The 202,259-nt window shown below is 40.2% G+C and overlaps 18 protein-coding genes across 28 annotated transcripts; 11 read left to right on the top strand and 7 right to left on the bottom strand.

Moving 5' to 3' along the window:
- Window positions 1–10,817: 10,817 nt before the first annotated feature.
- Window positions 10,818–24,675, bottom strand: meis3 (myeloid ecotropic viral integration site 3). Of its 3 annotated transcripts, none has more exons than XM_042414282.1 (13): window positions 24,658–24,675; window positions 20,899–21,000; window positions 16,437–16,576; window positions 15,908–16,082; window positions 15,762–15,812; window positions 15,617–15,667; window positions 15,280–15,429; window positions 14,966–15,074; window positions 14,329–14,474; window positions 13,608–13,684; window positions 12,625–12,683; window positions 12,428–12,514; window positions 10,818–11,087 (listed from the first exon to the last, which is right to left on the bottom strand). In XM_042414282.1, the coding sequence occupies exons 2-13, from the start codon at window positions 20,908–20,910 to the stop codon at window positions 10,888–10,890; spliced, it is 1,257 nt and encodes a 418-aa protein (XP_042270216.1). In that variant the 5' UTR covers window positions 20,911–21,000; window positions 24,658–24,675; the 3' UTR covers window positions 10,818–10,887. The 3 variants fall into 3 exon arrangements, with proteins under 3 accessions (XP_042270216.1, XP_042270215.1, XP_042270214.1); XM_042414281.1 differs by lacking the exon at window positions 24,658–24,675 and adding an exon at window positions 21,400–21,558; XM_042414280.1 differs by lacking the exon at window positions 24,658–24,675 and adding an exon at window positions 21,400–21,558 and having other exon boundaries at window positions 20,899–20,997.
- Window positions 24,676–29,592: 4,917 nt separating this feature from the next.
- LOC121899045 (thymus-specific serine protease) lies at window positions 29,593–37,381 on the bottom strand. The gene is made up of 13 exons (XM_042414607.1): window positions 36,994–37,381; window positions 36,245–36,420; window positions 35,333–35,432; window positions 34,672–34,801; window positions 33,546–33,669; window positions 32,261–32,338; window positions 31,912–31,959; window positions 31,706–31,825; window positions 31,371–31,535; window positions 30,934–31,075; window positions 30,633–30,812; window positions 30,247–30,401; window positions 29,593–30,012 (listed from the first exon to the last, which is right to left on the bottom strand). The coding sequence occupies exons 1-13, from the start codon at window positions 37,052–37,054 to the stop codon at window positions 29,941–29,943; spliced, it is 1,551 nt and encodes a 516-aa protein (XP_042270541.1). The 5' UTR covers window positions 37,055–37,381; the 3' UTR covers window positions 29,593–29,940.
- A 1,199-nt stretch (window positions 37,382–38,580) lies between these two features.
- On the top strand, window positions 38,581–39,711 carry LOC121899352 (lysophosphatidic acid receptor 6-like). Its single transcript, XM_042415108.1, has one exon. The coding sequence runs from the start codon at window positions 38,844–38,846 to the stop codon at window positions 39,690–39,692; it is 849 nt and encodes a 282-aa protein (XP_042271042.1). The 5' UTR covers window positions 38,581–38,843; the 3' UTR covers window positions 39,693–39,711.
- Window positions 39,712–40,984: 1,273 nt separating this feature from the next.
- On the top strand, window positions 40,985–42,247 carry LOC121899453 (lysophosphatidic acid receptor 4-like). The gene has a single exon (XM_042415295.1). The coding sequence runs from the start codon at window positions 41,063–41,065 to the stop codon at window positions 41,918–41,920; it is 858 nt and encodes a 285-aa protein (XP_042271229.1). The 5' UTR covers window positions 40,985–41,062; the 3' UTR covers window positions 41,921–42,247.
- A 965-nt stretch (window positions 42,248–43,212) lies between these two features.
- On the top strand, window positions 43,213–44,452 carry LOC121899423 (lysophosphatidic acid receptor 4-like). Its single transcript, XM_042415239.1, has one exon. It carries the CDS (start codon window positions 43,291–43,293, stop codon window positions 44,146–44,148), a length of 858 nt encoding a protein of 285 aa, XP_042271173.1. The 5' UTR covers window positions 43,213–43,290; the 3' UTR covers window positions 44,149–44,452.
- Window positions 44,453–46,864: 2,412 nt separating this feature from the next.
- Window positions 46,865–48,139, top strand: LOC121899344 (lysophosphatidic acid receptor 6-like). The gene has a single exon (XM_042415087.1). The coding sequence runs from the start codon at window positions 47,031–47,033 to the stop codon at window positions 47,913–47,915; it is 885 nt and encodes a 294-aa protein (XP_042271021.1). The 5' UTR covers window positions 46,865–47,030; the 3' UTR covers window positions 47,916–48,139.
- Window positions 48,140–50,032: 1,893 nt separating this feature from the next.
- Window positions 50,033–53,803, top strand: LOC121899208 (lysophosphatidic acid receptor 4-like). The gene is made up of 2 exons (XM_042414870.1): window positions 50,033–50,102; window positions 52,610–53,803. The coding sequence occupies exon 2, from the start codon at window positions 52,616–52,618 to the stop codon at window positions 53,471–53,473; it is 858 nt and encodes a 285-aa protein (XP_042270804.1). The 5' UTR covers window positions 50,033–50,102; window positions 52,610–52,615; the 3' UTR covers window positions 53,474–53,803.
- Window positions 53,804–58,912: 5,109 nt separating this feature from the next.
- On the top strand, window positions 58,913–60,167 carry LOC121898924 (lysophosphatidic acid receptor 4-like). Its single transcript, XM_042414455.1, has one exon. It carries the CDS (start codon window positions 58,913–58,915, stop codon window positions 59,768–59,770), a length of 858 nt encoding a protein of 285 aa, XP_042270389.1. The 3' UTR covers window positions 59,771–60,167.
- A 3,261-nt stretch (window positions 60,168–63,428) lies between these two features.
- On the top strand, window positions 63,429–64,734 carry LOC121899342 (lysophosphatidic acid receptor 4-like). The gene has a single exon (XM_042415086.1). The coding sequence runs from the start codon at window positions 63,556–63,558 to the stop codon at window positions 64,402–64,404; it is 849 nt and encodes a 282-aa protein (XP_042271020.1). The 5' UTR covers window positions 63,429–63,555; the 3' UTR covers window positions 64,405–64,734.
- A 2,832-nt stretch (window positions 64,735–67,566) lies between these two features.
- Window positions 67,567–69,748, top strand: LOC121899225 (lysophosphatidic acid receptor 6-like). Its single transcript, XM_042414890.1, has one exon. The coding sequence runs from the start codon at window positions 67,854–67,856 to the stop codon at window positions 68,760–68,762; it is 909 nt and encodes a 302-aa protein (XP_042270824.1). The 5' UTR covers window positions 67,567–67,853; the 3' UTR covers window positions 68,763–69,748.
- A 1,578-nt stretch (window positions 69,749–71,326) lies between these two features.
- On the bottom strand, window positions 71,327–76,423 carry itm2ca (integral membrane protein 2Ca). Its single transcript, XM_042413977.1, has 6 exons — window positions 76,107–76,423; window positions 74,327–74,470; window positions 73,896–74,081; window positions 73,086–73,196; window positions 72,703–72,853; window positions 71,327–72,521 (listed from the first exon to the last, which is right to left on the bottom strand). The coding sequence occupies exons 1-6, from the start codon at window positions 76,197–76,199 to the stop codon at window positions 72,430–72,432; spliced, it is 777 nt and encodes a 258-aa protein (XP_042269911.1). The 5' UTR covers window positions 76,200–76,423; the 3' UTR covers window positions 71,327–72,429.
- A 1,561-nt stretch (window positions 76,424–77,984) lies between these two features.
- cab39 (calcium binding protein 39) lies at window positions 77,985–89,405 on the bottom strand. Of its 2 annotated transcripts, XM_042414435.1 has the most exons (10): window positions 89,229–89,405; window positions 87,664–87,728; window positions 85,913–86,068; window positions 85,607–85,771; window positions 84,623–84,741; window positions 83,796–83,964; window positions 81,947–82,006; window positions 81,292–81,357; window positions 80,437–80,580; window positions 77,985–80,076 (listed from the first exon to the last, which is right to left on the bottom strand). In XM_042414435.1, exons 3-10 carry the CDS (start codon window positions 86,024–86,026, stop codon window positions 79,888–79,890), a joined length of 1,026 nt encoding a protein of 341 aa, XP_042270369.1. In that variant the 5' UTR covers window positions 86,027–86,068; window positions 87,664–87,728; window positions 89,229–89,405; the 3' UTR covers window positions 77,985–79,887. The 2 variants fall into 2 exon arrangements, with proteins under 2 accessions (XP_042270369.1, XP_042270368.1); XM_042414434.1 differs by lacking the exon at window positions 87,664–87,728 and having other exon boundaries at window positions 89,229–89,404.
- A 94-nt stretch (window positions 89,406–89,499) lies between these two features.
- On the top strand, window positions 89,500–94,884 carry LOC121898911 (macrophage mannose receptor 1-like). Of its 5 annotated transcripts, XR_006096573.1 has the most exons (7): window positions 89,500–89,705; window positions 90,872–90,924; window positions 91,604–91,987; window positions 93,041–93,367; window positions 93,480–93,574; window positions 93,892–93,973; window positions 94,224–94,884. XR_006096573.1 is itself a non-coding variant. In XM_042414431.1 (6 exons), exons 1-6 carry the CDS (start codon window positions 89,578–89,580, stop codon window positions 94,332–94,334), a joined length of 1,047 nt encoding a protein of 348 aa, XP_042270365.1. In that variant the 5' UTR covers window positions 89,500–89,577; the 3' UTR covers window positions 94,335–94,884. The 5 variants fall into 5 exon arrangements, 4 of the variants coding, with proteins under 4 accessions (XP_042270365.1, XP_042270364.1, XP_042270367.1 ...); XM_042414431.1 differs by lacking the exon at window positions 93,892–93,973 and having other exon boundaries at window positions 91,655–91,987; XM_042414430.1 differs by lacking the exon at window positions 93,892–93,973.
- A 1,178-nt stretch (window positions 94,885–96,062) lies between these two features.
- On the top strand, window positions 96,063–98,374 carry her8.2 (hairy-related 8.2). Of its 2 annotated transcripts, none has more exons than XM_042414436.1 (5): window positions 96,063–96,206; window positions 96,298–96,763; window positions 96,903–96,998; window positions 97,089–97,167; window positions 97,670–98,374. In XM_042414436.1, exons 2-5 carry the CDS (start codon window positions 96,701–96,703, stop codon window positions 98,038–98,040), a joined length of 609 nt encoding a protein of 202 aa, XP_042270370.1. In that variant the 5' UTR covers window positions 96,063–96,206; window positions 96,298–96,700; the 3' UTR covers window positions 98,041–98,374. The 2 variants fall into 2 exon arrangements, with proteins under 2 accessions (XP_042270370.1, XP_042270371.1); XM_042414437.1 differs by lacking the exon at window positions 96,063–96,206 and having other exon boundaries at window positions 96,318–96,354; window positions 96,489–96,763.
- A 4,280-nt stretch (window positions 98,375–102,654) lies between these two features.
- Window positions 102,655–105,885, top strand: her13 (hairy-related 13). The gene is made up of 4 exons (XM_042414785.1): window positions 102,655–103,036; window positions 103,335–103,421; window positions 103,519–103,600; window positions 104,557–105,885. Exons 1-4 carry the CDS (start codon window positions 102,950–102,952, stop codon window positions 105,015–105,017), a joined length of 717 nt encoding a protein of 238 aa, XP_042270719.1. The 5' UTR covers window positions 102,655–102,949; the 3' UTR covers window positions 105,018–105,885.
- A 5,877-nt stretch (window positions 105,886–111,762) lies between these two features.
- LOC121898682 (period circadian protein homolog 2-like) lies at window positions 111,763–129,371 on the bottom strand. Of its 2 annotated transcripts, none has more exons than XM_042414024.1 (22): window positions 129,230–129,371; window positions 124,747–125,310; window positions 123,263–123,355; window positions 122,664–122,818; window positions 122,258–122,379; window positions 121,541–121,742; window positions 121,225–121,276; window positions 120,513–120,655; window positions 120,025–120,103; window positions 119,712–119,818; window positions 119,373–119,526; window positions 119,018–119,126; window positions 118,658–118,937; window positions 118,284–118,446; window positions 118,041–118,177; window positions 117,723–117,929; window positions 117,336–117,581; window positions 115,885–117,038; window positions 115,437–115,656; window positions 114,979–115,213; window positions 114,604–114,754; window positions 111,763–113,249 (listed from the first exon to the last, which is right to left on the bottom strand). In XM_042414024.1, the coding sequence occupies exons 2-22, from the start codon at window positions 125,199–125,201 to the stop codon at window positions 113,094–113,096; spliced, it is 4,620 nt and encodes a 1,539-aa protein (XP_042269958.1). In that variant the 5' UTR covers window positions 125,202–125,310; window positions 129,230–129,371; the 3' UTR covers window positions 111,763–113,093. The 2 variants fall into 2 exon arrangements, with proteins under 2 accessions (XP_042269958.1, XP_042269961.1); XM_042414027.1 differs by having other exon boundaries at window positions 118,284–118,443.
- Window positions 129,372–133,370: 3,999 nt separating this feature from the next.
- Window positions 133,371–188,565, bottom strand: pik3cb (phosphatidylinositol-4,5-bisphosphate 3-kinase, catalytic subunit beta). 2 transcript variants are annotated; one of them, XM_042414309.1, is made up of 25 exons: window positions 188,320–188,565; window positions 175,562–175,641; window positions 167,854–167,978; window positions 160,024–160,219; window positions 157,260–157,488; window positions 155,165–155,394; window positions 151,434–151,613; window positions 149,330–149,497; window positions 146,945–147,034; window positions 146,295–146,549; window positions 146,101–146,197; window positions 145,856–145,986; window positions 145,391–145,441; window positions 144,283–144,471; window positions 143,714–143,835; window positions 143,239–143,382; window positions 143,001–143,100; window positions 142,033–142,229; window positions 141,784–141,893; window positions 141,484–141,562; window positions 139,867–140,034; window positions 139,619–139,742; window positions 139,286–139,431; window positions 136,349–136,481; window positions 133,371–135,216 (listed from the first exon to the last, which is right to left on the bottom strand). In XM_042414309.1, exons 4-25 carry the CDS (start codon window positions 160,180–160,182, stop codon window positions 135,079–135,081), a joined length of 3,240 nt encoding a protein of 1,079 aa, XP_042270243.1. In that variant the 5' UTR covers window positions 160,183–160,219; window positions 167,854–167,978; window positions 175,562–175,641; window positions 188,320–188,565; the 3' UTR covers window positions 133,371–135,078. The 2 variants fall into 2 exon arrangements, with proteins under 2 accessions (XP_042270243.1, XP_042270242.1); XM_042414308.1 differs by lacking the exon at window positions 167,854–167,978.
- Window positions 188,566–200,148: 11,583 nt separating this feature from the next.
- On the bottom strand, window positions 200,149–202,150 carry foxl2a (forkhead box L2a). Its single transcript, XM_042413148.1, has one exon. It carries the CDS (start codon window positions 201,901–201,903, stop codon window positions 200,983–200,985), a length of 921 nt encoding a protein of 306 aa, XP_042269082.1. The 5' UTR covers window positions 201,904–202,150; the 3' UTR covers window positions 200,149–200,982.
- Between the last annotated feature and the right edge of the window lie 109 nt (window positions 202,151–202,259).

Raw genomic sequence — 202,259 nt, 5'->3', positions numbered from 1 at the left:
TTTAAAATATGCTGACAAACAATATCAGTCTGTGTTGTAACTCCTGTCCAGCTGGTAGATCCCAGTAGATTTGTTTTTTGAGATTCCTTCTCACATGTGAGTTATAGGTGCACATACACATGTAGCCTACACAACACACACACACACACACACACACATGCCTAGATTTATTGGCATTCCTAAACTCAATTAGGACTCCAGCAGTTTATCAACCAATTTGTGAAACACTATACTGTCAGCACAGGTCAGTGTCTCTGTTTGTCAAGCTGTGGAGCAGAATCGTCTAAGTAAAAGTCCATTATGCTGATCTTACTCAAGTTAAGTTCTCACAATATCTATGCATAATATCTGAAATATTTAAGCAGTTGTTTTAGGTTGAAATTTCAATGTGAAATGCAACCAAGAGTTTGTAAAATTTACTGTAATTTATTTTGGTCGACACACTCTTGCAGAGTATTGCGTCACTTTTGTAAAATCTATAAGGCTAAGAAGGATGTGGAGATTGTGGTCAGACATCAAGATAAAAAACAAACCTGATAATATGCAAAGTGCGATAAGGGTTATTGCAACTGGCTCACCTTTACAGGTACTGTGCCATCTGTTAGCCAGTGGCATTGCTCTCTCCTTCTTTACCTCCCTCAAGACATCTCCTTCCAAACTGGTATGAGTTGAGTGGCTTCTGCTGGTTTTCATATGGGCACCCCCCTTCCTTGATGTTTTGTCAATTTAAGTCCATGACATCTCGGGGGGGGGGGGGGGGGGGGGGGGCTGACAGTAGAACCAGCATTCTGGTACCAGCCTCACTGTCCACCACTCAACTCTATGATGCTGTTAATCTGTCGCCAGGTTAGTTCCACCACCACTCATTCTGCTTAATCCAGATCCACTGGAATGCTGCCTCTACCTGCTTGGTGATGTTGGCTACAAGCTGCTTTCTAGCCAAGCAGTCCAAGAGCTCTCCAGACCGACTGCCTTACAAAGCCCCCTGCAGCCACCTTCCATCTGTTCTGTTGGCTCTTGAAGACGAAGGCCTGATATTTCTTTAGCTTGCGTTCATGTGCCTCCTCCATCCTCTCCTCTCAGGGAACTGAAGCTCAATAAGAACCACCTGCTTGGTACCTTTGAACCAGAGGACAATATATGGTCTGAGGCTAGTGTGGGTTCTCTCTTCTGGGAATTTGAGCTGCTTCTTAAGGTCTATCCACATCTCCCAGTTGCTTGCCATGGCCAAGATCCCTTTGCTTCTCATCTCTACTGCTGCACTGATCCCCTGACCTGAGAAATTGGATGAAACAAGGGCCATTACAAAGTTGTTTTGGCTTCTTTCTTGCCTGCTCCACCCCAGCAGCCAAATGTATTAGATTCTGGTCATGTCGCTACCGGAATTTCCCATCCGCCAGACTTGACTGCCACAAGAAGAGGACATGCTCAAGGTTGGCTGGCCTTCCGCAGAGTGTGCAGCTGGGGCTCTCTGCCAACCCCCATGTTTGGACGGTTGATGGCGTAGGCAGGACCTCATACACGTAACACAACAGAAACTTGATTCGGTGCCCTTCTATGCTCCAGATGTCTCGCCAGGTCAGTGCCCTCTCTCAGATGCTCTCTCACCTTGTCCAGCTGCCCTATTTATAAGACTGTTCATAAGACTACACTGTGCAAAATTAACAACTTACAACAATAAAACACATTACATCATACTTTCAAATCAGGTCGAACTAGATACCAATGAATGCATCAGTCAAGAAATAAACAAAACATTTGTAATAGTTGAAATGTCTTAATTTACCTGCATTTAAGAAGTTGGAGCACTAAAGAGTGATGAAGAAGCAGGTCATTAAAGAAAGAAAGAAGTAGCAGCTGAAGTTGAGGCAGTTACTGTAAAGGAGTTAGATGTCATGTTTATTATTTTACTTTCCTATTGTTTATCAAATGTATTTTGTATATGTATATTTAAACTAGCTAAAAAATTTTTTGTTTTATTTCAAAAAGCACTTTGAGCTGCATTTTTTGCATGAAAGGTGTTACATAGCTAAAGTTTGCACAGAGAGAAGGTAAACTGGCAGTTGAGGTCTTACAAGTGGCATCTCTCAAGCCTGAGAAATGAAAGATGAAACACAAAACATAGTTGAAAATGAATTTTTGAAGTCTGTCTGTAAAACAACAGTCAGGTAAGTAAGTGATGGGGGAGAAAATCCACAGCATGTCCACACAGTCATTTTGTGCAAAAATATATTTAAAAGTTGATCTGAAGCTTATATGAGGCTTCAGCAATCTGAGTTAGTCATATCAAGTGGATATCTGCCATATTTACAGTCTTTTTAGCATCAAATTCCCTCTTTGTGTTTCCCTGTTGACATGCTGTGGAGGTATAGTAACAAAAAGAGGAACTGTGGCACTAAAAAGAATAACCTTGAAAGATATCTACTTAATTTGACTCATTTGGATGACTGAAGCTTCATATTAGCTTTTAAACTTTTAACTTTTTCTTTTAAATACATTTTTGCACAGAAGGAGGCTTTTGGATTTTGTCCCCCGTCACTTACATTGTAATATATATATATGAAGGGATCTTCTAATGGTCAGTATGAACAGGAGGAATGATTACAGCAAAAAAATCCAAAACATTTCCAGTGTTCATTTGAGCATAGACTTGAAAAATTGTGAACCTATCCTATTAGTAACAGTGTAATACTAAGAACTTGAAGCAGTTGAAGTGGCAGTAGAAGTTGAAGGATGTTAAAGATTTTAAGTGTGAGCATATTACAGGTCGAAGCAACAGTAGTAGTGAAGCACTTAAAGGTAACCGTTGAGTTGAGTTGTAGTGTCGTGTGAGATGTAGTAGCAACTGAAGCTGATGCGTTTGCAGAGACAGATGTAGGTAAGGCCTTTGAAAAACTTGTGGCAGAAGGAGTGAAGGATGAAAGTAGTTGAAGTGACAGAGAAAGGTGAATTACTGACAAGAGATGAAGCAGCAGTTTAACTGGAAATTAAAGTTCAGTGCAACAGCTTGCCATTTCGTCTGACTTGATTAGCACTTATTTTTTGTCATTAGATAATATTTCCAGCTCCGTAATTTCCTGTTATATTGATTTTTTTATATTATGTAATCAACAGCATGTAGATTTAAAGACGTTACCAGAATACTTAATAAATGCACATACATCGGGCATGTACACATGTAAATAGTTATACGGGGGGCCTCTTATGTAAATGTGCACACACACAGCTTCATGTACACACATATGGAACCGTCTCATCGCTGCATTCTAAATGACCGAGCCAATCAAATTTGCCTAATGAGACATCTGGCATTCTGCCTGCATGTGGATGTCAAGCCCAGAAACAGCTGGGCCTTTACACACACACACAAACACACACACACACACACATACACACACACACTCACATGCACACACTCTCTTTCTCTTCTCACACTTTATCAGTGCTGTTAGATCTGGTGGAAGACTGAGAAAGAAACAGAGCGATACTCACTGAATCACACATTTAATGAACACACACACACACACACACACACACACAAACATTACATGCGCATGCAGCAAATTTTAGGGAAATGTCGAGGAGTTTCGAAGGAACTGTGGTCAGGACTATATGCTGGCCAGTGCATAGTGTCACAGACTCGCTCTCCCACACGCAATTCTTTCACACGTGATATATTATGCATACATGAGTGTGTGTAACACACTCACCATGGCCATAAATTAGATATATGGCAGTGGCGGAGGCAGTAGAGGAGGGGGTGCACAAGGAAGAAGAGAAGAGGAGTGTGTGTGTCTGTGTGTATGTGTGTGTGTCTGTGAAATGAGGAGGGGGGGCACAGATGGCTGTGGCCTGAGGCATTCGAGGTACATGGAGACTGCAAAACACACACACACACACACACAGAAGATTAAGTGTGGGGGGGCTGCTCATGTATACAAATGCAAACACTCAAACATATACAGTATAGGAGGGAAAAGGGGCAACATGGAGTCACATACAGTACAATCACACAGTGGCAATATTTCCACACTGTTTCCATTTCCTGAGTAAAGAAAAATTCAGAACTCTTATGAATCAATAAACTAATAAAAAAAATAGGAAGAAGAGCTCCTGTAATGCTATATATGTGTTAGTTTTAAAGTGCAATATATAGAACCCTGCACAAAATAAAATATATCATAAACATAATGATTATTCACCTTTTTAAAGGGCCACTCCCCTGATTTTATATGTTGTGTATAGCATATATGCCCTCCAGAACAACGCATGTAAGCTTTTTCTGATCTGACAGCTCTATCAGGAGGATGACATAATTTGTCAATGCTTCTGAAACCGTTACAAATCGCTGTTGAAAAACACAGTATATTCCTTTATGATGTGACAGCGCTACTGTGGTTAAAATTTGTGTAGGTTTGGTTTTGGAAAACAGCTTGGTACCTCCTACATCACTACTTCGTTAAGGTTAGGGGACTATCATTGTCGTGGTTACAATAATAACCATGTGGTTAAGGTTAGGGGATGACCATGGTCGTGGTTAAAAGAAACCAATGTTGACTGTTGGTAGGAAACAGGGGACGAACAGCGGTTTTGTTGACCCATCCATCCATCTTGATGTGCTCCCTATGTGGAGCCACTGTGGCTCCGTAATATCTTCATCTAACTTCCTCTTCTGCTCCCAACTTACAGGAGTCATATAATTCCTACACCCTGCTAGGCTTTGTCACATGATTGAAAAAAAATGTCATTTTTGGGCGTTTACCGAAATGATGAATGTTCTAATTTTTCTCGGAAGGAATGGTGATGTCATCAACGTTATCTCTGATTTTAGCAGAAAGCTTGAATTAAAAAAACTGGAGGTGTTGAGTTTGAAAGAAGTGGGCATTTGGACGACAAGGAGGGCTCATGAGTCTTGAGTTGCATTATGGGAAATATAGGATCCAGTGTTTTTGGATTTTGTCCCATAAAAGGGACTAAAATTCAGAAGATCTCAGCCTCTGCTGGTCTGATTTTGATTTTTTCTTTCTTTTGATTTTTTTAAATCTGTCTCTTGTGTAATTCAATACTTAATTTCTGTAGTAGCCCTTTAAATGAACTTCACTTTAAAGCATTTGGATGGTGAGCATAGCTTGGAGGCTTTGTACCTGACCATTATAAAATCATTACTCAACATAAAATAACAAAATTACATTTGCTTTTATATGTCATGTTAAACTTGTTGTGCTTCTAATGCACTAAAGATGCCTGCCTCACTTTAAGCTAAGTAATCATGTTAAATCAGTTTGGCTGTGTCTTTATTGTCCTGTCCTGTCTTGTCTTCATCTGTCACTCGTCTCCCTATAATACATATAAGTGTCTTTGTCTTTACTGCGGCCTTTCAGCGGCTGTCACCATCCGACAGCTTGCCTCTGTCACGGGCCGTTCACACGCCCACAATAAAACTTACACCCTTTCTCTTTCTCTTTTTAACCCTCCCGGTGTTTTTTCATTCCCTCTCTCCATCATTCAGCTCCTCTCTGCTCTCTTCCTCCTTTCCCCGCTGCATTCCTCTCTTCCTTTCTCTCTCTCCTTTACTCCCCCCTGCAGCCTCCCTCCCTCGCCCTCTCTCCCACTTGTCTGAACTCTGACAGGTGCGTAATTGAATGATTAATGACCACCAGAGTACACCCCCTCCCACACACACACACACACACACACACACACACACACACACACACACACAGACACACACTTTATGTTAAAATGGAATTGTACATATTTATGTGCACACATATTTGTGCCCCGACACACACAGGCGTGCACTTTTGTACATTACACACGTGTATTCATTTTGCCTCAATAGGCCAACGCTCAAATGGTCAAATTCAAACCAGTAGGAGTCTTGAAATGATGGAAACATTATCAGGAAGGTAGCAATACTCAGTGAAATGTATATTAAGCAGCAGTGACAATCACACTTTTGTCATTTTATAAAATTGTTTCAGGTTATGTGAATTTAAAAAAATACATTTCCTACAAAAATGTGCCATTTACTTTAATCATTTTCTCAAAATTCGGCCAAAACCTCACACTTCTTTAAGGCAGAATGATCTACTGCAGTGCCACATATGCTACACGCTACAGTACATTACATATTCTCCTCTAACTACAGTACACACATATACTGTAAATACATTCGAACACTTTCTCCCTTCCGTATACTCCCCGCCATTTGTCAACATAAAGGTTGATTTTATGCAATGTAATTCCCACCGTCTAATAGAGGCTGTGTTGGTGAGACAAGAAGCTGGCAGCAGACTCAATCTATGTGAAGCAATCATAAGCTGACTATGAATTATACTGTGTGAGTGAGAGCTGTACTGATGTATGAATAAAGCCTGTATGCAGCTGATTCTCTGCTTGGATCCCGGCCTGGGGTGTGATGTTACAGGATCAGGATCATTGTTGTCAAACAGCTGGAGACGAAAAAGAAGAAAAGACTAGTGACTGACATGATACTATTTGAGAGTTAAAACATCTGATAACGATAGAGCTGCTAACATGTGTTTCTTAACATATCCAAGCATAATTTTTATAAACGCTTTGGATAAGGATACCTTCATTTTGATTATTAAAAATAAACAAGATATGTACTGAGAGGGACATTTTGCAGATAAACTCTTCCTGTGAATAAACAATGTAATGGCATCATCGCTTCTATATTACTGCAGACATATATTTCATTTGCATTTCTGTACTGCAATTTCTTGTAACTTATCAACAGGTATATAAAGAAGAGAAGTATGGGAAGAAGTCAAAGAGTTTTAGTTAAGTCTGTTTGGAATATGTTGGTGCCTATAAATATTTGGGTTCTTCTCTTGATGAATTTAGGACTTACAAGGATGAAGTTGGCTGGAAGAGCTCTAAATCCAGTCATTAACAAACTGAAATTATGTAGTAATCTTGGTTATTTTCCAACTTTATGTTGCATGTGTCTCTACTATACTGACCCATACAGGGTTATGAGGCTTTAAAGAATCTGGTATTGCAGATTACAGAATAGTGCTATACAGTGTTTTCTGGGGGTTCACGGATTTGTTCCTATAATTCAATGAGACGTGAGCTGGGTGCCAGTACAAGGGAAAAATGTGTGAAATGAGTCAACTGTGTAATCGTCTTATTAAAATGGCAGAGGATAGAATAAATAAGGTGTTGCTGTGGGGTCTCTATGGGCAACAGAGATTTACTCAATATTTGAAGAGATATTCTGTTTATCTACAGGAGACATTTGTGTTGAAATGTAAGCTTTTATTGAAGTTGGAAGAAAAATGGTTTGAAAATATCTTGTTAAAGCCAGAATTAAGGATATATATCAAACAAAAAAGTGTCCCTGAATCATATATTACATCTTGCTGTGTTTGAGTTGCTTTTTAAAGTTTGTTATTTAAAGTTCAATGTATTCAAAGTTCTCTGAACCTGCCTTATATGAATCTGGATGAATCAATTCTTTCATTTATATACGCTAATAACAATATATCTAATCTAATAATGGGTCAATAATATTGGCAGGTCAGTTTATTGATTGGGCTTTAATGTAAAAAAGAAATTAATTAACTTTACTTGTAAAACTTTGAATTTAATTTATATTATAATGTTTTGTTGAAAAATTACATCCCTTTTTTGTCTTGCTTTTAAGAACAGATGGTAGAATGGTAGAATTCTGGTCTAAAGAAACATGCTAACATACATTCATACATCTTAGACAGTGTATGTGTGTAGCATTACATGTGAGCATATTGATAACTTGAGGAATTAGTGTTTAGTTGTTTTAGAACATCATGAAAAAAAGAAAATGATTTAGGTTTATCTATATTGTCCCATTTGTGGTAAACCAGAGTTTTAACATTACAATATTGTCAGAGATCAGGATGTAAAAACAGAGTTTGGATTGACACAGAAAACAAAACAAAACACTGTTGTACATGACAGTGCTGTGGCAAAGACCAGCAAGCAAACAGGACCATGAGGAGGTGAAAGAGTAAGTGAGGGTCCATCCTGACCAACATGGCCTACAGGAGATAGTGTGTGGAGGGACAAAGAGAAATGAAAAGTGGTGCTGAGGTCAGGACCCGGGTGCCAGGGAGAACAGCCATTTCCTGTTGACCTCCGTTTGAACTCTGGCCCCTGACCCTCCCTCCTGCCCCGGGCCGAATGGCGGGCAGGGTGAGGGGGGTGTTCAGAGTTTTTTGTGAGTTTGAGGTGCTATTAGTGGCTGTTGGATGCCCAAAGGTGGAGTTATGCATTGATGTTTGATTTAGAGCTGGAGGAGAGGTGAAAGTTATGTGCTTCTTGACAAATAATGTTGCCTTTAATTTAGATGATGAACAAGTAGGGATGAAGAATGTGAGGAGTGGAAGAGATTATTTTTATTTTACATAAATGTGTGATAACTTAAATTATACAGGTGGTGCTGCTGTTCTACTAAAAACATGATCCTGTCTACAACCCCTGACAGATCTGACGTTCAGCTCTAAAGCACACATCTGAACTTTGGTTCTGTCTAGACAGGGAGTGTTCCTTTTTTTTTCTTCCACACTTCACACAACTACAAGCAGCTCTGCTCTGCGCTTTGAGGCATAAAAAAGTCGGACTTCTTTCCACCCTGTGATAATCTAGCTTGTGTGACAGATCGCTGCGGCTGCAGCCTGAGGCCTCAGGCAGAGTTAAACAGATAGTCATAGGAGGGGACGGAGTGACGTGACTTATGATTGGAGGGAAAAGGAGGAAGATTACATTACTTTTTTCAAGATAAGGTCCCATGGAAGTGAATGGCTTCGATCAGGGTTTATTTTGTGTGTTTGAACTTCTCTGACATATTAGATATCGTTTTTCACTTATGTTTTTGACTTTATAGTTAATTGCACATAATCAGAGTTGAGGCTAGGAATAGAGAATGGTGAAAGAATACAGAATAACACATCATATATAGGTTGATTAAGACTTCAAGGCTGAGTAGAAAAAGTAAGCAACTGAGGATTTCAAACAGAGCTTAAAGGAAGGAATGTGTCCTGCAACATTTTTGCTGATAATTAACGACTTCTGTGTCATATTTGCGCTGAACTGACCTTCAGTTTCTACATTTTCTGTCAGTTCAGAGCAGAAAGCCTAGACATTGACACTTTGTATCCAAATTCCATATTAAATACAATACTCTATACTACATGCTAATCCTCATAGTTATGAAGATAATGAAAACCTTAACCTGCGTTCAAGGAAGAGAATATTTTAAGTACATTTAATTTTCCATCTTGGGACAGATGACGTTCTTTGTTTGCAATCTAACATTATATGTAAGAAGTTCATGTCTGACAAATGTTTCACTGCTACAACTGTATTTATGGTGTCTCATAAGTGCTGGGAACTAGTGTGCATAAATAGCTAAATAACTGGTGTTAGTTTAGTTTTGCAGTTAGTGCACAAGAAATAAATGTACACCTTTTGTACTAATAGGAAATTTTTTAAAAACACTTTTATTCCCCAGATTTACGGATGCTGATGTCTTTAACTGTATATAATATAAAATCACTTTTTGAGTGTGAACACACAAAACCTAGTTTAAAATAATATGTAGTAATATGTGGGACACAATAACCTGTGGCCTGCGGTTTCTGGTTCTTTATATTAATTAGCAGCTCCTCTATTTACTCCAAACTCTTGCTACATCAACTCCTGCACCAGAGGATTGAAGTAACCACAGGTAGAATCACAAAACACAAACACACACACACACACACACACACACACACACACACACAGAGATGACCCGTCGACAAGTCTTACAAAAAAACATTTTAATACTTTTATCATAACTGTATTTCCCATCATCATTCAGAAATGTTTCAGCAGTCCGAGCAGAGCGGAGAGGGAGCAGAATGTTTAAAGAGTCCTTTGGCTGCAGCTCCCCTCATACTGCTATGACAGACAAAAATGTACTAGAAATGCTTACAGAAGTTTGTGTGTGTGTGTACAGTGTACAGTGTGTGTAGATGTGTGTTTGCATGTGTGTAGGAAAGATCCTAAGGTAACGGACACCTGTTGGCATCTTAAGGAGGTCAGTGGTACGAGAGCGAGGCAGACTGGAAGTCATTCATAGTGTTTAGCTTCATGCTGAGGAAGAGCACTAACATTTCAACAAGCTCACGTGAAGCTGCATCCGCCTGGAGTGGCACACATAAATATAAAAATAGAATAAGAAAAAACTCAAATCAGCTTTAAATAAAGTGTGTGTGAGGGTGTGTGTATCTTTGACAGTCACGTGTGCAGGAAGACAGGGAGTAGTGAAGAAGGCGAGGTCACAGGATAAAGTCCCATCCAGTAACGTCCATGTGCTGTGGTAAAAAGTCTGGGCATAAATATTCTCCGGTCAACCATCTTACTGTGGGTCAGCAGGCATGATGGGAAGTGTAGTTTAAAGCATGTGTCTCACCCACAGGACACAGTGGAGACATTTGGAGAGGAGGAAGCACTTCTACTCTGAAAGAGGTATGGCTTAAACCTGTGGGTCCAGACTGTGTGTGTGTATGTATGTGTGTGTAAGTGTACTGCTTATGTCTTCAGATGTGTGTGTGTGTGTGTGTGTGTGTGTGTGTTAGTGAGTGGAACAGCTACATTGAGGTCACTGTCTTTCAGTGGGGAATGTAAACTTTCGGAGCAATGTGTCTTTTTTTCTTTAAATAGTGTACTGTATGCGTCATTACACATACACAGCCATGCACACACACACACACACACACACACACACACACACACACACACACACACACACACACACACACACCCACACACACACACAGACATATCCCACCATACACACACAGACACACACACACATCCCGACTCCCCCCCCAGCTAGTGTGCGTGTATGTCCAGTCCCTGCGCGAGGAGCGGCTCTGCGGGGTGTGCGTGTGGCGGCGGGTGGAGCAGCATGGCGGGGTGGGGGTGTGGGCCCGGGTAGGGGTGGAGAGAGGGTCCCGGGTGGGGAGGGTAGCCTGGCTGGGACAGCAGAGCGCCGGGGTAGTCACCCTGCAGAGAGGACATCCCTTGGAGACCTAGTGGGAGAGAAGTTGGGAGACAGAGAGGATGGATTTACATTTTCAATGTAGATAAAGTGGAATCAATTTTGGGATTTGGCAATGTTGAAAAGAGTGAGGAGGTATTTTTTTCTTCAATCGGTAATTTCTACTTTTACAAAATCATGTTTTGATCTGTAATACAGCGTACAGACTTTGTGCTGGAAACCGAAAATTACTCACTAAATTACTACTTCATTTTTTTTTTTTTACTTACAGAAGCAAATTCTGCATTTTGTGTGTTTTCAACTGATCATAAACTTTAACTCCTTAACTTACTATTTCTCCCTTTGTTTTTCCTTAAGTAGCTTAAACTTTAATAATAAGCTCATATACAGTATATTTTGTATCTGCTTGTACCAGGTCTTAATTGAAGCTATATACTGTTTACACTGAGTGAAATATTCAAACCCTTGAATTATGAATTATTTTATACGCATAATCCTAAAATTCAGCTTGACATATTTTTAATATTTTTGGAAACTTTGGGAACTCTGCTATATTTAAAACAAAGTTCTATGAGTTTAAACAATGTTTGGCTGCATGGTATTAATTTAACACACTGCTTGTGGTTTTACACAGTGTCAGAAAACACGAAAATTGTCCTGTGTTACATATTAAAGAAATGTCTGTTAAATTGTGAGGTTCTGGTATTTTGTAGTTATTTTTGGTAGCAGGCAATCCTTTTGTTTACATTTGGATCACAGATTTTTCCTTTAAAGCCACAATCCATAACTGTCCTCGCAATGCTGCCCTTTCCAGCATAAGTGTAAAATACTCTAAACTAATTTAAAAGCATGGTGAGGGTTAAACAGCGAGTGTATGTTCTTATATATTATCTTTTATTGAAGATTTCAAAGTTAACTCTGTCCACTCAAATGCATATTCATTCTTGTTCTGCAAGTCACTGTAATGTGTTGTTTTGATCCAAATATTGTCTTTAGCTTAAGTGTACTTAAAGAATATGATACATTCTTATATGTAGAGCACTCAGCCCTAAGTGCATTTGTTCCTACTTAAGACATAAATCCTAAAAATACATAATTTAATTTTCCAAAAAGGCTTGAAAATTTCTGAAAAACAGCTGGACACTAGTTTTTAGAAAACATTACTTAAAGAGGATTTGGGACAACTTTCATCAGCAGATTTGGTGAATAATGAATATTTACAGCAGCAGCATCTTTCATGTAGTTTCTTTTTATAGGATTTATTGAACATTTAAAAAAATATAGAATACCAGCAGCCTTGTCCTAGAGTAGTATATTTTGTATTCTCTCAGTCTATGATAGTGAGCAGTATGTCCCTGCAGGTGACTGTACCTGCTGTTCGAAGCCCAAGGTGGGCCTGTCCGTCAAGCCCGTAGCCCCCAAGAGCTGCTCCCTCTGGGCTGTAGGGACCACCCTGACCTGCGGGACAACACGTAGCGTCAGACACAGTGTACAATAAACTCAGACTCATATATATACAGAGGTGTTTACTGAGCGACCGGCCAGCTGACTGACTTATAAACACCGACCTGAGCGATTTGACTGGTCGATCATCGGCTGAACAATTCTCCTCCTGGCGTTGATGAACCTGCGCAGGAGAGAGAGACATAAAGAAAGAGTGTGAACAGAGAGAGAGAGAGATGGACGAGGCCACCCGTTAATGGAGAAAAAGGCTGACCGGGAGACTATTAACCTTTTCGCTTTTACAACCACTTAACCCTTTCAGAGGGCAGAGTAAATCAACGTTAGGGCAGAGCAGGTATTGATCGCCCTGTGATAATTGATTGATCTCCATTGATCGGGTCACTGTGTGTGTGTGTGCGTGTGTGTGTGTGCCGCAGCAGGGGTATAAATAAAAACACCTAAGTTATCATATAACAAAATCTATTTTTTAACATGTGACAGACACACACGTCATATGTTTGAGTTAGAGTGTATGTGTTTGTGTATCTTTGATGGAGGTACAGAAAATCAAGAAAGGACTAATTGATCAACAACATTTAAATGCTTGGTTTATGTGTGTGTATTTTGCCTGTGCAGATACATGTGTGCCTAGGGAATTTGGGTGCAGTAAATAATCTAATTATTGGATATTGATTTGCTATTCTGTTTTATGAACATGGTGCAAGTGGATTTTACTGCCTTGCACCTTCTGAAAAAAATGCTTAGTAGGACGTTTCTCCCTCTTTTATAAGCTGCTTTCTTATATAGTAGATTACCGTTTTCTCTCCAAGTCTTGTAAAAGCGCTACCTTTTATTCAATTGGCCTTTATTCACACAACATGCACAATAAAGAGTTAACAAAAAAAAAACGACTTAAGCGAGTTGTAAACTGACATAAGTAAAGACACTTCTCATTTCTGCACAGGACTGTCACGCCAATACATTATTGACGTGGCAACAGCCACAATGTTAATTTGGAAGTTGACGCTTTACATTTAAACAAGACTGTTTAACTGATTATTGATAAGCCAGGGGGCAGAATTAGTGTATTGATCGGGAGTGCACTGACCAGTTGTTGACCTGTAAGATGGTCAGTCCCGTGTCCTGTGACAGCTGCTTCTTCTGCTCCTCAGACGGGTACGGGTGCTGGGAGAGGACACACAGAGCTACAGTTTAAAAGACTCTCAGGTGTGACATTTCCAGCTTTCGTCATAAATGTGAATAAATTCTTGTGGATCAATAGCAGAATCATGTGAGGGTTACTTGACGCTTTAACTGAAATCTAAAATAAAGTCATGTATGTGAAATCTCAGGATGAATACTGATGACCTTACATCTGAATTCACATCTGCGCTCACATTTCAACCTCAGCAACCCCCCTCACTCTCCCTTATTGCATTTCTTTCTCTCTCACACACACACACTGCAATAATTGGAGTGAAGCAACATTTGACCTGCCTCATTTAGTAGCTAATTACCAATCTAACCAACGCACCAACAATTACTCACTCCATTTCTACCACTTCCACAATTATTCAATAGCGAGCATATTCACATAATCACATAATCCCCCGATTTTTCATTTAATTTAATTGACTTCCATTACACACTCGGTTCACCTCTCTGTCTATTCTTGTCAGGGATGTTTTGCCTCACACTAAATCCTCTCTTTCAGCAATTATCCTCTCATCCAGCACTGTACAAAGGCTTTCTTTGTTTTCTTACAGCGTGTGGGATGGTTTAATTACTGTCCAAATTATGAGAACATGAAAAAGTTGTGTCTCTCTCACCGACAGGTGCTGGAAGAGCCATGCTCTCATGATGTTTGTGGCCACTTTGGGGAAGATGCCTCTCTTCTTGTTATTCCTCCTCTCTCTGTCGGACTCGTCCTCCTCTCCTGTACTGGGGGAGGCCACTCCTCCGTCCAGACCATCGCCTGCAGGGAGACCATGCACATATTGTATCTGAGCGACTGTGTATGTGTGTCTGTGTCAATTAGGGTCCAAATGATGCATGCTCACTATGGTGTTTTTGCTGATATTTTGTACATTTGACCTTTTTCAAGCCATGAAATTATAACAACTCTTAGGATTTATCCAATAATTTCCATTCCATTCAGAAATTGAATGAAATCTCTATTTAAGCTATGTTTATGTGGAATCATATCAATATGATGCAATACACTTAATTTTGGTTTAGTAAAAACTACTGTGATAATGATCAGTTCTGCAACCAACAGTATCATATTCATCATAACAACACAGACTGGCACAAGGTAAATATCAGCTATGGGTCTCACCATATTATTATCTACAGTGTTATAACACACTTTGCATGTACGTAGGCTCTGTATGAAAGTTGTCTGTATGTGTTTTTGCAGATGTGGCTGATGTGTTTGTTCTCACACAAACAGTATTTTCCATGTACCTGTGTCACTACAGTTGTCTGCTGTGCTGAGTGAAGGCAGGCCACAGGTGCCTGGTGTTCCCAGAGGAGTCGTGGCACATTCATCTGGCTCCCGTAACCATGATGCATTCTGCAGGGAGCAACAGAGGGAGAGGAGGTTGGAGGTAGTGTAATAGGAAGATGGGGAATTCCCAGCAGGAGGAGAGAGAACAAGAAGTCATGAAGCATGGGGCCATTATTCAGACATTCAGTGGATGGAGTTGGGTAGGTGAATGAACACTACATACTGTTACTGCTCAATGTTTGACATTCTGTACCTTGGCAGCTTGTCTCACCTGCTCTGACAGACTGGTGCAGGATCCAGTGAAGTCCTCCATGTCAGACTTGGAGCCGCCCTCCCGTTCATCCAGGACGAGGTCTGTGGGCATTTTGCCCTTCAGACAGGTGATGTAGCGATGGCAGAAGTTATCACACAGGTCATGCACCTTAGAAGACAGATATAAACTTATTAGTGCATGCTTTAACGCCACATCCTAATCAGCACCGTCATGGAAAATTTTGGTATTTTTCCTTTTTTGGAAGAAAAATTGCGTGCTTAACATATCAAGATGTGCTTGTGTTGAAAAGTAGTTGAAATTTTGAATGAGCAAAGAGTGCTTTTGTCCAACCAACCTTCTCTAACTCCAGTAAATGAAAGCGAAGAACCTGTATGGCCTGGATCATCTGTGGAGAGAAGAACGTGGATTAATGATCAATATAATCTATGAGAAAAAAGTATGTTTCTTATACTATCGTGATGTCAGTTGGTGCATCATACCAAGTTGTCCAGCTCAGGATTAGAAGAAAATATGGGCTTCTCTGAACGAATCTGCAACACAAATAAAACAAATTATTAAAAAAAAAACCAAAACGCAAAAACAAACGTTGATTGTTCTGTGATTGGCTCTCACAGCTGTCAGTCACCTGTTTAGCGAACATGGCGATGTCATCGTTAAAGGATTCGGAGGAGCAGACATCGCTGTGATTGGTCATGCCGGGGAGGTGGGAGGTGGCAGAGAGGGAGGTGGAGTCTCGAGGGGAGCAGGTGGCCAGCTCACACTTCTCAAACACTAAGGCCAGCAGTGGGAATAGTGGGTGACTGCACGCACACACACACACACACACAAACACACACACACACACATATATATACAGTTAACATACTAAACATAAACACAGTAACAGTTGACATATAGTGCACACATGATACATTCACAGAAGGTGTTACACAAGACTCTTTATAGCACAGTATTTATAAAACTGACAGCTATAAACACTTCACATATATCTTCATATACAGAATACAAATGTATGCTGTATGTTAATTTGCTAAAAGTGCACATGTAGTTTAAACTGTTTTCTGCCACTGACAGGCTCCATAAATCATTGTGTCCACCACATCTAGGGTTTCAAACACACACACACACACACACACACACACACACACACTCACCCATAGATCTGGTCTTTGTGGTGTTTGAGGGAGTCGGGAATGGGGGCTCCATACTGTGGGGGAGGAAGCGGCCTGACATCGTCCCCGTACCCCCCCATCGACATGCCCTCCGACCCTGAGTAGTGCACCAGCTCTTCATACTGAAACACAATTAGATAGAAAGACAGAAAACATGAGACACGTCTGACATCTGCGCTGTCTGACATCAAATCTTATTGTGATTTTATTACGTGGCTGAGCTGTCAGGGGGCTTCAGCGACTCGGCTTACTGGACAGATCTGCTGCTGTGGTTTTGCATCCACAGCAGAGATTGTGTTTTCTAAACTGCTGAAGATACCGTGTGCTGTAGTTTAAAATGATTATTGATTGTTGCATGTTTGTCTGTCTGGATGTATTTGTGTATATGTGTGTCAGGACTCCAGCTAACAATTATTTTTAATTACCAATAAATCTGTTAATTCTTTTCTGGATTAAACAATTAATCATTTGGTGTTTAAAAGGTCAGAAAATAGTGGAAAAACATCCAGGTTGTATATTCAATTATCTTGTTTTGTCTAAAACCCAAAGATATTCAATTGACTATCGTGGAGGACTAAAAAAAACCCAGAAAATAATCACATTCATTTATGGCCTTTTTGCTTAAAGAATTACTGAATCGATTATTAAAATTTGTTCCTGATTAATTTTCTGTCAGTCTACTAATGAATTATTCAACTAATCGTTTCAGCTCTAATGTGTGCACATGCATATGTATTTGTAGTCATTCATGGCAGTAATGTTGCAGTGGGAAAACCATAACCTCTAGTAATCCAATCATTGCAAGCACAACAAAACACATTGTCAACAAAAATCAATATTCAGAATTTACTTACAATACTGTGGCTATATATTCCCAAGGTGTGTGTGTGTGTGTGTGTGTGTGTGTGTGTGTGTGTGTGTGTGTGTGTGTGTGCGTGCATGGACTAATGTCACTGCAGCTTTGTCTACTGTACAATCCAGTTGTGTGTTTATAAGATGTTCCCTCATGAGAACAGTGATTTTTTTTTGTTGTCACTTCAGCTGAACCGTTCCGTGCTGCTGGAATTTCTTCCACTTTTAGGATTACGAAACTCTTTCAAACACACTCTGATAACCTCGATTTCTTAAAAAGTGCAGAGGAGGAGACAGGGAAAGCGGGGGAGATGAGATCCTTGGAGGAAGATGGAGAGCCTGTAGCAGCTAATATCGTCTCCTCCTTCTTAAACTCAGGCTAGACAGGAGCCGTGCTGAGACGTCCCTCACAACCCGCTGTGACAGCCTCCCTGGGGCCCGCTCACACACACACACACACACACACACACACACACGTACTGCACTCTCACAGACACAATGACACATATGCACAGATATACAGCCAAAGACAAACATACTCTCAGTAGCACTTACACACATAGCATCATGAATATACATGTCTGGCTCCCTTGTTTCACTCTCTCACACTCTTTCTCTGTGTTACAGAGCTAATTTGTGCTACACTGCGGCTTCTGTCTCTGAGGCAACGTTGCTCAGGTCAGCAGATCTGCTTCTGTTTCTCTTTCTGCTGGATTAAAGAGACTCCTGTCGCAGTCTCACAGGGCCACTAGGATCACAGACAGACAGCACCTGCTTGATGGCCTGGCCCGGACACCTTCTTTTCAGTGTTATTTTAACCATGCCATAAAAGTTATGATCTGCTTAGCCTAGTTTTTCTGTGGATACTATTCCCTGCAGGCTACCACAAGAGGTTATGATTTACTACAGAAGTGTGTGACTGTTCCCACTGTTGGTGGAGAGGTAACAGTGAGGAAAGTGATTCCTTTACATTCACTTAAATATTTTTTTTATTCTTGACAATTTATTATATTGACAGAAATCCAAATAGTGTCTAATTTATGATGATTTTTATTATTTGTGGAGTGCATACATATTGTGAGACAGTGAAAGTGGTGAGACAGAAACTGTGATAAATGCAATTATTTTTTACAGATTCTCTCTGTGCTGACCTCTGGGAATTAAATAATAGAGAAATTAAATTATTCCTCTTCATGTGCCTGCACTGCCTTCCCGGAAACCCCTCTGCAGGACCCCTGGAGGTCTCCGGACCCCACTTTGGGAACCACTGTCCTAAATGGCTTATCAAATTGTTGTATTTCAGAGTCCCATATGGCCACCGGGATCACAGAAAGCACCTGCTCTGAGGCCCTGGTCCGGGACACCTTCTAGTTTTATGGAGGCTGGCTATTAACACAATCACCGATATCGGATTGCGCGTCTCTCTTTACGCACGGCCCCTATCGGGTTTCTATGCGTCAAGCGGATCAAAGCGCACAAGTTCCACAAGACAAATTCCGCGAATTTACCCTTTTTTTAAAAGTCACGGAGCTGGTAAACAGGCTTCAGATGGCAGGACAACATATTCATTACAGGTTTTAATTGCGTTATTTCAACCGACGCAGAAAAAGTTATTAGAGGCCTAACAGGAGTGTGTAAGTTACTTCTGACTGGAGGACAAATAATCAGAAGAGACAACATGAGCTGCATGAATAACGTCTTCCAGTTCTGTGAGTTTATATTCGACAAAACCAAAGAAAAAGTAAAGAATGAAGACAAAATTGGGTAAAATTGCTTCGTTTTGTATTTCAGACTTTCTTCAAATAACTGAATTAATAAACTTCCTTTACTATTAATTAAGAATGACAAGTCTCTTCAACTTTGGACACATCTAAACTCGATGGATATCATGTAAAAGTTCTGCCCTTTTTTCTACATTAATAATAGTTATGCAGAAATCAACAAACTCATTCGTTTTCTCGGTGCGTCGGTTTAGAAAAATAAAACGGTGAAAGTGTGTTTGAGGATTATTTTACTTCAGGAAATAGTTAAAATGTCGAACATGCACCTCGATAAATTTGTCTAAAGTGTCCTAATTTTCAGTAAACAAGGCTGAGAAAAACAAAAAGTTGACACAAACTTAAAGAAAAAGGCGATTGTCTTCACATTAAATGGATACAAGGTATTTTTTTACGAAGATAATGAATTTAAAGGGCAATTACGCAAGTTGCTTAAAGTTCAAAACATTTGGAGATACGGGCAGACCGATTGAAAAAGTCAAACTACGCTAAACAAAACAAATAAAGCTGGACCTGTTGCAGATTTCACTTCGACTGTTGCAGTGCCACAAACAACTTTTTCAACTCTCAAACTCAGTGTCCACACATGCTTTCAACACACATTACACCACCTATCTCCATGTGATTTTCTTAAAATTTTGCACAATGTAACTGAAGGATTGGAAGCATTATACCTTTCAAGATAATGCAGCAATATAGAGTTGAATGGGACTGTGAAATATTTAGAAACATCAGTGCTTCTCTTTTAACAGCCAGTAATCCCTTTACACAACCTATAAATGACCAGTATGTTAATTTATATTATTATCTCTGCTTTTTGGTTTTTAAATATATTTAAATATTCAAATTCAGTTTTTTAAGCTTTGGTGCTGCGTGTGTGTGTGTGTGTGTGTGTGTGTGTGTGTGTGTGTGTGTGTGTGTGTGTGCGTGCGTGCGTGCGCGTGTGTATGTGTGTGTGTGTGTGTGTGTGTGTGTGTGTGTGTGTGTGTGTAAACCCTTCCTCAGCTCCTCAGCCTTCTCTCTCTGCTCTGTTTTCATACAGCAGTGATTTTCTGTACATTTCTAATTGCTCTCTTCCACTCACAGGTCTCAGTCCGCCTGCTGCCCGTCAGCCTCTGCCTGTTTCTCCTCCACCACCACCACCATGCCTCTGAATCACTGTAGCAAAAAAACTGACCTACTTACCGAGTTGAAGAGCTGCTTCTCCTCTCCTCTCCTCTCCTCTTAATGACCTACACTTCTCTCTAACCCGTATGTGCCATTATAACGCCTGACTGACATTACACAACAACAAATTATTTTCAGGAGAGGAGGAAATCTCAGATCCAAACCAACAGTTCCTAATCAGTTGCTTTGGGAGACTGCTGCTGGCATATTGCAAGTTCTGAACTGCACTTATGAAAGCATGAATGCCTTAAAAAGGCTAAAAGTTCTTTCTCATCGTTTGCAGCTCCATAAATGGACAACAAATAGAAACATTTGATATCATATGGAGAATATTTATGAATAGTTCTTAAGATTAGCCTACCAAAAATGATGCTTTATGCAGCCTACGTGCTGGCATGTTTTTGTTGTGATTCCCTAAACATAAAAGTCCGTGCTAGTACGGTCCACTAGTCTGTTTCATTGGGCCTTGCGGTTTTGTGCGTCTGATAAACCCGACCAGAGACCCAGCAGTGCAAAGAGGATCCCCAACCTTAATGTTGATGTTTTTCTAATGAAGTTTAGCTCTTCTGCTCAGTAATATGAAATCACTTATCTCAAACAGGCGCTAGTTTAAATCGTTCTCTAAAATCAACACACAGCAGACCTACCCTCTTCTCCATGCGACTCGACAGCCAGTCCTACACCGGAGATGATGATGCGCTGCTCGGCTAGTCCAGCGAGCTGTGCTCCCTTCCTCTGTCCCTGGGCTGCTGGAAATAAAAGTAAACATTCTTTGTTATATTCATTAGTAATTATGTTACAAACATGGTGGACATCAAGCAAAGGCTTTCAACAAAAACAGAAGGCTGAGAGAAAACAGTCAAGACCTGCTCCTCCTGTGTGTGTGTGTGTGTGTATGTGTGTGTGTGTGTGCGTGTGTTTACTCCGAGCCCATCGCTTTTTATATTACAATATCATGATGGGATTGGAAATTTTATGGACTTCTTTTATCCTTAAATACCCTATTGCCTCTGTAAGCTTAGTGGTTTATAATACGCTTAGCGGTAATAAACGCTATAATAAAGCTCGCAGCCTATTAAATGCTATTGGTTGATGGGCACATTGTTGGTAATAAACGAGGCTCCAGTAAATGGTATAAAATGTCCCACCGAAACGTAAATATTGGCCGTCTCCAGTCCTGTTCGGGCCGTGTCCGGTGTAGTCCAGAAATCTGGTGAAAGGGAGCAGCGGCTTCCTGCAGCGCCTCGCCTCCGCCTGGTGCGCCTCTCTGTCCGGCTCGAAGCCGTCGGGATGCTCGGTGCTGTGGAAGACAGATAGAAAGCGTCCTTCCTTTTTGGCTCCTTGTGCTCGCTGTCCGCGCAGCGTACGGCGACAGGCTGGAAAATGTCACTGCTGGGAATGAACGATGGTGTTTTCAGTCTCAAGAAGGGAGAAGAAGGAGGAGGAGGAGGAGGAGGAGTGATGGTGGCGGTGTGCGGGGAGGTTTCGGAGGGTCAAAACGCGACGGGGTCTCTTGCCCCCCCTCCATCCATCCCTCCTCCTCCTCCTCTTCCTCCTTTATACTCCTCCTCCTCCTTATCACACTCAAACGCCAGAGAAGAAGACCCCCTTGCTTGTTTTTTTTTTTTTTTAAATCTCGGTTCTCCTGCGAGCTCCGCGCTGTTATCACTCCTCCATCATCCCTCCATCCTTCCCTCCTTTCTCCTCACCCTTGCTGCAGCTGCGCTATTATCATCTCGGGATACCTCGGGAGAAGAATCGTGATAACTCTCACTCTAGTGGGATGGAGCATGTCCAACAGAATTAAACTCTGGACAATCAATTAAGACGATACGAATATGTTATGCATGAAATCCCTCACACACACACACACACACACACACACACACACACACACACACACACACACACACACACACACACACACACACACACACACAAGTGTCTGCAGCTTGCAAAACAGATGTTTTTAACATGACTGGCAGTGATCCTTCGCGTGACTTCAAATACAGCACATTGAAATTATGCAATTTGAATGCTATCAACAAGAGAAAATTGCACAAAGAAAATCCATCAAATATGTTGTTTTGCCTGCATGAGAGTTAATTTAAAGGTTAATTGGAGGGCTAACTACAGTAAAAATTAAGAGTTTTAATCAAGTTGACGCTCATGTCGGGCCATAAATAAGTTTGAAGCGTGCTTAATGACAAGAAATTTACTGGCTGATAATAGCTTTCAAAGTGTTTTATTGTTTTTGTCGACATCTATATAGGCCAGCCTTTTGACACAGCCCAAATGTCCCCCTCTGCCCCCTTTTTGTTGATTGGGAGAAGTGAGGAAACAAAATCATTATCGTGAGAAAGTTTAATTTTAACCAGAGAGAGAAAAGGCTTTCACATGTCGGTGGAATAGCTAACTCCCAGTCTTGTGTTGTAAATGACACCTAAGTAACATAATAATTATTCAAAATGCGTCTCTTCCCCCGGTCCCGCTGCGAGGGGCCAACAGGCGGCTGCACTTCAATCAGCAGCGGCTTGGCGGGGAACAGCGGGCCGGGGCAGGCGTCTCCGTGGGCGGCATGGAGTTTGAGCGTGGGGCCGCTTGTGAGGGCCCGCACCGCTCCTGCAGACAGGGGTCTTTCAACTCTGCAGGGTGCTGGTTTCCTACAGGGGTGATCACAGAGCTCAACCCCCCGCCTACACTGAGCCGGTAATACAGCCATGAAACAGCGTCAATGGGCTGGAAAAGGCGATCCAAGGCTTGTTTTCACTTTGTTAACAGTTTGAATAGAAACGGATTAACATTTGAGTGTGCATCATCTGACGAATTCATGTTTACACGAAGGGATTTTCTTTTGGAAAACCTTTACAATTCACAAACAACTTAGTCTGCTTTCTGTGTTATTTAGAAAGACTTCCTGAACCGATTTCAATGTTTTTCTTCAGGTTGCTTCAGCTTGTTGCCTGGATTGAACCATAAATTATCAGTCTCTCTCTAACACTGATGTAACAGACCATTATCTAAACGTCCACTCATTTACATCACAAACACTTAAAGGATCTGTCATTTTTATCACATCACTGTCTGTGAGACAACATCAGCATAATGACAACACGTTTTAACACAACATATGTTGTTAAGTTTGTGCTGAAAGGTAACAAAAGTGATTTATATTGTGTCAAAGAATACACACAGATGTCTTAAAACAACACAAGATTTGATCAAAATACAGACATCAGGCATAAGTCTTTAGAAACAAGGAGGTAGAATAAGACTTCAAATTTAAAGTGGAATAAGGTAAAGAGCAAAATATTTAAACTGTCTCACTGATCAGAGATGTAATCATTAGTTTGTTCTCAGTGTCTTTTCCTTTTCTATTGATTATATTGCTTCAGGAGTCCTTTCACAGCTGAAAGACATGGATTGCTTGATGCTGCATGACTTTTCTTAATTTCATGAGAATTGCATATAAACATGATTTTGAACTGGTGACATCTTTTAGAAGTCTGCTAGAGCAAAAAAAAAAAAAAGGTCTCAGAGACCACAGCTGTAAAACATGTTTGAATACAATATATTTTCATATACTCGAGTTAGTCAAGCTAGTTTAATAGCTGTTTGCTCAAGAAGCCAGAAAGTCTCAGGGGTATATATATATATATATATATATATATACATATATATTTGTTCATGCATGGCCTATAACTTATAAAACCTGAAATATTTCCTTGTTGGGTGTGATAACAACACTTTATGGTCATGTACATATTTTGTCATCACTTCAATTCTTGTTTAAATATTGGGAAAATAATGTCAGAAAGAAGGAAAAAAACGAGGAGAAAAAAAGGTTGATTTTGCATCTATTATTATTATTATGTATACATACATAATAATAATTTATTTGCTCCAGTGTGAAACAGAGTTTTATTGATGCTTTTAGAAGATTTTCTCGTTGTCTTCAACGACACAGTGTTCTGATGAATAAAGTTTTCCAAACGAATTATCTAAATTCTGTAACTTTAGTATCATGTCATATGTTTTCAGCAGCATATCCCTTGTGTGCTTTCAGACTGTTTACAACATTTACACTCTGTTTCATTGACAGTAAAAATGCTTGTATGGTGGCTGATTAAAAACATAAAGAAAAGGCTTATTGTTTAAGGGATAACTTCCACATTAATTGAGGTTTACATGATTAGAGCTTCACAGTAAGAACAGGCTCTTTTCCTGCACCACACAGCTGAATATCAGTCAGGCATGTTCGCTGTCGGGCCATTCTGCATGTCAAGGCTGCTGCAGTTATTTGTCACTCCCTGTCAAGGCCTGTTGAGTGTGTGTGCTCGGACTAGCATGGAAGTGTGTTCATGAAAGCGGGCACAGTGATGTGTGTATGTGTGTGTGTGTCTTACTTGTTCACTTGCATGCTGGAGGTTCAGTGTCAAGGTGGTCCTCCTCTAAGTCGGGCCTCAGAACAGGTGATACCAAGGGCTAGAAAACAGCAAACAACAAGCAGAGAGGAAATATGAGTGTGTATGTGGATTTTTACCTGCAAGATTGCATGTGTGTGTTGGTGTGCAGTATCGTCCTGGGTGTAATTAGAGATAGAGTTGGCAAACAGAAAATGTCAGACTTTATTCTACTACAAACAGCTCTTCTGTATCTTTGCCCAACATGATGCTGTTGCTGCAAACAAATACAACAGTTGACAAGTTGAAATGGTATTCAATTATCTGCATGGTGAAAAACAACCACCTCTAGAAACCACTGCTGCCCTCAGTTCGGTCACCTTGCCACACAAGTCTAGTTTATTTGACTCTACCAGAGAGAGCGATGGAGGGAGGCTAGAAGGCCACCCAGCCTTGTTGACTTCGGTGACTCCGCCATTAAGAAAATGTGGCTGCCGTGACCTCTGGAAAACCTCACACAACCACCCAAAACATCAGAGAGCTGTGACCCTCCACCGCCTGCATGAGAGAGCGAGGGAGCAGAGGGATGAAGGGAAGTAAAGGGTGAAAGAGAGGATGAGGGAAAGAAACACAGAGGGGTAAAAGTGAAGGGTAGTTGGGGAGGGGGTGCAGAGTGCATTTTTATGAGCCTGTGCCTCTCCAGTTTCTGGGTCGTCTGGCCGTGTAGACATAAATTTTCTCCCTCTCCCTCCCTCCCTCCCTCCATCTCTCCTGCTTTCTTCTGGCACGCTCGCCAAGCAAATCCACCCTTATCGACCTGCTTCTGCAGCCTGTTTGCAAACTTTTCCTCCAGTTTCTCTCCCCACCTGGGCCATTCTTCTTCCTTTATTTCCCCCGCTGTTTCTACCTGCTTGGGCAAGGACTCTCACTTCATTCAGCTCACCACTATCTTTCCATCCTCCCTTCCAGCTTCCAGCTTCCCCTCTGCATCTCCTTTTGTTTATAGTAAGCCAACACTACCTTTCTCCCTTCTGTTATTTTCTTCCTCTCCACCCCCCACCCCCCACCCCCCTCCACCCTTATAGATGGAGATTAACTGGGGAGCTCAGCGCCATCCGTCCTTGTGACTGTTTGTTGTTAAGGAGATGGATGGAGGCTCCCTCTGCCAGCCCCACGCAGCCGCAATTACACCAGCCGCCATGATGGATGGAGGGGAGGGAAAGGGGGGTGGGGGGGAGGATGGAGAGAGGGAGATACGGAGAGGGGCATCTATCACGCCCCTTAATCTACCTGTCACTGCACAGGCTTGGATGGAGAGGGGGGGTTGGGGGGGCAGTAGGGTGAATGTGTGTGAGGGGAGGAGAGTCGGCTTTACTCTGACTGCTGGTCAAAGGTTTATTTCTTTTCTTTGCACTGAATTTGTTCCTTCACTTTTTTTCTTTTTGGAGAATAAGGCCTGCAAGGACTGGATTCATTAAATGTCCTGATGTTTCCAATTGATTTCCCAGAGTTTATTGGATTGGGATTGTGTATGTGTGTGTGTTTGTGTGTGTGTGTGTGTGTGTGTGTGTGTGTGACAGGCATCAACAGGTACATAAGATGGAGTTGCCCTCTTGCAGAAATGCACGATTTCCATGGGGACAAATTTTTGCACAAGCTCCATTATAAACACTTTTACAAATATACACACAACCACTTGCTCCATAAATATGCAAACAACCCGCAAACACACACGCACATAAACACACACACACTCCTACACTAAGTTGTTTATCATCTCATCTGCAGTTATTGCCCTCCACCCACGCACACGCACCTCTGCAGCATCTTCAGCTCATCCTCATACCTGTTGAAGGCATCAAAGACACTGGCGTCAGTGACCTATGATTGAGTAAATCTGCATACATTACCTGTAATGCCACTCCATTTTTTCCACAATGCTGCAGAAATATTATGAAAAGTAATCTGATGTCCCCTTCCCTCTACCCCTCCTCCTCCTCCTCCTCCTCCTCCTCCTTTTTCTCCCATCCCCATCTTCCTTCTCCACCTCCTCATCTGTCCAGAGGAGTGAGAGATGGGATGGAGGGATTAATACTCTTCCGCCCAGCCCTGGGAATGATAGATGGACAGATGCAGGAAGGGAGCAAAGGAGGAGGAGGAGAGAGATTAAAGGAGAGAAGTCTGAGGGTTCATAAATCCAAAGTGGGAGACCTGGTCCGCATCACACACTAATAAGATCTGCAAGAAATCCATGATCAGGGAGAGAGTGGGAGTGAGGAGGAGAGAGAGAGCGATGGGCAGTGGTGTAATAGCATTAGATGTAATCTAATCATGGCAATAAGATGTGAATGGATGAGTGTGAGCATGGTGATTATGCAGAAGAGAGATGGCAGTGCGTTGATGAAGCTTTGAGGCGTGAGGACGGGCCTCGTTATTGGACAACAGATCAACAGTCTTCACTGGGGTGTCATGCTTTCTGCTGCAAAGACTCCATAAAAAACACTGTGTTCATTAAACTTTTTGTGTCTTTCTGTCTCTCTGACCACCAGCGAATGAAAGCAGGACAGTTTCTAACAGTGGAGGGTGAAGCTGGTTTATTCTGAAGGTGCAGAGGTGATGCAAAGGCTGCTACATTTGTGCAAAAAGCTTTAATTTGATTTGAAGAAAATGTGTTCATTGAGTCTTCTTCCTTTATTCATTCATGCACTTGTGCACTCAGTCGTGTGTGTGGTCCAGGTATTCCTCATGTTTGGGGAAGTAAATCTGTTTACATAGTCATGTTGTGGGGACTCGCTTCCCTTATGGAGACAAAAAGCAAGTTGCCTCAACGTAAATCATTAATTTAAGGGTGAAGATTTGGTTTAAAGTTAAGGTAAGTTTAGGATTATGGTAGGTTAGGATAAGAGTTAGGGTTGTAGAGATCATAGTGGTTATGGTTAAGGTTAGTAAGTCTCCAAGAAATTAATGTATGTCAATGTAATGTCCTCTGAAGTGATTGAAACATGAGTGTGTGTGCGTGGTGGTCATCACGATGCTAAGAATCAACTGTAAAGTGCATAAAGTGCAGTTGTGCAGCCGTGACCTGACTCGGATCTGATAGAGTGCTCGTTCACCTCCCTCCTCTCCTCCACGACCCCGCCACCCCTCCACTCCAACCTCCCCGTCCACCAGGCCACATTTTTCATGGCCCAGCTGTCTGAGGGCCGTGATTGGTTGGCTCAGTAGACAGATAGCCGATAGGCTCTGATTAATAGTTGAGGCCCAAGAACTTCCTCATTGATCAACAGGACAGGCTGGAGGAGGAGGAGAAGGAGGAGGGGGAATGGTGAAGAGAGAAAAAGCATGCCCTGTCGCTCTGCAAGTGCTGGCTGATAACCCTGATAGTGGCTCTTGGAGTGTGTGTACGCATGTTAGTGTAGGTGTGCTTGTTTGCAATAGCGAAAAAAGATGGGAGATGCTAGAAACAGGATAAACTGGAAGTACTGCAGTGAAAAAGTGCTTCAGATTTACTTTCTTTCCATCTGTCCCACTCTGACTTTTCAATGAATAAGAAAGTATTCCTGGAGTGTATATTATCAAACAAAAAACACACATGGCAAATATATGAGAGGCCATTATGCATGTATTTGAGTATATGTTTGTATGTGTGTGTTTATGTGTGGCCGGAAACATGAAATTCATTTTTTATTCTATTGTATTCATCATTACTTTCATTCAAATGAGCTTTTAATGTATTTTAGTAGAAAATATTCATTTTCCTGGTATGTGTGAGAGTGTATGTATTACAGTATCTAGGAGTATCTAGGTGTATGTGTGTGTGTGTGTGTGTGTGTGTGTGTAAATGTGTGTGTGTGCGCATGTGTGTCCCCTCCTGCTGCTCTGTCCAGCCTCTAGTTGATTGATGATCTCCACTCCCACGGGGTTAGCGGGGTCATGACCTCCCACTTCTGACCCCCCTACTGAGAGGGTCTCTCTCTCTCTCTCTCTCTCTCTCTCTCTCTCTCTCTCTCTCTCTCTCTGTCACACACACACACACACACACACACACACACACACACACACACACATATGGAAACAGATGGCTTTAGGACAACTGGTGCTTCTTCACCTTTCCTTTCTCTCGGTAACTCTTCATGATTTCACAACAACATAACTATCTCACATCCACAGATGACATATTCAATTTCCCCAAATAAATCACCAATTGATAGAAATATATCTGCAATAAATGTTTCTTTACCTGATCAAAGGAACTTGCTGCCTTTCATCAAAATCCAAAGCTATTACCAGTATACGTTATGTAAATAATGTATATACAGTATGGTAAACTATTCTAGACTTTGCTTTAAATATGCCTATTTAGCATTTATAAGCAGTATACAAGTATTTAATAAATGGTTTATAACACACTATAATGTAAGCAGATAAAAGGACATTTATAAGGACAAGTATTTGTCAATGTACAGTATTTGTCAGCAGTTCTAATATCTCCTATGAAGACATTTTTGTATCATTACAATTGTGTTTTACTATATCATCATTCATTATCTGCTAGCCTCCACTTATAGGTGCTCACAGGAGGACTTCTAGTTGTTACCAAATACATTAATAAACACTTAGTTGCTTGAAAGTTCATTATTGACCTTGGACATAGTAGCTTGAATAAAATTCTTAGCACAAGGTCCACTTACTAGAGATTTTCAGGACCTTTCAGCCATATCTGGTGGCCTCAGCAGATGGAGTTTGCTCAGATATACAGTACATCTTTGTACTTTGATATGAAGCGCAAGAGACCTGTTTGGCATATATGCAGCAATATCACACCCTAGTGGTACAAAGAGGTCATGATGACTGATGAACATTATAAAAACCACAGCCAAACCATAAGATTATATTTTAATGGTGGCACACAAAAGCAGCCATCAGATCATAGGGTGAAGCACACTAACAAATCTGTTAAACTCGAAAGGTGTAAACCCTAAAAATCCCTGCAAACTTCCAATCTAAGGAGGTCAAAAAAAAAAAAGAAAAGCAGATAGCAAAGAAATAGCAGCACATAGGAAACTCTTTCAGCTTTCCCAGAATATTGGTAAATGCAAAAACGTCAATCATATATAACAAGATATCCTAAAAAATGATACAAGACATTCACAGGTTGAGTGTGCCGTGGTATGAGATGGTCGAACACAGATAGTGAGGGGTGGTAAACAGGAGGAGCTTAGGGAGGAAATGGAGTCTTATCAGTTTTAGTGAGGAGTGATAAGAGCTCATCAGGTAATCACCTGATCACACTGTTCTTTTCTCCATCTTCTCCTCGGCAGCCGTCTTCAGCCAGCTGGCCACATGCTTCTCAATCTCCTGAGAGGTGAAAAAATGGGAAAACAATGCGTTAAAGATCACTAAATATATATACTTCAATTTTCTTTTATGTTGCAACAACAAAAAGAAATGTTACAGTATTTGTATTGTTACTGTATGTACCTATGCAGCAAGTGGACTTGGTGCTTAGGGATTTTGGACAAACCTTTTGGACTTTATGATCTACATCTTTGTTATGCAGTACATAATGACATGTCATTGAAGCATACATACCTGTTTGGCCTTCTTGAGTGAGACGCGGTCTGTAATTCTTCTACTGGTCATGTCAGCACAATGAGCAGTGTCCTTAATGAAGACAGTCTGGGCCTCCTCTGCTTCCTCAGTCCTCTCCTGGACAACTGACAGCTCCTGCCAGGGGTCTATTCCACCTGTGGCAACAATGACAGAGATTTTTCAGTGAGTCAATAAAATCCTGCACTACTATTATCCTATCAGGGATATCTTGTTACCATCAGGGAACAAGAGGCACTCTTTAACTTAGATGACTTGGACACCTACCATACATTTTAACATATATACCCATTTTACTTAACTTTATTCCTTAGGTTCAGTCATTTGCCAAAAAGTAACAATTCTCGGATGGTGAAACCTAGTCTCACCATTGACGTAGAGCACCCTGTGTGTGTGTGGGTTGTCTCCTCCATAGCAAGTGTTTGTGAAGGCGATGCGTCTAGGCAGGGAATGCTGGGAAATGCCAAACAGCACAGGACAGAGCCTAGTTTCTCTCTGCAGCGTCACCATCCCAGAGAATGGACAGGTGGCATCCTCACAAGTCTGGTCTATGCACACACGCACACACACATGGAAGAGGTTCAGGATATGATAATAATGATAGCTGACTGTGTGTGTATCTCTGTTTGTATATGTGTGCGTGTGTGTGTGTGTGTGTGTGTGTCCTACAGAAGCCAAACTCGGTGCAGGTCTGGTACATCCACTGTCTCTCTGTTTTCCTGCCTGATTGAAGTGACGTGTCCATCAGATGCTTCACTGTCTTCTCATAAGACACATCCAGACAGGGTTCCTCACTGGTGGAAAGGTAGATCTGGAGAGCACACACACACACACACACAAACAGACACACACACACACACACACACACACACACACACACACACACACACACACACACACACACACACACACACACATGCACAAAACATAGAAAACACTTCCTTGACTTGCACCTTTTCAATTTAACATCCAGGGCGTCCAGAAGTCTGTCTCTCACTCTATGAGGAATATATATATATAGCTCAACAGCGACATCTGGTGGATGTAAACTGTGCATCATGTGCACCAGAAATGGAAAACTGTCTGAGGAAGTGTGTCTACCATACCTGTGCGAGTTTAACAAGGCGGTTGTAAGCCTCCATCTCTTCCTCATATGCCTCACTCCTATTGGTCATAACATCACAGACCTCATGAATAGACATGAGCACACCTTCCTCGTTGTACTGCACCGTTCCCATGAAGATGTCAGCCAAGCTTTGCATGAGCTCAATCTTGAGTGAAAGTGTATAAGAGTTATTGTCCACTCAAAAATTATATCTAAAAACCTCCAAAAATAAAATAATGTAAAATAGGGAAGATCTGCCCTATAAAGAGATGCTACAGATGATGCTCAAGCCTAATATCCACCTCTCCTCTAAAACATAAAAACCAAAGCCGTCACCTGATCATCAGGATCCTTGGCGATCTGACAGCAGCCAAAGTCCTCGGCCACCTGGCTGGTATTACCGCCCATCAGCGCTGCTTCTACAGCAGCAAAGGCTTTCCGCACGGCAGCCAGACACTGCAGGAAGAGGATGAGGGTGAATTTAAAATGTGACAGACATCATGTCTTTCAGATAATTCACAGACAAGTGGCTGCCTTCACACCTTTACTGAGCCACCAACCGCCTCATTCATCAGACTCAAACCCACGATCTGAAACAGAAGTAATAAGAGATGTGTGAGAGAGAATTATGGTTATTTAAAGGAAACATGTAGCACTTGTGTAAACACGGTAAATTAACAATTGTGTATATATAATATGCAGGGCCATAGCTACCACTGATGTTATCAGTAATATTTCTAGCAATTTAGGGGTGTTTTAATGACCTTGAGAAGGGGTTTTATGATTAGTCAAATATCATATATGTTGGGTTTATAAGACTAATTCTGATCATTTTTAGACTTAATTATTATTATTATGCTGATATTGTGATAATGGATTATGCCAGTTTACATTGTTGTAGGCCGAGAAGTCCAACTTTGCCTTGACAGGAGCAGAGGAGGCCACAGCTCCATACACCAGATGGGGAAACTGCACAAGGATACAAGAATGACATAGATAGATGAATGACAAGAGCTAAAGATGAATTAATACATAGTTAGTTACATTCATATAAGGTCAAATGTGTTGTGACTTGTGTGTCAAATCCAGAAAAGAGAAGGCATTTAGTACCTTTGACAAAGTAGGGGATTCGATACAAAACTGGGTTTTAGGCCCCTTTTTTTTAAAGCAGTCATACATGAGATGTGCATTATTAAAAGACAAGACTGGTAATATTCTATATTTTTCACAGTAAGCCACCCTGTTGCACTGGCACATGAAAATGGGCACCAGTTTATTTTAAGCTGATCCCACCTATACCATTCTGCTGCCGAAAATACTCACCTGAGTACCAAATCAGCAAAAATAACCCCTAACAAATAAACTATTTACTCCAGTTTGAGTAACATTTGTCACAAACTACAATACTCTGCTGTTTTAGGAAATTATTTAGCCTTTTCAAAATATGAAAGTATATATTTGCGACAAACGCTGAAGATTTTCATCTTATTTAGGAACAAAAGCCTACAGAAAGGAACATTGAGACAGACAAACATGCTGCTGGTTGTGGTCTTTTCATGGGATTTGAAATAGAAAAATATAGAATAACACCTGCCTCATCCTTTAAATCTGAACAAACAGGGTAGACTATAAGTCATCTGCATCCCCAGAAGGGTCCTGAATCAACTGTTTGTCTCATTTGCTGGAAAATGTTTAAACCTTCACACTTAGGATCACTTCAGGGACTATGAATCAAAGCCAGACATCCTATAATGTCTTAGCAATAAATTAAACGTATTTTTTTAGTTTGTGGACCTGGAAGTATCTTAATGGCAGACATGATGGATGGTTGTAGATTCACTAAATGATAAGAAAGGAGCCTCAGTTTGTCCTTTCTTATCTCTGTTAGGGTATGAACAAAAGAGCCTTTATGACAGAAAAGGAAATACTGCAGTCCCACAATTCTCTAGCAACACTGAGTTATCAGTGGATTTCAAAACAAAGATTTGGGTTTGATATGTTTTTGTAAAATGACAAAGAACCAATAGAAAATCTCTGTAAACACACTGTCTGACATAAATCAGTGCTGTTTTTATGTTCAAAGATTCATTCATTCTTAAAACCGCATAATCTCTTAAAAATGATTGTTAAAACTTAATGTTTGTTAGGTGACATATTTTAAGTGAGGAGCTTTCACCTTTCCTCTGAACCAGGCGGACAGAGCTCCAGAGTAGGAGCCTCCGAAGCTGATCCAGGTGTTCCTGTGGCTCAGATTGAAGCTTTGGCTGATGTAGTCATGGAATACAGCCAAGTCTGCTACCCTGGAGCAAGAAGGAAGAAACACAAAAGTGTAATGTTTTTAACACAAACTCTTGACACAGATGAATGTATATTACAGTACATGTTTACTTATAATGTGTTTGACTTAGCTCAGTTTTTGTTGGATGCTTATCATCAACGTACAAAGAATTGTATGTTTAATTTGTTAAGTTCTATTCCATACAAGTGTGTTTGATATGTGCGTTTGACACATATGTATACACTATGAGGTATTGGCTTGTTTTCTTTTTGTTGTGTCCCTCTTGACTCTGTAGGTACCTTGTAAGCCAATGAGGGCTGGGCACCTTTGGGTGTATGACGAATAAAATAAATATTCATTCATTTATATACATTCATGCACAGTTATACAGACAAACGGAGATGGCGACATAGAGAAAAAAAGAGTCATAAATGGAAATTACATGTAAAAACACTAGCTTTCAGACATTTATGTAAAGTATATACACATAGAAAATGAATGACTGAGGAGAAAGAGACAGTGTCAGAGACAGATTCACATACAGTATTTAATAAGGTTGACACATGTCCTGGTTTTACCTTGAATGTCCTTGTTTTTGACCGACTGTCCTGGAAAATGTATTTTGGTATCCTGGGACAGAAAATGTTCCAGTTTTTTATGATTTTTTTCTTCAAAGTAGCTTATAGCACCGTTACTATGAAATGTGCAGAGGCAAGGCCGTTAAATATACTTGAATCTGATTAGTTGGGTGTTGTCTATAATGCACAGTATGTTGGGAAACCTCTGTTACAAGTGTTTGATCATTATTTTAAATGACGGTGACCGGTCACAAGATGTCAAGTGTGTAAAGACCAAATACTCAAACACAAATATACTCATTCTCTCTCTCTCATACACATATAAATAGCAATGAGGGAGGGAAAGTGAGTAATCTGACTGAAAGACATATTTACAACCATAGATGTACACACAAACACACACACACACACACACACACACACACTTGTAGAGAGCCAACACTAACGCCTGCTGGCTGCTAAGGTCTGCCAGGCTCTCCGTTTTGAGGCCATCAGGGTTGATGCTGTCACCATAGAAACGGTGCTCTAGAGCCAATAGCAGAGCCCCGTGCTCTTCAGCCATGTCAACATGGTGACCTGGGAAAACATGGTTAAAGCAGATAAGATTCAGTATGCAGCAAGGTTTAAGTGTGACTACAGTATATGAGGGGATTAAAAGTGAATGCAATTTTTAAAGAAGGCAAAAATGTTTGATGGAGTGATGATGGACAACAATATGATTTTCCCTCACAACCAGGCTAGAAATTTTCTATATTTTCCCAAGAGGTCTGACAATATTCTTATTTAAAATGATGGAAAAGTGATGGAAACATACAAAGAAATGAATGTGAGGATGATGCAGACGGTGTGAGAGAATATGTGTTATGAGAGATCAAAGTTTAGAGCAGGAAAGCAGCAGGAAAGATGAAAAAATATGCTTGCAGATGAGAGTCATCTTACTAACACACGGTATGATGCTTCACTTATCTTATTTCCACTTTCGCATCCAAACCCTGAGTGTGTGTCAGCCAGGTCGATTTCTAGTCCTGATTCAGGGATTTCTGTATCTCATCTGTTTGACCAATCTGCTGTTTGAAAATGTGTTTTATGTGCTGCATCCTACTGCACCTGCCAGAACATCGAACTCAAAGATGGGCCCTTCTCCTCCGATGAAGAGAAACACTGGACCATCAGGACGCTGCCAGTACGCCTCGTTCACAAAGAACCTCTGGAAGAAAGACAGACAGAAAGAATGAGAGGAAGAAAAATAGAAAAAAGAAAAGAATGAAAGGTTTTATTCACATTCACACAAACCAACAGCAGCGCACATTCATAGGCTCAGTGTGAGTAATCCTTTATTTAACACTGCAATGGACAAATTTGCACATTGGCAGCATCTAATGGAGCGAGAGCTAAATGAAGTAAAACATTTCAATACATGCTGTCAGGAAACGTCATCTTGTCAGTGTCTGCTGGAGCTGGGGAGGTGAAAAGGTTCAACTAGTTTAGATTTCTCTGGATGAAGCACATTCACTGCTACTTAAGAGCTGCTGTTGGATTTTTCTCAGTTAAGCTCTTTTCTGCAGGGAAAATGTTCCACCTGGGATCATTGCAAACTCCAGAAATCAAATTGAGCAAACAGGACAAACCTACAGCAGCACAGTTTAGTGGAACAAGAGAATTATTTTTGCTGCAGCTCCATTTTTGGTTTTGTTTAAAGCTGATAGGCTGTTTTTTTTTTTTTATCAGTTTAACTGTATTAGGAAAATATTGAAAGATCCTCAGAAATAGCATGTTACTTGATGCCTTAAAATGCTTTAAATAAAATGTTGCCTTTTGTAGGTTATGAAATCACAGAGAGGGGTTCAGATGTAACTTAACTTTTAGTATAACCAAAACTTTTCAAATTCAAGAGTACAAATGCTCTTTATCTCACAAACATCAGGCCGTTATCATGTAATAATCTGCGTCACACACTTGCACTGGATAGGTCAACGCCAAGAATTGAAACATAAATGTTTAAAGCATTATTTCATCTACCTGAGGGAAGGTGCTAACATCCTGTCGGTTGAAGTGGTTCAGCTGCTGGTGAATCCTGCCCTCCCTTACATGTTGGAGAGGCTGGTGACTGCTGCCTGTCTCCGTCAGTAGATGCTGCTTGGCTTTCTGCAGCTGGAGATTACGCACACTCTTCTTGATCTTCCTCAGAACCTGGCCTGCCATTGAAAAATAGAAATATATTCGTAGAAATATGGCTGAGTCCTCTGTGATGTGAACCATTAACAGCAAACCTGCTGGCCTCCATGCAATACCAGAGCTAAGAAGCTCTATAAGAAGACTCCTATGTGGCTCAATAAATAGATAAAAACAGCTGAACCATATTTTTTATATTTACACAGGGGTTGATGTTTGTGTCATCTGACAAAATACTGAAAACTAGACCTTTGAAATCTATCATCTATTTCAGGAACACTCAACATCCAACATTATTTTCCCAAGAGATTCGCTGTCACCACCAGCATCTGTTTTGTTTTTGCTTCCAGTTCAAATTTGACAACTGCAAACATTGAAAAATAAATCTGCCTGAAATGATGAGCAAAGGATTTCACCTCAGCTTTTTTGTGCTACCAGTTCAAGTTTCCAAGCACCTTGGCAAGTCCTGCATTTTTCTTTTAATTTTGATTGTTAAAAAGCTCTGAAGTTATCAATTTCAGGACAATGGATAAAACCAAACAGAAATCAAGAAGTAAAAGTCACTATTGTTTTCAGCGGAGCATTCATCAACTCACCAGTGTCAACAAAGTTCAAGACGACCAGAAAGATGAGAAAGCATGTTGGTGACAAAAGCATCTTTACCACTAAATAAGAAGACTTCAAGGTCAAATTTATGCATATCCAAGACCTCCACCACTCCTCTGTTCTCTATATACTGCCTGGAAGAGGCTGCATAATGAGGTGATCCCTGAAAAATGACCTGTGCATTATTATGCTTTGCGTTTGGCACATCATGAGAACAGTGTGTGTGTGTGTGTGTGTGTGTGTGTCTACCATATATACACTGCTCAGCAGAAAAGAGCGTCAGCTTGGTGATGTAATGAGATCTCTGCCTTGTAATGGCTTTTTTGGTGTGGTTAAGTTACAGGAGCAGATTTTGTCTTTTCTTCCTCCTGTGCTGCATCAGTGTGTATAAGCAGTGAGAAGGACTGTCATGCAACACACACACACACACACACACACACACACACACACACACACACAGCAACACTTACTGTGTAATAGTATTGACTAAATGCTTAAAATGTAATAAAGGTCTTATTTTCCTATAATATTTTGAGACAATCAATTGTTAGAGCAGAAAAATAGGATTATGGTAAACTCTTTTTCATATCTCACTTATGTTATATATCAACACTGAATAATAAACATCTCTTGCTATAACATCAAATTTCCCCAGCAGGAATCAACAAGTTATCTTGATCTTATCTGAAGGCATAGTTTGATAGTTTTACAACAACTACAACTGTTTTAAAACAACATAATACTATTGGATTGATTTTTTTTGATCAACATAATGATAAAACATTGTTAATCTATGTATTCCTACAGCATTATTGAACTTTTTATGGTCATGTTTAAGCACTCAAAGAGCTTGGTAAAGGTTAGGGAAAGATTGTGGTTGTGGTTAAATATTGAATTATTCAAGCGTGACCTGAAGCACAGGATGTGACATGTTTACCATATAAACATTTAACTGAAACCAAAAACTTTACCTCAAACGTTAGTGCCTAAACCTAACCACACACAGGGCTCAGGATGCAAGCAGCAGTATCTGGTGACAAACTCATATACTGAAAAAACATTGCAAATAAACATAATCCAGGTAGCAATTAATGCTTCCCTTCAACATGTTATTGGCAAAACAAATTAATAGTATATGGAGGTAATTTCTTGGAGACAAGATTGTGCTGTTTTGTCTTTACACTTAAACAACAGAACTGGCGTACTCAACCCACAGTCTTTACAGAGAAATGGATGCCCACCACAAAAATAACAAAAGGAGTCGTCAGCACTCACATATAAGTCTACATCACTTCTTTAATGATGCACAGCAGCTAAAAAACGGACACATTTCAGCCCTAAGCATTCCTCAGCAAAAGTGACGCTAACTGACCACTGACTCTAGCTTCATAATTAGCGCACAGTCAGTGATGTCTCTGCAAGAGACAAGTGAATAAGCATATTTTGTAGAACTGTTCCTTTATAATGAATAGAAACAATATATACAATATACTGAGATCAAGTATCTTGATTATCATCAGTATTACATTAAAATGGAGGCACATATGCTGTTTCCTCTATGTGAGCTGTGATGGCTAATCCACATCCTGATAAGAGGGGTCTATGTCCGTAAGACATTTCCTCAACATAGGCCTAACAGGTACATTTTCTCACCATACAACTTATCATCATAATCATGATTATGATCACAGTTCCTGAGTTGAGTCACACAGCTTTCTTGTTACATTTCTCACCAGCCTACTTCACCCAGATAAAGAGCAGAGGGAGGAACTAATGTGTCGTGTTTGGCTGCAGTGTTCAATAAAGCACACACAAACATTGTTTTTCTCATCAGGTAGACATGAACAACAGTGTGGATTATAGACCTGAGCCAAATCAGGCTTATGCTGTGGTGTTTGGATCTGTTATGGTGCTGGGTTTGCCTCTCAATGCTGTGTCACTGTGGATTCTGCTTCGCCGCCACAGCCTCAAATCCTCCAATGCCATCTTCATGGTCAACCTGGCGATCTCAGACCTGCTGCTAGTCATCTCCTTGCCCATGAGGGTCTACTTTTACACCACAGGAACCTGGCCTCTGAGCTCAAAGGCATGCATATATATCACAATGCTCTTTCGCAACAACATCCGCTCGAGCTCCATCTTCATCACCCTCATCAGCGTGGATCGGCTGCTGGCTGTGGTTTATCCTCTGAGGTCACGCCATCTGCGAACTGCTTCCAACGCCTGGAAATCTGTTGCTCTTGTTTGGCTGTTTGTGCTCGTGGTGAACATACCAGAAGGATTGGTCCTTGCAGGAAACTTGAAACGTGTCAATGAATCTATCTGTTTTAAAATTCATAGGATGCAATCAGCACAGGCTTATCTTCATCTTGTGCTACTGGTCAGCCTGCTGACAGTCAACCTTGTGTCCACTGCTTTGGTGTCTTGCACTCTACACAGACGTCTCAATGACTCTGCAAAGGTCAACAACAAGGTGAATGTCATGCTGATTTTTGCCATGAACTTGGTGATGTTCACCATATGTTTCTTGCCTGTATCGGTTGGTTTACTTATACTTGAGACACATGAGATTACGCCTTTGGTATGTCTTGCTTCTGTGAACTGCTGTCTGGATCCACTGTTGTACTACTTTTCTTTGGATGCCTTCTGGAAGAAAAAAGAGGATGTGGATCTTGCAAGAGAACAGTAGACAAGGGACAATCTATTTTCATGAGATGGCATTAATTTCCCAATGGATCCATATCAATCTTATGAATCTTTATATGAATAGTTTGACATTTTGGGAAATATGCTTGCTTTCATGGTGGGAGTTAGATGAGAAGATTGATAACATGCTCATGTCTGTAGGATAAATCTGTAGTTGGAGCAAGCAGCTGGTTAGCTTAGTTTAGAACAAAGACTGAAAATAGGGGGAAACAGCTAGTGTGGTTCTGTCCAAAGGTAACAAAATTTGTGTACCAGTACTTCTAAAGCTCGCTAATTAACTATTCCCATAACATGATAACTTGTGCCTAGAACTTTGAAGCATTATTTTATTCCTTTTTTTCAATAAAGTGTAATTGAAGATAGCAGGTTAATTCTTGTGATGGCTCTTTTTTTTAAGAAATTGTTCAACATTTAAGATATACACTTATTTACTTTCTTGCCAAGAATTTTGCCACTTTCATGTCTATATGCTAAATATGAAGTTACCGCTTATCTAAGTACAAACCCTGGAAACAGAGGGAAACAGCTAGCCTGGCTCTGTCCAAAGGTAAAAGAAATCCACCTACCAGCACCTCCAACAAGACTCCAGAAAGTCACTGCACACGACCAAGAAATACATAACAGCACATAACACGACAACTTGTAAAACCACAATTTGAAGTTTTGACACATTTACCAAGTCGCAGAATGTCGATACTTAACATGTTCATTGACAACATATTAATTTTTTTGACTACAATATCCACTTGTTTGATACAAAATCCACTTAGGGGAGAACAGGGTAAAATGAGCCACCCCATTTATCTAGGTCATCAGAAACAAAAGTAATCATGTGACAACAAATTAAGAAAGTATATTTCACATTACTCAATCCATCTTGGACTCAAGCACATGGAGAGAGTCGTCAACAAAACAGAGCAAAAAATGACTCTTCTGGAGGGATGAACATCAATCTTAAATCTCCACCTCCAACAAGAAAAAAAATCTTCAATATATCCAATATACTGAGATCAAGTATCTTGATTATCTTCAGTATTACATTAAAATGGAGACAGAGTTGCAGTTTCCTCTATGTGAGCTGTGATGGTTAATCCACATCCTGATAAGAGGGGTCTATGTCCGTAAGACATTTCCTCAACATAGGCCTAACAGGTACATTTTCTCACCATACAACTTATCATCATAATCATGATTATGATCACAGTTCCTGAGTTGAGTCACACAGCTTTCCTGTTGAATTTCTCAACAGCCTACTTCACCCAGAAAAAGGGCAGAGGGAGGAACTAATGTGTTGTGTTTGGCTGCAGTGTTCAATAAAGCACACACAAACATTGTTTTTCTCATCAGGTAGACATGAACAACAGTGTGGATTATAGACCTGAGCCAAATCTGGCTTATGCTGTGGTGTTTGGATCTGTTATGGTGCTGGGTTTGCCTCTCAAAGCTGTGTCAATGTGGATTCTGCTTTGCCGCCACAGCCTCAAATCCTCCAATGCCATCTTCATGGTCAACCTGGCGATCTCAGACCTGCTGCTGGTCATCTCCTTGCCCATGAGGGTCTATTACTACGCCACAGGAACCTGGCCTCTGAGCTCAAAGGCATGCATATATATCACAATGTTCTTTCTCAACAACATCCGCTCGAGCTCCATCTTCATCACCTTCATCAGCGTGGATCGGCTGCTGGCTGTGGTTTATCCTCTGAGGTCACGCCATCGGCGAACTGCTTCCAACGCCTGGAAATCTGTTGCTCTTGTTTGGCTGTTTGTGCTCGTGGTGAACATACCAGAGGGACTGGAGCTTGCAAAAAACTTAAAAAGTGTCAATGAATCTATCTGTTTTGAATTTAATGAGCAGCAGTGGCCTCAATCAGCAATGTCTTATCTTCATCTTGTGCTAGTGGTCACCCTGCTGACAGTCAATCTTGTGTCCACTGCTTTGGTGTCTTGCAGTCTACACAGACGTCTCAATGACTCTGCAAAGGTCAACAACAAGGTGAATGTCATGCTGATTTTTGCCATGAACTTGGTGATGTTCACCATATGTTTCTTACCTGTGTCGGTTGGTGTGCTTACAATTAAGAGACATGAGATTACGCCTTTGGTATGTCTTGCTTCTGTGAACTGCTGTCTGGATCCACTGTTGTACTACTTTTCTTTGGATGCCTTCTGGAAGAAAAAAGAGGATGTGGATCTTGCAAGAGAACAGTAGACAAGGGACAATCTATTTTCATGAGATGGCATAAATTTCCCAATGGATCCATATCAATCTTATGAATCTTTATATGAATAGTTTGACATTTTGGGAAATATGCTTGCTTTCATGGTGGGAGTTAGATGAGAAGATTGATAACATGCTCATGTCTGTAGGATAAATCTGTAGTTGGAGCAAGCAGCTGGTTAGCTTAGTTTAGAACAAAGACTGAAAATAGGGGGAAACAGCTAGTGTGGTTCTGTCCAAAGGTAACAAAATTTGTGTACCAGTACTTCTAAAGCTCGCTAATTAACTATTCCCATAACATGATAACTTGTGCCTAGAACTTTGAAGCATTATTTTATTCCTTTTTTTCAATAAAGTGTAATTGAAGATAGCAGGTTAATTCTTGTGATGGCTCTTTTTTTTAAGAAATTGTTCAACATTTAAGATATACACTTATTTACTTTCTTGCCAAGAATTTTGCCACTTTCATGTCTATATGCTAAATATGAAGTTACCGCTTATCTAAGTACAAACCCTGGAAACAGAGGGAAACAGCTAGCCTGGCTCTGTCCAAAGGTAAAAGAAATCCACCTACCAGCACCTCCAACAAGACTCCAGAAAGTCACTGCACACGACCAAGAAATACATAACAGCACATAACACGACAACTTGTAAAACCACAATTTGAAGTTTTGACACATTTACCAAGTCGCAGAATGTCGATACTTAACATGTTCATTGACAACATATTAATTTTTTTGACTACAATATCCACTTGTTTGATACAAAATCCACTTAGGGGAGAACAGGGTAAAATGAGCCACCCCATTTATCTAGGTCATCAGAAACAAAAGTAATCATGTGACAACAAATTAAGAAAGTATATTTCACATTACTCAATCCATCTTGGACTCAAGCACATGGAGAGAGTCGTCAACAAAACAGAGCAAAAAATGACTCTTCTGGAGGGATGAACATCAATCTTAAATCTCCACCTCCAACAAGAAAAAAAATCTTCAATATATCCAATATACTGAGATCAAGTATCTTGATTATCTTCAGTATTACATTAAAATGGAGACAGAGTTGCAGTTTCCTCTATGTGAGCTGTGATGGTTAATCCACATCCTGATAAGAGGGGTCTATGTCCGTAAGACATTTCCTCAACATAGGCCTAACAGGTACATTTTCTCACCATACAACTTATCATCATAATCATGATTATGATCACAGTTCCTGAGTTGAGTCACACAGCTTTCCTGTTGAATTTCTCAACAGCCTACTTCACCCAGAAAAAGGGCAGAGGGAGGAACTAATGTGTTGTGTTTGGCTGCAGTGTTCAATAAAGCACACACAAACATTGTTTTTCTCATCAGGTAGACATGAACAACAGTGTGGATTATAGACCTGAGCCAAATCTGGCTTATGCTGTGGTGTTTGGATCTGTTATGGTGCTGGGTTTGCCTCTCAAAGCTGTGTCAATGTGGATTCTGCTTTGCCGCCACAGCCTCAAATCCTCCAATGCCATCTTCATGGTCAACCTGGCGATCTCAGACCTGCTGCTGGTCATCTCCTTGCCCATGAGGGTCTATTACTACGCCACAGGAACCTGGCCTCTGAGCTCAAAGGCATGCATATATATCACAATGTTCTTTCTCAACAACATCCGCTCGAGCTCCATCTTCATCACCTTCATCAGCGTGGATCGGCTGCTGGCTGTGGTTTATCCTCTGAGGTCACGCCATCGGCGAACTGCTTCCAACGCCTGGAAATCTGTTGCTCTTGTTTGGCTGTTTGTGCTCGTGGTGAACATACCAGAGGGACTGGAGCTTGCAAAAAACTTAAAAAGTGTCAATGAATCTACCTGTTTTGAATTTAATGAGCAGCAGTGGCCTCAATCAGCAATGTCTTATCTTCATCTTGTGCTAGTGGTCACCCTGCTGACAGTCAATCTTGTGTCCACTGCTTTGGTGTCTTGCAGTCTACACAGACGTCTCAATGACTCTGCAAAGGTCAACAACAAGGTGAATGTCATGCTGATTTTTGCCATGAACTTGGTGATGTTCACCATATGTTTCTTACCTGTGTCGGTTGGTGTGCTTACAATTAAGAGACATGAGATTACGCCTTTGGTATGTCTTGCTTCTGTGAACTGCTGTCTGGATCCACTGTTGTACTACTTTTCTTTGGATGCCTTCTGGAAGAAAAAAGAGGATGTGGATCTTGCAAGAGAACAGTAGACAAGGGACAATCTATTTTCATGAGATGGCATAAATTTCCCAAAGGATCCATATCAATCTTATGAATCTTTATATGAATAGTTTGACATTTTGGGAAATATGCTTGCTTTCTTAGTGAGAGTTAGATGAGAAGATTGATAACATGCTCATGTCTGTAGGATAAATCTGTAGTTGGAGCAAGCAGCTGGTTAGCTTAGCTTAGAACAAAGACTGAAAGTAGGGGGAAACAGCTAGTGTGGTTCTGTCCAAAGGTAACAAAATTTGTGTACCAGTACTTCTAAAGCTCGCTAATTAACTATTCCCATAACATGATAACTTGTGCCTAGAACTTTGAAGCATTATTTTATTCCTTTTTTTCAATAAACTGTAATTGAAGGTAGCGGATTAAATTCTTGTGATGGCTCTTTTTTAAGAAATTGTCCAACATTTTGAGATATACACTTATTTACTTTCTTGCTAAGAATTTTGCCACTTTCATGTCTATATGCTAAATATGAAGTTACCGCTTATCTAAGTACAAACCCTGGAAACAGGGAGAAACAGCTAGCCTGGCTCTGTCCAAAGGTAAAAGAAATCCACCTACCAGCACCTCCAACAAGACTCCAGAAAGTCACTGCACATGACCAAGAAATACATAACAGCACATAACACGACAACTTATAAAACCACAATTTGAAGTTTTGACACATTTACCAAGTCGCAGAATGTCGACACTTAACATGTTCATTGACAACATATTAATTTTTTTGACTACAATATCCACTTGTGTGATACAAAATCCACTTAAGGGAGAACGGGGTAAAATGAGCCACCCCATTTATCTAGGTAACCATAAACAAAAGTAATCATGTGACAACAAATTAAGAAAGTATAGTTCACATTACTCAATCCATCTTGGACTCAAGCACACGGAGAGAGTCGTCAGCAAATCAGAGCAAAAAAAAAGTTTTTTTTCATGCCAAGTGAATTCATCATGTTGCTTAAGTTATCAGTCTTGTATCTTAATTACAATAGATAAGTTTTGGACATCGTTACATGTTAATTTAAGGCAGTGTAAGCTACCAAACAATGTCATAAACTTAGCGTAATTGTGGATCTGAGCCACTGTGTGAAACAGTTCAATTGGGTTGAGATCTGGTAACTGTGAGGGCCATAGCATATGATTCACATAATTTCCGTACTCATTCATAAAGTTCAAAATTATCTCAAAAGTGTTTGATTTTGTGTCATTTTTATATCAGTATTTAATGGTAGCACTATTCACTGCTAGAGTGCTCAATTTACCTCATTCCCATGCTCATTTTACCCCTACCTTGGTGTAAGTTGTGCCATGGGACTAACTTTTTTTGATGAGTCATTGTTCTAAAACCATAATAATTAGATAAATTGTTTTAATTTCCATGGGTACACAACAACCTGAGGTATATATAGTTACTGTTATTTGAAACAAACACACTTTTATTTTACAGTAAAATCATCAAATGTAAACATTGGCTCATGTTACCCTGTTCCCCCATACTGAAAAAACATTGCAAATAAACATAATCCAGGCAGCAATTAATGCTTCCCCTCAAAATATTATTGGCAAAACAAATTAATAGTATATGGAGGTAATTTCTTGGAGACAAGATTGTGCTGTTTTGTCTTTACACTTAAACAACAGAACTGGCGTACTCAACCCACAGTCTTTACAGAGTAATGGATGCCCACCACAAAAATAACAAAAGGAGTCGTCAACACTCACAGATAAGTCTACATCACTTCTTTAATGACGCATGCGTTTCAGCCCTAAGCTTTTCTCAGCAAAAGTAACGCTGAGGAAAGCCTGAAGTGAGCTTTAGATGTGCTGGTAGCTTCAGACAGAGCCTGGCTAGCTGCTCTGAACTAAACTAACTGACGACTGACTTTAGCTTCATATTTAGCGCACAGTCAGTGATGTCTCTGCAAGAAAGTGAATAAACATATTTTGTAGACCTATTTCTTTAAAATGAATAGGAACCATGGGTTAATTTTTTTCATCTTAAATACAGAAATAAGGAAATTCAACTGCTATTTTAAAGTTTTATTACATACAGTATGTTTGAGGAGAACTTTCTTGTGTGTCTCTTCTGTAAATCTTACATTATTTTTTGTTGAGACAAGCATTACAAACATTAATTGTATTAAGTATAAATTAAATATAGATATAAATACTAAATATAGATTCGGTCCACCTCCGACAAGAAAAAAACTCTTCAATATATTGAGATCAAGTATCTTGATTATCTTCAGTATTACATTAAAATGGAGACACAGATGCAGTTTCCTCTATGTGAGCTGTGATGGTTAACCCACATCCTGATAAGAGGGGTCTATGTGCATAAGACATTTCCTCAACATAGGCCAAATAGATACATATTCTCATCATACTAGTCACTATAAATCTCAGGGGTATTTTCAAATGTACACATTTAGATCGTGTGACCTTTAAAATTTTCAGCATAATAACTGATTATTTTGATGCTGTTGGTAAGAAATCGTCACAGATGTGCTTAAACATTACACCTGTTACCATGAACTTCAATAAATCATTTACTGATTAACCATAAATGTCAATTCTCTCCAAACTACTAAGGTCATATGATTAAAAATATATATCTTTATTTAGGTAGTAACAAGGTATTACATTTTAAAATTGCACTAAACATACAGAATATAAACTGTTCCATTTTTTAAGACCACAGTGATCACAGTTTCTAAATTGAGTCGCACAGCTTTCCTGTTACGTTTCTCACCAGCCTCACTTCAACCAGAACAAGAGCAGAGGGAGGAACTAATGTGTTGTGTTTGGCTGCAGTGTTCAATAAAGCACACACAAACATTGTTTTTCTCATCAGGTAGACATGAACAACAGTGTGGATTATAGACCTGAGCCAAATCTGGCTTATGCTGTGGTGTTTGGATTTGTTATGGTGCTGGGTTTGCCTCTCAATGCTGTGTCACTGTGGATTCTGCTTCGCCGCCACAGCCTCAAATCCTCCAATGCCATCTTCATGGTCAACCTGGCGATCTCAGACCTGCTGCTGGTCATCTCCTTGCCCATGAGGGTCTACTTATATGCCACAGGAACCTGGCCTCTGAGCTCAAAGGCATGCAACTGTATCACGATGCTCTTTCGCAACAACATCCGCTTGAGCGCCATCTTCATCACCTTCATCAGTGTGGATCGGCTGCTGGCTGTGGTTTATCCTCTGAGGTCACGCCATCTGCGAACTGCTTCCAACGCCTGGAAATCTGTTGCTCTTGTTTGGCTGTTTGTGCTCGTGGTGAACATACCAGAGGGAATGGTCCTTGCAGGAAACTTGAACAACTCCAGTGAATCTACCTGTTTTGAATTTCGTGGACAGCATCAGCAGCAGCAGCAGCAGCAGCAGGAGCAGCTTCGATTAGCACTGTCATACTTTCAGATTGTGCTAGTGGTCACCCTGCTGACAGTCAACCTTGTGTCCACTGCTTTGGTGTCTTGCACTCTACACAGACGTCTCAATGACTCTGCAAAGGTCAACAACAAGGTGAATGTCATGCTGATTTTTGCCATGAACTTGGTGATGTTCACCATATGTTTCTTGCCTGTGTCGGTTGGTGTGCTTACAATTAAGAGACATGAGATTACGCCTTTGGTATGTCTTGCTTCTGTGAACTGCTGTCTGGATCCGCTGTTGTACTACTTTTCTTTGGATGCCTTCTGGAAGAAAAAAGAGGATGTGGATCTTGCAAGAGAACAGTAGACAAGGGACAATCTATTTTCATGAGATGGCATAAATTTCCCAAAGGATCCATATCAATCTTATGAATCTTTATATGAATAGTTTGACATTTTGGGAAATATGCTTGCTTTCTTGGTGAGAGTTAGATGAGAAGATTGATAACATGCTCATGTCTGTAGGATAAATCTGTAGTTGGAGCAAGCAGCTGGTTAGCTTAGCTTAGAACAAAGACTGAAAGTAGGGGGAAACAGCTAGTCTGGTTCTGTCCAAAGGTAACAAAATTTGTGTACCAGTACTTCTAAAGTTCACTAATTAACTATTCCCATAACATGATAACTGAATGTTTTATCATTATGACAACAAGGGTCTACGAAGCTAGTATCTGGAACTTTGAAGCATTATTTTATTTAATAATTCAATTCAATTCAAATTTTCAATAAACTGTAATTGATGATAGCTGGTTAAATTCTTGTGATGGCTCTTTTTTAAGAAATTGTTCAACATTTTAAGATATACACTTATTTACTTTCTTGCCATGAATTTTGCCACTTTCATGTCTATATGCTAAATATGAAGTTATCGCTTATCTAAGTACAAAACCTGGAAACAGAGGGAAACAGCTAGCCTGGCTCTGTCCAAAGGTAAAAGAAATCCACCTACCAGCACCTCCAACAAGACTCCAGAAAGTCACTGCACACGACCAAGAAATACATAACAGCACATAACACGACAACTTGTAAAACCAGAATTTGAAGTTTTGACACATTTGCCAAGTAGCAGAATGTCGACACTGAACGTGTTCATTGAGAACATTTCAATTTTTTCCCCCACAATATCCACTTGTGTGATACAAAATCCACTTAGGCTACTGAAAAAGCATTGCAAAGAAACATAATCCAGGCAGCAATTAATGCTTCTCTTCAAAATATTATTGGCAAAACAAATTAATAGTATATGGAGGTAATTTTTTGGAGACCAGATTGTGCTGTTTTGTCTTTACACTTAAACAACAGAACTGGCGTACTCAACTCACAGTCTTTACAGAGTAATGGATGCCCACCACAAAAATAACAAAAGGAGTCGTCAACACTCACAGAAAAGTCTATATTACTTCTTTAATGATGCACGCGTTACAGTCCTAAGCTTTTCTCAGCAAAAGTAACGCTGAGGAAAGCCTAAAGTGAGCTTTAGATGTGCTGGTAGCTTCAGACAGAGCCTGGCTAGCTGCTCTGAACTAAACTAACTGACGACTGACTCTAGCTTCATATTTAGTGCACAGTCAGTGATGTCTCTGCAAGGAAGTGAATAAGCATATTTTGAAGAACTGTTCCTTTAAAATGAATAGAAAACATGGGTTGATTTTTTCATCTTAAATACAGAAATAAGGAAATTCAACTGCTATTTTAAAGTACTATTACATACAGTATGTTTGAGGAGAACTTTCTTGTGTGTCTCTTCTGTAAATCTTACATTATTTTTTGTTGAGACAAGCATTACAAATATTTATTGTATTAAGTATCAATTAAATATAGATATAAATACTAAATATAGATTCAGTCCACCTCTGACAATAAAAAAACTCTTCAATATATTGAGATCAAGTATCTCGATTATCTTCAGTATTACATTAAAATGGAGACACAGATGCAGTTTCCTCTATGTGAGCTGTGATGGTTAACCCACATCCTGATAAGAGGGGTCTATGTGCATAAGACATTTCCACAACATAGGCCTAATAGGTACATATTCTCATCATACTAGTCACTGTAAATCTCAAGGGTATTTAGATCATGTGACCTTTAAAATTTTCAGCATAATAACTGATTATTTTGATGCTGTTGGTAAGAAATCACCACAGATGTGCTTAAACATTACACCTGTTACCATGAACTTCAATAAATCATTTACTGATTAACCATAAATGTCAATTCTCTCCAAACTACTAAGGTCATATGATTAAAAACATATATCTTTATTTAGGTAGTAACAAGGTATTACATTTTAAAATTGCACTAAACATACAGAATATAAACTGTTCCATTTTTTAATACCACAGTGACCACAGTTTGTGGGTTGAGTCGCACAGCTTTCCTGTTACGTTTCTCACCAGCCTACTTCACCCAGAACAAGAGCAGAGGGAGGAACTAATGTGTTGTGTTTGGCTGCAGTGTTCAATAAAGCACACACAAACATTGTTTTTCTCATCAGGTAGACATGAACAACAGTGTTCAATTCATCATGTTGCTAAAGTTATCAGTCTTGTATCTTAATTGCAATAGATACGTTTTGGACATCATTACATGTTAATTTAAGGCAGTGTAAGCTACCAAACAATGTCATAAACTTAGCGTAACTGTGGATCTGAGCCACTGTGTGAAACAGTTTTGTGGGGTAAAACGTGCCAGAGATGTTGGGGCAAGTTGAGTCAAAGCTTAATTTACCCCCCAAATTATTTTCTGATATTCTAGAGACTAGAGATAATGTTCATGTTAATGTTTGATCACTGTTACAAGTATTACAATGTTGATGAATAAATACCTAATTGTTGACTAATGTTAAGTTTAAGCCACACACAAACATGCTCTACATACAGACGGGTGACAAATGAAAAGAAAAGCCAACATAAAGTGTCTTAGTAAGGTGTTGGGCCACCATGTGCTGCCAGAACAGCTTCAATACACCTTAGCATTGATTCTACAAATCTCTGAACTCTTCTGGAGGGATGAACATCAATCTTCAAAAAGATATTCCCTCGTTTTGATGATGGTGGTGGAGAGCGCTGTCTAACACCTCAGTCCAAAATCTCCCATAGTTTTCAATTGGTTGAGATCTGGTGACTGTGAGGGCCATAGCATATGATTCGCATCATTTTCATACCCATCAAACCATTCAGTGACCTCTCGTGCCCCTATGGATGGGGGCATTGTCATCCTGGAAGAGACCACTCCCATCAGGATAGAAATGTTTCATCTTAGGATAAAGGTGATCACTCACAACAACTTTGTATTGATCAGCAGTGATCCTTCCCTCTAAGTGGACAAATGGACCCAAACCATGCCAGCAAAATGCCCCCCAAAGCATAACAGAGTCACCAGATCCCCTCACTGTAGGGGTCAAGCATTCAGACCTGGACCAGTTTTTCCTTTAATTTGTCACCTGTCTGTACATTTACACACACATTCTTTCTGTATCTAACACACAAAGATCACAGTATAATCTTTACGGAAAATGTTGAGGTAACATGTTGAACAACAGGATACAAACATATAATTTATTTAAAAATATGTGTTTTTGCCTTTGTTAAATTGATGGCATTAATAAAGTTCCAAATTATCTCAAAAGTGTTTGATTTTGTGTCATTTTTATGTCAGTATTTAATGGTAGCACTATTCACTGCTAGAGTGCTCAATTTACCTCATTCCCATGCTCATTTTACCCCTACCTTGGTGTAAGTTATGCCATAGCACTAACTTTTTTGATGAGTCATTGTTCTAAAACCATAATAATTAGATAAATTGTTTTAATTTCCATGGGTACACAACAACCTGAGGTATATATAGTTACTGTTATTTGAAACAAACACACTTTTATTTTACAGTAAAATCATCAAATGTAAACATTGGCTCATGTTACCCTGTTCCCCCATACTGAAAAAACATTGCAAATAAACATAATCCAGGCAGCAATTAATGCTTCTCTTCAAAATGTTATTGGCAAAACAAATTAACAGTATATGGAGGTAATTTCTTGGAGACCAGATTGTGCTGTTTTGTCTTTACACTTAAACAACAGAACTGGCGTACTCAACCCACAGTCTTTACAGAGTAATGGATGCCCACCACAAAAATAACAAAAGGAGTCGTCAACACTCACAGATAAGTCTACATCACTTCTTTAATGACGCATGCATTTCAGTCCTAAGCTTTTCTCAGCAAAAGTAACGCTGAGGAAAGCCTAAAGTGAGCTTTAGATATGCTGGTAGCTTCAGACAGAGCCTGGCTGGTTGCTCTGAACTAAACTAACTGACGACTGACTCTAGCTTCATATTTAGCGCACAGTCAGTGATGTCTCTGCAAGGAAGTGAATAAGCATATTTTATAGAACTGTTCCTTTAAAATGAATAGGAACCATGGGTTGATTTTTTTTCATCTTAAATACAGAAATATGGAAATTCAACTGCTATTTTAAAGTTTTATTACATACAGTATATTTGAGGAGAACTTCCTTGTGTGTCTGCTCTGTAAATCTTACATTATTTTTTGTTGAGACAAGCATTACAAACATTAATTGTATTAAGTATAGATTAAATATAGATTAAAATATTAAGTATAGATTCGGTCCACCTCCGACAATAATAAAACTCTTCAATATACTGAGATCAAGTATCTTGATTATCTTCAGTATTACATTAAAATGGAGACACAGATGCAGTTTCCTCTATGTGAGTTGTGATGGTTAATCCACATCCTGATAAGAGGGGTCTATGTGCATAAGACATTTCCTCAACATAGGCCTAATAGGTACATTTTCTCACCATACAACTTATCATCATAATCATGATTATGATCACAGTTCCTGAGTTGAGTCACACAGCTTTCCTGTTGAATTTCTCAACAGCCTACTTCACCCAGAAAAAGGGCAGAGGGAGGAACTAATGTGTTGTGTTTGGCTGCAGTGTTCAATAAAGCACACACAAACATTGTTTTTCTCATCAGGTAGACATGAACAACAGTGAGGAGTATAGAACTGCGCCAAATCAGGCTTATGCTGTGGTGTTTGGATCTGTTATGGTGCTGGGTTTGCCTCTCAATGCTGTGTCACTGTGGATTCTGCTTCACCGCCACAGCCTCAAATCCCCCAATGCCATCTTCATGGTCAACCTGGCGATCTCAGACCTGCTGCTGGTCATCTCCTTGCCCATGAGGGTCTATTATTACGCCACAGGAACCTTGCCTCTGAGCTCAAAGGCATGCACATGTATCACAATGCTCTTTCTCAACAACATCTGCTCGAGCTCCATCTTCATCACCTTCATCAGTGTGGATCGGCTGCTGGCTGTGGTTTATCCTCTGAGGTCACGCCATCGGCGAACTGCTTCCAACACCTGGAAATCTGTTGCTCTTGTTTGGCTGTTTGTGCTCGTGGTGAACATACCAGAGGGACTGGAGCTTGCAAAAAACTTAAAAAGTGTCAATGAATGTACCTGTTTTGAATTTAATACGCAGCAGTGGCCTCAATCAGCAATGTCTTATCTTCATCTTGTGCTAGTGGTCACCCTGCTGACAGTCAACCTTGTGTCCACTGCTTTGGTGTCTTGCACTCTACACAGACGTCTCAATGACTCTGCAAAGGTCAACAACAAGGTGAATGTCATGCTGATTTTTGCCATGAACTTGGTGATGTTCACCATATGTTTCTTACCTGTGTCGGTTGGTGTGCTTACAATTAAGAGACATGAGATTACGCCTTTGGTATGTCTTGCTTCTGTGAACTGCTGTCTGGATCCACTGTTGTACTACTTTTCTTTGGATGCCTTCTGGAAGAAAAAAGAGGATGTGGATCTTGCAAGAGAACAGTAGACAAGGGACAATCTATTTTCATGAGATGGCATAAATTTCCCAATGGATCCATATCAATCTTATGAATCTTTATATGAATTGTTTGACATTTTGGGAAATATGCTTGCTTTCTTAGTGGGAGTTAGATGAGAAGATTGATAACATGCTCATGTCTGTAGGATAAATCTATAGTTGGAGCAAGCAGCTGCTTAGCTTAGCTTAGCACAAAGACTGAAAGTAGGGGGAAACAGCTAGTCTGGTTCTGTCCAAAGGTAACAAAATTTGTGTACCAGTACTTCTAAAGTTCACTAATTAACTATTCCCATAACATGATGACTTGTGCCTAGAACTTTGAAGCATTATTTTATTCCTTTTTTTCAATAAACTGTAATTGAAGGTAGCGGATTAAATTCTTGTGATGGCTCTTTTTTTAAGAAATTGTTCAACATTGAAGATATACACTTATTTACTTTCTTGCCAAGAATTTTGCCACTTTCATGTCTATATGCTAAATATGAAGTTACCGCTTATCTAAGTACAAAACCTGGAAACAGAGGGAAACAGCTAGCCTGGCTCTGTCCAAAGGTAAAAGAAATCCACCTACCAGCACCTCCAACAAGACTCCAGAAAGTCACTGCACACAACCAAGAAATACATAACAGCACATAACACGACAACTTGTAAAACCACAATTTGAAGTTTTGACACATTTACCAAGTCGCAGAATGTCGACACTGAACATGTTCATTGACAACATATTAGTTTTTTTGACTACAATATCCACTTGTTTGATACAAAATCCACTTAAGGGAGAACGGGGTAAAATGAGCCACCCCATTTATCTAGGTAACCATAAACAAAAGTAATCATGTGACAACAAATTAAGAAAGTATAGTTCACATTACTCAATCCATCTTGGACTCAAGCACATGGAGAGAGTCGTCAGCAAAACAGAACAAAAAAAATGTTTTTTTTCATGCCAAGTGAATTCATCATGTTGCTAAAGTTATCAGTCTTGTATCTTAATTGCAATAGATAAGTTTTGGACATTGTTACATGTTAATTTAAGGCAGTGTAAGCTACCAAACAATGTCATAAACTTAGCGTAATTGTGGATCTGAGCCACTGTGTGAAACAGTTTTGTGGGGTAAAACGTGCCAGAGATGTTGGGGCAAGTTGAGTCCAAGCTTAATTTACCCCCCAAATTATTTTCTGATATTCTAGAGACTAGAGATAATGTTCATGTTAATGTTTGATCACTGTTACAAGTATTACAATGTTGATGAATAAATACCTAATTGTTGACTAATGTTAAGTTTAAGCCACACACAAACATGCTCTACATACAGACGGGTGACAAATTAAAAGAAAAGCCAACATAAAGTGTTTTAGTAAGGTGTTGGGCCACCATGTGCTGCCAGAAAAACTTCAATACACCTTAGCATTGATTCTACAAATCTCTGAACTCTTCTGGAGGGATGAACATCAATCTTCAAAAAGATATTCCCTCATTTTGATGATGGTGGTGGAGAGCGCTGTCTAACACCTCAGTCCAAAATCTCCCATAGTTTTCAATTGGGTTGAGATCTGGTGACTGTGAGGGCCATAGCATATGATTCACATCATTTTCATACTCATCATACCATTCAGTGACCTCTCGTGCCCCTATGGATGGGGGCATTGTCATCCTGGAAGAGACCACTCCCATCAGGATAGAAATGTTTCATCTTAGGATAAAGGTGATCACTCACAACAATTGTATTGATCAGCAGTGATCCTTCCCTCTAAGTGGACAAATGGACCCAAACCATGCCAGCAAAATGCCCTCCACAGCATAACAGAGTCACCAGATCCCCTCACTGTAGGGGTCAAGCATTCAGACCTGGACCAGTTTTTCCTTTAATTTGTCACCTGTCTCTACATTTACACACACATTCTTTCTGTATCTAACACACAAAGATCACAGTTTAATCTTTACTGAAAATGTTGAGGTAAGATGTTGAACAACAGGATACAAACATATAATTTATTTAAAAATATGTGTTTTTGCCTTTGTTAAATTGATGGCATTAATAAAGTTCAAAATTATCTCAAAAGTGTTTGATTTTGTCATTTTTATGTCAGTATTTAATGGTAACACTATTCACTGCTAGAGTGCTCAATTTACCTCATTCCCATGCTCATTTTACCCCTACCTTGGTGTAAGTTGTGCCATAGGACTAACTTTTTTGATGAGTCATTGTTCTAAAATCATAATAATTAGATAAATTGTTTTAATTTCCATGGGTACACAACAACCTGAGGTATATATAGTTACTATTATTTGAAACAAACACACTTTTATTTTACAGTAAAATCATCAAATGTAAACATTGGCTCATGTTACCCCGTTCTCCCCTTCTGAAAAAACATTGCAAATAAACATAATCCAGGCAGCAATTAATGCTTCCCCTCAAAATGTTATTGGCAAAACAAATTAACAGTATATGGAGGTAATTTATTGGAGACCAGATTGTGCTGTTTTGTCTTTACACTTAAACAACAGAACTGGCATACTCAACTCACAGTCTTTACAGAGTAATGGATGCCCACCACAAAAATAACAAAAGGAGTCGTCAACACTCACAGATAAGTCTACATCACTTCTTTAATGACGCATGCATTTCAGTCCTAAGCTTTCCTCAGCAAAAGTAACGCTGAGGAAAGCCTAAAGTGAGCTTTAGATGTGCTGGTAGCTTCAGACAGAGCCTGGCTAGTTGCTCTGAACTAAACTAACTGATGACTGACTTTAGCTTCATATTTAGCGCACAGTCAGTGATGTCTCTGCAAGGAAGTGAATAAGCATATTTATAGAACTATTCCTTTAAAATGAATAGGAACCATGGGTTAATTTTTTTTCATCTTAAATACAGAAATAAGGAAATTCAACTGCTATTTTAAAGTTTTATTACATACAGTATGTTTGAGGAGAACTTTCTTGTGTGTCTCTTCTGTAAATCTTACATTATTTTTTGTTGAGACAAGCATTACAAATATTAATTGTATTAAGTATCAATTAAATATAGATTTAAATACTAAATATAGATTCGGTCCACCTCTGACAAGAAAAAAACTCTTCAATATACTGAGATCAAGTATCTTGATTATCTTCAGTGTTACATTAAAATGGAGACACAGATGCAGTTTCCTCTATGTGAGCTGTGATGGTTAACCCACATCCTGATAAGAGGGGTCTATGTGCATAAGACATTTCCTCAACATAGGCCTAATAGATACATATTCTCATCATACTAGTCACTGTAAATCTCAGGGGTATTTTCAAATGTACACATTTAGATCGTGTGACCTTTAAAATTTTCAGCATAATAACTGATTATTTTGATGCTGTTGGTAAGAAATCGTCACAGATGTGCTTAAACATTACACCTGTTACCATGAACTTCAATAAATCATTTACTGATTAACCATAAATGTCAATTCTCTCCAAACTACTAAGGTTATATGATTAAAAATATATATCTTTATTTAGGTAGTAACAAGGTATTACATTTTAAAATTGCACTAAACATGCAGAATATAAACTGTTCCATTTTTTAAGACCACAGTGACCACAGTTTGTGGGTTGAGTCGCACAGCTTTCCTGTTACGTTTCTCACCAGCCTACTTCAACCAGAACAAGAGCAGAGGGAGGAACTAATGTGTTGTGTTTGGCTGCAGTGTTCAATAAAGCACACACAAACATTGTTTTTCTTATCAGGTAGACATGAACAACAGTGTTCAATTCATCATGTTGCTAAAGTTATCAGTCTTGTATCTTAATTACAATAGATATGTTTTGGACATCATTACATGTTAATTTAAGGCAGTGTAAGCTACAAAACAATGTCATAAACTTAGCGTAATTGTGGATCTGAGCCACTGTGTGAAACAGTTTTGTGGGGTAAAACGTGCCAGAGATGTTGGCGCAAGTTGAGTCAAAGCTTAATTTACCCCCCAAATTATTTTCTGATATTCTAGAGACTAGAGATAATGTTCATGTTAATGTTTGATCACTGTTACAAGTATTACAATGTTGATGAATAAATACCTAATTGTTGACTAATGTTAAGTTTAAGCCACACATAAACATGCTCTACATACAGACGGGTGACAAATTAAAAGAAAAGCCAACATAAAGTGTCTTAGTAAGGTGTTGGGCCACCATGTGCTGCCAGAAAAACTTCAATACACCTTAGCATTGATTCTACAAATCTCTGAACTCTTCTGGAGGGATGAACATCAATCTTCAAAAAGATATTCCCTCATTTTGATGATGGTGGTGGAGAGCGCTGTCTAACACCTCAGTCCAAAATCTCCCATAGTTTTCAATTGGGTTGAGATCTGGTGACTGTGAGGGCCATAGCATATGATTCACATCATTTTCATACTCATCATACCATTCAGTGACCTCTCGTGCCCCTATGGATGGGGGCATTGTCATCCTGGAAGAGACCACTCCCATCAGGATAGAAATGTTTCATCTTAGGATAAAGGTGATCACTCACAACAACTTTGTATTGATCAGCAGTGATCCTTCCCTCTAAGTGGACAAATGGACCCAAACCATGCCAGCAAAATGCCCTCCACAGCATAACAGAGTCACCAGATCCCCTCACTGTAGGGGTCAAGCATTCAGACCTGGACCAGTTTTTCCTTTAATTTGTCACCTGTCTGCACATTTACACACACATTCTTTCTCTATCTAACACACAAAGATCACAGTATAATCTTTACTGAAAATGTTGAGGTAAGATGTTGAACAACAGGATACAAACAAATGATTTTACTTAAAAGTATGTGTTTTTGCCTTTGTTAAATTGATGGCATTAATAAAGTTCAAAATTATCTCAAAAGTGTTTGATTTTGGAATTTCAACTGCTATTTTAAAGTTTTATTACATACAGTATATTTGAGGAGAACTTTCTTGTGTGTCTCTTCTGTAAATCTTACATTATTTTTTGTTGAGACAAGCATTTTAAATATTAATTGTATTAAGTATAGATTAAATATAGATATAAATATTAAGTATAGATTCTGTCCACGTCCGACAATAAAAAAACTCTTCAATATATTGAGATCAAGTATCTTGATTATCTTCAGTATTACATTAAAATGGACACACAGATGCAGTTTCCTCTATGTGAGCTGTGATGGTTAACCCACATCCTGATAGGAGAGGGGTCTATGTGCATAAGACATTTCCACAACATAGGCCTAATAGATACATATTCTCACCATACAACTTATCATCATAATCATGATTATGATCACAGTTCCTGAGTTGAGTCACACAGCTTTCTGTTGAATTTCTCAACAGCCTACTTCCCCCATAAAAAGAGTAGAGGGAGGAACTAATGTGTCGTGTTTGGCTGCAGTGTTCAATAAAGCACACACAAACATTGTTTTTCTCATCAGGTAAACATGAACAACAGTGAGGAGTATAGAACTGCGCCAAATCAGGCTTATGCTGTGGTGTTTGGATCTGTTATGGTGCTGGGTTTGCCTCTCAATGCTGTGTCACTGTGGATTCTGCTTCGCCGCCACAGCCTCAAATCCCCCAATGCCATCTTCATGGTCAACCTGGCGATCTCAGACCTGCTGCTGGTCATCTCCTTGCCCATGAGGGTCTATTATTACGCCACAGGAACCTGGCCTCTGAGCTCAAAGGCATGCATATATATCACAATGCTCTTTCTCAACAACATCCGCTCGAGCTCCATCTTCATCACCTTCATCAGCGTGGATCGGCTGCTGGCTGTGGTTTATCCTCTGAGGTCACGCAATCTGCGAACTGCTTCCAACGCCTGGAAATCTGTTGCTCTTGTTTGGCTGTTTGTGCTCGTGGTGAACATACCAGAGGGACTGGAGCTTGCAAAAAACTTAAAAAGTGTCAATGAATCTACCTGTTTTGAATTTAATACGCAGCAGTGGCCTCAATCAGCAATGTCTTATCTTCATCTTGTGCTAGTGGTCACCCTGCTGACAGTCAACCTTGTGTCCACTGCTTTGGTGTCTTGCACTCTACACAGACGTCTCAATGACTCTGCAAAGGTCAACAACAAGGTGAATGTCATGCTGATTTTTGCCATGAACTTGGTGATGTTCACCATATGTTTCTTGCCTGTGTCGGTTGGTGTGCTTACAATTAAGAGACATGAGATTACGCCTTTGGTATGTCTTGCTTCTGTGAACTGCTGTCTGGATCCGCTGTTGTACTACTTTTCTTTGGATGCCTTCTGGAAGAAAAAAGAGGATGTGGATCTTGCAAGAGAACAGTAGACAAGGGACAATCTATTTTCATGAGATGGCATAAATTTCCCAATGGATCCATATCAATCTTATGAATCTTTATATGAATAGTTTGACATTTTGGGAAATATGCTTGCTTTCTTGGTGGGAGTTAGATGAGAAAATTGATAACATGCTCATGTCTGTAGGATAAATCTGTAGTTGGAGCAAGCAGCTGCTTAGCTTAGCTTAGAACAAAGACTGAAAGTAGGGGGAAACAGCTAGTGTGGTTCTGTCCAAAGGTAACAAAATTTGTGTGCCAGTACTTCTAAAGCTCGCTAATTAACTATTCCCATAACATGATACCTTAATGTTTTATCATTATGACAACAAGGGTCTACAAAGCTAGTGTCTGGAACTTTGAAGCATCGTTTTATTCCTTTTTTTCAATAAACTGTAATTGAAGGTAGTGGATTAAATTCTTGTGATGGCTCTTTTTTTAAGAAATTGTTCAACATTGAAGATATACACTTATTTACTTTCTTGCCATGAATTTTGCCACTTTCATGTCTATATGCTAAATATGAAGTTACCGCTTATCTAAGTACAAAACCTGGAAACAGAGGGAAACAGCTAGCCTGGCTCTGTCCAAAGGTAAAAGAAATCCACCTACCAGCACCTCCAACAAGACTCCAGAAAGTCACTGCACACGACCAAGAAATACATAACAGCACATAACACGACAACTTGTAAAACCAGAATTTGAAGTTTTGACACATTTACCAAGTTGCAGAATGTCGACACTGAACATGTTCATTGACAACATATTAGTTTTTTTGACTACAATATCCACTTGTGTGATACAAAATCCACTTAAGGGAGAACGGGGTAAAATGAGCCACCCCATTTATCTAGGTAACCATAAACAAAAGTAATCATGTGACAACAAATTAAGAAAGTATAGTTCACATTACTCAATCCATCTTGGACTCAAGCACATGGAGAGAGTCGTCAGCAAAACAGAACAAAAAAAATGTTTTTTTTCATGCCAAGTGAATTCATCATGTTGCTAAAGTTATCAGTCTTGTATCTTAATTACAATAGATAAGTTTTGGACATTGTTACATGTTAATTTAAGGCAGTGTAAGCTACAAAACAATGTCATAAACTTAGCGTAATTGTGGATCTGAGCCACTGTGTGAAACAGTTTTGTGGGGTAAAACGTGCCAGAGATGTTGGGGCAAGTTGAGTCAAAGCTTAATTTACCCCCCAAATTATTTTCTGATATTCTAGAGACTAGAGATAATGTTCATGTTAATGTTTGATCACTGTTACAAGTATTACAATGTTGATGAATAAATACCTTATTGTTGACTAATGTTAAGTTTAAGCCACACACAAACATGCTCTACATACAGATGGGTGACAAATTAAAAGAAAAGCCAACATAAAGTGTTTTAGTAAGGTGTTGGGCCACCATGTGCTGCCAGAACAGCTTCAATACACCTTAGCATTGATTCTACAAATCTCTGAACTCTTCTGGAGGGATGAACATCAATCTTCAAAAAGATATTCCCTCATTTTGATGATGGTGGTGGAGAGCGCTGTCTAACACCTCAGTCCAAAATCTCCCATAGTTTTCGATTGGGTTGAGATCTGGTGACTGTGAGGGCCATAGCATATGATTCACATCATTTTCATACTCATCAAACCATTCAGTGACCTCTCGTGCCCCTATGGATGGGGGCATTGTCATCCTGGAAGAGACCACTCCCATCAAGATAGAAATGTTTCATCATAGGATAAAGGTGATCACTCACAACAACTTTGTATTGATCAGCAGTGATCCTTCCCTCTAAGTGGACAAATGGACCCAAACCATGCCAGCAAAATGGCCTCCACAGCATAACAGAGTCACCAGATCCCCTCACTGTAGGGGTCAAGCATTCAGACCTGGACCAGTTTTTCCTTTAATTTGTCACCTGTCTGTACATTTACACACACATTCTTTCTCTATCTAACACACAAAGATCACAGTTTAATCTTTACTGAAAATGTTGAGGTAAGATGTTGAACAACAGGATACAAACATATAATTTATTTAAAAATATGTGTTTTTGCCTTTGTTAAATTGATGGCATTAATAAAGTTCAAAATTATCTCAAAAGTGTTTGATTTTGTGTCATTTTTATATCAGTATTTAATGGTAGCACTATTCACTGCTAGAGTGCTCAATTTACCTCATTCCCATGCTCATTTTACCCCTACCTTGGTGTAAGTTGTGCCATAGGACTAGGACTTTGATGAGTCATTGTTCTAAAACCATAATAATTAGATAAATTGTTTTAATTTCCATGGGTACACAACAACCTGAGGTATATATAGTTACTATTATTTGAAACAAACACACTTTTATTTTACAGTAAAATCATCAAATGTAAACATTGGCTCATGTTACCCCGTTCTCCCCTTCTGAAAAAACATTGCAAATAAACATAATCCAGGCAGCAATTAATGCTTCTCTTCAAAATATTATTGGCAAAACAAATTAATAGTATATGGAGGTAATTTCTTGGAGACAAGATTGTGCTGTTTTGTCTTTACACTTAAACAACAGAACTGGCGTACTCAACTCACAGTCCTTACAGAGTAATGGATGCCCACCACAAAAATAACAAAAGGAGTCGTCAACACTCACAGATAAGTCTACATCACTTCTTTAATGACGCATGCGTTTCAGCCCTAAGCTTTTCTCAGCAAAAGTAACGCTGAGGAAAGCCTAAAGTGAGCTTTAGATGTGCTGGTAGCTTCAGACAGAGCCTGGCTAGTTGCTCTGAACTAAACTAACTGACGACTGACTCTAGCTTCATATTTAGCGCACAGTCAGTGATGTCTCTGCAAGAAAGTGAATAAGCATATTTTATAGAACTGTTCCTTTAAAATGAATAGGAACCATGGGTTAATTTTTTTTCATCTTAAATACAGAAATAAGGAAATTCAACTGCTATTTTAAAGTTTTATTACATACAGTATGTTTGAGGAGAACTTTCTTGTGTGTCTCTTCTGTAAATCTTACATTATTTTTTGTTGAGACAAGCATTACAAATATCAATTGTATTAAGTATCCATTAAATATAGATATAAATACTAAATATAGATTCGGTCCACCTCTGACAAGAAAAAAACTCTTCAATATACTGAGATCAAGTATCTTGATTATCTTCAGTGTTACATTAAAATGGACACACAGATGCAGTTTCCTCTATGTGAGCTGTGATGGTTAACCCACATCCTGATAAGAGGGGTCTATGTGTGTAAGACATTTCCTCAACATAGGCCTAATAGATACATATTCTCATCATACTAGTCACTGTAAATCTCAGGGGTATTTTCAAATGTACACATTTAGATCGTGTGACCTTTAAAATTTTCAGCATAATAACTGATTATTTTGATGCTGTTGGTAAGAAATCGTCACAGATGTGCTTAATTATTACACCTGTTACCATGAACTTCAATAAATCATTTACTGATTAACCATAAATGTCAATTCTCTCCAAACTACTAAGGTTATATGATTAAAAATATATATCTTTATTTAGGTAGTAACAAGGTATTACATTTTAAAATTACACTAAACATACAGAATATAAACTGTTCCATTTTTTAATACCACAGTGACCACAGTTTGTGGGTTGAGTCGCACAGCTTTCCTGTTACGTTTCTCACCAGCCTACTTCACCCAGAACAAGAGCAGAGGGAGGAACTAATGTGTCGTGTTTGGCTGCAGTGTTCAATAAAGCACACACAAACATTGTTTTTCTCATCAGGTAGACATGAACAACAGTGTGGATTATAGACCTGAGCCAAATCAGGCTTATGCTGTGGTGTTTGGATCTGTTATGGTGCTGGGTTTGCCTCTCAATGCTGTGTCACTGTGGATTCTGCTTCGCCGCCACAGCCTCAAATCCCCCAATGCCATCTTCATGGTCAACCTGGCGATCTCAGACCTGCTGCTGGTCATCTCCTTGCCCATGAGGGTCTATTTATACGCCACAGGAACCTGGCCTCTGAGCTCAAAGGCATGCACATGTATCACGATGCTCTTTCGCAACAACATCCGCTCGAGCTCCATCTTCATCACCCTCATCAGCGTGGATCGGCTGCTGGCTGTGGTTTATCCTCTGAGGTCACGCCATCTGCGAACTGCTTCCAACACCTGGAAATCTGTTGCACTTGTTTGGCTGTTTGTGCTCATGGTGAACATACCAGAGGGACTGGCCTATGCAAGAAAATTAAACAACTCCAGTGAATCTACCTGTTTTGAATTTCGTAGACAGCAGCAGTGGCCTCGATACTTTCAGCTTGTGCTAGTGGTCACCCTGCTGACAGTCAACCTTGTGTCCACTGCTTTGGTGTCTTGCAGTCTACAAAGACATCTCAATGACTCTGCAAAGGTCAACAACAAGGTGAATGTCATGCTGATTTTTGCCATGAACTTGGTGATGTTCACCATATGTTTCTTGCCTGTGTCGGTTGGTGTGCTTACAATTAAGAGACATGAGATTACGCCTTTGGTATGTCTTGCTTCTGTGAACTGCTGTCTGGATCCACTGTTGTACTACTTTTCTTTGGATGCCTTCTGGAAGAAAAAAGAGGATGTGGATCTTGCAAGAGAACAGTAGACAAGGGACAATCTATTTTCATGAGATGGCATAAATTTCCCAATGGATCCATATCAATCTTATGAATCTTTATATGAATTGTTTGACATTTTGGGAAATATGCTTGCTTTCTTAGTGGGAGTTAGATGAGAAGATTGATAACATGCTCATGTCTGTAGGATAAATCTATAGTTGGAGCAAGCAGCTGCTTAGCTTAGCTTAGCACAAAGACTGAAAGTAGGGGGAAACAGCTAGTCTGGTTCTGTCCAAAGGTAACAAAATTTGTGTACCAGTACTTCTAAAGTTCACTAATTAACTATTCCCATAACATGATGACTTGTGCCTAGAACTTTGAAGCATTATTTTATTCCTTTTTTTCAATAAACTGTAATTGAAGGTAGCGGATTAAATTCTTGTGATGGCTCTTTTTTTAAGAAATTGTTCAACATTGAAGATATACACTTATTTACTTTCTTGCCAAGAATTTTGCCACTTTCATGTCTATATGCTAAATATGAAGTTACCGCTTATCTAAGTACAAAACCTGGAAACAGAGGGAAACAGCTAGCCTGGCTCTGTCCAAAGGTAAAAGAAATCCACCTACCAGCACCTCCAACAAGACTCCAGAAAGTCACTGCACACAACCAAGAAATACATAACAGCACATAACACGACAACTTGTAAAACCACAATTTGAAGTTTTGACACATTTACCAAGTCGCAGAATGTCGACACTGAACATGTTCATTGACAACATATTAGTTTTTTTGACTACAATATCCACTTGTTTGATACAAAATCCACTTAAGGGAGAACGGGGTAAAATGAGCCACCCCATTTATCTAGGTAACCATAAACAAAAGTAATCATGTGACAACAAATTAAGAAAGTATAGTTCACATTACTCAATCCATCTTGGACTCAAGCACATGGAGAGAGTCGTCAGCAAAACAGAACAAAAAAAATGTTTTTTTTCATGCCAAGTGAATTCATCATGTTGCTAAAGTTATCAGTCTTGTATCTTAATTGCAATAGATAAGTTTTGGACATTGTTACATGTTAATTTAAGGCAGTGTAAGCTACCAAACAATGTCATAAACTTAGCGTAATTGTGGATCTGAGCCACTGTGTGAAACAGTTTTGTGGGGTAAAACGTGCCAGAGATGTTGGGGCAAGTTGAGTCCAAGCTTAATTTACCCCCCAAATTATTTTCTGATATTCTAGAGACTAGAGATAATGTTCATGTTAATGTTTGATCACTGTTACAAGTATTACAATGTTGATGAATAAATACCTAATTGTTGACTAATGTTAAGTTTAAGCCACACACAAACATGCTCTACATACAGACGGGTGACAAATTAAAAGAAAAGCCAACATAAAGTGTTTTAGTAAGGTGTTGGGCCACCATGTGCTGCCAGAACAGCTTCAATACACCTTAGCATTGATTCTACAAATCTCTGAACTCTTCTGGAGGGATGAACATCAATCTTCAAAAAGATATTCCCTCGTTTTGATGATGGTGGTGGAGAGCGCTGTCTAACACCTCAGTCCAAAATCTCCCATAGTTTTCAATTGGTTGAGATCTGGTGACTGTGAGGGCCATAGCATATGATTCGCATCATTTTCATACCCATCAAACCATTCAGTGACCTCTCGTGCCCCTATGGATGGGGGCATTGTCATCCTGGAAGAGACCACTCCCATCAGGATAGAAATGTTTCATCTTAGGATAAAGGTGATCACTCACAACAACTTTGTATTGATCAGCAGTGATCCTTCCCTCTAAGTGGACAAATGGACCCAAACCATGCCAGCAAAATGCCCCCCAAAGCATAACAGAGTCACCAGATCCCCTCACTGTAGGGGTCAAGCATTCAGACCTGGACCAGTTTTTCCTTTAATTTGTCACCTGTCTGTACATTTACACACACATTCTTTCTGTATCTAACACACAAAGATCACAGTATAATCTTTACGGAAAATGTTGAGGTAACATGTTGAACAACAGGATACAAACATATAATTTATTTAAAAATATGTGTTTTTGCCTTTGTTAAATTGATGGCATTAATAAAGTTCCAAATTATCTCAAAAGTGTTTGATTTTGTGTCATTTTTATGTCAGTATTTAATGGTAGCACTATTCACTGCTAGAGTGCTCAATTTACCTCATTCCCATGCTCATTTTACCCCTACCTTGGTGTAAGTTATGCCATAGCACTAACTTTTTTGATGAGTCATTGTTCTAAAACCATAATAATTAGATAAATTGTTTTAATTTCCATGGGTACACAACAACCTGAGGTATATATAGTTACTGTTATTTGAAACAAACACACTTTTATTTTACAGTAAAATCATCAAATGTAAACATTGGCTCATGTTACCCTGTTCCCCCCTTCTGAAAAAACATTGCAAATAAACATAATCCAGGCAGCAATTAATGCTTCTCTTCAAAATATTATTGGCAAAACAAATTAATAGTATATGGAGGTAATTTCTTGGAGACAAGATTGTGCTGTTTTGTCTTTACACTTAAACAACAGAACTGGCGTACTCAACTCACAGTCTTTACAGAGTAATGGATGCCCACCACAAAAATAACAAAAGGAGTCGTCAACACTCACAGATAAGTCTACATCACTTCTTTAATGATGCACGCGTTTCAGCCCTAAGCTTTTCTCAGCAAAAGTAACGCTGAGGAAAGCCTAAAGTGAGCTTTAGATGTGCTGGTAGCTTCAGACAGAGCCTGGCTGGTTGCTCTGAACTAAACTAACTGACGACTGACTCTAGCTTCATATTTAGAGTCAGTGATGTCTCTGCAAGGAAGTGAATAAGCATATTTATAGAACTATTCCTTTAAAATGAATAGAAAACATGGGTTGATTTTTTCATCTTAAATACAGAAATAAGGAAATTTGACTGCTACTTTAAAGTTTTATTACATACAGTATATTTGAGGAGAACTTTCTTGTGTGTCTCTTCTGTAAATCTTACATTATTTTTTGTTGAGACAAGCATTGTAAATATTAATTGTATTAAGTATCAATTAAATATAGATTTAAATACTAAATATAGATTCGGTCCACCTCCGACAATAAAAAAACTCTTCAATATACTGAGATCAAGTATCTTGATTATCTTCAGTATTACATTAAAATGGAGACACAGATGCAGTTTCCTCTATGTGAGCTGTGATGGTTAACCCACACCCTGATAAGAGGGGTCTATGTGCGTAAGACATTTCAGATCATGTGACCTTTAAAATTGTCATCAAAATAATGACAGTCATCATCAATAATCATGATTATGATCACAGTTCCTGAGTTGAGTCGCACAGCTTTCCTGTTACATTTCTCACCAGCCTACTTCACCCAGAACAAGAGCAGAGGGAGGAACTAATGTGTCGTGTTTGGCTGCAGTGTTCAATAAAGCACACACAAACATTGTTTTTCTCATCAGGTAGACATGAACAACAGTGAGGAGTATAGACCTGAGCCAAATCAGGCTTATGCTGTGGTGTTTGGATCTGTTATGGTGCTGGGTTTGCCTCTCAATGCTGTGTCACTGTGGATTCTGCTTCGCCGCCACAGCCTCAAATCCTCCAATGCCATCTTCATGGTCAACCTGGCGATCTCAGACCTGCTGCTGGTCATCTCCTTGCCCATGAAGGTCTACTTTTACACCACAGGAACCTGGCCTCTGAGCTCAAAGGCATGCAACTGTATCACGATGCTCTTTCGCAACAACATCCGCTCGAGCTCCATCTTCATCACCCTCATCAGCGTGGATCGGCTGCTGGCTGTGGTTTATCCTCTGAGGTCACGCCATCTGCGAACTGCTTCCAACGCCTGGAAATCTGTTGCACTCGTATGGCTGTTTGTGCTCGTGGTGAACATACCAGAGGGACTGGTCCTTGCAAAAAACTTGAACAACTCCAGTGAATCTACCTGTTTTGAATTTCGTGGACAGCATCAGCAGCAGCAGCAGCAGCAGCAGCAGCAGCCTGGATCAGCACTGTCATACTTTCATCTTGTGCTAGTGGTCACCCTGCTGACAGTCAACCTTGTGTCCACTGTTTTGGTGTCTTGCAGTCTACACAGACGTCTCAATGACTCTGCAAAGGTCAACAACAAGGTGAATGTCATGCTGATTTTTGCCATGAACTTGGTGATGTTCACCATATGTTTCTTGCCTGTGTCGGTTGGTGTGCTTACAATTAAGAGAGATAAGATTACGCCTTTGGTATGTCTTGCTTCTGTGAACTGCTGTCTGGATCCGCTGTTGTACTACTTTTCTTTGGATGCCTTCTGGAAGAAAAAAGAGGATGTGGATCTTGCAAGAGAACAGCAGACATGGGACAATCTATTTTCATGAGATGGCATAAATTTCCCAAAGTATCCATATCAATCTTATGAATCTTTATATGAATTGTTTGACATTTTGGGAAATATGCTTGCTTTCTTAGTGAGAGTTAGATGAGAAGATTGATAACATGCTCATGTCTGTAGGATAAATCTATAGTTGGAGCAAGCAGCTGGTTAGCTTAGCTTAGCACAAAGACTGAAAGTAGGGGAAACAGCTAGTGTGGTTCTGTCCAAAGGTAACAAAATTTGTGTACCAGTACTTCTAAAGCTCGCTAATTAACTATTCCCATAACATGATGACTTAATGTTTTATCATTATGACAACAAGAGTCTACAAAGCTAGTGTCTGGAACTTTGAAGCATTATTTTATTTAATAATTCAATTCAATTCAAATTTTCAATAAACTGTAATTGAAGATAGCTGGTTAAATTCTTGTGATGGCTCTTTTTTAAAGAAATTGTTCAACATTTTAAGATATACACTTATTTACTTTCTTGCCAAGAATTTTGCCACTTTCATGTCTGTATGTTAAATATGAAGTTACCGCTTTGTCAGCACAAACATTGGAAACAGAGAGAAACAGCTAGCCTGGCTCTGTCTAAAGGTAAAAAAATCCACCTACCAGCACCTCCAACAAGACTCCAGAAAGTCACTGCACACGACCAAGAAATACATAACAGCACATAACACGACAACTTGTAAAACCACTACTTGAGGTTTTGACACTTTGTTTTTCGGACAGATGAAACAAATAAGATATAACATATGGCAGATTTTTTTTAAAACCTTCGGACAAATCCAGTGTTTCTCCCTGCTTCCAGTCTTTGTCCTAAGCAAAGCTACCTGTCTCCTCACTGTAGCTTCATATTTAACAGACAGATATGAGAGTGGTATTGATCTTCTGATGTTAAACCTCCAAGATGACTTTTGTGCATTTGAGAAAGAAACAACACCAAAGATTTGAGGTGAGAATCATTACATGAGCACCTTCCTCCTCTCACTGTAGCTTGCTTAACATAATGTGCACTGTTTGACTTTATTCTTATATGTTATAAATCATTTGATGTTACTAAGGTTTTTGTCTTATTTGTGAGCACTTCAATTGCAGAGCGAGCAGCTCTCGAGTCCTAAGCCTTGCCAGATGGAAGGCTGTCGGTGTAAGCCTGCAGCAGACTGTAAGGATCTAGATTACCTCATCTGCAGATTTTAAATGATCTAAAAGTAAACACTGCAAATGCAATTAGCCATTGAGGAGTGGCAGAGTGGTCTATAGTAGGTATCATCTCTGAGTGGCTTTATATTAACCTAATAGTACAAATCGCCCTGTCAAATGAGGCCATGGTAGAACATGTACATATTTGTTTAATCTTTTTTCGTCTCCAAATCACTCATCAAACATCAACAGCGGAAACTTAGATAATAATATGACTGCTCTCACACGCTTTGTTGTAGCAAAGCGGTGTGATGCAAGAGCTAGATAAGGATGATGACATTAGAAAACAAGTTCAAGTTAGCTACTTATGCAATACCTTGCAGAAACCCATTTTACAACATAGAAGCCATAATCCACGTCAGAAAATTCAGAGTTATATTTTTCATTCATGGTTAATTAGTTTGTTATAGTGGCCCAGAAACTGACATGCTCATAATTCTTTTTGCTGAACAAATGGAATGTTTACTGTATAAAGCATGTTTGTAATCTATTCTGCAACCACATGCACAGTATTTTCCCTCTATGTTAACACAAGATGACAACATGTTTTTTTTGTGGCTTACCAAAATTATTCCATGTTTGAATCATGGAAATGTACTTCACATCTTCAAATAATCAAAACCTTTTGTAGAAATTTGAAAGGGTCAATTCACCGAAAACTTAAACTATGACCACTTGTTATCAGTGTAAATTGGCATTCTATACTCAGGTCATGTGAAGACACAGGAGGATAGTTGAGAGATCACATTAAAGCATGTAAGTGGACCTCTGAGTTGAGATATTTTGTCACACAAACAGTTTTCAAGGTCAAGAATGAACCTTGAAAGTTCACTCAAGTTTAGCTTTTATTTGTCAGAGTGCGTGAAATATCCATCTCTGAGATTTTTCAATACAATGGAGGTGAATGCGACTTAATTTGTTTGCAGCATTGAAACTTCTCAACAAAAAAATTCAGCTGCAACGTCTTTCCAGAATTAATGTCCTTGATTCTCTGAATTGCAGATAAAGTTCTATTCATCTCTGTGACAGATATCTCAAAACTTTTGCAAAACTAAAACTACCACCAGATGTAAGTGAGAAGATACTGTATGTTTTTGTAATTTGGGTTAATAGAGCCTTTAATAACCAGCTGGATTATAATACATATTGTTGACTATTTAACAATAACATAAAGATGTTTTCAAATTCGATAATGCCTTTAGGAATAGACACCTTTAAATAGTTGAATTCATTCTTGATCTTGAAAACAGTAGTTTGACAAAACAGTTAAACTCAAGGTCCACCTACCAGCTTCTTTCTGGAGCTATCAACCACATCTCACAGTCTTCATTAACTAAATTAAACATCAACAGGTACATAGTGATTTTCACTACTTTATTCACAGACAGATTTCATCGGCAGACAAAATATACAGATCAAAGTTGGTTTTGTTGAACTAACATGTCATATAATATGCTCCCTTTCAGTAGTATTGACGTTAGTCCAGTCTCTGACTCTGGACTAAGGCTTTAAACGTGGTTTTACAAAACATTCTAACAGTGCTCTCTTATAGATAAACACATGCAAGGGAAAAAAATTACATAACCTTAAAATGATTCACAAATGCATTGAAGTATGCAAAACACATAAGAGAAAAGCTGACAACAAATGAGAGCCTTAAAACTAAATATGGGTTTTCACCTCTTTCAATGATGATGAAATATACAAAAAGAAGTGGATGCAGTCTAACGCCTGATAATGTCTACTTCATTGCTAAAACATTGGTACATAAGTGACCAACGCAACCTTCTCGAACTTCTACTGTGTGATGCTTTTTAAGCAGAAAGGAGAGCAAGGAAGCGACAAGCAGGCAACAGGATAAAGATGCAAGCAAGCAACTAGTAATCAGCAGTTACATGTTTACATTACAGAGATCATGAGGGGGAAAAAAGATAATAATAGAAATCTATGGATAATGTTTGCTCAGAAAAGCAGGATTTCATGCTTTGCACAACTGGCTGTGTTACTAGAACACTTGACACAAAGTAATCTCCAGAGCAAGAGAAAAAAAACAAGAGGACAGTCACCTTGACAACACATGGAGGCAGTCATCTCCCCCAACAACAGTAACCATCATACAAATCCCCAAAGAGGAGAGGTCTGGAAATTATAATTCATTATTGGCTTAAGGACTTTGCTACATGGAAAATCCTGTGATAGAACCAAAAGATTAGTATTGCATTACACTGGGGGATAAATATTACCTGTGGGAAATAGAAAAAAGAAAGAAAAACAGACAGGAAGTTATATTTAAAAAACAAAAACAAACAACAAAACTTTTCTTTTACAAAGGACATCAAACCAAATTCACAAGTAAAGTGCAACTCAGACATGACCAGATCCACAGGAGGGTGCTACAGTGGCTGGGGAAGTGACTAGAGATGTGCCTTTGGGTAGATGGGATGACACGGATAACCGTCCTGTTTACGCTTCATCGCAGATAACCGTCTCCACCACAAATGTATTCTCAAAGTGACGGATGTGGTGGCAGTCCTTCGCCTCGCGCTTGTTGATGCCTGCGAGGGAGACAGGGTGAGATGCAGAGAGGGGATGAGAGATGTTACTTTATGTGGTGCGTGCTAAACTTCTGATCATAACAGTTTGCAGCGTTAATGCTCCTTTTATCCCCGACTCAAAAAGGCACCAACGCCGCAGCCATCTATCAGGTGACTAATGAGTCTTTTAACCCCAACTTACGTCTGCGGGAGACACGACGGTTCAGGCGGTACGTGTCCTTCCCGTTGCACAGGCGGTAGATGAAGGGTCCCAGCTGACGCATGTTGTGCACTTTGCCGGTCACCACCATCTCTTCGTGGAGGATGTAGGTCTGAGGCAAGTATGTACCCTTCTGCAAGAGGCAAAGAGGTACTAGTACAAAAAACAGCAAGCTCACTGGAATATAACCAACACGAATGCCAACTCCTGACATCAGTGCTTCGTTTTTGGTTTTTTGTGCTTTTTTTTTTTGTTACATTTAACTGTCAAATGTGAACATCTCAACCACTTCATGACATTTTCTTCAGAAGATTTCAAGAACAGTAGATGCTCATGAAGACTATCTGTGATTGGACTTGTGTTACCTTGACGTTGATGAGAAGCTCCCAAAGGTTGCGCGGAGGCATCACGATAGTGGTGTTGAGCTCTATAACGTAGCACTTGTCCAGAGCGATGTCATGGTAGGCTGTCAGTCCCTGGAAAAATAACGCAGCTTAAGACTAAAAAGACTAAAGACTTAAAAAGACTAGATCAAAGGACGGGTGTAGTTTTGAAGTTATTATTTTTTCATCTACCGCCACAGTGAGGTTGAACTTTTTTTTTAATGAAATGCCTCATCAACTATTGGATGGATTGCCATGAAATTTGGTACAGACAGACATAGGGCTGCAGCTAACCATTATTTTCATTATTGATTACTCTGTCGATTATTTTCTCAATTAATTGATTAGTTGTTTGGTCTATAAATGTCAGAAAATTGTGAATAATGTCAATAAGTGTTTCCCAAAGCTCAAAGTGACGTCCTAAAACCGTCTTGTTTTGTCCAGACCAACAGTCCACAACCCAAAGATATCTAGTTCACTATCATAAAAGACTTAAAAAAACCCAGAAAATATTCACATTTGAGAAGGTGGAATCAGAGAAATTGGAAATTTCCTTCTTAAAAATTACTCAAAACAATTTAGCGATTATCAAAATACTTGCCTACAGCCTCACAGAGCTGCTAGAATGATTACAGACTCTTCATATTAAATTTTCTCATTTTTGTTCTTTTTCTTTAGTAAGAAAAATCACTGTAATGAGTTACTTGTAGTAAATATTAAACTGGTTACTGCATTGTGTGTTCTCTACACAAGTTGGACATGTCAAGTGTGTGTGTGTGTGTGTGTCCTCACTCTGTGGAAGTCGTGGATGATATCAGCAGGGTCGCTGCCTCCAAAGTGAGGCACGGGCACAGTGATCTTCTCATAGTTGTCGGCCAAGTAGATGCTAACATTTTCCTCCAGTTCCTGACGCCCACGCAGCGGGGCGTACACTGAGTCTTCATAAAGCACCCTGCAGTGGAACGAGTTATCTGGGATCTGCACACACATGCACACACACACACACACACACACACATGCACACACACACAGGCATTGAGATCAACACCTCAGCTGGATTGCTCAGACACAAGTATGTTGCAAGAATATCTTCTCATACTACAGGGATTTGAATTGAAACACTAAAAAGACATCATTTAATTTATGAATTACAGTACTTGCTGAAAAGCTCAATCAAAGACATTATGGCACACTGTGCAGTACAATGATGTGGCCTCTCTTACATGAGGTATGAAGTAGTAGCGATACACATAGATTGAGGCGAGGACCAGACCGGCCATGAACACAACCAGGCCAAACGTCAGGCAGCACAGGCCGTTCAGGGGAGACTTCTTGGGCCGCAGCGGCAGAACCAGCTCCTCCTCATCCTGGAAAATACACACACACACACAGACACACAAAGCACAAATTAAAAACTTCAAAAAAGGGCTTTGAAGGCAGCTTCAATTCAACCGAGTCCATCTTTTAACGTACTCATCTTCACTTTGATGAACAGCTGAAAATGACCTGAATTAACCAACAGCTGAAACAGAAGCTCATATAAATTAAAATGCCGCATTTCAAGCAGGAATTAGTAGCGCTGAGCCTGGCAAGAGGAAGAGATGACGGAGCGCTCGGTAATGAAAACTTGACTGAGATGGTGAGTAATCTCTTCCCAGACGCCTCCAGTCTCGCAGCCCATCTGCTGGTGCCACGCGCCCAACCTGCGTTGGCAGGGTGGCACTACACACAGATAGTAGCCTCTCGCTGTGCTCTTCCTTTTACAAAACAATGACTAACAGGAGAAGTGGCTCAGTGCTTATTGTAACTGTACTGCTGAGCTCTGTAAAGAAACAAAAGGTTGTTATTCTTAGCTGGAGCTTTGAAGGATAAAAAATAATGATTGTATGCAAGGGAAATGGCTCTTAGAAGAAACTTCAAAGGAAAATGAAGACAATCCTGTGTGAACATGTGCCATCAATTTAAAAAGGCGACAGCACAGAGCTTAAGTAGTGCATCTGTTTCACAATATCTGAAGTGTATTCTGAGTGTTTTTGTACCAACTATTGAGAGTGTCTATCCTGTAGATGCAGTTTTTCCATGTTGCAGCATTTATTTCTGTTCTTAGTTGGAGCATTTGGAGACAGAGGGTACATAAGGACAAGGAGACAACTGTGTATGTGCGAACACACACTTCTGTGAGACACAGTTCTTTGTGTTCTCCCACCCCACTGAGAAAGAGTGAGAGAGAGGCTCTTTCACACCAACTGAGAGCGTGACACACCATGAGGCCTGTCTGTCTCCTGTTCAATACATTTGGTATGTCCAGATTTCAAAGTCAGATGGCCACTCCAGCTATTCTGTAATATTCACTTTATATGCATGCCTGATGTCCTATCTATATTCCATTATGGCTCATCATCTTCGGGGCTCAGCCATGTATGTTTGATAAGGGTTGAGGAGAGCTGGGATGCTGCTACAGCAAAGTTGAGGACTCCGCTGCTCTGCCTCCTCAGAGTAATCTTGCATCTTGCATGCAGCTGCAAGCCACAGCAACCCATCTGCCATTTTGTCAGCCAAAGCTCATGCATTTCTTGCATTCTACCTTTTCTTAAAATGAGGAGTTGTTTCTTTAAATGTGCATTAAAGGTAAAATCGTCAGAGGTCATGACACACATAAAGCAAAATCCAGTGCATTTCCCTTATATTGTTAAACTGATTTTTGCTTGTGGAGCTTTATACAATCATAAACATACATTTGCACATTGTAATAACTTGCATCAAGCCTGCAATAAGCGCACTGGCGCAGAGGAAACAATCACAGAAATGACATGTTTTTAATGGCGACGTGCTGTGAAACATCCCCTGGTGTTGATGACTGTGCAGGTGCAGGCTGCCCTGCAGACACACCAGGCACGGAGAGCCTGGACACAGCAGGCATCACATTACATAAGTGTCATGTTAAGAAAACAATGACCAGCATTATTCACAAGAGAAATAACAATAAGCGAGGTGTTTACTCACCATTGGATGAGGGATGAGGATTTCGGTCTTGTCGCCATCATTCTCCTTTTCCACTTTCTGTCCCGCGACAGACTGGAAACTGATTTTCACCATGTTGCTCGGTGTGTGTTGTCTGCGCTCTCCGACTGTGTTAACGACAGCTGGTCACCTTTCTAAAACTGGATCCCCTCACCTCGTCGACGGGCCGCCCTCTTCTCACCGCTGGGCTGCTTCTCTATCTGTTTTTGTCTTTATCCACCGGAAGTGTACTGTTTTGTTTTGTTTTTTTTAAATCAGCCCTTAAAGGACCAGTCCGCTGCTTTCTGTCCTGTCTACGGTAGGCGATTTTTTTTTTCCTAGAATGGCGAAGTCAAGTCATGAATATTTAATAAGCCCAAATTATAAGACCCGCCCCACTCTGCCTCTGATTGGCTCTGACCTTGATATTCGTACCCCCCTCTCACTCCTCGTCTAAATCTAACCAATCTAACCGAAGAAGGTAACGAGTACTAGCCAATCAGAGGCAAAGTAGGGCGGGTCATTCCGTCGCCGTCCTAGGAAAAACAAAATCACCCACTGTAGCGTTTAGCGTGGACAAACTCCATTCAAAAAACACGAATTTCTTTCATGTCAGCTCCAATTTCATAAGTATGAATGAAATTATGATAAAATGTGTTGATTAAATAATGCATAAAATGTGTTAATTGTTTGTTTTATTGATAAGAAGCAGCGTAAAACACCTGATTCACGGTGGCCTGGAGCACAGGTGAATGGCTAAATGCTGCTAATGAACCCTGTTTGATTAAATTGATAGTAGTTATCAATTTAATCAAACAGGGTTCAAACTGTCATTATGGTAAATGGCTGCTGCATCCGCTTACCAAACCTCGAGGATGGAAAACAGACACTGCAATGTCAGTGTCTTATGAATGCCAGATTATATTTTGGTTACTGGATTCAAGTATTAGTCTTTAATTACACATTACAAGAAGTCTTTTTCACCGCAGAAACGTTGATTTGTCATGGCAGGAAAAGTCCAGGTGAAACTAATATTGTTAATGATGCATTTAGTGTCCCAGTCAGGCCAGAGAGCACTAATGTTCCAATAATGTTTAATGTTTAAATAGCTTTTTTCTCTTTCTTTGGTCTTTGCTTTCTATTGTGATGGTAAAGTTATTTCAGCAGTGGTGGAGTAAGTGAGTACATTTACTCAGGCACTACACTTTAAGAGCAACTTAACACCTTGTTGACTTTGCAGATTAACATTTTTCATACAACGCATAAAGAACTTCCGAACATGATGCACTGTTATAGAATAAACTTCCCAACAGTATTTAAGAAATTGGCTCCAACTCAACCAGCTGCAACATTCAAATGGTGGGTATCACTTTTTAATAATGCATATTTTATTACAAGCTGTAATTAATGGATTTATTTATTTATTAAGTTTATTAAAGTCAACACCTGGGTTGCAAATTTGTAAAAACTAAGTTTGGCTAGTATATATCCTCCTTTCAAAGGAGCCAATCTGTATGACAACTTTTTTGATATTTAAGTACATTTTACTGGTAACTTGAACTTTAACTTATACAAATGTGTGAATGCAAGACTTGCATTGAGTATTTTTACATTGTGGCATCTCTACATAAACCACTGGGGCAAAGGTCAAACATTAATATACCAAGCTGATGTACATCACCTTATGTTAACACATCTGACAGATGAGCTGTTAAACCTGAACAAAGGAAGAAAATGACAACAGCTTTATTTTATTCCAAATGTTTTTTTTTTTTCTTTATTTCAATTGTAGGGCCCAGGCCTTTTGACACTTCTGAAAGCACCCACACGCTCTATGCTGAAACTGGAGTCAAAGTCAGCATACAGCCATACAGCTAAGAGTTCAATTTGACATTTCAATGTTGTTTAATACTTGGAAAGAAAAAAAACAATTCCAGTACAACATCTTTAGTACAGCATCATGCACAGCCAGTGGAGGATTCATGCATGTTCAATGCGCATGGAAGAATTGTGGGCTATCTGAGTAGTGCTGTCTTCTGTACTGAGATGGTTTATCTGCCTGTTTGAATCTATAAATATGTCTCAATATATGGACCGTGTTGTTCACTGCAATTCACAATTTCATCAGTTTATCTAAGCGCCATGAGGACAATCCAACATGCCCAAAGTACTCTGCTACCCACAATGCTTTACACTCATAATTGTACTGGAATTATAAACCCTCTGGGGAAAGGCTCAAACATGAGGAGAAGGGGGAAGTAAGAATGATGTGCCGAGTTGCCAATGTCCTGATGAGCTCACCCCTGAAACACACTCACTGTGGGGCCAACATAACACTCTCAGGCCACCAGCGAAATGGTGACAATGAAGAAATGAAATTGAAGAGTGGGGAAAATCCCCCACTGTCCTCGACTCCAGTTAGATGATGTTGATCGCTCAGCACCTCACAAAGTGCACAAACACACAGGCTTTAATGTTTTTGTTAATGCTCTCCCGATCTCCTCCCTCCCCTTCTGCACCGCTCACACCGCTGTTCCATCCACCCCTGCACATTTTAGCAGCCTGAAAGATGCTCAAAATGCAGATGGAGAATAAAAAGAGGATTAACAGATCCAGAGCTAATACCATGACATTCCTCCGCTGTACAAATTGTTAATATCCTATAGGTTAGCTAAATGTGAGCTGGCCCTTTAAGTTATGTACAAAGAAACCCACCAGCAACCATTTCAGCAGTAAAATGAAATGCAAAAACAATGTCACTTAACTTTTTTGTTGTTTCTCTTATGGTTTAGAAAGTAATTTGATTACAATTAACCAAAAACGTGATGTTTAAGGTAATATATATAATATATATTCATATGTCAAGGTTAAACAAAAATCTACAAAGCAAAAAAAGGCATATGTACATGTTCACCCTATCCCAGAAAACAACAAAGAGACCCAACTCTGGCATTACCAAATTCATACCTTGCATCCCTCCCTCCTTTCCTCATGTGCTTTAAGTGCTGTGTCGTAACAAAGCACACAGGAGGTAAATGGTTCTGTGTGATGGCATCTGAGAGCTCGTCCCCACAAATCAGTAAAATGAACCACGGTTGCTTTATTGGATGAAGGCATAGATGCAAACTGTAGCGGTTGCTGTGATGCACGTGCATTTCCGAGTCTGTGGCACTGAACATGGGAGCCAGACTGGGCAGGCCATCACAGAGCCGACGCCGGGTACAGCCATGGATCTGTCACATTTCAAGGCATGCAACAAACACACCAATGTTCAACTTGCTCGTACCATTTCCATCACAAGGTTTTTAGCTGATATTCTTGCAGTATGTGTGTATGCATGTTTTTTTTTTTTATGTAATACATATATGCGTGTACACTTGTGTCGATGTCTTTTGTTCCTCAGTGTGTGCATCTATCAGGAAGTCTGCCTTACTTTTAATGCATGGATGTCACTATGTTTGATGGACTGTTGTGTCATTAGAATATACCTTACATATTTCAATGTGCAAGAAAGCAGCAGCATCTATTATTTTCTCTTGTTTCTTTTGAAGGAAAAAGACTGAAAAAGGAAAAAAAAAAAAAATCAAATGTTCACTGAGGAGCAGAGGAGCTGGCGACTTCCTGATGAGTTGATATGGGTACGTTTGTTTTTCATTTGTTTCCTCGATTTTTGTTCAGAAACCAGAACAGCAGCTGCTGATGGGTCCGTTAAGCAGACGTTGTCTGGATGTTGTTCCAGACATGGTCCTGGTGGCTCCCCCCCCCTCCACCTCTGCACTCTTTCTCAGGCCTCCTGGGGGGCAGGCCTCTTGAGGTCCCTGATCTGTTTGACCAGGTATGTCTTTTCATCATTGAACTGTTCGTCCTCCGTTCTGTCATTCTGGAACTTGCTAAGAAACTCGATGAGTTTGGTCTGGTTCTTCAGCAGGATGTCCAGGATGGGCTGTGTCTTGTTGGGGTTGGCCACAAATACCTGGTAGTGGAGGAAGAGGACAAGGTTGTTAATGTGTGAAGATATTATGTGTTATGTTTGATGCAGATCACTTCTTTGATACAACTCTGTGGACGTTTGTGTCAAACTTGGCTTTTGTTTCCGGTCGTTGCAGCAAAGCTCTTTTTACTGAGAGCTGTAAGTTAAAATTACTCAAACTTAATAAATACATGAATTAGCCAGTTTTTGTTTGTGTTTTTCTTCCATATGTTTTCCTGTGTTAGCAGAAAGCACGACATGTAAACGTAGTGCAGCTGGCATGTTATGAGCCCCTGTTCTTTGCTTCTAAACACTTTTCTGCCCGTCACAGACACACACCTTAAACTGTGCTCTGACTTTTACCTTAAAAACATGGAAAGCCTCAAACTGGATGTTGCGGCTCTTGTCCCGTAGCAGATTCATCATTAGTTTGAGATTCTCTGGCTTGCTGATGTATTTCGTCATAATGGTGAAATTGTGCCGGTCAAGAAGCAACTCTCCCAGTAACTGGATCATTTCAGAGAGAGAAATAGCAATGGATGTTAATTTCACTTAAATTCCTTATGATGACAGACAGATTTTACAGACTCACAAGCTGCACGCTTAAAGCCTCAATCTGTAGTTTCTTTTGCTTGCATTAATGTTAAGTGTAATTAGTTTAACTTATAGATGAAAATGTGCATAATAATTGAAAATATTGGCCTTTTTTTACTCATATTTACCAACATTTTTGGTGTCAACAACATTTAACAGCATCAGAAATAAATAATAAACCAAATGAAAAGCTTGAAAGAGATTCAGTCATTCATGTCATTTTGACATTAGGGGACCAGTTTGTTGACATTTGGTACAGATTATGGCTTCAGTCTGTCATGTCTGTGCAACAGAGCTATTAAATACATAACATTCAGATTAGGGTGAAAGTAGGCACTAAATGTAGTCCAAAAAAAAACAAAAAAAACCCAAAAAAACCCAACAACAAAAAAAAAAACAAAAACAAAAAGCAAGTGAAGAAAAAACGAATAAACATTAATAGCAGCTTTAAAAAGACATGTCAAACACTGTGCTCCCATCACTAGATGGCGCTCACAACAAGGTGATGGAGATGGAGTGGTTTTTGAGAAACCCAATACTCAGAAAAGACCCACCTTAAAATAGCTCTCTGAATAGGGTTGCACCCCTAGACCTGTTTACTATAGGACAACCCAGGGTCCTTACCTTGAGGGACTGCCTTTTAGTCACGTAGTTTTCAGAGTGGAGTAACTTCTCATATTCACTAAAGAACTAGAGAGAAAGAGAAAGAGGTAGTGAGAGAGAGAAGACAGACAAAGTCGTCGGGGGCGAGAGGGAGTCATCTAAATGTGTCAAATAATGGTTTTTCACAATTGCATCTGTGTCTTGTATCAAAACACAATGACAAGAAAATGAGAGATTTTCCCTCGGAGACTGACAGCTAATTTGTATTCACAGCCTGCAAATGATGTCCCAAATGGCTGGTTTGATGCTGTTAGGAAAGAGACTGCCAGCATGCCAAAAACCCAAAGTGCCACCATATTAATTAACATGTAACTCATAAAAAGGAGACGGCTTTCAAGTTTTTAGAAAGAGTCTAACACATAGAAGTCCAATAATAGGCCTAAGCTTTAAAAAAAAAAAAACAATTCATATTTCCATAAAGCAGTGCAGACAGAGTAGTGAATGATTGATGAATCATTCTTTCTTCCATTAATTTGTTGATTAATATTTTCTCAAAATGGTAAAATAATGCTACATTTAGTGTTAACTGCTTTTAATGAATGTCTGAGTTATCTATTATTTAGCTTTCAATGGTAAAGATACATAATGAATGGATTTTAGTTTAGCATGGACTCACTCTGTCATAATGTTGCTCCAGAAACTCTGCACTCAGTAGCTTGTGTCTTGTGAGGAGGTCCTGGAAAAAGACAAAACAGAGTATGAGCAATAATTTAGACATAATGGTTATGACTTAGCCTTGGATACGACAAACTCAGCAAAGGCAGAAATAATCCTTAGAAACTGTGACGCCCCTCCCACCGTCTCAGAGGCTGCCTCCTGGATTTTGGCTGACAGTGAAGGGTCATCAGTGTAATATGGTTCACCTGGCCCTGCCAAGCTATAAAAGCTGTACTGGGGGGGGGGCTGAACTGTACATTTACTGCCAGACTGACAACTTACTGCTAACCTTTTTCCTCTGCTCCGCTTTCATTCACCGTTATTCTTCTGCCGCTCGCTCTCTCACTTAGCCACTCACTCGCTTACGCTCTGCCCTATTCCTTAAAAGGAGTTAAGCTACCTGCAGTTTCCCAGGCAACGACACAGACGTTAACTCACGTTTCGAGACAGCGCTGCTCAGAGGCTCCCAAACGCCATTGATTTGCAAATGAATGGATATTTGGCGTTATTTTTGACATTTAAAAAAATATTTTTTGGCCTGGCGGGGGTTCTCGTTGGCTTGGCGGCCCGCCTGGCCTGTACTATTGTAGGGGAAACAATGGACTTACCTCTTGAACCTGACAAATAAAATTTAGATTTTGTTTCAAGCTTTAAGTCAATCCATGATTTTAACAGATTTTTTTCACCTGAAAAGTACACGGCTAAAACATAGCATAAACATATTTTTTAGGACATCATGTGTGAGACAGTTGAGTAAGAACAATAAAAGACCTGCATCACCTGCAAAGCTGTCACTGTTATGCATATTCAAAAAGATAAGGGTTATCTATTACAGTTATGGACTGTCAGTGCCAGATGCTTCAACAGCAAAGACATCCAGTTCAATGATCAGTTTCAGCACAGACAGCAGAAAAGTCCACACACCAGTCCATCTGCTCCTGCTGGTATCTGCACTCAGCTGACTAGTGTTAGCAACCTGGCAGTCATGACTCATGACAGCTAACGTGGTTAGCCATATTAAACTTTTCACTCCAAGTAGTGTTTTTTATGCACATTGTAATACGTTGATTTTCACATTATAGACATTTTACACATTGTGCAAAAACAAAAATTCAAAAATATAAAAAGACGATATGATATATTACCCAGCCCTACTACCAAATATCCTATGAACTATGACTCTCCTAACATCCTATGAATAGTTATTTAGTTTAAGTGTTGTGAATACTAAATGAAGCATGATTTAACGTCTGCATGGTCCATTTCTCATTTTATTTTTACTTAGAAACTAATTTTAGTGGAAAGTATGCGAGATGTTGACAAGGTTTTCACAACAGCCATCAGATTCATGACAGCTCAGTGGTGCGTTCAGGTCTCTAATTCTCAGTGTAACACTGTGTTTCCCATTATAACAGCTAAATCCTTAGCCTCCAAGTCTGTTTGAGTTGTTATAATTGCAATATCAGCAGCAGCAGCAGCAGGTACTTGCTGCCACTGCATTGTCGAACTTGCTGTTTGAGCTATCAGGTGACTTACAACATTTCAAATTATTCCATGTAAACAAACCATCAACAGAGAAGTCATAGGAAGTGGGAAAATGGGGAGACTGAGGAGAGATGTCATGAAACTATTAACAGCACTTCTGCTCATCACTTACAGTATGTCAGTTATTATTTTTGAAACAATGCTTTGGATTCTTTTGTAAGGTAGTCACCGGCCTTTAAATGTAAGGAGTAACAGGTGTTTCAAAGCATTACTCAAAACAGAATATACTCAACTCCAACAGCTGAGCAACTGAGACAACTTACTTTGAAAGTGGCAAATGCGTCTGAGGCAATGTCGAATGTGGACATCTCCACATATCTGAAGAAGTCATAGAACTGCTCGGACCACAGCGTGATTTTGGCCAGCGGTTCATGTCTGATGCACTCCCTCAACATGATACCACAGTTTAGGGCAATCTCTGGAGACTCATACCTGCAAGGAACAGTAAGCAGCACAGGACAAGGATTTATCATTTTATAGAGGCTGCTACAAAACACATTCATCTGTTGATGGCAAAAAATTGACAAAGAGCAACTCGATAAAGAAATTAAATCCACAGTGCACTGCACAAGGCCAATCACAATGGGAGTATTTGCACATGGTGTAGCTTCTCTCAGATCACTGCTTTGTTACAAACTTTTAAAGGGCATCACTTAGGCTTTACTGAACAAACACAAAAGAAGAAAGTCACCAGTCGTGTAACATTGTGTCATATGACGTGTGTCTTAGCCAAGATGTGCCAATACAGGGAGTGAATGTGATCAAGTTACTGTTAGTTTAGAGCATCAACGTGTCAAAACAGGGAAAAAGGAAAGTCGTGCATGCTATCTTGACGCCGTTGGTGTGCATCACAGCATCACTAGCCACATGCTAAGTCCTCATGTGGTGGTTTAGCATCCTCCAAGCTGCAACATATACTGTAGCTGTGGTACGAGTAAAAGGTGTATAATTTCCTTTCACATTAGGAAGTTGCTAGGTCTTTTAAATATCTGGTTCACGTTTGTTTTCAACAATATTTTTAAGTCAAGAAAAAATGTCCTTAACTAGGTATAGAGAGGGGAGCATGATTACTCTGTGTGTGTCTCCTTACCCTTTAAGCAGCATGAAGAGTATATTCTGCTGGGTGCAGAGGTACTCCACCGTGGGTGTCCGAGTGCCAATCTGACGCCTCAGGATGTTGTTGAAGATCTGAGCCACATCTTTCTTACCCTGGTGGTAACAGAAAGAACACATAAAAGAGTTGATAAAGCTGAAAGTCATGTATACAATACAGGTTACAATACAGACACAAAATGTTTCCACAACACAAACTGTTTCCTCAAACTATTAATCTAGGTGCTTTCTAGGACTGAGTGGAAAGATGCTGCTATAAACTTAAGCCAAGGTCCTTTTTGAAATGTGACAGTCAAACTAGCCGCTAAAGGTAATTTAAAAAATTACTGCACTTTTAATTTTTCTATGCTGTTGCAATGAAATTTGCTTTTCATTTTAGGCGTTTCAAGAATAGAGAGAGAAAAGATGTCCTCTTCGGATAATGACACAGATATTGAGAATTAGCTACAAAAAATGTCAAACAAAAATCAAACATACACCAAATGTGTGCACACATTTCTAAAATATCTGTTGAATAATTTCCATATTTCTATGATGCAGTCTTGTGATTTGCAATTCTTCACCAGCTTTTTTTTTTTTTTTTTTTTTTTTAAGAGAGAGGGAGGATGAGAGAGGGTAAAAGAGGAAGGGAGAGATCACACAACACAGTGAGTCATTCTGTAACAGGGTGAGTCAGGGAAGTCCACAGCAGCAGTTACCACACAGCACCAGTCTGACATATTGCAGGAAGACGTGAGTTTACCCACATATCAACATAGGCTTGTCACGAACATCCAACCATCCTCATTATGTAAGTCTCAAAGTTTCAAAGCATATGCATCTTTCTTTCATGTACATAAGACACTGTGTGGACATGTACCACATATAAATTTAGACCACTTCACTACACACCTACTTAGTGTTAAATGTCTGCCACTATATTACCCCTTAACACATTTATCAAAGACACATTAGTTCTTACCTCAAAGTCGATGAGCTGCAGGTCCGCTATCAGGGTGCTGAGCAAGCCACTGTTGTAGAGTTCCTGGGCTAGCTGGGCCACTGCTTCTGTCTGGGGCTCCTTCTCATTAGTCCCATAGAGGATCTCCTTCATGGCCACCAGGCTCTTTGACACCTCCTCTGTGGCCTGAATATGCACAAATAAAAACACCCAATCACAATATATCCTCACTGTCTACCCTTGGAAGAAATAATTGACATTTTACTGGTGGTTTATCCCTCAGTAGAGTGAAGAAAAAGTTAAAAAAATGTACAAGATTCACCCTACCTTCTCTGCCTTTTTGTCAGAGATGTCATGTTTCTCAAGCACTGTCATGCTGTCCTTAAGGTTCTTGACGATGTCCGCCGGCGACTTGTGGGACTTGCCAAAGGGGAAAGGCATGGCGGAGAGTTACCACGAGCTACCAGGCAGCGGACTGTCCACCTGAGGGATGGAAATGTTAAATTGGATCAGAGCCCCTGAAAGATGGAGGAATGTAAATGTTGCTGCACTATACAAAATAAAATGCTAACTGGTGACCTACCATATCCAGGCTCTTTGACTCTATCCTCACAATATCTATGTAATACTCTGTTCAAGCTAACAAGATTTATGAAGCTATAGTAAAGTGCAGAAGTAGGTCATAGGAAAAGAAGGTGATAACAAATATACAGCCTATGACTTGCAAATGATTCATACTCATAGTCAGAAGTCATACTCATGCCAACATAACAACAGTATCATGCAAGTCTGGACAAAGGCTGACAAAACAGATTTTAGGGATGATAACAGTAGATACAAGACAAAACATATTATCACTAAAGGGTGAAGCTTCATCAAGAACCTCTGCAAAACACAAGTGTATAAGTTTACACCAACTGCAGGTATGTAATTAATATAAATGTCACCCTCTTTTCTCACTGAACTCTCACTTTGACTACCACTCCCCTACTTGTCACTCACTCCTAATGGGCTGAGTATCTTGTCAGGCCTTGTGTAGTTTCCATTTGTTTAGTCCATCTTTAAGACCTAATACTATTCTTGCTCTGGCGTGGTTATCTGGAGCAAAGCTGGCTTGAAGACAGGTGCATTCCAAGTATGCAACCATTTCTGGTCTTAGATGCTAGTTAAGTCCTGTGTCTCATTAAAATACAAACCCATCGGAGGAAAGGGGATTTATTTTTATGACTTGTGACCATCATATCTTGATCTGACCTTTACTGCGTCACTGAACAGTCGTATAATCTGGCGCAGACTTGTGGTCATTGTCAGTAAATGATTAACTAGGCAATGTTTACTGTGACATAGGCCTACTTACACCATGACATGATGTCGTCTCAGACCTTTGTCTCACCCACTCCCTGTACAGTGACTAACATATCTAAGTGAACACATCCTCACATTACTAAGCATACTGTACTTTCTTATTTATGTTATTTAGGTAAAAAAAAAAAAAAACACACCCTTTGAGTCTGCTCTCTCACCCCAGATGAAACTGAACTGAACTACACAGACCTTAACAAAGGCATTAGGACCAACAGATGTGACAACCATATCTCACAGCTGCTCATTTAACTGGGTTACTAAACAAGGACCCTTATCTACACCATTCCTTGACCCACCCATCCACCTTAGACACACTATGAGGCAAGAGCCAAAGTTTTCTGAGCAGATAAGTAGGCTGAGGAAGACTGAGCCATCACAACAAGCGTAATTAGCAACATGTCAGCCTAAATGTGCTTCTTTGCTCAAACAATGGGTCATGCGACATGACTACATGACCTATTCAAAGCGCCGAAGACATGACAAAATATCAAAAATAGAATATCAGAAATATCAATAAAACCTACTCCCAACAATCTCAGTCTCATGATAATTTTAGCTCAAAAATGATTTTCATTAAGCAAGCTGCTACTAAAGACACATGTTTCCACTGTGGTACTAAACGTTTGCCACAAAACATTAACACTAGTCATATAGTCACTTAAGAGGAACCCATTAAACACTCAGAAGCTCTGGTCTAACAGTCTGTCACTAACCTCTTGTCTTGTAAGGATCTCTAACCTCTGAACCCAAACCCTGGAGCAGTCACAGTCTTCCTCTTCTGCTTTGACAGGGAGTCCACATTTAGAAAGCAATGCTGCAGCCAGGAATATAAACCAAGCAGCATCGAAGTGGGAGGTGCAGTCCACCATTCATATATGATGTGTCATGTGTGACTGCGCTGAAACACAAAACCTGTCCCCGGTTTCACTGGCGACCCGAGTTGTGCTTGCTCACATCTCCATTAATCTAGACGCACCTCAACTTCGCCAGGTGGCCAAATCCGTCTTTCGCACAGGTTAATGCTCGTTAATGTAGACAGCAGGCAGCAGAACCGCTTCAGTATCAGTGACCCAAATAGCAAGGCAACACATATGGCAGGTTCAAAATCAGCTGCTAACCCGTATCTTGATGTTAGGCCAACAAACGTCAGCGGTGTTTTGGGCCTCACTTATCAACAGAATGACCCAACATTGCCTAAAAGACAGAAAGAAAGTCCAAACCTTCCCGCCCGCCGATTTTCTCAAAGGAAATTACTGTCATCCTAGCCAGGATAGACTTTACCTATCCATGATGACAACAGCTATTGGAGCCTTAAATATTGTTACCCAGTAAAACAAACAAACAAACAAACAAAACAGTGTCTGAAGACCCCTCAAACGTCACCCCCACCCTTCAGCCCAGACAGCCGCAGATACTCTGCTATCATTTGACAGCAAGCTAGAGACCACTGCCAGCAGCTAGTATATTGCTAGTCCAGTCATCAAGCATATTTACAAGTGTCACAACATACTCCAAAGCCCTTTCTACCAACTGTTACAACTAGTATAACCTAAAAAAAACCTGTACAAGTTGCAACCCTGCGGCGCAGTAAGCTGGCCAACATGAAGCTGGCAGTGAGCACCGCCCCTCTGTATTATATCCATGCCTGGTTTGTGATGGTGTGAAGCCTGCCAACTTTGCGCAATGCTAACAAAATGGATACGTGCTCACTGAGTTATTATGTGTTTCGCAAATGCAAAACAACTTAAACTCTAAGCCGTAGTGATATTTGTGATTCAGTTATCGTTATCTTTACTTGACAGCTTACTATTTATCTATTTGTAAGCTAACGCGGCCTATATTTCAATCACTGTCCGCCTAACAACAGTGCTGCTGCTGGCTTGTAAAAGTGTGTGTGTGTGTGTGTGTGTTGTCGGCACACAGAAGGCCTCGACAGGCCTCATGCTTCCAAACAATTTTAGTTGCTTTTGCTTATTTTAAAATATCTACGGGTGTTGGACGTGCATTTATGACAGCTAGTTTTGTAACGTATCCAATATATGTAACGTTAGTTGGCTAACTTAGCATACCCAGGCCTGGCAGAGGCTCCCCGCGCTAGCCTGCACACTCAAACCCATGTCTGACTTTAGCACATCATCAACACCAGGCTCACTTCTGCTAAAACGTTTCTACTTACTGATATGCCAATCAAGCTAACATTACCAAATATAGCTAACTTAGCTTAAGTAGCCTTACACTACAATGCTTGCAAATATTGATTCATGATACAACATAATACCTTGTGAACGGCGTTTTCACTCGTTTCCCCCCGATTTGTCAAGATGGCAAAAGGCAACTCAGGTGCTCCTTAGAACAGAAAGTGCTTTGTTTTCCTTGCTCGTCGTCTCCCCGTGTTTCTACTGTGGATAAATGTGCGGATGTGTTTCCTAGTTCCTCCTCTGAGCCCGACTGGTAACGTTAGCAGCACAGTTGTTGTCACTGTAGCAGCGTCTACCGCCTCCTCTGGCCGTCTGGTGTCATGGCAACAGTGGTTTCACGTTACGTCACTGGAGCACAGACACAGTGTGACCACAAGGTGCTGCTCGAGTTATCTACACAAAACATGAACTGAGCAGACACACTACCCAATGTCACTTAATGTCTCCGTTGTATGTAAACCAAAATATTTGAATTTATCGATCTATCGAGGAAAACTGATGTGGGGGGAAGCAGACACAGTGCCTCAGTATCCTAATCAAAGAAGCACCGTTACAAGGCAAGGCAAGCTTAACTTAGGCTATTTTAATGTAATTTTTCATTGAAGCACTTTAAATGTACTTTACATGAATCTTAACTTTAAAAAGAATAACAAAAAAACTGTAGACTTGAACACAAATGATGCACATAACAGATACTACAAGCGTAATTACTGCTGTAAAACTTATTGTACTGTGACCTACTCATGGCCTGATTAACCTGCTGTAGGGGCCCACCCCCATTCTTCCTCCTCTCTGTGCATTGCATATATTACTACAGGCACATTGTGATAATTCAATTAAATGTGCATCATGTAAGCATTGTCAATTCTAGTTTTACTTTTAAGACTGTAATCTTTAAAGATAAATTTTGACACAAGGCCCCTGTGTTTAGATCAAGCTAAAATTTAAAATTGTGTATTTGTTTTGAGTTTAAAAAATTATTATTGATCTCCTTTATGTATGTTTTTATGTTTAAGTCTTTTTTTGTGAATATTGTTGATAGTTGCAGTACATTGATATATTCTGCAACTCTTCATATATAGTACAATGCAAATAAGATTTAGTTGCCGCCTTCGTATATTTACTTTTTCCCCATGCAAAACAGAACCACATGCAAAATATAGGCTTTTGGTTTTTTGTTTTACATGGTTTTGAATACTTAATCTGTACCTTATTTTATCATCAGAATCACAGAGATAATTGTAATATTATGTCATTTCATGACCAGAGGGAGGGAGTTAACCACTACACAGTCATGCTCTTTGTCAGCTTCCACGCAGGTTTATTTGAGAGTTGCATTGATCTGACTGACACTAGGTGTATTTACCGTATATTATGCTGACATTTCGTCCGTACTGCCAACACAGACTACAAGACTGGAGTGAGCAAAAGTTGATTTGTACTTTTTACACAACCAGGGTATGGCATCAGTTCTTCAAAATTATGCATTAGACATTAGATAAAGAGAGTTTACACTTACTTCTCTCAGATTATGATAATGTGAGGGTGCACTTTTGCAGTTCACTGTATAAGTATTATTTGAATAATATGAATTTTGTCTCTCTGTTACATTTTGTCTCATCAGAAAACAAGAGTAAAATTATTATAGTCTGTTCCAAAAACATTTTCAAACTGGTGTCTTCTGGTTTGATTAAGTCTTACTAGTTACTATTTGATTTTGAAGGCTAGCTGGAACATTATACATCATGGTGGGAAGCATCTTCATGGTCTTATCAGGTGAGTGTAATTTAGATTTTTTTTTAGTTTAAGAATTCTAACTGAAGTAAAGATTCAAATTTGAGTCACAATTTGCTTTTTAGTTGATGTTGGCTAATTTTTTTCTTGACTGACAAATATGAAAGTTTGAAGCAAACCAGGCAACAATCAAGTAGTGCAACTGAGTTACTCAATACAACCACTGCATGAAATCAAATCTATCATTTTCACATGTTTGTGTACATTTAAGGGTTTGAAACGATATCCATTCCTTTTCCAAATAAATCTGGTCTAATTATTTGGAAAACGACACAGTTTCCATTGTTTTAGCTCTGTATTCCAGCATATTGGATTTCAAATAAAAGAAAAAGCCTCATTCACAAAATGTTCATATATATGCACAAAATTTTGAGCTGAACTTGTGAATGTTTTTATATACTATGCGGTGTTAACACTGCAGCAATTACATCACCCATGACCCTCATTTATAATTCTGTACAGAGTACAGATCCAACCCAAAACAACTGTGTCACTGTCCAAATGTAGACTGTACCGTATCTTTCACTGTATCACAGGCTACATGATAGATAAATGGATATAATAATAAACATGTATTTGTTTAAATAGAGGCTTCATTGAACAACTGAGCTCATTAAACTCAACTATTTCATGAAATGTAACATCATTGTCATTATCACAGGACTGTGTATCCTCCCCTTATGCTCGTATCAACTTTACCACCTTGTTAAAGATGCAAAGAACTGGACTGAAGCCCAGCGTTACTGCAGGGAGAAGTACACAGACCTGGTTACCATAAACAGCGAGGAAGTCATGATCAGGCTGAGTCACATATTATGGGGTTCTGAGGATGAAGTCTGGATAGGTCTGTATGGTGATTTTAACAACTGGAAGTGGTCTCTGGACAGGAAGAGATTTTACAGAGAAGGAGAGGCTGAGCTCAGGTTGTGGGCCGCTTGGGAGCCCAATGCCTTTCACGGAAAATTTATGTGTGCTGACATTGGAACTGATGGTGGATGGTCAGATTATTGGTGTGATTCCGAACGCACATTCGTCTGCTACAATGGTAAGAGGAGAAAAACAAAATGAGTCAAAGTACAGTATTCATTATGATCATTATTATCACCTTTAATAGCTTATACTAATTCAGGTAAAAAAAAAAAATCCCAAAAGCCATTGTCATCTATTTGGGGAAAATAGCTATATCTATATCTATATCTGTGTTTGTTAATTGCTGTGTGACATGTTCACCTTGTAAGCTAAAGTCTGTCTTTAAATGGACCAAATAGTTCATGTTAATTTATGCATGAGTGATTACTTACTGATGCTGTAATGTGTCATGCCCCTTCTCTCTTTCAATGTACAGACTAGTCAGTGTTGGCTAAATACTACAGCTTTAAACAAGTCACTGTATACTCTGTTAACCAGCATGGCAACATTTTTAGCCATGCAAGCAACATGGATCTGGGGATGGCAATGTAGGACTGTCGGACCAGCATTGGTCCATACTGATATATCTCAACAACTATTGGATGGTTTGCCATGGAGTTTTGGACTGACATTCATTGTCCTCAGAGGATGAATCTTACAGACTTTGGTGATCCCCTGATTTTTCCTCTAAAGCCACTCTGAAGTTGACATTTATGGTTTTGAGTGAAATATCTTGACAACTATTTGATGGTTTATATGAACTTTAGTGCAGATATTCATGTCCGTCTCAGGCTGAATTGCACTTTTCATATTGCACCACCACCAGGTCCAAATATCAGTTTGTCAAATACTTCAACTTACGATTTGCAAAATTAATGACAATTCCATCAGTCTCAGCTGTACTTTGTATTTAGTGCTAATAAGTAAATGTTGTAAATTTTAGAATCCTAACATGCAAAACTAGTATAGTGAACATGGTAAACATTATACCTGCTAATCAGCATGTTAGCATCATCTTTCCAATCATGTTAGTATACTGACATTAGCATTTAGCTCAAAGCAACACTGTGCCTATAGTAACAGCCTTCCACCACCAGCAGTTGTAAACTCTTAGTCTTGTTTCGCTGTTCTTGGTTATTGTATGAATGAAATTACTTGAGATTTCTACATCATGACTTTTATTTTACAGAATTTTCAAAGACTAGATTCATCTATGTAAAAACTCTCATGACTTGGACTGACGCTCAGAGGTACTGCAGGGCGAACTACACAGACCTTGCCAGTGTGAGGAACTCAACTGAGAATGAAGAAATCCGTAGGCTGGTGGATAATTATGCGTGGATCGGCCTGTATAGAGAGTCTTGGAAGTGGTCAGATGGTCAGCGGATGCAGATGACTTCATTCAGTAGCTGGAATTGGGGTCAACCAGATAAAATCATAGATTCCTGTGTGACTACAACTCACAGTAAATGGAATGCAAGGCTTTGTAACAACACATATGCTTTTGTGTGCAGCGGTGAGTTATGATCTATAGTTAAGTCAGTATGTTCAAAACCTGTTTGTGGCATGGCTTTCAATTTTACAGTTTACCACATAAACATAATATGATTTCAATATTTCTATCCCAGAATATGCAGTGCTCAAGCGGACTGTGAAGGTGATTCTGAGAAAATCTGACCCCTCAGTGGACCTGGAAGAGATGCAGGACTCCATCTTGCAGCAGGTAATGAATGATGTTGAATATAATGCCGAAGAATTATTTGCATTTTAGTATGTTAAGCATTTTTTTTGGCCTCTTGGACAATAAGTGGATATATTTCTTCACTGATATGTGTTTGACCTCTCAGCTACTACAGTATGTGTAGAATTTTCATTTGTGGGGTGAGCAGCATGCATTGCTGTCTACCACAGAGTCTTTGTTAGTCACACACTAGCTGTGTGGCTCTAGTGATGGCAATGTCAGTCGCTCAGTCCAACACTTTCATCCAGATCAAATTTTTTCTACAACTATTGGATAGATTGTCATTAAATGTTGTCCAGATATTCATGTTTCCAAGAGGATGAAGATGACTGGTGATCCAATGACATTTCATCCACCATGAGGCTGACATTTGTATTTCAGGTATTAAATGTTAGTGTGCTAACATGCTAAACTAAGTTGGTGAACATGATAAACATGATGAACATGGTAAACATGGCAAACATACTGTACCTGCTCAGTTTTTTAGCATTTTCCTTGAGTGAATGTTGCCATGCTCATGTTAACCTCTAGCTAAAAGCACTGCTGTGCCTACGTAAAGCCTTACACAGCTGCTATAGCGTGACTGTACACTCTTAGTTCCTATGAAATTACAAAGATTTTTTCTGGTCAGTTCAACCAGAGACTGAAGGACCACGGCCTGGGTCAACAAGTCAAACTGAGATGGATGGTGCAGCCTGATGGAAAGATCTTCCATTCAACAGAAGCAGAAGAGGAAAAATAGAAGAAGAAGTGCTGATACGTCTTCAAATTGTGATTTTATTTTTCCATGCTTCCATTATTTTTGATGAAGTTTTTGTTATTAGTTCATAAGAATTAATATCTAGCCTGCTTCAGAAATACAGTACATCACGGGGATCCTTCCCCTTGATCAGGAAAAGTCTCATTTTACTTTTAGCAGAGTTGGATGTTTTTCATGTAATAAATTTTTTCTTTAGCATTAAAGTGTGTTGGACTTAGTTTTGTTCATGGTTGATAGCAAACAATAGTGCAGTACTTGTTATATCTTTCAGGTTGAAAAAATTAAAGAACTTTGAGAGTAAGCAAATTTTATGATGACTTTGTTTCACGGCACACATACACACACTCACCACCATACTCTCATTTCCCTTTGATTTTTGTGTTTAAATTCATAGCATTTTTATTCATTATATATAATTGTACTTTGTTCTGCTTTATTATTTTACTTGGCTTGTCAGTTTGAGGTCAGATAGTTGTTGGTTTTTGGCCCTTGACAGTAATGAGCATGCAGTTACTGCAGGTGTTGTATAGCAGCAGTACATTATGAGATCATTTTGCTGATCATTTTCTTCCCACATTGTACAGAACACTACAGCACATAGTTTGGTCATGTCTTATAAATTTAGTCTTCACTGTGTTGTGTTGGAATACAACACACCCATTTTTTAGAAAACAAAATTACTGTTTTGTAAAGATTATTCAAATTTGCTTATCATACATTTCAATAATCTTTATCTTTTACTGTTTTATATCATTTGTGTCTTTTGTGTGTGGTATATCACTAAAGATTCCTTCTTCTCTTTTAACGGAAACATTCTGTGATATCTGACATTTTCACAAACACAAATTTATTTGCAGCATAAATTATCTCTGATACTGTTAGAAGCACATCCCACTGGTGCTGGTTAAGGCATATTAAAGTCCCACTACAATCAAAAAATTGTTTTGCTCGTTGTTACTGCACTTGAGATGAGCTTCTCTGTGCAGAATGATGTATGTGCAGATATTTTGACTGGACTTTTCAGTGAAGCAGGAACTAACTTGTGCCTAGCAGTAAAACTTTTGTCATGAAATATATTTGCATATTCATAGATTCTGGATTTTTTGGTGAGGGGGTAGAAGTAATAGAAGAATTTTAATTAGTTTAATTAGTTAATTTAACTTTTCTGTTGTAAAAGATACATATTAGACACAAATAATCTTTCGAAGTGGTATTTTTGACAGCACTGATGACAGTAAAAACAAAGACTGACATTCAGAGTTAATTAGTTGACGGCGTTTCCCATGGTAATGGCTACAAAGAGGAAGTTGACACCTACACCTGCCTGAGGCACTGGTTACCTGCCTAAGCCTCCGACCGCATCCTCCTCCTCCCCACTGGCCGGACTGTCCACCCTCTCTGGGCGTTATTACTCTCTTCATGCTGGTTAGGTTTGGATGAATAGTCGCCTTTGTTCGCCTGCGGTTCCCACGACCCGGCATTCGCCTGGCAGTCGCGTGGCTCTAAAACAAGGGCCTCCGCTTTAAGGGACCCAAAGGTGGGGGGACATCTGGTCAATCTGACATCTGCTCGCTAACAGTTAACAGCAGATGTCTGACACTTGAAAACACGGAGTGTGATCAAAGCCAGCTAAATACGCTGCAAGATGTGTTTCTTTAGACAAACAGCCGACATGTCCATCTATTTCTAAAAGAGAAGAGATGTGTGCTGCAGTCTCTCCTGCTGCAGCCAGCTGCTGAGCAAAAGTTTTGATATCATTACGACGAATGGGATTTAAGAATCAGGATTTAAATAATAGCTGATACAAATAATTTGAGATGAATGTCTTTAAAATGGATCTCATCTTCCATACAGGTAGACATTGGGCAGATATATTCTCTGGTGATTTGTCATCCTATTGTGTCTTCCTGTGAGCTTTGAGGAAATAGGTTTGGCCTTTTTGCAGGTATTGTAACGTTGCTCCTGAGAAGAATGGGCGAGGGGCTCCCCGGAGTAAAGCACGGTAACTGCACACTCTTGTTCATCCCTGGGAGAAGAGGAAACTGCAGTTTTTTTGTTGTGTGGAGGCTGGGGAGGGAGGGTAGTGCATGGTTTCAGGCTGGACATCTGTCGCTTGTGAGTATTTTTTTTTTCTAGGCCGGGTCTCTCGGTTATTGAATGGAGCCAGTGACCTGTCAGTCTTGACTGATGGGACCCCGTGTGTGGGAAAATCCCACAGCCAAAGAGTTGGAGCATTCACATGCTAATTGCGCCCTATAAATAAGAGGGCCGCGCCGCGCCGAGGGCCCTAGAGACGCGCTGAGATCCAGAGGAGAAGAGACACAAGCGCACAGAAACCCGAGAAAAACATGACTGCTTCATCTATGGCGCACAATGTGGGAAAACATCCCAGTGCCAAGGAGGAGAGAAAGGTATTTTACACTTGGATATACTACGGATCATCTTCTCATTTATGTTATATTCACCACCTTCTGTGCTCCACTATGGTGCCTCAGCGTCTTGGCTGCCTTTAACCGAGCATTATTATTATTTTTTTTTTACCTTTAACAGTTGAGAAAGCCGCTTATTGAGAGGAAACGACGGGAGAGGATAAACAATTGTTTGGATCAGCTGAAAGAAACTGTGATCGGAGCGTTCAGACTTGATGTGAGTATTTCCTCACGTGTCTCATCTCCTCTCCAAGTAAACAATGGAGGCTGAATCAAATTAACGTCAAAAATGCTCCTCTCTCAACAGCAATCAAAACTGGAGAAAGCTGATATTCTGGAGATGACAGTGAAACATCTGCAAAACATCCAGAGCAATAAACTCCACGGTAAGGAACTTGGCTCTGTGTACATGTCTTTGTGTGTCACATACGTATCTAATGCAAGATTACTTTTATTCATAGTTTGAATTCAACTATATAATGCTGGCTGTTATCTATGTAACTTAATGTGGTTTTTCTGGGGTAAAAGTTGGGATTCATGATCTGATGAACGCCTGAGATCTTTCACATGAAATAATTTGAGATGCCTTGAGGAAGATGGCATTAGGCAGCAGAGGGCAGCATCAGCACATGAATATGTCATCACCATAGAAGTGTGTAAACATGATCAGCTGTGAAATGATGCTTAGAGGAGTGTTTGTGGATACATTGTTTTTAATAGTGTAGTATAAATGTTTATTGGTCAGTTGTGAAAGATTCTGTGGTACTGAGCAGTTTCTTGATGGGAAACAGCTTTATTTGAAGCTGGCTTACTGGACGCAGGTTGTGCAGTCACCAGTAGAGGCTGCTATGACACATGTAACCTCACTCCTCTCTTTCCCCCCTGCAGACCCCACATTAGGCCTGGAGGCCCAGCAGAAATACAGCACGGGATACATCCAGTGCATGCACGAGGTGCACAACATGCTCCTCACCTGTGACTGGATGGACAAAACTCTCGGCTCTCGCCTGCTCAACCACCTCCTCAAGTCCCTGCCCAGGTCCACCTACGAGCACCCTCTCCAGCCAACACCCAGACATGATGTCCCTCCTCCAGCCAGCCAAGGCACAGGACTCCCCAGCACACCCCTCAGAGGGGACCCCTTGCCCGAGAGGCAGCTGCAGGTGGAGGGGCCCACCTGCCATGTGGCTGGACGTCAGGAGAGAGCCGCGCTCCACAGCTCCCACCTGGGGATGCTGGAGATGTGGAGGCCCTGGTGAACTGGTGGATTAATGATCTTGGTTCTCCATTTTGTTAGGCCATCCTCTGTTATGTATCTTATAGATATGCTGCTCAGAAGACAAACGTGTGGGGCAGTTTTGTTCCAGTGATTATTATTGTAGGTGTGCTATAATGATTCTATACAGACCTTTTCTCAGTACTTCCTTCAGAAGTCGACTTCTAGTAGCCTGCATTATAGAAGGCTCTTATTAATCTTTCATGTATTTATTGTATTAACAGCTTATTTATTTGATATTATAAAGCATGACTTTGCTTCTTAGACCACTTGCTTGGCATTGCATAGATTTGTATGTCTTCCTCCTTTACTGTATGATTAACCCAAACATTAATAATAAAAAAACTTATTGTACACTCTTGACATCTTATTCAGCTTTATGAACAGTTTTGTTCATGTACAACTGCTCTTGTCAGTCATGTTTTGACATTTCTGCTATAGTGGCCACACAGCGCAAAAGGACAGGACAAATGAGAAAGAGAGGGACCCCAACAAAACTCTCTCATGGTCTCAAACAGACTGTTAACCAAGTTTAATCAAGTTCTTTAAAAATACAATAGTAATATGCATATTGAAAGTGTTTATTATAAATTGATAATACTGTAATAAACAGTTAGCCTGGATTTTTACCATCGAAGGATTAGATCAAAGTCAGCGTCAACAATCCTGTACCTGATACACTGGCAACTTTTTAAAACTGCATCAATCAATATATTTTTTATAAATATGACTCATGTAATCTAAAGATTGTGAAATGGGTTACTGGCAGTGACACAGCAAATTATGATCAGCAAATTCTGCAGCTCAATGCATCTTTTTAGCCTGTTTTGGCTCATTGTATGTACAGCATGCAAATAGTTCAGTCTCAACATGTTTCCAGCTGCAGCAGGCAGCTGCTTTCAGTAAACAAGCTCAGATAAACTAACCACCTTCCCAGCAAAACATGTCAGACTGACAAATTAGCGAGTAGCTAGTGGAGATATTCTAACAGCTAGCAGGTACAGACCACAGTCTCTGGTACTCTGTATTGGTCTTGATAGTTTTTACCTCTGTTTTGTTTCAGTGCTAAAAGGAGAGTGAAAATATCCATTTCTCACATATTTTTGACTTGTCATAGCCAGAAAAGCACAAGTGTTACTAATAACATTGACAATGGCTCTGTTCTGTTCAAGTGTCACAGTGAGTCATGACAGTGTGACAGTGAGCCAGCATACACAATATCAGGACCCTGAAACTGAAGCAGCTAAATGGAATTCAGCCATTGTTAGTTTTATCATTTACACCTGTGCTTTTTAAACTGTAACAACTCAAAATGTCTGTTATAATAAAGGCTTACTGGTCTTACATTTGTGTGGTGGCAAGCAACAAGTTGTTTCATGTCCATTTGCTAGCTAACGTTAGATATAACATCTTAATAAGGTGATTATATGTCAGGAGCTTTGGAGTTTTCTGCCCTCTAGTGACCAAAGTTGAAGCTTTGAGTAAAGGGTCAATGTTCCCAAATCCCAAAACAACATTCAACAGATTTTAGTTCTTTAGGTTTTCACATGTCCACCTCTGAAACTTTTGCTGCCCTGTCAATGCTATGAAAGTGAATGGATTTTTTTTTTGGTGCTTAAAGCATAGGACTTTTTCATAAGAGAACCTTTGACTTGTCACAGTAGGAAAAGCACAGGTGTAAATAGATGGCCAAATTCCATTTAGCTACTTCAGTTTCAGGGTCCTGGTATTGTGCATGCCGTCACACTGTCATTGCTCACTGGGACACTTGAATATAAGAGAGCCATTGTTGATGTTATTCGTAACAATTGTGCTTTTCCTGCTGTAACGAGTCAAGATGTCTGATACCTTCATAGGGTAGAAAGTAGTTCCAATGAAAACTGTTCACAGTGGATCAACCAGAGTAGCCAGGGCACTGAGACAGGTTGCCTTTCACATTTTCAAATTCATTTCTTGATTCTGTGGGCACAACAGTACAAAATCCCACTCACCTCCAGTGTACCGATGTGTGCCACTGGAGGTAAGTCAGAAAATATGTTTTTTTGTGATTTGAGGGAACAGACTCTTTAAAACCATGGCTTGCCAACACATGTGTTTACATGGACATTTGATCGTAAATAAATGAATGATCATCATAAATCATAACAATCCAAATAGTGTTGTTTTTTGTGATTTAGTAGACAAGATACCCATGTCAAGGTTGTAACTGAGTCATGATGATTTAATGCATGAATTAATGGAGGGTGTTGCTGACCATTAATAAATGATTGAGCCATTATGACTTTATGTGATAAGTCACTTAATCATCCATTAAGTAATGTTTATTCTCACTCTTAGTGGAAAGAGTTGCAGGCCCATCAACATGCTGCACACTGGTACATGTCATGGTATGAACACAGTCTGGATATCCACCGCCCACTAATATCAAGTGCAGCTCCATGACAGTTAATTTTGTTTTGAGTCCACTCCAGTGTATTTCTAACCTTAATGACAAATGTGGACTTGTGTCCTCTAAAGTCATGTCATGTATACTCATTTGCAAATGATTACTTAATGTTTTGTTAATGTTTAATATTTGAAAACCTCATGTTCCACCCCTAGCGTGTATGATATAAAGACCATTGGGTCATGCAACATGTAGATGTTTGCATCTGATGAGCAGTTTGAATTAAAAAAAAAAAAAACATTGCTTCATATAGTCATAGTGACTTGATCATTTGTTAATGGTCAGCAACAGGCATTCATGATGCATCCTGCATTAATTCAGGCATTAAACCACTATGACTCATGCATTATTTATTTATTCATTTAGTGTTAACAATGAGTAAAGGGCAAATGTGAGGGACTGTATGTTGCGTATACTTTCCATAGTCGAGATAATCAGTAAACAAAAGTAATATTTTACCAAGATACATGACACTGTTTGAATTATGCTGATATGCTGGACTTTTACCTCTCTAATGATAATTGCAATCGGAAATTGTTCTCACACCATGTTTGTATGAGATTATGTTATTATTTATTATACTGACAAGGGGGTTTTGGAGCACTTAAAAGTGTCAAAGCCATCTCCATCTGAGCGCACAAAAGCGTCAGGATGTGACTGTGGTTACAGCGAGTGTTCTGATACATGTATGTTTTAATAAAGGTGTAATTCATCATTTCGTTTTGAAAACTAGAAATATGCATATGGCCCATTCTCCCTCTATTATTGCTGTTATGATTGGCCGCCACATGGAGCCAGGCGGCGGGGTTGAAGAGAGGGAGAGAAAGGGGGTGGGGGGGCGCCTGGTCCCTCATCGGGCTCACCAACAAAAGCGAGCCGAGACAGCTGCTCTCTCCACAGTCCACACTATTAAAGATCTGGAACAGGGATCTGGGGGTGGCGAGGTGCCAAAAACCCTGCACTTCAAAGGTCTGAAAGTCTTCCTACATTTGGGGCAATAGAGTTTAGTGGTGCTTTTTGCGGAAATGCTGCGCAATTGTGGTAATTCCGTGCGTAAAAGAGCACCTGGAAACACAGTACGGCATTTACCTGGAAGGTGGCACAGATGCCTACGTGGTCCTTTTTCGAGCAGACAGAACTGCTCTATTGTAGGGGTAATTTGCATGATAATACCGTGGACAAAACATGTATAATAACGAGGGCAGAGTCGAGCATTCGTTTTAGACATAAACAAACAGACATTGTGCGCAAAAGACTAAACCAGCACACCCAAACGCAGAAAGTCTCATGCCGTTACCACATATACCAGCATCACTTAATTCTTAACAGTCCAAGTGTTGGTTAAAGGATGTCAGTCGTATCTTTTTCTTGTTTAGTCTACATACACCACGTTACAATAACATGGCACAAATGGTGCAGATTATCAGCAAAATCAACCAGATATTATGAACTCTCTTACAGCAGAGCGGGCAACGTGAGAATGCGGTTACACACAAATCAGAAGTCACCAAACAACAGGGAGAACAAACGAGGCGCAGGCCAACACCTGTCGCTTTCTTTGGAGAAGGGCCCTAATTCCCCCGGCTGATTCAGTTTGGGCCGAGGGGCCGCCAGCAGCAGCTGCCAACTGAAGGCATCGCGTTACATCCGCCAAACAGCCGGGTAAATCTGCTGAGGCTCGGACACAAAAGACAGCAGAACGAAGAATGGGTAGGGCAGAAAACAGACTGGGCAGATTTTAGTGGTAGTGATGTTGAGATGCTCTGACGCGTCAAACTGGTCAGAAAATTGCGCAACAAGGATTCAAAGCCAGAAATATAAATGAATGTCACTAAATTCTATTTAGCCTACCTTGAACTCATATCATAACTCACTCTTGAATAAAAATGTAGTCCTCAGGCTATGTAATGGCAGTGATTAGACCATCATTCACAAAGTTTTATATAAAAATAAGGTGTGTGCATCACTCTAACAGCCTTCTCTCCCTGTGGCTCTGCCTGATAATGAATTGTGTACAGCTAAGTGGAAGTACACACAGTTCGTTAGTACCAACAGTGGGGGGAAAAACAGAGCGGTCGATCCCTTAACCCAAAAAAAATCTGATTAAAGCCAGTCCAGCTCCTCGGGGCGCAGACTGGGGCTGACCGGAGACAAAGGGAGTGGGCGCTCATTGGCTCCGGCCGTGTGCGCTCTGTTGTCCCCCAGCGAGAGCAGCTCAGCCCCTATTCACATGTTAATAAGCCCCTATAAATACTAACAACAGCCACTCAGCGCCAGCAGCACGTCTCACTTGGATTGCACAATAAACACAGGGCGCCTCGCCTGCGAGTTTGTCGATTTTTTTTTCTTCCTGTAACCGGTTCCGTTTGCCAGCTGCCCCTCACTGAGGAATCGGGAGTAAAAAAGCAACAGTGGGAGAAGCCACAGAAGCGGCGATCCAACCAACATGGCCCCCTCGGCTCGGCCCAGCAACACCGGACTTGACATGGAAGAAGATGAGCTCTATTACGGGATTCAGAAAGGGGACAGAAAGGTACCACTCTGACGGGATAACAGACGCTCTCTGGACAAACTTGGCAACGACGCACTTGTCACACCGGTTTCACACCGCATCAGTCTGTGTCTCCCATTACTGCAAATTGCAGAGTTTTATGCCAGGAGTGTGTACCTGAAGAGAGAACCTATTGATTTTAGTAGTTAATTACATCCCACATATGGTTGCAACTTTAATCACAGAGCGAGGAACATCACAACGATTTTCTATTACGCATTCACTATCCACATAACCTATATACACACAGCTCTAAGATTAATTGTGCTCTTTCCTGCAGACTAGGAAACCCCTGGTGGAGAAGAAGAGGCGAGCTCGCATCAATGAGAGTTTGCAGGAGCTGCGGACTTTGCTGGCAGACACAGACGTGAGTACAGAGCGCACAATGCACATCATGTTCACCTGTCCCCGTGATGTGGAGGTGGATCTTGGTTCTGATGGAGCTTCGCTCGTTGTTTCCACAGTTTCACTCCAAGATGGAGAACGCAGAGGTGCTGGAGATGACGGTGAAAAAGGTGGAGGATATCCTGAAGAACCGAACCCAAGGTCTGCACAAATCTGCTCAACCTAAACACTCTATACCATGAGAACTGGAGTGTGCATCCTTTTTTTAACTACAACTTCTAGCCAAGTACTTTAAATATTGATGATATATGGATTTGGGAGATTTCAGAGGATATTTACACACAAAAAGGTTGTGAAACACTCATGAAGAATGTGAATGTGACCACCGGACGCCTGTCTTTAGATACTCTCCACCAGTGGTTGGGACTGAGCTAGAATAAGCCAACAACTTCAGAACAGCTGAAATGTAATGCAGCAGGAAAAATACAATTTTAGAGCTATCTCACCTTATCTGAGTCTGGGGCTTCAGGACTGAAGTTCAGTCTGAAATTTACAGGATGACAGCAAGCAAGTTTTTTTGGCATTTACTGGATAACCAGGAAATGGTGGGAAATGTCTCACATGTCTCAGTTTGTAGTTGGACTTAACTGGACTCAGTAGTGGACCAAGTATTGAGAATCTTGTATTTAAATAAAAGTAGCAATAACACAATTTAGAAAAACTCACTTGCAAGTAAAAGTCCTGCATTCAAAATTTTACTTGAGTCAAAGTACAGAGGTATTATCATGTAATTGTACTTAAAGTATCAAATGAAAACATACTTATTATGCAGAATGGTCCTTCTCAGAAGTTTATATTATTACATATGTTATATTATCAGATTATTATTATTGATGCATGAACATGTAAGTAGCATTTTAATGTTGTACTGGGGCTGGAGCAATTTATAACCACTTTATATAGTTGGTGTCAAATAAATGTAGTGGAGTAATAAGTATAATATTTCTCTCTATAGTGGAATAGTAGTATATGAGTACAAAATGGAAATACTCATGTAAAGTATGGATTTTTAGATACTTTCCACCAATGGTTGGGACTGTTAGCAGTGCAATAAGTTTTAGTCATTTTATGATCTCTCTCTCTCTCTCCTCCCACAGAATCAGACGCACTCAGCCGTGAAGCCAGCGAGAGATTTGCTGCCGGCTACATCCAGTGCATGCATGAGGTCCACATGTTTGTGTCCAGCTGTCCTGGGATCGATGCAACAGTGGCAGCCGAGCTCCTCAACCATCTGCTGGAGTGCATGCCCCTGAATGAGGACCACCTCCAGGACGTGCTGATGGATTTAATCACAGACACTTCTGGGAGCAGCACTTGGCACGGAGGCAGCGAGACGCTCTGCGCGACCCTGGCCTCCCCCGGAGGAAGGAGTGTATCCAGCAGCTCGTCCTCGGCCCTCTCCCCGGCCCCATCCACCACATCCAGCGAGGACCTGTGCTCTGACCTGGATGAGACCGACAGCGAGCACAACCACAGCTCCACAGAGGGTATGGAGAGCAGGGAGGCCCTGAGCATGCCCACCATCACCTACCCCCTGTCTATGTGGAGACCCTGGTAGAGGTCTGGGGGGTTTGGATAGGATGCAGTTGGGATACGTTGAAGCAGGGTTTATGGGTGTTTGTTTTTTTAAAGATGTGACACTGAGCCTCCCACAGAAAGGGAAAATTCCACCCTAAAACACATGAACACTTTAAAAACTGCCATTTGTGCGCTCATTTACGCCTGCAGATAACTGACCACATGCATGGATTTTTTCTGGACTCCCCACAGTGATGATTAATAATCACATCTGTTGTACAAGAGGCGCAGAGACACTGACAGCAGCCTCAGTTGAGGGATCATGACTGCGGGTTTTCTCTTCACCCTGGAGTGCTGCAAGTTTATACCCTTCCTTTGCATTCTGGGAAGTGTAGGAGCAGGTTGAGGAAACAACATGTCATCAGAAAATCACTCCTGAAGTACAGAACATTGGATATCACAGAAAAAATGTTAAAGGGTGGAGTTTTCCCTCAGGGGTCTTTCCTTTCCAGGGTCTCTCCAGCTAAGGACCTCCTGAAAGTCCCCTCTCCCCTCCTCCCCCCTTTCCTTCTCAGTAGTGACACACTGGCTTTGAGTCCACCTGAGTCCACTGTTGAGACTTTTCCTTACACCCAGAGAAACCTTCCCTCTCAACACTTCACTTATAACCCAACAGCAAAGGACAGACAAGGAACAGTTCAGCATGTTCACACTGTTTTTGTGTCAATAACTTTGTGTATATAGGATTTGTATGAGGAGAAAAGCTCTTTTAGAAACCAAGAAGTTTGGCAATGCCTCTGATTAATATAAATATTTCTATTGTATTTCATAAAGGCCTGTAGTTTATTTGACCAGTAGCCTCCTTCTGAACGACCACTTTATGTTGTAATGATGTTTAGAGATGTTTTGCCAGGAAATGTCTGAATTTGCTAAATAAATAAAATAATGCAACTGAAATGCTTTTGTCTGATGTGACTCAATACACCAGAGATTTAGAGATTTACAACATTTTCCAAAAAAAGTCAAAACTTTTAAGGGAAAAATGGGTAAAAAGGTTTTTATTGAGAGAAGATTGTGAAGGTACATTTATTTATCACTGAAGAATTGGCTTACACTACTTACATGATGAAGGACACCAGTTTAAGTTGTATTAAGTCATTTATCCCTATAAACCTATAGGACTGAAGTTTGATTCCAACCAGCCAAATTTTTACCAGCTACTAATGTAGTTTTTTGTGAACAAGCAAATACACAATATGTCGTTATATAGTTTTTATTGTGAATATTTTACACTTTAAATTACACAAACATTCAACAAAATTATCATATCCTCAAGATACGCTCTCCTGTTCCTAAAAACTCCTCCTCCTCTCAGGTCTGAGCTGCAGTCCCTTCACACAACGAGGACGCGCGGTGCGTGTGCACACATGAAAGAGTCGCACCTCTCCAAAGTGTCTTCGCTCTCACCTCAGAGCCAACGACCATATTAACAATTTACTGTTAGATCCTGCCTGCACTGTCTGGACCCACCATCAACCTACAGCGACGCAACTTGGTCCCTCTTTCCTGATATAAAATGCAATAGTGTATAACCGGTTCCCAACAGGCCAAAAGGCTATATCTAATATTTGGTGAAAATCACACTTTGTTCATGTGGTCCATTGTCTGTTGTCGGATGATCTTGCTGGAGTCTTGCAAGATTAATTAGTCCGGGTGGAGGTTGAGGTGGAGGAGGTGGAGGCAAACTGGACCTGGGTGTGAATGTCGGAGGAAACACATTGAAATGGGAGCGGACGAGACACGGTGATCAAAGCTGCTGGCGACCATTTGACAGAAGAGCGTCAAAGCCCGCAGAGTTGAAAAGACACTAAAAAGGATACGAGCAGTCTCAGATTCTTCAAAGGGAGCAACCAGCACACACACACACACACACACACACACACACGCACGCACACACACACACACACACACACACACAGGACTTCGGACTGACAGACATGGGCTATCAAGGGATGTAAACCAGTGATTGAGGAATTATTCAGATCTTTTCCTTACGTAACAGTAGCACTTGCTCGATGTGAAAATACTGTACTGAAATCAAGGTTAAGCCTCCTCACAAAGGAGAATGGTATATCCTCCAGTTTTTATGGCCCAGGATTAATCTGGAGCGCCTTAAGAAATGATTTAATGATAATGATAATATAAATGAAGCCAGTAGGTCTCATTAGGAAGTGCTTACTTCATGTGCTGCTGAGGTGTTAAATCATCAACAGCTCGTCATATTTTATATATATTTTGTATGTAAAATCTGAATCTAAAATAAAGCTATCAGATGAGCGTAGTGATGTACAATATTTGCCATTGGAATGCAGTCGAGTTGCGGTATGAAAAATAACTCGTAATGTTTAATCTATTACTGATTTGTTCAGGCAACCAGAACCAGAGTGTTGTAACAGCGGGTGTATTTATGAATCACAGGCACAGTGCACATTTATTTCAGCTGGACATGTAGGTGCTGTTTGTCAGTCCATAGCTCACACACATGAATGCACTGATCTCGGATGCATCCGTGATTGAAACGATAAGTTCTGGGCAATTTTCCGGGTCAGCTGTCACCAAATTTCACCACCAGTTCCAAGTTTAACATCCAGGCAGACAAACAGCTGTCTTTTACTGGAACAATTCATTTTTTGCATGTGATTTTTTGTCCTTTGTAGATTTCAGCCAAACCCTGTTTTAGAATAACTTAAATTACAATATACAATGTCCAGGACTACAACAGCCATTGTAATTTTGTGTCCCTGTGTAGTTTGTGTCTCTATGTGTTGAAGGAAACAGGTGGGTGAACGGGTTAGGGTGTAGTTTTTATGAGCACTCAGCTTAATGAAATTATTGTCACACCCTCTGTGGAGTCAAACCAACACATCATTGAACAAAGTTGTTATTCACTGAAACAGTTACACAAATTCATGGTATTAAGGGAGATAAGACAATCATTTTTAATTAAATAAACTATGAAAATGTGAAGTTTTGTAAGGACATTGTGGAAAACCAGAGCTAATGAGTGTGGGAATACGTCCCTCCATCAAACCCCTGCACGTCACTGCAGTCTACTAACTGAAAACGACAGATGACAGGCCGACCACATTACCAGATTTCATTTTAGCGGGGAAAAAACAGGAGACAGGAGGGAGGACTTGTGCGTCCAAATGCATCAGCTGCGGGCTTGTGACCGTGCATATGAATTCTGAGGTTAAAGGTCGCTGCAATGCAACAGTTGGCGTGAGAGAGAGATTTAACGGTGGAGGCGAGCATATGGCGCTGAAACAGATCCCCGGGGAACCCTGCCATCCTTGGGTGCTTCTCAACTGTCTTTGACTGTGAGAGAACAATCACTTGCCTATTTGACAGCAGCAGAAGCAGCAGCAGCAGCATGCTTATATGTGCAGCATGCAAGAAAAAAAAAAAAACACCTTATCATATTCATCATTTAACGTCTGTCTCACAGGAACAGACAGAAAATGCTAAACTTCTGTGTTGGAGGTAAAAAAGGAGCCTTTGACTCACATAAATCTTAAGCGAGAGAAGAAAATGCATAACAATTAAAGGGACAATTCACAAAAAAGATGCTGGTGCTTGCATGATGGGAAGAAGATGTTTTACTTTCACTCAGATGGAAGAAACTGCAGCATTTCTTTGGCAGATTTTAACATTTAATTTGAGTCACTGTACCTGCAATGGTTAGATCTGACTTAAGTGTAGATGTTTAAGGATAACCAGGCCTTTAAATGGTTGTGTTCAAATTTCATTTAATGCTGGTTCGATGCCCTTCTTTATCTTTTCACCATTTTAACTCATGTTGTATTTGCAGTTTTGAAAAACGGCAGAGTTCCTACAACTGAAAGTACAGATAATGACAGCAGCTTTGTGGATGTTTGGCAGCCTTTGATAAGACACTTGTTCAGTGATCTAGTGCAAAGTGGCACATTGGACTGCAAGCCACTGCATTTGCTTACACTACAGTATACAATAGGGTAGTGTATACATGTGCATTATACAGTATGTGTCCTCTTGGTTGTAGTGAAAGAAACACTCATCTTATTTGGTGTTTAGATGTATTTTCTTTCTTTCCCTTACTTTTTAAAGCCCAGGGACTGTATTCATTAAACTACTACCAAAGAGGAGCTTTTCAGTGCTGTAGACTGCTGCAACGCAGAGATAGAGGTGAGCATGCACCTTCTGAGACACATTTTGACTGTACAACTTTTTTTTTTTTGAACAGGATCTCTGAAGCATGAGTCAGAATACAGTAGTGGTAGCTCACTATTTGCAGCTGCTGCTTTCCTGTAAGCTGTTCTCCAAATGCACATTTTATGGGATGTTATAGCACTTTTTCTCTTTTCTTCCTTTGCTCATTCCTCAGGGGTGCAAGCAGAAAGAATGAAACTGGTACCGATTTAGTACATTTCTTATCGTTTCATCCATATTTATGTATCAAATATGTTAGATTGTTGTTAGCAAGTGTTAGCCATTACTAAAGATGTTTAAAACTTTACACAAATGACGTTTATATTTTCTGAAAATTCAAACAATAGTGATACTGTAGGCAGTAAAAGATATCACTCAGTGGGGCAGATATGTGTAGATAGTACAGTCACAACAGATACAAAAGAGTCGCACTGGTTATATTTCTGTAGTTTTATTACAACATTTGTTTTCATGTCTCAAACAACACAAAATTTTATCTACAAAAATGCACAGAACTGTGCTAGTTTAATATACCACAGACTCACAGTGGCAATGAGACAAATTTACATGACCATACACAACATAATGTGCCAGTACCGTGTGTATGCATTTACAGATCAGGGTGCTTCCAACAGCCCACCAGTGTGTAACTCATTTAAAATGGATTACCTCTTTGTGAGACCTTATGAGAAAAATAAGGCTTAAAACAGAGGCACAGCCTCACACTCTGACGTGCTCTCAGCATTCAGAACAGCTTATTTCCACATTTCACTTTCCAAATGAAGAAACAGTCTTTTGTGCATTCTCAATGCTTTATACACAGGTGAGTGTTGGAGGCCCCCCTATGGATATTTTGTACAAAAAAGAGACAAAAGACAGAGATAGACTGCAGTTGCCAAAGGTGGTCCTCTCAGAGAGACAGAGAGGACAGCAGTCACCAAACCGCTGCCAGTCTGAGGCAGAGATTCTGTACGAGCCCATCACTCATCGGAATCACATAAGTGTCTGACCACTCTGTCCATTGCGCTTCGCCCACATACATACACATGCTGTGCTGGTTAATCACTGCTTACAGTAACAAGACTTGGTATTTATAAGAGGTAGGGTCTGTCCCCAATGACACTCAAAAGCGCTTACTTTCTTCAACAAATAAAATAAAACACACAGAACAGAGAAACAGAAAAATATAATATAAAAACTTCTGACAAATAAACAAGAAATTTAAAAAAAAAAAAAAGAAAGAAAGAAAAGAAAATCATGAAAACAAACTAAGCCAGTGAGATGCTCTTGGTCCAGTATGTGTTACATTCACACGCCCTGCCCCAACAGTTTCTGTGCCATAGCACCTGAGTTGTTCCCAGTTCTCACATGGTTTACCTCACCTAAACAGCCAATGTGGATCACAGTTTCTTCAATACCTCATGTTAGATGATGAGGGGCATACATGGCTGCCTGTGTACAATGAATGTATGTCACAATTTGTTGTCACAGTTTTCTATAGAAGGTTACTCAGGCAACAAGGTCCCCATATTAGCTACAATTTTCATCCTATATTCCCACCATTTGAGATTTCAGTCTTGATGCTCAGTTATGACCTCTGATGCAAAAACAGTGTCATACATCGCTCTAACCAAAAGCTTTCACTGTCCTTGAGGATCAGTGCTGCAGCCAACTTCTGATGGTGTCTGAGACATGGCAGTACTATAAAAACATACAGTATCTCAGTGCTGAAAAGCAGCTCAGGCAGATTAAGCTTATTTTTGAAATCTAGAATATAGATTGAGAAAATGAGCGATGCGCATCTGTTTAAATTCTGATGTTATTTGTTCTAAAAATGACATTTTGTAGTCAAGCTGCACCATACTGACAGAAAATTGTATTACTGACAAAATGTATCACTTAAAGATACAAATTGGAGGTGAAAACAAAACATTAAAGGGGACCTATTATGCTTTTTTTAATGTTCAGTCATATAATGTATATAGTGTTACAATTCCGGATGTTCATACTAAACATGGTCAAAGTGTCAAATAATGAGGTGAACATATGTAGAAGTGATCCCTGTGAGCAAAAAGCACAGGCTTCAGACTGCTCTGAACACTTGGTTTCAAACGGTTTTTTCTACTTGACTCCATTCTACCATGACTCGAGTCGAGCTGGCACGCTGATAGTGTTTTTCCATTACACAGCACTGCAAAGCACTGTGGCTATTTCTGCTTGTGCTATTCCTCCCTGCATTATTTCTAACCGATCCCCTGAACAAAGACTGACGACTGGATTTTAGTGCTGCTAACAAAGCTCTGCTAATTCGGTGAGGAACAAGTTTCATTTCCTGTAAAATCTTGACAACAAAAGTCTCCCATTATTTAGTCATTTCAACGCTTTTAACATGAAGCAGTAAAGCAGGAAATGTTGGGTTTGCATCAGCAGTAACTTAACACAACTCCAATACAGTCAGCCAATCAGAGCAGAGTGGGCTCATTGAGGGGCTGCATAAAGGGCCAGTTTAAGATATACAAGGAGTTTTTTAAACTCTGAATCATGCAAAGCTATTCTAGTGGAGTTCAAAAATAAAAATATAGAGCTGGAAATGAGCATAATAGGTCCCTTTTAATCCAAAGGATTTTGTAAGTTTAAATAAATCTTTCTTTTGCTTTGGACTTGATTTGAAGCCTTCAGGAATATCCTCTCACCTATCAATGCATCAAGTATTTCAGCATCTTCTTAATCTATGATGGTGCCCACTTCTTCATAGCACCTGTGCTGATTTGAGGACAGCAGATACCTATAACACTTGGAGATTATACTGTAAAATGGACAAGCTACATGTAGCTCCAGTTTTTAGCTCTCAGACTTCCTGTAGAGTTTATTGTCAAACACATGTAAACAGTTAATATATAAAGTTCTGTCTTTAAGGTGAATGGATTTGGCTTCATTTTAAAAGAAGTCTAAACTAGATACATTATCTGGTAGAAAATAAATATGATAGTTAAATTAATATCTTGCACTTGGGAAAGTTACAATCAGCCTACATGTATCTCCACTGCTGATGCCTGGATACTGAGAATACTCAGGTACAAGGAGAGAAGTGAGACTAAAAACTCAAGACAAAAAATTGGGAGCCCCTGCCCTTTGACCCCAGCCTACATCATCCAGTGAGCACCACAACTATTCTCCATAGAGGAATCCAACCAGAGGAATCCTGGGATTTGTAGGGCTTGAATGGGACCATGTGGCAAACACAAACATGATGTCTGGCAGCAGTCTTTTTTAACAGCAATGCTGTGTTGCTTGATGATAGAAGTTTGTTAATCATTTAATGACCGTTCTTTAGTCAAAATAGAAAAAAAACTTTTTTTTCAAATATAGTTAGATATTTATAAGATGGCCATGAACTACATGCCATTTTTGAAATAATGTTGCTGTAAAGCTCTGAGTGACAAAGAGGATGGGAAACAATTAAATAAAAAAATATTTTATATCTTGGACGTCATCAACCGTGCAGGCTGGGCCCAGATCATTTCAGAGATATTGTGTGTGTGTGTTTGTGTGAGAGCTGGCAAAAGTACTACATGAGGGTCATGCATACAAAGACCTCCATAAAGCACTATTGCCCCCTGTGTGGGCGCATTGAGAACTGCATTTCAGCAGCAGTCCTACACCCAACACACACACATACGAACCCACCAGCGGCACACATCCTCATAACCACCACAACGGCAACAGAGAGTTCTGCTTGAGTTTATGTTGTGTGTGTGAGGTTTATGAGGATGGTCAGGCACACAGCTGTTCTGTCTCACATCCACAACGTGTGTGCATCATGAGGGTCCATGACTATTCGAATGTTTCCCCTGCTGGTGGGATGTGTTCAGGAGCCAGAGTCCGGTTGAGGCCGTGTCTCCTCTGATTGGCTCTGAGTGTTCTGGCCTTCTTGTCTCAGCTCCTCCCCCAGCTCACCCATGTCCATTTCTGGCAGGTTCTCCTCGATGGGGGCTGCCGCTGCGTCTTCACAGTACACACACTCCTGAACACACAGACAGACAGACAGACACAAGCTGTTAGTAACTATCTCTGCTACTATAGCCTCAAGCTCACATTTTTCTCCATGGTTCAACCAGTACAGGCTTGGAAGGATGACTGCTGCAGCCAATATTGTACATCTTTAAATTTGACCATTTTCATACTTTTTTTTTCATTAACTAAGAATGTTGTTCTTGTCACCACTACAAATGGGAACCACTGGTTTAGTCTATACTGATTCAGCAAAAAACTATCCCTTGTGCCTTTAAATTACAGTGCCTTAAAAAGTATGTCTTTGAAGCCAAATATAGAAACTTAAACTTTTAGAAAGCGGTTGTCAATTACTCCTGTTATGTGTAACAGTCAATAGTGAATAAGAAAGGTTAGACTGGGTGAGATCTGTGTTGATGTTTAAGACATCTAAATGATCTCTTCTCACTGCTGCAGATCTACAGTCCTGTTTACATCTGGTATTAACATCCGTCTCAGGTGATCCGATCACAAGTGGACAGCTCTAAATACAGGAGTAAACGCACCCAAGACGCATTGAGGACGGATTGTGATCCGATCACTCAGACCACATTAGGAGGTGGTCTGGGCCACATGTGGCCACATTCTTTTAGTAGTGTAAATGCAGTGCGTCCTGGGCCACATTGAAGGACCGCCTATTCAATTGACGTCCTCTATTTTCCGGCAGACTAGACACAGGACCCTCCGTCCAAAGCTGGTCAACTTGTTTGATAAGAAAACAAATAATTTTGTTTTTCATGTGAATTAAAAACGTAACCCACATCCCGTTTTTTGCTGTTGTTCCTGGATCCCTAACCGGTTCCCCTCTTCAAATCGACAATTAGAATAGAAATTAAACCATTCATTTTTTGCTTGTCTGTCTAAAAAAATATTTCAGAGGTGAAACGTTGCTGGATAGTTTCTCCTGTCCTGTCAAGTTGATAACAACAGTTTTTAGTTTTGCTGCGCTGCTCAACATAATGGAGCTCAGGATTTATCAGGACGGCTGCTTTGGATGTGTAAAAGAACACTAATTAATTAGATCCTGACCGATGCTGATGGAGATTTAAATAATCAATGAAGTTATGCTGTTGTGTCTTGTGTGTAAGTGCACACAGTGTCTCTGAATGGAGAGCTGCGGAGAGATCGCTGCATAACTCGGTTCGGTAAATAACGATCGAATTTGGTCTTTGAAAACGGAAATGATGTCCGTGTTTATTTGCATATAGAGCGGGGAAGTGAGATCCAATCACATGTGGTCACTCAGGACGCATGTGGAGACGCATGTTAATACCAGGTGTAAACAGGGCCTATGAGACACAACATGTGTGTTTGTGTGTGGTTCTCACCTTCACATTAATAGCAGAAGGTAGACCCCCCCTTCTCATCCAGGGGTGTTCCTCCACCAGCTCTCGTCGCTGGTCGGAGGAGAAGTGAGGCTGGCTCTTCTGCATCTGCCTCAGCCTCTCCTTGTCTTCCCGCAGGACCTTCTGAATGTCCCTGTGGGTCAGAAAACACAGATACAGTTGACCAACAAGACTGACACATTCATTACGTAGTTAAAATAGAGCATATAAACAGGAACAAATCTGCACACTATCGAACTATAGAAAATCTAAACAAGGGTTTAAGACACAAAAAATCTACAGAAGAAAAAAAGGCTTTATATGCTGTTGTGTTGTGTTTCCTGCTAAAATAATACTTAATTCCACTCATAGACTCACCTTGATGGCATTTGATACGTCATCATGACTTTGTTGTCAGCATTGGCCATCAGTAGCCAGAGGGGCTTCTGGAGGACGTATTTGATGAAATGCTCTCCCTCTTGTGTTGAGACCTTGGCCTGCGACTGGCCATCTTCACAGTCTCCTTCGCCTCTTGTCTTGGCTTTGGCCTTGGTCTTTGGGTCGTGTTCTAGGGAGTCAACACTGCCGAAGTACTTGCTGGTGTTGCTGCTCCCTGTATGGAGATTAAGAGAGACAGAGAAACAGTCAAAAGCAGAGTAATTTCTTGTGCATGTGTATCAAATAACACAGTAAATGATAAAAAAGTTGTAGGAGCTTGGGAGTAAAGATGTAGAAAATGTTTAATTATCACATCACTCAATCAGAAACTAGTGGCATCACGCATAAACAATCTAAGTTAACTGAGAGGAAAGAAGCCAAGATGTTCCTCTACTGACCTGTTCTGCTGCCCGAGGCTCCACTAGCTGAGGTACCACAGCCATTACAGCCTGAGCCGGATCCTGAGCCGGATCCAGAGCCGGACCCTGAGCCCATGGAGCCAGAGGTGGCTGATCCAGTGCCAGAGTGGGAATCCTCCTGCTCCTGCAGCAGAATGTCAAGCAGGTCACAGGAAGAGGAGTTACCATCACTGTGAGCCCCATCTCCTGGAGACGCAACCTAAAAGACAAGGCAGCAACCCATCAGAGATAACGCCACACACTTCTCTAACACACTGTGACAGGCTTTATGTGGAAGCGGTGGTGTGTATATGCTGTTTCAGTATGCAAACAGTTGTATAAAGCTCTGATATTACATCTCATTAAACTCTGATCAACTTCTGTAAAACTATGAACTCACAGGTACTGTCTCCCTCCATCAGTCGGTTTCTTGGTTTGTGTCTCTCACCTGTTGGTGACTTTCAGGTTTGGCTGTGGTTCCGTTCTTCTCCCCTGCTGCTCCCACTGCTGTTGTGCTGTTCCCTTGGGCTACAGCAGGGGGCGCTGTGCTGTCCTGACGTTCCACTGAGCGCTGTCCCTCCTCCATGCTCAGCAGATTGAGCTGCAGGGGTGAGCTGCACCGCGACTCAAACAGTGGTGGTGATGTCGTGGGCTCCCGCGCCCCAGAGGCTGGAGTGGAGGAGCGGGACGCTGCCCCCTCTCGGGGCTCTATGGCCGAGGTTTTGGGGGGCTCAGAAGTTAGGCTGTAGGGGAAGGGCTGAGCTGGATAAGGGGCTTGAGTCACAAACTGAGTCTGCACTGGGAAAGAAGGCTGAGCAGCGAAGGGCTGCTGAGTAGTGTAGGCAGTCTGTGTGGCCTGGAAAGGCTGCTGGGTAGTAAAGGGGGTCTGGGCAGCCTGGAAAGGCTGCTGGGTAGTAAAGGGGGTCTGGGCAGCCTGGAAAGGCTGCTGGGTAGTGAAGGGTGCCTGGGCGGCTTGGAATGGCTGCTGGGATGGAAAGGCAGTCTGCACAGGGAACGGCTGTTGGCTGGTGAAGGGAGGTTGTGTTTGCATGGTGTAGGCCGGCTGCTGGGGCTGAAAGGGCTGCTGGGTAGTGTATGCAGGTTGTGTCTGGGTCTGCTCAGGGAAAAATGTAGGTCTAGGAGCAGCCCCCAGCTGGCCTATCTGACTTAACTGTCCTATTTGGGGGAAGAGGTAATTTGGCAGCACTAAAGCCACCACAGGTGTAACAATGGGGGCGGGGAATGGAGTGGCGTTGGGCGGGGCTTGTGTGCTCTGCCCCTCTCCAAAGCCTGTAGAAAGGGAGGGGTCAGGGCGGGGGGCCTGAGCCTGGGCGGCAGGTGCTGGGGGGTAGAGTGGATATGCAGGCACCATGGCTGGGTAGGACACGTTAAAAGCTGACATGGATGCTTCGGACGGGGACCACGAGGTTTGGTTGAGACCCTGGAGAGGGGGCCGGGGTTTGCGGTTAGACACAGCACTGTCCGACGACTCAGGATGCTTCATGCGTGGCTTCTTGGACTTCCTGTTGCGGCTGCCCTTCTTGGCAGTAGTCTCTGGCCTGGTAGCACCCTGTTTGGCAGCACCTCGCTGTCCAGATGATTCTAAGATGACACATGTCAAACAGGTCAGAAGGTTTGTTGTTCAGCATTGACAGTTTTTAAAATAAACTAAAGGAACATACCTGGTTATAATTATTTTTAAATAACCACTAATTTAATTACAGTAAATTAACAGTAGAGGACATTCAAGTATGGAAACAGATACAGCATGAAACCTTCAAATTGTCTTGCTTTTTATCTTGACATTGCTGGTGGCCTAAACTTTTACACCTGTATACTCCCCATTTGTAAAGAAGAAGTTTTAATTTTTGATAAACTACCATCTATAATCGTCTGTACCTTCAGCATGGGCTGGCCCTCTATGCTTGTGCAGATATGTGGAACAGTCCTTCTGTAAGGTCCTGGCGCTGTGGAGCTCTCGGCAGCGGTTGAGGAAGGCCTGCTCTTCTTTCTGGGTGTGTGCTGCCAGCACCTGCTTGGTCAGTCCCAGCCTCTTATAGGCCTCCTTTTCCTGGCTGGGCGGAGACACCACGCTAATGGGCAAAGGTGGGGGTGCCGGGCTCCCTGCCACATCCTCGATAATCTCTGTCAGATGGATCGGAGCAATAATAAGTCTAACAGAATTTATATTGCAACAGCTGGATTAAAACACACCTTGTGCCATTCCAGCTGTGTGTCTGTATGAAGATGACTTCTATAAAAAGAAAATTGGACATAAAAACTCACCAGACTCTGGCTGAGGCTTCTTGTCTCCCACATGGACGATGGTGCTGCTGTAGCTGCATTGCGAGGTGATGGACACGACGCTCTCAGCCTTGCTGGGCAGTGTGAGTGGTGCCAGGGGGCCTCCCACCACAGCAGCTGCCCCAGATGGAGGCTTCTTAGGCGCTTTCATGTTTGACAGGCCTGGCTGGGCATCTAGCATCAAAGGATCTGGATGGGTAGGGAGAGATCCTCTGTTAGCTCCTAGTCACAGATGACCACAGATCAAACATCCTAGATTGTGTGTGACATGTAGGGCACTAACAAATGATGTGCACATGCCTGTGTTTGCATCCGGAGTCACTTGCAAGCCTTCCACTGAGCCCTTCTTGTCATCATCAGAGTTGGAGGAAGTGGTGTTGGAGGAGAACTGGTACTTTCTCTTCACTGTGATGGGGATGTTACAACTCTCCAGGTATCTGAGAAATAGAAAGAAGGGTTGAATCAGAGAGTGCATGTTTAGTATGCGTTCATGTACACATGTTTTAACCATTATTATTCCTGTACACACACACACAAACTTACCTGATGACACTGTCGAGGCAGCTGATCTGCTGGTAGGAGCAGACAGTCTGGTCTTTGCAGGAGAAGTCCTCCATGCTGGCTGCAGTACCGTCTCTGGCCTGCGGAGGGGGTGCTGAGTCCTTCAGACGCACTGCTGGACTCCTCTGAGCTGCTGCAGCTGCTGCTGAAGACAGCCACCAAAAAATGCATGTGACTATTTGCACTAACATACGTATGTGTGTGTATTCAACTTGAGCTTCTGTACACCCCAAGGTGAAGAGTTTGATTTGACTGATGCTTACAATATACAGTATGTGATCCTGGTTACAAATTCTAACTGAAAGTGACAACAGAATGAAGAAGTTTTGTGTTATGTGATGTTAAATTGAACTCACTGTCAGTGGTCTTCTTTGGTTCGGGCTTGGATGGAGACGGTGAGGGCGAAGGGGGAGGGGAGCGCAGGCTGACCTGGGAGTCTTGGTTCTTCAGCATGTGGACTCCCTTACAAATCTCCTGGAATGTCCTGGGAGGCTTGGCCTTGCCCGTCTCCTCCGCTGTGTTCCCCGTTGTGACGTTCCCGTTGCTCTCACTGGACGAGCTGATGCTCACCAGTTGTTCATGGGAACCATTGCTGCCATGGCTACCATAACCACTGGAGCCCATGTTGTGGACCGGCTGAGGGAAGAAAGGCTGTTACAGAGACTGACTCATGTGTGTATGAAAGGTGAAAGAGAAAGTCTGGTGTGTGTACATACTTGGAGTAGGAGCCTGTGGATCTGTTCACTAATTTCCTGGATGTCTGAGTCCATGATCTTCCCGCCATGGAAAGCTGGTGCTGCAAACACATCTTCGTTCACAGGACCCCTGAAACACACACACCATGATCATCAGATATGTTTACACAGACAGTAGTCAAGACTAATGACCAGAATTTATATTAATCATAAACATGCTCAGCAGAGATAAACTGTGAGCTTGAAATGAAAACACTTAGATTTATGATTGAGTTAAAGTGAGGGTAAAAGCGGATGTTTAGGAATGAATGTACAAGTGTTTTCAGTTCTTCACAAGTGTTGCAAATATACAGTATGTGTCCAAGTGTATACTCACATGCGGACTTTGTGCCTGCCAATGACAAAGGAGACCTTGCGGCTCCAGGGGTTGACAAAGCTGGACCAGCTGGTGTCGGTGGTGATGTATTCCCCATTTCTTGCACAGAAGCGGATGGAGGAATGGTCAAATGGCTGACCAGCATACTGCAGGACTGTTGGTAGAAGAAGGCAGAGAGTGTGTGAGAAACAGAGAGCTAAACAACATCAACAGTATGCTACTGATGTCAGTTTAACTAAACAATAACTATTTAACTAATGGTTTTGTAGATATTAGTATTAACTGTAGATACAAAAATGTTTTAATTAAGAAGATCAAGTGATTAAAAATGATTCTTACTCTTGCGATGCACAGCCAGCATTAAGGGTCGGTCACTTGGGTGCAGATTGAGCAGCACGGGGGTCCCAATCAGGTCCTGAGGGAGGAAACCCAACAGAGGAACAGCCCTGATAGAGAAACAACAACAACAACATGTTATAGATTTAATTCACAGCACATTTGAGACTGACTGCAACTTTGCTGAACTTCATAGTTCCATGAGTTTTCTATGCCATGAAAACTAATTTAAAACTATTTTGTATTCAACAGAAAGCACAGTCGCACATACTCACATATGAAATAAGACACTTTATTAAGGCTTTTCCACACTTACCTCTCATCCACATCCTGGAACACACAGTTAGGTGTGTGTGTGGTGGTGAAGATACGTTTGTCTGTAGGGATTCTGGGTGCTGTGGACAGACAAAAGAAGACAAAAAAACTCATTATTATAATGGTAATCATTAAAAAAAAAAATCATAAGAACCACTAATGCCTGGACTATGTACACCCAAAGATGTGAAAAATGAAACTTTACCAACTCCAACTAACTACAATTAACAAATTGTGTGAAATGACTGCCATGCAGTGTTTAAAATATTGTCACTGCATGAAAATCTTCTAAACACCTTAATCAAATTCAACTGGTTCATTATAGATTGCCCAAATGACATCTCCAAAGACTAACCAACAGGATACCAAATGTTTAGAGCACCAAATATAAAACATCAATTACCAAGTGTTATATGTGAGACAGTATAAAATGTAAAATGAACACTAAAAATGTGTGTGAAACCATGTATTTGTGGTCACGGGTCTCACCTTCATAACCAGAGTGCACCCTCTCAGCCAGCAGGAGGCAGCAGAACTGTTCCTCAGCCAGCTCAGGATCCTGGACTTTCATCAGGTAGGGAGTCATACGGAAAGGATAGTACTGGAGATCCCCTTCACGCTCCTTACCACCACTACAACACACACAGACACACTATTAATCATTTGTGCTTTTCAGATGAGTTCTGCAATGGTTCCATGCTATTGGAGTATCACTTAAGAGGCCTTTGCCTGAATCTCTACTTTTATCCATAAGAAACTGCATTTTCTGTTGTTGTAGATATGAACTAAAGCAAAGAAACATCAAAACCAGAGATCCAGTGAGTCACCACTATTTCATTTTAATTTTCAATCCAGGGAAATATTTTAAAAGTGATCAAATACTGTGCTTAGGATAAACTCCAGTTTTTAATGTTTTCTTCATGACTTTTAAATATATATCAAAACTGTATACTAATTTATCCAAGCTATACCTGACAAAAACATCCAATATTTAAAAGGCCAACAAAATGCTCTGAGCTAAAACTGTAGCTGTAAGTTCCCATCTGGCCACTAGATGGAGATAAAGGTCAAAAGCTCACAGCTGCGAACTTCCTCACTCCTCTCAGTCATCCTCTCTCCTGCTCATCAACTCTTTGCTGACTCAGAGCTTGTTTGAGCAGGAAACTATGGATCAGAGAAGCTGTTGGCTGCTGCCACTCACCTGATGCGGCAAAAGAAGGATTTCTCCTGCATGCACTCCGTGGGAGAAGACTCTGAATAAGACAGAGAGAGAGAAGGAGGTGGGGAGAAAAAGAGGACAGGATGAATATATCATCAAATGCATTAGATTAGATGGACTTTTTCCAAAAGGCCATCTGTTAGTCATCTATATTCAATGCTCTGGTGACAGGACCTGAGAAGTTTGTCTATCATCCAAACAGGGAAGAGAGGCAAATACAAGAGTTTTAAAACTCCAACTTTAAGACAAGTTAAAAAATATTTTTACATAAAGATTTTAGTTGAGAGATTGCTGGTACCTGCTCCGGTGCACATGCTCCATGATGGCAGGCGGTAGGGCGTGGTGAAGCTGTAGAACATGCTAACATCCTGAGGTGTCAGGAACTCCACAAACTTGGCATTGTTGAACACTTCAGGTTTGCAGTTCAAGATGGACGCCGCCTGGTCTGAGATGTAAACAATCTTCCCCGTGATGAGGGAGACAGCTACAGCAAATATATCCTGCAGGTAAAAAGATTTTAAAAATTGACAGTTAGGTCATTTTTAATTTCAATGAACATGAAACTGCAAGTAAAAGAAAAAGATAAGCTTGGCTCCTTGAGTGAAGAAAATTATGACTTTTGTCATAAAGTTAAATAATTAAAATAATCTCATGGTATACAGTATTTTATTTTTACTGCCAAATTGAATTTTAAGGAAATCATAAATTAATTTGACTTGAATTTTCTAACCTAGGGAGACAAATTAAGATGAGTCAGTTGTGATATACATCACTCATTTTATAGAACGGGTTTAACATCATCAAATTTTAGCTTTTGAGATTTTTTTTTTGCTTTGCTTTTTATTGAGCACAATCTGATTAACACAAGGAACCAAAACAAGACTTATTCTTTCACACATCTCCCACCATTATTCACTTGCAAAAAATGTGTGTTATCACCACAGATGTGTCATTAGATATTTAGGATGCTAATGGTGTTGGAGGTGCATTGTGAGGTGGAGAGCGAAGTACTTACAGTGTTTTTGAGGGTGTATTCAGAGGTGATGCTGTTGATTTCCTCGATGGTGTAGGATGATACGTCAAAACCTGGTGGCTGACTGTCATTAGTCATCAGCATCTGGTAATACTCCTCATTGGCTGAAAATCAAAGAAAGAACGGATTGATGCACAAATCATTTTGCATATGTGGTCAGGGGATATTATACTTTACTAAGCGGCATGCTTCATTTCATAACCAGAAGACCTCATTTGTAAAAATGTTCATACATTATTCACACTTAAAACCGCAGAACATGATTAAGAATGTATGTGTATTTCCCAAGACTGGTTTAAATGTCACAAATATTCTCAATAATCAAAGAAAAACGTATGCATGTATGAGCACGTGCATGAAAAAAAAGGCCAAAAGAAGCAAGTCTTACCTTTCACCTGCTTGACACATCGCAGGGCATATTTGAGCGTGTTGACGGTGCTGGACTTGCCCTTGCTCCTCTTTTCCGACGGCAAGTGCATCTTCAGCTCCTTGAGGGTCTTAAAGAGCTCCTTCTGTGTCTTAGCTTTGGCTGACTGTTCGCTGCTGCAGTGCATACATGAGACAGATACACATGACGTCAAAATGACAAGGTCTTACCAGTGCTGTCATACTCTCAGAAGCACAGCTTTCCAGCATGGGGAGCAGAATAGGAGGGGGTAGCTAACGGTATGTAAGGGGATGGGGTATGAAAGGATCAATTGACACTGGGATGTATCTTCTGTGGATCTGACTTCAAGAACTCAGCTTTCTACTGCTGCGTTCAAATAAAAAACTACCACTGACAACAGATTTGATGTCTATGGAGGAATAAATAAGGAATCTCCTCCTTTGACAGTTTATTATCAGTTGAACATTATAAAAAGGAAAGGGAGTGTATCAAACCATGGCTCATTAATTGTGAGATGACTGTGAAGTTATACCCCTGACATTAAGACAACTTATCATAAATCATTTAACTGCAGTGGGGTTTTTAGGGTGTGTACTAACCTGCAGCCACTGGTTGAAGGGTTGTCCTGCTCGGAGCTCACCAGACTAAAGGCGTTGGAGCTGCTTGGCGGCGAGGGGCTGTGAGAGTTTGAGCTGTAACCATAATGGAGCAGACACTTTCATTTTATGATTGTAACATCCGTTGTCTGACTATGTATTGATAACACGCTTAGTATTTTACAAATTAGAGCTTTTTTTTATTTGATAACTGTGGGCACTGCTACGCGAAAATGAAGTAAATGGGTTGTATTTCTATAAAAAAAAAAGCAAAACGGCAGTGGGCAAGTAGTGTAATGGGTGTATGTCTGAACACTGCGTATCTCGCCCCCCCTCCCCCTCCAGCCATCTTTAAGGTGGTATGACTCTTCCTCTTCTTTCCATCCCTTGTCTGTCTGCAGTTTCCTCTCTGGTCCAACAATGTGACTGATAGTTTTCATTTTTCCACATTGAGAAAGAGTCTGAATTTATTGGTGAACTGGACTCAAAGGTCAACTTGATGAACTTTTACTTAACTTATACTTAGCTCTAGATCGGGTTGATTTCATCATTAAAAAACTGCAAAAAACTTCTGATGAGACACAGTTCGATTGACTCCCTTTCGACTGTAAAACTGATCCGTTGGTTTTTCCATTCACTTAGCGTGTGTGTGCGTGTTCATACTGCAACAGCATCATCGCTGTGCTGCCTGCTGATCAATGAGATGACCCAACAGAGGTGTAATGTGAATTCATGTATTCAATTATCACTGCCCTTTTTTTCGCTTGAGCACCTGCCTCCCAAAATGTCTGTGCACGGCAATGCTCACGGATATAAATGGAGATAGGGAAAACATTAGCGCTGGTTATGTAACAGCCGACCTCCAGTTGGTGTTCTGTTTTCTTCAGACTCAGATGAAAATGATCGGCAGACAGATGTAGAAGGGCACGTCCCTCGTATCTTTGAATCTGATATGGTTAATCAACAGAGAGTAAGCCCCAGCTAGCAAGGACCACATTACAGCTAGAACCCAGAAGTCTTAATAAAATGATGCAACTATCATCTCTGTTGGGCTAACTGAGCGTTATTTCAATATTTCGAATATTCCATATGATTTATCTAATAACACCTACAGAACTGACAATTCTTGGATAATCCACTTTGTTAATGAGCCTGCATCATTTGTTCATTATTCCAGCATAGAAATGTTTTTCCTTATTATAACGTAATAGCAAGTTATCTCTAAATGATACTATGCCAACAGTTATGTTGTTTTCTTCCAGTCTGTTGCATAATCAGGAATAAAATACCTGCTTCGTTCCTCAGTCTGAGACATTCTCAACAAGACTACAACAATGACTCACAGCAACAAATGACTCACACAGGAGAAAATGGCCTTTCTATTACATTTAATGAACCTTACTTCCATGAACCAGATGGTCTGCTCCCCCATGGTGGTGGGAAAAAACTTGATTTACCGTGATTCAGTGCATTTGATGTGCTCTCACCTCTTGTTGCTCCCTGACGACTCCATCAGAGCAGAATCCTTGCCGTTGCCGTTCGAGCTGCCCACAGATTCATTTCCGTGGGACTCATTGCCATGCGACTCGTTGCCATGAGATTCTGTCCCACTCCCACTCGAACCACTGCCACCCATTTCTACATCCTCGTGTAAGGTTGGGCGTGGCCGCTTCCTGTCATCATGCGGGGAGCCCGGTGAGGCTGGGTGCTCATGGCTGCTGTCGCTCCCCTCAGAGGCTAAGCCTAACTCCGGTTCCAGTTCGACCCCGTCCTGCCCGCCACAACCCTCGTTGTAGCCGCTGGCCATGCGGTGCAGCTGGCTGATGGAGCCACAAGGAGAACCTTCTTCTTCCTCCAGCTGGAAACCGACCCTCTCCCGGTTTCGTTCGTGCCCGTCCAGGGTTGAGTACGGGTAGTGCTTTGGATCGCTGTCCTCAGACATTAGACAGGCCAGAGGGCAAAAGCTGGGAGATTAAGTTACCTTCCACATGGTAACGGCAGTAGACACTGGGATGCAAATGGAGTTGATGCCTCAAGAGGGATGATCTAATCTAAAGGAGGGAAAAAAAAAAACACAGGTGAAATAACTCAATATACAATACAGTGCACTTCCACAGATAGTAGATCAATAGTAAAGAGACAAGACGAGATCAAAACCAAGTATATAGCTGGACCATGTATGAAACGCTAGAGGGCTTTTAATTTCAAACGGATAAGAGAAGTTGCGGCATTCGGCTGACCAATGGTCTAACTTCATCACTCAGTCAGTCGCTTAGTCACGGACCTTCACATTTATAAGGCTGACCCCGCTGTTGCGATCCAACCAACAAGTCCTAAAATTAGAAGCAATCAATGGGGATTAGAAGAAACCATCAAATATACGGTGGCCATCACTTTGATCTGATTACCATTGTAGCCTAAAGAAAAGGGCACAGCAGCACAGATAAATGGATCTTGTTGTGCTACACACACATACACACACCCACACACACCAAGCCTGCTGCCATCCGTCCTTCAAAAGGTGTGCACAGCAAATAGGCCGCCGTTTGCCCTTTCTGGGTGGATTTAAGCCCCACACCAGAATGATCCGGTTCAATTTTTCAAGAGCCTTTTCAGATGAAAGGTGAGTTGACGGATGGAAACACAGCTCTGAAGACATAACACAAATAAAAACCTTCACCTTGCACAAACCAGCAGGACAAATTTTGGAAAAAATCATTTATAGTTTTGACGTTGTTGTGCACCTGTCTGCAGCAGCTGTTCTGCAAACCAAAGGCTTTGCCCTTCACAAATAAACTAATAAGCAGGCGGAGGAAAAACTGACAATCAATTCCAGGGGATAAAATGGCTCCACCTCACAAATAGTAGTACTATCATTATCAATCAATCAAGTGTATTTGTCACATGTAATCATATAAGGCACAATAACAGATGAAATGCCATGGATACGGATCCCACACAAACAGATGATAAACAGATGTGATGATGCATTGTCTATGACCACTTAGGTCTAAATCAAATAAATGCAGCCTTATGTAACAGTGCTGCTGAATTGACAAGCAACATAAAAAAAGATACTTCTGCGTACTTCCTCGAGCAACCTTTACCTCCTTTTCACATCCAGTAATTACACAAGTATCACCTTTAAAGATCTGTGTGTTACATGTCACAGTATCTTGGTAACATGAGCATCCACATTGAGGTTCAATGTTATTTGCTTGGGGCTAAGCACAGTTAAATAAGTCGCTATCACAAACATTTAGGAATGTTAAAAATCTTGTTCTTTAAAGGAAACTTGATATAAATATAACAGCAACAGTTTCCATCAGCTCTACAGCCTCCTCCTCCTCTTCCTACGCCCTCCACAGCCTTGGAGTGTGTAGCAGCAGTAGTTGGAGCTATTTATGTCTGTTAAAGCCCTATTAGGAAATATTGGCAACAGACACAGAATCCAAATCCAAACTATTTCACTGTTTTTCAGCTATCCAAGATCAGGTTGCAGCTATTTATGTAAGCATTCAAATTCTGCATATTCTTTGCTCTTTACATAAGCTGTTTTACATAACTTCTCCAAGTTTTAAGGGAAGGTTTTGTCATGTTTAAAGATCTAGCAAAAATGTAGCAGGATTTCCAGCCACACACCCACTGCTACCGTCGGAAATGACCCACTCCCGAGTCAAACTGAGTCAGTAGCCAAGCGCTCAGAGGGGACTTTCTATTGGCTGCTTCAAGTAACCAATCAGGAGAAAGCGGGGAGTGACAACAGGTTAGAATTATGTCAGCCAATCGGGGGCATTCAAGGTTGACCGCAGGTTATAATCATGTCACAGAGTCTTATTATTACCTTTTGCACAGAGAAAAAAGATGATAACTAAATGAATAGTATGCTTAGACTTCTGACACAGCACTTTCTCACACAAAATCCTATCACTGAATTCTTAAACTATCATTGAGCTTAGATGAAACAGTAGCTGTAAACTGCATGCAGTACAACAGAGTGTTAAGGCCTTGAACAGCCAACAGTAAAACAAAACATTTAAAAACTAGGTTAACATAATAAAACTGTTACCAAACACAAAATATATCAGGGACTGTTGCAGAAGAATTGTTGCAAAACGGTCTATTAGCTCACTTCTAAATCACAAAGCAGCCATGATATCGGCTGGTCTGTAACAGCAATAGAAAACAAACTCAAACCAACAATCATGAATTTACAGCATTTTTAAGAGTTTTCAAACTTTATAGGAACATGCAATAAGGATATGAGCTTACCAGAGAGCCCTTTCTCCATCAACATTACTGAACAGACAAGCAACCGAGATTTAACAAGTGCTAAATATTTTTTCCCCCAAAAAAATATTTAAAACTCCCCAAGAAACGTGCACATAATCATGTAACTCAGAGCACAGAGCAGAAGACATGACATAATGAAACTGAACTCCCACTGCCTCCAGCTCAGCGCTGTTTCACCCAGAGTGCTGAAACACCCAACACACTAGCACAGATCTCAGGCATTATACAACGCTGCTCCAGTCACATGGATTTGGATAAAGTGCAGCACAAAGCAATTATAGCCTTGTTTCATAAAACCACATGCTTTCAACTGTATCCAGCTACTGTGCTTCTGAAGTCCATTCATCAATGAAATCACACAAGCAAATGCAAAAATAGGAAATCTTACAGTTTATATTAAATAGTTGTCTAATCTTAAAGTTTACACAGTCCAGTGTAACACAGGGGGAAACACATTAGTCTGATGTTATCAGAAGAGAATAACTGCAAATATACTACGCATATGCTGGAATCATTTGTGGGTAGTATTTGAACACCTCATGTTTAGGTTTATTCCAGTATTTCACTGATAAGACATTATCACAATGAGTGACATCAGATGACTGTCACTATATACTACACAACTTACTACGTTATTACTTTTATACCATATGATTGGTGTCAAGAGTAATGACACTTAACAGTCAATCTATTAAGTAACCTCTTAAGTGGTGTGATATAAAGTATCTTCTAGGGAGCTGGAACAATGTTACCAAGAGTTAATCACTATTTTTGCCTTACAAGAAATCTTCTAGTTAACCTTCTGTGGGGTCATATGAAGGCGACCTGTGCTATGTGCACTTTTCAGGAGTCCATATAAGTTCAAGGTACCAGAGGTCTTCCAATGAAGGCTAAATATCAACATGTATATCATCTTAAACTCAACCGCCTTGTAGTGAGGTGATCATGTCGACCTAATATTCAGTGTGGCAGGGAGAAAGTCTCCTATGCCTCTAGGGAGACCTTGAATGATGGTAAGCTAGAAATAAACCTATAATATATCTATCCTTTACCAAACCAATATTAGTAATATAGTCAGATTCGAACAAAATCTACCTTCAATAGTGAAATACAGCAATTTTCTCAGTTGTACTACTTGTAAGAATAGAGCTGATGTCACAGCTTTCCTTGAGCCTCAAACTAACTACTCATTTTACAAACCATTATATTAAAATGTATATTATGTTTCATACATAGCCTGCACGTGTGTACCTTAGGTAAAAGGATAATTCAATAAAATAAAATAAAACTATATTTGTAATGGGAACAAACATCCCTTCCCCCATCTAACTCCCATTGACCTGCTATTCACAATCCACACACACGTTGACCTGCAATCCACTGCACGGTACACTGACACAGTTATGTAAAAGTAACGTTAGGCGATAAAAAACCTGAAACAAAACACCAGCCGCTTGGCACAGAGATGCCATGTCACAAAAGCGGGCATTTTTCTACCTTTACCGGTGGATAGAAAAACCTGGAACCAGTAAAATTGGTTATAAAAGTAGAAGAAGTAGAGCAATCAGAATTGACGCGCATGCGCAGATCGAGTTAAGTTATGCAACTTATTTTTTTGCGCCCAGCTTTTTCATTCTTACTACAACTAAAAATGTGAAAATTGAGGAGAAAACCAACCTGTGCTGTCGAAATAAAATATCACCTCTCGGGATGTCCTCGGTGTAAAGTAAAAGCAAAGCCGAACAGTGAGTAGAAACATCCAGTAATCGTCAATGGGTACCTCAGTTCAGTCGGGTTGACACAGTACTGTGCGGTTCCTCCCCGGCTCACTCCGGCATCAACCTACCAGCCAATCGGCGAGCTCGGCGCATGACCTCAATTCAGACCCCACCCACAGCGTTTTTCAATTGGCTGGAAAATACGAGTTACCATGGATAACATGACGTAGTTACAATAACTGGAGCTCATTGGTCCAGAGCGCTGTCCGTCGTTTTATATAAACAAGGCATCCACTGCACGTGGAATCCCATGTTGTGTGTATCGTGCAGTGTGGGGCTGGATAGTTACGACTAAGCGGAGTCCCAAACAACGTATCGAGTGTTGAAATTACATAAATGCAAAAGTCTGAGGAGGAAACAACCAGGAAACGATAAACCACACTAAATATAAGGCTAAGATACGTTTAACTTGCCACGACTTTAACGTATGCGGCGTAAGACAGTTATAAATAAGATGACATAACTCCTCGGCGAGTCATTTGAAGTGAGGGGTTTAACAGACAGACATGGCAACTGAATGACATTTTACAATTAAACACACGCTCTTATGTTTTTTTTCTGTCAAAGACGTCTGCAGAGGAAAACGATGAGCGTACAGAGTATCTCGAAGCGAAGGAGCTACTGTCACGGGTGGTATAGCAATACATGTTTTCCATAGTTATCTGCGTCACATCTCTTATTGCACTGCAGCAGTGATGCCGTCTTTCTTTAAGCACGTATAAAATGTTTGCCGACATTATGGAGGTTTTGCTGTTGGAGAGAAGAAATGAATTAACTATACAAGTGTACATTTGTGATTGTAGTCTACATTCAAAGTAAAAAACAAACAAACGGAAAAGCCATATGTTTATTTGACTTCCGATCCTCCCCCCATCCCCACCCCTCTTGCTTGCATCATCAGGTACTGCCTAACACTTTAGAGGGATGAGATTTTACATCCTCCTCCTATTCCAGATTGAAGCCTTTGTTGGACAGGCTGTTATGTTGAATGGGACTCTTGCTTGTTGCCTGAGTTCGTCATGAGTGGCTGGGCCTGGAGAGTATAAACTGTGTTATTTTCACATGCTGGCATGGCAGCCACAACATCATATTTCCCATTCTCATGCCAAGAGCCTCCATATAATAGCTTCCTGCAGAAATCTGGACTCGGGTTCTCTGAGTAAGTGCCAGTTTCAAGTGGCAGCCACACACCCCCGCTGTCTGCCTTATGATGCTTAGCATCCACTCACCAGAACATGTGAGAACCAAGTCTCTCACATCCATCCTCCCTCTCTCTGCCTGCACTCATCCAGCACTTACAATGGCTTGTATGATATCACACTGAGATCCTAATACTGTATGAGGATCTATCGCTGCCTTTGTCTTGCTTTATTGTGTTTTCCAATATTTCCCAGAGAGCCTTTCAGCAGCCCCCATAGGAGATGGGTGAACTTGGTGCATTCAGTTATGGGTTGAAGTGTAGGTGGACAGATTCAAATCCTCAACAGACATCACAACTAAGAGAGTGAGTGTGGACCTGACACTAAAAAGATTGCTCCCTTCACCATCCTTTTTTTTTAACCACACACACCCCCCCATTTCATTTGCTGACTGTGAGATCCTCCAGGTGGGTGGAATTCCCCCAACACTTATGAGTCATGATGTGGGTAGCTTATTCTGTGAAGCCCAGGAGCTTTGACTGACAGTCATGATTATCATGATGACCTAACCACAAATCCGTCATTCAAAGCATATACATCCCCACATATGTTACTGCGCATGCATTAAACTGACTTTTCCCTGGTGTTATGGTTGTGCACTATGGAGCTCAGTGTACTGAAGAAGTCACATAGAGTCTGACGGAAATCACTGGATAACATATGATGCAATACTTCATTTCTTTCTGCTGTAAGAATGCTTGCATATCCTACAGAAGGGCCAGAGGTCTACAAAACAGCATCCCTGTGCTGATGGGGATTAACTGGCTAAAGGTATTTACATCAGTTGGATGGCACAAGTAAAAGAAAGCATTAAAAAGGTAAATTTCAATTTGATTAACAAATCTAGAGCCAACAAGTCATATATTTGGCTTCTGAAAACATGTTTAATGCCATGTTAAATGCTAAAAGATTTGCTTGTGTATTGTTAAAATAGTTTGAGGTTGTTATTTTCATTCATGCAACCTTATATTCTCCTTAATGTTGAACCCCAATGCACTCCATGGAGACTTGAATGTGGGTCCTTCAGTTGAAAGATGTTCATCCTTCACTTTATCACCCTGCTTCCCAGATAAAAAGGTGGTTGAAATTAACAATAGAAATGAATAGAAAGCAAATATTTCAAGTGTTTGTGGCCTGAATTATGTAGTATAGCTGTACTGATGAATCCTGGACTAATCTACTTCATTCATATTGAAGCATTTCTGGAATAATTTGTAGTGTGTATTTCATGGCACTGCTGCTATGCATTAGCATATATTAGTGTCAGCACCATGTGGCTCTTGCTATAATTGTGTAGGTGTGTTCCTGCACATGCAAAAAGACCACTTTTCTAAACAAAACAAAACAAAATAACCCAGCATGTAATGTATGAAATTTCCAAAAGTAGGCCAGCATCAAATATGTGAGTCACTGGAAAATAGTGCCATGGGTGCGTCAGTGGAAGTACACAGCCAGTTAGCTGGTCCGTCCTTCAACACCTGTGTGTTGGATGCAGTTATCGTCTGTAATCATGAATGTTAAAGTCCGGAAACATCAGCCACCTGTTGCAGTCAGTGATGTCAGTGGAGCAGTGAGGAAATCACCTGCATACATACCCATGGTGAAATGAGAGATTTTGATCAACTCATATATTCAGATGGTGAATACACACATCCATGTAATTATGTTTAATGCTGTTTTTCATCACTGCCCTTTATTTTCTTTTCAGATTATTTATTTTACTGACATGTAGGACATATTTTATATCCCTTGTTTAAAGGATATCTGCCACTGTGTCTGTGTTCCCTGTGAACAATTCTTCTACCAGGTTACTGTATTATGTAACTACGGTGAACAACACACATATTACAGATGATTCACACTGTGCCATGATTGTGGCTTTGAGTAACAGAGAATCAATAAATGATGACCGCTGAAAGGTAGAGACTTTGTTAACATTCCCCACAGCGTGAAAAGAAATACATTTCCTGAGTCATACGAACAACAGTGGAAAGAGCACTTCTCAGATGCTCCTCAGATGAAAAACAGCCTGCACACAAAGGAGCTTCATGATGAGGAGGTTGGTAATTGCGAACATCCCTTTAATTCTAGTCTAGAGATACAGCAGGTCATGGAGAAGCCAAAAACCCGCCAAAAACCTCTTTGCAGTGGGTCTGGTTGCTTGGAGAATATTGACAATACTGAGTAGCTTTTTCAGCAACTATTGTGCGTCTGTTTTCAGCTTTTTGTACGTGCCTCATGGCAGTAAACTATATTTTATGTTCTTGATCAAATATTTTCAAATTATATTCTCATTCTAAAATAACACATCCTTCTGCCTGTCTGTGGTATCGTGCATCCTCTAACTGACCACTGAGGCTGACTGAGGCTGTGTGACCTGAAATAACAAAGCAGATACTGAAGAGGGGGTCAGTATGTGCAGATGCAGTATCATTTATTGACGCTCATTTTTTGCATCTTAAGAATCACAACAAAGTTGTCATTGGACTTCTTGATTTTGTCATTTGGGTAATGTCTTAGCCTCAAAGCAGATAATTGCACAGAGATTTTAATGCGCAATATGATACTATAATATAGCAAACTTTAAAGTGCTGTCTGAAAAGAGGAGCAATGAAAAGAAGAGCGTATGAACTAGCATGAATCCCTCTATTTGGCAATGATGCTGATTATTCTCTCTTGCGCAGAAAGCAGGCAAGAATAGGCCAGAATATATTTCTGGCTTTATATCAATAAGAAATCATCGTAGTGCTCAAAACAGAGACAAAATCCATGGTGGTGCCCTGCGTAGGTGCACAGTCACACAACCCACATCTAGAACAAGAAATAGACCGTAGGCGGAAATGCAGCGCGGTGGAAAATAACTTTAATAAAACTCCTATGAAAACAAACCAGCAAAACAATAAAAGCCTGTACATTTGACAATATCCAGTGTCTGAGACTTTTGAAGGCTAGTGGTTCTAACTACAGCTGCATCACACATAAACCAACAGAGAAAAACCATTATAGGCTTAGGCTTGAGCCCAAGGTTTTATATAATAAGATATGGTTCATATACTCGTTTACGGATATTGCACAAAAATCAAACACAGATGCAGATGCTGGAGGAGCACCGTATGTCGAAACGAGGAAGTAGCTTTGCATCGCAGTGTAATGTCCCTACTGATAAATTCCCGCCCACACAGGCCCCGAACTCCGCCCACACCTGCTCGTATAAAAACAAATACACTTAAAAAGAGAGCGGCACATATTTGCACATTGAGACATTCAGAGACAGATAATTAAAAATACAGTATAAACAATAAAATAACTAAACATTTGCTTTTTGTTTTGGTCCTAACATGTTAAAAGCATCAGTTATTTCTCAGTGAGTTTATTTGTCATAGTTGCTAGCGTGAGTTGAATGGCGCTTTAAAAGTCGGACATCCTTTTAGACTTCTCGGGGTTGTGATAACTCACAGATGATAATACTTTGTCCAATAATGCTCTTGATGTGATGTGTTTCAAAGAAACAATGCACATTGTCATCTCAAAATAAAAGAAACAGAAAATAAAGTGTTTAGTTAATTAAAAGTCTATTTGAAATTTCTCATATGTCTTTCTTTAAACGTTCCAGTGTTCAATGGTCCAAATGAACTGAGATTCAAACACTGGACCAAAAGGCTCAGGGTATCCTTGACTCTAATCGATCCTTCTCTTTCATCATTATTCCCTCACACAAGTTTGCTTTGTGGACTAATAAAGTAGTCTGGCACATAGAAGTCTCATGATAAATTCTTAAATGGCAAAAGAAAAAGAAAACTCATAAAAAAATACAATCTTCCCGCAGTTTTGAGGCACACTTTGAGGCAGCGGGAGCGAGACTATTAAGTTGCACTTCCTGTGGGCGTTGTGCACATGATGGTGTCGTTTTAAGACATGGGGGTCAGACGTTTTTTTTGTTGTTTTTTTTTGTCCATTGCGCCTTTCCACACCCATCTGTTATCTCCGCTGTTCTTTAAAACAGTTCAGGGGCGTGGGCAAACCATGTGCCCCTTCAGAGTCCATACGAGCCAAGTTTCAAGTCCACTTGACAGAATTCAAGCGCATCAAACAACTACAGCGGTTCAGCCCGCTCTGTGGGGACAGTTCTCCTCTGAAGGTTTAGTGTGGGCAGAGTGGGTGCTTCAGTTCCCTTCCTTTGGCTGTGTGCTCCATCAGCTGTTGTGCCTGTGCAAAACGTGCAACGACTTTACCCACCATGATTCCTCAGAAATGTCACAAGACCATGAATCTGGATTTTCAGGAGGCACCATGCTAGAGTGATGCAAGGTGAGGAGGGGTACAGTAAGTATGTGTGCCGGGTAACTGTTTCAGAGAGTAGATCTACTCTGCGTGTACAGTATATGGGGGTGAATCTCCTCATGTTTGCGATATTCTGCTAGATTCCCTTTAAATATGGGTGGCTGTCACCCTGTCTCCATAGCACACCTTGGCCCTCCCACACACTCATACACTCCTCCGCTGTGTCCTCTTGGCCCCTGGCCCCTGGCTTAGAGGGGTCGCAGCTGGTCTAGGAGCGGTTGTCTTTGGCCACATTGTGGGCCATCCAGTTGACTTTGGTTGTCCAGCTCTCTCTCAGGGCCTCATCGAACTTCTGGCGGAACTGCTTCAGCGCCTCGTCATCCGTTTTACCCAGAGCCAGAGAATCCTGAGGAGGGAAGGGATGTGGGAGAGGAAAGGGAGGGTGGAGAAGTGATGAGGAAGTTCATGAAATGGGAAAAGAGGGAGGGGGACGTTGGTGATCAAGCGTACACCCAAACCATTTCTGTGTATGTATTCATTTTTTTCTTCCTTCTCTACAAATGAAATAAACTGTCCGTCTGTCTACTCTTGTATTGTCATCTTATTAGGACAGGCTTGTATGGAGATGCATCAAACCTAGTGACCATATGTTTCTACCTTCTAAGACTATTTCCCCATCATTTTTGAATTTTTTTTTTGAAGTTTTGGAAATCCTTTCAAGAACTGCAAGCCAGAAATGTTGGTTGGCATGTTGTAGCATATTAAGATTTCAAAAAAACAAAGTGACATTATTAGCTTCTTTATTAATATATTTTTTAAACTGTAAAATTATTTTAAAAAATATATAATTTTAAATTCACTCCTACAGTATCTCAAAAGCAACATGTTGCCATGCTGAGATTGTTGGAAAACACAGATATTTAAACTGTTATAGATACATAAATGTATTTCTATGCTTGCTGGACATTTTCTGCTCTAGGACTCATATCTGCATAATTTCTAACTATCGTTTTTGATTGTATAAAAGACACCATTTAACACCAGAATATGACAGATCCATCAACTTAGTATGTCACGACTTAGTGATGGACTACTGGGTTTGTTAAAAAAGTTTCTCAAATAACCTTCAGTATTAATTTTAGTGACTATGCAAAACTACACTGAAAAGCCTATTTTCTATTTAGTCTATTTACACAGAGAAACTTTCCACTTTCAGCAGATGAATAAACTCTGCACAGTGAAGAACAAACCACTTTCTTGAGTGGAGGGGGACTTAAAAAAACATTTTGACACATACATTTGACAAATACATTATGTATGTATATCTATGTATGTCATGTGACTTTCTGTTTGTTCTTCCCGTCACCTTTTCTCTTTGCAGAATTGAGCTGTCGAATAGATGACGCTAAAGAGATGCACAAAAAACAAACAGATGCTCTGTGATGTGGTTGGCTGGTGGTTTGAAAAAATCTGCAGGAAATTCTAACTGTTATTGACTTGCTACATGTATGAAGGTGGTGTGTGCATGTGTGTAATACCTTTAGGTACTGGATGTCTTTGACTGAGGTGAGCTCAGGCAGTCCAGCAGTAAGCATGAGGGCAAACAGTGTGATGAAGAGGTTCCCGTTCTTCCTCAAGATTAGATAGGCCTCCTCACAGTACTGACGGAAACTATTAACACACAGACATATACACAATTTGTTATCTTTGATATATACAGTATATTGTCCACGGATATTTGAATTCATGATAACGGTCACAATGTTGTCTTGGTGATGCTTCCTTTTATCAACAGTAAAAGAGTCAAAACATTAATTTGCTTCGGAGGGTTCATGTGAAGGTCAACATGTTAAAACTTTTCTTCAAACATATCTGCGGATGTATGACTGAGCTAAACGAGATTACTCACTTACTGTTCGTAATTGATGACATACACTTCCTTTACGCTACTAGGTTACTCATTGCATCTCGACTGTTTGTCAGTGAAATGTTTGCATAGATAAAGGGAGTTTCACAGAATTTGTTACAAGCTGTGACATTTATTATCTGCTGAACTGCATTTTTCTTGTCATGTAAGACATACAGAATCACCATGTTTGCTTATTTGGTTTTTGAAATGTTGTTTGATAAGTTTAATAATTTGTATATTATTATTTCAGTTTATTTAAGAACAGATATTCTTGACTATTTAAATAGTTAATTTGTCTTTGTTCTTGTGCCTTTTTTCCGTTTTTATTATCAGCAGCTGAAAGTTCCAGTTTAATGCATAATACCAGTCAAGAGTTTAGACACACCTTCCTGAATGAGAAAGTGAATTCTTGAATGAGTTTTGAATGTGCAGTGGGTTAGAGGGTGCGTTTCCACCTGGGTAATCCTGCTGTCATAAACTGATTTTTTTATCTGCATCTGATCTCAAATTGGTACACAATGTACTATTTCTTAGAACCACACATACCACATTTACTGACGCAGTAACAAACCACAAGTGTACTTCCCTTTTTTTACAGATAAACAGTTTTGAGGATGGAGCTCATACACTCATGTCAGACAGTGCATGTCTAAGATAAATCTCCTCCATGCTGCTCTTCACCAACAGCCAGCTGTGAAGCTTAGTGAGTGAGTATTGTCAAGTTATGCAGTCAGTGCAAAAACATATTTAATGTCAGACCCAATCCAGCGCACCTGCATCTTAAATTCAGTGTGTCATGGCTTGGGCAATGCTAACAAAACATTAACTAACATGCTGCTGTGATGTGCAAAAACACAAGAGGGTAGCTATTTCACAATGGATCTGCACCTCTTTACTACAAATCAGTGAATGATGTGGTTGTTTGGATTACTCCTGAATTGTCGTAACTTCAGCTACAGCAGCTGTTGATGCTTCACAGGACTTGTCTCCAGATGTCTACTCTCTTGTGGTACAATTATGAATGTAGGTCATAATAACAGAGTACTATACCACGAGGGTATTTCCACTTTCGTAAAATGATTTTTCTACATGTTCAATCACTGATCTCTACTTGGTAAACAGTGCACACTGCTGCAGTGCTGCTATGTGAAGCCAGACTTGCACATGCAGCGCAACATGTTGTTGAGGCTTGAATATTTTCAGGCTCGTGATCACTTCAGGAATGATCCATCTGAGTTTGGTCAGTTTATCTGTATCAGGGAATGACTGCTATACAATTAGACCAACATCACAACTATGTTGGCATATTTATAACCTCATTTTATACCCTTTCACATGAGCTATCAGGCAGCATTACACAAGGGTGTTTTACAGGATCATTTTTTTTGTAGAGAAGTGAAACAACAACAAATGTTACATTTTTACATCCAAGGAGACATTACTGTAATTGGTGAGGTTTTGCTTTCTTAAGATAAGGGCCTATCTAGGCTTACAGTATTTATGCTGGTTTAGCACTTAAATGTTTTAAAAAGTGTTTGTACAACACTAAACGAGACTGGTAAGAAAGGATTCAATCTTTTTAAATTGGATTGTCTAAATTTTACATTAAAATTAAGTGGATCAAACCATATCCGACGGATCCAAAATCTACATGGAATTTCTCAACGTACTGTATGTGTTTATATCAGTTCAGATAAAATACAATGTAGAGAAACAGTCTAGGATGTTCAGTTTTACTGCAGTTGTCATTGGTGTTGAATTCTAGCTGGTCACATTTCTCCTTAGTGAGACTTGCTGGCCAGAGCTTAATCAGTGCTTCAGTCTCTACTGCCAGCTGCTGGTGGATGAGTGTACTACACTGACACACATTAAATCATGTCAGATGCATGGACTTCCTGCTCTTTAAGACTGTAATGCTCTTTAAAAAGATCCAAGTGCTATTTCTGAGACAACTGAACACATACACGCAGCCCAGCTGAAAAAAATAAAGAAACCCAAAACGAGAAACTCATGATCCAGCCGTGCAGATACAATGCCACTGCAAACAAAAAGGTTTCTATGAAAGGAAGGTACTGCTAGCTGTAGTCTTTATAAAAACAAACAAACAAAAAACCTTTGCTTTCTCTGTCTTGCTAGCTTTGATATCATCTTTGCAGTAGAAGTACTCTTAACCAAGTAACAGACTTAGATCCTGTGTTGTCTACGTCTAGTGGATTTTCTTAGCCGTTATACCCACAATAACACCCTTATTAGTCAGCTGACAGTCAAACCAGTAGTTGATAAGGTGCATTAAATGTTATTGGTGATGATGATGATGAAAAAATTAAAATTTAAAATTAAATTAAAATTTGAGTGACAGGCCTATTAATAGCAACACAGTCAAATGTGTCAATTGGATGAAACATATGAAACAGGTTGATTTAACTGGATAGAAAAAGGTGCCTATTTTTATAAATCATTACCATGGCTGTAGTTCCAAAGTAGTAGTATTTAAAGAATGGTATACATGCATAGAGAGACAGAGACTTACTGTATGATAAAACAACAAACAAAAAGTGAAACAAACCTGCCAAATTTTTCTGTGTAACCCGTCTTTCCCTGTTGTATGACGTGGATGAAGTCGTGTGTGAGGATAAATGGTACACGCTCCCTCTTGATGCCAAACTTGGACTTGAAGTTGCCAAGGATGTGGCCAAAGTCTATGTGGAAGAGCTGACAGGCAGACACGAAAGCCAAACAGTGAGCATCATGGAAAAAGGAAAAGCAGACTGGAGCAGACTTGTAACAACCCAGTGTGGCAACGTAATGTAAATACTTATTAAATATTTATCTAATCAGATGATTTGTGGGCTTTCTACTGGCCCGTGGATAATTTCAACAGATAAAACATCTGTCCAACCTGTCCAGTGCTGCGGACCATGATGTTGTCACTGTGGCGGTCTCCGATGCCCAGGACGTAGGTGGCTACACAGTAGCCTGCACATGACAGAGTGAACTCCTCGATGGCCCGATCAAGAGCATCACTGTCGGTACACAACAAAGAAGAAGGAGGGTTAACTGACTTCACACCTCTTTTGAGCACCTGTAATAGTTGACATATCCTTGCCGTTACTTAAAGGTTTGTTTAAACACCAGACACCATCATACCCAGAGTTTCTCTCTTTGAGCCAGTTGAGCAAAGCATCCTTGTTGAAAGCGGCAGCTGCTGCCACGTTGCTGCTGGTCAGCTGGATGTTGGCAATCGTGTCTGCCGATGACACTACCTCAATCAGCCCTGCCCGGTCACCTGTCGCTAGGCAACCATACGGTACGATCCTGCATGATATTTAGAGAAGAGAAGCAAAGAGCTTAATGGTATCAAATAACCAACTGTGAACACATTTATCCTGGAGTATGTGGTAGATAGATAAAAGAAAATGCCCAAAGGCAGGAACACAAAAACACATTATTAATTGCCCTTTTTCACATTCACACTAACTGCCACAATTTCTGCTGTTTACAGAGGAGAATATAGTAAATGTGTATATTCACAGTCAGTAAATCACAACTACTAGTTTTGCACAAATGCACCATTGCCAATAGTGTTCTTAATACAATCTGCGCATACATACAGTAAATATCAGATGTAGTAGTGACAGATATCTGATTTTTGTCAATTTATTTCGACACAAATATGCATCCCAAAACAGTCCTCAAATCTGTGCCACATACGAGCAGAAATCTAAATTGGGTCAGTGTAAATGTAGCTGTGTGTGTGAGTGTTGCTCTATATCCGATTCCAGTGTTATGCATTTCTGAGATTAAGATATTAGGCTATGGTTAATTTAGAGGCTCATGCAAACAGCACTCCTCCGGGTACAATCCCCTCTGTCAGACAGTAGAGACTATTGTACTGTTTACAGTGAGCTGTACAGATGGGGACATACAGTGAAGAACTATGGTGATTACATGATGGTATGCACTAATGCAAGATGATGATACATTTTCTATTTCATTCATTTAAACTGAATTTATTAACTGTTTCCACAAGATGGCAGTAGGTCTTCATTTTGCAGGATGGAGAATAACAACTCTTAAAAGATAACTAACATACTGAACATACTGTTCCCCCAGTCTTATACACTAGACAGCCATGACTCAATGCTCAAAGCTGACTCAATTTCTAGATTTTATTTGCAGTTTGACAGAGGTGTAATAGAAACCAAATGCCTTTAGGGCATTTCTTACTCTACTTGACGGGTGTTAAGTTTAAATCAATGAGAAAATGATTAGAGACAGCCAACAGGTATACATGTGGTGAAACATATTATCAAGAAATCCTTGATAGCGGTTTCATTACATTGTCCAAACCTTTATTCTATATATCCCATCATTGTGTCTGAACTCTGAACCCATTTCCCTGTAATCTGAAGCACTGTCCTTGAGCTCAACTGTCAAAACAACCCCCTCCACTGCTCAGCTCCAGATGTGTCAGTGTATGACAAAGGCAGAAAAAAGGTTTGCAAAAGTGCCAACGTGTGGATTTGATTAGGATGTAATGCAGATATTGTATGTGTGTGGGAGAGTGTGGAAGTCTAGGGTGTAAAAGGGCTGGAGGTCAAACTAGCATGAGGTAATTTAGTGTCTCCCCTCCTCTGCTGCTCCCCACCAGAGCTTCCCCTTCCCCACAGAGAACAGGAACAAACAAGCTTGACAAACACTGACTGTTTAACGCACACATACACATGCTCGCGCACAGACATGAGCACAAAAACAAAAACTCACCTGAGATCCAAATTAGCCTCCTTCCATAGCAGATCCATTAACCTCAAAATCTGGAGGGTTAGCATATCTTGTCGTAGGTCTAAGAAAAGACAGCGAGGAAGAAAAGGGACAGGGAGGACAAGTTTTTGTAATTTCAAAAGAAAATATTTTGCATTTAAAAGCAAAAAAACTTTTGAAAACATGTCAGCAGAGTTGACTTTAAAATTCTGGGAAGTGGTTTAATTTCCTCCTCCTTCATGACCTTGTATCTCTCCCCCTCCTTCCCAAACCACCCTACCCCTTTTTTTTAATTCCTCCTACCGTCTCCGTTCTTGAAAATGATTCCCAGGGTGTCTCCCCCCAGCAGCTTGTTGTTGTAAACAATCCAGAGTGGCTTCATCTTAGAGTCCATGTACCGACACCTCTCCACACTGATGGGAGAATGCGAGAGATAGACGGGGAGTGAGGCAGAGAAATAGAGGAGAAAAAGTTAAACCTGATCTAAAACCTAGACCTATGTTTGGAATAGAGATTTCCATATAATCTGGCTGAATAGTAGTGTTGTCTTACTTGATGCCGGACAGCAGGACATTGGGGTTTAGAGGGGAGTGCAGGTCCGACAGAGTTTCTGAGTAGCCGCTCTGCCTAAGACAAGTCATCATAGCCTCCTTGGTCAACATTGCCTCCTTGGTCTTACTCCGAGCGTTCTTGATGGTTCCCAGCTTAATTAGCTCATTGACTGACTTTAGCTTACTCAGGGCCTCCACCTGGTTGAGTAAAAAAAAACAAAACATAAATGTAGAAACAATATTTCAGAATTACAATGGTTTAATGTGAAGTCATAATGTAACACTTTATGTTTTCCTGGCAGCAATGAAACATATATTATATAATTTACATCATTAATATCCTTATTAATCAGCAAATGTAAACAGCACAGATTCACAATACTGAGAATATGCACACTCTACCCTTATCAAACTGAATCAGTGATGTAGATCTCTGACCTGCTTTTCAAATACAAAGTAAGTGTGCTTCACAATTCATGATTGAAACCAGCTCACAAACCCTAGAAATTATTCATTCTGGTTTCTGACAAGTGAGCACATTCTCCTTAAGCACACAATGTCAGCATTACAATCCTAAGCCAGCATGTATGCTCTTCAAAACAGGAAGTGGGCAGATAAATGACTGGGCTGATGAGGAAGTAGGAAGAAGCTCCAGAGGAGTGACTGTCAGAAGCAACAGTGTAAAGGGCAAAGGTCAGAGGGCAGGAAGGTGATGCTGTTGTTGCTGTGACGGGAGTTGACAATAGTTGACTTGTGCTACTTTGGTCCCTGAGCAGTGACTAGTAGGGTTAAAGCCCAAATAAGACATAACCTGTTAAGGCAGGCCAAAATTAGAGACAAAGGAACTTCTACTTCACAGAAATATATCTACAAGGAATATACTGGAAATAGATTGTGATTTCTTCATTTGTTGGTGAGATTACATGTGCACAAGTGACAAGAAATAAAAAGACATGGTTTGTGGTGTACCTGTTTCTTTAGAACCTCAATATGAGGGATGCTGCCTCTACAGTAAGCTTCTAGGATGAGGGCAAACTGGACTGAAACAGCTGGCATGTGGATCTCTGACCTGTAGGGGGCAGAAGAGAGCAGGCATGGTAAGGAGGAGAAACCCCTCTATAGAGTCAAGTTGCTCTTTTTAACAAATGCTTTCCCTTTCTTTCTCCTGTAAAAGTAGACACACAGACACACGTGCTCTCACACACACCGTAAATGCCAGAAGAGGAAGTGTCCTATCTTGCGGTTCCTCTGGGCACGGTCCAGCAGGAAGTGTGTGAGGGCGCAGTCATAGTAGGGCTCATAGCGCAACACCTGCACCAACTGCAGCAAGTACTGCGACAGCTCCTCATTACTGGTGAGAAGAGAGAGGGAAAGAAAACAGGGAGAAGAATGAGATGTATTTTACCTTTCACTTTCACTCATTTTTTTAACTTTTGAACTTTAACTATAAAATGATCATAGAATTGGCTGGACTATTTCCTCTTTTCAGGAAAAGACAGATTATCCACTATCCACTGCATGAAAGCAATTAATGTGTTTTCTGATCAAAAAGAAAGAAGTAGGTACACTGGATTACAGTGAATGATACAAATGCAGACTGGCTTGAATATGAGGCAAAGAAAAACTGAGGAGATGATTATGTATTATATAATATTTATGTGTGGGTGGATACATGTGTTTACCTCATATCACGCAGACAGCGCACAGCATATTCTCTGACATACTGGTCAGGGTAGTTGAAGTCCAGAAGCTCCAGAGCGTCTCTGGGACTCAGTTTGGGCCAAATCTGTAGCAGTGCCTGCAGCTGAGAAACACACACACACACATGCACACATATACTCAAAAACCGATAACTTATGAATATGTGTCAGGTTCAAATTGTCCCTTAAAAGTCAAGATAATATTAAACTTTTGAGAACAGGATCAAATATGAATGGCCTGTCTGTCTCAAATAACCAAATTTAATCCAAATCAGCTACTTGAATGAGAAAACTTTCCTCACATTTGTTGCATCACTCTGAATCTTTGCATGCGAGTGTGCACGTTCACATTGACTAGAAGAGCTTAGACTCTTAGCTTAGACTTGCATGAAGAGGTGGAATTTAGCAATAAAAACGTGTTGATCTCATACATATAACATTTCACCCACAGCACATCATTATAGTTTGGCACTCAACCAAACTGTAACAAGAAATATGATTTCACTTTTATTTTTTATTCATCTCTAGTGTCAAATAAGGCATTGGCTAACCTGGGCCATGTCGTCATGTTTGCTCCATTTGACGGAGAGTAGCAGCTTAGGCAGTGACTGAGGGAAATTTTCACGACAGTCGTAACGTAGTGTCCAGATCAAATCCTTCTCATTCTCACACAGCTGAGAGAGCGGGTCCCGCTCCATGATCTCCTTTAGCTCTATATGGAACTTCTTACCCCCGCGACCCTGAGAGAAATGATGGGAGGAAGGAGCAACCGTTGGGTTAGGGATTTTGAGAAGGAGAGGATGTAGAGGAGAGATGAGATGATGAAGAGGAGATGAAGATAAATAGGAAACGGAGCCAAGGAAGTGACAGGACATGAGAGGAGTAACAGCAGTAACTGTACAAGGCCACAAGATGGCAGAAGTGTATCAAAGTATGCCCCAATTTTTTTCAGTAACTGTCTTGAATGTTCCTCTCAATCCATAAACCAAGGACTATTATTGAATTGTCTGTTTATACCGCGTGTCTGCTGTTTGATTCTTAAAAGGACACAGGTGCATTAAAGAGCCAATGATTTAAATGTAAACTTGGTCTTGATATGCTGAGGTAAAACAGATGCCAGGCCAAACTCATTATGGAGGAATAACATTAGTGAAGTTGTGTGGATCTGTAAACTTATGCACAAATTGACATACTGTAAAAAATAAACAGTAACTTGTAGTCAGTGCTAATCCATAGTTTCACATGAGCACCTCACATTAAAAGGCTGCGTTCAGGCATGCCCTCTACATAACACAAGATTATGTAACCGGCTGTAACACGCCCAGTAGTGGGTTTTCAGTTGAGGGGCAGTGAGACAGGAAAACATACAAGTAATCTGATTAGAGTCTCTAGTTTTGAAGGGGATTGGAATATTTTGCTGTTACACCCTGCCAAAGTGATAACAATGGGTTTCCTAGGCAACAAGCAGTGTGTGCCTACTTGAGAGGTTATACTTGGTATGTGTATCTGTGAAGAGAGAGAAATAACACTGCATGCTAATTTGTGTCACCTGACACTGCAGGTTTATTTGTGTCACCTGGTTTTCACCTGCGCTGCTCTTGTAGAATGTGAATATTTTGGTATATCTACATAATTATCCCATACTGTTCATCAACTCACCATAGATGCACAGTCACTTGCTCTGGCGATCTCTGCAGCTTTTTCCAGTATCTGCAAGAAAGTAAGTGAGCACTGTATGAGGGAACACTAACTGATACATCACTGCCAGAGCACATTAAGCAGGCTGAGCACGTCCTGATCCTCTCGTGCCAACAGCCACCACTTCATCATAATCACTAGGTACCATTATGAAGAGCACTAAGCCACTGCGATGACAAATTCAACTGCAGTAAAGTCTTTAAAAAAAGGGCCATAGAGGTCCCATCCACTTTTAAGTTCAGACATAGAGTGAGTATGGCACAATCATAGTCAGCTTTCACACGTTTGTGTGCATGGCTGCAGAAATTATTTTTTCAAGCAAATGAGATATTCAAGATTACTGGCATGTCCAACTGTTAGCAAAAGGTATGTCTCTAGGAGTGGAAGCAAAAGAGCAAACAGTACAATGTCTGACTAATGTCTGACCTTGTCAAAGGGAGGGAAGATGATTGGTTGTGGCGAGTACTCTGGGAAATGGATGTGCAGTGCTGTAGCGTTCTCGGTATACGGGTTGGTCTGAATGGTTCCTATGGGGTTCAGCATCTCTTCAAGTTCATCTGTGCAAGACACACACAGATACAAACTTGGTTGACATTCATCTACTGCATGGTGGTAACTCTAGCTTAATTGTATTAGTAGAAATAAGGTAAACATGAGAGTGGTGCGTATACCAGGAAAGGAAGACCAGCAGTGCAGGATAATATCTCCAGTCTTCAGCTGGCCTTTGTAGTCAAACACCATAGTGTTGACCCAGGCTATAGGGTAGTGCTGGTTCACACAGAGAGAGACATTTTTAGTCAATGATACTATAAAAATAGTGTATATATGCACAGTAACTAGGTTTGTGAACAAGCCTGTTTCTTACCACTTTCCCTGCTTTGCGGATGGTCTGGTACTTGTTTAGATGGGCGTTTTTGGTGGACTTCTGCTTCTTCACCTTATCCATGACGGCGTAGATGGCGAAGCAGAGGCGGGTCATACGGGGCAGGTCAGAGACAGAGATGTCAAATTCAAGCGTGCTGTCCTTCCATGTGTGATCTGAGCACTTGCTGCTCTCGCTGCTCACCGCAGGTTTGCACAGCAGCTCTGTGCCATGGAAGAGGCCTGCTCTCACCTGGACCTGGGTGGATGGCAGCACAGGCATAGTGTCATTTTGGTCCTTGAGTTAAACTTTGTCAATAAACTTCAGTTCAACTGGCTTTTGGCAAGGCTTTATGAAAACAAAAAGGAAGATCACAACCTGCGAGAATAAAATAATCTGAAGTATTTCACAGCTGCTTAACACTCAAGCCAAAACATTTTTAAATGAAAATTATTTTTTATGATATAATCTTGTATGAACTCTTAACATTACTTATCTGACTGACAATCTGTAGCTGGTGATGACATGTTTGTGTGTTACTACTGTAAATGCGAAGCCGTGTTGAAGACATGGCACAACTGTGTTTGCAGCTTTTGAGTGTGCACAACAACATGAATGACAGTTTGATGGATGTGTACAAAGCAGTAGTTTACCTTGGCAGTATCCTCCGCGTTCACTTTGCTGCCTTTCACAAGCACTATCTTAAATGGGATAAACACGTCCCACACATATGTCTGTACTTGCTGCGGAGGGAAAGTGAAAGGAGAGGGAGAGACTTGCAATAAGTGAGCAGTATTTGCATAATGTGCTGTAAAAATATGTACTCCAACACGCTGCTTTTTCACAAGCACCCTTTACCGGCACACACTTGCTCATGCACACATACACAAACACACAAACAATGTGGGGGGTCAGGCAGGTCATACTGATGTCAAGCCAAGTGGATTTGCAAGGGTCAGCAGTCAGCAGGACAAACAGCATCACATGACACCTAGAGCCTATGAACATGACTAACTAGCATACTTCCTGCTGTTTGCTGCCTCTGTGTGTGTGCTGATGTGTTTAAATGCTCGTGTGAGTGTGTGTAATTCGCCTCTTGTCAGATAAGACGCTATATTTGTGTCTGTCTCTACTATTACAGGCAGAAACAAGAGCTCAATATATTGTATTGTAAGAAAACACCCTGTCCCTCTCTTCTCTTGCTTTGTTTTGACCAATTATCAGAAAGATTTCCTACAAGAGCCCAAGAGCAGAGAATCCAATAACAGGTTCATTTCCTGAAAATAAATCTCACTTCCTGTCGGCCAATGACACTGACAACAACCTTATTACTGTCTGATGAGAATCCCTGTCCGTTTCTGTTTTTTGTGAAATATCATCTTATTTTAAATTCCAGTTAAAATCCTGGCAGATAAATTTTGAACAAGCTGTAAACAGGAGAAAGGGTTTTTACTGATACCATAAAGCAGGATGTTGCAGTAGTTCAAAATGATAAGTCAACTGATTGGTTAAGCAACAGAAAATAACTGGCAACAATTTTGATAAGTGATTAATCATTTAAGTCATTTCTTTGTCTTGTAGGACGGTAAATTGAACAATTTGGGGTTTTGGACAATTGAGAAATTTTGATGGACATTTTTCACTATTTTCTGATATTCCACAGACTCATCAATTAATTGAGAGAATAATTAGTTGCAGCGCTAACCCAGTTTATTTGAACTTCTGATAATCACCTTATAAGTACCCATGATTTATGCTTTAATACGTAAATAAATTAATTTATCCAGGGTCATGGGGGGTATTTAGATGCTTTTTAGCCCTAGAAGGTGCCATCTCATATTAGATGGATTTGTAAAATTATTTCATGTTGTTAGCATTTCCATCTTTGCTTGTCAACTTCACCCACTATATCTTGACAAAATGTTTCAGTCATTTTACAGTATGCCTGCATTTATCATATGATGATATACAGTGATTGGGACACTTTGTGTCCTTGAGTCATATTATCCACTGAGTATGAATGTACAGATCAACAAAATGGGGAAGTGAGATGAAACTGCTGGTTGTTTTTACTGTAAATGCACATGTAAATGTTAGATCATAAAGTGGGAACGTTAAGAGCAAGTTGTGAAATAATGGTTCTGACACTATTATGATAATATGTCATAAATGTGATGTGGTTACATTTCATATGATGATTCACACCTGTAATATTTACAGACCCTCTCTCAGCTGCACATCACAAGGTATCAACAGTCAGCGTGGCATCAGACAATTAAAACCACAGGAGACACTCGCTAACGAAACACTCGCTTCAATCTGACAATTAAAATGTGGTTGCACACAACAAGGAATGATGTCACTTTGCACCTGACAGGATCAGCAAGGTGCTAGCGATGTTTTCTGACAATGTGACAAATGCTAAAGAGGTCAAAACTCCAGCAATGCTTGTAGTATATAGAACAACTTAATTGTTAGACCAACGCGTTTTGGCTTGACGCCTCCATCAGGGTCATCGTCAACGTGGCAAATGCTGGCGGAGCTGTGCAGGCTTGTTGCGACACACTCGGAACACTGCCTCATAAAAGACGGATGGCAGCTGCCAAGTACATGTTTACTTGGTAAACCTGCACACCTGCCTTGTTCAGTGCAGGTGAATCAAACAAACTATGGAGCTTTTGCTATTTTGGTGAAACAAGAACACTGCTCAGTAAACACTGGTGGATATTAAGTGACTGTTATCTAGAGTACATAGGAACATTTTAATATGTGCATCTAAACATCAGTTTTAATCAAATGTTGTCAAATTTGCACACTTGCATGTATGTTAAATACAACAGTGACTGACAATAAATTTGGCAACATTAATAATAGTATGTGATAAGAATTTGAACAAGTGGACATTGACTTCACCTTAGCCACTGAAGACTCAAATCAGTTGACCTGCATATGTGGCTGTTGAACAGACTAAACTAACACAGCAAAGAAGTGAGAGCCACATTCATTCCCAAGGCCACACACTTTATTCTCATACTAACCGTGGGAACCCTTCTCTTGGGAGGTAGTGGTAAAGGTGGGTTGGAGGACTTGCGGCTAACCACAGCTCCGATGGCACAGATTTCCTTTTCAAACATGGCCTTGACGGTGCTGGTGTGGACCAGGGTGAGGTGTGGAGACTCCTTGGCTTGCATGCACGTGCGGATGTACTGCACACAAGACAGGACAGGAACACTTTTAAACTGTGTACATTTTTAAGCCTTTTTTCGTCCTGTGAAAAAGATGTTTTGTTCATACTTCTGTTAAAATTAAACTTGCACTAGGTTGATATAAAATCAGGACACTCAGTAACAGCAACACACAGTAGTGTGCAATTGCCTCTCTGTTAGAAATAAAAGTGGAATGGCTTTTCAGAGAGAACCAGCTAAAGTGCTTTAAAGATGACAGAAAAAAAAAATAGGTGAAATTTATGCACAGCTTATAAGCATACTTCATCAAATTAACATGCAAGGCTGCACACAGACAGGACCTGATTCAGCTTAAAATACCTTGGCACTTGACTTAAAATCACTCATTTAAAAAAAGCAAGACAAGTGACTAACCAGAACATAGCTTGCGGAACTTAAGATGCATACATTTACCTACCGAGGCTGCAAAACTCTGCCTTCATGTCTAGTTGAACTCATAACAATATTAAGCCTATTGAACCTACAAACAAACACTCTCAATGTGTTGGGCTTTAAACTGAGGAAATCTTAAATTCCACAATACCTCTCTGATAATAAAGTCATCCCTCATGTATGACTTTCATTCCACATAAAATCCAAAGCAACAGGTTCACTATACTTGCACTGGGACAAAATATCATTGGACAGAGAAGAAGCAGCACTGGTGAAACAGTGAGAGCATGATATACATCACTTTACTGCTTATCATTCATTCTCTCCTAGATCAGAAAACAGCTCGAAAACAATCACTTTCATCACAATAACTGTTGCCATTAAATGTCTTCATTCTGTATGCTAATGCTACCCTGTCTATATAACTTGGTTTTCTTATCTCTTTTTTTTATGACAGTTACTTGCCAGCATACTAATGTATGCTTTAACTGCTTTGACTCTTTCTATGCTTCTTGTGGTTAAATGAAATCTTGCTGCTCTTTATAAGTGGTGTGTTTGTGTGCTTATTCTTATGACCTTTTCTAAATGTGTCTATATAAATATGTCTATTGTCTGTAAATCTGTTTTTAACAGCTCTCTCCATCACCCCATCATAGTACTGCAACTGAAAACTAGCCAAATGACTGATACTTTCACACTTACAATCTTGACTAATGCATTTTATTCTCCAAGATAATATTGTGATAAAATGTAAAAAAATCAAATGTAGAACTCTAATGGCAAGAGATACAATGGAAGAACTGTAGACACTGTCCTAAATTGCAATGGCTAATTTAAGTGAATAATAGAGAAAGAGCCAGCTTCTGGCATGAACAGAAAGTTCTTTTTTATGCCTGATTCACATGTAGGCTTATCTGGGATGCTTAAATCTTTTCCGAAACAGCTGAAACAAGTAACGCGTAAATATGCATACTGTAAACACACAATCAACCATCCGTACCATTACCAAAAACATTTTTGTTGAGCCATCAGCTATGAGGTTCAAGCCCATTAATTCTAGTTTATATCTAAACTTTTCCCAGTCAGACATGACAACGTCTGTTGTTGGAATAAAAAAAAAGGTTTTGATAGCTCAGACTGTTATTGTCAAACTGATATAACATTGTATGAAATTTTAAGACTTATTACTATATGATAAGCATAGATATTTAGAATCCAAGGATAGAAGACAAAATGTCAGCCTTTAAGATGACTATCTCTCCTCCATCTGGTTATGCCAACAATACTGATACAGTAGATAAAACATCAAAGTGAAGGATTATAGTATTGTCTATAAATCACTGATAAACAATAATCCCCACTGTGTTTACAAGGTCAAGGCACTGAAAACAAATAAAAATGCAATCACCTGTATAAATCAACTTCAATATAATGGTCCATTATCTGGATGTTTTTCAAACTGCTTGTGTAACATTGAATTTCTTACAGTATGCAGAGCAACCTTGCCCACTGTGTAGTCACAGACCTTGTACTGAATGAGAGGTTGGTCTCCACAAAGGAACTCCAGGCAATGGCTGACCCTCAGTACGTACTGTCCCCTCCACGCCTCCTCCTCAGGCCCATGGGTGGTCAGCCACTTCCTAAGGGCCAGCTCCATCAGCTCAGTGGGGGTGCAGGATGATGGCATCTTCAGACTGGCCGAGTCCTGCCAGAGAATAAAGGAAGACGGAGACAAAGATTGATGATACAGAATTCTAAAAGAAATATAAGCAGCTAAGCAATCTTTTGTGAGAAGTCAAAAGTGGACTTAAGGATGTTAAAAAGCAGATGGGGGGGTAAACATGAGAATGCACAGACTCTTGATGACCCTTGCTGCTGGGTCATATCAGAACGTGTGAGACGTGTTCTCCATTTGTTTACTGATCTTAAGACATATTGTGTGTGCAAACAAGAGGAAACAAGCCATACTGTAGCTAATTAAATATAGGCATATGACATAGGCACAGTGATGTGTGCAAGGAATAAACACACATGCAGTCACTGGGTTCATATACAAGTGATCACTTGGACATGTGTGCATTTGTGGCAGAATGAAATCACACTCCAACAGACTGTGAACTACGGTGCGTGTAAATGCATGTGAGTCCTCCACACATTGCAACAGCCAGTCTAATATGTTCTGAGTGCAAGAGTGAGGCTCACTGTTTCATCCTATTTATAGCTGAGTACTGACCTGATACCTGAGATGGAATTATAATTTCCTGGAGGTTTAATAAAAATGTCATCCATTAATAATTAACGACAGAAAATATTCCATGGCTACATTATGGTGGAACTACAAAACCAGCAGCTCATGCAGGACATATCTTGAGAGCACACATTTTTTTTTCTAAACTCGTTCAACATTATTTTAAGGTTGAAATTAGATTTCAATGCTAATACAATGAGGGACCAAGTGAACAAGACTAAGTTTAACCAGTGAATAATCCTAAGGATATCGCTTAAAGGAAGGCTCACCATTGAAACTTGGACATATTCACTTTACAACAATAAAAACGCCACCACACTTCCTGTCTATATTGTGGCTTATTGTGTCTGACCTCCCAAATAAGACTTCCTGTCTATGTCCACCTGAGCACAGTGGCACAGATGGCCTGTTTCTGTGTATGTGCATGTATGCGTCTGTGATGTTGACCAAAGCTTATATACACAGGTCTGCAGGGACATGACCATCTGTTTTATTATTAAATAACATCTATAACAGAGGCAAAGAGAAAGATACAGAGAGACAAAGACAGATGGAAGGAGACAGACAGCGAGTTCACAGAAGGAGAGGGAAAGAGGTTCATTTTAATTAGCGTTTGGGTCCCTTGAGCTGCCATGCTAATGTGTGTGTGTGTGTCCGGGAGGATGGCATAATTTCCCTGATAGTTTTGACCCACTTAGTGTTGTCACATGACTTGCTAGTGGGCTCAGTCACGTGACTATTATGGAGCTGCTAACTGTGAGCAGAAAAAGAGGCTGAGCTACAGTGCATGTGGCTGCGCTGGTGGAGTCACATGGCTGCTTTTGCCACTCACACAAGGTGGTTTTGTCTGCCGTAGTGGTGCCGTAAATCACACTGTTATTCTGAGCTCATTATGTATGCAGAGACATTGTGCAGTGAGCATGTTATGGTTTGCATTTCCAGTTTCCCTGCATATCATTTTCCCATTCCATTTGGGAATAACCTCAGAACCCTATAATTTTGTAAAATGTATAAGTTATCAATATTAATTTATTACATTTGATATTTATTCATATTGAGTGCTATCTAGTATCAAGGTCTGAAAAAAAAGAAATATTCCTAAATCCCATCCAATCAGTATCTTCCTTCAGTGAGTTACAAGGCACAACAATTGTCCTGCAGTGTTTCCCCTATAATTGTACAGGCCTGGCAGGCTGCCAGGCCAACGAGAACCCCCGCCAGGCCAAAAAAATATTTTTTTCAATGCCAATAATAACGCCAAATATCCATTCATTCATAAATCAACAGTGTTTGGGAGCCTCTGTCAACCTAGGGGAAACACTGTCCTGGGTGTTTGTGATAGGCAGTGGACTTGTATCTTTCAGAGGCTTGTGAGGCTTGCTAATAAACTACATGGTCCCCATACACAAAGTTAATCACATTTAATGTCTACAAGGGTGGGATCTTTATGAGATAAAATAAGGATGATTTTCATCACAGAGAGTCTGGCATCTGGTAAGACTGTTTTCACAGAAGACTGCAACAATATTGTTGCTAGCTCATTATCACTAGTTTCAAGGCTGACATTAAATGAAATGACATAGGATGTTTGACAAAGTTGGTGGAGTCAGCTGCAACTGTCAGAATACACTGAATGCAAACAAAAAGAACATAAACCAGGCTCAATGGCCCATCTATCTATTCATCATCAGACATGAGGATAGGGGATGCCCAGCAGTTAAGTATCCGACCATGAACCATGATGTCCCCAGTGTATCCGGTCAGGGACCTTAATTGCGTGTCATTCCCTTTCTCACTATCCTCTTCATCTGTCATCTCTTTACTATGGGCAATCTAATAAAAATAAAATGCTCAAAAAAGAAATAAAGAAAACTCAGGATGGACTTTGTTAAAATAATTTGAACTGACAATGTAAGTAATTTAAACATAGTTGTCTGGTTAAGGCTTACTTGTTTGTGGTACAGAATGTGACCAGAAATACCGCCCCGTGGTTGTATGCCTCCGCCAACCAGTTTACATCCATGTCTGTCCAGACTCATAAAATATTTGTAGTGAAGACTTTGAAGGAATTTAATAAAAAGGTATTAAGTGTATTTTCCTTCCATGTTCACAAGCTTGGCCAATAAAGCTGATTCTGATAGAACACAAAGTTGTAGCCACGACAGTAGACGATGCTTCAGATATGGATGTTGCTGCAAAGAAGCTACAAATACTAAAACGTGGATACTTCACACACATCTTCAACCTGGCAGCACAGAAGATCTAAACAATCAACACAGTTTCAAGGTGGGAAAAAAGATTAGTGTCACCAATTCAGTATCTGACCAAATGTGAAATATAGTCACAATCTGCCTTTCTGTTCCTGAGTAATGGTGTTGAATAACGGCCAGAAAAGTGTTTTTGCAGAACATTATGATGTCACAGTGAAGTTGACCTTTGACCTTTTGGATATAAAATGTCATCATATCATAATTTTATCCTATTAGACATTTGTGTGCAAATTTATCATAATTAGCGTTGGAATTCTTGAGTTATGGCCAAAAATGTGTTTTGTGAGGTCATAGTGACCTTTAACCACCAAAATGTAATCAGCATATCCTTGAGTGCAAGTGGACGTTTGTGTCAAATCTGAATAAATTCCCTCAAGACGTTCCTGAGATATCGTGTTCATGAGAATGGGACATATGGACGTGCATATGGACAGACCAACAACCCGGAAACATAATGCCTCTGGCCACGGCTGACGCGGGCGTGGAGGCATAATAAAAACGTTGTATACATAATGCACTGGGTTGAAATGTTGCTTATGATCATGAGTTTGGTGCTGTGCTCGTACTTCTTGCCAGGTGTGGAGAGGTGATAACAGTTCACAGTTCACTCATTGCATCATAAAAAAGTCAAACACTCTTTATTTATAGTTTTAATCTAACTCCTAAATAAACCAAAAACATACTTGGTCTTGATCTCCACTTACTAAGCCACTATAGCATTGGGTGACAGACTCTCACCTGAGACTGGTCAAAGTGGATAATGACTTTCAGGTCTGCAGGCCGATCATTGAGTCCATCGGTGATGGCTGTCCTAGCTGCTGGCTCTAGCTGCGGGGAGAAGCAGGCCTGCAGCCACTCCGCCCATGTCATCATCTGGACACGTTGCATCCTCTCTTCACTGATACGAAACATCTTACTGCGAAAGTCCTTCACCTCCTGGTCATTTATGCCATCGAGTTCATGGAGGCCTAGTGGAAGGTTTGAGAACAAAAAAAATAGTTGCTGCATTACTTGAAGTACATCACAATTTAAATTAAATGGACAGATTAGATTACTGAAACTACTTCTAACAGGTAATTTGTCTGATAATGTGCCTTGAGAAAAGACATAACAAAAGTTGTGATTTACAGTACCAATCAAAAGTTTGGACACACTTTCTCAGTCAAGGGAAAATGTGTCCAAACTTCTACTTATTCAGCAGGTTATTTGTGATCTCATGAAGCTGAACGAGCTCTCAGGTGAGAGAAGGATCCTGTATACACAGGATAACATGCTTTAAAGCACAGGATTAAAGGTTCATGTAAAATGCACAAACACCTGTGGGACACTTGATGTCAGACAGTTGCACCTGGTGGTAATGAATGTGTAAAAAGGATTACAAACAGCACTCTCTCATGGGATTAAACCACAACCTCCTCATATTTACACTGGTACTAAATGCCAGACGTATGAACTGCTGTTTGGCTGATTATATTTTATCTTTTTGCTCCCCATTGAGCTTTTGTCTCTATTTTTCAAAGGGGTGCTGCACAATACTCTCTTGGTAATGAAAACAACATGTTGACATTTAAAGCCATTTAACATTCATATGACCCTCAGCTTTCAAAGAAGGGCTCTGGACCACATTAGCTGCATTGTGTGAGCTGGTCTGTGTGACTGTATTTCTGGAGGGTAAAAAAACATGGTCCGCCCTGTGAGTGTGTAATTGTTTATTACTGTGCACGGCACGAGGTAGGTGTGTGTGTTTGCGTGGGGCTAGCCAGACGTGCCTGTGGGGTTCCTTTTGAAACGCTACTTTACTCTGACAAAAGCCTTTAAAAGATCATGTCAGACCAAAGTGGAGCCAGGAGGGGAGGATATCAATATCGTCTGAGTCTCCTTCAATTAGACTCAGAGCCCCTTCTCTCCCTCGTTCCCTTTCTTCCTCTGCAGAGGCTTGCTGTGGTTAAAGGACTTCCATAATCCTGACTATCTCAATGAGAAGAGAGATGGTTGTGTGTGTGACTTTTTAGAAAGCAAGAGGAAGTAGGTTGTTCTTTTTAATTGTGTTTTTGCGTAATTGTATGTAACTGTAATACAATATGAATTAAGTGTGCGTATAATGCGTGTGTGTCCCCATGTATATGTATTGATTCAACTACATATCTGCTGTGATCAAAGTCAATGCATTATGATCTTTTGTGTCAAATTGGAAAATGTGTTACAATAAAACATCATTTATAATAAGTTAAGTAAGTGAGTTTTCGTGCATTAAATGTATCATATATTAAATCTATTCTTCCGAGCCATTGATTGACATTCTGTCAGTGAATCTGACTTTCAACAAATGTTTAATTACTTCACTGGACTGAGCCTTTCTGTAGTAGTGATTGATCACCTGTGATCCTCCTAAAGGCCTAATCTTCACCAGAGATAACACAAAGTGACAGCTGATGGAAGACATATCAGGAAGACGTCCAGTCAATCCTCACGCTTCTCTATCAGACAGCTTGGCCACTGATAGGAGCCAGCTGCAGATGGGCCTCAGCTCTGATGGCTGGGATGAATGTGCTGAGTAGGGAAGCTACTTAGTGTACTGGAGGAGGTGGTTAAGGCTTGTTGTGCCCGGGGAATGATTTACTGTCCCATTTACCAACTCTCAAGTGCTTTTTTTTTTTTTTTATTGGGAATGCCAAACAAGGACAGTAAACGAATCAGTCAGAGAGGGAGTAATGTGTTTGAGAGCTTGCATGATATTCTACCACTTTCATTTTTTTTTTTACACGTGTCTCAGCATTTAAATCGCTACAACTGTAAACATGAGCAATAATTTTTGAGAGTGATGCTGCCTCACCCTTGCCAATGAGCACGCCGATTTTGGAGTCCAGCAGGCGCTCTGCTCGGCCACAGTTGCGCGTCACCAGTTTGAGGACCGGCAGGAAAGGGCGAACGTCGCACAGTCTGCGAGTTTCGTCCTCCAGTTCTTCGTGCACGGCTGCCTGGTTGACACACTCGAACATGTGGCTCTCCATCTCGCCCAGGGCGGGAAACAATGGGAACGTCTGAGCCTGCTTCCATAAGAGCTGGAGGGGAGAAGAAGAATTTACTATGTGCGTGCACTTGTTTGAGGTTTCACTGAAATGCTTTTGCACTGCAAAACCATGGGGAGTGTTTTTATTGTCTCCAGTAGACTGAATTAAATAATTCCAACTTTGAGTAAATGCAACTGGAATAAAGCTTTATGGACATGACTATATGAGGTTATCTAATGGTGTTTGACAGGGTTTGACAAAGCAAGGCTTGACAGTCTTCTAACCCTTGCATCAACACTATATGGCTTCATATGGAGCCTAAATAGGGCTTTTGTTCTTTGATATTTAAACAGTACCTTAAAACTAAGAAGAATAACATATAATATGATGGTATATATTGACTAAAGTGTATGTTTCATGATCAGGAACAAATATGACTCATGGCAACATGACACAGCGTCTGAGTGAGCCAATCAGGAAATGAATAATATATCCACCAGCCGATCCTGGCATGATTCATGTCCCTGTGCCCCCACTGCCTGATCACAGGGTTGGATGTCAAGGTATGTGTGCTCATCTGAGGTTATGGAGCTATGCTGCAGCGTACTGGATCAGGACACATTTGCCCTCCGAACAAATACATGTTTCTCTAGGAACACTCGTGATTTTTTTGTTATGTTGATCCCATCTCCTCCAAAAAAGCACGCAGGATGCTTAGATGGCGTTATTATTTGATTGTGCAGTGTTCTCATAAATTAATTTAATTACCTATCAACATAATTTAGAAAATTATTGCCATAGTTATTTTAATTTTCCACATGTTAACAAGTCAACAGTTTGGAAAATGTAGATTTTCGAATGATAACTCAGCTCCATAAAACATTTAAAAATGTTCTGCTTTCTGGGAAACCTTAGAGTATTTATTAGAATGAATGAAACACTCTCTTTCATAATGCTGCTAATCTTGGCTGTTTGATCACTGATAAAGAGTCTGGTACATAGCTGTTTGGAAGGCCTGCAAAGGTTAAAAGAATCTTCTAACCTTTGGTTAAACTAATACCCTACCTAACAACCTCACCTTTGTCCTTTCTTTCATTTTCTAAAAAAATCTCACTCTCCCCATCTTCTCCCTGTATTTTCTTGCTTCAGTGATATATAATTTGTCAAAGCTTTTGTTGGTTCTGTACATGTTTCCCTCAGGGAATAAAGATCTCTCACATGTACATGCCAACAGACATCTTTTATGCATGCACACCCACATATACATTTATTCCTATGAACTTAAAGGCCTGAACATGGCGAAAATTGAGTATCTATGAATGTCAGTTTGTATCTTTGGTCACGTTACAGGGCTGATAAAGCCAGAAGTGATTCCAAGAAAGCGGCAGACAGACCTTACTTACACATAGACTGACTTGTTTACTTGCTATTCAGAGGAACCTCTTGAGGCTTTCATGAACAGCGATTGTCTAGGGAAAACATGTTTGAGGTTGCGTGTCCCTATGTGGGTGTTTTCCAAGTTGATCAAAAGAATCTTTAACATCATCTGTGAGAAGGTTGTGCACCGAGTAACCAGAAAATAGTTGGGCGGTATATTGTACTGCAGTCCATTACAACAGCCCTGAAGACGACTGTCAGTAATAAATAATACCTTTGTGAAACCTTAATTATTGTTGACACTCTCTCAGAGGTTTGGGGTCCACTCAGAACTAATTTTGAGACTGTAGATTGTGATGTATTGGATCACATTATATTGTAAGTTTGTTTTTCTGTATATGTAAATGAGATGGACAAAATATTACAAAGCTACTTTCAATATAATGCAGTCTGATACAACACCACCACAAAGTTCAGCCTTAAAGTAAACCTCCAGTAAGGTAGTAGTTATTGCAGGGATATTGTATTTCATTGCTGGGATATTGTATTTCATTGCCTTGCATCGTACAGGTGTTTCCATTTTTCTGGTCACTTGGTGTAAATTGATACCTAAATAACATCACAGAGGCCTCTATTACCCACACACATCAATAGTAAAATTCTTATTTCAAACATCTTCACATTAGCATGTAGTTTGTGACACTTTGTAAACAAGTAATTGTTAAGTAATTTCCTTAACAATTTCTAAAAAGGCCCATCAAGTCTGTGACTTGTGACCTCTACTTCACAGGATTAGCTGCAGCCATGCATGATGTCATGAGCTATTTGCATCCTGAGAGCAAAAAGTATCTGAAAACAAAAAACACTCATCCAGCCACAGTAGCCACCTATCAAAACAGGCATTAGATAATGTCTAATTGAAGAGTTGTGTGACTGCGTCTGTTTACTTGTAAGTATATGTGTGAGGTAGTAGACTGTAGGACAATAGACCTGGAGGTGTGGAAATGTAATCAAGTAACTAAAGGATACACAACAAACAAATACATTCATCTAATCTCTAAGTTTTTTCAGAACCTATTAATTGTCAGTTGTGTTGTGACAACGTAGCTGAAAACATCTCATTTTGCCAGACGTTGCTAACATATGACTTTCCATAAAACAGATGCTTAGATGCCAAACCTGTGCTGTCACCCATTCAGTGCCACTCACCAGTTTGATGTGTTGAATGGTGGCCTCGCGTGGAACGTCCATCTGGATGTAGATACCGGTGGGCAGCAGAAAGTCCACAGTGATCTGGTCTGGAGCGTGGCCGGCCAGGGGCGAGTGGGCCGCCCATATGTCCAGGAGGTCTGTCATGGCAGGAGGCATGGCAAGGGACACCACACACCACCTCAACCATAAGGACCTGGAGAGTCACAGGAGAGAAACAACAAAAAAATGTGTATTGTAAAAATTTTAAAGATTAAGGAAAGATATATTTGTTCTCAATAGGTCATTCTAATGATTGAAGGGTGTAGTTTTGGGGTAAGTTAAATCAGCCTTTAAAAACTTAATTACATAGGAGAAAATGATAACTGAGGTTACAGAGATGACAAAAACAACAACTTCAGAGCTAATAGAAAGTCAATAATGCCATGACTCATCCATCGTCTTTACTCACAGTGAGCTCACCCTAAAGGCAAACATGCTACATGTAAACATGTTAGCAATCCAACGTTCTCATGACTCACAAATGACCACCTCAGTGCGGTATTCCAGAAATGCCATGAGGCCATTCCTCAAAACCAGCTCGGAGCAAACATGATTAGGCTAATTCAAGCCTGGTTTAAACAATCACAATAACTGCATGCACATGAGTTTAAGAGACCGGACAAGTCAAACACAGATAACATCAATTCACACTGAAGAGGAGAGATTTAAAAAGATAGTTGTGATGTGTGCTGTCACAGAGTAGAACATATTAAACACAAGCTTTTTCAGAAATAAAGATTTTAAATTGAAGATTTGACAAAACTCAAAGACTGGTGTCATCCTAAAAATGATGTTTCAGCTTCTGTGGTTGTTCAAACAATCTTGGAATATAAAATGCACAATTTAAATATTCATTATAAAGCTATATCAAAACATCCACCATGCTGTTGTTGTTTTCCCCACATGCAGGCTTTTTTTCTGTTATTCTTTTAACAACTAGTTGACGGTGCAACTGTGTCCCTATGGGGGCAGCACTGTGCTGAGTCCAGTGGGAGGCTGGTTGGCTTTAACTTGGGTGAGGGCCAATGCTCAGAGGAATGCCCACTAAGCAAACAGAACAAAAGGTCAGCCTTCCCTCCCCTCATCTGACAATCTGGTCCCCCCGGCAGAGAACACACACACACACACACACACAAAGAAAACACTTACACTTATAAACGGACAATGCATGCATAAAAGTACACACTAATAAATAAGTACATCGTCTTCACACACACACACACACACACACATATACACACACACACACACAGAGGCTGGTGCCAAGGTAATTATCAAGGAAGGCAGGAGGGGTTTACACTGCCACAGTTCCTCTCTGTGTGTTCCAAAACACCAGAGGAGTAAGGCAACTTCTATCAGCCACTCACAAATGTAGCAGCCTTAAATCTCAAAATCCAGCAATGTGCAATGTGACAGTGTAAACATGCAATTCAAGGACAAAAAGCAAATTCACACGTGTGCACATACACACAGGCACGCTGCAGCGAGTTCCATTGAGCTGTAGTAAGTGGCAGGACAGCTGGTGTAAAACAGCCCACAGCCTGGTTTCCATTTGGGCTCCTGCCTCAACCACAGCTGTACCGTCACATCACTTCCACCTGCCTTTTTCTCATTACCTAGTCATCAAGTGGCCTAGTACATTAACTCTTCCACTAGGCCACAGGTCCATCTCCATTTTGTCTCGTTCCACCCATTAAAAATGACAGCCCTGATTGCCTCTAATGGTCTTCCCCCTCTAAGTTAAGTGCTTGAGCTACCAGCAGATGAGCTGTTGTTATGCCACGTGCCTCAGCATGGTGCAATAACTGTGGTGCATTTGGAGCCACGATCTCAGACACTTAACATTATCAGCCATGCAAATGGAAACAATCTTGTGTGTGTTTTTCTGTGTGCCATTACAACTGTAGTTTACTGTCTGAACATCACTTAAAGGGAGTTTTCTATTACTGCCGCATGTGATAAGGGTCGGTGAAGACAAAATCAGTTAAACACAACCACACAAACACTATACTATACAGGAGTGTTTATGTATGAAGTCCCCCCCTACATACACAGCACAATGTTTTACTCACTGACACAGACACACACACACTTCCAGGCGGCAACAGGAGAATACACACACAACAACACAAGAAGCTACTCAAATGAGCAGTTAGAGGGCAGACAATGGCGAGCCTGTAACGTCACAAAGGTGCAAAGTTACACACATGAAAAGTAACAAGACACCTGGCATGTCTGTGTGACGCACTGGCAACATCGGCTGATGAAGGATGGATGAACAAGATGTGCACAAGTACGTGTGAACGCACGTCTATGCATATAAACGTTTGTCTCATTAATTATGGGCTTCAGGAATGACGTTTTCACACCAGACAGCTTGAAAAGTGTTTCATCCTGCTGTGATGCCGGCACTCCACCTCTCTCTCTCCCCCTCTGCTTCGCTCTCTGTCTCTGTCAAACACACGCACACACACACACACACACACACACGCTGTATATTCACAGGTGAGCAGGGTTATTGAGGATGTGGTGGCAGACAGCCAGAGGTCTGCTGCTAGGTCAGGTTTCAGCAGCAGGCTCAGTCAGAGGAGAACAAGTGGGTTTGCAAGATCAGGGAGAAAGAGAGAGTTTCATGTGACAACAAACAGCAGAGCCTGAAGGGATCCGTCCAACATTAGCAGAAGTAAACGATGCATCACTACGCTGCCTCCACTCCATGCCTCCCCAGGCACACTTGGATGACCGTCTGTGTTTAAAGGAGCAGAAATATGATCCCATTTATATGTGCTTTGCTTGTTTTTTGTGCAAACCGAGGCTTATTTTATATTTATGTAACAGTTACAAAAACAACAGTAATACAATGCAGAAGCTGAGATTTCATGTCTACGGTTTCTTTATGCAGAAATGTGTCCTCGCTTGATTCCTTTCACAAACTCAAAATACAGCTGCCTGGGATGAAGAAGAGAACTGTTATCTGTTCACATCTTTGAATCTTTATGTCCTCTGATCAAATATCTGCAGATGCACTGGGGATGGGTGTGTCGGTAAATCAAAGGGATAGCTGGGAGATCAGAGGGATGCACACCTGAGAGACATACTGGTTTGATTTGATGAAAATGCCATTGGCTGTCAGTGGTAGAGAAGAACACAGAACAGCATATCCTTCAACACACAAGCCAGCCGTGAAAAATCACACCTCACTTAATTAAGACCAAGCAAATTGTTGCTCGCAATGGAAGAAGTTCCTCTGAACCAGTGACAGGGACATGTTGTGAAAGCTTTCATGCCCAGATGCATTTATGGTTATTTAAACACTGGTGTTACTCAGCACTCTCTTTCTAAAGCTCTCTCTGTCTGACAGTAAGAGGCCTGTGAGGCTCTCCACAATGGAGTGTGTGTCCGCGCGTCTGTCTGTGCGTGTGTGTGACTGATTGAAAGAGAGGGGCTAACATAAATGGTATGTGTGTGTGTCTATGTGTCTGTGTGTGTGTGTGTGTGTGTATAAAAAGGTCAGGCCTGATGATTAAGGGTCCTGTGACACATTTTCTTCTACACTGTGCTAAAAATAAAGTTCACAAGACCTCTTCACCTCCCCACTACAAACACTGTACTCCTGCAAATGACCATGGAGACATACACACAGGCAATATCTAGACTGCCTGAGTCAGCGTTTCCATGTGTAGGCAAGCAGAGTGTGTGTGAGTGTGTGTGTGTACAGTAAGTGTAGGCAGGAGGTCTATATGCAAAACTGAAAAAAATAGAAGGCTTCAGCTCTTATGGCTTCATCCAGCACATCTTTCTGTATCAAAACAAAGATATGTTGTTAAGAGGATACTTTCACAGTGTCTCAGAACCAAAAAAAGAACTGTCTATATTTGTAAGTTTGAAAACAAGTAGTTGATTTATTGATTAATCAATGGACAGAAGTTGTAATCAACAATAATTCTGATAATCTGTTAATCATTTAAATCATTTACCAGGAAAAAAAAACTGTCAAAGTTTAAAACAAAATAAGTTAAAAAGTAAGTTAAAACAGTTTTCTCTGTTTTATATCATTAAACATCTTTTAGTTTTGGATTGTTGTTTAAACCAAAAAAAAGCTATTCAACGATGGTATTCTGGGAAATTGTGATGAAAATTTTTGAGTTTACTGACATTAGACATGACTGATTGATTAATTAACTAGAAATCTCACAGTTTACATCCATGTCTGTCCAGACTCATAATATTTGTAGTGAAGGAATTTAATAAAAGGTATTAAGTGTATTTTCCTTGTATGTGTTCACATGCTTGGCTGATTCTGATAGAACACAAAGTTGTAGCCATGACAGTAGACGATGCTTCAGATATAGATGTTGCTGCAAAGAAGCTACAAATACTAAAACGTGGATAATTCACACACATCTTCAACCCAACAGCACAGAAGATCTAAACAATCAACACAGTTTCAAGGTGGAGACTGAGATTAGTGTCACCTATTCAGTATCTGACCAGATGTGAATTATGGTCACAATCTCCCCTTCTGTTGCTGAGTTATGGTGTTGAATAACGCCAGAAAAGTGTTTTTGCAGAACATTATGATGTCACAGTGAAGCTGACCTTTGACCTTTTGGATATAAAATGTCATCACTTCATCATTTTATCCTATTAGACATTTGTGTGAAAATTTGTCATAATTAGCGTTGGAATTCTTCTCTGTTTTCACGAGAACGGGACAGACGGATGTTAGTACGGACAGACAACCCGAAAACATGACGCCTCCGGCCACAGCTGGCGCTAGTGCGGAGGCATAAAAAGGCAACAGATTAATCAATAATGAAAACAATTATTAGTTGCAGTCCTAATTTTATTAATCCATGATATTATAATGGAACAATCAAACCAACTACTGCTAGTGTCACCACAATATATGTTTCACTTTCAGCCACTAACCACAAATATAACACAACAAAGCTAGCAGCAACGGTACTGTACCCACACTAGGGGTATAAATGTTCTGAAACCGAGACCGAAACCGCAACACAAACATCCACGTCTCAAGATGCTGTTTCATCTTCCATGTCGCAGCCCCTCCCCCACCAACCAACCCGATGCCACTGCTGCATCTGCAGCCTGTTGCGCTCTGATTATGTTACTAATGTAACAAATCTTACATAACCCCCACGAAATGACTCATTTCACTATCAGAATTTGATTCATTGGACTGATAACATTTGGAAAGTCTAAAAAGCTGCACGATTAAATCATTTTATACCCATTCAAGTTAGCCGGCGGAAGTCTCTGGTGTGGATTACTGTAATATAGGTAATGCTGTAACATTACCCCCCCCCCCCCCCCCCAAAAAAAAAAAAAAAAAAAAGGGTATGAACCGAACCATGGCTAAAAAATCTCAAAAATCAAGAATCAACCATGGATTTGGATGATTAATAAAAACACAGCACATAGACTACTTGCTGAGAAGTTTTATCAGTCAGATTAATGACCAGATGTTCATATGTAGCTCTTTTAATTCATGGTGTTTGTAGCTCCACAATTGTGTTGACTGAATACTGGTGTGTGTTGGCCAGCATGTGTGTGTGTGTGTGTGTGTGTGTAGGTTAACAGAAAAGCTGTTAAGCTCAACAGTATGTGTTTGTCTAGCTGGTGTGTGGATAAGCGGTCAGCTGGGGTGTGTATCTTTGTACTGTGTGTGTGTGTGTGTGTGTGTGAGTCACCAGTCAAGTAACACTAGCACTTACTGTATTTAGGAGTGGACGTAGGTGGTGGCTGTAGACGGTAAACACACACTCAAGTGTCATCTGTGGCTGGGTCAGTGACTAGACATGTTTGTTTGTGCATGTATGAATGTGTGTTTGTACAAAAAGACTAATACTTGTACATTTACGTCATCATTTGCCAAACCTGCTTAAAAGCTTAAAAAAGAGTCACTGTGAGACATTTTTGCAACTTCTGCTATATTTTGCATTTCCCTCATTTTCATTATGTAATTCACACCTTTTCATGCTTCGATTTTTAGATCTTTGCTGCATCCTCTAACTATATGTTTTTTCAATGCCCCAGTTCCTCCACAGGGATCAGTTTTATCTGATCTTTCAAATCCAATCATCGTCTTCCAAAAACGAGGCTGCATCACGCACAGACTTCCAGCAACTCTGGAACTGGAAATGAGGAAGTGTCTTGAAACTGAATCCACTGCAAAAATATTCTCACAGCCACTAAAGAACAAACCGTCTCCATGCAGACTGTTATCAGAGAGGAAACGTGAATGAGGTGATGAAGTGGGAGTTTGTGTATGTGTGTGTGTGTGTGTGTGTATTTCGATGTTTGTACAGAATTGTGTTTGTGAACCAACTGCGCCTGGACAGCTAACAGCGCTCCACCATACTAACCACCTCCAGTGACACAGTGGCAAACACCTACTTCTCAGACAGCAAGCGATGACACCATGAAAGGAAGTGAGTGATAAATAACCAGAGCAAAAGTCCCAACCAGTCATTCATAAAAAGGTGATGAACTCTGAATCAGAAGTTGAGCTGTTATTCTAATTCCTGAAGGCTTATTTTTTTGGTGTTTACTGTGTTTAAGTCAAATCAACATGATCTTATCAGATGGTGTAGAAAAAGACAAAATATCTTTGCATGGCTTGCGTGCAACATACTGTTTGTTTATGCAAATACACAGTTAAACAGACCTGTTACACACACAGTACCAGTGTGTTTCATGGGATATAAAACTTTATTTCAGCTCATTTTTTTCATTATGGCAGAAAAAGGTTAATGATGGGTGCTGGTATCACAAATCTAAAAGGTGTGATCAAAGTCAATTTCAGAGGCAGCATTACTGAAGCAAAGCCAATTCCTCACTTATCCCGAGCCTTAATGACTCTACTCCATAAACATAAAGAGAAGCAAGTAAAAAGAAGAGAAGCTGGAAGAAAATAAAGTACTGGAGTTCACAGAAACACAGCACAGACACACTGGCGAGTTACAGCTAACGTCAGTACAGTCAGTACTTTGGTTGCTTGAGGGGAATAAACACAGACTGCTGAAACATTCCAGTGGTCAAATTTAAGCAAATTAATGCAAGAAAATTTGCTCTGAACAAACAGAGCAGAGTGTGGATGAGGAGGCAGTACTCTCTCTTTCCATATTCTGATGCCTCATGTGTGTTTCTGGGGGCAGCAATGTGTGTCTGTAGGCTAACATGATAAACTAAGATGGTGAACATGATAAACATTAACACTGTTATTGTTAGCATGCTGATATCAGCATTTAGATCACAGCACCTCTGTGCCTAAGTTCAGCCTCACAGAGCCGCTAGCGTGGCTGTTTTCCAGCAATCTTCTTTGTTCTCCTAACTGGGCTCCAGCTCCATTCTGGGCTGAAGGATGACTCAATACAGCTAGCCGGCCCCCAACCTTACTGTTATTAGGTAGATGGGACGGTGTTTAAGTTTTCACCCAGCATCACTGTGACATCACAGTGATAACTTCATTATGTACAGAAACCTTATATATTGGATGTGACATTTTCACTGACACGTTTTGTGCTGAGCAAAACTAAACGTCCCACCGCATTTACAACAAAGATGTTATAATTCACTCACAATCAAAGTGACATTTGCAGCATCACCATAAATCCACTGTGACGCTGCTCATATCCAAGCCACGGTGGTGTTGTTACATCACAGGCAGGAAAAAAAACCCACCACATATCACGAAAGATACATCAAACTACTTCAATAGTCATATCTTGAAAATCTTTTGTGACAACTATGCGCTAAAAGTACCTATCTGTGCCATCATGATGAGTCACTGCCAGATAGATTGTGGCAGTTCGAATGACATTAGTGGGTCTAATGTGCGCTCCTTGTCATCCATTTATCCATCTGTATCAGGAGGACCAGGTCATCAGCTGAGTGGAGGAGGGACGCAGTGAGACAGACAGAGAGGGATCAGGAGAGGAAGGGCAACGTTAACAGATCCTTTTCATGTACAACACAGATTGCTCTCACATGTTATCCCTCCAACAATACTCACTAATGGCAATAAAGGAACACTGTTTGTATGTCTGTGAGTATACTGCAGCTGGGACTATTCATTTGTCGAGGTGAGTATAATTCAAGACAAAAATCATGCAATATTTGCATGTCCAGTGTTTACTAGGGCTGCAAATAGCAATTATTTTCATTACGGTTTAATCTGCCAATTATTTTCTTGATTGAAGAAAATAGTGAAAAATGACGTTTTTTCATTGTATTCAAATGTCTTGTGTTGCCCGACCAGTCCCAAACTCAAATATATTCAGTTTTGTATCATGTATGACAAAAAAGGGTGAAATCCTCACATTTGAGAAACTAAAACCAGCTAAATTAATCAATTATCAAAATAGCTGCACAATTTCTTTTCTGTCGATCGACTAATTGTATATCACTGCTTCACTGGCTGAACCACAAAAGTTGATCAGTGATGCCGCTAAATTTTTTTCTGACAATTGTGCACTTAAATTTTTGATACTATTCCAAACATGATAACATCATACGATTGCTGCTGCACAGTTGCAGATCCTCAAACACTTAAGTCACACATCATATTGATGAAAGAAAAAATTAGCTTCCATAAGAATGTGGAAGTTTCAAGGGGTATTTGTGTCTATGTTTACAGGAACTCTGAAAAGAATCCACTGTGGTTATAACTGTGAAGCTTTTGCGTGTTACTGCGGCAAAAAAAAGACACTTTTTCTACAGCCCTGTATTTTTTTATAGTAACTTCCCTAAATGTATGTGTCCTACTGCCCAGAACTACTCTCCATGGCGTGAAACACCTTCCAGTTATGTCATAGCAGAAGTTGTGCCTATGACAACTGATGGAAAACACCTGCAGTGACATCACTGTGTGATGCGTGGCCTGAACATGCTTGTGATGGTGCCTTCAACAGCATATTCAAAAGCAGAAAACACAATCATTCACCACTTCTGAAAAGAGGACAGGCAACATTTTGATATTAGCTGCCTCGCAATGGTGTTGTTGAGTTAAACCACTTGAACACAGAGCATGTTACGTTCTCAACTTCCCATGTCGAAAAAGATGATCTCACAAGTCCCATTTACAGGAAGTATCAGTCTGAACCTGCCTAGAACATATCCTCTACACTGACTGCGTTATGCATGAGTGCATGTGTGTGTGGTACTAACAGCAGCGGAATGTCAGACTCATCACACATGGGTTGAGTTGGATAGATAAAATCTTCTAGCATAGTAATTATATATCACCTTAGTCTTAAAGTAAATTATGATATTAATGCAAAAATCCTGTAAATCCAATATTACAACAAATCAATCCTACCCATTGATCATGTAGATATTATACTCATTATGGATGAAACGTCAATTCAGCCCTTCTGGTTCGTCTGTATTTGCTTGTGCTTGATTTTCTGGCATGTGGCGCTCCATGCTGCACGTGCTGATTGGAATTATAGTACTACTAATACAATAACTCCATAATACATTTCCCAAGATCATGATGGTGTCAGGATAAAGGCAATTTGTGATACACAATATACTGAACAGCAACTGAAGACACATTCAAATATCTAACTGAAGAGGAGAACATAACCTCTAAAACGGCAAGAATGAATTCTGCTTCATTTATTCACTGCATCAAGAGGTGCTTTCAGTTTATACACAGATGTCAAAGCTTCTCACAAACACAGTCAAATTACAAACCGGAATTACATTCATATTTTTATTGAGCATTAAATAATAGTTGCAATGACCTGATGAAAAGTCACCATGGCTCAAAATTATACTTGATGTTCAGTAACACAGTATCTGTACTCATCTGCCTTCAGAATACAGTTACGTGTACACATGAACCATCTATCAAATGTCAACAGGCAATAAACTGGTAGATCCTGAACTGCCAGAGAGCAGTTCAAATATCTGTAGCAAAGGAAGGATCTCATTATGCCTCAATGTTGCCAGAGATCATACTGGGACATCAAGTGGTGCATCAATTATGTAGCACAAGAGAATATATCACAATATCATGTTGAATGGATTATTTGTCCCAACCGATACATCCTGTGTGCTTTTGGTTTGAGAGATACAAAGTAAGATGAGGTGAGGGCAACGAATACAAGGAGCAAATTGGGAGTGAATGGCTTTATTAGATAATAAGAATAATGATGCATTAGTGACCATGGCAAAATACTTTCTTAGAAAAAATGTCAATTAGCTTAGGCTACATCTAGAGAAAGCAGCAAAGTAAAATATTACAAGGGTGCAAATTAGCATTAAAGAGTCATAATCACATTGTTGATCATTGAAGAGTAATTTGATATGCAGTGGATACTAATTGTTGTGCAGATAGTCTGCATAATAAAGATGGATTATGAGTTCTCTGTCAGTGTGTGTGTGTGTGTGTGAAGAGGGGGATGAGAGGACGGTCATTCTTTCTGGGCAAGTGTGATGTCCCACAGAGCCTGATTCACTTCAAAACACAAGTGTGGAGAAGCACACAGGCTACACACAGACATAAATATGAGTAGTGCTAGCATGAATCTCTCCATGACTCGACTGTCAGACTTTTCACGCCTCCCTCAGAGATGAGAGCGAATGAGGGGACGGGGAGGATGATTCAAGATGATTGGAGAAGGAACGTGTCAGGAGGAACGGATGAAAAGATGTTTCAAGTTTTCAGGAAGGGAAGCAAATGAGAGACTGATTAGGTCAGCCTACAGGTGAAGTATGAATGTGAGGTCATGATAATGTCAGAAACTTGAGGCAAAGTTTAAAATAGAGTGGAGGGAAGTGACAGAGAGGAAGAAAAACAGACAGAGACAGCAATTTGTGATAGATATTGAGAGAGAGAGAGGGAGATAAGAGAGGGAGAGAGATGGAAAAGGCAAAGTGTGATACAATGTGTGACTGTAGTGGGTGGACCGAACTGGGCTGGGTGTCCACAATAAGCCTCTGTTTTTGGCAAGTGTGTGTGCATGTTTGTATGTGTACGTGCGTGCCAGCGAGGACAGTCCCGTGCCCTGCACAAACACTGCCCTTGTATTGCCCTTGCCCCCATCAACCCCTCCTTACAACATTTCTCTCTCTCAACACACACACACACACACACACACACACACACACACACACACACACACACACACATAAAGCCCTACCAGCTTGGCCTCACAGACCAACACACACACACACACACACACACACACACACACACACACACACACACACACACACACACAGAGCTCCCATAAAAACACTGAGGCTGGAGGGGGCAACGGGGTCACATGGCACTAGTCACACAGTGCCCCCCTACAATAAAGAACTACACTCACATGATTTACTGTATTTTGCGGTGTGAGATCAACCTTCAGGTGGCTTACTCACACCTCCAGTAGCTTCTGTAAACACACACAAGGGTGAAACTCAAGGCACATGTAAATAAGCTGCTTTTTTTAGTCTAAGCACTACTGATGAAAACCAAACACACCAGCGTTCCTGACAGACATGGAAGCAGAGAGATATCCTCGACACCCAAACACGGCTTATATTTACCACACCCTCACTGAAAAGCTAAAGGCTATGCAAACTCTTATCACAACAAAAGGTCTTTATTCAAAGTGAGTTCAGATACCCACTCACACCACAGGCTAAAGGAAGCCTTGCAGGTACAAAAAAAAAAAAAAAAAAAAAAAAAAAAAATCACATGCAAAGTTTGCCTTGCCAATCTGATTCTGTGAAACAGGAAATTAAGACGTTGGATGCTCTGGCACATACACACACAGACGACTAATACTCTCCTTTGTTTTGACTGCTCTTGACAATGAATCAAATACAATGGAGGCGACAACCTGCCAGCCATTGACTGACATCTTTGAAGATTTTCGCAAAACTCCTCTATAAATACACCTGATGTCATCGAAACAAGAACAAAAGCACTATTTTGAATACTATATAATGGGCTACTTCCTTGTTCCTCTCTTTAAAAAAAAAGGGATATTTGAATAACTGGAGCATTGGGGTCTGAGCTCCTCCCTCCTTTTGCCTCAGCATCCAGTGATCACAGACGATACGCGCGTTGACAGGAGGTGGCCAATATAGTACTTCCTGTTTTGATGTGGAGTAGGATCGTGCACTAACAGCTGCTGTATGAGGGTGACGTAAGGATTAGCCTTTGTTCCGTTTGACACAACAGCCTCTTTTTGAAAAAAGAACAGAGGAAGCTTTCCTTGGAAACTCTGACAAAAAGGAAACAATGAACAGCTATCATTAGAGGGTGAACATGTTGTGGGCATGTTTTTTTTATTTGTTGAGGTCAATATTTTTCCATTCAAAATAACATTAACCTTTCTTATGACTACCTACTTAACAACTACTTATGCAACCTATTTTTAATGTCTCAATTCAGTCCCACATTATCAAAAGATACCACCAACACCTAAAAAGCTGACAACACTACAGTATATATTTATGATTATGGCTGCAATGATTATAGTCTTGATCAATCTACCAATCACTCGTTCTGTAAAATGTCAGAAAATCACAATTTCCAAAAGCCCAAGTTGACCTGTTTGTATTGTTTGTTTTGTCTGACCAATACTGATATTAGATTGTAGATATCAGATATTTAATTCATTACTGTTTAAGCTGCTGATTATGCTTTCAAATAATCATTTTGTTTGTAAAATTCTGACAAAAGAACCAAAACCCAAAAATGTTCAGTTCATAATCATAGAAGAATTAGAAAACCAGCAAATGTTTACATTTGAGAGGCTGGGAGCAGTGAATTTTTGGCATATTTGCTTAAAAAATGCCTTAAATGATGAATTAATTATCAAAATTGTTGTTTATTTTTAGTCAACTCAGTGATTAATCAACTAATTGCTTCAGCTCTGGTTTCAAGTTAAAATGTACAATTGTCAATTTTGGCATTATTATAACCACAGTGTGTATTTTGACCGACCCTCTTCAGCATTGCTACTGCTACACAGGGGCACAACCATAATTCACATCAACAAGAGGACTCTCATAGAGCGACGTGAAAAACAAGTTGAGCAAAAGAACAACAGAGCTGATTGAGAGGTCTTTTGAGGTCACTGTTAAAAGCACAACACGCTGCAAAAGGATTCTTCAAAAGTGGAAGTTTGAAAATAGATTTAAAGAAAATCCCAGCCTGTCACACAGTCACACAGCCGCTGATTATGTCGTGAAACAGTGGAAAGACTGCGAGAGATGGACAAAAATAACACTGAGCTGCCGTGAATGTAGCGGGGATGGCTCCCACACACACTGCTGATTTTTCAGTATTGGTCTCTCAACATCTTGCCAAGCCACCATTTATCTCCCTCATAAACAAAAGGGCCACACATTGGCCCTGAATGACACACACACACACACACACACACACACACAGACACACACAAGCCTAGAAATGGGAGACGTTTCTTGGCTCTGGCCATCATCTCACTATAGGGGTGACTGGGTTGCTAGGAACACTTAGCTGCGGTAAATGCTAGGCTGATGTTCGCCTCTCCAGTTTATACATCCATCCATCTGTCTGTGCTGCTCGCCTCTACACACACGCTACCCCTGCTGCAGCGTCGCTTTCTGTTAAACTTTTAATACTGTACACACAAGTTACACGCAACAATCAATACCAAATATAACGTCTTATCTTTGTTATCTACTCCATCTAAAGACACACACAAATACATCTCGTTACCGAAGACAGGAAATGAAATGTAGCATTTATTGTATTGTATAATTTGTTAATTATAGCAGCGCACGTTCTATTGTCCAGCTGAAAACACAGTCTAATCTAATTTTACATAACCTCTGTAATAACTCTGGTGCATTCTCAGGAGTGTGTTTGGGCATTATCCTTGTGCTACCAAAGGGCAGGGCTTCCTAGGATTGTGTGAGTGAAGAGAGTTACGGTACACTGCTTAATGTTAATACCAAAACCAAGAAGGAGAATATTCATTTATGGGAAAAAAGAAACTAGTCACACACACACGTTCCTCATTTGGCTTCTTAAGAGAGGCTATGTGATAATCTTGGGAGTGCCATTAGAAATCCCTCTGCTCCGAGGAGATAATACGGTTGTGTTGGTGGGAAGAGTCGGATCACCGGAGACAGAACATAGCATGAGTAATTGAATCAAGCTATTTTTCCAAATTTGTGTAGGAGGTGAAGGAAGAAGGGAAAAAGACAGAGAGATAGAGAGAGAGAGAGAGAGAGAGAAAGAGAGAGCAGGTGGGAGGCATCTGTACCGGTTATGGGTCACCGGTACTGATTGACAGTAGGAAATGTGGTTGTCAGGCTTATAGATGTCAAAGCTGCACCTGTACTGTACTATTGCATTTATAGCGGCATTACATCTGAGAGGAGGCGGAAATAAGACGATGTTTACTCTGTGCCAGTATTTGCTGCAGCTGGCTCACATACCGTTGTGGTGAAGAGAAGCAAAAAAAAACAAAAAACAAACAAAAAAAACAGAAATCAGCAAATCAGAGTCTGATTTTCTCTTTTTTTCTATGCTCATCTAATTATTACAGTTCTGTTGGCATTGCTTAAAAAGACAAAAGGAGAGCATGTGGTGAGTAAGGACACAGAAAAAGACCCACAGCAATGAACAAGCTATCCTGCACTTGTTAGGATACAGTTCTGTTACACAAGAGCAGATTCACACACACACTCAACAACAAATTGGGTCAGTAGTACTGAGAGTGCCACGGTTCAGTGCTTAAATGGTTAATTTTACATTCGTCCAATCACCACATCTGTTCTAAAAAAGGCCATGCTGATCATTTCTCTGGGCAACTACTTACCACAGTGAGGGCAAAAAAAGGCAACTATACTTCATATATTGCTGTATATATACATATATACTTTACTGCACTATTACATAAACCAAAATCTGACTTGAGAGGTGCAATACTTCTGACAAGGAAATGACTGCCAAGTGCACCAAGAGCTGAAATCTGATACAATAAAGCACTTATGACTTTATAATTTTCACTGGAGCCAAGAGCGCTGCAAGAGGAAATACAGGAAGTAAAAGGATGCTGATAATTTTCATAAAACACCTAGCTGTAGAGACATGGGAAAAAAACAACTCACACAACAACACTACACAGGGTCTATTTGGTTGTACTGTCCTGAAACATTTCATAGTAATTCAGCTAATTAGGAGGATATGATACATGAGAAATGATGGTGGGAGTGTACTGAGGTGGTGTAACACTGATCTCTGACGTGAAAGTAAAGCATGTTGGCTGACTTCCACACATTCCCCGCCTGTCAGGACGAGGCCTACTCTCCCAGATTCCAGCCAAGTCAGCGCTCCATTCTTCCTCTCCCACTTTCACACAGAAGCCCACAGCGGTATCACAGGTAAAGTAGGTCAAGATAATTACAAGATACAGCATTCTCTCTCTCTCCCTTTCTCTCTCTCTCACACACACAATCACACAGGTTTTACCTGTTGTTTCCTTGAGTCTTTTATTTCCTGTGCCTCTGCTCCTCGTTGGGGGTGTCTGGATAGCGGCTGGGACACTGCATCTGATGGATGAGAACAAACTGACTGTTAGGGGAGGGGAAGAAACCATGAAGTGTGGTACATGTCTGAGAGCTGTATCTTTAGTTATATGTATAATAAGGTGACAAAGTTAATGGAGAAGTAAAAAAAAAAAAAAAAAAAGAAAGTAAATAAATAGGAAGTGTGTGAGAAATGATTGATTTAATGCAAAGAATGGAAACAAACAAGACAAGTTTTGCTCTAGAGGTGAGAGACTACCAGTGGTGGAAGAAGTATTCAGATCCTTTACTTGAGTAAAAGTAAAAGTAATGTAAATATACTCCTTTACAAGTAAAAGTCCTGCATGAAAAATCCTACTTAAGTAAAAAAGCACATAAGTATTATCAGCAAAACGTACTTGAAGTATTAAAGTACAAGTAGTGGTTTGGTTCCTTTGACTGATACATTATTATATATGACATCATTAGATTATTAATACTGATGCATCAGTGTTAGAGCAGCATGTTACTGATGTAGCTGCTGGAGGTGGAGCTAGTTTGAACCACTTTATTTATAGTCAGCTAGTTCAGCCCAGTGGTTCCCAAACTAAGGGTCGGGTCCCTCCTAAGGGTCACCAGATAAATCTGAGGGGTTGTGAGATGAAAAGTAACTAAAGCTGTCAAATAAATGTAGTGGAGTAGAAAGTACAATATTTCCCTCTGAAATGAAGTGGAGTGGAAGTATAAAGTAGAATTAAAGGGAAATACTCAAGTAAAGTACAAGTACTTTAAATTTGAGTAAATGTATTTAGTTACTTTCCACCACTGGAGATGCACTGAACACTGACACAGGTTACCACATGCTCAAAGGGGCCCCAAGCTGCCCCTTCATTTGAGATAAGACAACAGAAATCGCTCTCTCCACTGTTCCTCTGTCTCTCCACTCATCCTCTTTTCTTACAATCTTTTCCCACTATCTCCTTTTTCTGTGATGACTAATCATTCACCTTTAATTCATGGTTATAGTCTAGATCATTTTAGAATCACTTAGAAAGCATATTGCCTGTACAAGAACATTCATCTGTGGAAAAACTGAAAACTAAAAGTCAACTCATAAAGACACCAAGTGGACGTATTAAATCATGTTCTCCACTCCTAGTAAGTTTCATTATTGCATGTAACAACTGCTGACATGGACAGTAAAGATTTACACAGGCAGGGTTTTCCACTGCAACAATATTATCACAGCGGCTATGAAACTGAGTAGATACTCAAGATAGAAAAACCAAGTAATGAAACATGGTTTTTCAGTGAGAGTGGAAGCAAAAGGCCTCATGTTGAATCACACCTACAAGAAAGTCTGAGTCACATCTACAAGGTGTAGAATCATCTTACAGCATGCAACTAGAGACAATCCAAAGTGCCTGAAGGGTTTCCCTGCAACTAATGTTGCAGTCAAGCGGAAGTCTTCCTCTAAGGGAGCCAAACTATTATGAGCAGCCAGCAGAATGTTTTGTTGATGTATTAACTTTGTGTAGCCGGAGCAAAATCTATCAGAACTAGTTATTGCTATTTGTCTGTCAATGTGTACATGTCCTTGTTTTAATCTTTCACTTGATATTACCTTGAAATATTAAGTTCACTCAAGGTTAATACCATGAAACAACTTTCGACTCAGTTTTTCTCCTTTTAATCGCTTGAACACATCTTGAAATAGTGATCAAGCAATAGTAATAAGAGCTAGAGATGAAACGATTGGATGATCAACAGAATTGATTAGCATCCATTTTGATAATCTATGAAAGGTTTCAGTCATTTTTTGAGCAAAGATGCCAAACTTTCTCTAGTTTCAGCATCTCAAACATGAGGATTTGCTGCATTTTTTGGACATATATGATAGAAAACTGAATATCTTTGGGTTTTGGACTGATAGTCACATAAAACAAGGAGTGAGAAGATGTCACTTTGGGCTCTGGGAAATGGCTATTGTTCTTCTGACATTATATAAATGAAATGATTACTCAGGTACTCAAGAAAATAGTCTTCGGATTAATTCATAATGAAAATAAAGCCTTTAGATGAAGTCGTCATAACAGCTTTAATACAGATGTTTTCATCTCAGAATTATTGATTTTAGAGCTGCAACAATTAGTTGATTAACGGTTTAATCGATCGCCAGAAAATGAATCGCCAACTATTTTGACAATCGATTCATTGTTTTAGTAATTTTTTAAACAAAAATGCCAAAAATGATCTGCATTCAGCTTCTCAAATTGGATTCTCTGCTTTTATGTGTCATATATGACAGTTAACTGAATATCTTTGTGTTTTGGGCTGTGAGTCGGACAAAACAGGACAACTGAATACATCTCAACACACATTGTTTGCCGTTTTCTGACAAGTCATCGAATAAACAATTAATCAAGACACATTAATCAATTGTGAAAATAATGGTTTGTTGGACCCTTTACTGTCTGTGCTGCAAAATGTTCAACTTCTCTGGCACCAGCATTACAAAATAAAAAAAGTACAATGTCAGGTATTCACTTCCATTGTGTAAGTAACAGGGTCTCAGACAGAGTAAATGAAAACAAGACTTGTTGTCTTGAGTCCTACTTCATTCAAATATTCTGAACAGTCTTATCTAGTCAACCTAACATTGAAATATGAAAGAGTTTGAAACATGGAGATGAAAAAAGAGTGAAGGACGTGACCTCTGTATGTGCAGACAGAGTGCCTAAGGCGGTCCATAGGCTTCTCCATCACTACCATCTGCCCACAGTTCAAAGAGCTGCAGCTATAGAAATCAAGATGTGAAGTGAGCGATATGAAAAGCAAATATACTGTGGATAAAAACACACAGTGAAGTCATACGCGTTAATGACACGCAATGCTCTCACCCTGATTGAGGCCAGTAAACTTCCTGTTTTCCCCCAGTGGTTAAGATGCTCTATCTTGTTTACCAGAGCGTGACACAGAGAGGTTCACAAAAACAACTGTGGTGAGTCTTTCTGAGTCTACAGAGATCTTTTATGTACCGACACATGGGATATTTATATGCTTACAGCGGGGTTAAGGATAAATTCATAGAAAGAGGTGAGAATGTGGGTTTCCCCAGAAAATGGAAATAATGTAGCCTCCACACACAGCTACAGTAAAACCACAAATGGGATGACCAGTTCCAGGAAGTGTGCTGTTTAACACAATGATAAAATCTCAGGCAAGAGACAGTCAATGTTTAACTCCCTGACTGGACTCAGCTCAAAGCATCACATGATCTACAGTGCAAGTGTGTGTGTGTGTGTGTGTGTGTGTGTGTGTGTTACAGTCATTTTAGAAGAAACTGAGAGAGCGAGACAGACGGAGGGTTCACTAGAGAGTGGTCCGGTGATGAAACTTTTGCTGAAGGGCAAACCCCAAAGTTAGCTCTGCCACAGTTCAGTGGAAAAATATCCACTATAACGTCAATGGGTTTTTGGGCTGATGCTGAAAATAATCATGGAATGTAAAAACTGTCTGTGACACCCCCACAGAATGGATTTATTTGAAGCCTAAAATTTGGGTTTACTGCTAGCATTTTGTTTTTCTTTTTATATTTTCAGGAATTCACGAATGTCCAAGTATTCTTCTCTTTAAGCTTTAATTTCCTATTAAGGACAATAACTGTCTAAATTCCCAGAAAGAGCAAAACAGCAATTAAGATCCTAATATGATAGAAACAAAATTAAAGTTGGTGGTGTCACCACTGACTTCAATATTTTTTTTTGTATCTACTGGCCTTTATGGAAGTGCATCTTGAAGTATTTATGCAGTAGCTCCAATGTCCAGCCTTTCTGAATGTTTTTATGTATTCATATATGCTATAACATATATATTATATGGGATTATCTTTACAAATTACAAAAAGCACATTCATATTAGTAAAAGGTGAATGGTATGCTCAACTGCACCAGTGTGTTTAAGCAACTAGTTAGGTTATATTTGTTATTTCTGCAGGATAACAGCACTGGAAAAACAGTTTACAGCACAATTCACAGAGTAGTGGTTCGTGACGTTAGCTCCAAGTTTTCAGTCTATCTACTGTTATGTCTTACGCAAAAGGAATTAGGCTACTGCACATACACATTACCCTGTACTAAAGGAGCAAGTGACCAAACACACACACACACACACACACACACACACACACACACACACACACACAGGACGAAAGATTTTCTCATCCTCAGAGCCTCCCTCCAAACTGCTGTCATCCTAATCATTATACAAACACTGCAGTGAGCATCTAACTTTGATATGACTTTCTCTCTCCCCACATAACCACACTCAAACACACACCCTTCCTCTCCTCCACCCATCCTCTGGAAAAGGAATGTAAGGAATGCACAATCCTAAGATGACTGGGGGCTTCACCAGCAACCTCTCGCTCACTCTCTTTCACCTTGGGGCATGTGTATACACACACAAACAAAACACCTTGGTCATGTGAGACAGTCATTGGGGGAGGATGCTCTCACCCTTTATTATACTCATAAATATCCCTAATTTCCATAGGACCTTTAGGCTATTAAGGGGCAGTGAGAGCTGCTATTGTAAACAGATGGTTTTTCGGGCCCTGCAGGGTTGCATATCAAACCAAATCTCCTGAATGGCGCTCCCTCTCCTGGCACAACACCACTTTCTTCTTACTGTACCTGAAAATGACTTAACCCAAGGGCTTAAACATAAGCAACTGAAGCATAAATACAGTACCAGTCAAAAGTATGGGCACACTTTCTCATTCAAGGGAATGAGTGGACACAATAAAAGCAACACTTCTACAGTGAAATACAATAAATCGACTATTACTAGGAGACTGCTAAAACCAATATGTGCATTGTGATGTAGACTATAACTTCTCTCAACTAAATTTTAAGTCTCTTGAAACTGTTTTTTCGTAAGAAATCAACTTAACCTTATGCTATGCTTTGGAAAATGGGTCAGAAATCATGTCAGGTAAAGACAATTTAGCTAATGTGCTCAAGACACGCAAAAGGAATGTAAGAGGAATGCACCAACACACACATTTTATGCACTCCCCAAACAAGTGTAGTCTGAAGGGCCATTGCATTCGACATGCGTCATCATTGCTTCACGGTAAACAAAAGAGCACTGTCTGTCCATTTCCAAAACAATACAAACCCACTTTTTATCACAGTGGGATGTTTACAAGCCTCCATGACAGAGAAACACACAGATTAGCGCTACTGTCATCAAAGTAAAGTTTAAAGGTAGATAAAGAACTTTACATTTAGTTTTTCCACTCAGTGCATCTCTTTGTGGTGTCTCACCAGTGGCCTTTACCCACTTCTTCCCCCGACTCCCTTTATTTAGCTACTTGCTTCAATCTCTATTTATAGCTGCTATTGTGAGGCTGCCCTTAGGTAGGTGGAGTGCGAGTGTGTCTGTATTCTCAAAAGTTCCCGTTGGATGCTGTAAATCAGTTACCTTCCGGCTGTCTGGCTGAGCAAAGGTCCGTCTCAGCCTGGGGAACAGCACTGCTGATCGCAAAGAAGACACACACACACACACACACACAAAACTGTCACACCATAATTACAATGTAGACACACACACAATGATGCAGCTGGTTGAGATCAGTAATATAGTCGTCTAGTTTTACAGGAGGAAGGGAAAACAGAAGAGACGAATAGCCTGACAGAGAGAGAAACTGTCCAGACCTGTGGACTTTAAGACACAATGATATCATGAGAGGAGCGTAGCAGAAAGTTGGATGACACTCCTCTAAGACAAATGTGATCATCTCTTTCTCAAAAAAGTAATCTGCAGTAAAATAAAGCCAGAAATAAGGAGAAGACAGTGCGAAACCCTGTGCATAAAGTGAATTTAATCAAAAGTTTTCATACCCTGTGAGACACTTTTCTTACAAAGTACAAATGTGTGTTTTCAGTTTACCCACATGGACACATGGGTGGAGGAATGTTGTAAAGACAGCAGCATGTGAACGCACTACAGTATATAACATGCATGTATGCATATTGACTATCACAAGGCTTGACGCGTGCTCTCAGCAGAGTGTATGTGGGACAGACTGTGCATGTGTCATCCTGCGCTGTGAGGAAGCGTTGCCATAGAGATGTGAAGCTGAGGTTTTGCCCTCTCAGGTTTCAGATTGGAAGCTGGAGCTCCCCCCAGGGTGGCAGCATAACCTGACGCTATCTATGCATCTAGGGCTGCCGCGGTTACCGCATCTAGCTACCTGCGAGAAGAAGAACGACGACCACTGAAGGCACAGCTGTTATATCACGGATTTGTTATCTTTTGTTTATTTTAAAAATTGCCAAATGTTCAGCAATCATAAAAAAATTTCCTGTTTCTCCATTAGCCAAAGGCATCTGCTTCCCATCATAATCTTTACTTCTTAAGTCCATCTTGGCTCAGGTACAGACTGAAAACCCAAATGACTTTTTGCTCTACACACTGGGTTTTGGGGTGTTTATTTGAATATGTAAGCTTGTGTACCGGTATCCAAAAACACGTGTCATTCATACTATTAGTTTCCATTCAGTCACAGCTTATGTCACCAGCAATATTCTGACTATCTGAAGGTGCCAAAAAAAAAAAAAAACCAGAACCCAGCCCTAAAATTTTGTCTACGTGTGATTTAGCTGGATTACACAGACATCATTCAATTTAAATGCTTCCCCTCGATATAAAATCGATTCAGATTGAAGATAAGTAAAATATGACATCTGGTCATCTTTACCATGATCCAGACATTATGTAGTGTCTAATCATAAAATCAATATTATAATCAGCATCCAGGTATACACAGCAGTATGAAATGTAGTAACAGATACTTTAGTGTGTTCATTTCATTAGATGTGCAGTGAATGTAGTAAATGAACTGAATATTGTGTATGAAAAGAAGCCAAGTTAAATTAAGAGTTTGCATTTATCTATTTCAAGTCATCAGTCATTTAAATTCTGTTGACATGATGGTCCTGACTAGCCTGCAGACTACATGAAGTAGATGTCTGAAAATGTTACACTTTAAATGAAATTTAGCTGAGCGACAGTCTAGATGCCCGCTTGTTTTCATACGAGCAGCGTCCAGCCAGGAATGTGCACAGCTATCTGTTGTCAACAGATGACCCCAGACAAGCTTTCATTACACCTCACCCAATATCATCACGCTTGTGTTTGCAGGGAGGTAAGGCAAGTATACAATGAATATAGTAAACTTAAAATTCACTGGTTATAAAAATAATAATTTAATTTTGAATAATAGTTTTAATACTGATCTTCTCAGGCACACTCAGTTTTTTTTTTTGTTTGTTTTTGTGTATAATTAACCAGCCTACATGTAATCAGATGACTTGTTGCTTCTCCTGCCTGCATGTGTGTCTGTTGTTTTAAGTGGATGTTTAATCTAAAATGCTTCTCTGATATTTGTTCATAATGCTATCATTACATATGCTAATGCTAATACTTTCACTGTCTGACTGCTTCACTCACTTACTTTAATTGACAGACTAAATAATGGGAACAACACCATCAATTCTGGTCATAAAAATGTTCATTATAAAGTGTACACTCACACTAGTGTTTGCAAAGTTGAATTATACACAAAGTCAAGGAAAGGACAGCTAGAAACAAGGAAATAATATAGTACAACTGAGACAGCAGAGCACCTTTTCAACATAAGAAGCTACCAATATACATAATTGCTTTCTCAACATTTCTATTTATAGTTTGCCTTTTAGCTGCTATTCCGTTTGGCAGCCAATTTTCAAGTCAAAGATGTCGTACATTCACACCAGCATACAACCAGAGGAGCCTGCCTCACGCAGAACAGCCTGTAGCGGAGTCTGCAATGATCTTTGTTTCACTTCTAATTTCATTCACTTAAGAAAGTGACAGTATGATTTCTAAGTACAGCTGCAACGATTAGTCGATTAATTGATAAGTTAACAGACAGAAAATTAATCCGCAACTATTCTGAGAAGCAAATAATCTTTTTAGTCAAAAAAAAAAAAAGACACAAATTTGCTGGTTGCTGATTCTCAAATGTGAGGATTTTAAGCTTTTTTTGTGTCATGCATGATCATGGATTTTGGACTGTAGATTGGACAAAACAAGCTGAGCTCTAAGAAATTATGACAGGCATTTTTCACTATTTTCTAACACAAGAACAACAACAACAGTCACTTGCCTTTGGTGGGGAGGGGAGGATTGTGTCATGCGCTCATGAGTTACTTTTGTGGCATTGACACTTTACAGTAAATGTGGCTAAATGTGTCTCTACCCAAAAATGCAGCTAACCACATCTGTTTTTTTCTGTATTTTAGCTCTAACTGTGTGAAGTTTTAATCAGCCATTACTTCATTATGTTACTGTGGTCACATATCTCATTCCTCTCTCATATATTTCACTGTACCTTCTGTGGCATTTCCCTCTCTTTTCCCTGCATCTCCCTCTATCCCTCTCCTGCTGTCTCCCCTACATTCCTTGGCAGGTCTCGGCCTGCTGTGCAGCAAGTGGAGAATTCCAGCAGGCCGTTCTCATCTCACAGTCACATTTCTTGCTCTGGCAATTTCCATTTCTATGTATAGTTTTATAATAAGCAGTAAGGCACAGCTTGCACTAAGTATAACTGAATACTGAATGTTCCCTTTCCTTGGTCAGTGCTGGTAGTAGATGAGGTTGTGGGGCTTACAAAAAGACTAACTGTGAAAGTCAGCTTGCTCACACTCACACACAAATGACAACAAGATCTACCAACTCCCTGTCATACTACTCTTTGAGAGGATGTTACGCAAGCCTTTCAGTGTAATGAGGGATGATTACATCAAAACTACAGCAGGAAGTGTGAATGAGGAGAGAGAACAGGGGGGGAGGGAGGGGGATACAGGAGCAGAGAGGGAGAGAAGGGGGACAAAACATATTGGTGATGGTATAATAAGTGATAGTTGCAACACACACACACAAATGTTTCACTCCAAAGAAAGACACCGACAATAGAATATACGATTCAGGTTGCAAAAGTGGGTCGTTTGAAAGAATATGTAGGCGTCTCATGTAAGTGTGTCTTATCTTATCTAATCCAGCTCCACTGCTCGGTCTCTAAGCAGTTAAAGACTTCTGCCTTTCAGAGCTCCAGAAAAAGTCTAACAGCATTCTAACTCAGTAAGCAATAAGAGAGACAGATACAAAAGGTAGGAAAACATACTTCAAGTCAGTCAAAAATCAGCTGGTCAGGGAAAATTGGCTGAAAAAGCACAGAGCATGACTGACACTAAAACACACTGCTAGTATTTATTCTCCATATTAAACCTTCAAAATATACATTTTTGAAATTCATTCTCCTTACTTTGTACTTGGATTTGAACTCTTCTCATATACGACGCAGTCTGTATTTGTGCACTCCAGCACATTGGATTTGAAATGAAATATGACTGAGGTTGTTGACTTTCATCATTCCGATACTGTTCTCCCAGCATGGATGTGAACACCCCCTAACACCCCTGAACTTTAAAGTCAGCATTTTAACTTCGTAGTCATTGTTTCATTTGGAATTAAACATGGTGGAGTAGAGCCAAAGCAATGAAAACATATCACTGTCCAAACACTTACAGGCTGCGCTGTATGTTTAGTTTTACCATGCTGCAATATGCCATTAAGTCTTTAAGTACCCTGGAAAATACAGCAGTAAAATGTATTATTGTTCTGATTACTGGCAGCAAACACACTGCTGGTGTGTAAAGTAACTCGGGCTATATTAGATGCAGGCCTCCTTCCTCTAAGCTTTACCTCATAATTTCACCACACTGTTGGTCACTGAGACCAGAAACACTTTTTCTCCAGTTGCATTCCACTTTTCTCTTTCCCTCACTTAAGCTTGTATCATTCAGGTATCCTAAACCACAATATATGTGAAACGGAAACTTCACATAGAAAACTTTGTTAGGCCAATAATGACGCAGACGATGGATGTCAACACAGTTACACAACTTTTTTTTTTCCCTAGTGAAACACTTATTTAGAACTCTCTTTTCATTTGTGCCCAGTTTCTCGGGAGAGGCCTGCTTTGGGACTAAATCTGGCTTGGAGTAAATAGCTGCATTGTTGGCTGATGTCTACAGAATGACGTCAGTTAGCCTTATCAGTGTTCTCTAACTTTACCTCAGAGGGGGCCTGACAGCAGACCCCGCCCAAAGACGGGGCTGCCAGGACCTTTGCCTGATTAAAATTACATCATCAAATGCACTGATTGGGCAACAATATTTCTAGAAGTGGTAGTGCTGTGCCAACACAAAACAAAATTAACAGCATATTTGGGTTAAAGCTCTCTTTAACCCAACTTCTCTTTTGTAACATGTAGCGTGGCTCTAAGACCTGTGTATGTGTGTGTGTGTGTTATAAGTGTGTGTTGTGAATCACTGTGACAAAAGGCCATAACTTTGGAGATCAAACTACTAAAAAGGTCAAATTATCTTTAAGGTTATGTTTGCTTGGGAGTGTTTTAGGTTTATAGACAAACAATTGTGGACAGTCAGAACAAGTCTCACGTGACATAAAACACTACAGCCACCTGGAACACATGTACTTCAGGACAAGTTAGGTGTGGCTGGTGCAGATAAAATCCTCAATCATGATACTGTGTAAATTATTTTATGTCATGACTGGGACATGTACTGTGAAGTAAATTTTCTGAAAATGTTGCTGAGAAACAGAAAAATAACCACTAAGAACATCTGTTTTTGGTTGATCTAGTGAATTAAATCCTATAAATCCAATACTGCCATGAAACAGTACTGCTCATTGACTTGAAACATTGCCTGAAATGGCCCTCAGACATTATAGATATTAAAAGGATAGTAACCAGAGGAGAAACAGTAAAGCAAAAATCACTACTGGTTGAAAAATCTCTAACGTGATGCAACACAATGCTCCATCCTCAGGCTAGTTGCTGAAGACATGCTGTAAGTACACACGAGGGCACCACTCTATACACACACACACACACCTGCCAGCACACCAGCACATCTTCCCCATGTTGTATTGTGGCCTGCAACATTATCATTCCACTTACTGAATTCTTCCACTGTCAGAAAGAGATTGAGCTCAAACTATACTCTGATTCACAAATATCTCTTGTTGGCTTATAGTAAATACAGAGCAGAATGGAGCCTTTAGGAAAACTCAGCCTTAAGATATGTTAGGCTATCGCTTGCTAAACACAAACATGCAAGCACGTCAGTCACAATTTTCCACATACACAGGTATGAAACGTGCAATACAGTTGGTATTGGTCTTATACATTTACTGACAGAGTCCGACATGCTAAAACCTGCATCAAAATCACAACAATTCTTGAGAAGTATCAACTGTCCAGTCACTCATTATTTGTCATACACTTAAAAACAGCCGACTTCAAAATCTTTGCGGTATGACCTATTGCCCGTTTCAACCTCGCCTACAACATTTGAAGTGCATATGACATATGGGCTTAGTCGTAAACTGTCGATTCATGAAGGTTTATGAATCAGCTTGAGTAATCAGGAGGGTCACATAAGCTAACCTAGCAGCTAAACTCTACCACAGCTGTTTAGCCACTGCTGACTTCTGTTTTTGAATGAAATAAAACCAAAAGGTGGTTCTTACACATATGACAGAATAGCTGACTAGATAAATTAATGTTAAAGTTTCACATCCTCTTTATTTGACTGTGTTGTCTATTTCTCAACATTAAAACAGACACAACTGTCATCAGCGACACACTGCCTAAACTAAGTCGTCCCAATGATCCCTTAACAATACTACTGGTTTTATAGACTAGTGTTTCTTGAGATGGGGATCATGACCCAGGGGTCCCTGATGAAGACCATCAGGATCTCAAAGAAAAATAACTACAACAATTCAAAACAAATGATCCCAGAAAGAGAATGCAGACTACCTAATTGTAAGTAGGACTCTGTCACGTGAATATTTTTTTAGAGGAGACATAAAACTGTACTAACTTGACTAGTGTATAATAAAAACAGCAAAGCCCAAGTTTAGAGGCTGGACGAAGACAGTTAAGAAAGTGCTTCTTTCATTGTTGTCTGATTGTGCAATTTAAAAACGCATGATCTCCAAGGCCAAACACGCAACTGTACAGTAACAATACAGGCACTTATCAGATTCACCTCGGTTGAGACATAAGCCAATCACACACACACACACACAATAAAAATAAGCAAGAAGAGACCTTTAATCAAACTCAGCTTGAAAATCTTGTTGATTGTTGTTGTCAGGGTTATCAGTACAAGTCATCGACTCTCTAATCGTGTACTGAATTCTTCATAAATCCACAAAGTCTCCTGGTATTTTACATATAACAGTGAGCAACACTTTAGTTTAATAAAAGCCCAACTTAAAAACTGTTGTCGCTACTGCCACCCACACAGTCCATTTAACTGAATGTCTTGATTATAGAAATCACTAATAAAACAATTCTAACAGTTTCGTGAGACCGAAATGTGTCTTAAACTAGTATGTTGGATAAATGTCGAATTAAAAGCTGGGTGTTATGCATTCGCAGAAGTTGGCAGAGTTATGTTTTTTTTTTATGGTAGCTAAGCAATGGACAGCTTAATGAACGGAGTTTAGCGTGACGTGCTCACTAGTGAACGTCTACGGGGCTCAAATGAGTGGCGTAATAAGAAGTGAGGGACTTACCTTTAGGCACTCTGTCGTGTGGTCGTTTAAAAATGTAGGCTAGCGGACGAACAAACAGCTGACAGTTACTATTGCGGTTATGTAGTTTCACATGCAAAAAGTCGGAGTGACAGACGACTCGCGTAGCCCGGCTGTGCCTCCGACGCGGAGCATAGATGTCTCAGGTGGACAGGAGAGCGCGCGCGGTCTCGCTTCCTGTTTGTTTGAGAAGGTGAAGCGGCCGCCGTTGCTTTTCCCTCCGCTCCCTCCGCTCCCTCCTCCCACCGCCGTCAAGTCCCAGAGACTCACAGACAAACAGGACCTCCGCTCAGGATGTTCAAAATAAAACTCTGTCCGATGATCGTAGCCTACAGGACTGCAGCGGTTATTTATTTAAAGATCCCCTCCACACATGTTTGATATGTATACAAAATACTCTGCTTTGAATAATGATTAGTGTCTGATATAAGAATAAGAATAAGCAATACATTATTAATCCCGAAAGAAATTTAATTGTCACAACAGCACTGTCCAGCACACATCACGCACCATAGAATAAAATAGTTACATGTTAAAATAGAAAAGGTTATTATTATATATTATGCAGTAATTACATACGTAGTATATAATAAAATGGGTAGTGAGGTAGATTTAAAAAAAAGTTTTTAATCCATTGTGCAATGATTATATACATAGTATACAAAGAAATATTATGTATGTAAATATGTATGTTTTTTTCGCCAAAAAAGTTAATTATCTTGTTAAAATACCTAAAATTGCATCTATTCTTTCTCCCTTACTAAAAATTCAGAATCTATAAATATGCAAATATTGTTCATTTCAAGTTTTACTGCAGTTTAAGTTTAGACATCTTGTAGTTTAACTGCAAGATGTCTCCTACCTCACTGTAAAGTCCAGTCTCAGTGTTTGTGCACTGGAGGCTTCAAGTTTCCACATCACACTTGTGTAAGTTCAATATTGGACCAGAATTGGCTTCCAAACTATTTGCGATGTCATAAATCATGCTCATAGACCCATCCCTTAAAATTAGATTTTCATTGAGCACAGAGAAACTTTCCACTCTCAGCAGATAAATGTGAAAACAGCCTTCTAGTGTCAAACTCTGCACATACAGTAGTAGCCTAACTGACACTGCACATGGCCTATTATTTGGAGTGATAGTTTTAGTTTAGTTTAATTAGCAACATACCAAGAATAAATATAGACAGTAGCCTACAACACTAAAACATAGAGCTGCAAGTCTTTTATACTTCTTCTCCTTTCTCAAAAAAATGTTTTCTTTTCATTTTGCCTGACCATATCTCTTAGAAGAAGAGATGCATTTCTCTGCCCCTGTATACACAATAAACATTTCAGCATATAAATCCTAAATCCTGTCATACTGACTCTAGCACTATATTAATACATATTCTACATTAGAAAAATGATTATAGATATTGTGGGTGCCTTCAGTTAATTATTTTGAGGACCATGTGTGATCTCGTCTCCTCTGCAGAGCTTTGGCAAAATATCTATTTTTAGCCTGTTTGTCTTTATTCCTGTGTTCAGTGTTTTCACAAATTAGTAATCCATATTCTTTAAAATACAACATCCATGTACATTCACAGTGAAATAACACATGCTGCATTTGTAACTGTTTATTGTAATGCACAACACTTGACTGAAACCATGCCTGAACTGTTTCCTAAGAAACCCATCAAGGTCTTTTTATTGTGAAAGCCAACTTCCCTGTCGTCTATTTTTATTCTTTGCACTTTATCTGTGCGGTGTGGCAAACTGCATGCAGCTCTCCAGCTGAGGCATGGAGGGCAGCCGGCTTCCTTCTGACCACCACTCACCACCGGCACAAAACTAACTTGTCAGCTGTGTTTCACCCGGAAACGCAACATTTTCTCTCATTAACCTCCAGTTTAAGAACACTCTAATGGCTGTCGGATTACACACCAGTAGATTAACATCTGTTTGGCAGTTTTTAATGATTTATGTAGGCCTACCCCTTAAGCACCGAGTTGAGGCATTAAACATCTTCATGAAGTAACTGTCATGTGTCATTGTCATAACGTTTTATCTTCATGAAACGTGTAGCCTGAAACCTTGTAAAAACGTGAGTTGCCTTTAAAATGGGCTTTGCTGCCCTCTGGTGATCAAATGAGTTTTATTACCTACTCATCTCAAATAATGACTTCATATATAGGCACACCGGGCTGATATGTGGGCATGATACACATGTTAGAGGTTTGACAAGTGCCTTTACATTTTATATACATTGGTGAACTCATCAGTCAAAAACTATAGTAAAGTCCAGTCTATAATTACTAAATATATGGGTATACCTGCTCCTTACAGCAATACCCAGCTACAAGGAGCACTGTTTTATCAAATTCATATGCTGAAATCCTAATACATGCCTCCATAACATCTAAAATAGACTACTGTAATGCACTTTTCTCTTGCCTACATAAGACAGCAACAAAAGGTCTTCAACTGATCCAGAACACAGCTGCCAGAGTCCTCACAAACTATAAAAAGTTGGATCATATATGTCTCTGCTGTGGTTACTGGTTCATGCAAAATCCCCAAAAGACTTTAAATGGATTGGCTCCTTCATATATCTCCAGCCTAATTGCTCCGTATACTCCATCATGTCTTTTACATTCCCTTGATGCTGGTTTTAATTGTTCCTCAGTTCAATAAGAACTATTTGGTGGTTGAGGCTTTGCCCACCGAGGTCCACTACTCAGGAATAATCTACCACTGCACATTCAGGAGGCAAGCTCTGTTGATACTTTCAAATCCAGGCTGAAAACATATTTTTTCTGTTTACTATGACATTTCCTAATTTCATCTGCCGGGAATCCAAATCACTGACTGTTTTCCTCCTTGACATGTAGCTATCCCAACCATGTTAGCGTTATGTGATCTCTGCTTTGAAATTGCTAACCTAAACCTTGTTGTAACATTAACATTACTACCTGTGTATGTGTGTGTGTGTGAGTAATATTACATAAACATGTAATATTGTGTGCTTTTTTTGTTGTTGTTGTTGTTTTCATTGACTTGTAAAGTGTACAGAGACTCTCTGTGTGATGTGCACTTTAAATAAACTGAAGTTGAAGTTGAAGTTACACACATTCACACCTAGAAGTTAACCAATGCAACCACAGTCTGATCTGTTGGCCGCTCAGCATTATCAGCATTATTGTAGCAATAGGCCTTTTTCACAGTAGACTTTTTGGCTTTTCATAGTAGGACAAGCACAGGTGTAGCTAATAACATTACTGGTAGCTCTGTTCTATTCAAGTGTCCCAGTAAGCTATTAGGGATGTGCAGGGGGCCCAGTATTTGTATTTGTATCTGTATTTGTTGAGGCCGCAAAATTATTTGTATTTGTATTTGAATAAAAGTGGAAAAAGGCTTAAAAATCCTGTTTTTTTTTATTACGCTTTTAATTTTAGAAAATCAAAGTGTTACAATAAGTGTTAATGAATAAACTACTTTACAATGGAGGTCCCCGCACTGGGTGTTGAACTGGAGTCTCCCAGATCATAGACGACTGCGCTGATTACTGAGCTAAAACTTTACTATTTGCCTCATTGCAGACAGACCTCTACTTATTTATACACCAATAAAACAGAGACAGCACATCGTGTAACATGTAGGGAAGAACTTCAAAGGCGATTCTTGCTTTGCACTTTTCATTTGTTGCCTATTTTTTACAACCTAACTTTTTGGAAAGGGGAAGGGGAACAACAGGTTATGGACTCCAAGAGTTATGTCCAAATTAGGAAATGTGCATCATGTAGAAGGTGGAAGTGACTCCCCTCGTTGAGACCTGCTGATAGACATAACAGTGGAGCAGAGGAGAGAGACTGAGATAGTGATGTTACCAACCAGTGTGCTGCTATTTGACATGTTTTTTTTCTTCCCGAAAACAAATGATTTGTAAAATATTTGTATGAAACAAATATTCATTAAAAAAAACCCACTATTTGTGCTTTGCCGAATAACGTATTTGTATTTGGGCACATCCCTATAAGCCATGACAGTGTGACAGTGAGCCAGCATGCACAACACCAGGACCCACACAAACTGAAGCAGCTAAATGGAATTCAGCTGCTCTTAAAACACTCACTTACCCTAAGTTCCCTTCTCTTACTGCTCTGTTTATCAGTGTGCGTGCCTGTGTGTGTGTTCCTGTTAGAAGTATGTTGGTTACATCCCCTTCTTGTGTAAAAGAGGATCCTTTTATAACAACACCTGTCATAGACATAGGAGGATACTATCTGTAGCTATTACTGGTATATTTAAGGGACATTTATCTTGATATACATATAACTCTTTTGTTTCTTTTTGAAAATATTCAACACATAAATTCCAGCACAATACTATTTGTTAAAAGGAGGAACCTGAAGAATTTCTTAAGTTGTAGACTTTATTCTCTCCTCATTTCATACTTTCTCTAAGATTAGTAGCATGACATACAGTACTTAGAGCTGGGAGAGGTGAGTCACAACACAAAATGATAACTTTTCTCATATCACAAGGGGGCAGCAAAGATCCACGGAACACACTGTTCTATCAGCCGGGAGTCCTTCACAAAAGAGAACAAATGATTACTCTTTATGAGTGAGCACATTTGGGTGACTTCTGCAAAAAATTAGCCTCCCTATGTGACTGCTTTCAATAAACATTGAATAATGGTATTCAGTGTCATTACCGCACGTGGATATTTGCCTGGTTACTGTGTCATGGACACAGCTGCCTTAAGAAGTTCTACAGGATGACCAGATCACACCATGATCAAAACCACACTATTAATTATAGCTGCTTTTGCCAGAGATATGGACACGTAAACAATGTCCTTATGCCACAAGTATGTCCTGGTGCACCTCATCAGCGGTGTGGAAGTTAGTTGGTGTCATGTGCCACGTGTTTGACCTGCTGGTGGGCAGGGGTTAAAGGCGCTCCCTCAGAGTTCCCCTCATAACGTTCTCATTGTCTGAAATTTGCCAAACATAAGCTGGGCTCAAAGGGAGCAGCCTATGCAGTATAGTTCTGGGTCCAGCATGCTTCCATTACTGAGTTACTCTCCTCTTATTCGATTAAATGTACCCTAACTCATTCCAAACCCACACTGTGCATAATCTCATCACAGATGATAAGCGTGTAATAAAAAGCATATTTAACTTGAAAGGGTACCTTATGTGAATGCGTATAATTATGGATATCAAAATATAATCATTTGTTTAATTGTGAGGCCTTGCCAAGAGGTATGTAATTGCTTGAAAGAAATATGGCTGAAATTGGATTGCAGTGTCTGAGAGCTGACCTGGGACTGGGTTGGCATGTAGGCTTGATGGGAGAGGCGGGGCGAGGGTCAGGCCTGAGGCAAACTTCCTGTTTTCCATGTGTATATTATAGCTGATACAGAGAGAGACGGACTTCACAAAGCTTATCATGTAAAGAAAACGCTGTATTAGAATATTGTACTGGAAAACACATTTGATGGAGGACTACAATAACAGCCTAACTGACTGAATCATCACTTAATTTAATTGAATGTGTCATTAAGTTTGAGTATTACCTCTTTTGCAATTTGTATCCTAATAGGGCTGCACTGCACTGTTATGAAATTTAAGAAAATCTTGGTAGTTTAACTTAGGAGGAATTTTGGAATTGTTTTGGTTGTGGAAAAAGATCACTGGCTGTTTGGCATTCAAATCTGTTTTAAAGGTTATATTTCTATTACTGATAGTGGGCTGATGCAAAATTGGCTTGCAGTGACACTCAATCCCCGGAGGTCAGCTGTCTGACCATGAAGTTGTACCAGTTTATTATATGGCCTACAGTGGTAGTAGTAGTAGTATCAGAAGAACAGGTGCTGACCCTTAATGATCCCTGTGGGAATTTGGTTTCATCTTTGATTAATTGGAATGTTAACAGGAGAAAAGTTATCCTAATAGCTTCTTGTTGCCAACCCTGCGGAAGTTTTTAGGGGGGCGAGAAAGGAAAGGGGTTTAAAAATAGACTCCATCAATGCACGATGGGAAAAGACCTGCCATTTAAATCCCGACAAAGCAATTTGCAGCTCATAATCAAGAGAACGGAAACATTTTATCGCACTTCCCTTTACAGTATAAGCTAGTCAGTTCCGCCACATCCACAGCAGAAATTAACATCGGCCAAAATGCTGCTAAATGTTGGCTGGCGCGTTTTTAAGATTCGTGCAGGTCCGTTAGCAGTTTTTGCTTGGAGGTGAGATCTCATTAGGAAAACCAGTTTGTTTAGTGAAGTGAGTAAATGCATTTTTCCTGATCAAGACAGAAAAATCAAAGAAAACAAAATAATATTTGCATTTTAAAAAATCTCAAATGTGTAATATTTTATGTAGCCAAATCTAATTCACAAATCCTCTTTATCAGCGTCCCACCGCTTCCTCTCTGAGCGTCAGTGAGGCCAGTTTAGCGATGGCGCATTGCAGTGGCCCGGTGGTGGCTGAGGGTGAGGAGAGGTCAGTGCGTGATGATTTTTTTTTCTTTTTGAATAGATGACAGTCCATCTTTTCCTTGAATAGATGACACTCGCGTGTATTTATAGAGCTGGTATTTCTAGACATTTGATGAACCTCTGTTGACCAGAGGTCCAGTTAACAAACGCACGGTTCCTATTTATAAACTGTGGCGGGTATATCAACACACTCTATTGTAATTATTTTGGCTTAATAAAGAGTTATTGCATGTTATCTATTGTTTGGCGGGATTGTCATGGAGATAGACATCAGCAGTCACTGAAAACATCACGTAGATCACCGTGACAAGTTGATAAGTTTGGAGATTCACCAGAAGACGCGTTTAGAAAATAAACAGCTCCATGTTGAGCAATGCGACAGAAACAGATATGCAGCGGACAGAATGAAACTTGTAGTATTTCTGGTCCAAGAAGAGAGACAGAAAAGAAAACTCGTGCTGATTTGAACAATTGCCGGATTTTCTGCGAATCAAATCTTTGCATATTTTCCTGTTTGGAGCAGATGTATACCAAACAGTGGTGACCCTCACTCTCCTTTTCAATGGGTTTGGGGTGATGTGCGCCGCTTCTAAGTGGAAACGGTTGCTCTTCAATCTCAAACATTAGCGAGAATGCCAGGAATTCAATTGTGTGCAGGCATTGGGAAACCTGCAACCTGCGTGTGACTTGACCGGCCGGGTCGCATCGCCGGTGCCCCGCAGAGCATGCAAGCTGTCATACCCGGAACGCGTCCAGGTACGCTCTCTATGTGTGTGTGTGTGTGTCTCTCTCTCTATATTTGTGTATGTGTATGACGAAGAAGAAGCGAGGGTCAAATGTGTTGCTTCTACAATGAGTTGACCTCATTCGTCTTGTTGATTATAATCTGTCATCTCAGGGAGCACAACAAAGGATACAATCACGGTTATTCACTACGAGCTCAGCGGAAAAGACGCATGAAAACAAAACTACACTCTGCTCAAAACCTTTTCACCTCGCGGAGAAATAATTTAGGATTAATGGAAACAGCTATTCATCACCTACAGCTATGTGCCTCATTCATACACATACATTTTTGTACGTGTCTGTAAGTGTGATAAGTTATGCAGTTGTTGCGTAAAATCCCCTAATCCCTTACGGTCAATATATATGGAAATTATGGAAATAATTTCCTCTTTATGGTTAAGTTTTTGTTTGTTTTAAGGTACGCCTAACAATAAAGTCCTAATAAACTCGATATATATTCATACCAGCTGAATCATATTCTCCTATACTTGCATTGTGACGAGTTATGACTATTTTCTATAAAAGGGAGCAGTTTGTAATGGAAAAGTGAAATGATCTGGCGCAAGGTAGATTTGTGCAGGAAAAACTATGTTCAAAATATTTTAAAACATACATGATTACAACTTTAATATTAGAAATCAGTGAATGACTTTTGTCAGTAGTAAATATTCTAAACAGCCATGGTTCAAAAATAATAAATTATTATTCATACACCAAACAACACATCCAGGCTGCTGCAGCCATAAATGTGGATCTGCTGGCTTTCTAAACAGTGTAAAAAAAAATATTTTTAGAAGCATATATTCTAAAGCAGGCCTGTGTCGGAGCCATGAACCTCGGCTGGCCTCATCTCTCTCAGCCCCTGAGACATCCTGTATGCAGGCCCATTGTTCCCGGCCGCCCGGCTGAACTGTCAACCTTTCTGCGCAAATGCACACCTGCCGTACGCGAGTACCCAGGGATATATGCAGTTTATTCCTTTTACACAGGGGATGTGAGTCTCAGCGTTCGTTGTTTTATCTGTGTTGCAGACGTTGGCTACTGTAGTGGGTAACATTTTATTTTATGCAGAGCCGGTTAAGAAAGAGGTGACTCACTGTTACCTTTCATGACAGACAGTGCGTAACGCAAAATATACAAGCAGACTGCATCAACCACAATTATGTTATATATATTTAACAACTATACTGTGATATCAGTTAGGCTAATAATGACAGCTTATGTACACTATATCAGTAAGGGTAGAAACTTTTTTTCTTTGCCTTGACACACATAAAAAACTATAATTTAACTATTAATGAACTGATCTATTAAAGCTCTTAACCTTAAATCAGGACGAACTGTAAAATCATTAAATCCATCTATGCCCGTATATTTTGTGTAAAGGATAGTTACACTCGCCGAAACATAATTTCGTGTAAAACACTTGTATTTATTATTTTTAGGAGGGTGTTTAGAATACACTTGCCTTTCAAACGCGCCCTTATCTCCTTATTGTTTACAAAACATTAATGTGAGGAAGCAGAGAATGTACACAGCTACATTTCAGGCTCTCCCGACGCTCCCCTGCACACAGGAGGATGGAGACGTGTCAGAGTGTCCGAGTGGGCCCGCGGCTGTGATGGGATCATCATGTTATGTTCCGTTCAATGCAGTTGCACCACTACAGACTTATTAGGCCAACGACGACGTTAAAATGCTATTTAACCCGACGGCTGGTTGATGTAGACATATTTATTATCTCTAACGCGATGCTTTGTTTCCTCATGCAGCCCATATATGGTTGATTATTTAGCCCAGCAGTAGAATTCAAACTTCCCGTTTCTGCAGTATGATTATGACTTTATGCATAATGAGTTCCAGTAGCACAGCTCTTACTTAACTTTTTAAAAAATAAATGTCACTTAAAAGCCGGTCAGCTGAGCATCATGCGCATCTATCATACATCATTTGGACTTTATCAGCAACGAACAAAACATGTCAAAAATAAATAAATAATGCAGGGTTTATTTATTTGATCTAAAATTAGAACGGAAGAAAGAAGGGGGAATGAGCCATTCAAGGGTACATAATGATTTGTCAGTATTTTGTTTGCTGAAACAAATGTTTAGACTATGTGACTTTTTGGCATTTTTTTCTTCTCCCAGTTAAACTACTTAAATAAAATAAAATAAAATTGTAGTTTATCAACATATTAGTGTGTTATCAAAATTGTAGGTAAGGTTACACAAAAGAAAAAAAAATGTACCAAACATAATAACTGTGTTTTAATAAATAAAATAAAAACCCGCATTGTTAATTAATGTAGTGTTGATCTGCAGTTTTGATAACTGTAGAATCTTCTTCGTCTATATGTTTCCTTACGATATGTTGCTTTATTATTGAACTAGGCTATTATTACTGTTTATATTTATTCTTCCCCATGTAACTCGAGGCGTTTCAAAATCTGCAGGCTGATATATTGTTCACAAATAGAGAAACTCATCCAAATAAGGTGCCCAAAAAGCCCGCAGCTGATTCAAATATCAACGCACATAAACAAATCAACCCAGATCCTGTTTCCTGTATGGTGGTATCTGCATGAGTTGATTATGAAAATAATAATTCTAAAAGCCCATCATTAATAGGCCATTAGCGTCGCTACACATGCTTTGTGGTTTTAATGTGTTGGGCCGCTGATTTGTCTTGCAGCACAAGACACATCGGAGAGTGTGTGGGCCTGCACGATGTTTTCTGTTTTGTTTCGTTGGATGATGAGTCTGTGTTTGACAGCCGCTGCAGAGCAGAGAGGGTGGATCAAGGTGAATGTGTGGATACACCTCTAGACGGGAGACTCAAGACTATGCTGGACTTCAGCGTCAACTCCGGCGCCAAATACGCGTGATCTTTGAAGGGTGAGCCCATAACCTAATTTACATCGGGCTATTAGATGTGAAGAAATAATATCCTAGAATTGTTCAGTTTTTAAGAAAATAATAATGAACTGCGCATGATGGCTGCGATGTGCTGTCAAAACAGTAAATGTATTGTAGCGGTACACCCTTGAAAGTCAAAGTCAAAACCAGATGGCTGTAGCTGTGAGATCCTGGTGCGCTGTGATACTAGGAGGGACGGAGCTGAGATCAGTCGGTGTATTTATAAGGCGTTTCACTCGTCAACATGTCTCTTTTAGCAAGAGGCTAGCTGGCCCTCAGGGCGGCGGGATGGTCCTCTGGGGTCCGCGGGAAAGTATCTAACCTACGTAATTCAACAGTCTGCTTCACAATAAAACGTAACCAAGACGGAGGAGCTGTCTGTCATATTTCTGTAAATGAGTTTGTGATATGAAGGCATGGGTTGAATGAATCCACCGCCGTGTATGATTTTCCAACCCTAGAAAGGGTTATTGTGGCTGGCTGTAAGACTCATTTGCATTACCTATTTTTATGACACTTCCTGTCTTTGTTGGCCTTATTTCCTCAATCATCCTGTAATATTTAGTCAACAGGTTAACTGCATTGGCATTATTGTCTTTGTGGTTGGCAGACCTCAGGTTACATACAAAGAGGGAAAATAAATCTATTCTTATATAGCTCATAGGTATATCTTCACAATGATACTGAAGGTTACTATTATTATTATTATTATTATTATTATTATTATTATTATTATTATTATTATCGACGTCGTTGTTTTGCTGTTTTTATTCAGACTAGAACTAAAAGTAGGCTACATTTTGGGGACAGTTGTGTTAATATTCTACTTTTATATTCTTCATAATATCACATCCAACGCAACAGATAAATCAAATTTAAAGTGGAAAACTTTGCACTTGGTTCAACAGTTGCTTTTCTTTTCTTCTTTTTTTTTTTTATCGCGCTTTGGCTTGAGTCGTAAAATCAAATGAAAGCTGACGGTCATATTCTCTTGAAATATGTAAATAAATGAACTACTGTATGTTACTGTATAGCGGACTAGCAGGGAACACGAAATACTCAAGTTACATTTGATGCATGATGCAAATTTTTGTAAAGCAGTCCTGCAGTAACAGCCTGGAGACATTTACACGGAAAATATTAAATACGCTGTGACATAAATTATCAATGACATTGTAAATGTCTATTATTATTATTATTATTATTATTGTTATTATTATTATTGTTACTACTGTTGTTATTATTGTTGCTGTTGTGATTATGATTGTTATTATTAGAGATGAAAAGTTATCATTTTTTACACACACTGGGGTAAATCGGCCTCTAATGTCTGAGCAACTGACAATTTATACATTTAATTTTCAAAGAGACGTGCGCCTGAATATCAGTCTGGACTCATTTCACGCCGTTTAACAGTTGAATGACAGCAGAGTCGAACCTCACCTACCCCTGCACTCTGTTAAATATTATATCCTCGGTGTTTTCTGTAAAAACTAGTGCATGTTAGCAAGACTACATACTTCCACAGAGCTGTTTGATGCTGTTTGCCTTTTGATAATAGCTTGCCAACAGTGGTTGTCACTGCCTAAAGTACAAAACAGATTACTTCATGACCACTGTATTACTTTAAGAAATACAAGTTTATTAAGAAATTCACAAACCTAGAAAAAGAGTGAAAAGTGCTAATTAAAATGAAACATGGCCCCAACATGAATGAGACGATATAGCTAATCACGTTTATAAAAAAAAAAATTAGAAAGATAAACAAAACCTGTCACTGGCTGATGTCATATTGGAAATTATATCATACATACATATGGGATCAAGAAATATGAAAAACCCTGAATTGTATTTTTGGCAGTTTGAAGGATCTATATACCACACTTTCACCTTTTTAACTGAACAAGGTTCACAACCATGACAGGAGGTGAAGTTTGCAGGCCTTGCTCAGTGCAAGTTTCTTAGCTCAATACATATTTAAAGCACTGATTTAATTAGGGCAACTTGTTTTCACGTTTCATTTTGCAAAAATTAGGATAAGCCGTGCGTAAAGTTGAGAGAAAACATTACGCATACCAATAACACACAACTGAAGCAATGTCAGCAATGTCTATCCCCGTGAGAATGAAAAGTTTTTTCATAAGCACAGTTTCGACTACAATACCAAGTTATAGCCATCAGTCCAAGTGTAATACAGGCGCACGAAATGGCTCCCAGAGGTTGTGCTACCTGATGTGTCCCGGTGACTCCTTTACCTCCAGTTTCCATTTTGTAAAACTTTCTCAACATCAACTCGCGCATACTTCTCCACTGGCATTTATGGATGTCAGCTGGACCCAAACAGCTCGTCAGAATGGTCTCTTCAAAAATACTCTTGGTTCTGTTTTGAAATCACAGGAATTAACTCTCACTCTCATTCAAGTGTCCTCATTTTACGCAAACCGTTTGGTAAACTTTAAATATCAATCCTCGTGTGTAACGCTGAGTGTTTGGTCTCGTGTTCCCAGTAAGAGCAGTGCATCATGGAGAGCTCCGCGGGTTGGCGGGAGCAAGCGAACTGAAGGCCCGCTCCGTTGCTGGAGGAGACCGGAGGCGGTGCCGCGGTGGCCGGGCTCAGCTGCTGGGCATGGTGGGGATGCGCGGGATGGTGATGGTGACTCATGCCGTTGTAAGAGTTCACCATGCTGGGGAGCGCCATGCTCTGCACCCGGGAGTAGGGGTTATAAGATGAGGGGGCTGACAGCCCCTTCACGTTCACTGGACTCACGTTGCCGCTGGCCATCTGACAGGACGTGTAGGACATCGGGGTGGGTGGCTGGCCTAGCGACCAGGAGTTATTCATGAAGCTAGACTGCAGGTACTTGGGTGGGGACAGGTATCCATAGCCGTCGCCTCCGAACAAGGACTTCCCAGGCTGGAAGTGAGTCGGTGGGGGTCTGAACGGCCGCTTCATCCTGCGGCGTCTCCTGTAGTTCCCCTTTTCAAACATGTCCTCACAGGCTGGGTCGAGTGTCCAGTAATTCCCTTTTCTCTCCCCGCCGCCCTCCCGCGGAACCTTGATGAAGCATTCGTTGAGACTCAGGTTGTGCCTGATACTGTTCTGCCAACCCTTTTTATTTTTCTCATAGAAGGGGAATTTACTGATTATATATTGGTAAATACCCGACAGAGTGAGGCGCTTCTCTGAGCTCTCCCGAATGGCCATTGCAATGAGAGCGACATAGGAGTACGGTGGTTTCTGGGACGGATCCGGCTTCTCCGCCACTTTGTCCTGGATCGGCTCCTCTTTGGGCCGCTCTTTCTCCTTGGTAGTATTGGTGTCGTGGATCATTAAGGCCATTGCGTCATCCTCCGGGTTTTGGTAAGTGGCCATCATTGCGCACACCAAAACAAAAAACAAGTCCAGTCCAAATGTTGAAAAAACAAAACTTTTTGGGTGCTTGCAACCTCGATGAGCGAAATGATGCGTTGCAGGACCCGAGGACGCGCCGCGGATGAAAACTTGTCTTCTAAAGTGCGCACAGAGAAATCTTTATTTTGCACCTCAGTAGGTGACATGCACCAGACCTTCTTCTTTCTTCAACGATGGTTTTTCTAAACTGGTTTCTGATGGAGGCGCAACCCAAGTTGTGGTTTGTGACTCTGTAAGCCCAGCCCTTTCCTCTTTTTTCAGGTCCACTGACAGGCTGCTTTTGCTCCAATGAGACGTAGTGGCTGGTGATTTGTGAGCAT

This window comes from Thunnus maccoyii, chromosome 6 (assembly GCF_910596095.1).
Source record: "Thunnus maccoyii chromosome 6, fThuMac1.1, whole genome shotgun sequence".
Lineage (NCBI taxonomy): Eukaryota > Metazoa > Chordata > Actinopteri > Scombriformes > Scombridae > Thunnus > Thunnus maccoyii.
The sequence above is the reverse complement of the archived record's forward strand: the minus strand, read 5'-3'. Positions and strand labels throughout refer to the sequence as shown.

What these genes read in the sequence shown, in the direction of transcription:
- meis3 (XM_042414282.1), bottom strand. An exon ending in GGCTCTTCCAGCACCTGTCG is followed by an intron (nt 13,685 to 14,328) that starts GTGAGAGAGACA and finishes GTCCTCTCCCAG; the next exon opens with CACCCGTACCCGTCTGAGGA. An exon ending in CGACCAGTCAAATCGCTCAG is followed by an intron (nt 12,515 to 12,624) that starts GTCGGTGTTTAT and finishes GTTGTCCCGCAG; the next exon opens with GTCAGGGTGGTCCCTACAGC.
- LOC121899045 (XM_042414607.1), bottom strand. Translation starts at nt 37,054, where the DNA reads ATGCTTTTGTCACCAACATGCTTTCTCATCTTTCTGGTCGTCTTGAAC. An exon ending in TGAGTTCGATGTTCTGGCAG is followed by an intron (nt 34,802 to 35,332) that starts GTGCAGTAGGAT and finishes ATGTTTTCCCAG; the next exon opens with GTCACCATGTTGACATGGCT. An exon ending in ACTTCTCGGCCTACAACAAT is followed by an intron (nt 31,960 to 32,260) that starts GTAAACTGGCAT and finishes CTTCTGTTTCAG; the next exon opens with ATCGTGGGTTTGAGTCTGAT.
- LOC121899352 (XM_042415108.1), top strand. Translation starts at nt 38,844, where the DNA reads ATGAACAACAGTGTGGATTATAGACCTGAGCCAAATCAGGCTTATGCT.
- LOC121899453 (XM_042415295.1), top strand. Translation starts at nt 41,063, where the DNA reads ATGAACAACAGTGTGGATTATAGACCTGAGCCAAATCTGGCTTATGCT.
- LOC121899423 (XM_042415239.1), top strand. Translation starts at nt 43,291, where the DNA reads ATGAACAACAGTGTGGATTATAGACCTGAGCCAAATCTGGCTTATGCT.
- LOC121899344 (XM_042415087.1), top strand. Translation starts at nt 47,031, where the DNA reads ATGAACAACAGTGTGGATTATAGACCTGAGCCAAATCTGGCTTATGCT.
- LOC121899208 (XM_042414870.1), top strand. Translation starts at nt 52,616, where the DNA reads ATGAACAACAGTGAGGAGTATAGAACTGCGCCAAATCAGGCTTATGCT.
- LOC121898924 (XM_042414455.1), top strand. Translation starts at nt 58,913, where the DNA reads ATGAACAACAGTGAGGAGTATAGAACTGCGCCAAATCAGGCTTATGCT.
- LOC121899342 (XM_042415086.1), top strand. Translation starts at nt 63,556, where the DNA reads ATGAACAACAGTGTGGATTATAGACCTGAGCCAAATCAGGCTTATGCT.
- LOC121899225 (XM_042414890.1), top strand. Translation starts at nt 67,854, where the DNA reads ATGAACAACAGTGAGGAGTATAGACCTGAGCCAAATCAGGCTTATGCT.
- itm2ca (XM_042413977.1), bottom strand. Translation starts at nt 76,199, where the DNA reads ATGGTGAAAATCAGTTTCCAGTCTGTCGCGGGACAGAAAGTGGAAAAG. An exon ending in TCCTCATCCCTCATCCAATG is followed by an intron (nt 74,471 to 76,106) that starts GTGAGTAAACAC and finishes TGTATTTTCCAG; the next exon opens with GATGAGGAGGAGCTGGTTCT. An exon ending in CCGTCGTGTCTCCCGCAGAC is followed by an intron (nt 72,522 to 72,702) that starts GTAAGTTGGGGT and finishes TCTCCCTCGCAG; the next exon opens with GCATCAACAAGCGCGAGGCG.
- cab39 (XM_042414435.1), bottom strand. Translation starts at nt 86,026, where the DNA reads ATGCCTTTCCCCTTTGGCAAGTCCCACAAGTCGCCGGCGGACATCGTC. An exon ending in ACGCATTTGCCACTTTCAAA is followed by an intron (nt 82,007 to 83,795) that starts GTAAGTTGTCTC and finishes GTCTTTTTCCAG; the next exon opens with GACCTCCTCACAAGACACAA. An exon ending in TGGAGCAACATTATGACAGA is followed by an intron (nt 81,358 to 81,946) that starts GTGAGTCCATGC and finishes CTTTCTCTCTAG; the next exon opens with TTCTTTAGTGAATATGAGAA.
- LOC121898911 (XM_042414430.1), top strand. Translation starts at nt 89,578, where the DNA reads ATGTCACTTAATGTCTCCGTTGTATGTAAACCAAAATATTTGAATTTA. An exon ending in CATCTTCATGGTCTTATCAG is followed by an intron (nt 90,925 to 91,603) that starts GTGAGTGTAATT and finishes TCATTATCACAG; the next exon opens with GACTGTGTATCCTCCCCTTA. An exon ending in CACATTCGTCTGCTACAATG is followed by an intron (nt 91,988 to 93,040) that starts GTAAGAGGAGAA and finishes TTTATTTTACAG; the next exon opens with AATTTTCAAAGACTAGATTC.
- her8.2 (XM_042414436.1), top strand. Translation starts at nt 96,701, where the DNA reads ATGACTGCTTCATCTATGGCGCACAATGTGGGAAAACATCCCAGTGCC. An exon ending in TCGGAGCGTTCAGACTTGAT is followed by an intron (nt 96,999 to 97,088) that starts GTGAGTATTTCC and finishes CTCTCTCAACAG; the next exon opens with CAATCAAAACTGGAGAAAGC. An exon ending in CCAGAGCAATAAACTCCACG is followed by an intron (nt 97,168 to 97,669) that starts GTAAGGAACTTG and finishes TCCCCCCTGCAG; the next exon opens with ACCCCACATTAGGCCTGGAG.
- her13 (XM_042414785.1), top strand. Translation starts at nt 102,950, where the DNA reads ATGGCCCCCTCGGCTCGGCCCAGCAACACCGGACTTGACATGGAAGAA. An exon ending in TTCAGAAAGGGGACAGAAAG is followed by an intron (nt 103,037 to 103,334) that starts GTACCACTCTGA and finishes TCTTTCCTGCAG; the next exon opens with ACTAGGAAACCCCTGGTGGA. An exon ending in CTTTGCTGGCAGACACAGAC is followed by an intron (nt 103,422 to 103,518) that starts GTGAGTACAGAG and finishes TTGTTTCCACAG; the next exon opens with TTTCACTCCAAGATGGAGAA.
- LOC121898682 (XM_042414024.1), bottom strand. Translation starts at nt 125,201, where the DNA reads ATGTCTGAGGACAGCGATCCAAAGCACTACCCGTACTCAACCCTGGAC. An exon ending in GCTGGCTGTGCATCGCAAGA is followed by an intron (nt 119,527 to 119,711) that starts GTAAGAATCATT and finishes TTCTACCAACAG; the next exon opens with TCCTGCAGTATGCTGGTCAG. An exon ending in AGCCTCGGGCAGCAGAACAG is followed by an intron (nt 115,214 to 115,436) that starts GTCAGTAGAGGA and finishes ATCTCCATACAG; the next exon opens with GGAGCAGCAACACCAGCAAG.
- pik3cb (XM_042414309.1), bottom strand. Translation starts at nt 160,182, where the DNA reads ATGCCTCCTGCCATGACAGACCTCCTGGACATATGGGCGGCCCACTCG. An exon ending in TCCACTTTGACCAGTCTCAG is followed by an intron (nt 151,614 to 155,164) that starts GTGAGAGTCTGT and finishes ATTCTCTGGCAG; the next exon opens with GACTCGGCCAGTCTGAAGAT. An exon ending in TACACAGAAAAATTTGGCAG is followed by an intron (nt 136,482 to 139,285) that starts GTTTGTTTCACT and finishes GTGTGTTAATAG; the next exon opens with TTTCCGTCAGTACTGTGAGG.
- foxl2a (XM_042413148.1), bottom strand. Translation starts at nt 201,903, where the DNA reads ATGATGGCCACTTACCAAAACCCGGAGGATGACGCAATGGCCTTAATG.